Source organism: Tamandua tetradactyla, chromosome 21, assembly GCF_023851605.1.
Source record: "Tamandua tetradactyla isolate mTamTet1 chromosome 21, mTamTet1.pri, whole genome shotgun sequence".
Classification (NCBI taxonomy): Eukaryota; Metazoa; Chordata; class Mammalia; order Pilosa; family Myrmecophagidae; genus Tamandua; species Tamandua tetradactyla.
This window is the reverse complement of record NC_135347.1, coordinates 12,342,916-12,631,273: the sequence shown is the minus strand read 5'-3', so window position 1 is coordinate 12,631,273 and position 288,358 is coordinate 12,342,916. Positions and strand designations below refer to the sequence as shown.

Below are 288,358 nucleotides of genomic sequence, written 5' to 3'. Positions count from 1 at the left end.
TATCTTCTACTGACTTCAACTCTTGTGCACAAATCTCCTACTCTTGTGTAAAAATCTCTTCTTGTTTTTAAGCACTCTAGCCATATTGGATTAAAGCCTACCTTGGTTCAGTTTGGCATCATCTTAATGGGATCTTACAAATAGTTCACTTCCATGGGCCCCAAGCTTAGGACTTGAACATGTCTTTATGGAGGACATGATTTAATTCACAACGCTGGTTATTATTTTTCCAACATCTCTTGTAGAGATGCCATTTTCCTCATTACAAAGGCAGGCTGACATTGAGAAGGGCAGCTACCAAACTTCTGTGCATTTCTGGTGCATGTGCTGACCATTGGAAACTGGCTTGGCAGACTAACTTAGGACCTAATTTGGATGTCTGAGCTGGGAACTCCAGGACAGTATGTTTTGGAGGTCAGCTTTCATGAAGACTTTATATTTGGAGGGTGGGGAGGACAGTGAAGAAGCCGTTGATGTTTCCGGCTATTGGCCCACTGAGAATCAAGCAGCCTTGGTTATCAGGATTGTGATGGCTGGGTCCAGGTGTCAACTTGGCCAGGTGATGGTACCCAGTTGTCTGGTCAAGCAAGCACTAGCCTAACTGTTACTGCAATGATATTTCATGGGTGGTTGATAAACCAGAAGTTTAGTTTATTAACTCATCAGTCAGTTGATTGCATCCTGACTGATTACTTCTATGACCAATTAAGTGTGTGTCTTCTGCAATGAGAAAATCCAATCAGTTGGATTGGATTCGAGTAGTTAAAGACTTTTAAGGGGAGAAGAGAGAATTTTCACTATTTTTCTTCAGCCAGTAAACCTCACCTGTGGAGTTCATTTAAACCCTTCATTGGAGTTGCCAGCCTCACAGCCTGCCCTATGGATTTTGGACTTTTGTGTTCCCATGGTTGTGTAAGACGCTTTTGTAAATCTCATATTTACGGATCGCTCCTGTCGGTTCTGTTTCTTCAGAGAACCCTGACTAATACAAGGACATGAATGCCAACCCCAAATTTTGGGCTCATAGTTGTTGGGGTAGAAAAGTTTCCTGAGAAGTTGGAAGCATGTCTTGAGATAAGAGAGTCACAAAAATATGTGCCATTTCCAAGACTGGGATGGCTTAAAAAAATAAAGAAACAGGGTAAAATAAAACATTCTAGCAATCTAACTCCAGATTCTGGAGGAATCTACCAAGCAAGTGGTTGATCATTTTTTCGTTTATGGGTTTTCCCAGTGAATAGTGACAGACCAGGCTCCAATCACTGGAACACAGTGCAGGCTGTTGAGTCTGTTTGCTCCTTGGCTTGCCTGGCTGAGAATGGGGTTAGAAGACGTGTTAGAGGACCATCAGGAACGGTTACAGCTGCCTTGGGGGATTTGCCCATATCTGCTAACTTCCTTTCTCTAACATGGGTAATGGAGGCTGTAGTGCTAAGATGATTTCCAGCTAGGGACAGGAGTCTAGGACAATATTTCTGTTCATTGTCCTCCCAACTCCTCTCCTCCCCCTGAGAGCAAAGCAGCATGTTACCTCCCTCCTTCCTCAGGCTCATTTTTATGTCTGGGAGATGACACAGGCAGCCCAGATCTATAGCCACAGCAGTCCTAGGTAGTTTTCTGTTTTTAGAGCAAACAACAACACATCCTGTTTGACTAAGCGTGGTGGAAGCTGGCGAGCTTTTAGAACAGGTGGGCTGCAAACTTTTCTCCTTTACCCTCAGTGAACTGTGTCTCTGCTTTCTGTTGCCTGTAAATCCCACCACTCCTGCCTGGTCAGGTGCAGCCAAAAGCCCTGTCTGACACACAGGCCGGGTTCTTTTGGGACACCAGCAAACCTGGTACTAGTTCACTGCTCCACTTCTGGTTTTGCATCTGACCTTGAATTAATTGCTTAGCTTTTCCTTCAGTCAAGTTAGAATAATGACAGGCATTGTCTTTGCTTGAAGGTATCTAGCATCCTGTGGGGAAGAGGCTGAATAAGTTAGTTTCAAAATATGATTATGAGGTCCTTGCAATGAAAGGATAAGCCCATTATTTAGCTGCCCAGGCTACTCTTAGGTAAAAGGGAAACCACAGCCACAACCCCTCATGTGGAGACATTAAAACAATAACACCCAAGCACGCAGACAGTTACTTTAAAGCCATAATTTAAAATTATAATCATAATTTAAAAACCAACAGATTTGGCAGTAATGAAATTTTTTTTCCCACCAGGATTCTTATTTTGCATACAACCCTTAACGTGCCTGCTTCATCTGCTTATTGGAATATAAATTGTCAGAGAGTTTGTGACGTAGTTTATTTGGCTCTAGCTGCCCTAGAAATGGGTGCTTGTGATTGCTATAAAGTTCTACATGCTCTCTTGGGCATTTGGAAAAGGTATTTCTGTGGGATTCAGTATATTTAGATTTTTTTAAATCAAATTTGAGATGAAAGGAAGGCTAGGAAAAGGAAATGCTGTTTGCACAGAACTGACGTTCCCTGACTTTGCCAAATTTTGTTCCAGAGGTTGTAACCTTCTATTTCAAAACAGGAAAGAAGCTGAATCACAGGGAGTCACCTACACATGGTCTTTGATAGATAATTATTCAGCTGACAGCTCAGAGAACTTAACAAACCCTGTTTCACCATCTCTGAAGATCGAATTCATTATGTCTTAAAACCAGAAAAAATTCCCGTTGGGACTTTCAGATCTCAGTGCTTTCTTTAAATATGTGGTTTACCTGTTTAAGTACTTGGCAAAGAGGAGAAAAAGTGCTTTCCTTAACAGTTACATCTCAGGCTTTAATTATTCCTATTTTTGATCTTCTAGCTATAGATCTAGAATTAAATAGAATTAAATTTCATGTGGGTAGCCGTTTAAAAAATGAAAGACTTTTTCAACATGTAGATCTAATTTTTTTTTTTCCTGCATGTACAGCTTGGGTGGAGAAAGAAAAGAAAGCGCCAATTTTTTGTTTCACCGAGGAGCTGGGGGGTAGGGTTTGGAAATGGCTGGAGGGTCTTGTACCGCACAGACTGGGGAAGGCATGAGGAATGCTCAAAGTTGGCATGGGATGTCAGTGGCTGAGAGATTTCAAACAGAGTCGAGAGGTTATCCTGGAGGTTATTCTTACGCATTATATAGATATCCACTTTTTAGTTTATGGTGTACTGGAGTCTCTAGAAGGAAGTACCTGAAATGGTAGAGCTGTGTTCCAGGAGCCATATTTCTTGAAGATGATTGTATAATGGTATAGCTTTCGTAGTGTTACTGTGTGGTTGTGAAAACCTTGTGTCTGATGCTCTTTTTATCTACGGCCTGGACAGATGAGTGAAAAATGTGGATAAGAAATAAATAATAGGGGGAACAAAGGTTAAAATAAAATGAGTAGATTGAAAGACTCGTGGTCAGTGAGAGGGAGGGGTAAGGGGTGTGGCATGCATGAGTTTTTTCTTTGTTCTTTTTTATTTCTTTCGCTGGAGAGATGCAAATGTTCCAAAAAATGATCATGGTGATGAATATACAACTATGTGATGATATCGTGAACCACTGATTGTACACCATGTCAAGAATGTTTGTATGTTTGTTTATTGTTTACAATAAAAAATTTTTAAAAAAAGCTGGCATGGGAGACAGACTGATTGATGTCTTAGCAGAGGTGGGTGCTGTGAATTGAGTTCTGTTCATCCAAAATACGTGTTCAAGTCCTAACTCCTGTCCTGTGAATATAACCTCATATGAATATAGGGTCTGTGAAGATGGAAATTGTGGAGATGTGGCCAAGCTGGATTAGGGTTGGTTCTGATCCAATGTGAATGTTGTCCTTATAAGAAGGGAAGAAGTGCGTACAGACAGAGGGGAGAAGGCCTTGTGGTGACTGCGGAAGAGACTGAAGCCCAAGGATTTCCAGCAACCCAGTCAGAATTAAGATGAGGCGAGGAAGAGTTTTTCCCACACACATTTCAGGCTTCTGGTCTCCAGAGCCGTGAGACAATAAAGTTCTGTTGTTTCAAGCCACTCAATTGTGGTGCTTTATTTCAGCAGCCCAAGGAAACAAAGATTTTTTTCCACCCACGTCTCCACCAGAGCTTTACACAAAAATGGACTTTGTTACCAAGATGCTCTGTTTACCCTAAGGATTGAGGGTCTGGGTGGAAGAGGATGTTGTTTGGTGCTTTGGAACGTTATTTCCAAAACTTTTATCCAAGTGGCAAGAAAAGACACATTCACCTCAGAGGACTCCTTTAATTTAACTCTTTTATTTTTCAAGCTTTCAAAAAAATGTCTGTTGAAGGGAAATATTTTGAAAAAACAAAGCAGTCTCCTGTCCACCACCCATATTTAAGGAGAGTTAGGTACATGGCACGGCTGCGCTTTCTCTCCCCTCTCTGGGCTGTGGTGAGGGTTGGCGCATGGTGGCAGCAATTGTGAGATTGGCATATCTGGGGGGGTTGTTTCTTGTATTAGGTATTTATATGCTTGGGAAATACAGATGTATATTTCTCTCTGTTTAAGTGGTGTAGGGTGGACACCCAGAAACGCGAGGAAACAGATAGTTCTGGCAAAAGAGGAACTGTCCCAAGAACAGGAAGGTCTGAGCTGCCCTGGTGTCACAATAAACAGGAGAAAGAGAATTCAACAGTGGGTTGCAAAATGAACGGATTATCTCAATGTCCTGTCCTGGGTGGAGAGCTGACTGGGCAGTCTGTATCTCTTCTTTCCTGAGAGCTGAAACCTCGGAATAACTCTGCTAATTATGAGATGCCACTAAGGCGTAAGGAAACAAGTATAAAATAGCCGATACTTACATGGTGCTTCTTATATTCCAGACACCATGCTGAGTGCTTTACATGCACAAATTTGTTTAATTCTCACACCAGCCCTATTATCCCTATTTTATAGATGGGACACAGAAAGGCTAAGTCACTTGGCCAAGTTAGCAAGTGACAGAGCAGGGTTTAAATTTAGGTAGTTTGACACCGGATTCCATACTATCAATGTTAGAAAGAACGCCATACTTGAAAGAGAATAAACGCCCACCCGATTGTGGAGAATAAAAGAATTTATTCAAGATCTTGTAAAAACGGGCACTCAACTGAAAAACGGCGGCTGGCACACTGAACAACTGAGCGCAGTGATATTTATCTCCTAGGCCTAACCCGCGGGTCCCTCCCCTATTTCTCGTTGATTGGATACTTCAGAGGTTACAGCCTATCCGGATGGTCTAACTAATTCAAATTTCCAGTGGAAGGTTCCCACTTCTGATTATGCTTTATATTTCAATAATCCTGGCCGTTACTTATTTAAACTTGTTTCTTCCTATTTGGTGCCCATTCTATGCTTACCCAGAGGTGCTCTCTTTCCCTGTCTGCAAGACTAGTTTGACTTGTTCTGCAACCTTTTCCTGCACCACCTTGTGTGAAAGCTGAACTTCATTTTCTTATATTCAATGACTGAGAGTTTATAAGTAAGGAAAAATTAAGTAAATAGCAAGTCGAGGTAGGAAATGCTGTGACCAAGACTTGAAGGACATCAGATGAGAAAAGGGAAGCTCTGTAGGAGGAGCTGAAGGTGGTACAGGGAGGAGAGAAGGAGGGGGCTTTCCTCTGTATGAACCAGAGTCCCCTCTGTTTTGGAATACAATATACCAGTAATGGATTGGCTTCTACAAAGGGGATTTATGAGGTTACAAATTTACAGTTACAAGGCCATGACAATGCCCAAATTAAGGCATCAACAAGAAGATACCTTCACTCAAGAAAGGCCAATTGTGTCCAGGGTTTCTCTGTCACATGGGAAGGCATATGGTGACATCTGCTGTCCTTTTCTCCTGGCTTCTGGTTTCAAATGGCTCTCTCATCTCTTGCAGGTCCTTCTGGCATTTCCTGGGGCATTTTCTGTCTGCATCTCCAAACATCTGTGTCTTGGTTTCATCTCTCTACTCTCTGTATCAGTTCTCCAATCATCTGTGCTTTCTCTAAAATGTGTCCCTCTTAAAAAACTCCAGTAAGTGGATTAAGAACCATCTTGAATAGGTGGGGGTCACATCTCCATGGAAACAACCTAATGAAAAGGTCCCCTCCACAATAGGTCTGCACCCACAAGATTGGATTAGAAGAATATGGCTTTTCTGGGGTACATAACAGTTTCAAACCAGCACACCCTCTGAGTCACCAAGTTCCTATCAGATAGTAGCAGGAGGTGGTCTCTCTTTAGGGGTAAGAGATCTCCAGTTGGGATAACAAGAAAATTTTCCTTACACTACTGACTCCAACTCAACATGGATGGCTGGGAAATGAGCCCTCTGCCGGTACTGGATTTGGGGTCTATCAGGGCAGTACAGCCGGACAAGCAAGCTGGAGACAAGTCCAGAGGGAGGATGAGCCTCGGGTGAACAACAAATACCAAACAGTTGGGGTTTCCTGCCAGCCATCAGTGAATCTTGGAGATAAGCTCAGGAGATCCAGTAGCCACAAATACTTAACCACAGAGCATTGTCCCCACATGACCCTAGGCAGGGGTTATATCAAGGTAGTACTTCACGAAGGTGGAAATGGGGACTGGAGCGGAGGGGGGAGGTCCAACATCCTGCCCACAGTTTTGCAGCTAGCAAGGGGCAGAGTCAGGATGTATAATCCATGGCTTCGTCCTCAATCCCACGTTCATCCACCACACTGCAGATAACTCCTCTAAAGCTTTGGCTATCTTTCTTTGTGTAGAATTATTCAACCTGCTATTTTCTAACTAAGCTAGGGTGCATTTGAATGCCCAAACACCAACTAAAAGTTATTTCATATTTTATATGTGTGCTGGTTTGAAACTATTATGTACCCCAGAAAGGCCATAATTTAATCCTGATCCAATCTTGTGGGGGCAGCTGTTTCTTTTAATCTTGATTCAATTTTTGATTAGATTATCACCAAAGAGATATTTTCTCAGCCTGAGAATTGTAAACTGCCAATATAATACATTCACCCTTTTAAAAGCCGTTGCATTTCTGGTATATTGCATTTTGGCAGCCTTTAAAAACCAATACAAAAACTAATAGTTCCATAAGTGTGACTGAAATAATCAAGGCTTTGAGGGGGAGGCAAAAATGACTAATTTGTCGCTCTATCTACAAATGACAGGCGTATGGCTTTGGAGCTTTTAAGTGAAGTGAAATCACAGATGCAGAAATCGGGCTTCTTGGCCCTTGGGGGATATTTGTGCACAGCCAGTGAACTGCTCCTTGTCCACCCCTGACCAGGAGATTCACTGACTTCTCCAAGATGGGGCATGCAGGTCATATCAGTGTCAACTCCTGTGAAAACTTTTGGGGGACATTTTTAAAAGGGTTTTGGGGGTATCTTGAAACAAAACAAAAATAAGGGTTGTATATTACTAGGCACTTTCTACATTCCAGGTACTTGGCATGGATTACCTCAAATTATCAAACTGAACTTGTGAAGTGGCGATTGCCTCTAGTTCCATTTTACAGATGAGGAGACTAAGGTCTAAATAGATAAAGTCCCTTATGGAAAACCCTATGCCTAATTGTGACCCCAGAGCCTGAGAGGCTAACCATTAGGAGTACCCTCTCTGACACCATGATTTATCAGGTTACACACATCCATTGCAGAAGATTTTGTCTAGAACCAGCCCAGCTATGTTCTAAAGGGTAACCCAATTCATTCCTATTTCTCAGGCCTCTGACCCTTGGCCTATGAGGCTGTTGGAGTCCCGAAGAGGGAGCATACTCAGCCCCAAGGGGAAGGAAGCACCTCATCATTTCCCCAAATGGAACCTCCCGCTTCCTCACCTTTAAATGTATTTGAAAAGCTCCTGGGTTTGGTGTGGGGTTAAAGCCTGATGGAGCAAAAGGATGTCTTCTGGGCTACATAATTTCAGGTGGTAAGGGATCCCCCCGCTCCCCGCCGTGGTCAGAATATGTCTTTAAATGCCAAACCTGGGTGACTGTCTGAAGAATTCAAGATCTTTCTTTAGCCAGAAAAGGAGTTCAGGAACTAGAAATAGACATAGAGGATCATTATCCCAGGTGAATTTTCCTCAAAAGGCACAAGGGCAGTGCACAATATGGGATTTAGTCCAAAGTGGATAGCACTGCAACCTGCCTGGAGTTTAGAGCTAAAAATTAAGACAAGCAGCTCCAAGTTTCTTTTCCAGATGGTGGTACAGAATTTTGGAACTGAGAGAATATTTGGAGACAGAGCATTTAATACAATCTTTTCGTTTATTCATCTTGCAATTGAGGAAACTGAGACTCAAGGATTTTCACAAAGTCATTCCTTAAGTGACAGAGCTGGGACTTGAACCCATGTTTCTTTCTTTCTTTCTTTCTTTCTTTTTTTATATTTCTATTGTGATCCTTCACACACATATAGTCCATCCAAAGAATATCATCAAAGACTGACAATATCATCACATAGTTGTACATTCATCACCCCGATCATTTTAGAACATTTGCATCACTGCAGAAAAAAAGATAAAAAAGAAAAAAACTCATACATCCCATATCCCCCCACCCCTCCCTCTCATTGACCACTAACATTTCAATCTACCCAATTTTTAGTTTTTACCCCTTACCCACAGTGCTGGTTTGAAAGGATTATGTGCCATAGAAGAGCCATGTTTTAATCCTGATCCAAACTTGTGGGAACAACCCTTTCTTTTAATCCCTATTCAATACTGTAGTTGGAAACTTGATTATTAGATTATCTGCGTGGAGATGTGACTCACCCAATTGTGGGGATTAACCTTGATTAGATGGAGGTGTTACTCTACCCATTCCGGGTGGGTCTTGATTAGTTCACTGGAATCCTTTAAAAGAGGAGACATTTTGGAGAGAGCAACAGAACCACAACAGAGCCCATGGAGCCAGCAAACTCTGGAGATGAAGAAGGAAAACACCTCCTGGGGAGCTTCATGAAACAAGAAGCCTGGAAAGAAAACCAGCAGACGTCACTGTGTTTGCCATATGCCTTTCCAGTTGAGAGAGAAACCTTGAACTTCTTGAGTGAAGGTAACCTCTTGTTGGTGCCTTAATTTGGACATTTTCATAGACTTGCTTTAACTGGGACATTTTCATGGCCATAGAACTGTAAACTTGCAACTTAATAATCCCCTCTTTTAAAAACCGTTCCATTTCTGGTGTATCGCATTCTGGCAGCTAGCAAACTAGAGCATCCCCACTATTCTTTATTTATTTCTGTCCCTATTTTTCTACTCATCTGTCCATACCATTGATAAAGGGAGCATCAGACACAGCAATCACACTGTCGCATTGTAAAAGCTGTATAGTTATACAATTATCTTCAAGAATCTGGGCTACTGGAACACAGCTCTACAGTTTCAGGTGTTCCCTCCAGCCACTCCAATACACCATCAACTAAAAAGGGACATCTTTATAATGCATAAGAATAACCTCCATGAACCCTGTTTCTTGACTCACTTGTCCAAATCCTAAGAGTTACTGAAGTTCAACGGGTCACTCATGCCTTTGAGTGCTTGAGGCTTTCATCTATCTCAGGCACATTTGAACAAATTCCTTCATGATCATATTTTTTTTAGAGAAGAGTGTTCTGTCTGGGCTACTATAAGAAAGTCTTAAAGAACAATGTCTGGGATCCCAGAGATGAGCATTCAAACCCCAAAGTCCCTGCTTCCATAAGAACAAAATGCAAATTTCTCTTATTTCAATTTTTTCCAAAACATTTGAGGCCATGCCCTGCCTTAGTTAAGTAACATTTAATGAGCAGAACTGAAACATTCTCACATGATTCAAAATGCTGTCAATACCTCAGTGCCATTGTCCTAGGGATCTCTGTGTGCAGCTTCTAAGACATTCTTTATATTGAAACTTTCTTTGATTTTTTTGGTCATCTGACCCTTTATGTTTATGAAAGTAGAAAGCCAAATGGCTCATTAATTGGCAAGCTTGGGTTAGCCAAATTCTGGTTAACCAAGGTCTTTTTTTTTCATACTGTATCGACAGCTCTGTCTTCAACCTGCCAGCCTCCTCAACTAAGTTGCGAAGAAGTATTTAGTGGCATAAGAACGTCCTGGTATTTATAAAAATACATTTTCCCTAGCCTAGAGTATGTCCACTGTAAATCAGATGAGAAAAATCCAAAACACCTAAGTGACTGTCACCCAGCCTAGGACGTGAATCTGCGTAAGCCTTCTGCACCTCTCCCATCGTCTAGCAGGTTCTGAGAAGCTGAAGGAATCAAGCAAAGCAGGGCTTTGAATCTTCCCAGGCCGGGTCTGCTGTGTTTGCTGTTGCTGGCCCTGCCCAGGGGGACACCCGAGAGCTGCCTGGCATCACTTTGGTTTTTCCAGTTTCCACACGGGCTGCCCTACTGGTGGGGATGATCAACGCACTTCCTTCTCCCTCTGAGGCAATCAGCTTACTCACTCCACAAACGGCACTGCCTTTGACGGCTTGGCTCATCTTCTCTGGATCTGGTGATTGCCTCATAAATCAAGGCTCCCTTTAATCAAATACAACAGCAACAATTAAATGTGTTCTTAATACAATCACCCTTCTCTCACTGGTCCCTGGGAAATGTCTCCTCAAGATGTCTGTTTCCTCCAGCCTTGTTTTCTGGGAAGGACCTCTTCAAGCTAACTAAAGTGAAAGGGAATTAATTAATGTTAGAGTATATGGGGAGTCATGAAGAAGATGAGAATTTCCCTGGGACTCATAGGACAGAAATCAAGAAATAACTGGGTGGCCAGGAACCAGAAGAGAGGGATTCTGGGGGGCTTTAGCAGTCAAGCGCCCCCATACTTTGGATGAAAAACCTACAATTCTATGTGAGAGTTTCTCTCTCACTCCCAACCATCAATGGCTCCTTGTGTTTGTTCATTGCCGAGCTCATCCTTAATTTTGGCTACTCTAGTTCTAAGTTTACTTCATGACTCTTCAGAAGCAATTTCTCCTACTAACAAGAAAACTGCTCTCTGATTCACATTCACATTTGAGAGAGAGAGAAAAGGAGAGAGAGAGAATTTAATTAGTTCAGTTCCTTCTCTTCCTTCTTCTTTTTCTTCTTTTTTAACACACAGGTCATAGGTTATTGGAGGGTTATCAATTGGCTGTTTGGGGGCTAAGTCTCTGACCCTAGTCCAAAGCTATATAGGAGGGGTGGGAGTGGAGACAAATAGGTCAAAACTAGACTAACTAAGCAGCAAGAGCTTTATGGGGTCAATTTCCCTTTGAATAAAGTGTGGCCCAAGCAGGAAAAAAACTGGGGAAAAGGTGACAAATCCATCTATGGTTCTAACAGTCCAGCACACATCTTTCAATTCAAGGACAAAGCAGAGAACAATCTGGCTATTTCAGAGTGGTATGAAAGAGACATGCCCATAGCCTCTTGACCTGCCGTGTGCTCCAAGGCTTCAGGTCCTGTTCCGGATCAAGACAACTGACTCACACGTATGTGTGCACACGCACGTGTGGTAGAACACAAGGAAGCAGGGCAGGAGTGGGGAGGTCGCTGGGGAAGATGTGAAACTGCACCCTGCAGCCTCAGTGGAAAGCCCGGCTTTCAGTGGCCTGAACCTGAGGAGCCGCGGGTGTACAGCTCCTGCCCTTTCAGACAGGAACGCCTACAGAGCTGCTATTGTTTCCCTCAGGTAACAAATGCCACCGGGCCGGGCCAGGCCAACCAATCCGTCCTGGAACCCAGCTGCTTCCTTGCCATCAAATGAGAGGCGTGCTTTGTTTTAATTGTCACCTTTTGTTGTTTAGGAAGACGCTCTTTGACCACGGAGTTTTCAGGGTGACCTTTCCATAAGAATTGCATGCAAATGTCCCTGCGGAAGGTTATGATTGGTCTGGAAAGGTTATCTCCATTCGTCTAGACGGCTGTCTTCACAAAAGGAGAAAGGGCAGGCAAGGAGCCCAGGGCTGCAGTGCAGCAGAGTGGAAAGGTCATCTGGGCTACCCGCCTCCGTTCTCTGGGCCCCACCTGCAGGTGACTACTCCCATTTGCTTCTGACCCCCCACATTGTACCTTGGCCTAGAATAACCCCACTCAGCTGAGGCGCCATTCCAGAGCTCACCCCCAGATTGCCTGTTTCCTCAGAACAGGCTCCCTTTGAGCAGATACAATGCACCCTCCAATTACCCCGAGATAAGCCATGCAAAGCAATAACTCCTCTGAACAACTGAGACTCTGTTAATAGGTTCTTAAAGAGTTTGTTGAGGGGACGACATATAAATGGTTCATCCTCCAGCCCCCCTATTTAAATAACTGCCTATTCTGAACCAAAAAAAAAAAAATCTCTCTGGAGACTAGGTTGAAATTAATGTTACTCATGACCACAAAGCATTCTGATAATCTCTTACCCCCACCCCCATCTCAGGCTGGCAGCAGGAGCGAGATGGAGTTGAAACAAGACGTACTCAGATTGAGGCTGCTGAAGGAAAAAGGGTCTCTTGTGGTGATTTATGGAGTCGGTGGGGAGAAGGGTGGCAGATTTCTTGTCCCCTGCCCAGTCACTCCCAGGCAAATCAGACTGTTTATTTTCCTCCTGGGTGGAGGCCTTGCAGAAGCCTAATTAACCTTCGAGGTTTGCATCGGGGAGAGGGTGGCAGAGAAGGAAGCTAGGAGCTGGGAGCCTGCGGATGGTAGCTCGGCGTGAGGGATGGCATTGAAGTGGCGGGAGGGGATCTCAGTGTGTGAGGTTCTGATGAATCATGTCAGCTTCTGACTTGGGATTTGCAATAAACTGCTGCGTGTGTGAGCCTCAGCCCAGTCCTTGGGGGACACGGGGGGCGGTGGCTGCGGGGGAAGGGCAGCCCCAACCTGCCTCCATTACTTGTCATTATGCTGAGGACTCCCGCTGGGAGTGGGGGTTCCGGGGGGACAGCAAGGGGCCATCAAGGCCTGCCAGGACAGAAAGGGGACCCTCATTTTTAGATAGTGGTCAGTCAGCTATAAAAATGGGCCGCATTTGGCAACAACAGAAGGGGTCAGAAGCCTGAAGCAATTTTTCTTTGAAATCAGCCTCTAAATCGCAAGGAGTCCAACTAAATTGACATATTTACTAACCTGAGCTGCTTTTCCATCTCGCTGGAGCAGTTTTCAGGGAGGAGGGGCACTCCCAGCAGGAGACAGGATGCAGCCCTAATCGGTTTGGAGGGTGAGGGTGGTCCTGGCTGGGTGTTTAGGTGGCGATTTATGCGTGCACACACGTTTTCATTACCGACATTAACAAGTGCATTTTAACCTTAAAAACTGAAAACATTTTTCACACAGGGAACCTGTAATTCACGGGGGAAAGCGCTGTAAAATGAAAAAGCAAGGTGGTACCAAGCACTCATTCCAAGATAAATAGTTTTTATACCAAATGCAGGCTTTCTCCCCAATCTCCTCTCCTGGGTGGAAGAAGCCACCTTCTCAAGAGGCAGAATTTGCCTGTAACTCAACTGTTTCCTTCCATAATCAAAACTGAAATTAAATGACAGATGAAGGCTCTCATGAGTTTAACATTTGATTGGTCACTTAGCATTTGCAGCAACATCTTCGTCACTGGGATTAGAGCTCCGGTCCTCAAGCAATTGGGGAGGAATTGTTGGTGTTAAAACCCCAACTCTGTGCCAGTGGGGAGCAGGCGCCCCACTAGCATGAATTCAGGTCCTATCTTGGAGACCATGGCCAAGGAACTTCTTCTCTCTAAACTTCTGACTCCAAACCCATAAACGGAGATGATAATGATGATGCAAGGTTAGTTTGGGGTTAAGCTGTGGATGTAAAGTGCCTAGCGCTGCGCCTGGCATATTGTAAATGCTCAGTGAGTGGTAGCTACTTTTCATCATCACTGAAGAGGAATGCAAGAACGTTTTCTTGGTCACAATCCTGGGAGAACTCGGGCAGTGGGGGAATTATATCCTTGTAGGATCCTTGAGTGAGCCCAATTTTCTGTACTCTCATTCTCCACACAGAATCATTCCCGCTGGGGCCTTCCCGCTGCCCCAAACAGGCCTTCTGAACCCTGACTCCGGCTCTTTGCTATTGTCTTTCTCTATACCCCCCCACTCCCACCCCCTCCTTCTCCATCTGAAGTCTCACCTCCTCTGTGAAGTCTTCCCTGAAGCTATCCATAGGGTCTTTCTCTCCTGGGGATTCTTAGAGCATTTATCAGCTCTCCCTGGAATTTAAAAAATGTAGCACTGAAATATTAATTAGCTTTTGATGAATCCATGTCAACTCTTAAATCTAAAGGTGTGTCTTTGAGGGTATGTTCTAGTTTGCTAGCTGCCGGAATGCAACACACCAGAGACAGACTGGCTTTTAATAAACGGGGATTTATTTCATTAGTTCTTCAGAGGAAAGGCAGTTAACTTTCAACTGAGGTTCTTTCTTATGTGGGAAAGCACAGGGTGATCTCTGCTGGCCTTCTCTCCAGGCCTCTGGGTTCCAACAACTTTCCCCAGGGTGATTCCTTTCTGCATCTCCAAAGGCCTGGGCGGAGCTGCGAGTGCTGAGATGAGGTATGCTGAGCTGCTTGGGCTATGCTACGTTGAGCTCTCTCATTTAAGCACCAACCAATTAAGTCAAATATCATTCATTGCAGCAGGCATACCTCCTAGCCGACTGCAGATGTAATGAGCAACAGGTGAGGTTCACATACCATTGGCTCATGTCCACAGCAACAGAACTAGGTGCCTTCACCTGGCCAAGTTGACAGCTCAACCTAACTACCACAGGGTATGTTGACTTTTTCTACTTCGTTGCGGTTTCCTAAGTATCCAGCCCAGTGCCTGGCTCATATTAGGTGCTCAATAAACACTTGTTAATTCTTAGACTGATGTAAAAACACAGAGTGGCCTGAACAGTCGAGCAAAGATCAGAGTTGCTCTGATTATCTCTGGCGTTGATTCATTCAACTTGTATTTACTAAGCACCTTCTAGGCACACACAGGAGTACAGAGTGAATGAAACACCCAAAGTCCCTGCTTCCTTGAACCCTCTAGTCTTCCAACTTATGTTGATGAGAATGTCTTCAGCAGGAAGGCCTGAGGAGCCTGGAGGTGGAAGGTTACAGCTCTTAGTACGTACTGTGGTGGTTTGTACTGTGTCAGCTTAGCGAAGCTGCGGCCACATTTCCCAGCACTCCCCATCCTGCATGGCTCTGGATGAGCACTGGCCACAAAGACATTTTGAAATCTAAAAGGTGGAGGTAAACAGAGTGCCAAGCACTGCGGCAGCTTGCACCCGTGGTTGCTGATCTGCTGGCTCACCTAGGTGGTAGGGGGACAGCATCTGACCTGCAGTTCTTCCAACCCCTGCCCAATCTCCTCCTTTGGCTTCTCCGAGTCCTGGGCCAGGTACCTCTGCAGCTCTGGGTCACCCACAGCTGACCCAGAGACTGGACCTATGACAGACAGAAGCCAGTTCTGGTTTGCCCCCGTGGGTTCCAGTTGTCCTTGTGCATCCCAGTTCATCTTCGCAGGTTCTGGTGTGTCCTTGCTCTTACCCGCAGCTGGCGTCCTGCTCTGCTGATGCTCTGGCTGACCTCCAGTGACTTCAGGCTCAACTGGAGACACCCAAGCATCAGCCTGCAGAGACTGCAACCACCACTGCAGAAGGTTTAACTCCTGCAATCCCTAGCAAATTCTTTTTTCTAAATCATCCCTAGTGGTTCTGCTTCTCTGATCAAGCCCTGCCTGACCCAACTGGTATGCAGATAACATTTGTGTTGTCCCCATTGTGTGCAGATACCATGGTCATGTGTTATCTGATTTAACATGCAAATGTTAGGGACCCTTTAAATCACCTTTCTGGAGGTGAGGGGCTGAGGTACCCGCCCTTCCCTGTCTCGGGGCTGGGGTTGACGTAAAAATGTTACCATCGGCTGTGCATGTGGCCGTGACTGGAGGAACAACCCATACATCATGAAATTGGTACCAGGAAGATTCAAGAGCCGCTTCAGGTCGCAGAGGCTAGAGAAGTGAGAGACGGAGCAGTTTCCTTTCAGGTCAGGGGATATTTATCGCCTGGCTTCTGTGAACTGGCGCTGGGAAGGGACAGCAGGGAAATTCCATCCCCCAGATTTGGGGACTGCATTAGCCTTCCAGGGCGGGCAGCATCCACACCTGACCCTTAGATGATGTGGCTCCGGGGCCAGCCCTGGGGCTGCAAGTGTTTCCCTAGTAGTGAGCCCTGGAGATGCAGAGGCGGAGAGCATTTCCTGTCCAGCAGAGGGACAAAGAGTCAGCCACAGCCAAACTGCAAGGCTGCGTGGATCAGAATGAGTGAGGACAAAAACATCAAAAGCTGCAATAAAATATGCGACAATGTACATACTCGTGTGAGGAAAACATGGAGACGTGCAGAAATAAAAGGAATAGAAACAGCGAACTTCCCAAGGCACTCTTTTATAGAGTGATAAAATGAAACCTCAATGTCTGTCACCATTCAAAGTGCCACAGTTTCATCATCCTTCCCACGCAATGCTGTGCTATTTTGGGTTGTCATTTTTTTTTTTCCTTTCTCACCTCAGTATGCCGAAGATGTCTGACAAATGAACGTGTAAGGATTTGCTTTATTTTTCCCAGCACGGATGGAGAATTTATTACGGAAAGTGCATCTCTGAGAGTACTGCCTCCTCCACGTCTCCAGGCTCCTCCCTGCAAGGGATTTCAGCTGAGAGCAGAAGCCCAATTAGTTTGCCTGGTACGGGTGTGTGTCCAGGAACACAAACCCTGCTGCTCTGTGCTATGGTGACATCTTTCCTTTGCCACTGATCCGGGACTACAGAAAAGAATGCAAATATCCCCTCTTCTGCACTTGACCTCACCCTTAGACACAGCGTGGCAAAGATTTCTATGTTTCTGCTTTGTCTAATTTCCTTTAATAACCAAAAACACAAACACAGAAATAAACAATCTGGAACTCTTCTGAGTATGGTACAAGGAAGGAGATACCAGAGAAAGTGGCAGCATTTGATGTTGGTCTCCTAAGTTAGATATGTAATCAAATGAACAACTGAGAACCTGTATAAACCAGGGAGACGTGATCACCCTCACACAGCTTACCCCTTTCCTCTCTCACGGCCCCGTTCGGGCCGGGGCCCCTCAGTTTCAGGGCCACCGTGTGCCTCTTTCCCCTTTGGATCAGCCTGAGCTGCAGCTGGGCCCAGGCAGGCCCTGGCAATGCGTCACCTCTCAACCTCTTCTGGGGCTTGTCAGGGACCAGCTCACGCTGCAGTGTGGCTACCCTTGTGCAGAGCACCAGAGGGCCGGCCTGTTTTGAGAATGGTTATTTCGGACATTAAGAAACACCATTACACTTAAGGACAGAAGCTGCCACCCGTCTCCAGCAGGACATGCCCCTTATTTAGACTCCAGGTAAGAGGACATGGCCAAGGGCAGCCATCCGCTAAGATCAAGTCATTTCTCCTTGGAACTTGATGACTCCTCACCTTGAAAAGGGAACTGAGTACCTGAAATGGTTGAGCTGTGCCTCAGTAGCCTTGATTCTTGAAAACGATTGTACAACTATATAGCCTTTACAATGTGACCATGTGATTGTGAAAACCTTGTGTGTGATGCTCCTTTTATCCAGGGTATGGACAGATGAGTAAAAAAAAACAATGGATAAAAAAATAAATAGATAGTTGGGGGGGATAAGGGGTAAAAAATTGGGGTAGATTGAAATAGTTGCGGTCAATGAAAGGGAGGGGTAAGGAGTATGGGATGTATGAGTTTTTTCTTTTTTCTTTTTATTTTTCTGGAGTGATGCAAATGACCTAAAAATGATCAGGGTGATGAATACACAACTGTGTGATGATAATGTGATCCATTGACTGTACACCAGGCATGGACTGCATGTATGTGAAAATTTGTCAATAAATATATATTTTTTTAATTAATATTTTTTTAATTAAAAAAATAAAGACTAACTTTAAATGTTGAGGAAAAGGGAACTGAGCCCATTTGGGGCACTGGTTCAGGTCTATTCTAACTATGATAATAAAAGCGATGTTTCCACAGGAGAGTTTTGCAGCCACAGCAAATGGGAGATTGCCTGGAATTAATACTCCTTTGCCAGGTGGACCCCAGTCCCGTCAATTTTCCTAGCATCCCCAGGCAGATGCTTTTACATCTTATGTGCTTCTCTGCAAGGGAATTAGACCTAAGTGAGTCCTATCATGCTTGAGAAAGATTTATTTTTCAATATAAAATGCATGACTTCCTCTCTCCAAACCATTTTCAATCCTACCTCACACGCTTCCTCTTTATGCTCTGGTAAAGCTGGACTTTTTACAATTCCTAGTGCAAGGCTTCTCTTTGCTTCTAAGACCATATTGTTTCTACAGAGAAAGCTTCTCTGATAGTTTCAATTTCCCAAACCCACTCATTCTTAAGTTTAGGCACAAATGGCACATCCTCTACTGCACCTTGGCTGAGTACCTCTTTTCTTTCCTCCCGCTTCCTTCTTCTGCAGAGATGACAATCTTCTCTTCAGGATTCCCAGAGCCACAGCTATTTATTTTGGCCTGCTTTGTGGATCTCATTCATTTCTGCATCATTTAATAGTTGTTTAGCTTCATAGTATAGCAGTTAAGAATGTGGATTCTGGAGGCAGGTTTCTTGGCACAAACTCTGGCTTAGATATTTGCTGTATGACCTTGAGTAAATTACTTAGCTTCTCTGTGCATCAGTTTCTGCATCTGAAAGATGGGCTAATAATGGTAACTATCACATAGAACTGTTATGCAAATCAAATGAACTAATTCGCACGGAAAATGTAGAACAGTGCCTGGAAATATTCAGGAGTATTAGTTGTGGTTATTACTATTGCTTGTTATTATTGTTATTCTTAATATTATCCCTTTCCTTAAACTTCCTGATAGCAGGCGCCCATCTTCTCTGTTTTTCCATTCAACTACATAAAACCTGGCATGTTAAAGACTTGTTACTTTATTTGTAAAATTAATAGTAGATGGTCAAAGAATAAATAAATGGGAAAGTAAATTATCTATAGACTTCCTTTACCTACGAGTTGATCTAACTTTCCTCTATTATTATTATTTTTTTGTATGCTGTATGGTGGGGTCACATTTCATTATTTTTCCATGTGAGTATCCCATTATTGCAGCACCATTTGTTGAAATTTTGTTTGTTTGTTTGTTGTTACTTGTTTGCTTGTATGTTTTGTTTATTTGTTTTTTTGGGAAGTTCATGGACCAGGAATTGAACCCGAGTCTCCCGCATGGCAGGTGAGAATTCTACCACTGAACTATCCTTACACCCCTCACCTCCTCTATTATTTTTTATTTAAAGGGAACTTGATAAAATTAATTTGGACCTTAAATGACATTATTAACACATTTTCTTCAATATGATACATTGAATGATCATCTCTTCCATCTCAAAATATCTCATGCATCATGAGATACTGAGACCTCTGGGTGCCATAGTGTCAAGGTGGCATAAAGCCAGTTCCAACCCTTTAAGAGTCCATGGCCCTCTCTCTCTCTCTCTCAGCCAACATGGCAAGCAAACTCACTGCCCTCCCCCTCTCTACGTGGGACATGACTCCCAGGGGTGTGGACCTTCCTGGCGTGGGACAGAAATCCTAGAATGAGCTCGGACTCAGCATTGAGGGATTGAGAAAACCTTCTCGACCGAAAGGTGAAAGTGATAAATGAGACAAAATAAGTGTCAATGGCTGAGAGTTTCAAACAGAGTCGAGAGGTTGTCCTGGAAGTTATTCTTATGCATTATACAGATATCCCGTTTTCAGTTTATGGTGTATTTGAGTGGCTGAAGGGAAGTACTTGAAACTGTAGAGCTGTTCTCCAGTAGCCTTGTTTCTTGAAGATGACTGTACAAAGATACGATGTTTACAATGTAACTGTGTGATTCTGAAAACCTTGTGTCTGATGTTCCCTTTATCTAGGGTATGGACAGATAAATAAAAAATGTGAATAAAAAATAAACAAATAATAGGGGGAACAAAGGTTAAAATATACTGAGTAGATGGAAATACTAGTGGTCAATGAGAGGGAGGGGAAAGGGGTATGTATATATGAATTTTTTTCTTTTTATTTCTTTTTCTGGAGTGATGTAAATGTTCTGGAAAATGATGAACATACTACTATGTGATGATATTGTGAGCCATTGATTATACACCATGTATGGAATGGATGTATGTTAAGAATATTTGTGTTTGTATGTTGTTTTGTTGATAAAAATTGAAAAATAAATAAAAAGTCCATGGCCCAAACCACACATTCTAGCTACAACCCAAAAATAAATAAATTACCACTGGGCGGAAGTCTGTCTGGTAGGTACCTGGTATCTGGCAGTAGTGCTTGGCCTACTATACGATGGCACGGCAAGGCCAGGCGTGGGATCTAGAAGTAGAAGGGTAGGGATCCAGACATCTCTCCCATCTAGGAAGCCAGGGAATTTCTGTCAGACAGAGCACGATCCTTCTTTTGGAGAGGGAAGTGGGTAGTGGGAGAGGACAGGACACCAGGTACAGCCGTCCATAATCCTGAGGAACATTTTGTCAAAGAACCTGAAATGTTGTCCTAAGCCTGGGACCCTGCTGGTTCCCACCCGGGCTCTCTTTGGAATTCTAGAGCAGGTGAGAGAGAATATGATGGGAAAGAGGGGGGAGGAAGAGATGGAAAGCGAGAAAGACACGTGCAAGAGAGAGCTGTGAATGGACACTGTTGGAGAGCATCGGCTGCAGAGAAATTCAGCAGGGAGAAAAAGGAGAGATTTAAATTCTGACATCTTTCCCCACTGTTGTTATGGAATCCATCTGAAATACTGATCAACTGAAGGAGAGTGAGGACCTCGTTTGCCCAGAGAAGACAAGCTGGGCTTGTGCCAGGAACCAGACGTAGGCGCGCGCACTCGGGGGATGGAAGAGTCCCTGGCAGCTGAGTTCTACACCGAAGTGCCCGTAGTTCTTTTTTTTTTTTTCTTTTCTGGTGAAAAATTTGCAATTTTTACACCGTGGCAGAGCAAATGGCACCGGGACTTACGATTCACGATGCATGTAGTTTGCCACTTACGAGGGTGTTTCTCACCGGCAGGAAGGCTTCATTCCACTCCGCGAAGAGGCAGAGGCGAGGGGAGGTGCTGCGCCCCTCTCCAACCCTGAGCTCATGCTCGTGGCAGATTGTCTATTTATTTACTCAGTCACTCAGCCAAAGTATTATTTGAGTAGGAGCCGTGTCCGAAGTTGCTTACAGAATTGTGGCCGAAACTGCGATCCAGTGAGATCAGGTGGACGCTGGGGCTTGATTGGATAAAGGCGAAGGAGAGGAGGGCTTGGATCAATTATAACAGTTAAAATCCCACGCAGCAATAGTTTCGATGTGATTGCGATGCAGCATAAAATGTCTGTATTTCGTGATTTATTCTACCTCGGCTAACGAGCACCAGGGGAATGGACCTTATGCACCTGCCACGTTAAAGTGACTTTGCCTCCATAAGGTGATTCAGAGCCCAAAGCAGTGGCCCAGCCACGGCGCCATCTTCATGCAGTCGGTTTTCCAACTCCCCAATACAGCAGATTTCTGTTGAAAGCAAATATGATTGCATGGGCTTAAATAATTTAAAGACCAAATAAAGTCTTTGCAGAGTCGGTTGAGGTGTTAAGCACAAGTGTCTCGCGAGCTGGCAATTAATTGCCACCCAGACTAAAGGGCAAGCGGGCTGCAAGGGGGGCGCAGTTCCTGGCGAGTTCCTGCCTGGGTGCAGGATCAGAGGAGGCATCCGCCGGCGAGGCTTCTGTTGAAGGTGAGCCGCTGCCGACCTGACTTCCCTGCAGCTGCTGCAAAGAACAGTGCAAAGGGAATTGTGTCAGAAGCTGAGCTCGTGTGGCAGCCTGATGATTCCTGAGCAGAAATAAGGTCCCTGGGCCAGCCAGGTGCTCCCAGGCATTAAGAAGTCAAGGTTACCCTGTGTTTGGCTCCATAGGGAGCTGGACTGTGTTTAGCTGTACAGGGAGCCCACAGGCTCACAGGTTGGAGGTTCTGGATTACGGGGGTGGGGGTGGGGGGCGTGCCAAGGCCTATACCATGGCCTGCGGTTGCCCCAAGAAGTACTCCTCTGATAGTCTGAAAGCTCCTTACCCACAATGAGGGGCCTCTTTCTTTGCCTGTAGTGGTTCAGTAAAGTGCCATCTCTCTGCTTAGCCCAGCGCATGCCCACCCTTCAGAGCTGGGGAAAGCCTGGTCACAGCCCAGCCCAGAGAAGACCCCAGGACTCCAAAGACCACCTTGTGCCTCCCCCACCTACCACTCATGTGCCCTTCAGCAGGTGTCAGACAAAATCATTGAAAAGGTATCTAAACTGTTTCTTGCTTATTGGGTGATAGACTCAGGTGAGAATGCAAAATGGAGGGGAATCTAGTAATACCTATCAGCAATGTTCTTCAGCATTTTAGAGGAATTTACCCTTTAACATCAATCCCATTTCCTTGGATGTATAGTAAATCTGTAATATATTCAATGATGTATGTAAAGGATGTGCTATTCACTGTGACATTACACTAGCCAAAGATTAGAATCAATCCAAGTATTCATGATTAGAGAACAGGTTAAATAAAAAATGGTACATCTATGCAGTGGAATACTATGCAGTGGTAAAGAAAAATGAGATAAATTTGGATGAATCAACAGGGAAAGATCTCTAGGAGATGTTGCAACATATTATAAAGTGAAAAAAGCAAGGTGCAGAACAGTGTATATTGTATAATTTCTATAATGATGTTTCTCAATCTGTTTTTCATTATTGCTGTCTTAAGAAATCTTTTTTTTTATTAATTAAAAAAAGAATTAACAAAACAATTAGAAATCATTCCAATCTACATGTACAATCAGTAATTCTTAATAACATCACATAGTTGCATATTCATCATTTCTTAGTACATTTGCATCGATTTAGAAAAAGAAATAAAAAGACAACAGAATAAGAATTAAAACAATAATAGAAAGAAAAAAAACCAAAAAAAACAAAACAAAAAACCTATACCTCACATGCAGCTTCATTCAGTGTTTTAACATAATTGCATTACAATTGGGTAGTATTGTGCTGTCCATTTCTGAGTTTTTATATCCAGTCCCGTTGTACAGTCTGTATCCCTTCATCTCCAATTATCCCTTCTCTTTTTTTTTTTTTTTAATTAACGGAAAAAAACAAATTAACCCAACATTTAGAGATCATACCATTCTACACATGCAATCATTAATTCTTAACATCATCACATAGATGCATGATCATCATTTCTTAGTACATTTGCATTGGTTTAGAAGAACTAGCAACATAACCGAAAAAGATATAGAATGTTAATATAGAGAAAAAAATAAAAGTAATAATAGTAAAATCAAAACAAAACAAAACAAAACAAAACAAAAACCTATAGCTCAGATGCAGCTTCATTCAGTGTTTTAACATGATTACTTTACAATTAGGTATTATTGTGCTGTCCATTTTTGAGTTTTTGTATCTAGTCCTGTTGCACAGTCTGTATCCCTTCAGCTTCAATTACCCATTGTCTTACCCTGTTTCTAACTCCTGCTGAACTCTGTTACCAATGACATATTTCAAGTTTATTCTCGAATGTCCGTTCACATCAGTGGGACCATACAGTATTTGTCCTTTAGTTTTTGGCTGGATTCACTCAGCATAATATTCTCTAGGTCCATCCATGTTATAACATGGTTCATAAGTTTATCTTGTCTTAAAGCTGCATAATATTCCATCGTATGTATATACCACAGTTTGTTTAGCCACTCTTCTGTTGATGGAGATTTTGGCTGTTTCCATCTCTTTGCAATTGTAAATAATGCTGCTATAAACATTGGTGTGCAAATGTCCGTTTGTGTCTTTGCCCTTAAGTCCTTTGAGTAGATACCTAGCAATGGTATTGCTGGGTCGTATGGCAATTCTATATTCAGCTTTTTGAGGAACCGCCAAACTGCCTTCCACAGTGGTTGCACCCTTTGACATTCCCACCAACAGTGGATAAGTGTGCCTCTTTCTCCGCATCCTCTCCAGCACTTGTCATTTTCTGTTTTGTTGATAATGGCCATTCTGGTGGGTGTGAGATGATATCTCATTGTGGTTTTGATTTGCATTTCTCTAATGGCCAGGGACATTGAGCATCTCTTCATGTGCCTCTTGGCCATCCGTATTTCCTCTTCTGAGAGGTGTCTGTTCAAGTCTTTTTCCCATTTTGTAATTGGGTTGGCTGTCTTTTTGTTGTTGAGATGAACAATCTCTTTATAAATTCTGGATACTAGACCTTTATCTGATATATCATTTCCAAATATTGTCTCCCATTGTGAAGGCTGTCTTTCTACTTTCTTGATGAAGTTCTTTGATGCACAAAAGTGTTTAATTTTGAGGAGTTCCCATTTATTTATTTCCTTCTTCAGTGCTCTTGCTTTAGGTTTAAGGTCCATAAAACCTCCTCCAGTTGTAAGATCCATAAGATATCTCCCAACATTTTTCTCTAACTGTTTTATGGTCTTAGACCTAATGTTTAGATCTTTGATCCATTTTGAGTTAACTTTTGTATAGGGTGTGAGAGATGGGTCTTCTTTCATTCTTTTGCATATGGATATCCAGTTCTCTAGGCACCACTTATTGAAGAGACTGCTCTGTCCCAGGTGAGTTGGCTTGACTGCCTTATCAAAGATCAAATGTCCATAGATGAGAGGGTCTATATCTGAGCACTCTATTCGATTCCATTGGTCGATATATCTATCTTTATGCCAATACCATGCTGTTTTGACCACTGTGGCTTCATAATATGCCTTAAAGTCAGGCAGCGCGAGACCTCCAGCTTCGTTTTTTTTCCTCAAGATGTTTTTAGCAATTCGGGGCATCCTGCCCTTCCAGATAAATTTGCTTATTGGTTTTTCTATTTCTGAAAAATAAGTTGTTGGGATTTTGATTGGTATTGCATTGAATCTGTAAATCAATTTAGGTAGGATTGACATCTTAACTATATTTAGTCTTCCAATCCATGAACACGGTATGCCCTTCCATCTATTTAGATCTTCTGTGATTTCTTTTAGCAGTTTTTTGTAGTTTTCTTTATATAGGTTTTTTGTCTCTTTAGTTAAATTTATTCCTAGGTATTTTATTCTTTTAGTTGCAATTGTAAATGGGATTCGTTTCTTGATTTCCCCCTCCGCTTGTTCATTGCTAGTGTATAGAAATGCTACAGATTTTTGAATGTTGATCTTGTAACCTGCTACTTTGCTGTACTCATTTATTAGCTCTAGTAGTTTTGTTGTGGATTTTTCCGGGTTTTCGACGTATAGTATCATATCGTCTGCAAACAGTGATAGTTTTACTTCTTCCTTTCCAATTTTGATGCCTTGTATTTCTTTTTCTTGTCTAATTGCTCTGGCTAGAACCTCCAACACAATGTTGAATAATAGTGGTGATAGTGGACATCCTTGTCTTGTTCCTGATCTTAGGGGGAAAGTTTTCAATTTTTCCCCATTGAGGATGATATTAGCTGTGGGTTTTTCATATATTCCCTCTATCATTTTAAGGAAGTTCCCTTGTATTCCTATCTTTTGAAGTGTTTTCAACAGGAAAGGATGTTGAATCTTGTCGAATGCCTTCTCTGCATCAATTGAGATGATCATGTGATTTTTCTGCTTTGATTTGTTGATATGGTGTATTACATTAATTGATTTTCTTATGTTGAACCATCCTTGCATACCTGGGATGAATCCTACTTGGTCATGATGTATAATTCTTTTAATGTGTTGTTGGATACGATTTGCTAGAATTTTATTGAGGATTTTTGCATCTGTATTCATTAGAGAGATTGGTCTGTAGTTTTCTTTTTTTGTAATATCCTTGCCTGGTTTTGGTATGAGGGTGATGTTGGCTTCATAGAATGAATTAGGTAGTTTTCCCTCCACTTCGATTTTTTTGAAGAGTTTGAAGAGAATTGGTACTAATTCTTTCTGGAACGTTTGGTAGAATTCACATGTGAAGCCATCTGGTCCTGGACTTTTCTTTTTAGGAAGCTTTTGAATGACTAATTCAATTTCTTTACTTGTGATTGGTTTGTTGAGGTCATCTATGTCTTCTTGAGTCAAAGTTGGTTGTTCATGTCTTTCCAGGAACCCGTCCATTTCCTCTAAATTGTTGTATTTATTAGCGTAAAGTTGTTCATAGTATCCTGTTATTACCTCCTTTATTTCTGTGAGGTCAGTAGTTATGTCTCCTCTTCCATTTCTGATCTTATTTATTTGCATCCTCTCTCTTCTTCTTTTTGTCAATCTTGCTAAGGGCCCATCAATCTTATTGATTTTCTCATAGAACCAACTTCTGGCCTTATTGATTTTCTCTATTGTTTTCATGTTTTCAATTTCATTTATTTGTGCTCTAATCTTTGTTATTTCTTTCCTTTTGCTTGCTTTGGGGTTAGCTTGCTGTTCTTTCTCCAGTTCTTTCAAATGGATAGTTAATTCCTGAATTTTTGCCTTTTCTTCTTTTCTGATATAGGCATTTAGAGCAATAAATTCCCCTCTTAGCACTGCCTTTGCTGCGTCCCATAAGTTTTGATATGTTGTGTTTTCATTTTCATTCGCCTCGAGGTATTTGCTAATTTCTCTTGCAATTTCTTCTTTGACCCAGTCGTTGTTTAGGAGTGTGTTGTTGAGCCTCCACGTATTTGTGAATTTTCTGGCACTCTGCCTATTATTGATTTCCAACATCATTCCTTTATGGTCCGAGAAAGTGTTGTGTAAGATTTCAATCTTTTTAAATTTGTTAAGACTTGCTTTGTGACCCAGCATATGGTCTATCTTTGAGAATGATCCATGAGCACTTGAGAAAAAGGTGTATCCTGCTGTTGTGGGATGTAATGTCCTATAAATGCCTATTAAGTCTAGTTCATTTATAGTAATATTCAGATTCTCTATTTCTTTGTTGATCCTCTGTCTAGATGTTCTGTCCCTTGATGAGAGTGGTGAGTTGAAGTCTCCAACTATTATGGTATATGAGTCTATTTCCCTTTTCAGTGTTTGCAGTATATTCCTCACGTATTTTGGGGCATTCTGATTCGGTGCGTAAATATTTATGATTGTTATGTCTTCTTGTTTAATTGTTCCTTTTATTAGTATATAGTGTCCTTCTTTGTCTCTTTTAACTGTTTTACATTTGAAGTCTAATTTGTTGGATATTAGTATAGCCACTCCTGCTCTTTTCTGGTTGTTATTTGCATGAAATATCTTTTCCCAACCTTTCACTTTCAACCTATGTTTATCTTTGGGTCTAAGATGTGTTTCCTGTAGACAGCATATCGAAGGATCCTGTTTTTTAATCCATTCTGCCAATCTATGTCTTTTGTTTGGGGAATTCAGTCCATTGACATTTAGTGTTATTACTGTTTGGATAATATTTTCCTCTAACATTTTGCCTTTTGTATTATATATATCATATCTGATTTTCCTTCTTTCTACACTCTTTTCCATATCTCTCTCTTCTGTCTTTTTGGTTCTGACTCTAGTGCTCCCTTTAGTATTTCTTGCAGAGCTGGTCTCTTGGTCACAAATTCTTTCAGTGACTTTTTGTCTGAGAATGTTTTAATTTCTCCCTCATTTTTGAAGGATAATTTTGCTGGATATAGGAGTCTTGGTTGGCAGTTTTTCTCTTTTAGTATTTTAAATATATCATCCCACTGTCTTCTAGCTTCCATGGTTTCTGCTGAGAAATCTACACAAAGTCTTATTGGGTTTCCCTTGTATGTAATGGATTGTTTTTCTCTTGCTGCTTTCAAGATCTTCTCTTTCTCTTTGACCTCTGACATTCTAACTAGTAAGTGTCTTGGAGAACGCCTATTTGGGTCTAATCTCTTTGGGGTGCGCTGCACTTCTTGGATCTGTAATTTTAGGTCTTTCATAAGAGTTGGGAAATTTTCAGTGATAATTTCTTCCATTAGTTTTTCTCCTCCTTTTCCCTTCTCTTCTCCTTCTGGGACACCCACAACACGTATATTTGTGCGGTTCATATTGTCCTTGAGTTCCCTGATACCCTGTTCAAATTTTTCCATTCTTTTCCCTATAGTTTCTGTTTCTTTTTGGAATTCAGATGTTCCATCCTCCAAATCACTAATTCTATCTTCTGTCTCTTTAAATCTATCATTGTAGCTATCCATTATTTTTTCTATGTTTGCTACTTTATCCTTCACTTCCATAAGTTCTGCGATTTGTTTTTTTCAGTTTTTCTATTTCTTCTTTATGTTCAGCCCATGTCCTCTTCATGTCCTCCCTCAATTTATCGATTTCATTTTTGAAGAGGTTTTCCATTTCTGTTCGTATATTCAGCATTAGTTGTCTCAGCTCTTGTGTCTCATTTGAGCTATTGGTTTGTTCCTTTGACTGAGCCATATTCTCAATCTTTTGAGCGTGGACAGTTATATTCTGCTGCTGGCGTCTGGGCATTTATTCAGATTTCTCTTGGTGTTGGGCCCAGCAAGGTTGTAATATTTTTCTGTGAAATCTCTGGGTTCTGTTTTTCTTATCCTGCCCAGTAGGTGGTGCTCGTGGCACAGGTTTGTCTGCGGGTCCCACCAGTAAAAGGTGCTGTGGGACCTTAAACTTTGGAAAACTCTCGCCGTCCTGGGGGTTCGCTAGCCGAAGCGGCTTGAGCCGGCCCGGGGTCCGAATGCAGGGAGGGTTGCTGGTCGCCGCAGCCAGGGAAAGAGCCCGTCCGAATTTCCTAGTCGGCCCTGGGCAACAAGCGTGGCGGGAGGGCGCCAGCGGCAGCGGCCCGCCCGAGAGAGTGCACGTTCCCCGGGAGTCACGGGTTTGGAAGGGGCCTCCCCCACCCGTCACCGTTCTCCGCGGCCTGGGGGTTTCCGATCCAATTCTCTCAGTTGGTCCGGGGGCTGCGCGTGGTGTGGGCGCCAGTCGCCTTGGTTTCAGGGGACCACCTCTCCAATTCTCCCAGCCGGCCCGGGAAGGGGGAAGGGAGTAACTCCGGCCGCTTGCCACCCCGCCTGGTAAGGCCCGCGCGCCTCGGCGATCTCACCCGAGCTGCTTCTCTCAGCCAGCCAGCCGTTCCAGGATGGGGTACGCTGTCTTTTTTATCTCTGTTGTGGCTTTGGGCGCTTTCTGTATCGTTTCTACTCCCCTAGTAGGTGTCCTGGAGAAGAAACTAAGATCCGCGCGTCTTACTAAGCCGCCATCTTCCAGGAAGTCGAAATCTTTTTTTTTTTTTAGCTTCTGTTCTAGTTTGCTAGCTGCTGGAATGCAATATACCAGAAACAGAAAGGCTTTTAAAAAGGGGAATTTATAAGGTTGCAAGTTTACAGTTCTAAGGCCGTGAAAATGTCCAAATTAAAACAAGGCTATAAAAATGTCCAATCTAAGGCAGGGAAGGATATCTTGACTCAAGAAAGCTGATGAAGTTCAGAGTTTCTCTCTCACCTGGAAAGGCACATGGTGAACATGGTGACACCTGCTGGCTTTCTCTCCAAGCTTCTTGTTTCATGAAGCTCCCCTGGGGGCATATTCCTTCTTCATCTCCAAAGGTCTCTGGCTGCATAGGCTCAGGTGGCTCTCGAGGCTCTTTTCCAAAATGTTTCCTCTATTAAAGGATTCCTGTAAACTAATCAAGACCCACCTGGAATGGGTGGAGTCACAGCTCCCTCTAATCAAAGGTTAATACCCACAATTGGGCAAGTCACATCTCCATGGAGATAATCTAATCAAGTTTTCAACCTATGGTATTGAATAGGGATTAAAAGAAAGGGCTGCTTCCATGAGATGGATAAGGATTAAAACATGTCTTTTCTAGGGTACATAACCCTTTCAAACTAGCACTGCTTCTTTAGGAATTTTTTCCTTCCTTGCCTCCCCACTGTGCATATCTGTTTATGTACTGTTGTAGTAGTTAGATTCAGTTGTCAACTTGGCCAGGTGAAGGCACCTAGTTTTGTTGCTGCGGACATGAGCCAATGGGTACATGAATCTCATCTGTTGCTCATTACATCTGCAGTTGGCTAGGAGGTGTGCCTGCTGCAATGAAGGATGTTTGACTTAGTTGGCTGGTGCTTAAATGAGAGTGCGCAACCTAGCACAGCCCATGCAGCTCAGCATACCTCATCTCAGCACTCACAGCTCAGCCCAGGCCTTTGGAGATGCAGAAAGGAATCACCCCGGGGAAAGTTGTTGGAACCCAGAGGCCTGGAGAGAAGGCCAGCAGATACCATCTTGTGCCTTCCCACGTAAGAAAGAACCTCAGATGAAAGTTAGCTGCCTTTCCTCTGTAGAACTAACAAAATAAATCCCCTTTTATTAAAAGCCAGTCTGTCTCTGGTGTGTTGCATTCTGGCAGCTAGCAAACTAGAACAACTGTATATATGTTTGTGCTCTTTATAATAAAAAGAGTAAGATTTTTTTTTCACCCCCAAGAACCAATTTTCATCCTCATGGGGGAAATAGCACCTCCACTGAGAAAACATGTTTGATAAGAAAATAATACCTTACATAACAAAATGGAAGGATACACACACAAAAATAGTAAAATAGTTGCCTATAAGGAGGGAAGAGAGAGACAGGGGCATGGAGTGAGCAAGACTTCTCCACCTATTCCTTTGGTTTTTGAACCATGTAAATGGATTGCCTATTGAAAACATTAAATTAAATTTAAAGACTTACAAATTCACTTTTTTCTGAAGTTAAACAAACACAAATAAAGGACATCTGGTGAGCAGCCAAACAAAGCAAGCAAGCAAGCAAGCAAAACCTCCAGCTCTATTAACTAACCTTTAAACCAAGTAAGGACCCCTTGTCTGGCTGGGAACCTGCCTTCTGCATCCCGCCCACAGCACACCAGGGCACCTCCACTCCCAGACAGAGTAGTCTGTCCTCCCAGGTTACTTTTCAGCACAAAAGGAAATGGAGAGGATGCACGGGAGGTTCAATGGTAGAATACTCACCTTCCATATGAGGGATCCAGGTTCGATTCCCCCACCCCGGAAAAAAACAAAAAAAAGGAAAGGGAGAGTGTATTCTGCATCCCGATAAAGGGGTGTTTCCATATGAGGGAGTTTTGAAGATCGTAGCGTTTACTTTAAAAGTATCAGGGTGTTTCAAGCAGGAGGAAGAGGCTGCAGGGGAGCTGTGGGGGAAGCAGCACAAGCCTTTCAGCGAGGAGGTGAAATAAGGGAGGAAACGACTCCTGCCCTGGCTTCCTCCCGCGGCACACACAGGCTCCCTTCAGGAAGGGACTGCAAAGGGCAACACAGGCCTGGCAGCTGGAGGAAGAAGGGCAGAGAGGCTGGGGCCCGCTCAGATTCGCCTGCACCCGGGGCGGCCAGGTCACCTTCCACCGCCTGTAGAGCGCCTTTCCTCTTTCCAGAGAGAGCACTCAGGAGGAAAGGCTGTGACTAAGGCTGATTAGTAGACCAGAAATTCCACTGTGGGATTAACAAAACAAAATGAAAACTCAGGCTCACACTTCCATGTGTAATTTGTTTGTGTAATGAGGCAAGAAGATAAATAAGATTTGCATGGTTGTGCCCTTTCTTTTGCTTAAATATCAAGCATTGTAATGCATATTTGAAGAAGTGGCTGCCTTTGAATGTTTTGTTTTTAAAATGTGCCTGCAGAGGACCTAGGAGGAGCGAGTCAGTGCACAACCAAGACCCGGTTGTGCCCCTAAATCACACTTACCCCATCTGTAGCATGGACATGCATGATGAAGCTGTTGTAAAGAGTTAATAATCTGACTCCCAGGGGTGTAAACCTCCCTGGCAACGTGGGACGGGGGTCCGGGGATGAGCGGGGACCCAGCATCATGGGATTCAGAAAGCCATCTTAGAAGGGGGAAGAGAGAAATGAGACAAAATAAAGTGTCCGTGGCTGAGAGATTTCAGAGTCAAGAGGTTATCCTGGAGGTTATCCTCATGCATTATATAAATATCCCTTTTTAGTTTATGGTATATTGGAGTGGCTGGAGGGACCTGAAACTGTTGAGCTGTGTCCCAATAGCCTTGATTCTTGGAGATGATTGTATAAAGATATAACATTTACAATGTGGCCATGTGATTGTAAGAACATTGTGTCTGATGCTCCTTTTATCCAGGGTATGAACAGATGAGTAAAAACATGACAAAATAAATAAATAAATAATAGAGGGGGGATAAGGGGTAAAAAAAAAAATGGGTAGATGGAAACACTAGTGGTGAATGAAAGGGAGAGTAAGTAAGGGGTATGGGATGTATGAGTTTTTTCTCTTTTCTTTTTATTTCTTTTACTGGAGTGATGCAAATGTCCTTAAAAATGATCATGGTAATGAATACACAGCTATGTGATGAGGTTGTGAGCCATTGATTGTATACCTTGTATGGACTGTGTGTGTGAAGGAAGATGTGTCAATAAATATATTTTTAAAAGAAATAAACAAATTAAGAGAAAAAGAGTGAATGATCCAGTAAAAGAAATGTTTCATAAGAAACAGGTATTGTTATTGTTGACAGTGTCATCTCGTGGAGAGGGAAGGAATTTTGCTTTTTAGAACTCAGTAGATGACACTCCACACACGTTTGTTGAGCTGAAATGAAGTGTTTCTGCTCCACTGAGGGAGGTTCTAGAACTTAGAAGTGATGAGACGGTTTAAATATCCAGGTTGCTGTGTGCAAAATGGTGGCTTTTTCGATGCTGGATTTTATATCCTTTTGCCACTATCTTCTATTGGGCCCCAAATTGGTTGCTTGACTTTTATGTTTTCTGACCTCTGCGGGTGTTAGCTTTTTGAAATACACGCTGAGAAATGCAGCATGTCTTAGAAGCAGACAAAAGATTTTTTTTTCTCTTTTGGCCACACCCATGCTGAGTTCTTGATTATAAACGTTTGGATGCTCCTTTTAGAGTCATGAATTACTTAGTCCTTCAGTATCACTTTATATCATACACCTGCCCACCTTACTAATCTGAGTTCCTGGCGGAAGATCTGAGATTTTTGCTTTAAATTAAAGAAAAAAAAATTACATATGCTTATTGTCAAAAAAGTTATAAAATAAATGTAAGCATATGAAGAAAAGATGCGTTACTCATAATCCATAAATGTTAACATGTAGGTTGTATAGAAATCTATATATTTATTATGTCTGTGTATATATTTGTATGGATGGAGAGAGAAACTGATGTATGTATACTTATGTATTTATTATGTAATATGTACATTTATTTATATGTGTGTGTGTGTTTAGATTTTGATAATTTTGTTTGTCCATTTCACTTTTACACACAAATAGAATCATACCATAGATACTATTTTGTAATCTGCTCTACGCCTTTTAAAAACCTTTATGGTAAATTACAAAGTATTGGTAGAGTTCCTTGAGGATCTGAAGGGGAAATATGGAACTATTAAACTCTCCCATCTGGTTAAACCAGAGGTACCCTCCCAACCATTGGGGACTCCCAAGAAAATAGGCCAAATTTTGGATTTTGAGGCTTGCTCTTATGAAACTTATTTCTGTAGGGGAGAAGCTAAGACCATTCAGAACAAGGCCTAAGAGTTGCTTCCAGGAAACCTCTTTGTTACTGAGATGTGGCCTCTCTCTCTAAGCCCAACTCCGCAAGGCAAATCATTGCCCTGGCCCCTACATAGTATAAGCCATTCAGGGTGAAAATCTCCCTGACAATGTGGGGTATGACTCCTGAGACTGAATCTGGCCCTGGCACTGTAGGATCGATGATGTCTTCCTGTCCAAAAGGGATAAAAGAAGTGCAATAAAATAAGGCATCAGTGGCCAAGAGAGATCAAATGGAGTCGAGAGGCTGTCTGGAGGCTGCTCTATGCAAGCTTCACTTAATGCTAATTGTCATGGTTTGCTAAATCTCAATCAACATCACTCCTGTTGTCTCTTAAGATCACCTAGGGCTCAAACTTAGACTCTAGAAAGGTTTCATGTGCTAGGTTTACCTTCCTGAAACTGATAATTCCCAGAGGGCTTCTAGGTTAGATAAATCCTGAAACTCAGAGGGACCAGCCTTTCCAGGATTATCAATTAATTACATTCCCCTATCTTTCAGTGTGGACACCCCTTCTCAACATGAAAAAGTCAGAACAGGCATTCCCCAAAGATCCCTATAGAATGGGAGCAGGATTAAAGGAGGAGGTACAACAAAGGAAATGGGATTGAACAAATGAGTATGGCTGCTGAACCACTCTATTAATAGATGTATTAGTTAGGGTTCTCTGGAGAAACAGAATCAACAGGGAACACTCGCAAATATAAAATTTATAAAAGCGTCTCACGTGACCGTGGGAATGCAGAGTCCAAAATCCACCGGGCAGGCTGTGAAGTCGACGACTCTGATAGAGGGTCTGGACGAACTCCACAGGAGAGGCTCACCAGCCAAAACAGGAAGCACAAATTTTCCTAGTGGATCACTAGGGGTAATAGTGAGTGGTGCCACTCCCATTTCCACCCCTTGGTTCCTGGACCCATGGATCCTGGCTATGGGAGAAACAGCACCATACAGCCGACGCTGATTCAGAGCATACACAGCTTCCTGGAGAACATTACCCCAGCCCATCAAGATATTGCCACGTAGCTGGCATCGTAATTGAGTTTTCAAAAGGTCATTCCACCGTTCTATCAATCCAACTGCTTCTGGATGATGGAGAACATGGTAAGACCAGAGAATTCCATGAGCACGTGCCCATTCCCGCACTTCATTTGCTTTCCCTGTACACAATGCTTCTATTTCTTCTAGCCTCCAGTGTTTTGGAGCTGAGAAAAATCTGAGATGGTGGAATGGCAACCTATGACAAATTCTGGGATCTGTTCTGTAATTACTTGTTAAAGCATGCTTTGAAAATTTTTGCTTTTTTCTATCTTTGGTTTGTATGTATGTTATACTATTAAAAAAAAAAGTACAATCTTCCAAATAAATAAACATTTCTTATCCAATATTCTTGGCCCCCAAATAGGAACATGTTTGCACTATTTTAATTTTTGATCAAGAGAAGCTTGATGCAATGAACATCCTTGCCTAAACTCTTTGCACAAACTCTTACCGCTTTCTTTAGGAGAAGTTCTAAAAAGTACACTTACTTGATACCACATAGCTGCTCAGAGCATGGACACTTTGTACCGTTCCCAGTGGTGTATGTTGGTGCCCCTTTGCCAATTCATATTGGGTTTATTGTTTTCTTTAATCTTCTCAAAATTACGCTTTTAAGTTTTCTTTTTGATGAAGTTGAACATATTCTTATGTTTTTTTTTCTTTTGCAGTATGCATAATATTGTCCTTTGCCCATTTTTTCAGAGAATGTTTATTTTCTTGGATCTGTTATTTCCCAAACACAGTATCCAAAGTTTTTTTCCCTGTTATTTATTGGGTTTCTTCCGTTTCCCTACCTCATCTCAGTGGAAAATTGTATTTATCCTGACCAACAAAAACAGGGTCATTCTTACTCCTAAAACTTCAATGAGGTTATTCCCAATTCTCAAGGTCTAGTCCAAAGCTCACATCCTCCCGGAAGTTTCCCTGATTTCTCCAGCTCTCATAGCTCTCTTTTCATACTTTCTTTGAACTCTTGGAGAACTTGTTATCTCTATCACATATTTAAGCAATTTAACTACATATTCTTTTATATGATTTGTTTACTCATATACATTTTTCCCCACTGATTGACGAAAGACCCAGGTATTACTAACCCTCCTTCAAATTTCTTTTAGGGACTGGGGCACAGGTGATCAGTTGTTAATGGATTGATTAATTGACTGAGAAAGCAAGTCCATAAATAATATTTCTGTGCTAAAAAGTCAAGTAGGGGGCAGGCCACGGTGGCTCCGTAGACAGACTTCTCACTTGCCATGCGAGAGACCCGGGTTCGATTCCCGGTGCCTGCCCAGGCAAAAAAAAAGGAAAGTGAAGTAGAAATACACAAGAATATAGAGGGTAACCATTAATTATGAATTTCCCTCCCCATATTTTCCCTGTGAAATGTATCTCTAGTAAACCAGAGAGCAATATCCTTAAAGGGGGGGGTGCAATGGGCTCTTCTAAGTACTATCTGGTTCACCTATTTATCATACATGTTTCAAAAGGACTCATATGAAAATGGGGGTATAACTGTGTTTTTTTTTGTTGGGAAGAGATGTAAGAACAGTCCCGGAGGAGGCCTCATGCCGCCATGTCACTTTGAGACCCCCATAGTTCAAATTCTAAACTGGACTGTGCAGATGGGGCTCTGAGCAGCTATTACCCTTTTCACGTCCCAGTTTTAATCCATAAAATAGAGGGAAATAGTGACAATTTCTGGTGCTTCATAGACATGACAAGGATATTACACAGTAAGAGTACTGAGGCTTCACAACGATACCAATAACTACCATTAGTTTAGTAATGCTATGATGAAATTATGATGATTGTTTTCAGAGGTGCTCTGAATGCCTCGAGGCTATGATTCCTGCAGTGTGGTCACAGGAGGTGGAGGTAGGGGATGCCACTGCACCCTCTCTTGTTTCAGACAGTTGATGAGAAGGTGGCAACTTGTTCCACACCACAATGGTGCTCTTGCAGGAGCCAAAATGACTGCTTGGATCTGTGGCTCTATGGCTCTATGGGTCTGTAGAAAGAGGACATCTCCTCCTCAGCTTCAAGACTTCCTGGAGCCAGCTGCTCTGAACAGCTGCACAGGCCGTGCCCTCAGAGGGGACCGAGCTGGAGGAGCTGGAGGAGTGCTGATGTGCCGTGTTGTGGCAGGTCCCACCTACAGCGCAGACGGAGCCCTGCGGAGTCTGACCTGCAAAACTATTCATCACCAGTTTGAATCTTGGAAAGTGGGACATTTCACATACAGATGTACATTTCCCGCTTCTTTTGAAAAATCAGCCTATCTGAGAGCACTGGACGCACACTCCCTCCTGGACTCACATTCCCTCCTGGCACCGAGCTATTGGGACCGAATCTGCGGTCCATTTTGTCACTTCCCTACCAGAAACCCCAGATGGAAGGGATAATAAAAGCAGGTCCCCAAGGTCAGATGCCCACCGCTGCCCAACTCCCCCTCTAGCCCCTTGAGAAAACAGAGCTGGGAGCAGGGCTCACTTTTAAAAAGAGAGGTGGTGGGAAAAGTTTCCACACCCTCCCCTCTCCCTCCGAAGAAGCAGAGGACAGCAGTTAAGATAGGTGGAACTGCTGAGAAGGGAGGAATTGGCAGATTCAGGATTTTCTCTGTTACATTTGAGCACCGCGGGAATTATGCAGACTTAAAGCTTTTCATAATGGCAAAGGTTTTCCAGGTTTGCAGTCCCAAGCGGAGCAGCAGGGCAGCTGGGGTGCCGCGGGGTTCCTGGGCTTTAATTGGAGCATGGCATTCAACCCTACCTGCCTCATCTGCATCTCCGGTAAGCCCTGCCAGTTTTCAGGAACCACGCCCCCCCACCCCCCAACAGCGCTTCCTGAGAGAGGCTCTGGGAAGGCTCTTTTGTGCTTCCTTTGCCTGAATACCTCTGGCTTCTGATACTGGCACTTACTTTTTTTTTTTGCACTGGAAATATTTCACATCTAGACATACCCTTGTGTTGTTTTAAGCCAGTTTTCTACAGTTCTGTTGTCCTGTCTCCCCTGGCTAAGACTGCTGATGCTCTGCAGCCTTCTGATAGTTCTTGTTTACCTCTAGGGGGTATTCTTTCTTTTAAGACAGGATTATGTAGCAGTACACTCAGCTCAGTGCAAATTGGTACATTCTTTTCCTGGGGCTAGTCAGCAGCTCTTTGGATTTGCAAGACCTCTGAAGGCAAAGAGGCCTCTTTGCAGATTGCATTCTGTCCCCGGGAGAACATCCCTGCAGCCACCGGAACCTAATTGAGGAGGTAGCTGAGTGTCTGTTTCCACTCTTTTAAAAGCCTGCTTTTGGAGACAGAAGGACCAAGAAGAATGAGGTGGAGGGAGGGTGAGGTGGAGAAAGGGAGGCAACAATGTCCTCTCAGAAGTACATGAGTGAAAGATGAAAGGTTTAGGAGGCGAAAGGGTGAGAAAGAAGGACCGTAGACCGGGAAATTTAAAGCAGGCGAGTTTATTTCTGCGATTCCGGGCTGAGCTCACCGAACCCAAAACGGAAGGAGGTGAGTCAGTGCCTGGGTGATGGCGTGGGCGGCATTTTAAGGTGCTGCCCAGAAGGGGAGGTTCTCCGGAAGTCAGGTGGTTAGAAGGGGTTGGCCATCAGTTCCGGAAGTCAGGTGTCCGGAAGGGGCGGTTCCAGGAGCCATGTTGGGAGGGGCGAGACGGCCTTTGCAGCTCCAGTTGTAGCGCTCTTCCGCGTTCCCCCGACGTAACAGTGAGTAAGTGCTGCTCATTTATATAAAGCTAAATACCAATTCCAGAGCCAGGTCATGGAACCCTGTCCCCATATAATTTTCCAGGCAGAGGAAAACAGCTCGAGAAAGTCTGGGAACCAAAGTTCCCGCTTCTCAGGGAGGAAGGACAGCAGTGCTTATCTATTTTTGTTTTTAACACAGACCTTTTCAGAAATCAGAAAGCTCCAGACCCTGTCCAGTTAGAATTCTCACGACCACTTGCCATACGATGTGCGCACGTGTTGCAGACAATTTGAGGAACCTCACCGAACTGCTGAGACCCAACGAAAGCCCAACTGGGAATTTGGAACCCAGGAAAATTTTCTGGTTAGAATCTTCATCTTTGAGGCGAGAGCAACCCAAAGCTCTGAAAACCAGCTGTCCGTGGCCTACACCAAGCAGAAGGCAGAGGCCACTTTCTAGATAATTTAAGCAGAACCCCTGTTCCGCCCCCTCTCCCAATTTTTTTTTTACATTCAAAATTCAACCCAAAATTTATTCATTGCTAGGAACCTGGAACTTTTTCTGCGGGCACTAGACTCTCGCCCTGGGGACAGGAGGCAGAGGCTGAGAACAGTGGACGTGTGTGTTTGTGCAGAGGCTCCCGCTAGAGAGGGTTCAGCAAAGCTGGGAGGACATGCTACGGTCAGCCAGAATGGATGAATAGAAAATAAATCCCCTATTGCTGACCCGGAGCGGGGCCTATGATCATGGAGGCCCTACGGCCTCAGAGCTGGTGTCGTTGAGCTGATTTATCATTCAGACTGTGGGGACTCATGGACTCCCCCTGTTAGCAGAAAGAAGAAGGCTTCCTGGCTTCGTTTTAGACACATTTCTCACTCAGTGTCCAGAAAAGCTTAGGGGAACAGGATGAAATCCCTAGGCAGTGTTGGCTGTGGCTATGAGCTATCTGTCAGCTCAAACACCTGGCCAGAACCCTGGGGGCTGGCCAGCAAGACAAGGGACTGTGCAGGCAGTTTGAAGGGACAGGAAATCAAGAGTGGCCCACAGGCCTGGTCCTTTGGAGTTTCATTGCACTGCCTCGAAATCATCCAGAAGGAGAGTGGAGGGGGGCTTCCCGTCCCACTTAATTGGAACACAAAGCTGACCTCTGGCAAAACTAGAGAGCTTGAGAAGTTTGTCCTTAGCTACTCTGGCTCCTTTTGGGATCACCTCCCTCCACCACCACCCCTTTAAATGCCGGCCCTATCCATTACCACCAGTTGTGCCAATTCTGCTGTGTTTTCAATCCAGGCCCCCTTTTCTTGGACATTTTTTGTGTGTGTGAAATATGACATAGATACAAAAAAGCAAAATACATTTCTAAATATATTTTAACAAATAGTTAAAGAACAGATTTTAAAGTTTGGTATGGGTTACAGTTCCATGATTTTTCATTTTTTCTTCTAGCTGCTCCAAGACACTGGAGACCAAAAGAAATATCAATATAATGATTCAGCAGTCGTATTCATTTGTTAAATCCTATCATCTCTGCTATACTCTTTCTGTGTGTGTGAAAAATGACATATATACAAAAAAGCAATGTGAGTTAGAATGCCACAATTTTAACTGTTTACTTCTAGCTGCTCTAAGATACTGAAGACTTAAAAAAAATCAGCATAATGATTCTACAGTCATACTCATTTGTTACACCTTAACCTCCTCTGGATAACTCCACCAGGGGCTGTTGATAATATGGGCTAGGAGGATGAAACTAGTTGATATTCTGGAGAGGCTGGGCCCTCAAATCCAGGCCTTTTGACCCTAAGCTCTGATGCCACCAGCTCCCTGCCTTCTCAGAATCTCAGGTCCCTGGGGAGGAGCAGGGGGGTGGGAGTGGGGGTGGGGTAAGGGGGGCCTGAGGATGGAGACATTAAGTCTGTTCACCTCACAGGGCCATTTTGATGTTCAAGTGTTAAGGTAGCTTTTGAACTCTGAACTAAAGGCTTTATTAGCAGGTGTGCTATGATTAAGGCATGGGAGTACTGCAGGAGCTGTGCAAACTGGGCTCTTATGAAAAAACCCAACAGAATTGACACACCAGACTGGTAATGGGTGGGGCCAGCACTTAAAGAGGTGGTCGGGGGAGGTCACCCTGATATAAGCAGATTCCTCAGGCTCCCCAGTTTTGCCAAAGGCCATTTTTGTGTTTCAACTAAGTGGGGCAAGAATCCCCCTGTGGCCACTGGCTTGTGATGTTACCTCTTTTTAAGTTGGTTTTTTTTTTTTTAATCAATGTGAGCCTGTTCTAGTTTGCTAGCTGCTGGAATGCAACACACCAGAGATGGATTGCTTTTAATAAAAGGGGATTTATTTTGTTAGTTCTTCAGAGGAAAGACAGCTAACTTTCCACTGAGGTTCTTTCTTACATGGGAAGGCACAGGGTGATCTCTGCTGGCCTTCTCTCCAGGCTTCTGGGTTCCAACAACTTTCCCCAGGGTAATTCCTTTCTGCATCTCCAAAGGCCTGGGCTGAGCTGTGAGTGCTGAGATGAGGTATGCTGAGCTGCTTGGGCTGTGCTGTGTTGAGCTCTCACATTTAAGCACCAGCCAATTAAATCAAACATTCTTCATTGCAGCAGGCATGCCTCCTAACTGACTGCAGATGTAACGAGCAACAGATGAGGTTCACGTACCAGTGGCTCATGTCCACAGCAGCAGAACTAGGCACCTTCACCTGGCCAAATTGACACCTGAACCTAACTACCACAGAGCCCAAGAGTCTTATCTACAAAATGGAAGTGATATTGTGCATATGGTTGAGAAAACATGGTAGGTAGGTGTTCACTTTGGGTGGTCACTCTACGTAATCTAACGACAGCCATGGATGGTGCTTTTCTGGTTTTTGGTTATTGATATACCACTCATCTTTGGTACCTGTTCAGCGCCATCTGTTATTAAGGATACCCCAAAGCGAAGTTGATGTACTATTGCCGGACATTTCCCAATGTGTTCGCATGGACATGACATGGCCTCTTTTATTTTGTTCCTAGGCCATTTCAAATTGCACGCTTTCCATTCATTCACTTTGCATGTCACTTTGGGCATATTGCCGGAATCTCCTTGGCAACTCCAAGGTAGGAATTGGTGGCATATGTTAATACGAAGACAGACAGACAGAGCCAGACTGAGGATTTCACATTTTTAAAACACACATTATTTCTTTTGACTCTGAGCTCTCCATTGAAGCTTCTTACAAACCTCCCATTCTTTGGGTATGCGATGGCCAATTCTTCCTACCAGTGTCACACTCAGGTTCCCCAGTCTCTTCTCTGATAGTGGCTCCTTATAATGTACTGAATCCAAACCCAAATCTTAGATTTGGCTTCACTACAGACATTAGGCTGCAGTGTCCAGGTGCTATCCATGGTGCTCACTGAAGGACGCTTTTCCCTCTCGCCTTTTGCTCCATCCTCGAGGATCTTCCTTTCCAACAACTCTGCCTCTTCAAAGACAGTTCCCTTTGCAAAGACTTCTCTCATCCCACAGCTGGAACCTTCTGCCCCCAGAAGCCCCTCGCACTTGTCTGGTCTTTCATGTACCATTTATCACGTTCTACTTTGAAGAACATTCATTTAATCTGATCTGCCTGTCTTAGCACCTCTTCTCATAGAAATCTCCTTGAAAGCAAATCCCCTGCCTGATTCATCTTTGTAGCTCCATGATACCAAGCACAGTACCTTTCACATATTTCCAAATGAATTAGGGAATTTAATGAATAGATTGATATCTTTTAAGTACCCAATAAAATGATGGGACTAGTTTGAATTATTAAAAAGTTTGAATATATTTTTGAAGCAGTGTAGTCATATTACTTTCAAGTATATAGCTTCGACTAGACTGATTTAGTCTAACCCCATCCGTACTTTAGAGAACCTATTTTAATGAATAATTAAATTATTATTAATAATACATCAATTATTTATATGTACTTGGTGCTTCTGAAATACTTCCAGGTCTTTGGAAAGATTTTTTTTCCTCCTAAGTATTTTACTATTTCTACCTTGAAATATAGTCTACACTATGAACTTCTGTTCATAGGCAGTACATAATGTATTTCAGCCTAATGCCTGTCTGCATGACCAAGATATATTCTTGTGGACACCAACCCTGGGAGATGGTCCATGAAAACAAAATGAAACAAACATATTTTGCTCAAAATAATTTTAGGAAATGCAGTATCCTATTCTTTACTCTTAAAGAGTCCCACATACTAGTTCTCCATGGGAATGCTCTATTATTAGATCCCACAATAAGGAAAGCTTTCTTTTTATTGACCTGTCATCTACAGGAGTAGCCTCCTGCTTCTATTCAGTCACCATTTGTCTGAGCCTCCACTGTGTGTGTGGCACCCAGGCTAGGTACCGGGAATTCACAGGAGACAGACACTGTCCCAGCTCCTGAGGAACTCATCCAGTGTGGGGAACGCACTAAAAGCAAGGCAGTGGGATAAGAACAACCGTGATGATGGAGACAGTTCATGGGAGAAATAACGTCTTGTATCGGTAGCATCCACCATGCAGAGGGGGATGATTCATTCCTGAAGCCCATTCTCTGCCTAGTAAACCGCATCCCCCACAGTGAGTGGAACAGAGCTGGTGCTCTCTGGAGGGCTCAGCGTCATTCACTGCCACCCTCTCCACACCCACCTCCCATCACAGACAAATTTCACAGGGTCCTTCACTTTCCCCTGTAAAACTTTCCTCTAGGAATGTTTTAGGTCAAACCATATGAAATTACCAATAGTCAACCATTAAAATAAAAACAAACTAAAAGTGGCAATTTCATGTAGCTCAAATTAATATTTTTTTCCTTGTCCTTCATGAGACTCCATTTGGGGTGGGGATGGAGGAGGAGTTTGTAAAGAGGAGGCAAAAGGACTAGTCTTGTTTGGGGCCCTCTCCTTCCACCTCTCAGATGATGTTCTCCACTGACTCCTCTCATGCAGACTCCTCTCCTTGTTCCTCAAATGGGAGTGCTTCCCACAGCTCTGATCTCATTCTTTTATTACCTCTTAATACTCAAGGCTCATTCATTCACAGCTTCAACTAGCCATACCATAGAGAGATCCGAGAGCTAACTCCACCGTCTCTGCTGAGATGCAAGCCTACGTTTCCCACTGCCTTAGAGGTCCCAAAGTAGGTCTTGCAAAGGAGAAAACAACATGATAGTTATTGTATCCCAATAGGTTCACTCCACAAGAGTGATAATCAGCATAGGGGTATAAATGGACTTGCAAAGCCTTTCTCACTGCTGGAGACAGAGCTGAGACCCCTGCCTCTCCTCACCTCTACAGGGCACGAGAGTGTAATGGCTCTGTATCCTTATACAATTCCCTCCAAGCAGTGGATGTCAGGCAGAAGGAAAATCTTTTTGCTGAGATGGGAAACTGAGGCACTGAATACTAAAACATCTATGGAGCAGAGCAGACAAGAGCCCTCTCAAAGCCAGAGCTCAAAAAGTCTTATCAGCCTGGATGAGGAGGAAAGGAGAGAGAAAGAAAGAGGGCGAGAGAGAGAGATGGAAAGAGAGAGAAACAGAGAGAGAGAGTTGAAAGCTAGATCTAGTTGGTAATGGCATATTTACCACATTATTGGCTAAATATGCAATGGGATGTGTGGGGCACCAGGGGATGAAGGGAAACTGAGGCTCATCCAGTGGAGGGGATGAGTTCCTGTGACCATCTCTCAGATGTTCCCTAACCAGGGGAAGAAATCCTGTGGACACATCAGGATACATTTCTGACTACAATCACCTGAGGGATGAAATGCTGTCATGTGTTGTGGTTATATTTTATGCAGGGGACTCTTTTCTAGAGACCTTGCATCGTTCAAGACAAATTTTCCCGTAGCAATAAATGTGAAGTCCGGGGCATATGTTCCAGGAGAGCAGAAGTCTGTAATCACTATGCTGTGTTTTTTGCCTTAAGGCTGTTTTTATTAATTTTTTTAGCATTATCTTTAATATTTTGTAGAACTTTTTCCTAAATTCACAGTGTCCTGGTTTGAAAGGAAGTATGCCCCCTAAGAAAAGCCATGTTTTAATATAAATCCCATTTCATAAAGGTAGAATAATCTCTATTCAATACTGTATGTTTGTAATGAGATCATCTCCCTGGATGATGTGATTTAGTCAAGAATGGTTGTTAAACTGGATTAGGGGATGACGTGTCTCCACCCATTTGAGTGGGTCTTGATTGGTTTATTGGAGTCCTATAAAAGAGGAAACATTTTGGAGAATGAGAGATTCAGAGAGAGCAGCACCACAAAGCAGAGTGCACCAGCCAGTGACCTTTGGAGATGAAGAAGGAAAACGCCTCCCAGGGAGCTTCATGAAACAGGAAGCCAGGAGAGAAAGCTAGCAGATGATGCCATGTTCGCCATGTGCCCTTCCAGCTGAGAGAGAAGCCCTGACTGTGTTCACCATGTGCCTTCTCACTTGAGAGAGAAACCCTGGACTTCATCGGCCTTCTTGAACCAAGGTATCTTTCCCTGGATGCCTTTGATTGGACATTTCTATAGACTTGTTTTAATTGGGACATTTTCTTGGCCTTAGAACTGTAAACTAGCAACTCATTAAGTTCCCCTTGTTAAAAGCCATTCCGTTTCTGGCATATTGCATTCCAGCAGCTAGCAAACTAGAACAGACAGCATAGCAGAGCATGTGATTGGGCTTCTTGGTGGCATTTTATCACATCTCATCCTTTGCAAAATTGTAAATTTGGGGGTGATTTATATTAGCCTAGCATGATCAGCCTCATTGGGTGATCATTTAGCTAATACTGATGTAATATACTTTTGAAAGATAGTAAATGTAAAAATGAGGACTAAAATATTAATAAAATAGTCACCAATGTATAAGTACGCTATTTGATATATGTGAACAGTATAGAATATAGATTATGAAAAAAAATGGCAGAGATTTCTGTCATCTGACAGGTGGGAAAAATCTTTCCAAGGCCCTCTGCCAATCTTGAATGTTTGCAATTTTTCATGGATTTTTTTTTTTTAATTCGGAGGATTCATGTTATTTCCAATCTCGTGTATAGCATAAGATTTTACCAATGATATCAAATTTGCACCATTAACTGTTTTGTGGATTGTGACCCTATTCTAATAATCAGATGGGGTCCCAAGTGCCCAACAGCTTACACTAGAAATTCTGCAGAGACAGACCCTGAGAAGATGTGAGGGGCAAGCTGGGCCTGGGAAAGAGCTGCTGGTAAAAGAGAAGCAGCTTTTCCAGACCCAGTAGCCTTGCAGGTTTGTCTCCTTTGCCTTCTAACTGCCTCTTCTTCCTCCAGTCCCCCGCGGTACACCCCCAGGCGGTGTGTGGATTCCCCTAAAAGCTCTAGGGCACTGGTTCTCAGAGTATGGTCCCTGATTAGCAACATCAGCACTTTCAGAGGGTCTTGTCCGGAATGCAGTAGGGCGGGGTGGGGTGGCGCCTGAGAATTTGCATTTCTAACAAGCTCCCATGGGGTGCAGTTATTGCTGCTACATGGACACCTTAGTGAAGCTCTGTGGTGCTTTTAGGGACCATCTGCCCCTCCCCATCCATTTCTTCTTACCGGCTTGTAAGTGCCCCAAAGCCCCCCTTACTGTACAATTAAAGAAAAGGTTTAACACAGCCGGAGTGACAGGCTCTTTTTGGAGGAGTATCTGTGATTAAATTCTTCCACGGAAGGACTGTGAATAGCAAAGAATTTTCTCTTGTGGTGGAGGAGAGAGGATGAGGAACCTGACTTTGACCTGAATGAGCAGAAAAAAGGAGTGGGGGGGAGTCAGATTCTCTTTGAAGAGTTGACCGTTCGGCAGGGGGCCAGCCCACATGCACAGAGGCGCTGCCTCTCCAAGTGTCTCAAGTTTCACGCAGCTTTTGTTATTTAATACGTCTGACTTCATATAAAGGAGCTTTGTTTAGGGAGGTGGGTTAATTGAGGAATCAAGGTATATGATATAGCTTGCCCTCAAGGAATGTAATGTAGTTTTTAACTGTTTCCAGAACAAGGCTTAAGCAACCCAACGCTGCTCAGAAACCGCCCTGATTAGTCTTCAGTTTCTAAGTACGTTTGTATTCTGGCCTGAGAAGTTGAAAATCATGAAGAAGTCTGCTTTCTTCTCCAAAAGCCACAGGTCCATTACATGTCAGAAAATATTCAGCTTCTTGGGGAAATGAGATGACAACTAATTTTCACATAAAATTCATCTTGGTGTGCACACATCGACCAGCAGGCAATATACAGTGACAGGATTGCTGTGCGTGGGATTACTGAGATTTATTTTTCTTCTTTAAACATTCCTTTTACTGTGGTTTTAATGATGTTTGTACAATAAAAAACATTCATTTTAGAAGGCCAAATAGCCTCTGAACTGTTTCTGTTGTGCATTGTATTGGTAGGGATAAAATAAGCTCATTATTCCCATACAGTTAGGAGAGTGGAAAGTGATTAAACCTTTTGATAAGAAGATAAATGATAGGAAATCCATCTGAAAGCCCTCACTGCCAGAGTCAGAGATTCTACACTGAGCTAGCACATAGACTTCCTTCTGTGCAGGGGTGCCCGCAGCCTCATCCTTCCAGCTGTTGCCTGTGACGCCCTCAGAGACCCACACCTGGGGCAGTGGTGCTTCCTGAAGGGCAGGACCACGAGACTGGCTCAGGCCTTTCGTTTCACATTCCCAAAGCACTCATCACTCTTGGAACGATTTGTTCAGTGTGTGCTGTATGCTCCAAGTCGGTAGAGACCACGTCTCATTTTTATAGTTTGGCCCATCTGGGTACTTGGGAATATTTGTTAATTAGGTGGATGGATGAATGGATGGACGGATGAATGGATGGATGGACGGATGAATGGATGGATGGATGGAATCACATCAGTATTTTAAAGTGGCCTTCATTGAATGCTGGCCCTTGTCTGACCCCTGTTAGACTACTTGGTTCTAATACTGGCCCTTTCATTAGACTAGTAACTCTGGGTGAGTCACTAACCCTGCTGTGGCTCAGGATTCTCATAGGGGAAGTCAGAGGAAGCTTAGTTTTCTCAGGGATTAGGTGTGGATATAATGATTTATGGGGAAATGTATTGAAAAATATATCCATTGATACCTAGATTCTTAAAACAGCCCAACTCACCCTCAATTTGTCTGCTCCAGGCAACATAATTCATATTTATGGCCTTAGCCCTCAAAAGCCTGTGCTTCAAAAAGAAGTGGAACAAATAAGGGATCAGTGGCTGATAGCGTCCAAATAGAGTCAAAAGGCTACTCTGGAGGTCACTCTTACTCAAGCTTCAGTTAGACATTGCTACCTATCATAACTTGCCAAACCCCAACCAAAACCATTCCAGCCAATTCCAAAGAACACCTAGGGCATTTTATAAGATTCTACAGAGGTTCCATGCACTAGAGTAACTTTCCAGAAACCTACAACCTCCAGGTGAGTCCCTGGACCAGATAAGTCCTTCTCCAGAACATCAACTAGTTCCATCCCCCTATCTCATATTATTGACAGCCCCTTTCAACATAAAAATGTTAGAATGGGCATAGCTCAAATACCCCTAAAGAGTGGGAGAAAGATGAAAGGTGATGTTGGAGTTATGCAGAGAAGGTGGGGTTTAACAAATGAGTATGATTGCCAAATCATTATACTGACATGACTTTTAGTCTCCAGTAGCTTAGAGCAGCTAAAAGAAAAAACTAAAATGGTAGAACTGTAACCCATACCAAACTCTGAAATCTATTCTACAACTTATTGTTGCATTGTGCTTTGAAATTGTTGCTTTTTAATATATATGTTAGTTTTCACAAAGAAGAAAAAAACATATTTCTTCTAGCCTCCTGAGTGTTTTAGAGTAGCTAGAAGAAAAAATCTGAAATAGCAGAATGGTAACCTATAACAAACCCTGAAATCTGATCTATATTTACTTTTTAAAGTGTTCTTTGAAAATCATTCCTTTTTTTCTTTTCTTCGTATATATTTTATATTTAACAATAAAAAACATTTAAAACAAAAAAGCCTGTGCCTCTGCAACTTGGCAGGTGAACTCACTGCCCTCCCCCAACATGAGACATGAGTGCCAGAGGTGTAAATATCCCTAGCAATGTGGGACAGAAATCCTGGGATAAGCCAGGACCTGGCATCATGGGATTGAGAAAGCCTACTTGACCAAAAGGGGAAAGAGAAAAATGAAACAAAATTAAGTTTCAGTGGCTGAGAGATTTCAAACAGTGAAGTGAAGATGTTATCTTGGAGGTTATTCTTATGCATTATATAGATATTCCTTTTTAGTTTATGGTGTATTAGAGTGACTAGAGGGAAGTACCTGAAACTGTTGAGCTGTGTTCCAGTAGCCTAGATTCTTGAAGATTATTGTTGTGCTGGTTTGAAAGGATGCATGGGCCGTAGAAAAGCCATGTTTTAATCAAAATCCCATTTCATAAAAGCAAAATAATCCCTATTCAATACTATGTATTTGAAACTGTAATCGGATCATCTCCCTGGAGATGTGATTTAATCAAGAGTGGCTGTTAAGCTGAATTAGGTGACGACATGTCTCCATCCATTTGGGTGGGTCTTGGTTAGTTTCTGGAGTCCTATAAAAGAAGAAACACTTTGGAGAATGAGTGATTCAGAGAGAGTAGAGCAGAATGACATAGTCATGAGAAGCAGAGTCCACCAGCCAGCGACCTTTGGAGATGAAGGAAAATGCCCCCCAGGGAGCTTCATGAAACAGGAAGCCAGGAAAAGAAGCTAGCAGATGATGCCATGTTCACCATGTGCCATTCCAGATGAGAAAGGAATCCTGACCGTGTTCACCATATGCCTTTCCAGATGAGAGAGAAACTCCGGCTGGGTTCGCCATGTGCCTTCTCACTTAAGAGAGAAACCATGAACTTCATCGGCCTTCTTGAAGCAAGGTATCTTTCCCTGGATGCCTTTGATTGGACATTTCTATAGACTTGTTGTAATTGGGACATTTTCTTGGCCTTTGAACTATAAATTAGCAACTTATTAAGTTCCCCTCTTTAAAAGCCATTCTGTTTCTGGTATATTGCATTACAGCAGCTAACAGGCTAGAACAACTGTATAAAGATATAACATTTACAACATGACAGTGTGATTGTGAAAACCTTATGTCCGATGCTCCTTTTATCCAGGGTAAGGACAGATGAGTAAAAAAATACATGGATAAATAAATAAATAATAGGGTGTCAAAGGGTAAAATAAATTGGGTAGAGGGAAATACTAGTGGTCAATGAGAGAGAGGGGTTAGGGGTCTGGCATGTATGAGTTTTTTTCTTTTCCATTTTATTTCTTTTTCTGGAGTGATGCAAATGTCCTAAAAATGATCATGGTGATGAATATGCAAGTATGTGATGAGATTGTGAGCTATTGATTGTGCACCATGTATGGATGTATGTGTGTGAAGATGTGTCAATAAAAATATATATTAAAAAAAAAAAACCTGTGACTCTGGAAGGCACTGAGGCCCCCAGGCCGTCCAGTCTTTAACCACCTCTCACTTACTCTCAGACAGGAGCAGAAGGTCTGGACTTTCAATCCACAGTGTAATATGGACCAACCAGGGAGTTAAGAGATTATAGAAATACCTCCCAACTCCATGTTTCTGTACTTCAGGTAAGGCATTCCATGATAGAATTAAGTGATTAGCCAACCACCAGCATGAATGTACTCTTATTTCAATTAAGCTACTGCAATTTTATGTAGCAAGGATGCAGACTTTTAAAATCCAGTTGCAGCTCTTTTTCGTGGCACCTTGGAGGCGGCTGGTTGCCTCAGCGTGAAGCTGAGCATCTCCCTCCCAGCCGCTGGCTGCCAGAAGCTCATTGTAATGGACGATGAACGCAGACTACATACCTTTTATGAGAAGTGAATGGTCCTGGGTGAAGAATGGAAGGGTTGTGTCATCCGAATCAGTGGTGGAAACAACAAACAAGGTTTCCCCAGGAAGCAGAGTGCCGTGACCCATGGCCGTGCCCATCTTTTACTGAGTAAAGGGCATTCCTGTTATAGACCAAGGAGAACTGCAGAAAGAAAGTACAAATCTGTATTGTGGATGCCAATCTGAGTGTTCTCGACTTGGTTATTGTAAAAAAAGGAAAGAAGGAAATTCCTGGACTGACTGATGTTCCTGGGCCTCGTCACCTGGGACCTAAAAGAGCCAGCAGAATCTGCTAACTTTTCACTCTCTCTAAAGAAGATGATGAAGAAAGAAGGAAAGAAACCCAGGACCAAAGCACCCAAGATTCAGCGTCCTGTTATTCCACGTGTCCTGCAACATAAACGTTGGCGTATTGCCCTGAAGAAACAGAATACTAAGCAAAATAAGGACAAGGCTGCAGAATATTTGGCCAAAAGGATGAAGGAGGACAAAGACAGAGGTTGCCCTCTCTGAGAGCTTCTACCTCTAAGTCTGAGTCCAGTCAAAAATAAGATTTTCTAAGAGTTACAAATAAATAAGATCAAACATTTAAAAAAAAAATTCAGTTGCAATTTCTCTGGAAAATAATTTTTCCTCTGTTCTCGTGTGCAAGTAAATAACCAAAAGAAAACCCTCAACATCATGTTAGACATTTTATTTATGCTCTTGATCGCTTGTCTGACAAATGAACAACTTTGTCACTTCCACAAGCCATAATAAGTTCTCTTTACTTTTGGAATTAATTGTGATAAGTTGACAGAATACCACAGAGCGTTGAAGAACATATTTGACTCCATTGCCAGCTTACTCTAAATTTTGTTTCACTCATGTGAAAACAATGGCACCATGTAATCCTGAATCAGGAGTTTATCAAATTACAGCTTTCTCTAATGTCAGAGTAAATTAGAACACAAATGATTTTCTTGAAAAATACGAACAAAATGAGGCTGCTAGTTCTATTTGCTGTCTCAGATACGAATTTATTTTGTTTATGTGGATTTATTTTTAGCAGGTCATTTACCTAGGAGTGCAGGATGAATTGAATGCTTAGATCCAAAATCTACCGTATTAATACAAGCTAAAAAAAAATTAAAAAGAGGGACACAACAACGAAATTTTCTTGGGCCTATGAAAGTCTTTTGTTTAGGAAACAAAAGATGTGAGTTATACGTTAAGAACAGTACGTTGAATGAAATGGCAGAAACAAAAAGATCAATATTATCATTCCTCACTCATGGATGAACTATAATATACAAACTCAGAGAATTGAATTAGAGACCATGGGTAATCAGGTTGGGGGCTATTGGAAAAGGTCCTAAATTGTAAGCTCTTACAGCTGTCACATCTATTCCAGAATTGTAAATAGTAATTCTGAATTCTGAGATACCGAGCTATGTGTGTATAACCCTGAAGCTTTGGATATTTGTGTGACCCCTGAGATTATGACTTAGAGCTCTGATGTTATGAAAGTCAGCAGTATCCCATTCAACAGCTGTTTAAAAGGTGTAAAAGTGATCAGACATCAACTAGAGATATGAATGCAGCTGATCTGGATAGGGCTAAGGTAAATCGGAATACAGGGTAAAGGATGATATGATCCATATTTTAGACCTTCAACTTATACATAAGACCAAAGAAGGGCTGTCTATTTGCTACAAAACTGATATTTTGGATAGTGCATTATCTAATTTAACTTGTATGGTCAGTTTATTTGACCGTCATAATTACATGGAATCTTGAATAGGGCAAATCTTGGTATTTGTCCAGGTTAGTGTGATACCCTGATATACCCCAGAGAAATTTGGAAAGAGAATAAAAAAGTATTTTGGAAGTCCCCTTTGGGGACTGGGGAGAAAGGTGGAAATATTCAACTTCCCCATCTGGGGAATATCCCCACAAGCAGTGGGGACAAGCAGTCTAATATGCTGAGCCCTCAATCTTCGGGTTCATCCCTATAAAACTTATTCCTGCAGAGGATAAGCTAAGCCTATTTATAATTATGCCTAAGGGTCACCCCCAGAGAATCTCTTTTGTTGCTCAAATGTGGCCTCTCTCCAAGCCAATTCAGCAGATAAACTCACTGCCCTTTCCCTTACATGGGACATATCTCCCAGGAGTATACATCTCCCTGGCATCATGGGACACGACTTCTGGCATGAGCCTGGACCTGGCAACAAGGGATTGAGCCTTCTTGACCAAAAGGGCGAAGAGAGAAATGAGACAAAATTAACGTTTCAGTGGCTGAGAAATTTCAAACAGAGCCAGAAGGTTACCCTGGAAGTTATTCTTATGCATTATATAGATGCCCCTTTTTAGTTTATAGTGTACTGGAGTGGATGGAAGGAAGTACCTGAAGTACCTGAGTTCCAGTAGCCTTGATTCTTGAAAATGATTGTATAACTATATAGTTTTTACAACGTGACCATGTGAATGTGCAAATCTTGTGTCTAATGCTCCTTTTATCCTGAATGACAGTTGAATAAAAACATAAGGATAATAAATAAATAATAGGGGGGATAAAGGGTAAAAAATTGGGTAGATTGAAATACTAGCGGTCAGTGAGAGGGAAGGGTAAGGTATATGGGATGTATGAGTTTTTTCCTTTTTCTTTTCATTTCTTTTTCTGGAGTGATGCAAATGTTCAAAATATGACCATGGTAATGAACACACAGCTATGTGATGATATTGTGAGCCATTGACTCTACACTGTGAATGGACTGACTGTTATGTGTGGGAAGATTTCTCAATAAAGAAAAAAATAAAAGATATGAGTTCTAATCCTGGCTTTCCTGTTTGCTTACTGCCAATGTCTAAAGTGGAGAGCTATTGTTTTTGCCAATCAACCGTGTCTCTGTCTTCAAGTAATGGTAGGTCATTCCTACTCCATGTTTACAATGGAACTAATCCCACCCACCAACCCTAAGGATTTATATGCAAAGCCAGGCCATTTGGAGTCATGATGATTAGTTCAGAGCAGGGCATGAAATTTAACCAGACCAATGAAATGTAATCTGTGACTTTTATATAAGAAGGTAGATGCATTGCCAAGAAGTGGAGGAAAATACATTTGGTACAATATTAATTGCATACCAACATCCAGCCATACCAGCAACAAGTAATGCCTCGACTTTTCAGATATATAAGTTAATAAATGTTCCCCTCCTCTACCGTTCTTTATTTTTTAATTCCCTCCTTCCTTCCATCCTCCCTCCCTCTCTCCCTCCCTCCCTCCCTCCCTCCCTCCCTCCCTCCTTCCTTCCTTCCTTCCTTCCTTGCTTCCTTCTTTCCATTCATTTCTGGCTTGGTTTTAGTCATTTGCAACCAAATGTACAATGCCTTCAGCAAATGCCTTAACCTCTCTGGGCTTCAGTTTAAAATTGACAAAATGAAATGAGATTCCTTTTATCGGAGAATATGACTCTAATACACATTCTGGAGCAAATAGAGTGTTTTTTGTAGGTATATTTATTCCAGGACACCAAAGAAGCATTCCAAGACTAGAAAGAGACAACATATCTCCAAATCTTTCTAAGTTATGTGCCCCGGGAGAGTAGCCTCATTGTTATCATTATCTCAGATGCCCAGCTGGGCTGGTGAATGGACTAAATGCTCTCACCAAGTCAGAACAGTACCATGAGCTGGTAACTTAATCGTTGTTCACACACTGCAGTCCCCGAAGTGCATGTAACTGACACACTGAATGACCCGAACTCTGTAGGGGACAAGCAGAAAACAATTTTATTCTTTCTTACTGTTGACCCTTGAAATCCATCCTGTGGACCATTTCTTCCCCACTTCTTGGATGAATGCTCAGGCAAATCCCGAGGCTTTCCCTGTCATTCTTACAAAATAAAACGTATTCTGGTCACCTTAAGTTATAAGAATAGATTCATTTCCACAATTAAAATATCCAGCCTACCATAATAATTAAAACTTCAAACTCAATTCAAAAATTAAATCTTGTCCCTCCTTCCAGCTCGGGCCTGAGCAGTAGGAGAGGAAGAATGGTTGGTTGGTTTCCTGTCCGTTCTCCCGCTGCCTCATCCTTCTCTTCCAGACTTGACTAGGCTGTTTCTGGCTCTTCCAGGGCTTAGAGATGGTGGAGGGAGGAGAGGGGTGGGTGTAAGAAAGATCATATTTGACTGGCATGGTTGTGCTTCCTGGTTTGGCAGATTCCCAGGGAGGACATTTTTGTGGATTTCTTTGGAGCCAACGTCCTCTTGAGGTTCTTCAGTTGCAATCCCCTTGATGCGGGTGTCACCTTTTTTCCTTCAGTCTTTGAGCATCAGCAGTCTACTGGCTCTCTCCAGGTGGTCCACTTGGGCATGGTCTGAGCTGTCACTGAGCCAGTTGCCTTCCTGTGCTCCCCATCTAATCCTGGAGAAACTGCCATTGTACAAGTGCAGTTTGCCCTCAATACACTTGTGTCTACTCTGCCATCCCTCGCTGCTTCAGCAAATCTCTTGCTTGTGGACTTTTTCAGGTGTGAGTCTGAACCAAATCTCTGTATTTATTCTAAAGGACATAGATCACATTCTCCCAGTAATTCTTTTAAAGCCCATCTCAGCGCGGCAGAAGAGAGGGACATCAGCTGTCCTTCCCAATCCCAAGGTGGAGAGGAAGTGTGAGCATGACTCACAGCCCACTCTCAACTCTCTCCAAAAAAGGCTCTCAGCTTCTCAAACCTCAACCCTCTTATATACTCTAGGCAGATTACGGCTGGGGGAAGAATTTTTCCAATGACTAGCACCTCACTTTGGATTGGGACTTTCTTGGCTTTTAATGTTTACTGATTCACTCTCAGCCTCTGGGAATGAGTGCCATTTAAGTATCCTAGACCATGCCTTGGGGACCATGTCGGAATCTCCTGTTGTTGTTGCAGAGGTCTCCCATCCCATCTTTGGGCTATTCCCCCAAATAGTCACTCTGTCCAGGAATCAATAGATTCCTGGCTGCCATGGCCAGCAGAATGAATGAAAGCTCACCTTCCCATAGTATTCTTTCAGATGACTTCCTACCCTGCTCATGTGGGAGGACTTAATCACATATGACGGGACTTCCAGCCACGCTTACCTGGTGTCTTGCATTGTTATTGGGATTCTAACGTAAGTTAGAATCCAAGCACCCTTGTGAGTCAGATTCAGAAAAGGAGTCCTGGAGTGGTTAAAAAGCATAGCCAAGGTCACACAGCAGAGCCACAAGACTCGAGGGTGTGGCTGCCAGTTCATTACTCTGGCCTTGAGACCTTGCAAGCTGTCTTGCTAAGCTCATTATCATCTGTTGAAATCCCTTCTCCTGTTTCACACACAGCAGCTGAGATGTCTGCAGATTCATATTCAACAGAATGCAAACATTTCCAGAATTCATTTTCATTTCCATTTCCAGCTCTGAGGAGGTGTTAACTTCGGAGTACTTCGCTGATCATTTTTCCTCCAGCAGCAATAATTGTTTTGAAGAACTTGACACACATTTCACCAGGGCTTGGTGCTAGTGAGCGGACAGGGAGCAGCAAGCAACTGAATTCCAAGAGCCAAATTTGCATCATGCCGCGCCTCCGGAGTGAGCTGAATGCTGGTCCCATTAACAATAATGATAGGTGTGCGCTGAGCTCCGTCTCCTTGCCAGAAATATTTCATCCTTTTGGGGGACCTGTTCTGATCCTTGGCCCTCCTGTGCACCCAACCTCCGCAGCATTTGCTCTGTAATTTATAAAAGATATGCATTGCACCTGGGTGCCTTAGAAAAGTTAAAATAATTTAAAAGCATTCAATGCCAGCCTTAAATTAAAGCTCCCCAAATCCCTTGCCTGACGAGTGTAATTAAACTCAGACTTACACAGGTGAGTCTTCTACTACATCCAAGGGATCAGGAGGCCCCAGGCTGGGTCTGAGGCAGGAGCAGTTCCAGATCGGAGCAAGAAAGCGTTCATCCAGCAGGCAGCTTGGCCTGCCAAGGGCACAGCACAGAGCTCATAAAGAAAGGCTGGTAGAGCCCCATTATTTCAAGAAGCTCTATTGGCTTAATAGATGTTGTCTTATTCACCTTACTCCACCCCTCAAAGAGGACGGGCTTTTTCTTCCCTTTCAACACCCTCACTGGCGAGGTGCAGACTGGTCTGTCTTCCTGCCTCTTGGCAAAGCAAGAAAATACCAAGTTTCCCCTGTGCTGGGGTCTCACACTTGCTCAACAGAAAGCCCTGAGTTTGAGACCTTAAAAGTCTGTTAAAACAATAACAACAACCCCACTTCCCACTTTACCTTAGATTTTCATTTCTGGAGCAGTTGTTTTTTTTTTTCAAACCCAAGTCCTGGAAAACTTGGGACACCCAGAAGAGCACCAATTTTGGAATTAAAGGGATTTAGTTTTGATTTTTGGCTCTGCCACCCAGTGGTCTCCAGCAAGCATGTTAGTCCCCTCAGCCTCAGTCTCCTCATCTGTAAGGGGCAGGGGGATGATAATGCCCATTTTGCAATGACTATCTTAGCAATTAGATGAAAACATCCGTGACTGTGCCTTACACAAGTGCTGGGCACTATTGTAAGTTCCCTGGATTGTCTTAGGAAATCACGTGATTTGAACCCCTTGAAAGATGTCCCAAGGTTACAGAATCATCCAGGTTTTCTCCTTATTTCCAAATCTAAAAGTAAAGGTTGCTCAGAAAGCACCCAGGTAAATCCATCCTTGGTCTCTGAGATGGAGTTGGGAGTCAAGAGAAAAAAAAGATCACTCAACTTAAATAGTAAAGAAAAATGTGAGCTTTGGACGTGAATGATCCAGAAAACAACTTTAACTGGAGGCACCCACCGGATTGGTTCCCTAGAGTTGTGCTGTCCAATGTGGTAGCTATCAGCCTCATTGGCTACTGAGCACTTGAAATGTGGCTGGTCCAAACGGAGATGTCCTGTAAGTGGGGCACATCAGATTTTGAAGACTTTGTTCAAAAAAAATTCCGATTATTGGTTTATCTATAAACTACTGAAGTGACAATATTTTTGATATATTGGGTTAAATAAATTATTAAAATTAATTTCACTGTTCCCTTTTAATGTCTTAGTGTGGCTACTAGAAAATCTAAAATTATCTATGTGGCTTGCATTGTATTTCTATTGGACCAACCACTGCCCTAGAGGTTTACCTTGTTTGCTTCCATTGCAAGGGATAGATATGGCTGGGTCAGCTCAAATAAGGGGATTTTATTTTCTGGATCCATGTGTCACCTCTCAGGAATCTCAGAACTCAAAACTCCTGAATCTAGAAGATGTTCCTGGATCTGTGGTAACCCAAAGGCCAACAGCAATGGGTTCAGAATGGATCTTCAATCTAGTGTGCCTCAGAAACTTCTATTCCTGGGCCTTCTCTCTCTTCTGACCACCAAAGGGTAGCTTTTCTGTGTATTTCCTGTTTATATTACAGAGAGAGAGATTGAGAGAGAGCTAATGAATCACAATGACCTAGCTACATCGTTTGCAATTGGGAAGAGCTTTTCCCACCAAGTCAGCTTATTAATTGGCTGCCCTGAGTTAGGTAACTGACTCTGGAATCATCAGCTGTCTTCGTGTGTGGTAGGGTCAGTCATAGGCTCATTTCTGATTAAGGAACTTCTTAGACCATTTACTGACCAGTGGTTGTGAGAGTGTTTTAGTTTCCTAGCTGCTAAAACAAATACCATAGCATGTGTCGGCTTAACAACAGGAAATCATTGGCTCATGGTTTCAGAGGTTAGAAGACTTGCTTCCTTCAGGGCCAGTATTTTCTAGCTGGCCCACAGCCTTTGGGGTTCTTTGGCTTTTCTGTCATGGGGCAGTGTTCATGGTGGAATCTTCTCATCTCTCTTCTGACTTCCACTGATTTCCAGCTCCTGTCTGCTCCCTGTGGCTTCTCCTTTATGTCCAATTTCCTTTGCTTATAAGAACTTCAGCCATACCGGATTAAGGCCCACCCTCATCAATTTGGGCACCTCTGTGCTAGTAACAACTTCAGGGTCCTATTTACAAATGGGCTCACACCACCAGGATGAGGGGTTGGGACCTCAACATGTCTTTTGTGAGGGAACATGATTCAGTCCCCAGCAGAGAGGGACTAGCTCCCTGATTGCCTTGTTCAATATAGTTTGTGCTCAAAAAATATTTGCTAAATTGAACTTAATCAAGTGAGGTCAGTTTCAAGGACTGACAGTGAAATTCCCTGGGATAAATAGCCTGGAGTGGGGAATGGGAGGGAGGAAATAGTGCTCTTTTTCCTTTTGCATCTGAATGCTGTGTGGATTCTGGACTCAGCATGGAGAGAGACCTGGCTGAGACATTCACAGGATTCACGGAAAACATGCAGCTGGGGAGACAGGGCCCCATGCATTACTTTTGCTCTGGGCCCAATTTTTTGGCTTTCTCAGCCTGTCTGGGCTGTAAACTGCAACTGGTGTAGGCAGCCAATGAAGTTTCATGACAGGAAGCCAGATGAGCTGCCCTTCCACACAGGTGTGACAGCCCCTCCCTGCAACCCTGGCTGGAGGCACAGGACGTGGCAGAAAAATTTCCCTTCATCCCTGCTCTGGTAGCACTTCAGCCAGAGCTCGTTAGCTCCCGGAGGATGAGCTCAGGTTTCCACACCTACCATTTACTCTGTTTCTACCTTTCTGGGTTGGCAGGAAGAATGCAAGGACTTGCCTTGGTTTCTCAGCAGCTGAGAAGCAGCAGTTTTTGCTTTAAAAGTCACAAACCCGACAGCTACAATTACTACCACCTCTTTGGTGGAACAGATCCCAAAAAGAGCAGGTGGCAAGGAAGCCTAGTGCCAAGAGAAAGCTGAGCTGTCATCTGAGGCTTCGGAACTTTTAAGGTGACTCAGCAAAGCCGTGTACATGAACCTTTATCAATTATACCTCATAAATAACTCATTTTAATGCACAACATACTAATTGAATATTACTTTAATTCATAACAATTTGGAGTAATTACAAGGCCTTCCCGGTCTTTTTTCAAAATGCAGAGGTGAGCAGAATGGACTGCCCTTGCGAGCCCTTGCGAGACCTTGCGGTTGGGGAAAACTGCCCAGAGCATATAGAAATGTGAGGCAGTGGTGAGATGAGGCTTGCTTGCACTCTTTAGTCCATCTCTGTACCTGTTCTCCTGGGATTGCAGCAATCTGGGTGTAGCAAATCCACAGTCCTCCTCTCTGTTGAGTTGTTGAGTCCTTGGAAAGGCCAGTCGACTTGGCTCCCACCAGCATAAGATGCCCTCACCAGCATTGCCGTTGAAGGGCAGGTCTGGGTGTGGAATGTGTGTGTGTGTGTGTGTGTTTGTGTGTGTGTGTGCACGTGCCCAGCCTCACCCTCCAGAGAAGTTCAACCTTCACGTTTGTTAAAAAAAAAAGGGGGGGGGGCTTGTCCAGCCTCGGATTGTTTTGGAATGTTCTTATAGAAACCAGTTGCCCACTGTCTTGCTATCCTAAAAGAGAGCTTCTTAATCAGAAAAGTGACAGAAAAAAATAGTAGTTCTAACAAAGAGGGAATTGAGATGCTTACAGATGAGATTCATTTATCATGGTTCAATCTGGAGGTGAGACTATGGGCAACTTTTCCATTTGCTGCCCCACTTTTTGGTATAGGCGCATACCCCGTTTCTAATCATAATGAAAGAACACTCACAATAAGAGGGGTGGGGTGGAAAGACAAAGCCTATAAAAGTCTTCTTTCTACACTGAATCCGATGACCTACACAGCGGCTGTGGCCGAGTTCTTTCCAGAGCTGGTAGACCATCCAAATGCACAGGGCCCAGGACGTCTCCAAGCCACACAATCCGCCCAAAGTCAAGTCCCATTACTTGGAGTCCAGTTGTCAAACAGGCCTGCGGATTGAGGAGAGCATCCGTAGGAGGGAAAATCCAAAATATGTGCTCTGGCAGGGGAGGGGTCCCAGGCATAGCTGGCTGGGAATTGAAGCCTTGGCTGCGGGTCTCAGCCCCAACTTTATTCTCCCCTCGCCTGACCTTTCTGTCTTGCCCCTCACAAGGCAGATGGTGTGCAAAAAAAAAAAACAGGATTCCCTGAGAACACAGCAAAGCACTTTAAAGGCCTGGAGGGGCAGGCGTGAGAGGAGCAGAACCGGAGCTTTCTGTCTGCAGAAACCATAGCTAAGCCTCCCGCCATCCGCTCACCTCCAGCCCCCAGCCTCTCCCAGGCAGCCGCCAAAGAGGACAAAACTAGAGAATACACAGCTAGTATTTGTCTGCTGTGAGCCAAGCGCTCTACATAAAAGACTCTGTCTGAATTTTCACAAGAACTCTGGGAGATTGCCATGCTAATCTTCTTTTAAAAATGAGGAAATTAAGGCTCAAGGTGTAAGAAATAAATCAACTGAAATCGTACAGCAGTAAGTGAGACAGTGGAGATTTCGAGCTGGATTTTCTGACTTTGACCCTTTCAGGGTTTCAACTGGTTCGAAGACTCCAAGTCTATTCTTTTTCTCAAATTTACTCCCGTGGCATGTGAGTTTCAAAATTTCACACGGCTTTGATACATACATGCATATGGAGACGCCCATATCATGTCTAGAGAGTGTTATTGGGCGTTAACTGAAAGATGGTCAAGCTCGGGCCAGAGAATTGTAGCTTGAGTGGGTTAGGCAGATTTGACGTCTCTTCCCCCAGTAGAGGGCCCCTCCTGATCACGGAGAGTCCTGTCCCCTCCACACCCCCACCTCCTTCCTCTCCCCACAACGGCACCAAACACCGCGATTCCCTTTGGAAGAAATTCAGAAAGTATCGAACTGCGGTCAAAGCAAAGCTATGAGCAGATTAACTTTTTATTTTACAATTTACCATGATGGCCACGTGTGAAGTTTGCATTATAATCGCAGAAAACTTACTTCTTCATTCTCATACATTTAAATGGGAAAAAGTGTTCTTTTCAGCATAGAGTTTGGGAAGCTATTGTAAGTGCAACTACCTAGCCACTATTTTTTCTTTTTTTTTTATACATGGGCAGGCACCAGGAATCGAACCCGGGTCCTCTGGCATGGCAGGCAAGTGTTCTTGCCTGCTGAGCCACCGTGGCCTGCCCACCTAGCCACTATTTTTACATAATCAAAATGACACTTCTGGGTTCAGCTGGGGGTGGGTGAGAGGTGAAGGCCAGGAGAGAAAAACCAGATATTCTGAAGAAATTAAGCACAAAGGAGCAGACTCCTTAGAAGGCACTAGGTTAATTTCCAGGGGCAGAGTTGACCAAAAGTCCTTCCCTTTGCTACTTTCTGTAAGACTTTTGTCATTGCAATGGATCACCCAGCCATTGTTTATTTGATCTTTCCATTTATATTGACTCACATTTAAAAGTTGTTTTAGGCTCATCTCAATATAATAATATCCATGAAATTACTTCCTAGTGATATCTTTTTCCAAAATACTGTTAAATAAAGACATGGCAATTGAAATAAAATAAATTTATGTACCACTTAAAAACCATCTGAAGTGCCACACTTTGGGAATCAATGTTCCAGGCGACCAAGAACTCTTTCTTTTATCGCAGGGGCCCCTCTCCACTCAAGGGCTCTACTTTGTCCTCCTCCCAGTGTGCAGAAAGGCTCTAGATTCCAACTGGGCAGCTCCTACACTCTGTGATGGGAACTGCATGTCCTGAGAATAAAAACTAGCTCTGCCATTACTCTATGAACAGTGACCATATTTTCAGAACTCCAAGACAAGATACGTGGTTTAGTTACAAGACAGGATATTTAGAAATGAGACATCTCAGATAGCGTGGGGAGTGAGGTTGTGGTCATCAAATGCCTTCTGAGGGGAGGTTCTCCTGACCCTTTGGTGGGCTGTGTGCTTAGGGAGAAAGGGGACCCAGTGGGAGGCACCTAGTGCTCCAGGTAGATTCCTCAGATGTCTCGTTGGGTTTTGATCGGTTGCCTTAAAATTAAGTGTACATTTTCCAAAACTTTCATCCCTTGTATCTTATTGCTGATTGACCTTGATGCCCTGAGGCTTTTTTCACAAATATGTACTATTGTGGTAGAAAGTAACTGGAGAAAAGAAAAAGTAACTGGAGAGAGAGGGAAAGGGAGATGGGGAAGGAGAAGGAGCAGCTGACTTGATGTCAAGACTAACCAGGCTCAACCCTGTGTGGGGAGATAATGTGGATACTCAGGAATTGTGGCCTTTTCTGCATCAGAGAAGGCTGCCAGGTGGCCAGAAGAGAAGACAAAAGAGGTCCCACTGGGTCGGTGTCTTTGCAATATTTATGCAAATAGTGAGCCACCTACCATCTTTTCCTGCTTCAGACACCTGAGGACATTTTCTTTGTAATTGGCAGTCAGCGAGGACTCCTGGTTGAGACCATGGAAGACCCAACCCAAACTGTCTTCAGCAAAAACAGAATGTATTGATTCACATAAGCTGTGATGCACAAGGGGAGAACTGGCTCCAGGCTTATCTGGATATGGGGTCCACATAATGTCTTCAGGATTCATTTCCTCTTCATTTTTCAGCTCTATTTTTTACTAAATTGGCTTCTGGTTTCTGACTTTATATAATACAAATAAGGTAGCAGTATCACCAGTCCCTACCTTGTCTTTGGTTTCCAAGACATAGTCCATTCCAACCCAACCTCTCCATCTTTTTTGCAGATCCAATGTAGCAGGTAGATCAAAGGCCATTTCCTCCAAGCTCATGGTGAGCTGTGTATTGCAAAGGGGAAAATTTCCTGGAGGGCAATGGCCAGTCATTGAACTTAGTTCAGAAATGTCTGTTGGCTGGTTGTTTGCACCTTGAGGTGCTAAGTGACTTATGTGACTCCTTCATCAAGTTGGGACCTGGATGATCAGATTTCTACTCAGTTTATAAAATATACATCATAAAATATGGGGATATATTTTTAAAGTAAAAAAAAAAACCACAACGCTTTGCAGTGATTGAGATTTTTGGAAAACCCTTTGAGTCAGAGTTGCTGTGGGCAAGGATGCAGTGGCATTTGCAGGTGCCTAGTGAATTTGCCTTTCCAGCATCCCTGGCTCCTACCCCAGTCCTCAGGCTTCTCTTTGTTAGTTTGCTCATCTCTAGCCAACTCCCCTGAATTGTTTCCCTGTTAGACTTTCTACTTTTGTTCCCTAGTTTATTCAACAGCTAACGCAATGAGACAGGCCAAATGGGAAACCAAAGCAACTTGGTTTATAATTTCCAGGCAGAGAATACAGAATAACTCAAACTTACTGCTAGACTCTGACATTTGCTTCCTCGTAGGAACCTTAAAATAAAATCAATACTCTTCATATATCTGTCTGGAGGAAGGGTCTCAGACAACCTCACAGGGTCACCTTTAGATCTGAGACTTGATGAACTGTAGCATTCTGTCTAGGTTCTTCCTTCAGGCCTCCCCTCCTCCAGCCTGGCTCCTCTGGTCTGTAGCAACCCTCTCCTCTCCCATGAACATAGGACAGCTGCTGAGTTGGCTAGGAGAACCATGGCTTTGTATTCTGTTTTACCCTGGAATAATAAAAAACAAAGCAGATTTGCTCCCCCTGTTTACCAGGAGCTTTCCTTTTTCATATTCTCTATTTCATTAGATGACCGCAATCCTTCCATAAAGAAGGCTGAGGGTCTGAGCATTTCTGGTTGTCTGTTGTTGCCTAACAGCCCCCACCGCCAAAACCAAGTGGCTGAAAACAACAATGATCTTTTACTTAGCTCCTGGTTTTGCAATTCGGGATGGGCTCCATGGGCCAGGCTCATTTCTGTTCCTGGAGGGATAAGTTGGCATGATCTTCCAAGAAGGCTCACTCGCCGGGCTATCAGGTTGGCTCTGGTTGTTCACTTGGGCTTTTCCATGGACTGCTCAGATTCCTTGACTGCATGGTGGCTGCGTCTCAAGAACAAGTTCACAAAAGACATGAAAGGAAGACCTCCAGTGTCTTAAGGCCTGGATCCAGAATCTGGCTTAGCATTTCCACTGCATCTATTGGTCAAGCTATCAGAAAGCCAAGATATTGGGGGGAGAGACACATTCCTTTCCTCCACTGAGAGGAATACCAAAGCATTTGGGGGCTGAATTGAGATGAGGGAGCTGAATCTCCAAAAAGTTTAATTTCTTGCTGAAATCACTTTGGGAGACACCTTTTGAAGAGCCTGCTCAACTCACAACTGCCTTCTCTGATATTTGCTATTTACTCATAGGTGTGGTGTCAGAAGGTTTGCTTATACTATGAAGCCAGAGACCATGGGATTCCATGTGCTGTGTGAATGGTGCCCCCTGACGTTATATAGTGCTACCATCCTCGAGATCCTTGCCAGCGACTTCCTTCTAGGAATGCGGAATTGGGATGCAGACAGATTAGCACTGTAATTGTCTGGGGTATACATTCCTTGAGCACCATCTCAGAGTTGGGGGACCTAGAGTCCAGTGCAGGGAGTCTCTGTGATCTTGGGGATGGTATTTCTTTTCTCCAGAAATGAGGAGGGTGAAGGATGTTAATAGCTTGCTTTCTCATGAGTGAAAATGTACAAATTTGCTCTCCTCCAATACTTTCCATGTCTTGTGTCCTGATATTTTGATCCCTGTCTCTACAGTGCCAGAGGACTGAGAATGGCCTGAGAGGTGCCATTATATGATTGACTCAATAATGTGAAGCCACAGATTCTCTACTCTGAGTTGAAAGGCTGAGGCTCAACTCCCAAGGGTACTGAGATGCCTCTGAGCAATGGGCAATGAAAATGGGGACTGTCTGACTTCACAGGGTTGCTGTGCTGGTCAAAGAAAATAGTGGCTGGAGAGGAGCTTAGCAATCATGAAACACTTCATGACGCTGTTTTTAGTATCATTCTCATGTCTCAGTGGGTCTCAACTGGAGAGATTTTGCCCACAGTCCAGGAGATTTTTGACAACATCTGGAGACATTTTGATTGTCATGCTGGTGGGGGAGGCGATAAGGGGGACACTTCTGTCATCTAGTAGGTAGAGCCCAGGGGTGCTGCTAAACAACCTATAATGCACAGGAAAGCCCCTACAACAAAATATTATCCAACCCAGGTATCGATAGTGATTGAGACACCCTACTGAATCCTATCACTCAAAGGGAGCATTTGAACCTGTCAATCTCCATTGAATCACAGTTTAGATTATGTCTTGAGTTTTTAATGCTGGACTTTCCCTTCTGGGTTATGATTTTGTAATCCAGATGACAGCTGAAATTGCCCTGAATCTTGCATTAATCTCATGAGATAAATACAAATTCCCAAATTCATACACCCCTGGTCAAGATTTCTGCAGATTCCCATGTTTGAGCTCCTGTTCATTTTACTCTATCACACATGGTGTTTCTGTTCTGTCCCAGGTCAGCTCAGATGTGAAATTCAGCTTCTATCTAAGTTTTCATTGAAGTGTGAGCATGTGCAAGCACATGCATCCAAACACGCACACACCATCCACATTAGACAATTATGGTACATGTACCGTACTTACATATTGTATGTACACGTGTGTGTATGTGTGTTAGGAGACCGGGAAATAGAGAAAGAGATGCATAATGCAGCAACGCCCCTGTTCTTAAAAGTTTTTCAGTTGCCTCATTAATGGGCTTATTTGAAATTGAATGAGCTATAACAGTGGGTGTATGAAGAATATAGAGTGAGACAATGTAAGAATATGTGTTTATAAGAAAGTGATGTCTTAAGGATGGAATACTTTTTGCAAATAGAAGTAGCAGGAGGAGTACTTTTGACTTTTTTGACCTAAAATACTCAGAAAAAAATCTGACATTACAGCCCTGCACCAAAATGTACATGTAATTTAAACAAAAGTTTCAAGAAAATATATTACATCAAATTCTCTTGGATTTTTTCACTTTTTTTGTAAAAATGCTGGTTGCAGGGCAGTGCAACAGTGGCTCAGTGGCAGAATTCTCGCCTGCCATGCGAGACCTGGGTTCAATTCCCAGAGCCTACCCATACCAAAAATAAATAAATAAAGGTTGCAATTCACTAAGTTGATTTTGTGACTCACGGATGGTGCTGAGCTGCAGTTTGGAAATGGCTTATGGTTCTGGTCTAGAGTAAAAGCATGGATCACAGAGATGGGTGATGTGGTGAAGATGAGGTTGTTCAAGCTGAGAGTCAGAAACTGCAAGGCTCCGGTAGCCCATCGATCATTCACAGGTGCATCCAAGTTCCCCAGGCTGATGGTGGGACTGGCAGATCAGGGAAAGGTCAAAAGACATGAGTCCAAATCGTCAGTGAATGTGAGGGGTGCTCAGCTTTTCACTAGGTGTCTAAAAGGAGGAGGGGAAAAGGGCAGAATGGAATGAAGCTCGGAGGTGATGTTTTTCTATGAATGGAGGCATAATGGTGATTTAGAAGGGTCCTGATCATCCCTGCAGACCCAAACACCCATGGGCACAAAACCCAGCACAGCTGCTCAGTTCAGGTGGAAAACCCTTGGTGGTGAATTCGTTCTTTGGACAGATCTTCACCAAGCAATTAAAGACCTGAACCACACACTTCTGTGTCCTGTTTTGTCCTTACTAAGTGCATACGAATCAATCTAAAACTTGATGTTGAGGGAGTCGCAGCTATACTTGGGGCATTGTCTAATAGCATTGCCTTCATTCTCCCACATTTTGTTTTCTGCATTAATGCACAGTGAGTAAAAATGCAGGAAAGCAATGAAGAAATGTAAATAGCCGTACTTGTTTTATAGGTCTTGAAAATGGCTTCTCATCCTATCATGGCACAGATTTTAAGGCAGGATTGCGTGAATCATACAGCCAAGACTAACTTAAATGTCTGAAAGAGCACTGGGGATAAGCAAGCAGTGAATCTACAGTCTAATGATGAAGGACTCGGTCAGTGGACTACAATGATTACTTCAAGCACAATGTCTTTGTTTCAGGCCCTTTGGGAGAAGCCTGCACTGGAAAGGATCACAGTTTATTTACCTCTTTCCTGGCTTGATATCTATCTCTAGCTCTGAAAGGACAAGAAACAGTTCCAGAGGTTGCTATCTTGACCTCTAAAACCAGTGGCATAGGCTGGAGTCTGTTGGACTCATGAATGAATCCTGGATCAGTTACTCACCAGTTTTCCCATCTGGGTGTTAGTTTTCCATCCACAATAAAAGGTTCTGGCGAGGAGTAAATAAAGATGTGGGCCTGGATTGTCTAACACAGTTCCTGGGAACAAAGCAGGTGCCTAATGAACATTTTTTTTTTTGCCAGCTGTTCTTTCTCCCCCTTCCCTATGGTAGATGACATTATTATTCTCCAATCTTCACTCTTCCCTGTGCATCATTTGTCATGCAAATTTGAAGTTCCTTCCAACAGAGGCAGAGGGATATTTTTCTGTTAGACTTGGCTATGTGACTTGCTTCGGCTAGTGGGATTTCAGTAGATATGATATTTTTGCAAGGGTAAGCTTGTCATCTTGTACTCCTACATTTTACCATGAGAAGCAACATGCCTCAAAAAGATGCTGGACCAAGGAGAATGAGAGAAAGATGGAAGAGACCTGGACCCAGTGGGCAGCTTGGAGTGAAGTCTTGCTGAGCCCAGTCTATATCAGCCAAACCCCAACCAACCTGCAGAAGCATGAAGGAGAGCTAAATGCTCATTGTTGTAGGTCTCTGAGTTTGTTTTGTAGCATTGCTGTAGCCGTTGCTAAACCTTACAGCTTTAGCCTTCTATAATTGTGGCATATACTAAATAGCATAGAAAGTAACTATTCCAGGGAACCAGTAGAAGAAAGTGAATCACTGGTGCCTAGGAGGTGGAGGTTTGGTGATGCTATATACTTGAACTCCCCCTCCATCTTTATCTGGAGCTGGAAGATTTCATTTCAGAGTGAAACTGTTTGGAGTTGTGACTATCTCCTCTAAGATAATAATGCCAGGAATTTTGTTTTTCTAAGAGTAGGGCCAACTAATGTCAGTAAGAAAACTAGGCAAATTTCACATGAAACCAGATCATATTGTCATCAACAGAAACTAATTTTAATTGGGTGAGATTGTTTGCTCTTAAATTATCAGAACATGGAGAAACTAAAGGAGATTTGGAGCATCCACGGCTTCCCTGTGAGGCAGGGGACAGAACCTGGCTCTTTGCTTTGCAGTCAGCAAAGGAAAACAGAGGGAAAGGTGCAGCACCTTGCAGAACTCCAGATGACGTTGACCCTACAGACTTGTCTCCCACGGGGAGGGTTACAGTTTCCTAATAGATGGTGGTAAGCAGAATTTTAGAGGGAGGCTACAGGAAATGGATGGAGAAGAGTCTGAGACACCAAGTTAGGAACACTGGGTTCCTTGGAGCTGTTTGGGCAGTTTATTTGCCGTGCATTTGTGCTGGGTTGAAGGGTCAGTGAAGGCTGAAATCCAGCCTGTGCTCCACTGATCCAGCCATGTGCCAGGCCCAATGCTGCGTCCTCCTAAAAGGAAGCACTTAGGCCATTTTTCTAATTCTCACAGAGGCGTGGTGTCAACTAGCAGCGCTCCAGATCAGAACAAAGGACTGTCCACAGGAACAACCCCTGAGCACCGGTTCTGGACTCTAAGGCCCTCCTGCCACTCCTCTCCCTTCAGCTTTGTATGGGGCAAGGAAAAACGATAGTTAAATAAGGCCCTATCTTCCGGCTCATCGACTCTGTCTGCTTTGGGGTACTTTTTTGACCCTTCAGTAAAATGTCCTGCTGAGTTCAGAGGGAGTGTCTCCTTCTGGAGAAGATCTGTGTGTGTTTTGGGGGGTGGTTCTCCCAAAGAGGAAGCATCTGCTTCCTGATCACCTGCAACCAGCTGGATCAGCCTTTCCCTTTTGGAGGGGACGTGGGTTACAGACCAGTAGACGATTCCCCAAGCCTCAGGGATCAGAGGCTTATTTTTTTCTTTTAATGACATTTAACCCCTTCCCCCAAATTGCGTAGGAGGGACATTCCCAACCCCCTTGGGGCAGAAACAGGGGAGGGTCCTGACACACCTAGATTGCAAGTCTATTTCGAAGGTAAAATTAATTTTTAGTTTTTTTTTTTTTAATTTTATTCAGAGAACTCCCATCCCCGAGTTTCCTTGTTTTATTTCTCTTTCCTATGTTTACATTACACTCAAGGAGAGATCCAAGTTTCGTGGGACCCCATGCTTACATAATTTAGAGGGTCCGAATTTATGGGAAAATAAAATAACAATAGGAAATTAGGTATAGAAGTGGATATTTACTTAGTATGTGATTAATGGAAGCCGCCTGTGCTAATGCAGGGCCTTGAAGTTTGAGTCTTATTAGCCTCCAGTTATTATCTGCCTCTGACCACATGATTTAATTTCCCCCTCTTTTGTCCAGGAGGGTGATGGCCAAGAGCCAGAATTCTCCCCAAGTGGGCAGCCCCCACCAGCCTGCTCTCCCTTGCCTGTCGGGGGTAGGAAGGGGAGGGAGAGGGAGGGGGAGGGGAGGGGGGAGGAGGGGAGGGGGTGGGCCCTGCCAATGTGGCCACCCACCCTATTCCTGCAGGTCTCCCTCAGGGAAGGCACCAGAGGAGGATATAGATGGAGCTGCTTGGCTGGAGTCATCTCTTCTGACCATAAAATAAGTGAGACACTCAAGCAGAGGTATAGACACTTACCAAATGTTACCCTTAGCCTTTGATCATCCCCTTAGTGGAGGTTGTTGGTGGAACAAGGAGACTGCCATTCTCCAGAAGCCCTGACCAGCATTTCCTGTTCTTGGAAGGAGCACACCCAACCCCCCCCAGAGGCCACTTGTCTAAAAGAATCTCTTCCAAAGCCTCCTTTTCTTAAACATCCACAGTTTACCTTCTTTTAGATTAAGCAATGGTGTAAGAGGTCTTAATCCTGCTAACTAATCTAAACGGGAATAAAGCGGGGCACTTTGTTGGACAAAGATGAAGGTCCTGATGGGATTAAGGCCTTGGAAAGGACGGGAAAGAAACCAGGCCAGATCTGGAGATCTAGGTGGTTGGAATTAATGTGTGGTTTTTATAGAACCCTGTTTTGGGATCATTCAGTTGGAGCTGTTGATTATCCTTTTGTCATTTCTCTCAAGAAGAGCCTGACTGGTCTGGCTTAGAGTCATGTGTCAGCTCTCCTGGCCGACGGTCCCATCAGGATGGCATGCAATGGAGGAGATGAGCATCTGCAAAGTAAAGCTGAGGACTCCTGCGAAGAGGCACAGGGAGATGTGCACATTTGTTGTGCATTCTAGGAGCCCTCACACCTTCTTTCATAATCCGCCATTAGAGAGCTTTTGTGGCAGCACCACTTCTTCATGAGAATCACTTACAAAGTGCAGGACATGAGACGATGGGATATGTTCTGATTTGACAGAAAAGTAGATATCAAGAAAGGTTTGGGATATGGAAAGTGATAAAAAAACAAACCTGGGTGGGAGATCCAAGACAAAGAGAATAGCGCAAGCCTCAGAGAGGCATAGGGAGTATGGGAAGTCTGTGTCAAATAAGACAGGGGATGCTAAAATGATGATGACAGGTTCTGACTATAAAATGTGTAGCGTTGACAGTTTTGTGGAGGGAGGACTCTGGCTTACCCTATTAACGAGGCACAATTCTCATTTTCCAAACTTTCTCCAGGCAACCCAAACCAAATGGGGCCAAGAGAGGAAATGGGGAAGGCTCCAAGAGAGAGCAATTCTGTTTTTACAAGCTGAGTTTAAAGCTCTGAGGAACAACTCTACAATGGATCCTGAGAGACCTGACGTGTTGAATGGCCATGGGTGAAGCCAGTCAGAGAGATATGTGCAGGAAAGTCATAAAAGCCATGGGAGACTATGGTCAGATTGGTTCTCAGAAAAAGCAGAGCAAAATAAACCACGGCTGGCTCTTAGAAAAGTGAGCAAACAGACTTATGGCATCATGCAGCCCTTTGGAATGGATGCACTACATCAAATGGCAGGTCACAACTACCAGTCAGAATCAACACACTGAGGTCTTGATAGCATAAAATGGAAGTGTCCTGGATGGGTTGCAGCCCACTCCACTTCTTAGGCTTCTGGCACCATAAATCACTTGTGTATTCAGACTATAGGGATATTTCCCTTATCTACCCAATTCTTCATGCCTGGAAAATATGTAACTAATGAGCAAAACTTCAGAGTGGTTGCCTCAGCAAAGAACCATGTGTCCTGTCATGGAAGCTGCCAAGGCTGGTCAACAAGGATGAGAGTAATGGGTTTTTGTTGGAGTCTGAGTCTGCATGTTCCTGCAGAGAGCTCGGGGAGCAGCATTTTGTACCTACTTGCCCCGTCCTTGTCTTCTCCTGCCCCCCCCCCCCCCCATTTACATTGGGTATTTTCCTTGCCCACTTCATCCACAGATCATCAGTTTCCTGCCTGGAACTGCTGTCTTTGGGCTCCAATTCATTCTGGACTCCTTCCCTCACTCAGCCCTCACTCTGTTTTTATCCCACTCGAAATCTACTTCTATCCTTTGCGTGAATGGGAGCTGGCCTTATTTTGTTCTTTTAACAAAACAGAGAAACTGAAAGTACCTGTGTGTCCTTCACCAAGGAATGTATTTTTAGATGGCTCACAAATGCGTCTTTTCTTTCTTTTTTTTCCCCAGCACTCCTGGATTTATTCCTGGAAGCAGCCCCCTGCTGCTGACTTCGCTGCTCCTCTTGGCTGTGATTAAGTAGCATCGGTGAGCCAGAGTTCCTTATTATCTATCTGATGATGAGGAAGGACATACAGTTCTGCCCAAAATGCCTTTTGTCAGCTCTGGCCTGTTCCAGGTGACGATTTGTGGACCAATTCTAGCTTCTCCATAAGCCTTCTGGGTATAGATTTGAGGATCTCAAGCAAAAACCAGATCTGAATTTATCATGCCCTTGCTTAAAAGCCTGTGATGGCTCCCATGCTAAAAGCCGGATTCTTTAACCTTGCACAAAAGGCTCTCTGTGATTTAACTCCAGCCAAATTTTCAAGCCTCCACTTGTTCAACCATGACCCTGCACTTCATACTCAGGCATGCCACATTTCTCCATTCCCCAAAAGAGCCACACAGTTTTGTGCTCATTTTATACCTACAGGACCCTCAGCTGGGGACACCCATCTTACCCTCCCGGGGAGAATCTGTGCATCCCTTCGATATTACCAATGCACCAATGTCCAACCATTTGCTGGACATTTACTGAAGCCTCCTCATTTGATGATGAGTGCCCTGAAGGAAGGCACCAGGTTCTTACTCTAACTTTTTAAAGTGCCCATAAATACTTGATGAGTTAAATGAATACTTTTGCAAGGGCAAATTCCCTTGGTAATCAGGAAGTTAGCAGTTTTTTATTGGACACGGGTCCCTGCAAGGCTGGGACTTTTGTGCAGGGACACACCCTTGCTCTCCTCTTCTTGCCTGGCTCACTGAAAGGGGCCAGAACTTCCCGGAGGTTCTTAATGCTTTGCCAGTGTTCTGCTTCCTGTTGCTAGCTAAAGAAAACTACATACTATTGTGTTTTCTTTTCTTCTCTTTGATGGCAGGAAGCTCGGAGCTAAGCCAATGCTTTCTGGTATAATTATTTACAGACCCATCCCCCCCTTTGCCTGTTCCCCTTCTTGGCTTTTGCCTTCTGACTTTAGTTTTAGAGGTTGTACGGTTCTTTCATAGTTGTGTTTTCCATTGAAAGCTGTGTCATATCCTACCGGAAGCAGGTGGCATATAAATAATAAATGGAGATAGGCGTATAATATGGTGCTCTTCTGATGCTTCACCACCTGCAAAAGCAAGAGGTTTGCCACCTGTGCACTCCTGGCCCTATCTCATGCACACCCTGGATTCTGCACCACATTTAGGAGGTGATGAGGTCTTCATCATTGCTTATACCAGGCTTAGCTGGGCCTGGGAAGTATCTTTTGGCTTGTCCTTCTCCAGAGGGCTTCTCACAAAGTTCAAGGAGAAGGCTCTTTGCGCTACTATGCTTTGTCACCCGGAAGCTTTGAAACCCCTTAGGTTGATTGCTCTGGAAAGGTAGAATGATGAGAAAAATCCTAAGACTCAGAGTGACCCCCTTATATAATATCTCTGGAACACACACACACACACACACACACACAATTTTATATAAGTTTCAAGGGGGTCAGGGATGGCTCTAAAAGGATGTTGTTATACGGATGAATGAATATGTGATAAATGCCAAGGAAATCTTTAAAGAGAAGAACAGCATGGTGATTTTGTTTTATCTGCTTTAAATCTACTGCAATCAAAAAAGCACGGTAGTGACAAAATTATACAAATAGTACTGATTGGTGGAAGAGATTTAGGAAAGGAATCCAGGTACATTTGGAAACAACATTTGATAAAGGTGAGGATATCCATCAGGGTTCAATCACAGAAGCAGAACCGCTGTCAGTAAAACAAAGCAGTGCTTCTCAATGGGGGTGATTTTATTCAATGTTGGGGGAGACATTTGATAATATTTGGAGAATATTTTTACAGTCAGTTGTGTTGGGGGGTGTGAGCTGCTGCTATCTCATGGGTAGAGGCCAGAGATGCTACTAAACATCTCACAACATACAATACAGCCTCCCCGCCTACCCCTTGCCCCTCCAGAAAGAATTATCCAGTCCCAAATGCCAACATTGCCTCGGTTGAGAAATCCTGACAAAGAGCACTTATCACAGGAATTAGAACTTGTGCATTTGTGGAACTGGTAGCTAAATCTATGCAAGGCCGTTGCTTCTGCCTCCACGGTGAGGGCCTCAGCCCCGCTGTCAGTTGGGCCAGCAATCAGGAAGGGCAGCTGAGCATGGAGCTGGGAAGAGAAAGGACAAGCTTGGGTGAACCAGTGAGAATACACTGGAATCCATGAAGACAGACTGGAACCTGTGTCTGTCCCTCACCCTTTCTAGCCCCAGTGATGTGAGTGACTTGCAGGAGAAGCTTGGACCTCATGTGCCTTGGTCCAGGACTCAGAGAAGCTAAAGGAGGAGGTCTGATGGGTCCTGAAGGAAACACAGGCCTGGTGCTGCCCCAACCAACGAGAACACACAAGAGCTGGCAACAGCATCTTGCACTCTACAATGACCATTAAAACATAATGGCTTCTGTATCATGTACGCATTTCCAATTTCTCTTGTAACCAACCCTAACTCAGAACCATCCAGGGACAGGAATTCTGGGAAATGTAGTTCTAGCTTAGCTGAGTTCATGCAGTTCAAAGTCACTGCGCTGACATTATAAGGCAGTGGAGAAAGGCTGGCTAAATAAATATACCTAGAACAATTTGTATTTTTTTGGAAGGCAATAGATTCAAAGTCTTGCCTTATGCACATAGAAAATAAACTATGAAAAATGAAGAAATTACTTGAACAGAATAAGAAAGTGTTTTCTTTTTTTTCCCTAACAAATGAAAAAGATGCTCAATTTTATTAAGATTCAGGAAAGTGAAAATTAAAACAACAATGAGCCATTTTACCTACAAGATTAGCCAAACTTCAGAAGATGGAGACCCTCCAAGGGTTGTCAGGATGTGGAGAAAAGGAGAGTCTCATTAGTTATGGGTATGGCTGTGAACTACAAGAACATTTTTGAGTGAATTTCAGAAATCATTGTTAAAATTGAAATGCACATATCCTTTGTCATAGTAATCCAGCTTCTGGGCATCTAACAAACAAAAATAATAGTGTATCCTTTTTAAAGATAGAGGTTCAAGGGTGTGCATTATAACCTTATTGATAGGGGAATGATTAAATACATGATGCTAAATAGAATATTTATAAGATAATGAAATACATCACTGCTATTAACTTAGCTACCTAGTTGATGGGAAAAAAAACGTGATTCATAATATACGGTTAATGGAAATAGAGATAGAACCTGTATTTGAAAAAAAAATCTGCAGAAAAGAAAGTATGTAAAGACATTCGTCAAATTGTACAGTTCCTGCAGTGTGTATGTATGTGTATGTGTGAAGGATGCCCAGGGGAAAACGATGTGTAAATATTGATTGGATAATGTGCGCTGATTTTAGAGACCTTAACATATGAAGAAATGTGTCTGTCTTATATTTAAAATTTTTGGGTGCTTGCACATTCCTGCAAGACCATATTCTGCTGGGCCTTTATTTATACACGCTGTTTCTTCCTCATAGAACAACATCTTTGCCACTCCAGCTCCAAACCCAATCCTCAATCCCACTCCTGTGGTTAATTTCTACTCATCTTTTAAGACACAGCTTAGAGGCCACCTCCTCCAAGAAGCCTTCCCAGAAGCCCCCTCCAGCCCCACAGTTGGGGCAGAGGTTCTTCCTCTGGCTTATCAATGGCCCACACATAGCGTAGCAGAGGACTTGGCCCACTGTGTCACATTCATCTCTTGACATGTTCATTTCTCCAGGCTGTAGGACAATGCATGAAACATAATGTGCACTAAATGTTTGCTGCCCAAATGAATCAATTTCAGATTCTCTGATAGACATTTTGGGAAAATGCATTAGTGTTTTTGTGGCCACTAGAATTATGTCATGATTCTAAAAACAACCAGAGAAAGGTTTATCCAAGGGGGAGACTCGATTCTTAAAATTCTCATTGTCTACCTGCTCCACATCCGAAAGTAAGTCACAAATTGAGAATTTTCTTTCTTACCCGATAGCTGGTGCTCTGATATTCTGGGAAAAATATATTTTAACTTTAACATTAAGGAATGACAAATACATTGAGCACCAATGGAGCTACATTAGCTATGTAGCATGCCATGTTTGTTTAAACACTTTCGGGCTCCAGGGACTGCTTAAGGTGTTGTCCTTCGGCCTAACACTTTCACCCGTGAAGTATGGATGTTAAGGTAATGTCAGTGAGTTTGTACTTATGGCCAGAGTGGACATTCAGAAATGCCAAGAAGAACCGATGCAGAGCCAATGAATATCACAGGGAAGGTTCTCTGTCCTCTGACCTTGTGTGACCCCCTATCTGCCAAGGCAAAGCACAGATGGTGGTGGTGGTGGCAGTGAGAGGGTGGGTGGGTGGGGGTGGCTGTGCTTACTGAGAACCAGTCTCTTATTTGTCTAAATGAGGAAACTGGGTATCAGAAAAGTTAAGCGATTTTCCCTGAAGCTGTCCAGCTCGTAAGTTGTAATTATTTGAACTCCAAAATCAGACCACGCTCCCTCCTTCTGTCCTTGGAGGGCACTTGGTAGTGCCCATGGAGGCTCCTGCAAGCACAGGTAGGCTGTGACCTGGCTCGGCAGAATGGTCTCCACTAACACAGACTCCAAATCCTAAACTCTTCACCCAAGGCTGGGGCTCGGAGAGGTAGGTCAATCTCTGCCAGGGGCCTGACCATACTCCAGATGTTCAGACTGAGTTTCTGGAGTGTTCTCCTTAGACGTATGTGTAGAGAATCTGAGAGCAGCAGGTTCTTGAGCTGATCTGAGAGAAGAGACCAGAGGCCAAGGGACCCCAGAGAGACATGGAGAGAGAAGCCTCGTTTCTTGGCTTGCCTGTTCTGGATTCTAGGCCCTCATGAGGCCCAGTTGAAATCTTGCTTTTGGTTCTCTGAGATAACGCCATATCCTAACAACAACCCTCTGTTTTATTTAAGCTTACCTGAGTAAGTTTGTATTATTTGCAATCAAACGAATGTGGCCTATATGTCGAGTTTTGCTGGTTCCCAAGTTATATCCTTTGTCTGGAAGGCCCAATGCCCCAGATCCATGACCCATCAAAGCTGGCCAATCTTAGGCCAGGCCAACCGTCATTGAGCAACGTGCTCTCTTGAAGGTCACCCAGGATGGATCACCCAAATGATGCTGCCTGTATCCCCACCTCTTCTGGACAGAGGGTTCTGGCAGTGCCTATGCTACCACTTTCCCTCTCACTTCCTTGTGTACCAATATTTGCCTTGCCCTTCCAACTGCCCTCATCCCAGTCCTTGCAAATTATAGTTATTTTACTGCTTATTTATCCAGAGCTGCTTCCATTTTATTTTATTTTATTTTTAATTTTTATTGACAAACCAAAACAACATGCAAACACAAATGTGCATAACATATAAACATTCCATATATAGTATACAATCAATAGCTCACAATGTCATCACATAGTAGTATATTCATCAACATATCATTTTTTAGAATGTTTGCATCAGTCCAGAAAAAGCAATAAAAAGAAAAGAGAAAAAAACTCATGCATACCATACCCTTACCTCACCCTCTCCTTGAAATTCCATCTTCCCATATATTTTAACCTTTGTTCCCCTGACTTTTTTCTATACCCCTTACCACTCCCTTTCATTGATCACTAGCATTTCAATCTACTCAACTTATTTTAACGTTCGTTCCCCCTATTATTTATTTATTTTTAATTCATTTATTTTGCTCCTTTGTCGATACCATAGATAAAAGGAGCATCAGACATAAGGTTTTCACAATCACACAGTCACATTGCGAAAGCTATATCATTATACAATCATCTTCAAGAAACGTGGCTACTGGAACACAGCTCTACAGTTTCAGGTACTCCCCTCTAGCTTCTCTAATATACCTTAAACTAGAAAAGGAATATCTATATAATGTGTAATAATGACCTACAGGATAACCCCTCGACTCTGTTTGAAACCTCTCAGCCACTGACACTTTATTTTGTCTCATTTCTCTCTTCCCCCTGTCCCTTCCATCTTTGAAGACTGGGCCTGGGCTTTCTGGGGCCACATCCAGTGAATTGTCGATTTGCTCAAGCTTGAGAGTCAACCATGGAGGACATCCTTCTCCTTCCAGTGCAGGGGAAGAGATTCTTATTGAACTGGCTGGTGCCCTTAGGGAACACAAGCAAACTTAATTTATGGTCCTATCAAGATGATAAAAAAGGGGCACTCACTTTCCAAAAGGAAAATAGAGGAGGATGCTGTTATTTAAAAAAAAGCATGGAAATGGGGCATCTGAATTTCTGCCACTACCTGAAGCTTTTATTTGTACCGTCTGTTCATTTTCACCTGCTTCCCTATTATCTCAAGGCAAAAGGGAAAGGTTTGCCTTGCTCCTTCCCCCTGTGTCCTATAGGCGGCCTTTAAAATTGGACTTTTCCACTTCAAATGGGGCCCTTATGTTATTTTTAATCCAATACTCCTGCATAAACATGTTAGAGTGGGTTGCAGGGCCCCTCCCAGGCCTGCCATGCACTCTAGCAGGAACCTGAGTCCTAGGGCTAACCATCATGCATGTCAATCTGCTTGTGTTAGTTCAGCATTGCACAGTTCCTTTATCTTAGTGAAAAGGGTGCAGTCTCCGGGTTCTTCCTTCTTCTTGGGTAACTCTTCAACGCAGTGTCCCAACCCAAAAGGCAGTTACTAAGTATGTTTTTTGTTTGTTTGTTTGTTTTGTTTTTAAAGAGCAGTGTAGAAACATGCCTCAAATGTTTTAATAGAATTTAGTTTTTCCTTAAACTGGCTTTTCATAGTCAAAACAAAACAAAGAAAACCACAGCCAATGTTAAAACTACTTAATAAACTTACAAACTTGAAAAATTAGACACTTCAAATAGGCAATAAACTTCATATTATGAAAGCAATATATTCCAAGTTTCAAAGATTTGACAAGTTCTGTAGACTGTCTTTCATGTAGACTGAGACTTTCAAATCCATGATATTCTGCCAGGTAGGACTGGGTATCATTCACTGGTTTGAGGTTGAATCCATTTCAAGGCATGTCGAGGTGGTACCGTAATGGTGGGATGGTAAAATGTACAGTCAGGTCTTGTACACTGAGTGTTAAATCTACAATGTTTTGGATGATAGAAGGGACATTCCATTTTCTTACAAGCAGGGAAGTAATGGCAGAGTTGACTACTAGAAGGTGATGCTGGTGTTGTAATTGCTGGTTTTGGAGGCAGTAATGGGATTCTTCTACTCACATGAGTGAAGGGACAATCTGACTGTGTACATTTTGCATCATATTTACAATTTGGATGAACAAACAAACATTTTTCAGCAAATTTATAATTGGGAAAGGCTTTGCAAGGTGAAACAGGATGATGGTAAGCACACTCGTCACCATTTTTGCAGGCAGGCCAGTATTTGCAGCGCTCCAAAAGTTTTTCTGGTTTTTGTGCCATACTCAATTCACTCATCTCAGCGTTTGAAAAGCCACCATTTGGGTCATCAAGCTGCCTGCTCATCAAGTGCAACTGCTGTGGGTGGAGGAGACCTTTGAGTCCCTTGTTTGAGGCTGCAGTTTGGTTTACGGGTTTCATTCCTTCAAAGCAGATGTCCTCCTCTTGATCTGACATGCATCCTGGGGCCTGGGGACACCATCCGGCGTCACTATAAACTTGGGACTTGCAGGTTTATCTGGTTGTACAAGATCTCGTGTCTGCATAAGGTGTCCCGATAGTACCCAAAGGGTATCTGCAGTCTTCATCCCCAACTCTTGGTTTGGTGCCACTACTATTTCCTCAGACAGCTTTGGCTTCTTCAGAATAAATGATCTTGTGTCTGCATGGACCATGGATTCCATGTCATAGTAATCTTGACTGATCTGCAGTTTCTGCCATTACTGGGTCAATCTGCAGTCGGGAAAACAATTGTCTCTGTTGAGCTCCTTGACTCTTTTCTGTATTATCTCCTTTTGTTTCCTCTTCTATAATGGGGGGACTTATTCTGGGGGGCCTGCTTTGCCCCTGGACCACTTCTGCCAGCAATTCTTCTTGAGAAGTTCGAGTTCTGGGAGCAACTGGAAGTGTTTGTTTCTGTGGGACTGTAGAGTAGTTTGTTGTTTTTGTTACAGATTCTTGAGCTTCAGAGATGGCCTTCAATATTAGATTCTTGTTAGCTTGTTTAGAAGGTGGAAGTCAAGGTCTCCTTTCAGGTTTTGCTGGCACCGACACACTGCTTGAAACACTTGCTGTCCAAGAACCATAATCATCATCTTCCTCCTCCTCTTCTCCATCATGATTGAATTTTTTTACTTTAATAACTGAACTTACCACAGGCAACTTTCTCTTCCGAAAGTTTTCTTCCTCAAGATTCATTTTTTCTGAGTTGTTTCTGAAGAAGGGACTGTAAGTCTCCTCCAAACTGTTAGGCACTTCTGGTTCACACAAATGTCCTGTTTCATATACACAGCTGTTCTGTATATCGAGTTGTTTGGGAGCATGAATATTGTTTTGCTGCTGTTGAAACTGCAACCTGTTTAAATGAGCACCACTATCTGCATTTCGACTTGCAGGTGGTCTATAAATTTCAATAGAAGGGCGAGAAGAACCATATGTAAGTGTCACTATAGGTTTTTTCTGAGATAAAGGATTCTCCTGCACAAAACTGAGGTCTTCATCAATGAGATCATCTGGTTCTGGCTTTATATCAATCACATCTTCAGAGGGTGCCGGCTCCCTCAAAGGTTTCACTGTTGACATTAATCGGGTTGCAGCTCCATCATCATAAGTCTGTCTAACATTAGTGGTTTTCTGCTCCTGTGAACTTGTGGACACTCTGGAATCCCTTTTTTCAGGTCTACTGCTTGTAACTGCAAGTGGTGGCACTGCAGCTTCATGTCTTCTCTCATCTCCCCTACCAAAACTGCTCTTGTTTGAAGGCACATTACTATCAAAGATGTTGGTATCAGAAGACTTTAGACTAGAGGGTTCTGTCGTAACAGAGAGAAGTTTATCTAATACACCATGAAGCCATATGGTGAATCGAATTGTGTTGTTCCCTAGAAATAGGGACAGGTCCTCTGTCATTTGGTCCTGACTTTTCTTGTTGGCCACCATCACCATAATGTAATCAGGAAGTTCTTCATCAACATAAGCTCCTAATTCTTGCAATTTCCCCTTAATGGCACTTCTGATCTTGCGGCTGATCTCGCGGCTGGTCTCGGTGCCGATCTCCATGGCTTCGCGACTGGCGGCGGTCACCGCGCTGCGCAGCGTTTCGTTTACCTGGAGCCCGGCACCGGCTCCCACCCCTGCACTAAGTATGTTTTGATCATCCTCAAGACTCTCAAACAATTCTCCTCCTTGAAGATCCCAAAGGAAAAACATTGCTACTTGTTGCAGCTCAAAGAGGAAGCTTCCTCCAAGAAGGCCACACAGCCGGCCTGGTCGGTAGTGAAGGAAGGTAGGTGCTCCATCATCCACCGCGCCCTCAGAGTCCTGCTGCCTTTTCCCAGCTCCACCCAATTCTTAGCGCAGAAGTGGGATGAAAACACCCAAAGAAGAAAGAACTCCATGGCAGACTGCAGACCCCTCCCACCTTCCCCCACCCACAAAGAAGTCCCCAACTTCCTTAAACCAACATTTTGATTTTCATCCCCAATTTTTGGATAAGTGAAGCTTGTAGCTTTGAAGCCTTATTTATTTTAAAATCTAATTTGACTCCTTCCCACACAGCCCAGATGTTCCTTCACTTTTCCCATTTTGATTTTCTTTTGACAAGAGGGATAAATGATGGAAATCAGGGTCAGCAGAGATTACAGTATAAACAACCTCTTGCTCCTCAAAAGGCTCCTGACCTGCAGGGTCTACCAACCCCTTCTCCTGGGCCTCGGCCTCTCTGCCACCTCTAGGCCCTGGTGGTTTTGTGCTGAACTTGGGAAATGTGTATGCCTGCTAATTCAGGCACCATTCTGTCAGCCTACATATGCCGGCATATCACAGAGACGGATGAGGAGCCAAAGTAAAAATAAACCTAAAATAAATGGTATTTGAAGACCTTGAAACAGATTAATTTAGATGTGCTCTGAAAAAGAGTGGGTTGGCTTTTTCTTTAACAACAAAAAAAAATCTTCTTTGGGAATTAGGGATCTTTTTTGTAATGGTAGAGCAAAAGGTTCCAATTCCTAGTCCTTTAATTTCTTACTTCATATTGCTCCAGTGAGTAATGAAGGCTCAACTTGGCTCAAATATTTTTCCTTTGTGCAGAATGGGCGCTCAATTAAGAAGAGGACACTCGGTCAGGCTGCCGGTACAAGAGAGCTTGTTCAACTCTCATTGGCTCCCACCACAGGGAGAAGAAGAGGCAGATATTAAACACTGTTCAGAAAAAATTAAATAAGTAAAGAGGAGTCCTGGTCCTTGAACTACCTCTAAGAGATATCATATTACATTTTTTCCAGTGTTTCCTAGGAAACCAGTTTAGTGTAAAACGTATTCTTTGTCTTCTGCTCTTTGCAAAATTGTTTGAACCATCATATCTCATAAAAGGTTGCTTTACAGGCAATTTGAACAGCATTAAAAAAAAGCTTAATCTGCAGTTTGCTGCACCAATGAAGGCAATACACCTTTATCGGAGACTTGAATGTTTCAGATTGTATTTGCTGAAAACGGATAAGATTATGCCATTATTTCTGAAGCGTCTGTGAAATCAAATCTTGTTGTCTTTTTTCCCCTTCAAATCATGAGCCTTTTTTTTTTCTACCCCCAACACACCCAAGTTGCATTAAAAAATCTCCAAATAATTTTAGGAGATTCTTATCAGCACTTACACAGAAGAGCATAAATAAGTGAGGGTGAGAAATATTTCTCTCTCTCCCCGCCCCCTTCCTCCCCGTTGCCCCCATCTCTGTCCTTGAACGGGACTTGCTCTCAGCCAAGATCTCCATGCATGTGTTCAGTTTCCATCGCTGATATGCTTATGAATTCCCAGTGCCATCACACCCAGGTGTGAATCTCCCATGCCAGCTCTGGCCCTATCATTGCTTGGTCAGTTGCTATTTTGGTTTTGCAAATTACTGAGGTACTTCAATGTGTATTGGGATGAAATCTGGTGAGGGTGAAGGGTTTAGGGTATTAGAAGGTATTTTAAAAAACAAACTTAAATTTCAACTACTAACTTTATCTCACATGTTAAAACCCTTTGGAAAACAGGCTGAATTCCTCCCCAGTGACATGGGTGTGCATTTATGGAGCATCCATGGGATAGCTGCTTGTTGCACTTGTGTATTGTTGGAAGAATGGGGTTAAGGGATTCATCTGACTTCCGTCCCTTGGGCCATTAATTACCTGTGTTCCTACAGTGCTGGTGGTCTCTTGGTTTCTGATAGGCATGCTATATTATGCCTATTATGTTTAAAAAGGATTCCTTATTCCCCATTACTCAATAAGATACAAGATGATAAAAAGCACTGGCCATGGGTCCACCCAGATGTATATCCTGAATCCACCAATTACTAGCTTGGTGATTTTAAGCTCTGCAGTATCCATCCTCCCTTCTTTTTTTTTTAAAAAAAAAAAATAGAACATCCCTGAATTCTAGCAGAGTACAGGCCCTGACATCTGCATTTCCCAGCCTCCTATACTATTGGGTTGGGTCCTTTGGCTATGCTTTTTGCCAGTGGAATGTGAGCCAAAGTGTCCTGTGCAACCACTGGGACTGGCTTCTAAAACTGACAGGGTATACGCCCCACCCACTCCATCTTTTGCCTTCCCTGTTGACTGAGAAATTGGCACAATTAGAAGAGCTTCTTGAATCTGATGATGAAAGCCAACATTGAAGATTGCTGAGCCGCCAGATCATGGGCTTCTGGGCTGTGATATGACAGTGAAATCCGTTTCTTTCTTTTTTTTCAGCTGCCATTTTCTGGGGTTTCTATTTTTTGCAGAAACCAACTCTGTGTCTTAATAGGGTATGGTATCATGCAATGAATTAGGAACTGGGACACCTGCTTCTCGCCCCCAGCTCTGCCACTAATTAGTAACGTGTTATTGAGCAGCCTCTCATGTTTTGATTTATTTTCTCCTAAAAGGAGGGTGTTGAACTAGATCTCTCAGCACCATTAGCTGTAGAATAATGATCATCACGTACATATTTGGTATATTGTTTTATACTTGTAGCGAAGTAGAGGTTTTTCCCTTGAAAGAAACGTCACAACCTCTTAGGACATGAACTAGGCATAGGCTTGAGGTTCTTCCCTACAGGACATCTGCAGCTGCATCTGGAAGCCTTTTGGGCTCAGTCCTGCAGATGTGCTTGGGGAACATGGCTGTGAGTTGATCAGCTCAAGGAGTGAGTCACCAATGCAGGGGCAAGCAAAGAACACTTTGGTGTGGTGTCCTGGTGTCCATGAGTACAAGCTTACAGTTGTGCTCTTCCTGTGTATTCTCGAGGTCAGGAATGCCTGTCCAGAAGCAACAGTTCCTGCCAAGCGGACAGGAAGAGCCCCAGTCAGCAGGGGAGGCAGAACTCAGTGGAGGGTCTGACCAGTCCCACCAGACCATCCATCTGGGAATGGACGAGGAGGGCAGCATTAGAGCATTTGGCATCCCCCCAGGCCTCAGTGGGACATCATGGGGCTGAGATGGCCACACCCGCAAAAAAGAACCAGAATTTCTTATCAGGCCAAGCAGGGATATGATTGACCAAGATCAACCGGCTGCTTTTTCTTTTCCTTTTTTTTAAAATTTATTTTATTATTAAGTGTACCAGCATAAAAACACAAACATTCTTACCATATGATCATTTCATTCTCATTCATCATATATAATGTCATTCACAATATCATCACATAGTTGTATATTCATCATCATGATCATTTCTTAGAACATTTGCATCAATTCAGAAAAAAATAAAAAGACAACAGAAAAAGAAATAAAACGAAAACAGAAAAAAAAAATTATACATACCATACCCCTTACTCCTCCCTTTCATTGATCACTAACATTTCAATTTACTAAATTTATTTTAACATTTCTTCCCTCTATTATTTATTTATTTTTAATCCATATGTTTTACTCATTTGTTCATAAGGTAGATAAAAGGTTTTCACACTCACACAGTCACGTTGCGAAAGCTATATCATTATACAATCATCTTCAAGAAACATGGCTACTGGAACACAGCTCTACATTTTCAGGCAGTTCCCTCCAGCCTCTCCATTACACCTTAACTAAAAAGGTGACATCTATTTAATGCGCAAGAATAACCTCCAGGATAACCTCTCGACTCTGGAATCTCTCAGCCATCGACACTTTATTTTGTCTCATTTTGCTCTTCCCCTTTTGGTTGAGAAGGTTTTCTCAATCCCTTGATGCTGAGTCCCAGCTCATTCTAGGATTTCTGTACCACGTTGCCAGGAAGGTCCACACCCCTGGGAGTCATGTCCCACGTAGACAGGGAGAGGGTGGTGAGTTTGCTTGTCGTCCAACTGACTGCTTTTGTTAGTAGACTAGGAATATCTAGGGGAGAGAAATCCAAATCAGACCAACACTTTTTAGTTGTCAACAGGATGGTGGCTCAGAGTTACTGAATTTGAAGATTCTGAGGACTGGGATCTCATTTTGAATGCCACGTTGGAGCAGCCGGACAGTGTGGGTTTTGGTATTTGGAAGCTCTGGTAAAAAATATTCTCCTCTCATTTGACTTTTCCTCAGTTCCATGAGGTAGGCGGGGCAAGCATCACTAAATCTATTATTATTATTATTATTGGCATGGACAGGTTCCCAGAATTGAACCCAGGTCTCTGGCATGGCAGGCAAGAATTCTGCCACAGAACCACTGTTGCACCACCCCACCAAGTCTATTTTGCAAATGGAGAAAATGAGGTGCCAAGAGTTAGAATATCTGCTCCATATGCTCCACAAATGGAGAGGTGGTCTCAGATTAGAACCCAGGCCCACAGATGTTCTAAAGCCCTTTGCTCTGTGAGCAGGCATGGCCTGCTAGGGAAAACCCTAGGCTGCCAGAGCAGCGACTCCTGTCCCTAAAAGCCGCTAGGGGGTGGCCTTTGCAGGGCTGGTCTCGGAGCACCTCAGCCTCAGCACACCAGCCCCACAGAGCCCTGCTTTGTCCCTGCACCCAGACCTGTCTGCTGTCTGCCCAGGTAATTAGGGAGAATCATTTCTGGGTCACTCTTACCTGAGGACAAAGCAGTCCCTTTGATTTCTCCATTAGAAAGCCCAACAGATTGAATGACAAGGAAAAGTTTTTGATCTTGCTATTACAGTCACCTAATTAAAATGAGAGGCAGATGCTCCAACACCTAGTAATTTTCACCTCACTTACTTTGGCTCCAATTACAGCCCTTCCCTACTGACTTACACTGTTTAAATTACAAAGTCAGAAGGAAATATGGCTATTTACCTGTTTCTATTCATACATGGAAGGCTAACACATTATCTTTTCTCCTCGAGCAAGAAATGTGATCACAGGCCTTCTTTTCACCCTGGAAACAGAGGGGAACAAATCTTTGGTTCTTAATAAAAGTAAACACTAATAAGAAGCCAAACTTGCCAACACCTACGCTAACCTTCAACAGACAACTTAGCTGCACACACATGTACACACACCTTCACAAAAATGTTCCCTTCCCAGGGATGGAGGAGACAGGTCTTTGGAATAACCATAGCACTTGGTTTTGTCCTGGCATCCACACTTTGGAGCAGATACTTAAATAGACTTTAAAAGATTAACTTTTCAAAGTCAATCGGCTATTGGCTTTGACCCTTTAGATCATGGAAAGTTAATTGTTCCAAAGGTTGTTATTTTTACTGAGTACGAAATTAGGTAAATAGCCCTTTGAGTGGCATTTGGAATTATACCAGAATTACCAAAGTTGATTGTAACTAAGCTTCAATCTTTACTCACATGCATTTTCTTGTGCTGAGAAAAGACTTTGTGCATTGGGAGCTGAGCTTCAATTGGCAAACAAACAAACAAACAAACAAATAAATAGAACAGCAACCAAGCAACCAAGCTGAAAGAGAATAATGGGGTTTCTAGGAAGAATAGCCATTTTCCGTGGGTCTGTGTGGAATTTGCGAGGGGTTTTCTGGGGCAGGGGTGCGTGGGAAGGCGCTGGCTGGGTCATGCCCCACTGCGGGCGCTCGCTGCAGAGAAGATGGCTCTGTCTCTTCTGCACCAAGCGCACTCACAATGGCTGGGGCGCCGGCGGGTGGGGGCCAAGTAGTTTATTGACTCGGGGAGGGCAATTCTGGGGCGGTGGCAACACGGAACGTGGGGCAGCGAAATGGAGGAAGAAAATAACCATCTATGTGGAGACCTTCTGTCTCCTTCCAGTCTGCTGGATGGTTTTTCTAGGCTCTCAGCCAAGTCATTCAATTATTGATTTGGAGGGATGAAGTCAAATTGTTTAGTTGGTGCCCATACGGCCAAAGCGGCCAATGGCACAACCATGAAAAGGTAACATGAATATTTCTTACTTTACCTCTTACTTTCACACTTATTTTACCTCATTCTTCTGTGAAAGGAAAGGTGGTAAATTCATCAGTTTTCTAGGTATAGAGCCTTTCTCCATTCCCAGTTAAGCCTGTGTTCTCTTAAACTCATTAATTTCTCTAGTGATACGTGTGGCTGGGGTGAGAAGAAATTGCAAAAGCCGAGCCTTCCATTCCTTTTCTCCCACTGAGGCAGTCTGGGTCACTGCCACTTGAAGTGGCAGGGTGTGTCTCAAGAAGAGAGCTCACTGCCTTTGGCACCAGCTCCCTGTTTTCCTGCTTTGTTGACAGTTCCTCATAACACTGCTGGCATCAGGGCTTTGCAGACACAGGAAGGAAGAGATGTGTTCTTTAATGATGGAAAAATATTAGTGTACAATGCCCTTAAAATAGAACGTGTGTGCCTAGCCTTTATTTTGGGGACTTTATTGTTGTGACCATCTCTCCTGGGAAAGGTTGTGAGAGGCTCTTCCCCTCCAGTGAAGCAGAGTAATTGTGTAACCTGAGGTGTCCCCGAGAGAGCTGAGGAGATGATGTCAACACACGGGTTTTTGAAATATTACTACTTCTCAGTGTTGATCAATTCACCAATAGACACCTCCTCTCCAAACTTCATTAGCTGTAAAATGGAGACAACCATATATATATATGTTGCCCAGCCTACTCGACTGTTATGAGGAACAAGTAGATTAATGAACAAGATCATCGTGTGCAAACTGGAAAATGCCACAAGTATAAAATGTCATTGTTATTGACAATGGGAAGCCCTGCTTTGCTCTAGAAGGTAGCATTCTACTTTTCAATTTTTATGAAACAGACCTTAGCTCCTTTGTTGAAACTCACACTGCTGCATGGACATGGGGCTAGAGTGCAAAAGATCCCACATCCACACCAGAGAAATGATGTCAACATCGGTTGGGACCAGCCCACTTTCTCACCACCCTTTGACATGGCAAAGGCCATTGTCATGGAGAACAAGGAAAAAGAGAGCATTTGGCAATTGGAGAATTTTTTGATCATCTTTCTTCTCCTAGGAAACCCCTAGGAATCCTGCCTATGTTTCCTTCATGTTGGTTTTCTGGCAGTTGGTATTGTGTTCAAGGTCACCTTCAACTGTTGTAAGCTGAAAATTGTCAATGAAAAATGTTCCTTATTTCATGGCTACCTACTTTTCCTCTTCATTAGCTTCCCCTTATCTGGACCATTAGCAGGACTGATAACTTGTTCTGGGGGTGATGTTAATGATTCTCATGGGAGTCCTCTATATGAAGGAGATTAGGGAGAATAAAAAGGTACCTAGACACCCCAGCCAGGGTCCAACAGAGCTGTCAGGGGCTTGTGTCCAGGCTTCTCTGCAAAGGTCTTGGTTCCCATTTCTGAGATGGTAGTGCATGACACTTCACTTTAGACCATAAAGTCAAAATCCATGTTTTCCTAGAAAAAGAGGTGAAAGATTTCCCAAGGGGTCCGTCTTCGGCAGACATGGGTTTGGGCTTCTGCAACGTGTTTTGTATCAGACATCAAGAGGAGAAAGCTGCTGTGATTGCATTTGTGTGTGCACATGTGTGCGTAGATGTGTTTGCAGAGGGTGGATGGGTGGGGGGAGAAGCACCCCACCACTCAGCTGCCTCTCTTGATTTGCTCAAATTTCATTTCCATTTGCCTGAGGGACATCTGCACATTTTTCTGCCCAGTCACATTTAATACGCATCAGTTCAGCCCAAACCCTCCATGAGGTCAGCCACCCCTACCTTCAGGCATCCCGGGGGGGTTAGAGCTAAGGATACACAATACTCCAAATGGAATATTGAAGATCCCCATCTGTCTGGCAGTCCCGATCAATAAATGAGAACCCTTTCTTCCCACTTCTGTACAAGAGACATGTCACCAACTGGTTTTAAGACAAGCGTGCGATATGGGTTTATAAGGGTTTGTGAGTCCAAGCCCCCAGCTGTCACAGTGTTGAGCCAGGAAAAGGATTATGCCCTTAATCACGTTATTTTGTTACAAAAGGGTCCTTTTAAATTCCCCTCACCCCTTTCCCTCCAGAAAAATCTACCAGTGTCTGAAATTGTAGGGGCCTTCCTGACACTTTTATTTCACTTGCTGAATGGCTTTTTTTTTTTTAAAGATATTTTGTTCAGGCAGTAAAACCTAGGCAGTCTGGTTCTGGGGCATTTCATTTAGCTTCTGCCAAGTTACAAGGCTGAACAATGAGACCAGTTTGTGTTTACTTGACATAGCACTTAAGGAAAGCAAGCAGGTCCAACACTTTGGATCTGGCCAGTCCATGGTGCTCCTATTGTATGAAAATACCTGACCTGCTGGTCATTTGAGACAATTACTACTTTCTCTCTCTCTCTTTCTTTTTTTTTTTTGCATGGGCAGACTCTGACAATCGAACTCGGATCCCCTGCATTGCAGGCAAGAATTCTAGCACTGAGCTACCCTTGCACCACCCTCAAGACAGTTACTTCTTAGGGTGGGAAGTCTAAAATCACACTATAGATACCTCCAATTCTGTACCAACAAATGAAGCAACGAACCAAACAACACAACAACCAAAAATCTGCCTGAGTGACGACATCCTTGGGACACCAGCTAAAACACAGGCTGCACCTGTTCAGCCCTTGTCACCTCTCCACCAGAGCGGAACAAAGCTGACTGCAGCAAAAACGACCACTTCCAAGGATCAGATTGCACTGCAGAATTGTCTGCTTCAAAACAATGTGATCCCAGAGCCTGCTCCGCTCCCTGCCTGGACCCAGGTAGAGGAATTTGGGCTTTCCGGCTGGAGACGGGTGAGGTGGTGTATGACGAAAGAGAAAGGATGTGAGAAAGGATGATTGAGTGAGAGGGAGGTGCCGTCTGGGGAGGCAGGGGGTCAAGTCTTTTTAACTAAATTGTGCTGATCTGAATGAATGGGGTAGGAGACCATAAATTTGTCTTTCAAAGAGCTGCTCTATTGCCAGCTTTGGGATCATGAGCAAATCCCTTCAGCTCAATGGACCTCAACTTCTCCCATTTTTTAAATGGAAAGGATCAGTCTCGCCATTGCCAGTTCTCTCAGTTCTACAAGATGATTGAGTATAAATGGGCAAGGCAAAGCTGCCAGTCACATAAGGAGAAGGAAGCTCCTTTAACTGATAAAAGAGGGGAAATCACAGAACTGAATCTGAAATTGGAGGCAGGGTTTCCACCTGTGTTTCTCCTACCAACTTAGTATGCCATTTGGCATATTGCTGCCTGCCCGAGCCTCTCTCTGGACTAATTCACTTTCCATATCACTGCCAGGTAGCTTTCTCATACACTCCAAAGGCGTTTTGCTGCCCATCAGTGAAAATCTGAGCACACAGTAAGCAGGCCTTCCCCTGTCTGGCCCCAACTCCCTTCCCAGACTTGCCCTGCCAGGCTTTCTCATTGACCTTGCCTGTTAGACCTTTGTAATTGCCCACACACAGCCTGCGTGGCATCCTTGCATGTTGTCCCCTCTGCCTGGCCTAGCTGCCTGGAGAACTCCTGCTCATTCTACAAGAACCAGACCAAATGTTGCCACCTGCCCCCTAAATTCCTACTCTGCTTTCTTAGCACTCTGTTCTTACCTAGCAATTACTGGGGCCATGTCAGTCGCTTCACCCAAAGGAGGAGACAGGACCTGCAGTATGATTCGACTTTGTGGGATTCAAGAGACACAGTTGGAAATGACTTATTATCAAAAGGTGACTGGGTCAGACTCAGAGAAAGTCACTGTGTGAACTGAGGCCCCAGTGCCAGCTTTCCTCCACTCAAAATGGGTGCAGAAGGTTAAAAGTAAAATATTGTAGCTGAAGACTTATTTAAGTAACTGTTTTGAAAATATCCCAGAGGGGGAAACCTGATCTAGAGCATTTCAAAATGCTACTATGCAAAATAAAAATCAAGGGCTGTATCCTACTATACCTCCAACTGTGTCTTCTGGGTTATGAGCGAGAAATGCTAACAAGGAGAAAGATCCAGCACCGTCTACCTTATTAATATGTAAAAAGGCTGAAGTCACATCTGTGCAAGGATCTATTTTTAGTGGACCCTACATACTAAAATCCTAGCCTTGATCTCTTAAACTATCAAGCCTACCATAAATGTTTGATGATGAACAAGCCCATAAAAAGAAAATGCATAAAATGAATAGAAGGAGTCAATGCGTGCTCTGCCTTTTAATTACCGGTGGCTTCTGCTAAAATCCTGCTGCAGGCTGGATGCAGGCAAAGAAAACACATTGATAATTTGGAGCAGGATGGCGCGGGGCGGGGGGGGGCACTATGTATTGCAAACAAATGCATCTAACTACATAATTATTTATGCTTTGGAAACCCAATAGAGATGGGAGAAAGAATCATAGAGATAGAATCATGCCCTTTCCCAAACTCCCCTCGCCCCCCCCGCCCCAAATATGAGGGAATGATTTAAACAGGAAAAAGTTAGATATAAACAAAAGCATTCAGGACTCAAAAGATAATGTAGAACAGTCTGGTTTTATTACTTTTAAGTAATAAAGAGCCTTTCCTTGCTTTTTTTTCTTTTTCCTCTTTTTTTTCTTTTCTCTTTTCTTTTTTACAACATACATTAAGTCATGAAACAGATGTTAGGGGATGTGGAAGATGGAAGGGCAACTGGTGATATCACAATATTTTTTACAACTTTACAACAAATATAAATCTGAGTTTGTTGCATCTACCAGTGTCTAGCAAGGGTGGAAAGCAAAGGCACACTCAGGTTTATGGACCCTCCCCCCACACACAGCAGGAAAAAAACGAAAAGGGAAAGAATACTTAAATGTAGAAGAACTGCTCAATACACCGGGCATTTTAGGATGGACACAACCAGCAGTGTGGGGTGGAGGATGTAAGTTTTGACACAGATCTCCTTAACACGGCAGAGGCAGCAGTGTCCCTGCACAGCCCCTGCAAGGGGACGGACGGCGGCTCAAGTTGCCTGTGGGGGCTGCACTGTCAATACTTTTGGGAGTCAAGCGTTGGGGAGAAGGTAGCAGGGTGGCATAGGTTTATATGTCCATGACCTTCCTAACTTCTGCATTTCTAAAAAGAAAAAGTTCAAGGTAAAAACAGTGCTTGGATTTCTGGAAAAGACTGCCTGGTTTCAGGGTACAGAATTCATAGGCTGTGAATACTGATCCCCCAAATAAAATGAAACAATCTAAAATATTAGCAGGAAGGAAGACAAAAACCAACCCTGAACACAAAAGCAAAACCTCACTGGGTTTTTGGAAGAGAGGGCTGTGTATTCACCCATGTTTGCACACTCACATGGTGGGGGGAGCCTCTGGTTATGAAGGCACTGCTTTCTCACCAGCCAACTCAAAACTGTCCTTGTCAATTTCGTTTTTTGGGAAAAAAGTTTTTATAAAGACAAAACAACCCAGAAGATCAAAGTGGGAATAAAAAGAGACAAAGAGACCACCAAATATGCTGTTTAGCTGTTCAAAAAACAACAGCCAACAACAATGCTTGTTTTACAGTATGTTGACAATTCTTTTGTTCATAACAGAGAAAACAAAAGCCCCTTCTTCTGTGTGCTTGAGAAAATAAAAACCGAGAGGAGAACACACACACACATACACACACCCCTCCCTCCCACCCCCTACAAACAATAACAAAAAGGATAAAAGTAATTAAAATTAAAACTCTTTCCCCCTAGTCAACATTTTTTTTTTTTTGCAGCATCCTTTGTGGTTGGCTTTGTACTCAAAAGGAGAGTTACTCATCCTTCACAGCAGGGACCAGCCTGCCTGCATCCATTTCTCTGTGTGGCTTGCACGTGGGCAAAGCACACACATGGAGACCTCTTCCCTCCCACTCCCAGGTGTGTGCCCACCTACACACAGTTATCTCCAGTCCATGGACACAGCTGAAACGAGGACCGAGACACGGCCCCTCTCTGCTGGCTAATGAGGATTATCACCGTATTGAAATGATCTGAGACTATAAGGGAAGTGGGGAGCTCTGCAGGACGAAAGGGGCTTTGCCACCCACAGCCCTGGGCTCCACACTCAGCAGCACAGCCAGAGGGCCGTTCAGGTTGGCACGACTAGAAGGAAGTGTGAAGCTGGAAGGCGCGGTGGCACCCGGCTCTCCCGGGCTGTAAAAGGAACACCATTGCATTCTTCTCCCATCTGCTTGACTTCCCATCTTCCAGAGGGCTGGAGAGGCGGTGGGGGGAGGGCGGGTTAAATAAATATCTGTTATTTCTTTCAAAAGGGGAGAAAAGTTTACCATAACGACGGTTTACAAGTGTACACAACTCAGGGTGTAAGGCACAAATTTACATGTGGAAAACAGGCTATTCACAGATGGAACCCCCACAAAAACCCCGTGCGATCAAACCATTCACTTATGCAAGGTGGCAGCCAGCATATTAACTAGTTCACACTGTTTGCTGTCTCACATGCAACATGAAATGAGATGGCGGATCACAAGCTGGTGCCTTCAAAGAAAGGAGGAGACACTGACAAACCACGCTGGTGGCCACGGGGACACGGATGTGCCATTCTAAAAGTTTCTCTCCTGGTTGCTTTAGCAGTTAGGTTCTGGAAGGACTTTTAAACTAACGAACATTTTTTTTTTCGTGTTATTATAGGCCAGAGATCTGACCAGCAAATTAACTGGTAGATTTAAATAAATATTCCCCTCTTAACTTGTTCCTTTAGCTAGAGATCAGACAGTCCAAACACAAAGCTCAGAATTCCAGCTCCAACTTATTTACTTCAGTGAATTTATTGTAAAAATAAAGAAACTCAATTATTCCAGTTAATGGATTTCATGTTAAATAGTTTAACTTTCAATGGGCTTCCTGAAGAGCTGTTCATAGGACGATAGGTGGGAGGGTCCTTTCCTTAAGGAAAAAGAAAAAAGGGTGAACAATAAATAAAGGGTTACTTGCGTTAACGGTCACGTTATTCATTAAAAGAGAGAAGCAGAAATTTATGACATAGATGCCCAACATGGCATTGATCTGCTATAACAGAAAGCTGTAACACTGGTGAGCATTTCACAGTATCTGCGCATAGTAAACTTCTGCCATTGTTAAAGTCTGAGTTAGAGTTATCAATGGATTCTTTATTTTTTAATTTTTTTTGTCTTTTCAATTTTCATGATTTAAAAAAAAAATGTACTTGTTTTGCGGCGTGGATCGCTAGCCCCGTGTGGCAACACCCCTGCAGTCCTGGACAGTATGCTGCAGTTGCCAGTTCACCTCTGTGTGTGTTGCATGTGAGTGTGTGTGTGTGTGTGTGTGTGTGTGTGTGCTTGCATGTGCTTTTGGCTCATGGTTGTGATGACAGTTTAAGTCTTTTGTGAGTCCGACCTGTCGCGGGGTGTGGGGGAGGAGTGAAGGAAGAGAATGGAGGTGAGTCCCGCCGTGGCAAACCTTCACCAAACCACGTGGCCCGGTTTCCAAGAGCGGCCCCTGTGTCCCAGAGAGGAGGAGCCCAGCGTCCCCAGCTCGGCCACGGGCTCTCCTGCTCTGCCGGGTACGCTGGGGAAGTTGGCGGCCTTGCGGAGCCGAGCGGGCGCCTCGCCTTTTCCTGCTGGTTCGGACACCTGACCCCCGCCCCCTGGGATTATGTACACGCATCGTTGGGCTTCATGGACGTGGAAAGGGGAGCAAAGGAAGGTTTGGGGGGTACGTCCGGCTTTAGCGAGGGCGTACGCTTCAGCCCCGACCTGGTCAGTGAGTTGTAGGCGTTGAGGCTGGGTTGCCTCGAAACGGTCCCGGCCTGGCCGGATGGCTGGGAGCTGTGCACCTGGATTGAGTCCACCCTCTGTGGGGCAGGTGGCGGGTTGTCTCCCCGGCCAAAGCTCTGGTTCCTGGAGAGGTGGGAGGAGTTGGAGGAGTTAGTATTGTTTCTTTTGAGCGTGGTGGCCTGGTGGCTTCTCGTGAGCGAGTTTGTGGGGTAGCTCCTCTTATAGTCAACCGCGTAGGAGGAGGAGTGGTGCATTTCCAGCCGCTTGCCCAGGCCATTCTGAGACAGGGAGGCCCCCGGGGGGCCCAGGGAGGCCTCCCGCTGAGGAACCTTGGGGGGCAGGCCGTCCAGGTTCTCCCCGAGGTTCACCCCGTGGTTGGGACTCTTGCTGCTGAGATGCTCCTTGATGGTCTTATACTCCAGGGTGGCCGCCTGGTCTTCCAGCGCCATCGGGGCCATGTCGCTCCTTTTGGGCTGGTCCACGTACTCGTGCTGGTAGCCCTGCTGGCCGACGGGCAGGACCACCACGCTGGGGATGTGGCCGGGGGAGGCCCGCAGGGGCAGGTCGGTGGGGATCACGGGGGAGGCCATGGGGGGCAGGTCCTTGGTGCAGGCGTTGATGAGGTTCTGGTTCCGTTCCCACTCGCGGCTGCCGCGGCCGGGCTTCCGCTGCTTCTGCTGCAGCGTCGGGGTGGACTCGGGCGTGGGCAGCGCCGCCAGGTCCGGGTGGTGCTGGTCGGCCTTCATGAGCGCCTTGGCCGTGCTGCCCGGAGCGGCCAGCTTGCCGTTGGGCATGAGCGGCGTGAGGACGGCCTCGGGCTTCGGCTCCCTGGCCTGGGCGTCCCCGAACAGGCCGCTGAGCTTGGTCACGCTGCTCATGGAGCCCCGGCGGGAGTGGGCGAGCTCCTTCTCCTTGCGCTGCGCCGCCGCCACGTCCTTGCGCCGGTGGTCGCACACGCAGTAGACCACGATGCCCGAGAAGACGGCGCCCATGACGAAGGCCAGGATGACCGAGATGGCCAGCAGGGTGACGGGGACCAGCCGGTCGTGGCCTTTGAGGTAACTCTCCCGAATCACTCCTGCAACAGACATCACACCGGGGGTTAAGAAAGGAAAGGCGCGCCGCGAGGCTTCTGATTAATCATCACCATCATCATTGCTATGATTTTTGTTGGGCATCCTTCCTGGTAATTAATAACAGCCCCGAGGGACACGGCACCTCTGCGTAGCCCGTGGGAGGGGCCCCGGTTTGCCAAACGTTAGGTTGTCAGTCCCTCCCCGTCAGCATCTTTCTTTGCCTTCTTTGTGGACTGAAAAAAAAAAAAAAAACCGAGGGCTTTCTCGCCCCCCTCAAGTACGCGTTCTCTCTACCGGGCCTCATGGCTCGGCATGTGCAGTTTGCAATCTTTAAAGCTCATGTGTTCATCTCTCCCTCCTTTTGCGTCGTCGAAGCCTTCCTTCCCCCCCCAGAACCGAGACGACCCAGCTATTCTGAGTCCGCGGAGGGGAGAGGCGACGACTTTATGCTCGTTAAATGAACAAATCGCGGGGGCGCGCCAGGCTTTCAGCCCGGGCCTTTTCGGGTGACCTCCTCGGGGAGGCGACGTGGCCTCTGTGTGAAGAGAAGGCGTGTTTGCATTGCAAGCGACTAGAAAAAAGAGGGCGTGTGCTGTTTACAGTGAAAGAAAATGACCAAAGTTCCCAGATTTCAAACGTTTCTGCTGATTTTGCATCTACCCCCACCCAAAGCAAAGCTGAGCAAAGCAAACCAGAAAACACCCAGGCACATTCAATTTCAGGCAACTATGCTGAATATCTGAACGAAGCTCTCTTCCTTACTGGAACTGAAAGAGTATTTTTAAAATAAATAAATAAAGGCCTTTTGGGGGCCCTGCAGTGGGTTTGAGAAGTGTCAGGTGTTATGATTGGGGTTAGGAGTTGACTGTCACGGTGAGAATCTTCAGCAGAGCTAATCTCTTCAATTTAATAAAAATTATGTGACTAGAGCTGTCAATAATCTTACACTACATTAACCAAGACCCTACGTTTCTGAAGAAAGTTGCTTTCCCGGTTCCTGCTTAATCAGCCACCAAGCTGAGAGACTCTAATCAAATGCAAACACTGAAGCAGTTATTTTTTAATATCAAGTGAGAATACACATCACAATTGTCAGATCTTAAGTGCCTGATGCGGTAGCTAAAAAATAAAATCTCAGATACCTCAATTCCTGCCTCTGGAGAGTGAAAAACACGAATACATTAAAGGCACTCCACGGGCTGAGGAAATGTAAACATTGTTCCTATTATGGAAATGATAGCAAGACAGAAAATGTACCTTCTCCCGTCTCAGGAGACACATTTTTCATCTACTAAATCAACTCTTTCTGGAATATGGTTAATGTATTTTACTGGCAGATATCCGTGGTGCAGAATTAGAACGGAACGAACAAATCTCCACTCCTTCCCAAACCCACAACATGCAGCCCCGAAACTTCTGCCGAAATGCTTTTTATGCCACAGCGAAGACCTTGAAGAAATGCAGCTTTGTCATATTTTCCCCCCTTGCTAAAATATTTTGATTACTGAAGAGAATGCTTTTAAAACCTAGAAATCTTAGCCTGAAAATTATTCTCTCTCTCTCTCCTTTTTGAACTGCCCTCCTCCTTTCAATTGTGACATCACAGTCGGTTGCCGTGGAAATGATTGCTCTGTGACAAAGGATTGTGATTTCAGGTGGGGAATAAATAGAAGCAGCAGATCTCTCTTGAGAAACCAAGATTCTGTGATTAAACAAATGTCCTTGGTAATGAAGGGCAGTTGAGGCAATTCACCCCGGAGAAAGAGTGTGTGAGACGCTAGGACGCTGAATACTTTCCAAATGTGACACTTTTCAAATATTTTTTGAATTATTTTCATGAAGTTTCAAGGAGTAGAAACTGAGAAGCAAAGGACAGTAGGCAACTTGGGCGATAACTCACACCTTTTATTTCACAGAGCTCCCCAAACAGTGGGGTGTCTTGCATTTAAATATGTTTTAATACTTAGTCACTAAGGAGCTGTGCTAATGAAAACTTCTTCCTTAAATTTGCATTTCCTTGTTGTTGTGCTAAAATTGCAAGTGATTTTCTTTCAATCTTGATTGTGCATGGGGTTCTTCTATTGAACATCAGTTTTAACCACCTACACATAACTGCACAAAAGCGTACACCTGTGAATAAAATAGGTGTAATTTCTCTCGTTGACTTGGTGATTTCAGTGGAGTCTCAAGTAGGCCAGAGCTCACTGATGATGGGTACTTGGGAAATTTTTTTTCATGGCAAGGGGTGTACCATGGAGTCCTTCCAGACAGCCATATTTATTTATTCCACAATAAAGAAATTACTTATTTCACAATAAATTGTGAAGGTATAACTACCTACAATTGATTCTGGCATTCTATAATTTAAATTGCCCTCTGAGCTTAAAAGGAACATGGAAAGAATGAGGCTATTGCTATCCATTTGTTTCATTCATTGCTCATTTTGGAAAACTGCAAAATTTTCAAACTTCTCACAGCTTCTAAACCCCACCTTCTGCTCCCAAGTATCATTCTTTTTTGCCTGTCTGAAGGTTCTGGGTTAAGAGTCTTTGCCTACCATAGACTCTTGGAAATCACTAGCTCTTTTCAGTGAGAAAACTTCTTTCTTAGTGCAAGGCATTTGAGTTCAGGTTTTTTCGTTGTTAACATGTCAAGTAAGATCTGACCTTTGAGGAAAATGGTGTCCCAGACAGTTCTCCCCACCCTTTCTCATTCTGTTATGTAAATAATGCCCTTAAAAATCTTTCTGCCTCTCTTCAGCTTTTAGATATTCATTGGAGGCAGGTGGCTTCCCTCATCTACTTGTGCAAATTCAGAAACTCCGTGACCAAAGTTAGAAACAGACCAGAAACGAAGCTGAAATCACAATTAAAGCGGATCAGAAGTGAATAGGGATTTCTGGAAAATACCTTCCATATATTAAATTTTCTGCTTATATCTTGAAAAAGACCAAGGTAGCATTCGTGGAAATGATCAAATCAACTCTGGGACTTTGGTCACAGTAGACTGGACACACTAGACTTGCCTGTGGGGACGCATAAGCAACGCTAGAGCAGATCTCAAAAGGCTTGGAGTCTTGGGCACCAACTTTCCGACTGGGTGACCTTTTGGCAAGTACCTTAGCATCTCCGGGCCTCAGTTCTTTCATCTGTGAAGTGGGTTTAACATGCTTAATTGTACTGCCTTATTGGGTTGTTAAGAGCATCAAATGAAATAATGACTAGGAAAGAACTTAAGATTTGCTGAACAAATCTAAAGGTCAAAAGAAGCCACAAGGGAGAGGTGGTGGGCCAGTGGCTCACCAGAGTACTTGAGAGTGGGAGTCACAGTTGTTCTGTTTGATTCCATTTGTTATCAGTCTCTGGCGGGAGAGAGACAGAACTGTGCTTCCCAGATCCAAACCCTGTACTGTTCAAATGTAGCCAGAGATGCTTGGTTGAGTCCATGGGAGAGGCTGCATGGCCCCATGACATCACATTTAGTTACAAAATAAAGTGCTCATTACTGCCTCCAGGTCTTAGATTTTGAAATATGTAAAACTGAAAAGAAAATGGTGAGCACAACGCAGAGATTATACTTAGCTTCCCAGTCAGCTCCTTGAGGGCAGGACCCATGTTTTATTTGCATTTATAATCCCAGCCATCCCCAGGGCTCTGTGTCAGGCTCTCAGTCAATAACAGTGGTATCAAGGGGCTTGCAGCACCTTGCAGGGAAGTCTTTTAACAGCTTTCTAAACTTGGTGGGTCATCTTCAGAGTGACAACCCTTGCTTTTGAAATCGCAGAAATGAACTGTTTCTCTAATTGTGTAACAGAATTTTAATATCAGCATCCATCAGGCGAATCGAAAGAAATCTATAAAGGTGCTCAGTGTTTGTTTGAAAGAATAATAAGAGAAACTATTTTAAAAATGAAAAGAAATTGATTCTTGGATAATTCTGCAAAAATATGAGGATAAAATGGGTTATTTGCAATGAATGACTGCTCAGGGGGAATTGAATAATCCCCAACCACTGCATCTCTGCAAAGGGCACAGGCTGAGGCTGGGAGGAGCAACCACTGCTTCAGAGGCTGCGTGGAAAGCCTCGGGAAGTGGAAGGGCCTTTGTGGTGCCCCCCCTCCCCCGCACAAGGGGGAAGGTTCAGAGTGGACTTCTCCATCCTGGGGTGCTGAAATGCCATCCTGGGCCTTATGCTCTCACCAACTGAAAATGGGGCATTAGTAATGAAAACAGTATCCGAAAAATCCTCTGCATTGATTCGTTAACCACCAGCTATTATTTCTCACCAGTCATGAGGTGCTAAATGGTTATTCTTTCCACCTTCCTATTTCAGGAAACAAGGCACACAATGGCTTAGAGATTTCTCAGAAATCATGCCTTAAATTGGCAGAACCCTGAATGGACAGAATCCCCACTCTGTGTTTAACTGAGGTGAGAGAGTTTTCAGGCTCTGGAGGGGCAGCCTCTGCAGGGCATTTCAAGCTCTCTAGAGGCCAAAGCAATGAAAAGATTTTGAATGATCCGTTATCCCTCCCAGGCCCTGCAATATGTAATTCAAAATAAGAACAATTCTAAACTGTAAAATAAGAGGATGCCCAACATGTTTCTGACTTTTCCTATAATGAGTCTCAATAAATTTTGAAATATCAAATAACAGATTCTTTAGTGAAAAAAAAACACCACCAGAACTTTCTGGTAGCTCTACTTGCAGGTTCTTTAGGATTGCCAGGCCTGTGCTTAGAGAGGAAGTCCAGCACCACCTTCTCTTCTGACTCAGGGTTGGATTGTGATTCCTTTGGTGTATTTATTATGATTCTCTTGGTATAACCAAGCTTTGGCCCCAAGCATCCTGGGACTAATTTCAGCACATGTTTCCCGAGCATAGACTCTATCTAAAGCACCTTGATGGGTGCTGGGGAATGAAGGTGACTGAGGCAGTCACCCTGTGGTCCAGGAGGGCTGAAAAGAGGATTGCACATGCCTACACCGAAGTGTGGAAGTGTCTGGAGATAGAGCAGTTCTGCTTTGAGAATGGGCAAAGCCTTTATGTAGAGAACGACATTTGAGCAAAGCTGTGAGAATGTGTAGGTTGGAGCTGGAGTGGAGAGCGCATCAGGGATAGAAATATAGAGGGAAGGAAAGTGTCAGCTGCATTCAGTAACAGCGTGTGGTCGAACTTCTAGGCTCGTTATATGTTCTCTGTGTTTGTTTCTGGGCTTTCATGAAGGCTGTTCCCTCTGCCTGGAATATCTTTTTCCCATATTTCCATCCATTTAACCACATTGTTTAGGTCTCAGCTTTAAGGTGAAGGACCTCTCTGGCCCTCAGACGGGGTTAGTTCTTCTACAAGTGTCCCCTGAGGTCTATACTTCCTCTCTCCTAAAATCGTCTCTCATGAGTTAGCTTTATGTTTGTCTTTCTCACTCACTTTGCCTGCTCTAGGAGGGTGCGATTCTCTGACTCTCCAGGCATCATCCCAACACCCAGCACATGGCAAGTGTTCAGTAAATGCCCATTAAATGGGTGGTGAATGAATGAATGAATGGATGGATGGATGAGTACTTCTAGAGGAAAAATAAGAGCAAGAGCTAGAAATACCATTTCAAGAAAGCTATGTAAAGCCATAAATAACTGAAAAAAAAAAGTTTAGAAGACCTATCAGTTTTGGAAGGCAAGTTCTTGGTTAATTTGTCTGAAATTTCAAGAGCCTCCAGTGCCTGAGAAAAGTGGCTTTTCAGCTTGTTCTGCTTCAAGTGGAATCCATTATTGAAGAACTACTCGCTTCAAAGGTTCAATATCTTTGCATCAAAAGCATACCTAATCTACCTGAATTTATTATTACCATTTTAAAAATGAAAACACTCGGCCAGCAACTATACTCACCCTTTCCATCTATCTTATAGAGATAGCTGGGAGATGAATCTGTCCTATAAAAAATGAGGCAAAACAGACAAACAAAAATACGCAAAACCAATTGCATCTATTAAGCTGAATACTGAGGAAAAGCTTTAATCATCCCTAACCTCTCCAAGTGTTACCTCTCCAAGTGTAAAACCCAGGCGGCCGGTCCAGTAACTCGAGACGGTTAAGGGTGCACCTCCCCTCTCAGTGCTCCTCACTGGATTGCCTGTTTCTGAGCTGCTCTGATATGATGGATGTATCTGTCTCCATAGTGAAGTGATTAATAGGCATCTGTGTAAAGCGGACTCAGTGACCACAAAGACAACAAAGCTTCTCTGTGTCCTTCTGAGAAATATGCAAAGGCAGAAAGGAGGATGGACATTTCCTCTGTCGCTGAGCCAGAGCGGGTTTGCATTGGGTCTGAGAGCTAAGAAAGATGGCAAAACACCAAGAAAAGCCCCAGAGTAGGATCCCCTAAAAATAGACTCTTGATTCTGCTTTATAGTAAGACAAGCCTGCAATTTCCTTGAAATCCTCATAACAGCTTCGGTGAATGGAATCTAACAACCCGATTTTTCTTGTTTGAAAATCTTACTGCAACGAAATGCCAGGCTTACCGTCCGGCAAAGCACTATGAATGAAGGAACCGTTCACGAGCCAAGCATCGCCTCTTCTAACCACACGGGGCTGGCCAAAATCCTTGTTAAGAAGAGAAGAAAACACATAGGAGAGAAACCCTAACTGGGGGACAATTTATCCTTAAAGCCACACCCCAGCCAATTGAGATGACCACACTGAAAGTGAAATGGGAGCTCTCTGCGGTTATCTTGGCAGGAAGCAGCTTTCTTCTTGTTTTACAGCATAATGTAGACCAGATGGTTTAGGAATAAATGGAAGCACCAGCAGCCATGGAAATGGGCTTTATAACTCAAACTTTCCTTTTCCTTTTATTATTAATATATTTTTTTCTGGCAGGCTTAAGATTAGATACTGGGAAAGACCACAGTCTTGAAACTGTATAAAGTTAATGACTGAACATGCCAAATGGAAGCAACTTCCTGGGTATTTAATATCCTCAGCTTCAAGGCTATTTTAAAACTTCCATATTGAAATAATGCTTACTGTGGTCGACTGCGGATGGACTCACTTCCATTTCTACCACCCCTGAAATTGATCCACTTTTTTGTTGGGGTGCCATCATAGGAGCAAGACAAGGAGGGAGAATGAGCATGGAACTCATTCAGTTTCATATGTATAGAGAGGAGAATCTGCTTAATTTTTTCCCTCTTGGCCAACTGATCATGGTTCGGCTCTGCTCCCCTGGTCTAGACTTGGCACCACCAGTGGGTGCAGCATCCAGAACATGGATTGATGTCTACATTGAGAGTCAGGATAAGATAGTTTTTGTAAGTGCCTGCCCTGGATTATTGGTCTGCAGTTCCAAGAGTTAAAACTGTTACTGTGGGTGGTGCAATGGTGGCTCAGTGACAGAATTCTCACCTGCCATGCCAGAGACCCAGGTTTGGTTTCCCAAGACTGCCCATGCAAAAAACAACAACAATAGCAAAAACCTGTTACTGCCCTTGTAAAGATATCAGTTATTTCAGATAGGTAAAGTTTTAGCAGAATTTGCATGATTTGTTTTCATTCCTTCTGAGGTTTTCATTCTAAGTAAGACTGGAAACTCAACATTTAAATGCTTTCAGAAACCAGACAAAGCATTTCTAGTTTCCAATTTCCTGGTCTCATCCCCTTCCTTTACCCTTTCATGAGGCAACAAAGCTACAAAATGGAAGTAGATCTTATAAAATTGTGAAATTCAGGTGAGTCTTTGTTTAGATTATTTGCAGTGCTTTGATTTTTTCCCTGCAAAAGCAAGAAGAAAAAACAAACATGAGGAAGCAGGTCAGTTTGGGTACTCTTAAAGCTGACAATTTAAGCTTGTTAGAAACAGAGTCCTTGGGATCTGGGTTAGAAATGAGGTGGGTGTTATTGTACATAAATGTTGAGGTCATAAAGACTTGAGTTTCAGTCTTGGCTCTACAGCTAACGAGCTGTGTGACCTTGCACAGGTCACTCTTTCACTCTCAGTTCCAATAGTGCCAGCCATGAGATGAATGAGGATGGAAGGATTAAATAAACGAATGTATGTAAAGCACATGGCATTGTGCAGGACACATGATTTATAACTCAATTAATAAGGTAAGGGGAGTACTTCTAGAGTTCCTGACAAGTTACTTGTCTTGGACAAGGTCTGAGATAGACTCATACAACACTTTGGTACTGTTCAATTGTGTTAGCCAAGAGTGGAAAAATAAGAACTTAAAAATATGTAACAATCCTTAAATAAGATAATCAATTAGCAGCTTGTATAGCGTCTGAAGTCAGTACTCTTTGGTCCTGCCCAGACCTTCTGAATCAGTCTCTGAGGTTGTGGTTCAGAAATTTATGTCTTAACAAAGGCTCAAGATAATTCTTATGCTCACTAAAGTTTGAGAAGCACTACCCTAAATGACATGACTAATAGACAAGAAAACAAACCTGGCTGATTTGCTTTAAAGTCTAACTTCAGACACCACTGAGGTAGTGTACAGCCAGACATTCAAAGTAATTCATAAAGCAAAGGATAAATAAATGCAGGCTTTCCTGGTATTCAAAGTATGAGTCTTTAGTGGCTCTCATTTATGAAATAATTTTTCACTATGGATAATCCACTATTTGACAAAGAACATAAAATTGATGTTATTTCATTGGAAAGACAAACAATCAAAGAAATCCCTAACATGTTCCCTTGGTGTCTGGAAAACATATGAGGTACGGCCCGAGATATGTCACCCTCCCTGTGACAAAATCAACATGATCTGCTAGAGCCCAGAGCTGCTGGGAAAATGCCTTTGATCTCTTTATTTGCCCTGGCATGTGAGAGGGAATTTCTGATGCTTCCCATGATTCTTCATTTCTGTCACCATGGCCATCAGGCTAGTCACCACTGTTTGGTACTGCAGAGCCCAGATAAGTCCTAGATTGGTCAGCCCAGTGGAACAGGGTCCCACACAGACAGTGTGCCATTGAATAGAGGAGCCCCTTCAAGGGTCTCCATCTAACTTTCCCTAGAAATCAACTCCTGTTCACTTAAACTCAACTCATATTCATCTAGCCACATCTGAGAGTTGTTCTTTCAGCCCCAAACCTCTGCATGACCAGACAAGAGAACGAGAAACTCAGGGAGACTTTCCTTTTCCTTTCTGGATTGAAGAAGAAATTTGAACTCATACTTCATTCTCCAAATTAAGGTCCTGCTTTTTAATAATAAAAATGCCTAGCACAACAGGGCACTCAGTGGAGCCTGGTGCTTTACGGATCTGCTGAGTTGAACTGAATCTGCAAATCCATAGAATTGCATAAGACATTTTAAGTTACATTAAATTTCTGCTGTGCGCTTTTAAATCATGGAGTGCAAGACCCATCAGCACTTAGGCTATATTTATTGCCTTAACAAATGTCAGATGATTGTGTCCAGTGTTCTCTATTTTATTTATGAACAACAAGAGGCGGTAGGACTAGGAATGACATGCTTTAATATGGCCAAAAGGTTAGGCATTATGCAGTTTGCTGCCCTATAAATTTCTTAACACCATCTTCCCTCCTAATAAAGCATTGTCAGTGGTTGACTATTCCAAACTTCCATTATTTCTGTACTGTTCATAATGACTGCTGCTGACTTCGGTGAAGAAATGTAATTTCAGATACATGTTTGAAAAGGAATGCATCCTTTTAAACATATGAAATGTAAAAATAATTGGAGTGGGAAAATTCCCATTACCCATTTATGAATCTCTTTTCAAAGATAGTTCTCAGGCTGCAGACTTACAAGAGCTTCAGAAATAATAATTAAGGATGACAAACCTTCACATTGCCCGAAATTGGCTTTCTGACTTCGATTAAGATCCCATCTACTATGCACCCGATGTATTTGACTATATCCAACTACATTTCACTCGTTTAATTTGGGGGGTTTCTAGGATTAAAGGCACTAGAGATTTTATATATGATCAGATTCCTGTGGAGCTTTTCATACCTTCAGAACAGCCAAAATGCTTTGCAGGAGTTTACCTATTACTCACACAACCTGTATCTCTGTGGGACCAGAGTACATACAGCTTTTTTTGTTCTTTCTTTCTTTCTGTGGTAATGGCAGGCATTACGTATTCTGGGCATTTCCTACAGCATTCAAGGCCATTCTCATGCCTAATGTCAAGAAAAGGAACTCTATCCTGAGAAAATTCCCTGGTCTCTACTATTTACTTATTTGTGAAGAAAAACTCATAAAAAGTTTCTTTTTTTTTGACTCTATGAAACTAGACTATCAGAAAGAATTTTTGAGGCCAAGTTAATATTTTCTCCCATTATCACACTTGATCCAAAATAAAAATCAACTCCACAATTTTATTGTTAGGCAAAACAAAATTTAGATGAACATGGTGCAGCTGAATCCATTAAAGAGTAAAATTTTCATGACACTAGATGTTCTGTTAATAAGATCATGCCTCAGATAGTCTCTGTAGTCTTTGAAGGCTCCATTAAGCTGTCAGAAAACTTTGTCATTGTGTGTGTTTTTGAGCAAAAGATGGGAGAGAATGGAAAAAAAAAAGAGAGAGAAGGACAAGGGTGGGGGATAAAGTGAATTCATCTCAAGGATGATATAACTTGAAAATACAGACTAAAGGTAACCAGCATCTTGAGATGGTGAATTGATTTTTTTAATACCCTAAGGTTTAAGTTAACGAGTTTTAAAGAAAACTTTTATGTCTCTATGATGATCACAATTTTTTTTTTTTTTTTGAGAAAATGATGTTAGGTGAAAACTAGATATTCAGTTGGTTTCTCCAGAAAAGAGAAATCAAATATTGGTTGGTGTGCAGATTCAGGCAAGCAGGCAGATGAGACTGCTTTCTACATGGCTGACATTTAACTTTTTTTTCTTTCTACCCTTTCCACAATAATCTCATCAAAACCTTAGATAAATTCAGCAGGTTGTCAAGAGGGTAAAAATTAATTAGATCAAATCTACATCTATGCCTGAACTGCTGAAAGAGCAATTACAGCATCCACCCGGCCATCTCAATCCTCACCTCTCTTCCCCAACTCACACTCACACGTGAAAACCTCCACATCATCTATTTTAGAGCCCTAGCACCTGACCTTCTCACAGCACCATTTTCTTCCATTCTTCAAAGAAAAGCCAGAGACTACAAATAGATTCCTTTTCTGGTAGGTGACTAAGAAATATTAATATCATACAAATAAATGTTGGCACCCTGGATTAAACTCACATTTCTCTTTCTGTCTCCCCTAATTATAAAATCTATTCTTGATGAAAAGTCTGGCATATGCCATGCATGCCGGTGTTTTAATGAAAGTGACAAGAGAAGCCCAAGTTTGGAGTTTAGCCTGCCCCAGGGCTTCACCTTGGTAGAACTCTTAGATGGGCAAGGAGTACCTACTAGGAAAATGTCAGCGATGTGTAGCAATAGATACTTTAGATTTGAAATTGATGCAAAATTCCATTTTCAAAATCTATTGCATATATGTAATCAATAGCTTAATCCAATTGAACAATTTCTCTTTCTGTCTCTATCTGATCTTTCCCTTTCTAGTAGCCACTACCTTGAAATCCTCTACTGCCAATCGCCTAAAGCCAATTCTCCTTAGCACAGCATTTAAGGTTGCAGGCTACCTTTTCAACGCCAGTTTGCATTCTGACCTGCCAGGTACTTGATCACTTGAGTCACAGCACACTACCTGCCTCAATGAACTTTTGTAGTTTTGTTTCTTGGTCATGGTGTTTATTCATTTACTCCCCCCACTTCCCCTGAAATCCAACTTCCAAGGCTCTGTGAGGCTTTCCCCTAGCCACCTATTTGACATTAGTTGTACCTCCCTCAGCAATCTGCCCACACCTCCCCACACTGCTTATTTTACTCTCCAACTTCACTCTGCCCCACCAGCTAGCTTAGAGGCTCCCTGTATTTACCTCCCACTAAACTGTAACTGCAACCCCACTGAAAAGTTTGCTGATAACTTTTTTAGTAAATATCTAAGAAGATCTAGTCTTCAGGCTACATCTGTCCTTTAATTCTTGCAAGATTTATAATAACCATCAAAGAGACTTAAACTTCATTCTGTGAAAAATATTTTTATCATATTTAATCTCAGACAATGGCCCATTCTCAACTTTAAAAGATAAAAAGTTTATTAAAGTAATAAAAATATATTAAATATATTTATGTAGCAGATATTGCATAACTTAGAAATTTTAAAAATGCTAATGGACTATATTTAAGGACCTGTATATTATTTTTCATTATCAGCAACGACAGTGGCTTATAAAACAAAAATTTTTTTAATGAATTTTTTGGATTTTGTTCTTCTAAACCTCAAAAACAGTAGTATTCCTGGAGCCTGTTCCATGCCAAAAAACAAACAAACAAACTAATAAATGCACTCTTGGAACTATAACCAATTTCTCATCTCATTGTACTCTTCACCTCTGACCATGCATGTTTTTACCTGACAAATTAGTTTTCTATTATTATGAGTAACGTCAGAACCTCTTTTCTTTCCCACAATAGCATGACTCCGCACAAAATACTCCCTTTTCTGAATTCTGCCTCAAAGTGTTGCTCTACCAGTGCATATAAAGATGCCTGTGATACTACTAATTTTACTAATAAAAGCCATACTTTGGGCTTATTTTTTTGAAGTAAAATTTAAACTGTTCAAAAAGGCCCAAGTTTGCCAACATTTCCACAAAAACTTAAAATATGAATCCTGTATGAAACAGCCCCTCACCTTCCTTCTCGTCTTTGTCAAGTGATATATTACTGCTGTAATATAGGTGCTGAAGAAAAGGACCAAAGAAAAAGATAGAAAACCTGTTTCAGAGTGGTATTTAAAAAAGTATCCTTGATGTGTTTAGCCAAGCTGTCTCTAGTTATCTACTATCTTCCCTGCACACACACTCATACCTTTTTCTGAGATCCACTGTGTATCGTTTCACCCTGTTCGTGAAAACAATGATGATTGCAAAGGGTTTTTGATGTGTTTTCACGTCTACATGTGCTTCATCTGTCTGGCAGTTTGCTATTTCTTAGACAGGAACTAGGGCTATTTCTAGTATAGTCTTTAATTCCTGATTAGCATGCAATAATATGCTGCTGTGCCAGTAATAAATTTTGCTTGAGATGTCTCAGAAGACATTTCTGTTATGGTAATATTACTGGAGAAATGGTAGAGAAAATTCACCTCATTTAGGAACCAGAGGAGACTCACTTCCTTGTCATCAGAAATAATTTTCTCTTTACATAAAATCATCTACATGTAACTTGATCAGAGTCAAGAATTATGTTCCCCAGTAGGAGAACCAAGATGCTTTGAAAGTCCCAAGTCCATTAGATTTGAAGCATCGAAGGGTGTTAAAACGCAACAGTAATCAGGAACAGACTCTATTATCAACTAAACTTATCTAAAATTGGATTTCTGGGTCTTTTTCTCAATAAAAGAAACATAGCTCTATGAGTTTGGGATACAAAATAGGTAAAGTTTGAATGGGATAAAAGAAAGGCCAGGGAGGTTCTCTGTTGTGCAAGAGCCCTCTTATGGATATGGCAAAAATAGACAGGCGGCACAAGTGCTGAAGGTAAGCTTTCCTTAGCCACACTTTTAGATAATAAACAGCTGCAATCTACACTTGGGTGCTCACTGCTGATGTGGAGAAAAAAACTCGCCAGATGCTTCATAATCCTAGAATGACTAATTTCTTTTTGGTCCAAATCCATTTTACCCTAAATTCCTACTTGACCAAATTTCCTGTCCCCAATCATAAAGTTCCATAGTTGGAAGAGAAATCAGAAGAAGAGCAGTAGGTTGTCTAATTGCAATACTGGAGGAATGCATTTATTCACAGATTTGCAGTGCCTAGCCAACAGAGAGCATGGTGGTTATTAAATCTCGTTCTTCCAGATGCCCTAAGCAAAGTTCTTCTCAGTAGTTTAATTCCCTACTGGGCTCCTTTAATTGCACCCAAGTCAGAGTTATGCAAACTTTAGTCATTCAACTACCACGTCTACATTTTAGCTATTTCATTGTGTCTCCCCTACCAATTATTTACTTAATATTTTTATATCCTTATACCTCTTGCAAGAATATTTGTGTACTATTTTATGGAAATTATCTTTAAAATTCATTTCAAATAGAAACTTTGAATCACTTCCATAATTGGAAGAAAGTATCACTCTTCACAGCTAGAAAGTAACCATAAAAATAAAATTAACCAAAAACAAAACAAGATTCTGCAGCAAGGCAAAACCTTCAGTATAAAGCTTGCTCTTTCTTTGTCAAAAAAGGAAGAGCAGCAAGTTGAGGGAGTTATTAATGACCAAGTTTCAAACCGAGACTATTTTCTTGGCATAACCCAGAAGACTGAAAGAGAAATGAAAAGGGCGTAACATTCCACTGTAAGTTTCAATATTATTAAAGGCCACACTGTCCCCGAACCACCAAAATAATCCTGCGTAAGGTGGTACATGTCCCATTTGGTGGCAAAACTGCTGTAGGCTGCAATAGATTTATGGCACCAATGAATGACTGTAAAGAGGATTGTTGATAAACTCTGCGATTCATAAATTCCTTTCAGAATTGTTATGAAATATGGATGATCTAATCATCACCCTTTGTAGGCTTTATGAATCTTACTGGACTATTGTTTTCCAAACTAAAAGCTGCTCTTATAAATAAATAGCTCGTACACAGATGAAAATATATTCCAATATTTACCGTACTTTACTTTTTACTGTTATTCATTTGACCTCTAATTTAAATTTTCTACATTTTTTTCCTTGTCTGCAATGAGTGTGTCTTCTTGACTAAATGTAATAATGTGTTACTATCTCACTTTAAAGAGTTCCCCAAATATATAAACAGTTATGTATAAACAATTATATATAAACAATTTTGGCATTTCCAACCAAATGGGGACCTTTCTGAGGAAGGAATCTTTCAATATATTGACTATTTTGTGTCTTTTCTGAGAGCTCACAAGAACTCTGTAAAATGGGTTCTGCATTAAGTTATTTTCTTATGTTCGCGATTGAGTCTTGTGATCTAATGGTAGCAGTCAGCTTTTATATTTTATATTTATGCTACACAGCTCTTTTGGCAGAATCTGACCAGGGCTGATTTCCTCACATATCTTGCAGTCTTCTTGGAAATTAGCTTTCACAGCATTGTTACTTTTCGAAAGAAACAAGAGGCACAAGTGTGGCCTTAGTTAGCTTAACCTAAAAAAAAGAAAAGTGCTTATTTCGCTGTGGAGCAAGGGAGGAGGGGGAGATGGGCAACAAGCCAGATCTAAACATAAACAGGATTTTCTTTCTTATTCATATGTAATTTAAGCCCCTTTGCAACTACCCATTACCACCTCAATAACTGTAAGACAAATAAATAATATATGTATTTTAAAATGTGGCAAAACCAACAAAGAAGTAGCCAGGGCTGCATCTAATTTATCAACTTGGTGATTAAAGGACTGGCCCGAGAGGCTCCAGACATCTAGGGACCAAGAGATACAACAGAGCAGTTGGCAGTGTTTTTACTAATGAATCTGAGGCTTAAAAGATATCAGGCAATTTTAAAGAAAAGCAGCAACGAAAAGAGACATTTAGACAAGGCCAGTAGGGTAATGAAGGGCAAGTTCAGTTACCGAGAGAGAAAATTACTTCATCTGCTGTGATGATGCTTCTGCGTTGTTTGCAGGTCTCTGCTCACACTTTGTTAGTATGACTACATCTAATGTAGCATCCTAACTCTACTCACAGTATGGAGGGAAAAGCCTTGGAACATTCCACCAAGGGGCAGAGGGCTTGGGTCTATTATTTTGAAAGGGGGAGGCAGAGAACAATGGTAGCCGAAGCGGGGGGGTTAGACTGCAAGGCAAGGAACGGTGCTTTGACAGGATGTGAGGGACGCACAGGATTAAATCAAGACGAAAAAGACACAGCAAGGAAAAGAAAGGAAAGACAAGCAAACATACTCTGGAAATGGGTCCTTGTTTGGAGAGGGGGACGGGCTGGGACAAAGGCTGGGACATGCCCAGAGGTATTCAGCCATCTGCAGAGCAGATCTGTGGGCTCCTTTGTTCACTGGCCTTTTTTTTTTTTTTTTTGCAGTGGTCAAAATAAAAAAGGCAGGAGGCCCTTGCCTCCTCCTCAGCCAGTCAGTGGACACATTTTCTGCTTAGCGGAGAAATGTGAGGTATTTTAGCAACATTTCCAGAGTATATTTAGCTCTGAAAGCTGGGGCACACAAATGTCACATTCCCAGGAGACTAATCAACCCAGGAAAGGAGCACCTGTTGCAGGTCCTCAGAAAATCCATGAAACTCTCGCATCCCAGGAGATGCTGCACACACGGATGTGACATCATCGAGGCACCATGTCAGGGAGTGAAAAGAAGCGAGGGGAATCACAGACTGATTCAAGTTAGGGGACATTGTAATGAGTCAGAAAAGAAACAAGATTTTTCAAGGGATTAATGCAATCACCTAGTCATACCACACAGTGCTTGGCAACACAAAACAGAGGCTGAAAAATAAATCATGAACATTGACAAGGAAATCAATTCATAGCAAAATGGAAATCAAAAATCATAAAAATCATGGCAAAAAAGAACATTAAGCTTCATCCTTATTTCTTTTTGATTTCTGCGTCACAGCTCATTGGCATTGCCCCATCAACGCACATAATCAATTATCAAAAATCAGACTCTGGTTCGACAGGGCAAGGCAAGGAGTTACCAGCACAAGAACAGTGATCATGTTACACACCCATGCAATCAACTCTGCCACCATTGTTTGACGATATGTAGACTGCTTCCAGCTTCGTCAATATTCATAATAAGACCCAAGAGAATGAACCACACCGAATTTTAAAATGATCTGTCAAAGAGTTAATTGGGCTCTCAGATAACCTCCATTCCCTGGGGTTTGTCAAGGATGGGAGAAAATTCACGCCATCCTTATCGGTGGGAGAAGAGAACATTATTGCAATTATTCGGTTGCCATATTTAACGCTTTTCTGGAAAGGCTTTTTTTTCCCTTTCCAGAAAGTCAAATTGGGCACACACAAAGCGATTACACTGAGTTGTCTCTCACAGAGAACACAGTCGAGACCAACCCATCTGAGTTCTGGAGCCACACGTAACAGATAATGCCACCTGCTTGAGGCCACAGCCTGCTGAGACCCCATCACAAACCAGCCAGGGGCTTGGAGGGCTCCCTCCAAACCCATTTGGCTTTTTTTTTTTTTAAAGATTTGGGGCTGGGCATACAAGTAAGAGGAAGTCCAGAAAAATAATAAAATCGATTAAGGGGACATGCTCAAGACCAAGATAAAAGGGGCCAGCTGTTAATTTTTTGGCCTGGCAAGTAGAGCAGCAGATGCACAACCTTCTCAGGACAAGGAACAAAAAGAGGGGATGAAATGTAGTACGAGAGGCTCCTCGGAAGGCCCTTCTGGGAAAGTCACGACAGAATACACGTGCGGAAGATACCAGGGGTGGCGATGCAAGGCCACGGGGCCTTCTCTGCCCTCGAGACTCGAACCCCCGCTTGGATGAAACTCTTGAAAACATATAGAAGTAAACAATTCTGAATTGGGGGAAACAGCTCGGCAACATAACTGGCCTTTTCAGTCTCTGATTTACAAGACTGGTTTTTTTTGGACAAGTGAAGGCCTCTTTAGTTGCAGCTGCAGCTAAAGTAGGATGTGTTACCAGAAGCAGCAAATGGCGAGAAAAGAGATGACATTTCCTGTCTCTAGTTAAGCAAAGAAAGCCAGGGAGAATGTAGGACTGTTCACAGTGCAGGCCCTTTCATGAGGTGCGGCTTCCTCTCCGTTTTAAATGATAGCGATTCTGCTTGATTAAAAAACATATTTTTGTTTTAACCGTTGTCCTCAAAGGGCAATTACAGTATGTCTGAGGACCGTGGATCTATTCAAATTCAGCACCATTCGGGAGTGAGAGACCGCTAACTTTGCCCTGCTATTTCTCAATTCACTGATTAACGGGCCTTTACTTAGATTACAGCTACTTGCCAAAGCCCGCTGTGTGTTCCATTTGCATTCTGGTAGGAAAAGAGGATCCAAAAAAAAAATCACAGAATGAAGCTAAGAGGAGTGGAAAGGATGGCAGGAGCCAGCCTGTCGTTTGGGCCAAGCCATACCTCCTTTGGGTGGAGGAAGCTTAGAGGATGAATTATCTGTTTTGTGTGGTTTCTTCCTCAGGGAGTCATTTCGGATGGAGCCTGGAGACGAGCGATGTGTTTGGGTCTTTTTTGATAAGGTTTCAATCTCAGTGCATCGGGGGTTCCTTGAATGCACCCACGATTCGGCTGGAAGCAGTTACACAGTCCTCCCCGCTTTCCCCCTCCCTGTCCCCCAGAGGAAGAGTCGTTTTCCAAGGCCTTACCCTTTTTGTCTTGGTGATTATGGGAAGACACTGCCCCCAAAGGGTCTGAGCTTTCAGGTGAATCGAGCAGATCCTTCCAGTTCAGCATTCCTCCCCTAGACTCATAACCCTCTTGGACCGCGGAATCTGACGTGGTGGTGCTGGGCAAGAGGGAACTGGAGTGCCCTGTTTTCATCACAAATACAGTTAGGGAAAACATTGCCAGAGAAGCCCACGTTCAGAGGCCAGGAGCAGGGCACCCAGCCGGACCCGAAGATTGGAAGGAGAAGATGGCCTTAGACACAGCAAGGGTGACTTAGCAGGGTGTGTTCAGCAGAAGGATGAAAGACCAGGTGCTAGCGCTGTCATTTGCCGGGCGAGCCTCGGGGAATAACTTAACCTCTCTGGGCCTTGATTTTCCTTGCGTACAAGGGGGGGCTAATGACACCTCCCAGTGTTGTTGGGAGGATAAAATGATAGAATAGCAAAAGCACCTAACAGTGCCTGGCACATACTAAGTGCTCAAATACTATTCTCCTCCTTTGGTGTTCTCATACAGCTCTAAAGGCAGAATATGTCCACTTTGGGGACACTGTGTTTGCGACTGAGGGGGCAGGTTTATAAAAGTGGATGAGTCTCCTTCCCATCACAAACAGTTCAGCTGTCTTGAGCCCTTCTCACGGATGCTCCAGTGTTTCTTATCTTCAGCTGCAACCCAACTTCATAGGCATTTTGTTTTTTTTTTCTGGGAGAAGATAATGCTTTCTAGAGGGGTCTGCTCTCACCTCCTTTTCACTGGAGTGGAAGCCTTAATTGCTATGTGTTGATGTTACTGTGCCTTTTGTGTCTTATTCCGATAAAGTCAGTTTCATTGTTTCATGACCCATCTCACACTTCTGAGAAGCCCCACCCCCTGCCAAGACCTTGTTATCACTGATTGATTTGAAACATACTAGTAAGGGATGGATGTTTGAGATCCAGGCAGCCTACCAGGGGATGACTCTGGAAGAGGAATGGCTACTCTGGGAGTGATGTCAGAAACTCGGGACATCTCCCATGAAAGCATTCCTAAGCTGTCCCTTCATTATTCTGCAAGGCTAAATGCAGATTGTATCGGGGGCTTAGGTCCAAGCTGTCACAATGATTTAAGGGAGCTCTACCATCTCATCTCTGATAGAAATGAAAAGTAACTGCACTGCAATATGGAAGGAGAATCTCTGGCTCATTAAACTAACTTACCTATGGCGACACTGTGCACTCTTTTTTTAAAAAAAGAGATCAGGTCAACTACTGTGAATGTGTAACTGGTGCCTTTGGTAGAAAGTAAGATTCATAATTACACCAAACCGGCTACAGAATCGGGTGTGATTACCATGGATGTGATATATAAAATACTGATGACCTGAAGGACAGGTTATGGACATACATGCACGGCATTCTCCTTTCTAAAAGTGATTATTGAAAGTCGGATTTCCAGAAGACTTAAACATTGCAAATTAAAGGCAATATGAAAAAAATAAAGATAGCTTTTCTTCTTCTCAAGATTTTGCTTCGTAGGAAAAAGCAAACCAAGAGGCTCATCTAAGCCATACATTTTTCTATGGAAACACACCACTTAAATGTTACCACAAAGTTTTGGTAACATTAAAGACGCCCCTCTCCGTGTAGCGCTTGTCTGGCCCCCAAACAGCTTCAAACACCGCTCTGTTGCAAATCCTCTGATTTTTAGCCAGCTGCTGAAAACACATTCATTTAAAACTCAAGGGAAGTACTTGTGGCTAGACTTTTTGTTTTTCTGCTTCTGGGTTTTACAGCTCACCTCAAAATACCGATAAGAGGAGAAGTGGGAAAATTAGCCCGAGAAATGGACGTTCCAAATTTCCTTTACTTCCTTTTGTTTATATTGAGGTCTAAAACATAGTCTGTAGTTTCCACTCCTGGATTCAAGACTGCTCTAATGAAATTTATGGTCAGACTAAAAAACGAATTCAGCACCCAGCATAAGCAAACAATTAGAGTAGCTTTGTAGGCAGTTAGAAAAGGAGACAAAACAAAAAACAAAGCAAATTAAAAAAAGAAAAAAACTCTCCTTCAAGTGGCAAGAATTTCTTTTACCTGAATTGATATGCATTTTGAGCACTTTCAATTTAACTGCATTCAAGGGGCAATTTTATGGTAATGCCTTAAGTATGGTTTAGGGAGAACATTTCTTAATATGGTAATCTAGGGGAAATATATGCCTAAGGGACACATTCTCAGTAGAAAGATTTCCTGGAACATATGCTGCACATACATGGAAAACTCATTGGTAATGGAAAGCTATGGCTATGAGAGGAAATTAATGTGGGCCAGATGGTAGTTAGGTAGGAAAATGTTGTACACAAATGTGAGAAATCAGCCTCTTCTCCCTATCGCAAGTGTTAGTCTAATACCCACCACATCTTGGTTTTCTATATGTAAATCTAGAGAAACCATGCAGCTAATTTACTCAAAGGAAAATAAAAAAGATAGGGCAGCATGAGGCTTGTAATCTTTTAAACTTATGCTTGAGAATAAGGCACACGTCTCAGTGGTAAATCAGTCAGAGAAGGCAATACTTGAGTCTCAAAAATTTTAGAACCACATGTAAAAGTACCAGGAAGCATCAGTCCTTAGTTTGAAACCAATCATCAAAGACGTGTATTATTAGTTCTTCAAGCTTAAAGAAAAATTAAAAGGAAACCACTTGTATTCCTTCTTGTAATCTGATTTTGGAGGCTACATTATTTTTTCATATTTCCTAAGAGAACTTGTAACCAAAACAATGCTACAAAAATAGGCAATCATTTCTGGCTATGGTATTACACGTCAATAGGTTTGGAACCTATAATTTTGTTTCACCGGTCTGGTAAGAAATGTCAAGTTTTAATCAGTGGAGCTTGTTTTATATTATTCTTATACAAAGAAATAGATATATTTAAAAGTTAACTTTAAAATGCATCATATCAGGTGGTGCAATAGTGGCTCAGTGGCAGAATTCTCGCCTGCCACGCTGGAGACCAGGGTTCGATTCCTGGTGCCTGCCCATGCAAAAAAAAAAAACACATTGTATCGTTTCTCTATATCTACAGGTCATCGTGATTCCAGAGGTTAGAAGCTCTTCAAGCTACTCTAACCTATTAACAATGATTGTAGCTCAAATTAGACACAGAAGAAGAGACATGAAATCAATATGAGGGAGGAATAAAGAGGAAAATAATCAGGGTCCAATTCACTAAAAAATGTGTTCTTGCATTTGTAACTGGTATTGCATAGTTCTTGCACATGTAACTTGGCACAGAGATTTTGCTAAGCAGAAAGTTTGCATGGCTTATTGAATTGATCCATTCTCCTGAGTTGGGCAGTACTGGTTATGTGGTTTGCAATACGGTCCTGCACTGAGCTACTGAACTTTTTCCGAACATGCAAGCATGAGGCACTTGACTCTGGGGTTGGCTTCCTAATCAACATCCACACTCATAAAAATAGCAATTTGGTTTTTTCTCTGAGGCTACAAATGCAGCACCTAGTACAGTGCCTGGCACATGGGAGGCACTAAACAAATATTTGCTGGATTAATTAAATCCATTCAAGGTCTACTAACTCCTAAATAAGCACCTCTTGTAATTGCTCATGCAAAGAAGTCTCATATGGTTTTTACAAGTACTATCTGGACCAGCCCTCCTTTTGTTGTTTAATCATGGAACTACTTCATAATAGATAGGTTTAGCCTGAAAAGGATAGGATCACTAGCTGAAGGGAAAATTCCAACTTTTCTTTAGTTTCACATAGAAACTACTGATCAAGAGCTGAGGACAAATGGCCATTCTCCTTTATTTAAAATATTAATTGGAAGAATGAACAAGTTCTGTTCCTTTGTAAAGGAAATAAGAGAAACCCATAGCTTGGAGAGTAAATTTTGTTCATAAAGAACACTACCTGGTTTAATTATGCATTTGAGAAATTAGCTGGGAGTTAAAACTGGCCTTGCTATGATTGATGGATGCTGGGGAGACTGCTGCTTCTATTAGAGTTAAGATTTGAATTTTTCAATATCTGATAAAGACATTCAATTATAGGGAGAGATTACGAAGTATGATATGGGAGAAGAGCAGATGCTAAATGGGTTCTCTTTCTGGAGGGCAGGCCAAGCTAGATGACATTTGCGTCCTGAGCAATTTCTCTTCTAGTCTTTGGTGGTTGTTATTTTGTCCTGAATCACATATCAGAGACTATGGAGGGATTCTGCAGACGCATCTACTCCACATGTCTCACGTGTCAAGTGGTCCAATCGGGAGAAACGGGGACTCACTGTCCATATCTGCACAGCTCCAGTTCATAAATCAGTCTTTAGGACTTTCAAGGAGGCTTCTTCATGTATGCTAAATAAACACAGGGAGTGAGAGCTTGCATAGAGCTTTTAAACGCATTTATAGTCAGTTTGAACTATTTCTTTAGATCCTAAATTCACCTTGCCATTTTTTTCCTTCCTTTTTCTTGCTTTTATTTTCTTTATTTTCCTTCCTCCTTTATTGTCTTATCCCTATAGTCAAAGACCGTCCTGGAACTGTTATGCTAGTACATGAACTATAAAATGTCTGTGTATCAATGAAACTCATAGTCTCCATTATAGTAGAGAAGCTTAAATTTGCCAATACATATGTTTTTCATATTATATTAAAAAAACACATGAATAGCTTACTCTAATAAATATTTGGGGGTATTTTGAGAAATGTAAATGGGTTGGCTACATTTCAATTTTTCCTATAAAGAGCTAGGCATATTCTGTTTATGGACTTAAAAGCTTTGTTTAACGTCTGTGTATTTCCAAACAGGAACAGTGCGAGAAGTCCTGTTTGCAGATCATTTCAGCTGTGTCTCTTCCTCGTACACGTCCTCAAGAAATCTCACTGAAAATATGTTTAAATATTCATACTTTTCGTGAACTTAAATGTTGTCTGCTAATTCTATGCTATCTTGGAAAGTTTTGCCTCGTTTCTGCACACTGTACAGATTTTCCCCTGTGTGTGCGGGGTTGTTGTCTGAAAGCCAGCTTTTGGGGGGATGGAACTCACTATCAGCTGAGGAACCATGGTTTATCTGTTATAAGTATTATACTGTTCTCATGGACATATGTCACAAAGCAATTTCTTCTCCCTCAAGAACTCATTAAATACATTCCCCAGAAAATTCCCTAAGGTTGGCACATTTCGTGCTATTTGGATTAAAAATTTAGGACTCAGTGTCACACATCAATTGTCTCATGTAGGCAGAGAGATTTTCGAAGCATAGTGAAACCTATGAATAATTTTAGTGAATTGGGGCCTTGAAGCAACAAAGAATCTGGTCTATGATGTTTAGGGATGAAAACTATAAATTACCACAGGAAGAGCGATTTGAAGAATTAAAAAAGAAAGAAAGAAAGGAATCTGTAAACTGACCATACACTGTGTTGTAAGACATTTCATGAGCTGGTAGAGGAGTTGAAATGTCTATAAAAGAAATAATGATAAAAAATTAATTAAAAAAGAAAGCCAAGGTTTGGAAATACTCAAGAGGATTAATGAAATAGGATTTCCCAAATAGATTTTCACTGATATTAAATTATGAGAGTAATATCTTCCTTACCATTCAGTGCCACGAAGGAATCTGAAAGACAAAAGGGAGGAGAAGGTTACTTAATGTTTTACACCCGATTAGTGTTACTTACATAATAAGTGGGAGGGAGCTAATACAGAACTAGGCTAACATATGATCCCCAGTACTAAGTGCTTTTGATTCTTGCTTGTAATGTAAGATGCTTTATCCACTTGTCGTTTCTGCTTTCACACCTCCATATCACTTCCACCAAATGAGTTTCCTCAAAGTCAGTGCCTTTGCCAAGAGGCAGAGAAAAAGCAGTTAGCAGGATGAATGGTAACTGCGAACATACATGATTCTAAGAATTCAAGTCCTAGTCTATGCATAGGGACATGTATGTGCATAAAATAAGAGACATCTGGACCACGCTTCCAAAGCACTTTAAAAAAATTTTTTTAATTTAATGATTCCTAAGGCCTATGAGCTTCAAACAATGAAAGCATGGTCTATAAATACAGGTCTATTAATCAAATCTTTACAGCAACAGTTTGGGGAACTTCTGCCCTGGACAGTGCTGGGTGAACACAGATTTCAGTCCTTAGACACCTTTTCAAAGCACTTTAATTTGCAGTTTCGTTCATTTCATCCAAACAGCCATGCTATATGGAACTGTCCAGTATCACAGTGTTCTGAATGCAACAGGGGCTTTTCTTTGGAAATTTAAAAAACAAAACAAAACAAAAAGCAATTGCTCGTGTACATAATCAGCATATATGTGCGTCTGTCTGCCTAAGTCAGATCAAAGGTTTGCTCTGCTTCTGACATTGGCTCTCTGTGATTTACTCATTTTCCCCTAAAATCTTGTTAAAAACTCACTATGCACAAATTATCTAAATCTTCTCTGAATATCTGTATGTGAGCACGTGTGTCTAATAGAAGTATTTCCCACTGCAGAAGGTGCATGGAGTGGAGAGAAACCCTTAGATAAAACAGGCATGATTAACCTCACCTCCTGCCTGAGTGGGTACCCTACACGCCTCGGCTGGAGTGGGGTTAAAGGTTAGGGCTGGACTGAAGAGCACAGAAGCAGGTCTAGGGGCTTGGTTGCTGAAGTTGCCCTGGGAATAGAGAGGAATTCACAGGTTTGGGATCTGAGGCTCTCCTCTGTGCTAGATACAGAGGCCTCCTTAGGTTCCTCCACCTGACAGATACGGTGTGAGCATACAAGGGGAGTAGACGCTTTATAGAGACAGTGACAGCTATTTTCATATTTGACACGCATTTACCTATTCAATCCATATCTCCACCGCATTTTTCTGCAGTTGCTTAGATTATAAAGCTATGAGGAAGATGATTCACTAAAGCCACCTGATTACATTAACTCAAACACACACACACACACAAACCAAAACCTGTTTCTTTAAAAAATGGAGCTATAAGGCGCCAAAAAGATTAAGGTTTTCTGATTAAATGCCAAGTTATTGAACTGACAGAGATTAACGCATACACAGATGCAGAATAGCTCTTGGTGTTGATAGCGTCTTCTACACCAACTTCTTAACTCTTAAATTTTGCATGTGAAGACATAATAAATACTAAATTTTTTGTCATTACATAACATTGTCAAACAAACAAATATACCTAGCAAAGGAAAGGCTGCTTATAGCCCACACTCCTTAATTATATCTGATCTTTAAAAATGAGAAAGTAGACAGTTGAATGGCATCCCAGGGTCTGAGTTTTCAGTACTCATGTTTCCAAGATTTACCAAGTTATATCCATAATTTTCATTATAGAAGCAAATACCAGAAATAAAATGGCTTCATTCCCTTAGAAGCTATTTTGGGTGCTATTGTGAATACAAGCTTCTTGAAATGCAGGATATGTAGACATTTTCCAAGAATAGGACTTGTGCTCTGAATTGGCACTAAGGAAAGTGTTTCCAAGATAGACTGATATTAATCAGGTCGCAGGACAACTCGACAGCATGTTGACCACGACCCTTTCCATACAGTTCTAACTAGAATATTGTCATTTAACAACTTTCGAAAAAAACTCTGAGAATAGCATAGTAGGTTAATTCCTTTGAAAAGGTTGTTTGAATTGCCTTACACTTAGTGGGATGGTTCAGAATTTTTTTCTACCTCAAAGCTACCTCTATTACAGTCATGAATCTAACTTTAAAAGATAATTACTTTTGATAGTATGTTCAAGAAGAATAAAACAATCCCACTCAGCTAAATAGCCAAGGTATAGTGATCAATCTTTTTATTATTTGGCTAAACATTAAAGTGTAATAGCACATTTAATAAACCAACAAAACTGTGGTTTTTGTAATAGAAATGCTGATACGGTTCTGCAGTAATTAATATCCTCTGGAGCTGAATTTGTTCCACGGCATTATAGGAGCAAAGTAGGAGCCAGCAAGTAGTGACATTGACAACTCCGGCTTTAAAAGGTACTACTTTTAAAACTTGATATTTAAAAAATGATTTCTGTTATTTGTGCCTATTTCAGTGTCACGTGCACTCAATTCCACATGTCGGTTAGTGTTTCCAGGCCAATCTATAAAAGCACATTTGCACAAGGACAAACATAAATTAAAAGCTTTACTTACTATGACAGTCTCCCAGGCCATCTGTATTGCCACGTTCTACGTCCTGTTCAAAAGCCAGTCTTTAAAAAAAGGAGAGAAAGAAAGACAGAAACAAACACAATAATGTGCGTCATTATTCAGGAATGAGTATTAAGTTTCACTGTAGAAAGTCACACACTTTGATAAATTGAGTGGCAGGTGCAAAAAAACAAAAAAATAGATACCAGCTTGATGTGCTATCTTTGCAGGTTATAGAAATGAGCCTTCTGTGGATCTCCAAAGAGAAGCTATGACTTAAGCACTCAATTCAGATATTATTCAGGGAGTTAATTAGGTTGTGGATTATTTATATCCTTCTTTTACTCTGGTTCCTTGAGCATTTTCTTAAGCATTTAAAGAGTTTAAATGTCAAAATATTCTTCTTACATTTAAGCAATACAGAAGTCTATAACTTACAGAAGTCTGCTCTCTCTTACCCCCAGGCTTGCGCTTCTTGACCTGTATTTATTTCTTTGCTTACAATAGTTTGCAAAATAAAGTGTTCAGAGGCAAAGATCTCTGGCCAATACAAAAGACCAGTGGGTACCTGTGAGTATGAGGGAAAAGGACCTGGGGATGCATTTTGCTGAGATGACTTAGGTATTTTGTTTACTCAGCCCTCCCTCCAAACCTCTCATGCTTAGTCTCATAAATTCATTAGGTGACCACTGGGCTGCACAAGCCACATAAAATTAACAGGAACAATTTTCACAATATCTAGTTTGCTTTTTTAAACAAGCACACCAGAACCATCCAAAGTTCTTCATCCTTTGGGGAAACTGTGTGTTTATTCCAACAACATAATTGAGACTCCTATTTTTGCAGCTGCCTTTAGAGTTTACTTAAAAGCCAGAGAGAACAACTGATTTATTTCAAAAGTCACCCCTTGATCTAATCATTCACCGTGTTTGATTTTCAATGTCTTTTCTGTTAAAAATCAAATGCAACCTCAAAGGATAACAATTTCCAGTGTTAATGAAGGTCAAGAGTCATCAGACCCTGCAGCCCACTCCCCAAGGGGAAGCCAACACTCTTTGAGCCATGCCAGCATCATTAAAACATGTACATGTACCCTTAAAGGAACGATTTTGGCGTTCTGATGTTGACTTAAAAATAATTTTTTAAAAACCAATCTCATTACCTTTAGCCACACTTTGAATATAGAGTGAGATTATTTTTTAGTTTCCTTCACTGTGCTTGGTGATCCTTTCCTCCTCAATCTCAAGGGTTCCCACAAAAAAAGGTATAAAGCTCTGACAATATAGGATGTCAGTATCGTTACTTGGAAAGTTGCTTTAATTGCATATCATGAGTCAACCCTTTGTGCTGGTCAAATTTCCAGGTCATATTTTTTTTAAGTTATTACTAATTGTTTATGGGAATACTTTTCCTCAAATTATATAAGGGGTGGTTGTCAGATATGCCTTTCTGTCTGTCTGTCTAGCTAGCTATTCTCAAATGGGAGAGGAGGCGTGATGATGGTCTGCTCTCCTTTGGATCTGGGTAGATGGATGGAAAGGCTAAGAAATGTCATCCAGCACCTTCCCCGAGTGACCCCATCCTGTCAAGGGCCTGCAGTAAATATTTTTCCAAATATTATTTTGGATTTCATACCCACTAAAGTAAAATCATAAAAGGAGACCTCTTAACCAATGCCATCCAAACACTTAGAGCCAGGATCACAATTTTAAATACCAAATCCCAGGCACAGTAGAATAGCCTGATCTAGCAGACGTACTGGAGAGTTGCCAAGAATTGATTGACTGCCTATGGAGAAACAGGGTCAACTGTTCTTCAGTATAGGAAAAAAGGCTTATTAGAGGCATACACCACGCTAGCTGTGCAAATGCATTCTTTAACAAATGCTCTGCGATTTCTCCTCAGCCCTGGACGGTCAATTAGAAGAGCCAGTTTTGCTATGGCTGGACAAACCACATCACTAATCTAATTGGGATCCCAGTGCTCCTTTTCTCTGCTCTTCTTGCATCACGATGATTAAGGCATGCCTTTTCTTGTCCCTCTCCCCAGGGAATACTTAGAAGCCCACTGAGTTTCCTTTCTTTGTGGTTTTAATCAGTCTGACGATGATTAATCACCTGGAAATCTGCCACGTGTGTCAATGTGGGGTTCTGTGAAATGGGCAAAGGAAGCAGAACGGTTTGACAGTTCTGCGCATGAGGTCCGTGCACAGAAGGCTGGGTGGCGTTGGCGCGCGTGAGTGCAGCTAATCGTATGTCTAGACTGCATATGGGTCACTTTTCCCTCTCCCACACTTTGGCCTCTTTCCTTACCTGCTGCCGGGTGACAGGTGGGCACAGGAGCCTCCTTCCTTTACCCACCCGCAATATGGGTCTCTGGAGGCGATACAGGTTCTGCAGGGAGAGGATGACCGTGAGCTATGTAGGAATCCTTTCTAACCACTTCCTAATGGTCAGGGAGGCAAAATACATACTTTTTACACCTCCCATGACGTTCACACCGGCCAAGGGGGACCTTTATCACACAGGTGGAGAATGCAACATACAGAGAGCTGCTTGCTTTGTCCAGCTGCATGCCCATGATCCTCTTGTCTTCAACTCCATCATAGCTGCACCTGGTTTTATAAGGCAGGATGATACCGTTAACTGACTTTGTGGGGTCAGCTCCTCTTTCACCCACCAGCACCTGCACACACTCTCAGCCTACAAGGTAGTTTCTAAGGTGGGGCAGATCCTCATGTGTACACACACGCACACATACAACATCTGTAGGTGTGTGAGCACTATATACAGACAATACGTCATGCAACATATATGTGTGTATTTATTTACACACATGCATACATGTCTTTCTATCCTTACACACACACACATTTTGGCAAGGAAAAAATGCTTCTTTCCTTGCCAAGATGTGCGTGTATTTTTTACAAATAACATTCAAGGCATATACGTATAAATAAAACCCAAATCTGCCATGATTTTTCTCTGAGTAAAGGGGCCCAAAGAGCATAACAATTTTAAGGAAGACTCAAACATTCCACGTACTTTTCAGGGTTGTAAACGCCCATCTCCTCCAGGAAAAGGCTGTCATTTAGGAAACCACTGTTTCCTATCCTGGCCAAGAATTTCAAGATGATTCCCTTCTCTGATCCCAGGAAAACCACAGTGTGATTCTGATATGGCCCAGCAGCGGGGTCCACTGCAATTTTGGTCAGGCGGTATCTAAAATGACAGAATCGCATATTTTATCTCTTCACTGGTCTATCACTAAAGTGTCCCCTTTTCCACTTCAAACGATTGTGACATGGCTTTCTAGTAATAACCTCAAGAACAATATATGCGTATAAATAATGCTCTCAAGCTGCTCTGGCTCGCTCTTTCCATATGCGGAGCATTAGCATGGCTCCAAATGGGGAGAAAGAGGTATGTGTGCATGGAGGCCAAGTTCCATAATAAATAGACAACTATAACCATCTGAAACCACTCAGCAATGATCCCTTCCATGAGCAACAAAGAAAGGTTAATGCCTCTCATGAAGAGGGGAAGGAATAATACGTAAGCGCATTAAACACTTCATTTAATGCTGGAAAGAAAAGCAATGGCCGCCATTTTCCTATATTCTTCCTCTGAGGAATAAAGGCTTTGTCAACAAAATGTTAGACTGGAAAATGTTCTGGTTGAATGTATAAAGGCTATGAGAGTTCTGAAAGATGGGGAGGTGGAGTGTTGATGACACTTTTAATAAATATGAGGGTATGCAAGCCAAACAGGATCCATGGAAAGTCAAATATGAAGTGCCTGGTGGTCCTGCCATGCACCTAGGATGGGTCTTACTGGGCATCCTATTTGAAATATCTTGACGATTTAACATTCATGGATACCAATTTGTCCTAAGAACCGTTGAAGGAGCCAGAAATCATGGACCCTCCTGCAAGTTATATACCTTAGTTTCTATCTTCTGGGCAGGAGCCATCATAATACTTTAATAGGTATCAATAAAGTTATGGTGGTAAAGCCAAAAAATGGTGTAAAAGAGAATTAACATTTTGGTTGGTGATGGCTATGGTTGCACGGTGCTTGGGAAAGCCTTTTGTACTGTTTGAAAATAAGCTCTAAATAAATACAAGGAAGTGTCTTTAACATTGTCACTGGATCTTTAATCTGTTATTCCTTTTCTGTTGGCCAACACTTCAGATAGCAAATATTGAGGCACAGCTCTTTCATGCTGGAGTACTTGAGCAAACATGACATCCATGCTCTATTTGGACAGCTAACAACCCAGGGACCATGCCTGGATGGAATCTAAAACATGTTTTCCAACCACATCCAACCAAACAGGTATCGACATCCGCTGGTTGATGCTCCTTCGCTGCATCTCAGTTTTTGCACAGATTGGATTAATAGGCTAATCCGGAAGGAAGTCTCTTTGTTTCCTGTAAGAGCTCGCATGTGTCCAGCTGGACCCAAAATATCAGAACGTTACTCACTGGGAATGTGGCAGAGGGGGGTTGGTGGCATCTCCCCAACCTGCCAGCATTTCATCACTGAATCAATGCCCAGGATAACAGAAGATGTTTGTGGCATTTACAAAGCATGATCCACCGACTGGTTCTACCAACATGAGAAGGAGGCAAGGAAATCCATGAAAAATACAGTTTGCTTGACACCCACCTGACCATTGTCCTCAGGAACCACGGCCTGTTGATAATGGAAGGCACTGCCTCATCCATGAGTGGGTGCGTCTTGATGAAGTTCAAAGTATCATCAGGGAACTCATTGGAGGTTGCATATTTTTCTAAGGAGGATGAGCCAGCGCAGCAACCTGGCCTAAAAAGGGGGAAAAAAAAAAAAAAGAAAGGTGGTGGGAGGGAGGGAGCTTATTTCATGCCTTATGGCAAATTCTTTGAATGAACTGCCTCTCTAAGCAGCTGGCATGAGGGAGAATGCACTGCAGGCTGGGAAGAGGAAGTTGAACAATGCAGAATGTCACCAAATAAAATATGCTTAGATTTCCTTTGGGCTGCCTCTTCATTCCATAGAGCGAGCCTCGGCCAGAGCTCAGTTCAGCTTCAGCTAAGGGTAGCTTGGCTTCCTCACAGTAGCACAAATAAATCCCAGTGAACATTGCTGGAGCCTCACACAGGAGGATGAATGCATAGTTTGCATATATTTCAGGGATCGAATTATTCATCCTAAAGCCTTGCCTTGGTAGAGGTTCTCCTACCAAAGGGAGAGAATTAAGGAGATTTTTTTTTTTCACAAGTGTAGAAAACAAAGGCATTCAAAAACTGCTCAGGCACATACCAGCAAGACTTAATGCCATCTTTTATTACCTAGGCTCAGTGAGCTCAGGGTGGTTTTTGATGGTTGTTTTGGTTTGTTTTTGTTTGATTTGGGCAGCCAATTATACTGAAGATTCTTTCCTGAAGGGTCGTTTCCTTGGATCTGAACTAGGACAAGGAAAACTGGCTTCTACAAGAAATGCTACCATTTTAGGAGTCCTGGGGCATCCCAGCAAAGTCAGACCAGGGAGCTGCCAAAAGTGGCCCTGTCCAGACACTTGCCCTGCCTGCTGGTGCGGGAGCAGGGACAGGGCCCCACAACATAGACACGATCTACTTCCAGGCAGACAACTACTCGTTGCACCCCGTTTCACGGCTCTAACCCAGCCAGCGCCATGAAAGCGTCCTGATGTTTCTAAGACAGATGAGGCGAGCATGCGGGAGGAGCTGTATAAACTCACTGTCATGGTTAGAAAATCACTTAAAGTATGTGTTCTGATGACAGTGGCATAGTAACAGCATCTTCAGAAGCCCAAGAGAGCTTGTTACAAATGGACTCCCTGCAAACTGACTCCTCAGGCTTAACTCCCCTTCCTGCTTATCTAGAAGGTGGCTAACATAAGGCAGTGTCTTCACTCTCCAGCCATCACTTACAGAATATATCCAAGGTTGCCCAGGTGTGATTTTTGCACCTAGTCTGCTCTCCATAAGCAAGGGACCATGAACATATCAGATAATTCATTCAGGTGATGGAGATGAATGAATCACGTAGGTAAGGTGGTTCATACTATTTAAGTTAGTTCAATTAAATTCACTAGGCTAGGTAGTTTGTGCATGGGAGGGGAGGGGCTTGGGGGAAGAAGTTAGAAACCCCTGAAATTAGGGTTAATGGGCTTGCTTTTAGAGGCTCACAAATTCGTTGGAGGGAAGGTACAAGGTATGTGTAGGCACATATAGATGCTTCTATATAATTTAGATTGCAGGTGCTTTAATGGGGGAATGGACTGTGTGTGTCATGGAGAGGGCAAGCACGGGGTTGGGGGCAAATTTCCACTCCTGGATCCGTTAAAAGTATGAGCTGGTTTAGTTTTAGTTGATGAAGGAGAAGACACAGAACCAAGAGGTCCTAGGTTGTCTCTGTACCAGAAACTCCCCATGAAAACAATTGTAAGGCACAATTTGGGAAGAAAGGTCTCTGCACTACAGCTCAACCTAAAACAGAGCAGAACCTGATAGACCAGAGATAGCCCAATGCTCTTCTCTACCTGCTGAACTCTCCTGCCCTTGGCCAGGCACGACAATGACACGGGAACAATGTTTGTATTTGCCTACTTTATTAGGGTTTAAAGACACGGATCTCTGTAGAACTGAAGAGAAGCAGAGAGGAACAGTGGAAATAGCCTTCCCAGTTACATGAACTTATGCAATACACTGCACATCTCTGGGCCTCCCCTAGAGACCAATCATTCTAAGATGACACTGGATAAACCACAGATAGAGAGGCGAAGCACAGGACCAGAGGGACCTTGCTTTGAAATAAACTATAGGTAGCTCTGGGTTTGGTGAAGGGGATGAAAGGAAATGACCTCCCAGCTTTTGGCATTGGCATCTGCATGGACTCCATGGAGGGCACTGGTGCCGTCGCCCTCCGGAGAAAGGTTCACCTTTTCTAGAAGCTGAGCATAGCCATAGAAACGCCCGCATGTACCTGGGCTTAGGCACCCGCTCATCAGGAACTGGTGTCCACGTGGAGTCGGGAGACTTCTGTTCTTTGAATCTTCCAGTAAAAACACTGGCAATGTCATGCATGTCATAGGCACAGACGGCAGATCCAGGGATGCTGCAAAATGACATTTCACAAAACGCGCTACTCAACAGTTATGCATGCAGTTTGGAAAACACACTCCAAAGAAACCTTCTTGTTACAGACGGTTGTAAAGTTTTTATTCTGAAAACTGTAAATATATGGGATCCTAGTGCATAAAGAGAATGTGTTTGGCAAGGAAGTTGGCATCCGTGACCTTAAGGGAAGGGCTGGTTACAGTGAATCCTAGAGGAAAAAAAAAGCTCTTCTCTGCTTCTGCAAAATGCTTTTGTTTATAAAGGACGAATTCTTGAGCTGGTGATTTCGAAGTTTTATGACTTCCCTGATATTAAATATTAGTCAATAACCCCAAGAAAATCTCTGGAGAACATTCTACATCTCTAATATTGGTGAAAATCTGAAATGAAAGTGCCCCCACTGTCCATATAAAGTCTCTTTGAAATTTGGTCTTCAAGCCAAGGTCTCAGGGTGTGAGACTGTGTGTGTGTGTGTGTGTGTGTGTGTGTGTGTGGTGAATGCACACATAGTTTTATATTAGTCACTGTATAGTCACATTTTTGACTTTCTGCTCATTTGCATAAGACTAACCAATTTAAGTCTCTAAAGCATGAGCATTTTGCAAATAAAGTACTAAATAATAATACTGATGGCCATCTCCACCTATAATTACATTCTTGAGTGACACTCCTGGAAGGATTTGGGGTTTGCTTGTGTTTTTTTTCATCCATGGTGGGAAGACATGAATTATTCATTCATCTGGGCACACTGTTTACATTTGAACCCACGTTGGTTTACTATGGTTGCTCCTTGATTTTGAGCAAATACATTGCAGGCCCCAGCTCGCCAAGAGTGTTGATGAGGCTTTGAGGTCGTGGGTCCTGCTGCTGCAGGAGCGTCCAGGACAAGACACACGGGCACTCTGTACCTCGGGAGCAATGCTCAGGTCAGGGAGGACAATTCAGTCTCACTTTCGCTTTTGTTGAAAGGATACGGCAATCGCTTCATAAACGATGACGAGAAATTTACGCCATCTTTAATTTCTTAACACTGTCAGTAAAGTATTACTAACAAAGCAAGGGATAGAGAGAGGACTAGAAAACTTATTTAAAAACAAGGTGGCGGGAAGAATAGAGAAAATGTAAAGGGTTACCTTTTGAAAAAGTATCACCAATATAATAGAATTGAGTATATAATAAAGGGATTTCTATTTGCTTTGGAATGTTAGAATTCTACCATTATTTATTTTCTTTTGTAATACTTTCTTCACATCTCCTTTTCCTAAAAGGGACAGGTGTGCATATTTACTTTATGTATTAAGAAAAATGGAACAAGTATTCTATGATGAACTTTGTAATACATGAAGACAACTCAAGGCTTTTTCATTTTCAATAAGATTGGCATCACTTGTGAAATCCTTTCCTCTTCCTTTTCTGCTTTCCTTTCTTCTTCCATCCTCCTCCTTCCTCCCTCCCTCTTTCCTTCCTTTCAACATATATTTATGGAATCCCTACTATGTCTTAAGCAGTAGATGCTCCACAGTTAACATAGAATCCTGCCCTTAGTTGGCTCACAGTTCAGGGTGGAGGCAAATACAGTAACAACAACTGCAACAACTTCAGATCAATCTGGTAAAATCAGTTTATAAAAGAAGTAAGCCTAAGGTCCCCATGGAATATGATTCTTGAGCTGAGACTTGGAGCCTTCACAGGATTTCGATAAGCAGATGTGGGTTGGACAGGCAGCCCTGGCAGAGAGTAGGGTATGAAACAAAGCATGGCCCATGTAATAGACAAGTCTTCCAACGGGGCCTTGACACAGGCTGAGCAGAGGATGGCGGGAGATGAGCTGGAGGAGGAGATGGGGCCAGGCCGTGCAGGGACTTGTACACCATGGCAAGGACTCAGGCTTTATCCTCAGGAAAAAGAGGGGAACTTTCAATACCTAAATACCTGAAGGATTTAAAATGATCCAGCATAGCCCCGTTTTGCATGCATGAAAATGGAGTGGAGAGAGACCAGACCAGAGGGAGTAAAACTAGAGAGGGCCTCTGGTTTATAGATGAAAATGGGTATGTGTATTTTCAAACTGGGAAGTACAAATACAATTTTGATTTCCCTGAGTATGATTTCTGAGACTGAATAAGCATGCACTAAATGGTATTTCTGAGGGGCTTTTTAAAGAAAATATTTTAAATGGAATATCTATTAAATACTCAGGAACCGTATTTCCATACAGGGATCACAAAGTAACCCAACCCTACAAGAAAATATAAAAATAAGCAAACTACAAATATGCTCTTAAATACTACTAGCCCCTGCATTCTCCTGTACCAAGATGGTATAGTTTTTCAACAATCTTATTTAGATGGGATCTGGCGTATGAACAGACAAAGCCTAAAATTGTAAAGCTTTTCTATCCTTGAGTCTAACAGTCCCTACAGATGGTCAGAGGTTACGGAAATCTAAATGAAAACTTCCTGCTGCAACAAGGGTGTGTATGTCTTCAGTGGGGAACTCCTGATGCTTTCCCTCTTATGACTGAGGAACGTTATGTCCTCCTTCAGCTTGCTGTGTTCCAGGCTACTCGCAATTGCTAAGCATTTCTTTTTAGATGCTCTTGTCCAATCTCATCATTACGTGCCTGTCATGGTTCTTAAAAGTCTTTATAAAAAGCATAATTCAAAATATTCCTAGAGGAAGATATTCAGTATTGAACTTACAAAGGTGTACATAAAAATGTGAGCATAGAACATGTCGTTTCATGCCCCGAGTTATCATTTTCATACAACAGTGCTAGGACTCTGAGATCTTGCTGGCTTAATGGAGGGCTGAGTACCAGGGAAGTGAAGGCCTACCTTCTTTTTAGTCCCAAATCCCTACACATTTCTACTGCTTGAGAAATAATTATTAGAGTGTCTTTAATTACTCTGTCTTAACTTACCTAAATAAAAAAAATGTAGAAATAAACAGGCTGGCACTCGATATTTCTAAATGCAATGTTTGCTGACTCACAAGTCCCCACTACAGCCCACCAGAGCGGGAGAGTGAATGAGCTGTCATTGGGGTACTAGGGGTTCTAGTCTTGGCCCACCAGTTAGGGGGGGCTCCCCAGGGGGACTTCTCTGACAGGTCAATAACAAGGGTCCCTTGGGATGGATGCAAGACAGAGTCATCTGAATCCCAAAGTTCACTGTTTTAATGAATTTCCATTGTTTTTACTTCAAAACTCTCCAATCCAGGCATGCAAATATTAAATGTCAGAAGTTTCGACGAGCTAGAAGCGACAGAAGAGAAATTCTGGAGTTCCAAAACTGCCTCTTCCATCTACTGGCTGCCTAGATCGGGCAGATTAATATTTGAGTTCAGTTTCCTCAAGGGTAAAAAGTGGCAATAGCAACCAGTGTTCGGAATTATTGGAGGAATTTAGAAATAACACGTGAGAGTAGTTTCTGGGGAAAATGCAGTTATTTCAAACTATGGACTATAGTTAGCAGTAATATTCTTTCATCAACAGTAATAAATTAACCACAACAATGCTAAGGGTGGATATGGTGGGACAGGTATGGGATATTTTGTTTTTGTGTGTGGATCATTTTTTGAGCCATGAAAATGTTCTACAATGAATTGTGATAAATGCACTGCTCTGTGATGAAACTATGAAACACTGTACACTTTAGATGGACTGTTGGTATGTGGCTATATCTCCATACAACGGCCTTAAAAAGTAAATATATGTATATATAAAATTTAACAAGCACCCTAAACACACACACACACACACACACACACACACACACACACACACGGAAAGTGTTTGCCAGGCATATAAATAGAAGCTATTGTTAGAATAGATCGTATTACTTACCCCCAAATCCTAAACTAATAATGCTTATAAATTAGCTTGCATTAAGTGGTTCTTAGCTACAGTGAATGAACAGCAATTTTTTCCTTCAGTTGCGAATGCTGTGTATTAGAAGAAACCCCCCTGGGAAAAGGAAGACAGGAAGAACCGATGAGGTCAACAGAGCCAGGGCACGGCTACCTGTTATAAGGTGTGGAAAAGGTTGCCAGGACCACGTCACGGCCATTAACATGAATCACATCTGTGACCGCCTGGAGTATGTTGAAATAAAAATGAGAGTCTCCGGGAACGGAGCAGTTCAGGCGAGCCTTGAGAAAAGACGTCCACTGTTTCTCCAGAACTCGCTGAGACCCTCCCATGTCATTCTTGCACACCTGAGCCACTCTCGGGAAAACTACCTGCAGAGGGGAAAAAACAAAACACCCAGGGAAAATGAAATGCATTCGCTTTGCAAGGAGACATTCGTAGCATGTGCCTTTCCTTGAAAATAGAAACACAACAACACGGTGCTTAATTTAATCTCGTGTTTCTAAAATCAGTAGTTTAAAAAAAAAAAAAAAGAGGAAAACACAGCATTGGAACAGCATGTTTTGAAAGATAAGGCTGTGGCATTTAATACCGAGCCATAAATCCTTCAGAGGATCAGCTCCCAGTCACATAAACTCATTTCCATACAGACTGCTTAGCTTTTTATTTCCTCAAACAAAAGCACACTTTGTATGCATAATCTCTGCCATCCTTACTGGCTGCCTCTAGGCCCCGATCTCGTTCTCTAAGTCGAAGTTCCTCTAACTGTGCAAGCCCCCATGGCATTCTATTCATCCCCTCCACTTTAGCCACCTCGATTTGCTGTGTCTGGTAAAAGTAACTGAAATGGACATCCATTAAATGTTTTAGTGCTCTTTGCAATAAAGACAAAAATCAAGACTCTCATTCTGCCTAAAGATACCGGATATTACCCACTCTCTGTGGCGTGAAAAAAAAGAAAAATAAAGTTGTAGAATGTTCCTTGAAGCCAAATCTTAAGGTACTTGAAGCTCAGTATGAAATCAGACAAACATCTGTCGATTAAATTTTCAGTAGAAACATTTAAGAGGTTCCCAATTACTCGTTACTGTTCTGAGCAAATATATTAAGGCTTCAGGACAGCACAATGTTTCATTTCCACCAATCTTTGGCTGGATCTTCTCAAAATGATGGCTCTGTCATTAAGATTTATGGTTCTCATTTCAAGGTCATTCATAATAACCCTGGCCCAAAAGTGGATTTTTGAAAATGTTACAAAGGAAGCCAGGGTCGTTCTCCCCTCTTACCTTCCCCATGGTGTTGTACTCCACGGCTATTTCCCTAAAGAAGAAATAGATATAGTCTCCATAATCCACCGCTTGGACAAAGTACGGCTCTGTGGACAGATGGGAACTTTAATTGGGGACAAGTCACAGAGAGTTAAAAGAAGAACTTCATTCAATTGCAGCCAAAGCCGTGTTATTAATTAATTTAAAGCATAAGACCATTAGACATTTGGTTAACTACTAACCATTTCTAATGACTTCACACACGCATGTGCTCATGATTTCATAAGGCATTCGAGCTTACCAATTACATCTTTCAGAAGCAGTTGCAATAACAATGAAAAATAAATGAGTTTGCATATTTCAGTCATTTTGTTTTCCACAATAGAATGCCCATATTACAGAAAAGATTTTGCACACATCTCCTTGTCAACCCTGAGCCGTACAAGGTTGTGAATAGCTTCTTTCCTCTCCCCCTGCCTGCCTCCAATGCCCTGTCCCGTTCCGTGAATGAATTGTTCAGTTCTTTTCATGGGGGACCCTGAAACAAGCGTCCGAGGTAAGGAAAGATGAATGTAATGTATTCTATTGTAGTGGCATTGGAAGTTTTGTTAATACTCCACAAACTCATGGGAAGGGGAAAAAAGAGAGGTAAATAAATCAGTTGAGATAAAAGATTCAATTTAAACTTTCCTGTCTGCCAGAAATCATTACTACAATGAAATTACAGGGTGGGCAACAGCGGCTCAGTGGCAGAACTCTCGCCTGCCATGCTGGAGACCCGGGTTCGATTCCCGGAGCCTGCCCATGCCCCCCGCAAAATAAAATAAAATAACAGTCTAGTCCATCTAGACGCTCCATCTCCCACAAATGAATTTCTCTCCCACCCATGCTCTTTTCTTCTATTAATTGTTTGCTCACCTTTTAACCACTTTGAATCGTGTTTGACGGTCCGCAGGGTTGGGCTGTCTCCGAGACTCCGGTAAATGACTGAATCTATGGCAAGGAAGTCGGTCACTGTGGCTGAATACAGTTTTCCATCTTAGAAGAAGAAGAAAAGAGGTGAATGAGGTGGGAACAAGACAGTGTGTGTGTGGGGGTGGGGGGAGAGATGATAGAGAAACCTCCAGATTGCTTCCCTATGTCAGGCAAATGAGATAGGACAACTGGGAAAAATCCAAGAGTGGCTGGGAAAACACTTGGCCCACATTCCTAACTATTTTCAATTGTGCTTATGAGAGATGAACCATTTTTCATTTTTAAATTGCATGGCAATTGCTAAGCAGCAGCAGCTCAGGGAACAGGGCAAGTGACAAATGTTGTTTGCTTCACTTGATTAGATGGACCTTGACTGAAATCTCAAGGCCAAGGCCCCTTGGATGCTGCTACTGCCACCCCATAATCAGGGTAAACTGGATAAGGTGGGAGTGCAGGGAAAGTTAGAAGCTGACTGTATCACCAGAAAATTTTAAGGACAAGCAGAAGTAATGAAGTGCTCAGCTTGAGCAGGTGAGGGGGAGAGGAAGAGGAGGAAACCAGGAGCATAAGAAGATTGACAAGGTTTTGTCCCAGTTCTCCAACTACTGACATCCTGAGAGTAACCCTCACCTTAGTCATGACAGTTCACTAAATCTTGTTGATCTCTATGTAAATAAGAGATTAAATCAGAGCTATTTGCTCAGTATTTCCAAAGTCACAAATTGAAAGCATCCTGATATGCAAGATGTCAAAGCAAAGAAGAAAGGAGGAAGTGGTGCTGCACAGTTCAAACTGGCCTTGCTTTAAGAATTCATGCTTTTGGGGAGATAGGCTTGAGGGCACTTCCAAGGCAAAAAGGAATGAAGATGATTGAAGATTATATTCCCTAGAGTTTTGATTTTTTACTGGATTAGCTAACACTCTCCACACAGATAATCAAATTGGGATGTTCTAGAATAACAGAATCTATGTAGATTAAATGGAAGCAATTATATACAAAATAAAAAAATACTTCCTTGATTTATTTTTAAATGGATTACATATTTTCATTGATAGCATGTAAAAGTGATTCATGTACAGCATGAATCTTTAACCACTTCCACTTGAGGGATACTCTTGCACTTGAGGGATAGGCATAATATATATATATATTTTAAAAAGCTTATCCAAGCACACAGAAGCATGTTTTTTTTTTCTCTTTCTTTTTTTGCATGGGCAGGCACCAGGAATCGAACCCAGGTCTCCAGCATGGCAGGTGAGAACTCTGCCTGCTGAGCCACTGTGGCCTGCCCCAGAAGCGTCATTTTTGATGTCTACCTTTAGTCTTAAAATAGATGAAATTTGCTCCAGTTCATGGTAGAGCTCTCTGGAAATCTGCATTATCAAAGGCCATATATCAATGAATGTTGACTGTTTTGGTTAGATTAGAACTGCAGATAGCAAATCTTTCCATTGATAAACACATCTCCCCAAACCATAACCTGACTAATGGAATCACAGCACCAAGTTGTACAGATATACATGGGCAGTGGAGAGCCTTAGGGGTGGGGTAGCATGGGATTCCATCTAACCACTCTCCAAGAGTCTTTCTGACTTGCATTCCTTTCAACACTGAGTATCTCACCAGAAGTTGTATTTGCAAAACAGAGCACTATTCTGCAACTCTTGGCAATATGATGACCATTAAGTGGCAACAAAGTCTTTCCTTTTAATAAGGACTGAACTTTAATGAGATTTCCAACAGTCCAATGAAAAAGTTCAATATACCTGTTGGGGATGCGTGAGAGGAGAAGAGGTCATTGTGTTATTGTGTCATTGTGTTATCTCACGTGGCTTGGTCTGTCTAGGTCCTGTGTATAGTCTGGTGGTGCTAGTTAATACTCTGTCCATTCTTTCCTACCTCAGGCTACCACATGGTCTCCTTTTAGTTTATAATTAAAGTTCAATTCTCTGCTGTAGCCCACATCCTCCATGCTGTTGATGAATGCAGGTTACAAGTGTGAGCTGCTACCCAGGTAGCTTTGCTGTTGAGCATAAGCTCAAGCGCTCTGGCTACTGGCCTTGTTCCTGCCTGTGCTTATGAATAAGGCCTATATGGCCGTGTTTATTACAGTGCTACTTCCCAGTAACACTGTGCCCCCATCGGGGAAGAACCCGGGGAGTCTTTCCTTTCTAATTTGGCACAAGTCACTTCTAGAATTGGCGACTGGAGAATCAGGCTCACAGATGGGTGGCAGTGAGGTCCAAGGAGCCAGGGACTAGTCTTGTTTTATAATCAAAGCCCTAAAATCCCTCACCCAGCTAGGCTATGCCAGCTTTTAGCTGTTGTGATGGAAATTATAGCTAACTGCTTTATTACATGCTATAGCACTCATTACTAGATAAACACTTTCCCCTACACCCACTTCCACATACACAAGCTGACAAATAATTCTTAAATAATTTCCTAATTAAAACACATACAGTTACACACAAAAATCCCATTATATCTGAAACCGTGGTGGCTTTCTTTGTTACCATGTGAGATCCTTTGCAATGGAAGGAGGGGGTAGAGATGGAGAGAAGGTGTCAACCTGAGCCACTTAGAATCATCCCCGCCTCTCACCATCATCATTAAGGCACAGGCATGCCATCCAATCAGGTCAATGAGATATGAGAAGATTCTTGCTGGAAGCTTGTGGGCAAGTGATCACTGCTCTAAGTGAGCTTCCAGAAGCTTCCTTTGGTCTTTTTCTTTCTCCCTTCTATATATGGACAAGAGGACATGCAACCCTAGTTGGGGCTGGCCCTGGTCCTATGACTTGTGAGAGCACCCCTTCTCCTGATGGATTTGATGCAGGGCAGAGAGACGAAAGGATGCTGTGTCATGGACAATATTACTGGGCTACTGAATTCAACCAGCCCCAAAGTCTACCCTACTTTAAACAAAAAACCCACTTTAGTAACTTGAGGTGGGGTTTTCTATTATTTGAGCCAAAATACGTTCTGATACATCACAAATTCAGTGTGCCATGCTGCTATTCTTTTCTGAAGACACAAAAACATGGGGAAGAGTGGCAAAGACTTCTTGAGAGAAGCAAAAGTGCAATTTCCATACTAATTGCAAATGGAAAAGGCATTCTTAATTACAGTATTCACCAGAGACTCAAAGTACAACTGTGACTCCACGAATCCTCTGGAGCAGATCTGCAGTGACAGGCTGAGGCATACGGAAGCAAATGCAATGAGGAGAAATCGGGTCGTTTACCTGCAAACAGTGCGACGTTAGCATGTTTGGCATCATAAGGGCATCTGGCCATTCCACTAAATTCATCCCCAAAAGGTTCCAAAGTGTCCATCTAAATGAAATAATAGGACTTAATTAGAAATAACCACACCCAACAGTAGTAATAGCACCTCATATTTATAAAGTACTTAGTGCGCTAAGTAATTCAAATGACTGTTCTTACAAATAATCCCTACGAGTACCTGTTAACATAAATCTGTTGGTTTCAGATGAAGAAAATGAGGCTTAAAGAGATGGTCACTTGACCAAGATTCTACAGCCAGAAGAGTGTGAAATTTGGTCATGATGGCATGACTCCTAAACATTACAAGAAATTGATTTCCAATGTCTTTCTGGAATGGTCTCGAAATAAGCATCTTTTCCCTAGGAAGTGTGATTTCTGAGGCAATCATATAGAAAACTTCTTTTTTCCCCCCTGAATTATCTGTTGAGTCATGAATTCTACAGAGAGTGACCTCATTTTTTTGTTTGAGGAGTCTTGCCTTTGTGGTTAAATCCCAATAGACTGACACTAGAATTTTTCCTCGGATTAGCTGTCATAATAGTATGGCATCAGAAGAGGTACAGGAACACAGTTGCAAGCAGAGCTTAGGTGGCCTTTTGCATCTGCCTCAGGATCACAGTACATTAGCTCTGAAAGTGATTTCAGAAACATGTCCCAGCCTCTAACTGTGGAGATGGGAAATGGAGGCCCAGAAGCTAAGGGACGCACACAGGTCAAAAGCACTGAGGAGTGGGGCTAGTACCTGACTTCACATTTCCCAGTGGTCAACCTCGTTCTCGTTCCTTTATGCTAAAGGTTGTTACTGGCTTGCAGGTGAGTTTTATTTGGCTGTCTTGTCATTCTTTAAAAAACTAACAAACGTCTCTGTTATCGTTTTATTTCTTTTTCTGTTGTCTTTTTATTTCTTTTTCTGAATTGATGCAGATGTTCTAAGAAATGATGAATATGCAACTACGGGATGATATTGAGAATTACTGATTGTATATGTAGAACGGAATGATATGTTAATGTTTTTGTTGGTTTGTTCTTAATTTTTTTAATAAATAAATTAAAAAAAAAGCTAACAAATGGAGTCCAAGTTTTAAACTAGGGAGATTTCACATACAAGTCAAGATCTCTTACTTCTTGAGCAAGTGGAAACATCAATTCAGACCTTTCTTACCCAAATGGCAACAATCAGCTACAGCTGAATAATGGCTGCTATTCATCTCCTTCAGATAAACATGTCATCTTCAGCCCCAAGGTCCTGTCACTCATAGAATATATTTATTTCCTGCTTGCTTCATTCCTACAAGTTACCTGCCTGGCCCCATAGGCGTTTGTGGGTGTGGCCAAGCATTGCTAGCTCTTCACCTAACTCCATTTCCCTTTCCTCTAGATCACACTAAACTCCATTTCCCTTTGCCCCTTGCAGGCAGGCACAGGCAAGTGACTGAGCTCTGGCCTTTGGGGTGTGAGTGTAAGTGATATGCATTGCTTCTCGGTCTTGTCCCTGAAAACTTTCCCGGGTCCTCCACTTTTGATGTCTTCCCACATCCACCCACCAGATAGAGGGGATCCAGTGGCGGATTCTAAGACCCAGGGGGATGCCAGAAGCTGAGAAGGATGGAGCTCAGCCCTCTTAATAACCTCAAGGACCAGAACCAAGATGTAAGCAAGAAGCAAACATTTGTCGGAGGTTGGACTACACTGACTAATAATGCAGTGGTACCTGCTTTATACCACCCTGTCTCCTTCCTTACACCGCGAAATCTTCCCTAAAATCTCAATACCACTGAGTCCATAAAATGATCTCTGTTATCAGGAACGTTTTCTACCCTCCTTTATATAGTCTTAGGGTATTCGGTTTGCACATCTGGAAGGTGAATGGGTTTATCTGCGATGCGAAAACTGAAGGAGAAACCTCGGACAGCACAGGCAATGAGGAAGGAGTCACAGAAAGGTCTTTAGTTTTAACCTAAGGCGTTTGGCGTTGTTGCCCAGGAGAAAAGAGTACGATTCTCGCTGAACAGCTCTAAGTCCCAAGAAAGTTCCGAGGGTGTGAAAGGCTTTTTCCATCCATAACCATTTTGAGATGCTCCTATCGAAGGCATCTTAAAATTTTTAACTGTAGTTGAGAACATAAATCAGTTGTATTAAAAACATATTTTGGCAGGGGGAAGGTGGTGAAGCCAGGCATCCTTTAAACCAAAGTACTCTTTTCCTCAGCGCATTTTTATTAAAGTCTTTTTTTTCCGGATATTTTATCCCAACAAGAGCTTCCTGTTGAACTGTGACAGATTTGCGGTCTGTAGGTTTGGCAAGTACTCAAAAGTGATGCTTAGACACAGTGACGTAACAGAATGGCCTTTTTCCCAAGCAGTGCACTCTCTAATCCTGGCAATGGGAAACAGTAAACAAGGGGGATTTGTGTTTTTTATGTACCTACTTTTAAAAATGTGGCTGCTACTATAGCTAGTCAGAAGTAGGAAGCAGTGAAAAATGATGGATTGGTTTGCAAGTCTGGAATGATCCGGAGACGAAACAATGCCGTGGTGAACTCCCCCTGCCATGAAGGAAGAATTAATCCTTGTGGTAGACATAAAATCTCGACTCAATAGCAGCCTCTGGGAAATTAAATCACCACAGGGTACCGACAATTATATAAAGAACCCCAGCCTGACCTTTGCAGAAGTTCTAGAAGTTTAGAGAACAGGAGGTAAAGTGCGGAATGTAGTTTTATATTTATAACAGGTAGCCTTCAAAATTCCTCCTCAACTAATCTTCTTTGAGGCTATAATCTTTCTAACACATTCAGCTTGCTTCTGTCGTACCAATTATATAAATCAAGGCACGGTGCGGAGGCAGAGATAGAAAATTCATCACTCTTTTCAAGTTACACTAATCAACTCGAGGCTTTCCTGCTATGAAGCTTGGGATTTTCAGTGGAACACTGGTCATTGCTTTTGCTTTCAACTTTTGGTTCTGAGCTGTTGAAAAAAATCAGAAGTCCTTTCTACAAGAACAAAAGCACTTAAGAGAGAGGACTTCGAAGCATTCTCCTTGAGGCCAGGCCCATTACGTCCCATATCATTTGCAATTGTTCCTATGTACTCTCCAGCCCTTTTCGGAGGAGACATGTCAAAGGTTTCTCTGCTATCCACAGTGCCAGGCATGCAGACAGGGATTGAGTATGAAGAACATTCCTGTCTGTGCCTTCTGAAAGGCCTGGGCTCCTGGAATGTGTCTCAGCAGGTGTGGTTAGAACAAGCAAGAGGTGAGGGTACGGCTGCAGGTGAGGCATCGTGGGGAATGGAACATGTGCAGAAAGAATGAACTGGACCACTCACAGCCTGTGAATCCCTGTGTCAAGCAAGCCTGTAATTTGTCACAAAAGATAGCTTTCCAGCAAGGGAATTCCTTGGGATTTGTTAGAAGCAGTAATCTGAATGAGTCCTCAACAATGACAAACAGGGATGGAATATTAAGTGGTATGCTGGAAGGTGAAACATCATCTTCACCGCTGTCACTGGTTAGAGCAGACTCTGGGCAGGACCAAGCTGCCTTTTTTAGAAGCTGATGGATGGGCTCTTGTTTTTCTTTAAAATTTTGATATTTGGTTCATGATGCTGGTTTCTTTGGGGGGGGCATTATATCTGATTTTTTTTTTTAAATAGTGCATTAAAAACCTCATTTATCCTGATTACTGAAGTTTGGGGTGCTCCGTAAATTGGCAAGTGCCTCACTTGCCTCCCCCTAAACCCGGCCCTACTGAGGCTTATTTCCAAACATAAAAGTAACAGAAGGCAAATGTGAGGGTGAAATAAACCCTCCATTCAATAGCTATACCAAAAAAAGGCAAGGGGTCTTTTAAAACTGCCCAAGAGAGAAAGATCAAAGGTGATGGTGTATTATACAGAGAAAGTAGGGTTTAACAAATGAGTATGATTGCTGAATCATTATATTGATGCTTCTTTTAGTTTCCAATATCTTAGAGCAACTAGAATTAAAAACCTAAAATTGTGGAATTGTAACCCATACCAAACTCTGAAATCTATTCTACAACTAACCATTGCAATGTGATTTGAAATTTATTGCTTTTTTGTATTTATGCTATTTTTTACAAGAAAGAAAAAAAAAGACAATTGTGATGATAAATGCACAGCTATATTATGGTATTGTGAACCACTGATTATACATTTTGGATGATTACACTGTATGTGAACATATAATACATATCAATAAAAAATTTAAAAAAAGAGAAAAAAAGCTGCCTAAACAGAGGCTGATGTGCCCTCTGGTTCTGACTCCAGCCTATCAGAGTTTTTCTCATTTGTCACACTCCCAGGGCTCACTCCTACCTTTATGTTGATGGAATCCATGCTGCAGTTCTTCCCTACATCTCCCTGAATCACAGCTGACCTGTCTAACTTCTTATTAGACACCCCCATTCGTGCCCCGCAGGCATCCCATGCATGCAACTGAACTCCCATCCTTCACCCACCACGCTTCCTTCATTCTCCACCTCAGGTTGCAACCCCATCCATCCACTCACCTGAGAGATAGCCTGGCAGTCATGTTTGATTCCTCTCTTTCTTTCTCTCTCTGCATCTTATCAATCATTAAATTCTACCGGTTTTTAGGTTTTTTTTTTTTTTTTTTTGCCACTTACGTAATTCCTGAATGTATTATCTTCTTTCCATCCCTGGGGCCACCACACCCCTGGACCTCTCCAGGCCCTTTCTTGCTATCATGTGTCACTTCACAGGCCAGTGGTTCAGAACGGAATGGAGGCTCTCAAGTTTGAAATGCTGTTTCCAAACCCCCTCTCTGTTCATGCCACAATACCAGCCCAGATGCCCTTCTCCCTTCATTTGGCCAACTTCTACTTATCCTTTAAGTCAAAGGTCAAGCATGACCTCATGCATTCATTTATCCCAAGCAAATTTATTTGGCACCTGCTTGGAAGGCACCATGCCAGGTTCTGGGCAAGCATTGTGTGGTCCCTGTACTCACGGGGCTTATGGGTCTCCTACGGTTTGGGAGAGGTGTTAACACCTATGAGAACAGCAGGTGGAAAAGTTTTAAAGGAGGTGGTCATCTACCTCCTTCTGGAAGCTTTCCCTATCCTCTCACTCCAGGCAAGGCTAAGTACTCTAGTGCCATGCTCCCAAAATACCCCGTGCAGTTTCCCCATGGTAGCAACCCCATGGAATTGTTGTTTTTTTGTTCCTGTTTGTCTTCTCTAAGGGTGGGAGCCTCCTATCTCTCTTTACAACCTGAACATGTTAGAAACTCAATACAAATTTGCTGAGCGAAAGCCTAGAAGAAAGAAGGGACAAGGAAAGGTAACAGATGGGAAGTCAAGACCTTAGATCATTATCATCTCTGCTTCTGCATCTGGTGAGCTCCCTCCTTCTTTGGTGACACCTCCGTCGACTGCAGCAGGACTAACTAGAGTTGCTTTGTTTTGTTTTATTTCCTTATATAAAGGCCATGGTCAAGTAAGACACTCTTCTCTGAGTGTTAAATGGAAATAAATTCCTGAGTTCTTTAAATTCTTACCTAGAAGAACGACTACAGCTTAAAATGGCATGCTTTTGAGATGTCTTTTAAATCAAGAATCACTCACAAGGTGTGTTGTGCTCAGAGGGGAGATGATGAGAGTGGGAGGGAGAAAGAGAGGGGAAATCCACATGGTATTTGTGTTAAGTGCATAGGTCTTCAGAACAATGAATAGTCTTTCAGAAACTAACTTTGCTGGGTGAACTCTTTAAAGATATGTCAATCAATTCTGAGCAAACAGGAAGGTGAGAAGTCTGCTCAGGATCAGTCATGTGGAGCAGTACACTAAGTTGAACGTTCGGTGGTGTTGAATTACTCCTCTTGGGGTGCTGCAGGTACAATCACAGTAAATGATGAAATACCTCATGGCTGTGCAGTTCCAGACAGGCAAAAGAGCATTTACCTTATAGTTTCTGCAGGAAGGGTTGAAGGCATTAGTTCCACAGACAAACAGCGTGTCATCATTTTTCTTTAGAAGAACTTTGATAAAGTTGTGACATTCATCCTGAAAAAAAAAAATGCAGATTTTTGGTGTCCAGTCCATTCAATGCAGAAACCCATCCTTCACGTGATCCCACGATATGTCCACAGTAAGGTTCAAATGAAGGCGGCTGAAGAGTCCCTCTACTAAAAGTTCGAGATCTTCCTGATGTTAACGAAAACATGACATTGACAGTAGCTGCTCTGCAAAAGAGAACTTAAAAATGGTGTAGAATGAAGAAGTGTGTGTTTTTTCACAAAAAGGAGGCAAGCCTGGAAGTGTCAACCTCCCATCATATTAATTTTAATGCCAGATGCTCCAGGGTCCCTTGATGTACACGGCTCCTGGTTGAAGTAGGTTTTTATGTTGTTATACGACCAAAGGCACAAAACCCTGGAAGTCTGCGGCAGCCTTTTATGAGCTCTTCCACAGACCCTTGGGGTGTCGGGCTGTGAGCCGGGACCATGGGAGAGTGCACTTAGAAGAGCCGGGGCAGCCGGCTTTGTACCCATCATCCCCGGTATGCCTAAGTAGTCCATGATGCATCCCCCCCTAGCAGCTGTCATAATGTTTCATTGCATTAAAAGCAAACTATTTTTGCAAATTAAAGCCTTCAATAAGTTGATGGAAAAAGCAATTACTGGGGGAAAAAGTGAATGGTATGATCCATTCCACATCACAGTCAATGGCTGGTGATAACAGTCAACAACTTAACCCAAAGTGGCAGCTGCAGGAAAAATGAAAATTGCCTACCTTATGTTTTCCCTTCATTCTGCATGTGTCTACATCAGCCTGTTTAGATTTCCATGTCAGTTTCTGCCGGGATCAAGAAAGAAATCAATTAGAGGCCCAGAGATTGTTGGATTTGATTTTAAAAGTAAGAGTTCCCTTGGGGAGACTAGAGGCTGAATATATATTTATTGAAAGCTTTCTGCACCCTTTCTCCATGATTAATTCACCATAAGAACACAAGGTTAGAGATGGAAATGTTCATTTAATTTTAAACTCCTATCTATTAATTAAACTACAAAAGAATCTTCTCTTTGAGATAAAGGAGAAAGGAAAGAATAATAAATAAGTGTGGAGATGTCACATGAAATGTTCAAACTAACCTGCTAAATTATCTCGTTTTGATAAAATACATGCTCTTGCCCTTTCCTTTCAGTTGATAAATCAATCTGTGTAAAGCAATCATTTTCCTTAAAATATGGAAGTCATTTTCTTAAACATAAAGGAGACGTTCCCTTTGGGTAGACAAAGATTTAATTCAGGCTATAGTCCTTCATGTAAATTAATAAACTGAGGGAGCTTCTAGTTCTATGGCACCGATTTCATTAACTAAAATACCCCCATGTGAAGTTATAAGGAAAGTTTAGGTTATTCTTTATATGTCTGAAAAAGGATAATGACCAAATTCCTGAACCACTAGAGTCAAATCCAACTTAACATTACAAGACATAGAAAAGTAACATTGAAACACATGAGGAATACATTTGTGGGATACAATTTTACATGTGAAAAGTGGAATTTGGGGGGCACAGGCATGGGAATAATTCACTGAAGGAATTTAGGAATGATCTAATTCCAAAACATATACACACAAGTATTTGATGAATGACACATGAAATACATAACTGTTTCTGAACACTTATTGAACCCTAACATACCCAAATTGGGATTTCATAAGATGCATAGTGCCAGTTCTAAATAATTCACCACATGATCTCAATGAAGGCATTTCTTTAAGAAAGCAATTCTTCAAGAAAGGCTCTTCATCTCTGAAAGATGGTTTAAAACTACTTACTTTGCTACAATAAATTTCTTCTGTGTGTGATGTGTCTATGTCAACAGTATAAATATGGTCCCTGTAAACAAAGAATAATTAATACAAAGTCAAACACAACCGATAAACACAAGAGTCAAGTCAGTTCATTTTCTATCGAATGAGGCATATCTCATGCAGAGCAGATGAAACCATACCTGTGTTATTAAAAAACAAGAAAACCATGTGCAAAAAAACCCCATGAGCTCAGCCTCTGGATCACATTTGCACTTTCTGACAGATCATGATATCTTGCTCTAAGGGATAACTTCAATGGAAAACTTTCTGAAGTCTCTCTCATAATAAAACTACTGTATCTGCATATACGTCGCTCAGGAAAAAAGGATTCTGAAAATTAAATGGGCCCAAAGACTGGAACACGGATGTTTCATGGGCCCTTTAAGTATCTTCAAATGCATGTAACAAGTACTTGGTGTTCAAGAAGGGAGTTAACCAAAAGCGAATCTCCTTTTCCACCTCTCTTTAGAAAACATGTTTACAGCTTAGCTTTGATGATTTGATCGACAAGATGGAAGGGGAGAAAATATGATGGAGGTAAAATTATTTCCAGAAGCCAATCTTTCCTTCACAAGAAGATGGTCAATTAAGGTCTAAAATGTACTCAAGCTTAAGTAGACATTTCTTGCTTCTGTTCACCTTCCTGTCTTGCTGAGAATTTGGTTCTCTTGACGGTTGGCTGCCAGTCTCCCATTTGGAAGAGGAGAAACAGAGTGAGCAATTCAGGTGTGGGGCTGTATTTAAACATCCCCTTCTTGTGAACTGGGTACAAGGGTGTCTTTGTCTGGAATTAAGAAGAAAGAAAAGCCCTACACTCAACTGGGGAAATGGGGAGCTGGTGAGGGAAAGCAAAACAGCTCATTTTCCCTTGAAATAACATTGACTTTTTCTAAAACGCAGGAAGTCCTAGGGCTGGAAAATTATCCTCAGCTTTAAACCAGGATCTCAAGCCTCTGCCGTAGACTTTCAAGCCCCTTTCATCATTTAAAAGGAAAAAAAAAAGAAAGAAAAAGAAAGAAGGCAGGAAGGAAGTATCTGCTATGAGGATTCGCTTCCTTTTTCTTTTGCTGCTTTTCTTTTTCCTGGTCTTGAGAAATCTGTTTGCCACTGCTTTTAAGGAAAGCAGACCAGAAGGAAAAGAAATAAGAGGTCTCTCACGTGAAAAAATGAAAGGAGGGGGCAGGGCAGTTGGCTTACAAAATTCCCTGCCTGCTACTGAACAGCGAGTGTGACTGTGTTTGTGTAAGGGTGGTGAGGGGAGAATGGGGAACCTGTTTTGTAAATTGCTGAACTGGGAAGTTTCTCCAGACTTCAGTAGGGTGCCAGAACTGCTCTGCCCTTTAATTCCAAGGCAGTTTAATTGCATTCATTTATTACTGGTTTGACTTTATTGGTGGTGCTGGGATGGGGCTCATTATCGGAATGGAATTGCCTATGACTTTGGAATCAGGTTTGAGATGACTAGGCTTTTCCTTGCCCTGCTTCCCCTCCACACTTAAGTAGGGGCTGAATATATGAATTGTAAATTAACAACTGATTAATATGCATTGGCAACTCCTCAGAAAGCTCTGGTTTGTCCCCTTCTGGCATGGCCTGTTTATGTTAATTAGCAGTTCAGAGATTAAAAAAAAAAAAGGAAGAATGTACAAAGTGGATAATAATAAAGCAGAACTGAAAGGGCTTCTTGCCACCAACTCTCACTCAATCCCCGGGTTCTGGATGGGATTTGGCTTCCGATCGCTGACACCGATTGTCTAGAAGAACTGGGAAGGCTTTAAGAGTAGAATTCCATGAACAAAATCTCTTTTTGGAAAATGGCAATCATTTTCAATATCCAGAAGATTACTCTGCCCCAGCAAACAGAAACAGCGCTTTATGCAATAAACCATAGACCGGGGTGGCGGGGGAGGGTTATTCCCAAAACACCCCCGTGTGCATCCCAGGATTCGTACGCTGCTCTTCTTGAATTCAGTTATTTGAACACAAATTGGAGACCATAGCGCAACTTCAGCAACTTTTCCAAGGATGTGAACTGAGAGGAAGTGGCTGAGGATGGAGCAAAACCCAACACATCAGTGAGCGAGAGCTACAGACTTGACTTCCAGCCAAAGAAAATTCTGTTTCATCATTCAAAAAGAAAATGAACATGTTTCTTTTTTTTTTCCTTCTTCTATTTCTTCTTCCTTTTCTTGGATAGGGTAGGGACTAAGATAAAACAGGTTGGGTTTAAAGGTGCTGGAATGATGTCATTCCCCCTTGCCTGCACTCCTCACCTATGCTAAAACACTGGACCCACGGGCAAGCTGTTATAGCATTTTTTTTTCCCCAGAGATGCAATTGCAAAGTTACCAATTTCTCGAATCGATTTATTTTCACAGATTCTATATTTAATCGTTTGTTTTGACCAGACTTTAGATAATTGGGTACAAGTGTAATCTCCCAGTTCTGCTACATTTAGGAAACTTAGATTGATCTTTAACAAAGAGCTGGTCTTCTATGGGAGAGTTTGGACCTTATTGGAATGGTGTTTAATGAACACTATCATGGTTATTTTCCTGGGCCACAGCTCTTAGAAAGTTATTACCAGGGCAAATAATATCACCTTTACTGCTCAGCAGACACATGATGCGGGGGGTAACAGTACAGATTCTAGGGCAAGACCATCACGGTTCAAATCCTGCCTCTACCATCACGACCCAGTCACTTAAGCTCTCTGTACCTTGGTTTACTCACCACAGACATGGAGGTAATAATAGTTCCTTCTCCTAGAGTTGTGTTGAGGACTGAATGAGATAACATTGATACAGATCTTATAATGTCATCTGTAACTTACATATTATATGCAACTGGTGTGCGCTCTATGTCCGTATTTTGTGAAGTAAAATTTTAAAACTGTGTTGGCACTGTTCCCTGTGACCAGGTGTGGGGTACCCTCAAGAGTTTCCAGTGTGGCCAGTAATTTTTTTTATTTTACATTGCAGACCTTGTCACTTCAGAACAGTAAGCGCTGGAAAAGAACCACGTGCTGGTGCTATTTAGCTGTTCTTTCCCGGGGCTCCTAGCGAGGCGACTTCTAAAGAGTGAAAGGAGTTATCACTCCAGACCCAGGTGAGCCCCTAAAGGAACCCCGTCAGACAGGCAGCGGCCCCTGTGTCATTCTGCATGTATAACTATTCCGAATGTGCTACACACTCAAAAAAACAGGGGGATCATAGATTGTTGGAAACCCAGGAGACTTCATTAAGATATTCTAATCCAACCTCTCATTTGACAGGGGGCACTTAGGGCCAGAGAAGTTGTCTTTCGACTAAATTATTAAATTAAGGGCATAATTAGAACAAAAGGTTAAACCCATGGGATCCCTTACCATGTCATTCTTACCCAACCATGCCATGTTATTTCACCATATCATTCAGCCTTAAGACATGGCCTGGTCTAAATGACATTTCCCTAACAGGTGAGCATTCTCTTAGTAGAGCCAAATTAAAAAATAATAATAAAAAAGCTCTTCTAAAATATATTTGTGCTTTCATTGGATGCATTTGCCTTTATGTTAAAAAATAGCATATCCTATATATATTACATTCATTGCAAAAATACAAATAGGCTCAACATAAGGATACCTACATGAGCACCATATAATATATGTTTCCATTGAATCAACAAGTATGAGAGAGGGAAGCGCTCTCCTGGGTGCTTAAGTGAATATTTGCATCTAGGTTCAAGATAAACAGTTGAAAACCTTGAAAGAATGAAAACCCAAGTAGCCTTTAAATAAGAGAACACTCTATTGGGAACCCTCAAGATCTTAAACGTGGTGCATAGTGGTTAGCTGAGGGCTTTGGACGCTGGGACGCTGGGGAGGCAGAGGGGGGAGGGGCCCTCTCACCGAGCAGCAATGTAGAGGGTTCTATTCATGACCATGATCATCTGGATGTCCAGCCTGTGCCTCTGCGTGGTGTTCCGTCCTGGCTTGTGGCCCACAAACACCGGATACTGTTTTGTATCTGTGCAAAGAGAAGATAGGGCGAGAGGGGGAAATCAAGCCAAGCAATGACAGGCAAAGGAGGGGAGGGGAGTGAGCTGCAAACCAAAATCATGCTTAAGTCAGACCACCATTTCCCATCTCCAAAGGCGTCTGTTATTTTAGGTAATACGATGATAGAAGAGGGCTCTTTTAAGGCTAGTCTGGCTACCATTTCATTTCCAGATGGTAATCAGCCTGAACTCATATTTTCTCTAAGTATCACAATTTCTGCCTTGTCCCTCTTTCTGGGGGTGCAACTTGCCAGTGAGTCCTTTTGCATGAAGGTGCTCTTTTCTTCCACAGTTTTCTTTTCATCTTCTGTAGAGGGCTAAGCCCAAGGGGCAGTCTGCCAAAGATCTTGTCTCGGGACAAAACTATTTCAAAGCGCCTTTCCCATCAATCACCACAAAAGCAATGCGGTCTGGAGGCGAGAGACCTCTTCCAGGAGCCAGGAGGAAAATACAGTCTCCACAGGCGTCCAGATGGAATAATCTACTATTGAAGGCAGCTCCGCTAGGTTGGTTGGCATTCTAGGAACTGTGGGAAGTTCACTCTTGAGTTAAGCAATTGGCTAAGCTCACAGAAATGGGGGTTTTGACAGGATAGGGTCAAATGGAGTGTAGTCAGTTGAGTAATTCGGAATTTTCCCCAACGTGCAGAGTCAGTGAGTATATATTTCTCTTCTCCTACAGTTCTCTTGGGCTGGGAGTGACAATTTGTAATAATATCTGACCTTTAGAAATACCTATATCTCAACATCTCTCTGCCTTTAAACCAACAATCTCCAGAGTGCTGGCGATCCTCCAAAGAAACCAAGGAGGAGAGAAAGATGGGTCATATTTAAAAGGCAACTGTTTTCCAGAGGGGTAAATAATGAATAGAAAACCATTCACAGATTTATGCTTAGACCATTCACAGATTTATGCTTAGAACTCTATCCTTTAAAACTTTGTAGTATCTGAGTACTACCCACAATAAGCATCTTATTAGAAAGCCCTGGTATATTTTGCTCCCAATCAGGCTTGGTATGCAATCATATTGTGCTTCTCCCTTCACTGCTTTGGAATTTCATTTACTTATTCAACAAAGGGCATCTAAAGCAATTCATATGTCTCTCTCCTATCATGGATTTTAGTGATTGTTTAAGTGTGATTCTCAACAGTACTTCTAGGCTGGGGGCCCTTCTGTACTGTGGCACCAAAGGTAGAAAAACCTATCTTGATTAGAGATAAAGAAAGGTTTTTGTACCTTGAGTAAGGTGGACACTGATGCTTTGAGACTGATGACCCTGAAACACACAATTTGGTCTTTAACCACATGCTTTGGCCTTTTATTCTCTAATTTTTTTTTTATGTCAGTCTTGCCTCCTCACCTTCATGTGGAATTACCTCCTTTTTCCACCTAGAGTATCCAGCAGTGAATTGGGTGATGACTGATCTTGTTAGAGTCCCAAATGAACATCAAACACCCCTTGTCAGGCTCACTCAGTGTTTGTTTTGGTATTATTGGGAAAATAGATATTTGGGGAAAACAGTCTCTTTCACATTTACTCTGATAAAATACTGTCTTTCGGATGTAAGATTTAAAAAACGTCCTATATTGGCTGTTCTGTCCAATACACAGATACCAATTTCCTCTTTCAGGACAGCTGAATTGTTTGTCAAATTGTTATCTACCCCTAAAAGTGAAACATAGGTGAAAGGAAAGTCTATAAACAAGTAAAATAGGTCCTCTGCTTATTCAAAACTACTCTCTATCTAACCCTGGAATGATATAACATCTAAGTCTAAAAAATGTAAATTCTTGAAGTTACTCCCAAATGGTCTTATTATTTTCAGTTCATAACTTAAAACAATGCCCTTTATATTAATTATATATGAAAATGTGTACTGATGGCAATACCCAAAGGATCGTATTTCTGAAACAGTTGGTTTTAGGACATGATCAAAGCCTCCATATACTACTTAGACTTGATTGGAGAAGCTGAGGCAAGTTTGAATCCTCGCAAATACACATGTCCACAATAACCATCGACAGCGTAAAAAATATATAACAGTCATTCTGACAATCTGACTAGATTTGAATTACCCAGCTTTGCCATTTACTCAAGTTAAAATGTCTAACAAGCCTCCAATTTTTTTTTATCTCCATTTTTATTCTTTGATGGTTGATACAGGCTAACCTGTCTGCAAAGGGAGTGAGAGTGAAATTGTGGATACTTACAGTTGCCATGCGAAATACTGATCGGCTCAGAATCTTCTGGGAAACCAGCCCCAGCAAATTGTAGTAGTGTGAAATATAGCAGCAAGGCTTCTGACCTCATAGTAGTTTAGCGGAGAGACTTTACTTCTCTACTTCACCCTGCCAAAGAGCAGAGAAGGGATTTTTTTTTTTTTTGCAAGTCAGCATTATTCAACTCCATAAAATGAAATGGCCTTGAAGATAAATTCAAGAGAAAACGGGCCACTGCTTCCCATCTTTTCCATTGTGAATTCACTGATTACTGTGCCTTCCACAAGGAAGCTGCATCCATGGCACTCTGCATTCTTCTTCCCCTGGAAATCTGAGCCGTTTTGGAAAGCTTCTCCTAAACCTAAAGAACAGCCTTAGTTCTTTTGTCCTGAGCCTTCCTAAGGCCATTATGGCTAACTTAGAAGCCCTACTTCCCAAATAAAGTGGACAACTGAGAAATTTGTGGGTGTTTTAAGGTTTCTTTTTCTGTAGGTTTATTCAGATCAAACACTGGCCATCCCGCAGACATATTTTGTTTGGCCAGGTCAGGATCTTTCAAAAATTTGAAATAGTTGCCAATATTAAAAAATTAGAAGATTGCTGATTATAATCAAGATTTTCAGATTCATTTAAAAAAAATTAGAGTATCTGTCATAGTAACCCAAATGACAGTTCTCAGGCCCCATGCTGCAGCCCCAACAATACACACACACACACACACACACACACACACACACACACACACACACACACTAGAACTGGCCCTGTTCACTCATTTTCTTTACCTGCTTAAACCCCTTAGTTGAGTTTCTGACCCCTGCTTTATGTAATTCTACAGTGATCTTAGTCAAATAAAATCACAACACAATCTCTGTTTAAGAGAAATAAATAGGCTCTTTCAGATTCTGTGAAGAATATGATAGGGGGAATCTGAAACCACATCCTGAAATGGTACTGTTGATTAAAAATATTCCTTCTCTCTCTGTAATGAGAGAGTAGTGAATACAAGTGGCAGAATATACTGTTCTACCCATCCATATTTTCTTATAATGCTCTTTATGTGTAAAGAAATTCTCCTAAATCTTGGAAATAAAAACAATCCCACGTAGGGCTGTTGGATACAGTGAAAGAAGAACCACATAAGCAGATTTTCAGGCATATTTTAAGCAAGTGTTGATCTATCAGGGAAATTAATGTAAAATGGGGATATCTTTTCATCTTTCCAGAGTAGTAATGCCTTTGAAGTAGCCTGCCAAAGGTGATCTTTTTTGAACAAAGCTGTTTCATGGTAGTCCATCAACCAATTAAGATTTGTGGGTAGAAAAGTCAAACTTAGTAACAGACATCTTTGAAAGTTAGTTTGGCAAACAAATTGCCAACTTGTGCTTTTCAGAACACCGTTTAATATTAGATACCTATATCTCTCTTCTTTCTGCCAAAGAAAGCATTAACAAGTCCGGAGCGTTGCGTCACAAGTTACAATTTCACAGACACAGTTGGCGCTTAATCATTTCTTCGACTTAAAAGTACACATTAATTCATTTGTTTTATCTTGAAAATCAAAGAGGGAGATAGGTTGAAAGAAAAGATCTAAACAACTCTATGTCTCCATTTCTGATGTGCAGATTAAAATTAAACCTTCAACAATGACTCGTTCACAAGGGCAATCCATTACCAAGAGACATAAACATGTATTTATAGACAGGTCAAAAGTGGCAGTCTATTTAATCACTTATTTGCCGGTTCCCCATATTATGGAGAGTCTGATCCCAAAGGAAAGGAGCTCTGAGGTGCTCCTACTTGCTTCTCATGGTTCCTGTTGAACAGAACATTAAAGAGAGGCATCAATAACAAGAGTAAGTAAAACATAAACCAGACACCAGCCAGCTGTTAACATTTTAGATGAGAAAGCAAGAGGGGAAGGGGAAGGAACAGCACACACGAAGCACTCAAGAGCATGATTATTGTGTGATACAGAAGCATAACATCTCAGAGAGTTTGCCACAAGTGATGGAAGCGTAGGCAAAGGGCTGGTTCTCATTCCTTTAGAAATCTTTGGAAAGAGTTGTATACTTGTGAAGACTAATTTTTCTTGATATGGCAAACAAGTCTGTCTATCATTCTACAACTATCGTTCGTCTTTGAACAAACATCTTATGACCTAAAGCGACAAACTCCTCATACTTTATTATATCCTCCAGTTTTAATTATTTTAGTCTTAAGATTGCATGGGTCAGATGCAAAATGCTAAACCCCAGAAGCCCACAGAAAGGGTGATGTATAATGCAATCCAATGACTTCTTATTTTTCTTGACATGGGCAAGCACTGGGAATCGAACCCGGGTCACCAGCATGGCAGGTGAGAATTCCGCCACTGGGCCACCCTTGCACTGCCCTCCAATGACTTCTTGAATCCTCACCCATAGCGTGGGTGAGGATCATGGTAGAGGTAGGTCATTTAAATACCTCCAGGTTTACAATGCAGCTCTATCCCAGGAAAAAAGAGCTGTTTTATGTGCCTTTCTATCATCATACCATCAAACATGTATATTAACATATTTTAGGGGTGAAAGCGTTCTGGCAGTATTGGTTAATCTCAGCTAGTCTACATGGACACTTTAAAATTTTCTTCAGTGAATCCATTATTCTCTTCCTATTCAACCATGGGTCTTAATATGTGCACTATCTCTATGAAATGATTGAATCACAGATTGAAATGATTACTTTGTGGAGACAGCCCAGTTCAATCACATCGTCCTTTCCCATCCTGTAGACTATGGGCTAGATCTCCTCCCTGAGACCATGTAATACAGATATGCACCATCCCTGGGAGAGTGGAAACAAATAAGAACTTTCCAAAACCTGAGTTTTCAAAGCCTTGAGCTAGCTGGCTGCTGCAATTAAAGAGGTTGTTCAAGTAATTTTTGAAACTCTGAAAAGCGCTTCCCATATAACAGAATATTTATAGGCAACTGTACACATTTGTCGATTTTCCTGTCTGTGGCTGTGCTTATAGAGGCTAAATATGACTTAAGCAGCTATCCAGAAAATTAGATCAGGGAAGACTGTCAATATGAAGGATTCTAAACAAAAACGTTTACTTCAAAAGTAAGCTTATTATGCCTGAACTTTCCATAAAATTGTCTCAGCCCTCTACCTTGCTTAGTCTGAATAGAAATGGCCCTTGAACAATGTTCAATTTCTATAAAATTGCAATCTTACTCTCTGTCCCAAACCACAAAATTCGTGGAAAATTAAGAACATTCTCAATTTTAACATGCATCTGCTTGGTGAATTTATTAGGTCTATTTAGGTTCATCTAAAATTAATTATACAACTGGAGTTTGAGTCAGGTGGGCAAGGTTTCTGTTGACTTTCCACATACCCTGAGCCCAGACATGCTTCTTATTAGTTTCCCCCTGAAGTCCTCAAGGCCAAATTGAATAAGAGAACTGTGATACACAAAGTAATGTTGTGACTATAGACTGTCATGAGTTAAATAAACTGTGCCAAATGTTAACTGGCCAGAGACCAGCCTTCAGGTATTCCAGACTGAGGGACCAAACAAAAGGGGCTGTTAAAAAGAGTTCTGTCTGAAAATCTTGCGAGTGCATTCATGCTGATAATTGTTTTTTTTCTTCTTAAGTAATCAAATCTTTTCTATAACTGGAGCTTCCATCTACCCCATCCCCCCCCCCCACCTCCTATGCCCTCATCAGACAATGGGTCATTGTATCTGGTGAGCATGAAGCAAAAGGGACATCCGTGGAACTGGAACTGATGATGAAGTCATAAAATGAGGTCACAAATTGCTTCATCTTACTTCTGGGTTAACTGGGTTAATTTCATAAGAGCATGGGAGTTAGGAAAACCTGATAAACCTACTCAAAGAACCACTTATGCTTAGCCCTAAAACTAGTTCCAATCCTATCCCTGGCTATTCTCTCATATACTGCCCTGGGAAATTCTACGGGGGTTCCCAAACCATTAGTACTTGGGCCAAAGCTGACTGGCAGTCAAGGAAAAAAACTGAAAGAAAAAAAAAGAAATTAGATACAAACATCCAGCGTTAAAAGAAAAAAAAAATGGAGATTTAACATACAACTGCAGATTTCTGGTTTTCCTGGCCCACATTCCACATGGCAGCATACGGGCTGAGGGGGGGTGGCTGCCTCTCTTCGGTCCACATTCCCACCATTTCCCATTGTCTTAGGAATCCTACTTCACCCATCAGCCTTACCTGCCCCATCCCTGAAGGCTCTGAGGCCAACCTCTCTGCTACCCACATAAAAGACATCATCAACTGCTGCATGCACTATTCTGCTCTTTTTACCATCATCTGCAATCTGCTGTGCTTTAGCAAGTGTACGTAATGGAACCCAATAACTATACACACGAATGAACTAACACCCCTTTTTTTAAAGACCCCGTCAGACTGCTCCACATAACGTCTGACTATGCAAGCCACAGCGGGCAATGCATGGCTACAGAGCACTGTGGGCTTGGCCGTGTGGTTATAACACGTGTCTGACTTGGTACACAGGACGGTATCTTCCAGAAAGTTGGCATCCAATGAACATTTGAACAATAAGTAGCATTAATGAGAAAAATGTATCTGGAAACTTGCAAATGCAAAACGTTCTTGTTTAATCACTTGAAGTGTGGCCTTGAGATAAAGAAGAAATTAGGGTAGTGTCACTTTGTTTTCCCCCCCACGAGGAAAGTAAATTTACCATCAGGTGTGATCAATTCTTTCGGAAAGCACATTCTCTACTGACATCACAGGAAGTTTGAAGGGTAATCAATAATTCATGATGCCGTGAATAAGAGGAAGGGTAGCATAACTGTGTGACCCTGGGCAAGTCACGGAACCTCAGTTTCTTTACTTCTGAAGTGAAAGGATGTGGAATGCAGTGGTTTATGAAACTCTGGGACCACAGAGATTGTACTATTGGTAAGGGGTTCTGTTCCAGTGAAGGGGGCGTGGACATGAGATGGGGGCTGGGGAGGATGGCACATGCAGTGTCTCTGAGCCAGGCCACTCAGTTGTAAAAACACTTCCAAAGCCTCTGACACAGTCTGGAGGTGCAGGGTTGGGGACAGAGGTGGAGTAAGAGGCCCGAGCCGAGGCAGGGTAGCAAGTTCTGAAACTTCTGAAATAACTTCTGAAATGCAGAGGGGACAGCCTCTTCAGAACATCAGCTAGTTCCACCCCCCTACCCCATATTATTGACAGCCCCTTCCAACATGAAAAAATTAGAATGGGCATAGCCCAAACACCCCTAAAGAGTGGGAGAATGATCAGAGGTGATGGTGGAGTTATACAGAGAAGGGAGGGTTTAACAAATGAGTATTACTGCTGAGCCATTATATTAATATTTCTTTTAGACTTCAGGATCTTAGAGAAGCTAGACGGAAAAATTTAAAATTGTGGAATTGTAACCCACACCTGTTACCAAAGGTTCAGAGTTGTAACCAAACTCTGAAATCTGTTCTATAACTAATTATTGCAATGTGCTTTGAAATTTATTGGGTTTGTTTTTTTTTGGTATATGTGTTATTTTTCACACACAAAAAAGGAAAAAATAGATTGTGATGATAAATGCACAGCTGTGAGATGATATTGTAAATCACTGATTGTACACTTTGGATGATTACATGATTTGTGAATATATAGTATAGATCACTAAAAAATAAAAAAATATATATAGTACACATGAGGAAACTAAGACAAAGTGACATGTCTAGGCAGTCCATTTAGATTCAGACCCAGGTCTGTGTAATTTCAAAGCTTATGCCTTGCCAGGTACATCAATGTAAGGAGAACAGAAGGGAGTATGGAGAAAGAGATGTTGGCATAAATGGAAGCTGCTCTTAAATCTTAATATAATAGTTGCGTATAGGTTGATGTATCTCTCTTTACGTGGCCAGAGTGGCTGAAAGTCCTTAACGGCTTCAGGAATAAAAATCCATGAAAGAAGTACACAGTTGCTTCCAAACAGGCAGGCATGCAAAAGCTCACTCCCCTTTCTGGGCCTGTTAGTAAACATTTAAGGTGATAGAAAGATGCACGTGCTTCCCCACCACAGTTTTAGGAGGAATTGATTATCCTGTGACACCACTGAGTTAAGTGAAGCCACCTGCCTGCCTGCAGCCTCCCCTCAGTAGTGATATTTGAGTATCCATACATCATAGAGACAATTAGGTAGGGTAGGAACAAGGCTGCCGGCCTCAGTAGCTGGTAAGATAAACAGGTTTGAGTAAGACACTCTGAGTTTGAGTAAGACACTCAGCCTGGAGAGAGGTGAGAAAGCAGGCATTTGTTTGGAGAATCCAACTTACTGAATGGCAGAGACCTACCTCACAGAGATCTGAACTGCTGATCTTTCCTGCACAAGAGGAAAATGTAAAGAATCACCGAGTACCTGACCAGCACATGCCCTTCACTGATCTGGACAACCTTGTTTCAAGGACTTCAGCATTAAGAGGACACTGCTGTTCGCAGGATGCATAGCCAGACCAAAGAGGAGAAACTCCCAAACGGAATTAGAAACTGCTTGAGTCCATCCTCGTTGTCAGCTTTGCTGTACCCAGTCTTCAGGGACACATCAGATACCTGTTCAGTGATATTTGCATTAAAGTGGAAGGTTCACCCAAATGAGAAAAATAGCTCTAGCCTCTTAATAAAGCATCTGGTCTTTCTTTCTCCTCTTTTCAGCCATTATTAGAGACATAAAAGCACCCATTTCAGAGTGAAAGGAAATGCCACAGACCTAACTTCAACACATTTTGGAGAATGATGATGGCATTCAATAGAGTATAATAATAAATATCGACTGTATAATAGATGTTCCATTTTAGATCTGAAACCACTGTCAAAAAGGAGAAGAAAAGCAGCTGTGATTCAGAAGTCCTTCTGGAATTTTTTTTCTTTGGAAAAATAAAGGTTGGTTTATACCTATTATGGAATGAGGCAAGAAGGTAAGCCTTATCTTTCAGGTAGTTCTTTGTTATGATAGCTTTCTTTCTCTCTTCTATACTGTCTGTCTCTCTCTCTCCCTCTCTCTCACACACACACAAACTCACACACAAACACACACCCTGAACCAATGCATTTAACACACTTTGCTTAGATATTTCAGATACAGTCTAATGACACATTAGGACTCTGTAGGTACAGTTATACCTTATCAGGTCTGAAATATTGGGACAAATCATCTCAATCTCAAAAATTTACAGCAATCCCAACTATTTTAGCCATATAATCCATGTCACACCAGTTTTGTTTTTTTTTACCGTCTTTCAAAGTTTTTTAAATATTATTAAACCCAAACATCTACCCTAGCAGCAGAACCAAATGCCTCCTTCATTTTACTGTTAAGGAAACTGAGGTCCCAAGAAATGAGGTAACTTGCCAAATAGGGTGCAACCCAATAGTAACAAAGCTAAGCTGCAATTGAGGACTCCTGACTTCTCAAGCAAGCCCTTTCTCTACATTATGCTGCATTCAGAGAGGAAGCCAAGATTCATTCATTTCTCCTTGGCTTGCTGCCTGATGTTCATTACTTCCATTGCCTGATTTCCATCTTAGCGACTCCCTGATTTCTACTGGGAGCCAGGCCCTGTCCTAGATGCTGATGGAGATGGGGGGAAAAAAGGTTCCTCCCCAGGGACCTCTGTTTAGCGGATGGGCCCAAAAGCTCTTGTCCTTTGCCCCAAAACAGGATGCATAAACAGCAATTTCAAACTTCAAAAAGAAATTAAAATTCAGTTTCAGGGAATTCTTTTGAAGGTGAAGTTACTGCAAGAGGTGTGTGGGGTGGGATGGTAAGCAAAGACTTTCCCTTGGAGAAGGCCTTGGAAAAGTGCATGGCCATTTGCTGTGGACTGTGCGGAGTTAGAGGAGGGAGCTGGTGGCCCTAGGACATTTCAGGTGGCAGAATCAGGTCCAGAGCGCCTAGTGTCTAAACGGACAAGTCCATGCCAATCAGATTTACAGACACTCCATTCAACTATTTCTGTCTTCGCTTAAAGAAGTTCAAAGATTCGTCTCAGTAATTGATGAATTTTTTTCCCTTCGTCCAAGGTTCAGTTCAAGGAATTATAATTGAGATTTACTTTGTTCTTTTAAGAACATGACAGAAGAAGAAGATGCGGGGGAAGGGAAGAATCTGTGAAGGAAAAGCTCAGAACATTGATACTTATTTGTTCTAGGTGGTAAGTGTGTGGGTTATTTTTACATTATTCTCTCCAGTTTTCTGTACTAGAGGGCAAAAATAACATGCCTAAATTGAAGGCACTTTTTTCCCCAGTCCTTAGAAAGATATTTGCAGAGTGTCCTTAAAGGGAGCAAACTGGAAATATTAATGGCTGGAGTTTTCCATAAACCCTTGTCAAAATCCTAAGTTGATTGAAAAGCAAATGAAGTACTCCCTTCCCTTTGACAGGCTGACCCTCCCTAATAATTTCCCCTCCGTTTCCTCTCGATGTAGTTAATATACTATCTTCCAGCCCCAATACCCACTGCTCTCATCCTCGTTCTGCCTTGGATTCCTCAGGCTCAGAGAGTTGCAGTGATGGGTTCTTTCCCAGGCTTGGAGGGGAAATCCGCGCCATGCATCGTCCATGCAGATGTCAAAGACAACACGCAAGTCTCTGCTTCTCTGAGCCCTAAATAACAGCCCAAAATAACAGGGAAAAATAAAAATCCTCAGGCTTTCCTTGGGGTCACCAACACAGGTGATTAAAACTTTGACCAAATTGTACAAATCTTTATTGTTTTCTTGCTGATGGTAAAAGTTTGGGGTAAATCCATTCCAAGACGGGAAGGAAAGTGTTAAAAGCGTTTCCTTGAATTAAAACTTTCAAGTCAGATTGCCCCCACTGCATGCTCACTGTCTCTTTCAATGAGCTCCGATGCTTTCCTAGCACCCTGGGATACCAAATCACTAGATGCCTCTTCCTAAATCAGAGTGAAGTCTAATGATACCATGCCACAAAATGTTTGTTTTTCAATTCGACATCTTAACCTCAAAGTGAATAATGATTTTTCTAAACATCCTGAAAATATGCTTCCTTAAGGGCAATGAGGGAAAGTTCCAGGAAATTATGGGTTTGTTTAAATGTCTCTATCATTTAATGACTTGATTCTTTACACAGGTGCCTTTAAAGGTCACCACAAAGAAACAGGATTTGAAGTCCTGGTCACTGGAAAGCGATTGAGCACATCGAGGTGGTCAGCAGCTGGATTCACCGTTTTGATGGTAATAGTAGTTTTAAGTTTGTCTTGACTCTCTTTAAGTTTAAAGGAAAATAAGATTTGCTTTTCCCTATTCTTCTAGATCTGGATAAGGCAACGCTGGCTTTGGAAATGCAGGGTCACAACCCTCATTTGCAATCACAAGATCCAAAACCACTCTTACGACCCAAATTCTTTTTCCAATTATTTGGTGACAAAACTTAACCGGAACTGATATGAAGTCATTTATAGCCTTTATTTGTCCCTCTTCACGTGAATATTTATCTATTGCACCACAAAAAATATTAGTGGGTTTGATTAAAGGTGCTGCCCTAAACCTCATGGGGGTATATGCATCATGCTACTTTTCTAATATCTGAAAAATTTAAATTCTAAAGCACATCTGTTCCAAGAGTTTCATAAAAAGAGATTATGGAACAACCTTCCTTTGTCCCTGAAGAGAATAAAAGCTGGATAAAAAGAGAATGAGAAAGAATTCCTTTAGACCAGAACTCCCAACTCTGCTTTTACTAAATCCAGGGACTCTCTAATTATCCCAGGGTGTGTTATAAAATTCTCCTGGAACTTTTTTAAAACCTGCTTTCATTTATTTTTTAAAAGTATGCCAAATCCTTACAAGAATAATTCAGAGATGAGGAATTGCGGGCCGATTCTCCTCTTCTTAAAGAAGTTTCTTCTGTTCTGTGCCCACAATGACAAGCGTCCAGGCTCCCCTCAATGACAGATGGACAAGACCAGACTTCACAAAATGAGTGATGCTTACAAAGCAGATGTAATCTCGGCAGAGAGGGTCCTAAAGCCCCGCGTGGGGAAGCAATGACATCCAGCAACAGCAGAAGCGACTTACCCCACCAGGCTCTGCAGCCCTGGGTGAGCTTCATTTTGGTTTCCCGTTTGACAGCCAACTGCAGGCAGTTCAGCAGGAAATGGGTAGAGTTCACAAGACTATTTTTGTGTACCATGTACTCTTTCTCTCCCCCATGGAATGATCCTGGTGATGGTTTTTTCAATCCTTTTAATCAAGAAATTGTCAATATACCCTATCTGCCCTCCACTTTGTTTTAAGTAGCTGCCTTTAATTTTCAAAGATCTGCAACTCCCTTTATATAAATACTACTAAGAAGTGTAGAGATGAATTCATAAAGTGAAGGATCTGAATTTCACCAACGTTTTGGGAGGATTAACTGCTATGTTGGGTAGCGGTTGGGGGTGGCAGAGGAGGAATACAGTTCCCTTCCTCTCTGAGATGCTTCTCCACTTTCTGCCCTTCCTTTCCTTCTTACAGAATGGACACAGGGAGCCAATGGTAGCCAATTTTAACTCTGATACAAAATAGAGGCAAATGGTTAATATCCGATAAACTAGACACAAGGTTAATTACTGCAATCCAAATTATCTGAGAGAAAGGAGCACATGGCTATCATCAGTTAACCCGTGAATCTTAAAAAAAAATATCCTCAGTTCCCATAATTAATAGCACAGCACACAATCACTCTAATTACAATCTCCGTCAGAGAGACGGGAATCAGAAGGAAAAGTGAAATTATCCAATAAGCCTAAGTGTGACAAGCAGAAACCAAATTAAAGCACTGAGGGTCAGACAAAAGAGAGATGAATCAGATGGGGGCGTGAGACATGCATCCCGCCCAGCACACGTGCCCAGGCAGCTGGTCACACCAGGATAGCACAAGGATCCTTGCACACATGTGCTCACTTTTCTTTGGGAGGAACTGGAGGCCCAGGAAATGGCTCTGATAAATGGCTCTGAAGGCGCCTCATCCCTGGGTACTGGAAAGCACAGAGGTGCGTCTGATCATCCAGGCTTTCACTGTAGAGACTAGAAGGTCTGACAAGTGAGAGGGAAAAGACACAGCTATGGAACACATGGGGAAGGCATAATGCATGAACTTCCTTGCAGAAGAGAGATTCTCCAGGTTCATTTTGGATAACTAAAAGACTAGGGCAGGATAATTTGCTTGTCAAACCAAAATTCTTCCCGTTCAGTTAACAGAGTCTCATCTCTCCAAAGAGTCAAAAGAAAAGTCATTCTGAAGTGTTACGCAAGAAGAGGCAGATGTGTTCTTCACACATTTATTTAATCAGCCCTTGCCATCAGCGCTAAGGCATGAAAGAAAGGCTGCATCTCCTCCAGAATCTTCAATGAGGAGGGCACAAGGTGCTGAATGGAACTTGGGCAAGATTACCGAGGCACCATCTGAAAAGTGAGGACCATAGCAGGTCTCCTTCTCCTACAGGCAAAAGGTAAGGTTAGTGAGAGTCGTTCTCAATAATTTATTCCATGTTTTGACAGTAGTTTTGTTCCAAGGCAGCATTGCGTTTGTACATCATGGATTACTTCTCTAATCTGCAGGGAGTTCCAGGAAGGAGCACAGGTCATGAGAAACTATGCAGATGCAAAGGCACTGAGAGGTGTCAATGAATTTATTTCCAATTTTCAACAAAACACCGAGACTGCCTTTTAGAGGGCTGCCTTTACTCTTCCATTCATTCATTCATTTATTCAGCAGATGACTCAGTTTCTAATAAGTGTAAGGCACTGCACTGGGGAAGTGGGAATATGAGGTCATGGGCTCAGCTGTGGGTTTGGCTCTCCAGGGAGCATCCAGGAACCTATGGGAGATAGGAGTTAGCTGGTCATCGCAAAGCACAAAGCAATGTGAATATGTATTTTTTAAAAGTGCTATGAATTCAGAGGACTGAGATAACATGCAGCTATTAAATCTACTAAAGCACATGCCAAGTCTGACCGCATCTCTCTATTCTATTTGGCGATCACCTTAATCTAATCTACCATCAGCTCCTACCTGGATTTCTACAGTTTCTTCCTAGTTACTCTCTCCGACATCCACGCTGCCCTGGCCCCCTCAATTTAATCCCTGCACAGCAACATGATTTTACCTATGTTTTACAAACACAGGTCGGGAAAAACAAAAACAAAAACCCATAGGTCGGATTATGTCCCCCCCACCCCCATCCCCCCGCTCAGCATAAAGCCCCCTGGTTGCTTCCCATTACATTTGCAAAATTGAAACCCCCTATCCTGGATGTAAAAGGCACCACCTACTTTTCTGATCCTATATTATTGCATTCCACCATTACTGTGCTCCAACCCTCTGCCTTTCTTCTCTCACACATGCAGTATCTCACTCCTGCTTTATGGACTTGGGGCTGGCTCCCTTGGCTTGCCAAGATTTCCTTCTGCAACCCCAGTCTTTGTATAACTGGCTCCTTGTTGTCATGCAAAATTCAGCTAAAATGTCACCTCATCAGACAGGACTTCCCTAACCCCTAAACTAACCCAGTGCCTTTCTTTTATATCACTTTATTCTAAATCTCTGCAATAGATATATCCCTAGCTGATGTTTTCACATTTATATTCTTATATTCTTATTTGCTTTCATCTGGGCAGGTCTGCCTGTTAATCACTTTATCTCTATGTTCCGGAACAAAGGCAGTGCACAGTAAATAAAAATATTCATTGAATAGTGAATGAAAGAGCATAGGGCAATTTCTGACACATTAGCATTAAAACAAGGAAAAGAAGCAGTGAGAATAGGCCTTTTCAGCTATCTGAAGAGAAACCAAGAAGATAGCTGTGAAGGCAGAAAACTAAGATCAATGGGTAAACATTTTAAGGACATGATTTTTGCTCAATTAAGGAGGAACTTTCTAGCACTCCCAGTGTCACAAATTTGGGCCAGCCTTCCCAAGGAGGTGGGAAGTCTGGATGAATGCTGGCGAGAAAGGCATATTGTCCAGATGATTCAAATTATTGAATGTGAGGCTAGACTAGACTGGTTTTAAGATCCCAGTGCACAGCCTGATTTCCTATGTTCCTTGGATCTTCTGACAAGTCCTTCCACCCACGTACTGAGGAAGCACTGCATGGAGTAGGAAGCCACAGATGGTCTAGCAAAATCCTGCTGTGGATGCGGCTCTGGCTGGCGGCTGTCCATACAAATCTGTGGATGAAATAGCGTGGCTGGACCAGAAAGTTCTCAGGCTTTGGCCAAGACTCACACATTCAGACTCCGAGCTTGACCAGATCATGGAGGCTATAGGTATGTCACCAAAACTATCTGCACTAGAGATGCTCACATACTAATGAATGCCATGGACGAGAAGAAGAGACCATCTGGGGGTAGGGACACAGCATTCATACAACCCTACCTCTTCTCATCTCAAAGTTCAGAGGAAGTCTTGCAGTAGGGGGATACAATATTAAGCTCTGGCTGTGTGGCCTTCTTGAGGATGACTGCTATCTACTGGCTTGTTAAATAGGCTCAATTGCAAATGACAAACAGATCCCAATAGATGACTTAACTTCACTCTTGTCTCCAATCCCTACTCAGTGACTCATAACTTTCTCCCGACAACCAGAACAGCTGGGCCAGCCAGCTGGAGGGAGGACATACAAATGTTGCTGGCTGGAGTTTTGATGGGTTTGGGGCCTCCCGTCTGCTAATCAGCCCAGAATACTTGGTGGGCTACAGAGTGGGTGGGTGTTTCCTCTTCTGCAGAGAAGAGGTGGGTGGGAGTGCCGGCTCTGTCTTGACCTACTCTCAGCTTTCAATATATATTTGTCTTCTGGTGGACAGCCCTAGAAGCGCCTTCTTTGTCTGCAACTTGGATTAGGTTTTATTTCATTGGGGAATGTTAGGTCCCTGAGCCAATCCATCTGGAAAAGGTATGGGAGATAGTACTCTGGTCAGAATTTACCACCCACCCAGGTGTCTGGGCTTAAAACAGATCTCAAATCCAAGAATGTGTGATAGGCTGAAGTTAGAGGAGCGACCAGGAGTGGGGTGGGCAAAGACCAAGGTTTCTGAGAAAAGGATTTAAAACAAAGTCTTACCAGTCACCCGGCAACACAAATTGAGATTGGCTGATTATATACCAGGAAAAAAAATGTGAAATATCTGTGTAAGATCCTCATTAGAAATGGCTTGCTTAGGCAACATCTTGGAGGTGCTTGTTAAATATTGACTTTGATTCAAGGAGCCTGCAGTCTTTTAAAATATCAGTTCATTGAGTCCCAAGCTGATGGTAAAAGGGGATATTTTTGTTAATGAAAATGGAAAGACAAGCCAAGATGGACCGATGTTTTTTAAAAGTGTGGTGACTATTTCAGTTCTAATATATAAGCAACTACTAACAGTAATTGTCTCGGGGGAGAGGGGAGGGTGGTTGGAGGTGAGACGTGGGAAAGAAGCTCACTTTTTATGTCTTACTCTTATATTTGTTTGAAATTCTTCTCTTGTGCATGTGTTTCTTATTTGGAACAATACAAAGCCAGTTACATGTATTTTTAGCCTGTGTCTCCAGAGGCAAACCTGGAACTTAGGCCTACTGATACCTGCCAGTTCCCACGGTTTTTCCCAGGACCCTGACCTGTTGCAATACACTCAGCCGAGAGAGATGCTGTGGAATACAGGACATGGTTGAGGGAAGTTTATAGGTGCTGTGATTCGGTGGTGATGACTCTAGTTTATCTGGGAGGCACATGTATGTATCGGGAGGCTGGTAGCTTAGACAGAGCCATAAACCCGTCTGCTTGCCATATGAATGGCTGCCTAATTTATTAGCTTTCATGTAAAAATGTAGTACACTCAGAAAGGCAGGACTCAGTGAAATCAAATACAAAGGATAAGATGAGCTCAAAGCAAATACCCTTCATATTTCTTATTTTGTTTTCCATGAACAAGATTCCAGGACTGTGTGTGGTAATGTTTTCCTTTTCTCTATTTGCATGTTCATTTCTGGGCAGGCTCCTATCTTCAGCCATGTCCTCTGGCCTTACTACCCTTTCGTCAGATTCACCTCCCCAGGCAGAGTAAGACCCAAAGCTACTTCTGAAGCATCCTTTCTTCTCTGGGATGGTTGTCTCAGACTATCCCAGAATGACTGCTCCCAGAGAAAGAGGAGAGATGGTCTAAACTTCAGAGAGAGAGGGGGGAAAAAAAAGACTTCATCAGAAGAATGGAGAGGGCAGTGTGGAGAGAGACTACTTGATGGGGATATGATAAATGAAAAGTTCCCTCCCTCCTACCCCAGAGCCCCCATCTAAGCACAAATGACTGCCTCCTTCTTGCTGTTTCTTTACACATGTTTATTCAACAAACACCAAGCAATGCGCTCAGAAAGGTGCAAAGATTTATTCCTTCCTGCCTCGGTTTCCTTTCTCTCCAGAACCTTAGAGTCCATTTCAACGGTTTTGAAGTTGCTTCTCTTATCCTGGTGGATCCTGCTCTGCTTCTCCTTTTGGGGTCTAAGTTCTTGCACTCTGGTGGGAGATACAGATTCTCCAATTTCAACTCCAACCTGAGTCTTGGAGGCAAGTGCTGCCTACAGGAACATTCCCTTTTACTGACTCCACCCATATGTACTGCTCAGACCACAATTCTATGCAAAAATACACAATACCATGAGTATAAACCAATAGGTTCCAAAATCATCTGCACGTTGGAATCGACTAGAGAGCTTCAAAAAGTAAGGATGCCTGTGCCCCATACCCAGAGATTATAATTTAACTGGCCTTGAGGTGTGGCTTGGACTTTGGAATTTTTAGTGGATCCCCAGGTGATACTAATAGACAGATGAGTCTGGGAACCACCGGTATAAACACAAACGGCACCCAAATTACAATTCTAATCCCTTTCATTTCAAAGCCTTTAGCCACAGCCAGGGATAATTAAATCATGATTCAGAAGCTTGTCCTGATGCCAACTGCATGAAGTAGCTTTAAAAATCTCCAAATTTATTTTGTGCCCACCACCCCTCATGCCAAACCACTTAAAATATAATTTAATCTGTTGAAAAATATAGGGAGCCATACAGAAACTCCTTTTCCAGCCTGTGGCTTGCAAAGTATTCCTAATGTAAACACGGACAATAGGTATGTTCTTTTTTTTTTTATGACAGGGCTGAAATAAAGCAGACCTAATTAGCCAACCCAGATGCTGCGAAGTGGAGGCCATGTGAATATTGGGTTAGGACTCTATCTCCCAGCTTTATCAAAAACGCTTTTCTCTTCAACAGTGCCCTGGTAACCTGGGAAATATAAATTTTGATTACTGATTGCTGCATTGTTAATAACCAACTATATATCATTAGTAGCTGGTCACCGGTGTCAGCCCAGACTTAATTATCTCAGCTGAAGGGAGAGTAACCCCATGAAAGAACTGTTTTCCAATTAAAGCAACACAGAATATTTGATTTGTTTCTCTGGCGATAGCCAATTCATGATACTCCTTTTCATGTTATTTGTATTGTCTTTCTTTTCTCATTACAGGCTCAGAGTTGTGAATCTTGGGATTCCTAGCAAGAAACACATAAATATCGAGAGGGCAGCCATCAGGCTTTTAAAAAAGTCATGAACAGTCATCACCCCCTAAGAAAACAACAACCGGAGCTACAGTAATTACAGTGTTTCCACTAGCAAAACTATGCTAAGGTTAAAGACCTCTTTCAGTGTAACAGTTTATTTTCCCAGGTTCCTAACCTTGTACAGAATGTTTGTGGTTATGTGTATGTATACACATGCTTGTCCACACCTTCATTTTTAGAAGTTATCTTTAGGGTTAGATGGTCTGTGCTTTGTTTTAGCTATTGTTTCAATGACAAGGGAAACAGTTTTCTGCTAGCATAAAAACCAAAATATTTTGGGTACAAAACGAAGCATTACTATCTGTCAACCCTTCATCGTCCTTATCTTGTTGGGTTTAACTGCTGTTTGTCACTGATTACAAGTGAATGCCATTCCACGTGTACCTATCCACGGAATTATCACAGGACCAGGTACAAAAGTTGTACCCTCTCTGTTAACTAACTCAACCCTGATCACTTTGTAAACACAGGTTTTGAAGTCAGGGTTGATTCAGAAGATATTTATTGAGCATCTACTATGTGCCAGGCATGTTCTAGGTACTGAGGATTCCTCAATGAATGAGAGGTCTCTATTCTCATGGAGTTTACATGCTGGTAGCTTTCCTCCCCACTCCTTTTATCAGTGGCTAAGTAACCTTGGGTTAGTTATTTAATCTCTCTAAGCTTCAGATTTCTCATGTTAAGGTGGGATAATAATGCTTCCCTTCATAGGGATGTTACTAGGATTAAAAGCCCCTGGTGCATTAAGAGATGCTTAATAAATGCATGTTTCCATTGCATTCTCAATCTCCTTCCTGCATGGGATTGGCATTTAGAAACTAAATACTACTAAATTAAGTTTCCTCTCATTTAGCATTACATATTTTGTATACTTCTTCATCACTTGTTGCCTAAAAACACATCCCCACTGTAATTTCTTTATCAATTTATCCATTTCCTGAAAACTTTCCAACAATAATCTTCTGTGTCTTGACATGGAGCTATTCACAATCTGTTTCACTTATGCATAGATGTCCTTCTCAGAAGATGGTAACTGCAGGTTGGCACTTAGCCAAAATTCCATGGCAGTATGAATTACTCCTTTAGGGGAGTGATGAGAGTTGCACTTTTTTACAGTGCATTTTTCAGGTCCATACTCATGTCAAAAGGAGGCGCAGCCTGGGGTCACCGGTATTGGTGTTTGTCTATCTGGCTCATAGATGTCTCTTGTCTTCCCCATTGCAGCACAAACACCTTAAAGGGAGAGAACCATTTACTTCTAATTACTTTCATAAAATTAAATCAAGTTGTTTCTATTTATGAGTGCTATCCTAGGCCCTGTAGCCCATACAATGGTGAGGGGTGGCTGATGTACGGGAACTAGGGAGATTCCTCTTGATCGGCCCTTAAGACACTACCTGGAGTCTTCTCACCTAGCAGTCCTGGGTGAGCTGCCATGCGTCACTGTGCTGACTTTCCTGCCTGTTGCCCAGGGTTCTCCAAGAACTGCCCCTAAGGATAAGGCTTTGAGAATTTCTCACAATTCTGCTGAATCGAGGGCCTTTGGAAGAATGGCTCTTACTGGATTTTCTTTTGCTTTCTTTTCTTCCTTCCTTTTGATCTTTTGTGTCTTGAACTACTTTTTTCCCTGCCAGTGATTTTTCCAATGCTTTCATGACTGCCGTTCCCTCACTCCACTTCTTTATCCCATTTCCTTTACTGGCTTGTTAATTCTTCTCCTCCTCTTAAGACATTCTTCAAATATCACAAACTCTGTGTAGTCTTACCTGATACCTACTGACAGTTCATCACTAATGTCTCTGTCCTTTCTTCCACTGCACCCGAAACAGCTCCAACATAGTAACCAAATTAACATTATTTGTTTACCAATCCATCCACACCACTAGATAAGGAACCTAGCAAGGGCTAACAAATGTTTGATGGATCAATAACTGAATAATCTAATACACAACCCCTGTCTTCAGAGGCTTTACAATTTATGGGGGAGACAGACTTATGAACAACACGCTGCAAAATAAAGTGCAAACACATTGGTACTATAAGAGAGAAAAATGCTATGCATTTTAAGTATTACTTCTTTTTTTTTTTTTTTTTCAGAGGAGCTGAGATTTACTTAGCTCACTTCACAATGGATTGGAGTCCTTGCAGCAATTACAGATTGCACCAAACTTGGTTTTTTAAAGACTTTTCTGCTAGCTGGCCTCGAAAACCTATTGTATAAATGCCCGGGTAGCATACTTCAGACTGTCACATAGCGTTTGCCTTTCTACTTGCAAACACAGGTTCTTGAAATACATATGAAATGAAAAACGCTGGTATTCTTACAGAAGCACTAACAACTCCACATTCTATGAAATCCCTGACCTAGTTACATTGCTGAGGCTTTAAGTTCATATAACGCCTGGCACAAAGATGAAACTGTTATCTTGAGAAAAGTAAATTTTGCATTCCTCAAGTTATGAAATCTGTGGCCTTAATATTGGATCAGAGCAGATATTTTATTCAATTATATGCACAATGAAATAAGAACTGAAAAAGATACAGCTGGTCCAGAATCCCTTGGGTATGAGAGGATAATGATGTTACTTTTATCTACTTCTGACAATGAAGTATAAATTTTTACTTAAAGCTCATACCAGCAAAACATTATTTCCAATAGAGGATAATTCTCCACAGTCCTACTTGGCATTAAAGTGTTTTCAGCAGAATTAAAAAAAATAAAACAAGTGATTTTACATTTCAGCCCTAAAGATGGGTGGAGTATAGTTGCATCCACCAAAATGTTGGATAAAGAAAGCTAAACATGGCCAAAAGATGTTTATTGCCAGATTAAACAAATGGATTCTGTGCTTGCTAAATAAAATAAACTGCTCCTAATATTTCAATGCAATGAAGTAGATGGGCTATTTTTTTTCTACATGTAAATAATTATTTATCACCTAAGCACTTTCAGAAAATGGTCTTTTATACCCCGTAGGCCATGAAAAAGGTGAAAGTATAAATGAGGTTGGAGAAGAAATTCATACTGATGTTCTCACTGTATGTTAGGAGAAAGGGGAAGGTAACATGCACTGCTGGCCTCCAATGGAAATGCTTTTCTAACCCATCTTTTGTGATCCAACAACTGTTTTATTTCTCTTGTCAAACCAGTTGGGTCTAATTATTAGTCTTAGGCTGTCTGAGTTAATAGCGCCACATAAACCTCAGTAATGAATTTCAGTTAAAAGTCAACCGTGAGATACACAAAACCTTAGATAAGATTAAAATTTAACATCCAGACAGCTCTCAGCTAATCCAACAGGCTGAAGTCCAACTTCGGTGTCATTAATTTATAACACTAAAGTCTAAATACCACAAAAGTATTACTAAAAGAGGAATGAAGATGCGACTTAGAGGAACAAGAAAAGGGGAAACGCTACAGGTTATTCTTTAATTAACAGCTTCTTGCAGGATATGAATGGCAGATACGATTCCATTCGGTCATATCACTTAAATGAACCTAATTGAAAAGCAATTACAGCTCTCCAGGATCACTAGAGATCCTGGAGACACCGAATCAACAGATATATAGGCCTCTTCTTTTGCTTTTTTATTCCTTTTTAACAATTGGATGCTATTCTTAATAATATCTTAAGTGAGTAACATAGCACACGATTTCTCTCTCTTTCCAACTTCATCTTTTGCAAACCAAAATGAATAATAACAAGCCATAGTAAATTTCCTGGCATTTTTCTCTCTTGTGACTATTATGTGGGTTTTTGAAATTACAGAAAAAAACACCCTCAGAGAGCCGGGTACCTTGTTAACTAATGCTTCTTGCCCTACCCCATCCTCTTATTTGCTTTTACATTATCAAGCTGATACTGAAGAAGGAGTTGATTATCAGCAAAGTGAGCTCAGGTAAATTAACTTAATGAAACAGATGACTTTGTATGTATGCATGCTTTTGAAACCAACGAGGCTCAAATGTCCACTTGGCTAATGAGTCTGCCATTGGATGTCATCATCCTCCCACTAAAAGCCTTTCCCCAGCCCTAGATCCCACCTTTCTCTCTGACAACCAGGTCTAAGCTTAACAGCTATCAAGCTCCCAAAATGCAAACAGCAGCAGCTGCCTATCTAACTTGTGACTGATGATGCACCCGACGTGTCTACTACACAGATATTCTAGCCTGCAACAAATTAAGGATCTAAATCTTTGTGCTACCCAGCAGTGTATTGTGGGGGGCTATTGAGGCCCTATAATTATATCCAGCCTGATAATCCTCCGTTCTCCCGCTGTGAATGGCTGGTATCCAGGGGTTTTAATTTCACTGTCCCCCGCCCCCAGATAATACCTGACCCTGGGTCACTTTGACTGAGAAATGCGCTGAAGGAGACAAATGAGTTTTTTTCCAACTGTGTTAAATTAACTAATGGATTCTAGTTGTGAAACTGGCATCATAATACGTGAAGGCTCTGATGATACTGAATGGACATGTCGCAGTCTCTCAGGGTGTTATTAACCTCTCTAGCTTTAAATCAAAACAACAACAACAAAGAAACAACAAGAGAAAAAAACACAACAGCAACAACAAAGAATTTGGCCACTCGTTTAGTGCAAATAGAGATTAACCAAATATTTTATATTGCAATCGGTTATTTTAGTATCTCAAGACACAGCTATTAAGGGAACTGCGGTAAGGACCAAAACTAGCCATTAGGTAAATAGCTTTTCTTTGCGTGCTGTGTTTTGTTTTCCTCTTCGTAGAAACTCTCCCAATTAGAAGGTAGCCATAATTCAATATGGTAGCAGATGTACCCATTTGCACTAAATGTCATAAAGCGCAAGTATCTTACCATGAAAATAACCATGGATGACATTATTTTCATTTAATATAAAAGGCATGTGTATTCCTCTACTAATTGGTAAAGGACAATCTAATCTGGACAATAGGGCAAAACGTAAAATCTGTATCATTACAAATTTCAGTGTTGTAGCTACATAGATAATCACTGCTACACGTGGTCTTAATTTTTAATACGTATTTTTCTTTTTGTTCATTGAGATATTATGGATTTCATTTTCATGCAGACAAATGTCCTTTCTCACATTCCCATCAGAAATCCGTGTTTTCCGGGAGGTTAAAAAATTATAACTCAGCTGTTCCAGTCTGTATCAAGACTGGAATTTGGCATTCCAGATGTGAATTCATTTCCAAAAGGAAACAGAATCTGGTAAGATGTCTTTATATTTTTTTTTTAGAGGGAAAAAATATTTTAGAACCTTAACTGGTTTCTTTTAAAAAAGATTCATACATTTTCTTGAAAAAACTTATATACATGGCTTGGAAGTTTATACCAAACACTTTGGATTTTTAAGGAGTAAAACTTGTATTTATCTAAAAATTTTAGCTCTAAAAACAGGATACTGAAAATGCAGAAGTTCTTTAACCTTTCTAAATCAGTGACCAAAAATACCTGCTTGCTTTTATTTTAGGCGGCATGCTTTCCAAAGGGGTTTCTCTCTGCCCAAGAAGAATTTATTTGCAAAATAATAACATTTTATTGCATGATTAACATGAGTCAAGCTCAGATCTAGTTCTTTGTGTGTAATGACTCATTTAGTCCTCACAACACCTTGAGATATGAGCTATTATCATTCCCATTTTATGGATGAGGGAACTGAGGATAGAAAGGTTGAGTAAGTTTCCCAAGGCCACACAGCCAGTGAGTAGAGGAGCAGGGATTTGAATTCTGGGCAAGTTGACTCCAAAACCCACATTCTTTTTTTTTTTTAATATATTTTCATTGACAAATCTTCACACACTTACATTCCATACATGGTATACAAACAATGGCCCACAATATCATCACATAGTTGTGTATTCATCACCATGATCATATTTAGAACATTTGCATTGCTCCAGAAAAAGGAATAAAAAGAAAAAAAGAAGAAACTCATACATCCCACACCCCTTGCCCCTCCTTCTTACTGATCACTAGTATTTCCATGTACCTAATTTATTTTACACTTTATCTCCCCTATTATTTATTTTTTATCCTTATTTTTTACTCATCTGTCCATACCCTGGATAAAAGGAGCATCAGACACAGGTTTTCACAATCCCACAGTTACACTGTAAAAGTTATATCTTTATACAGTCATCTTCAAGGAATCAAGGCTCCTGGAACACAGATCAAGAGTTTCAGGTACTTCCCTCCAGCCACTCCAAAACACCATAAACTAAAAAGGGATATCTATATAATGCATAAGAATAACCTCTGGGATAGCCTCTCGACTCTGTTTGAAATCTCTCAGGCAGTGACACTTTATTTTGTCTCGTTTCTCTCTTCCCCCTTTTGGTCAAGAAGGTTTTCTCAGTTCCATGGTGCCGCAAAGCCCACATTCTTAATCCCTACGTACATTGCCCCGCAAATCATAGTCAGTTCTCTACCCTTGGATTCACTAAATGTTTACTAAGTCTCACTTCATCCATGTAGAGAGATTTTTCCTAGAGGGAAGGGTAAGGAGGAAGAAGAGTCTGGAATGAAGGAGAGGGGAAGCAAACCAGCAAAACCAAAACAAAAGGAAACAAAAAACCCAGCCCATCCCTACCCCCATTTTGTGGGCTAGATGCATGACTCAGGACTAAAATACAATGTTGCAATTACTGCCCTTTTCTGATTGGCCCTTCCAGTTTGGGGACCTGTAAGACCCGGAGGTTAGGGTCTCCGGCATTTGAGTCCTTCCAAATGATCTAATCTGTCTACACCATCCCAGTTTACCTGTGTAAAGGTTCTGTCGGACTGCAGACATTTCTAATCACTACGCCTCTAAAAGCATCCAAAATCTGGTAGTAAAAAATTCTCACGCATGTCATGGTGCCTGTTATTTTCCCCCTCAAAAGCTAGCAGATGTCACTCACAATGCCTTTGAACGTGGTTGCTTTGAAAGCACTGGCTCTTACCATGCTGTCACACGCAAACCAATTGTTTTAAGTATTATTAGCAGGAACCGCAGACAGAGATGACAGGTGCAAACAGCTTATAATTTACCGAGTGTAGGATCAGGTTTCTCCACTCCCTCTGCCAACAGCTCCCAAACACACCTTGGCTTGGTCCTGTATGTACTGTCCAAATTCTTACAGGATGCTGTAAAAATAAATCCTACAATTCACCTCTCTGGTGAGGTCTCTAGCCATTTGTGTCCTTTAAAATGTTAATTCGGACTACCAAAGCTATTGGTTAATTTCTATATTAACATTCCAAAATGCCCTGGATGGCTAAATAAATACACGTGCCTTGGAGCACTCTGAATGGACTGTCTTTTCTACTCCATGCTGTGGAGTCCTCTTCTCATCGTTTCCTCTTTTTAACCAGTGTTGCCACTATGTATTTGCGATAGGAATCAAATGGCCAGCAGTTGAAGAGACCTACCATTGTAACTCTGGGCACAGATGTGGAAATTCTGACACACTTTTAGTTGAATCTACTCAGCTGCTTTCTGCATTTTCCGGGGGCTCCCGTGGTTCAGTAGGACTCGAACTGGAATACTTGGGGGCAGGGGTTTCTAGTTGAGCGATTTCCTGGTTAAACGGAAAGTTATTTAGAAAGTCGTTGTTATTGGAAATCTTTCCAAAGTACATCAACGCACTTTTCTGTGGAGTCACGGCAGCACTGCTGGAGAAATACTGTGTATAGCAGTTGGGAAAATCTGTGATACAAATTTAGCAAAGCTGCTAACTGCTCATTGGTCTTTTCGCTTGCTGGAAAACAGGCCCTCACCAGTTTCCTGAGACAGTTAGTATTTTGAATCATTATTACTCTCTTCAAAATCCCTTTCTCCCCTGTAGGCAGAGACCTCACCTCCTACCAGGTGAATAATTATTACTACTTTCTTCAAAGCCCCCTCTCCCCCTCCTAGACAGAGAGACCTTACAACCTACTAAGTGCATGAAACAAAGGACATTAGGTCATCAGCGCTCACCTTTCCTCACCCACGCCTCCAGGCTCCCCACCATCCTTTTTCACTCCTTCCAGCCTCCACCCATGTTCAGGGCTAACTTCACCTTCACCTGAACTCTTGTGTTTTTTCTCTCCAGCCTTCCAGTGGAGGCTGCCCCATCATTTTGCCCTTTCTTGGGTATCTTTGGTCTCTAAGAATCCATTAGCATTCCCATAAACAGGTGTCTCTCCCCCTTCCAAACAAACCTTTCTCTTCCCCTTCCCTTCCCTTTAAGGTACTTAGCACAGGTACTGCCTTCCTAACCTCTCATTTACTCAGCAATCTTCCTGCAACTGCACCCAGAACTGCTTTGGCAAAGATTCTCACCAATGACTAGTGACTGAATCCAATGGTTTTAACTCAGCAAGTCTTGTTTGATTCTTCCTAAACATAGCTTGAGTTTGTCCCCTTTTCTGTCTCTTTGGGGCCACCCACTTTGACTTGCTGACCTTCATACCTGTGCAGCGTGAATCAGATGTTGTCACTTCCCTTCCATGCTTCCCACTGCAATTAGAACAGCCCATGGTATCCCTAACATGGCCTGCAGCCTGGGGTTGCCTTATGCCAGACAAACTGTCTTTAGGGTCTTCAGACACCTTGGAGCTCCTTTGGCCCGGAGGCTTTTCCTGTGCTACTCCCTCTATCTAGAAAGCTCTTCCTCCCGGGTTCTCCTGGCTGGCTCTTCCTCTTTCTCGAGGTGTTAGCTCCCAATGCACCTCCTCAGAGAGAACTACCATGCCCAAGCCATCCACGTGGGTTCTTAAGACTCTCTCTTCACCACAGCACTCTTTTTCATGGCAACCCGTTCATTCCCTCTGGTAGCGGCCTCACGCGATAATGGCTAATGCACTTGGACACTTATGGATGAATTACCTTTTGATCCCGCTAGGCTGTGGGCTCTGAGTCCTGCAATCATGTCCTGTTTGAATCATAGGCACTTCTAGGGCTTAACCCAGTATCTGGGCACATGGTTACTGAATGAATGAATGAATGAATGAACGAATGAACACATGAAAGCTTTATACGTTTTCTATAGAAGACCTTTCTAGAAACCTGACCAGAGAAATAACTCAATAAAGAGTAACTGAAGAAATTCAAATTTTACGGTTTCTTGCATTCTTGCATTTGAAATTCTTTACTCATCCTTGCATATGCTTATATCAGGCCACTTTGGAGAAAAGCATTTAGCATAATATATATCCTTCGTAAGCAAACGTGGTTCTAAGGAAAGGCACATACACTGTGTTGGGAGTGGTGACAAGTAGTGGGAAAGAAGGAAGAAGGGAATAGAACTGCTGCTAGCACAGGAGAGATCAGGAGCCCTGGACACAAAAACCTGAAAGGAGGAGTTTAATCAGTTGATGAAGGGGGCGGGCTAGTTTTTCCAAGACAGGAGAGGCAGAAGTTTGACCAAGTAATAAGGTCACTGACCTGGTCAGGAAAACAGAGAAGCTGGGTTGAAAGTGAGATGCAGAACTGCAAGTCCTTTTCAATCGCAAAGTTGGCTTCACAGCTGGTTAGGAGAAGAGGACAGGAAGGATTTCGGCGGAGACAATAGAAACTGTAGTGGTGATTAAAAACGCTTGGGGGTTTAAGGAGGTTGCTGTGAGCACTTACAGGTAAGCAACATGAGTTTTTGGTAGGTGCGTGATTTGTGAATTTGGAACTCTTTTGTGATCATGGTCGTATCACAGTTGTCCTGACCTTGTTTCCAGGCAGAAATACAGGGTAACAGGGCTGAGAGCAGGAAAAGGCTGGAAAGAAGGCTGGCTTTAACTCTAGGGAGATAAGGAATTACAGACAATCAGCTAAAGTTGAACTGGAGCCATAATGCATCACCATTTATGTTGACTGGTTCCAAAGCGGCCCTACACACCCTCAAGGGCCTGGCTGCGGCTGAGTTGAGAAGGCGATTCAAAATATGTAGTGCCTTCCAGCAAATGTTCCGCTTTTAAAAAGGTCATGTTGTGACTACGGGGCGGCAGGTGGTGGGAGGAGCTTTTGCTTAAGAGATTTCTCCTACACATTATGAATCTCCCACGAAATAATAAATTTCCTATGAATAAGAAATAAAACATATAAATACAAAACACCTACTACGGTATTAACCATATTACATAAGATATTAGAAACTAAATCTATAGAATGTGATTTTGCATGGTGTTTTGGTTTTTTTAAGGCATTTTAAAAGACTTTAAAAAAAATGAAATGCCAACCCCAAAACAACTCAATCGACTCAATCATATTTACTCAAAAGGAAATAATTTGCCACCTGGCTATGAGTTCACCCAGCTCTGTCTACCTGCAAAGGAACATGATAATTTCTTTTCCATAGGAAAGTTCTCTGGAATCATCAGTTATGAAAACAAATGTTAGGCTCAGTAGTAAAGCAAACAGCGAATTTGTCTTTAGTCCCCTCACCCCTCATTCCACATGTGGAATTAGATTAGTCCTTTGGTACTATTTTAGGGGTGATTGGAATGTAATTTTAGTTAGGAAGAGCTGCAGTCCATTGTTTATTTATCAACAAAAGAATCTTCTCCCCAGCACTAGGATTCCTGCTTGGCTGGTTTTAAATAGATGAGGCTGACCAGGTATTTACCATCAGCTTGGTGAAGAAAGAAACATTGTCCTAGGGAGCAAGAGAGAGTCCTGGGAACCCAGTGCACCCAGCGATGGATTACTAACTGTGAGTGGACTATAACCGATCAAAGTCCCACTGTACATTTCACAGAGGTGGGACCCAAACAGGGGAAAAAAGTCCCTAAGTGCCAGCCTGGTTGGGAAGACATTATTGCAATAAAATTGTGAAACAAATGCTGGCAGGCAAACAACAAAAACACCAACAAAACTGCAATATGCGTATTAGGGTTTGACCAAGAAAAAAGACCCAAACTTCCACTGAGGACACTGGCAAAAGTCCCAGCTCCTGCAACTTCTGACTAGCTTGACATGCAGAGTTTCCTTCAGGTACTGAATTGTCAGCAGCAAGAGGTTCTCAGCAGTCAAGGAACAGCTTTGCAATGCAAGCAGCCTCTGAACCGTGGAAGGGCTTTTTATTCAGGCCTCATGCAATTAAAAAAATAAAACCCGGTGTTTTTTGTGCTTTACAAAGGCAGGACGTTGGTGGCTCCAAGTTCAAGGCTCCTGGGCTGTTAGGAGAGGCAAGATGGACATTGTATGAGCACGTGTGAAAAAAAATAGGCGTGCCTTAAAATCAAGTCCATAATAAGAGCAGCCCAGTGTTTGGAACAGCTACCCAACCAGAAGCAGCAACTGCAGCAATTAGAAGTATTTTGACTCGTGTTTTTTGATGCAAATTTCTTTGGCAATAATCATACACACACACGAACATGCTTGCACCACATGGACCTATCAATAGGAAACTAGTATTTATTCACAACAAATACTTTTCTTTTTGAGAGTAGGGCAGTAATAGAAAATAGACTTACAAAAAAGGTAGAGCTAGGAGGGACGAGAGAGCATTTAAACCACCACTCTCAGCCTGTAGAGAAGTCTGTGTTTCCAGAGAAGTTGAGTGACTTGCCAGATGACACACAGATACTTCTGAAATGAACAAGTTCTTAATGCCTCTTAGAAAGGGTGTCCTGGCATTTCCATATTGCCCTGCCTGTTGACGTGGGAGGCAGTGTTTAGAGATCGGACAAGACCAGTAATTAGTATCGTGGACATCAGCATGAGACCAATCTGAACTTACATCCTCAGCATTGCCATTTGTCAGTTATGCGACATAGGCAAGGATTCCTGCACTTTTCAGAATCTCAACTGACAACTCAAGATTGGGGATAATAGCAACACCTGCCATGAAGGTCACGGCAAAGATTAAATGAGCAAATATTTAGCAAGCCCCCAAACGCTGGTTACAACAAAGGTTGCTATTATTAGTAGCAGTGATATTTTCATCTTCTGTGAAATTTTAATACATTTAAAAAAAAAAAGAAAGAAAGAATGTAACACGGAGGAAGCAGGCAATGACCATGAAGGTATTTGAATAAGCATATGGGGAATAAGTATACAAAGTTGTATTACTTTATCTGTTCTTTAAAGCTTTGCCCAAATGCTTGGTGCAAATAATCTGTTGCCTTCACACAAGTATCATGAATATCATCTACCTTTACTGGCTCAATGGTTGGTTTGCTCCAGTATTAGCAATAGGTGTTTGTGGATCCTTTAATGTTTTCTTCTCCTCACATTACTCATTTTGTAACTTTTTTTTCTGATGGGCTGTGAGTGTCCTGATGCACTGACTTGGTTGGCTGCTTACCAACCTGAGTGTTTGACTCACACAGGTGGAGCCAGCTCAGATGGCTGAGATAATGAGTTACTTTCAGGTCCTTTGCGTTCCATGTGTTCCAATGCTCTTTCAGGACCATCACTTTACACACTTTACATGTATTCTTAGGGTAACTCTGTTTAGAGGAAGAGAATTTCAGTAGATATTGTTAGATGTGGGGTTTTTTTTCTCCCCCACTACAGATTTTGTAATATTTTGGTCTGGTATCTTACAAGTGTTACTCATCTGTCAGGATAGACATCTTAATAGCTTTTTTTCATCTACTTATATTAATTATATAAATAATACATGATGACTCTCTTTGGGCAAAAAAACAAAACAAAACAAAAACAAAAAAACTCATTAAGCATTATAGAGAAGTGACCATTATTACCCCATTCTCGAACCCCTCCACTTACAATACCCCCAGGCTATCAGGTCACACAGGCACCCCATTTCCATGCTGTTGTTGCCTGTATATCTTCTAGACTTTCCTTTTTTTCCTTCTCTTTTGTATACATGTTTGCTAAACTATTATTGCTTTTTGTAAATGTATTCTCAGAGCTAGGCATGCTTTTTTATTTGCATGGGCAGGCACCAGGAATCGAACCCGGGTCTCTGGCATGGCAGGCCAGAATTCTGCCACTGAGCCACCGTCGCACCGCCTTAGGCATGCTTTCCTTTGGAACTCATTCATCGCTACTAAGAAAATATCGTTTCAAGTGTGTATTTTGCAATCAAGCAAATTCTTCTTTGTTTTATGGAAGGTGTAATTGTAAACATCTAAACCATATAGATGTTTATTCCACAATTCAACATCCTCACCCCCTGCAAGTTACAACAAAGAGCATTTCTTTCTTTGGCGCTAAATGAAACAATTCTTTTTTGCATCGGGGGTTTTTAAGGAATGAACTGGGCAAGCATTATGCAGGGGTTCTGCTACCTAAAGCAGAGCCACTACTGAGTTGTTATGTAGTTTTCCTCCTGGAATGTATGTTGCATATTCCTAATTCTAGGGCTCTTAAAGAGCTGTAGACTCTTGAGGGGGCACCATAATTGACAGTGCTATAAAAGCATTCTCCATGTTTTGCAAGCTAACTAAATAAATCATTGATAGTCATTATTTGTAAGAATCTTTCTTGGTCTCTGCAGCTGTACTGGGTGCATGTGCAGAGCTGCCGTCTACTCTCTTAGGTTACTCCTCAAAGAATTAGCTCCCAATATTCCAGTACAGTAACCTTGATCTTTATTGCAATATATTTTAAGAACTCCTGTAACCAACATGTGTTGCCTTTTTAAAATTTCTGCTGAATTAATTTCCTCATCTACACACTTGCAAAATAACTGATGGATTTCCTTCAATAATCTGATCTGCAGCACAAGAATTGAAGCATCTCTTCCATCAGTGGTACACTTTCAGATTATCAGATTTACAGAGTCTTTGACGTTTAGATATTTTATGTTTTAGATATTATTTTACCTCTGTCCTGGACGTTTTTAACCTCTTGATTTTTTTTTTTTTTTGCATGGGCAGGCACCGGGAATTGAACCCGGGTCTCGGACACGGCAGGCGAGAATTCTACCACTGAGCCACTGTCACACCACCCACCTCTTGATTTTTATGTAAAATTTTAATTATTTATGTCATCAGTCATGTCAGTTATTCTTCCCAAAGTTTTTTTTTTTCAACATGGGCAGGTACCAGGAATCGAACCTGGGTCTCCAGCATAGCAGGCGAGAACTCTGCCTGCTGATCCACCGTGGCCCACCCAAAGTATCTTAAATTCACACTTGATATGCAGCATATTACATTTGTTCTGTATGGTTAATTTTTAGATTGAGTAAGCGTTCTTGAGAATGTTCTGATCTCACTATATTTCTGTTAGTCTTCCTATCCATTATGTGTTCATTTCTTTTTACTTTCTTGTGTAAACTGCTTTATTTTTATAGAACTCCTTTTCTTGTATTTGCAAACTTTTGGTTCCTGATATGATCAAGTGAATGTCTTTAAATGCTGGTTTTGACTGATATTTTCTTCAGAGAGTGAGATGGGATTCAAGTACTCATTGTTTTCAGGGATTTCAGTTATTGCAGTATCAAGATATACATTCTTTTCAACTGGGAAAATTAGCCATTCTCATCCTTTTGAGTCACAAAAATACCTTCAAATACCACTTTAAAAACAGGTGAGTAAAAAATGTCTTAAATGTAGGGCAGGCCACGGTGGCTCAGCAGGTAAGAATGCTTGCCTGCCATGCCTGAGGACCCGGGTTCGATTCCCGGTGCCTGCCCATGTTGAAAAAAAAAAAAAATGTCTTAAATGTAGACCAAACTGGACATCATTACTAACTTATGCTAAGCCAGCACAGGAGGCTGTCTTCTGTATCTGCCACGTTGGAGAGCTCTTTTCTTAGACAAACTTCAGCTCCAGGTAATTCACAAAGATCCCCTAACGTCTAACCGCAGCTTGTGTTTCAGTCACTCCTCTTGGGAGGGACTGCACCGTTGTCATTCTCCGAGACTTAGAAGGAATAAACGACCCCCTCATTCCCATGTGCTACTTCAATCTCTCACTAGCAGAACCATTTTCTATGGCGAGATAAGGGGGTGAGGCATGACCTTGCCCTACGGTTTTGTGCAAAGATTCCCAATTCCTTGTTTGCTTATAATCATGAACCCTTCATATTTCATATAGACTGATGTTGTGTGTGTATGCATATGTTAGATGCAAAATCTTATACCATGAGGGAGAGAGAGGAAAAAAAAAAAAACTTGGCCTAAACTATTATTTTTTTTTCTCCCATGACTTCCTTAGCACTTTATGCTCATGTGGCTGGCACCAATACCAGCCAAAAACTTCTACTCATATCAGCCTCTTTTGGCACTTCGATGACAGTATTTCTACTTGGTTGAACACAGACAGGAAAAAGTCTCGTGTAAATAACATTTTCCATTAGCAACACTGAACTGATGTCAAAGCTCTCAGAATATCCCAAAACTATAAAATCTGCAATCATGATAACGTTGAGATGACAACATAAATAACTCACACTGGGAGATTGTTCTGCCCTGCTGGGTACTATCTGGGGCAAGACACAGGAATCAGTTCTGTATCATGCCTTTCTCAGGCTGCAAACACTTGATAGCATTCACGTAGATTTACAGTGTTGAGGGGTAGGGGTGGAGGGTCAACAGTTGAATCACAGGCTGACCTGGCTCCCACAGACTGCTAATTAGTGATAATGGACGTGTCCAGTGCATCTAAATCTGGCAGAGTTCAAATTAACACTGTGGGTTTTCATTTACACCTGTTTGTTGTTTTTATAAATACTACACTATCTATTTGGTGTGGGCTGAGCCATCAAAATGACTGTTATTATTATTGTTATTATTTTATTTTATTTTATTTTTTTGCAATTTCTAGCATTTGATGACATTTAAAAACAACATTCTAGAAAGGCAGCAATGCCAGACTAGCATGACTGAAGAAAGGGTTAATTACTGTGCAAGGTCCTAAGTCAAAAGGCCACCCACACAAGTTCATTCTGTCAGTGCTAAGCTTGCATTATTGTCATTACAAGTTCAAAAGCTAATTAATAGTTACAGTAAACTTGGTAACATCTTACACATGAATGGGTATCTAGGGCAGAAGAAAACCTAAGGTTCTTTTAAGATGCTTTATTTATCCAGTTGAGAAGTCTCATGTGCAGAAGCACATGCCATATCTTGGCATACGCATTGGGGTCTGCCCATTCATTTTCTCTCCCTGCTTTCTGAGGATTTCTGTTCTTGCTGCTGGAACGGTAACCAGGAGAACCCTAGGAATTAAGATCCCATTCAGATCGCTTCTTCACTTGACATACAGGAATCGGTGTGAATCATTTTCAAGACTTTTTGAGTATTGGATGACCATTTCTTACATCCTTTATGACGCAGTTTGCTAACGAAATAATATGACAGTCCAGGAGTTACGCAAGAAAGCCGGTTCCCGTAACTGACCAATTTTCTGGTGTTAAAGTAAGACAGAAAGCTAGGCACTTCCTTGAGAAATAAAATTTCTTCTAAAGGACACTCAGCATTGACCTTTTTCCTCTTCATCACTCTGTTGTGTTTTATTTCCTTCCACGGCATTCCTTCCTCCATCTCTTTACATATATATATATATATGTATGTTTGTATGTATATGTATATAATAACAATATATATATATATTATTAATATAATCTTTAATAATCTTGTTTAAAAGATCCTAGTTGTCCCTTTATCTTTCATTAGCAGGAAAACATTTGTTTCCTCCCTCTCATTTACTTTAGACTGCAGGGAATTTGAAAGCAACTTGGATCCATCTATCCATCCACTGCATCAAAGAAACGATGCAAAGAAATTTTTTAAATTTTTAAATTTTTTAAATTTTTAAAAAAATTAAAAAGTCAAACATCACGCCAAGATTCCAATAAAGACTTCGGATTCTTTGGAGGTGAAGTTTGATCATTTGCAAATAGTGGTTAGTGCCAGGAAAGGTCGAGGGATCAGAGTGTGGGAGTGAGCATTATTTGAAACCATGCATAAAGCTGGTTCCTGCTTCATGCTTGAAGGGACAGCAAGTGTCTGTCACTCAGTGGCACAATGAGTAAGGAAGTGAGGGCAGCAGTGTCCCTTCCATTAGCACTGCTTTATTCCTTGCTTCATATCTTCATTTCCTAGGAGAAAAGGGGGCTAGAGACCATTTCCATTATTTCCAGAGGTTTCAGCACTCCTGGAACACTCTCCCTGTTTTTTATTTATGTCAATCTGGAGACAGCACCATTATTTTTCATTTATAATACTGAGATTCCATGAATGTACGTTTATGTGAATACTCACGGAGCCCAAGCAGCATGTCATAAAGTTGAAGGTTTTATTTCCCCTAAGCCAGAAATTACTAGCTTTTCTCTTTCAATATGATGTCAGTTTCATTTTTCACTACTACAGAAAGGATAACTGGTTTTTCTACACTATAACTATAACTGGATTCCTCTCAATCCAGTTAGAAGTGCTGCTTTTCTATTTCATAACTAACTAAATTTTACTTAATAGTTTTTGGAAAGCTTTCACAAGGACCCTCGGTTCAGTGAATCCCCCGTATAGCCACGTGAACAAAATCACCCAGTTCAGGAGGGTTTTCTCCCACTTGAAACCTCTCAATGCTCACCTTTTCTGAGTTCAGAGTGCAGAACTGCTTTAACCTTTTGTTTTCCTTGGTTTGAATTTCAGCTTAAAATACTTCTTCCTGGATTAAGACTGACTGCTCGTGAAACATATCAGACTCCATAGAAATACCCACTAATATAAAAACAAAAGTTATGCTTAACATATAGACTTGTTACTTTTTTTAAAGAGATTTTTTTTACACTTATGACCTTCTTAAAGAAGGCCGATAATTTCATTTTTAAAGCACACACAGTGGTCAAGATGGACCGACACATGACCATTTAATCTTCCCCAAAGGTTTATAGTCCAACCAGTTTCCTGACCTGACAGGGCTGTTAATTCAGATACCCCTCCTGCATGCTGACATGAGTTTGTGCTGGCAGAAGCAAAGGAAAAGTGAATGGAACTCTATGATAAGGTAAGCAGATGTGTTCGGAGAATGGGATAATGTGGTCAAGGCTCAACGTTCCTATCGAGTCTCTAGCGTCTTTAAATTCATTTCAAAACCAGCCCTTTTCACTTTTGCAGTAGATTTTGCAGGTTCTCTGGCATTCTGAACTTTTCCATTGAGGTCTTTTTTATCTTTTGGGCAGCTCTTAAAATGTTTGGAAGATCTTACTAGTATGGCAGTCAGTGTTCTCTGCTGGATTTCACATGAAGACTAAATGCACCATGATAGAGACAGGAAAAAAGAATTCTCCCTAATGTTTCCAAGAAACAACTTGAGTAACTGGAAAGCCTGGGAATACTCTAGTCCTTCTTTTAGCAATATATTTGCACTTCTGGTTTATTACCCTTTTCAGGAAGTTGCAGGCACTCTTTCCAACAGCAGTCGCCATGGGTGGCCCTTCCTTGTTAAAGTTAGTTCTTAGAATCACTGAGGAATTTCCTTCTCAAACCTCTTCCCAGGCAGGGATCCGTCACAATTCAGAGTACCCATACAGCCTGTGGCTTCCTCCTGTACTTCTCCTTGGGAGACACCCCCCCCCCCCGACTCTGAGAATGGATTCTGCCTGCCGAACAGGACTGAGAGCATTATATCAAAAAGTTACAAAGACAAAGACAGATTTGTAATTACTGTGATATCATCACTTCTAGTCAATGTTTCTCTAGCTCAGTATTTATTGCTTTTAGACTTTGGCATGAAAGGTGAAGTGGCAAAGGTTTTAGCTGCATCCTTCACTGTTACAGGAAACTGTTGCAGGAGAGGAGAGTGTTCACATACTATCAAATGCATTTGGTTGCTCTAAAGAATGGCAACTTTGAGCAGAAAAGAGGAGGGGAGAGAGGGTCCAATCTCTCAGGAGGTGGGGTGTGGGGGAGGGCTCAGAGATGCGGGTCAGATGCCATGGGCGATCTGCTTTGAAAACAGCCAGCTCTGAAGAAGCATCAGTTTATCCAGCCTATCCCAATCTGCAGGGGTGACTGGAGAAATCCTCATTTGCCTTTTAAAATCAAGGATATCTCAAGAGGCTGTTATGATGATTTAAATTGTTCTTAAAAGGCTGTAAAGCTTTTTGGAAGCAAGCAGCTTTTAATGAAATGATAAACAATTTTAATAATAAGTATGTATACGTGCATACAGGGGCAGAGTCTTGGTTTGCTGGAGTCAACGTTCCAACCCTGGTGATAACCATAATCCTAAAGGCCATTAAGATTAGGATCACTATTTTTAATCACCCAGCTCTCTAACCTCAGCTACATTTGCCCACATGACCTTGAGGCAATTAGGCAATAATGGGCTCATCCTGAGCCACAGGCGCAAACAAGTCAAAGTCCTGGCAATTACTTCCCTGACACACTCTGATTTTTTTTTTTTTTTTTTTTTGTACATCTCCAAAGATAAGCTCCTAACAAACGCAACCGCATCCCTACAATGTAGTTAGCCAGGGCACTAAAGATAGGGCAGCTGACAGCTGACCCTATGTTCTGCTCCTCCTTCTTCTAAGATAAGACCCCTGTACCCTGAGCTCTACGTGTCCTCATATCTTGTGCCCACGTGTCCTGTTGCACAATGCTCCTTGAACATCAAACATGTATGCCAGTCACCTGAACACCTTGCTAAAATGCAGATTCAGATCTAATCAGCCCAATATGGGGCCTGAGCATCTGCATTTTGGATGCACTCTCAGGTGATGCTGATGATGCTGGTCGTGGACCGCACTTTGAGTAGCCAGGTTTTAGATCACTTGCCCATCTAACCATAGGGATATAATGAGATAATTACTGGGAGCTCTTCCCTGGGAGCCAGTAGCTCCCATACGCATTACCCAGATTCTCCTCTAAACCCCCTGCAATGAACATAGCATGGAAGATGCTACAAAGCTTTCAAAACTTTTGTGAGAGCCTGCAAACCATCCTGAGCCCACCCATTTTCCCCGATTCCATTGCCTAGCTCTTTAGCCATCCCCACCTCTTTTTATTGCTCGTTATCGCTAGTCTGAGTAAACACAAGCTTTAGCCTGATAAGCAATAAACTGACTTTTCCATAAATATAGATTTTCATGAAAAACAAAAAGAAAAGGGAACAGAGTGGAAAGGTGTTATATGCTCAATTTACTTTAGGTTCCAAACCAATTGTTTTTCCTTAGACTTGTTGCCTGATTTCCATGAAGTCATTCTGTTTGCTCTTTGCCTTCGTATCATTTTTTCCTGCTACTCCAGGACTTTAAAAAGTATTTTTTAAAAATCTAGTAGCCTTTTAAAAATGTATCTTTTTTATTCTAGTGGTATTCAAGCAAAGATAGGTGACAACCTGGGCACATGCACCAAGTGACCTGAGAAGGGACAGTACTAATACTGCTAGAAAACCTCACTGGTTTTTCTGGCACTGATGGATATTTTTGCTATGATCACTTTCTTCCAGGTCAATTTAATTGGATTGCTAGCCACGGCATGTGCTAAACCCTTCCAAGTAATCTGCACTTGCACCTTTTTTATTTTTCATTATTCAAATATTTGAAATTAACTCCTAAGAATTTGCAATGCTATTAAATTTGAGGTGTGCATTATCAGAAAACAGTGGCTTTCATTCATTTTTAAGGTGAAAAGGGCTGTTTGAAAAACATTTATCAGTTTTTTCCTCATTACTTAACTATCTGATTAATATGCTCTTAAGTAAGGTACTGATTAAGAAAAAGGCTTTGTTATATCCATAAAGCTTTAATTTCATTACAGTATTACTAAGAAGCAAGCATTATGACTGGCTAATTTCTTTGGATTGAAACCAGAGGAGAAAATCCAATGATGTAAACTGCTGTATATCTGATACTTAATAAAAGAAGCCAAATGATCCCCTGAGTCAACACCCGTGAATGTTAAGCATTCTGCAAATAAGGAGGGAACATGATCGGCGCTATTAATTAAGGTGTATTATATCCAGAACTTTGCAATATGTAAGCTGTTCTCTGAGAGGAACTAAAGTGCTTTCAGAGGCTGCAAATTAATGCCATCTTTAAAAGCGCTGCACCTTTGCCTTGGAAATACCTTTCGTGCTGGTATGGGGCTCTCCAGCTCCATACCAATGACGGCTACGGGGTAAGACCACCTGCCTTATCCCTCACATTCACACCGCGGAAAGGGAAGCCTAGAAGCCCCCTAGCTGTCCCATTTGTGGGAGGTGGTTGATGGATATTGAGTCAATTCCAGACTCCGTGAGTTTCAGCACAGCTGAGCACTGTAGAATGGCTGGGGTCAGTTTATAAGGCCTTCACCCTCCTGGACGGCTTCTTTTACCCCTGACTTGAGATTTGATTTATGGGCCATTAGTCTTGCTTCCAGGGAAGACTGGCAGGTTCCCGGTACTGTCCATTTAGCTGCCATGTCCAGATCGGCTGAACAATGGTTCTCAAGGCTCATGGCACATTTTAGTAAATGTCACATTTCTTGTCACACGAGCAGAAAAGTCGCTTTTGGGTGGTATGTGGAGGGAAGTTCCAAGCTCCTGCTGGGGAGAACAGAAACTGTGCATGTCATTCCCCACAGACAACTTTGGCAATGGGTTCTGCAGGGGCACCACGGGCTGCCAACACATCTCAGGGCTTTTGATAGTCAGGAATTATTAAACAGGTCTTCCAGTGTTTGTGATCCTTTCAAAGCTCTTTTCAATTTGCATCCCATAAAATACAATGGTGTTTACCCCGGCACAAGCTATTGCTGCAGCTTAAATAATACATTCTTCATTAAGGTAGCTTCTTCAGCTGAAGGATTTTAAAATATGTTTTCAAAAATCCCCTTTTCAATATGCAAACTGAGGCAAGGAAACAAACAACTAGCCCACAGATTATATCAAATCAACAAAACACAGAAAAAGAAAACCTTATTCTCTTTTACTACATGGCTTCAGCTCATCTTAAAACACTTCTGCTCTGCCCCAGTCCATTCTGTAAACCATACCCAACAACCATGTTTTCATTATGCAAACATTTAAAACTTTATTTGCCCGTGAATGCTGCCTTAGAAATTAAAGGACTAATGGGACCGGCCCAGCCTTCTCTGTCTATAATTTCTACCTCTAGAAAGAAGGGTACAATAAATGAAGCATGATCTTTGGAGATATAATACTATAAAGCACTGATTTAAAGGTCCTTAGTGCTAGCTGATGGGAAGAACAAATATGCAACTTTTAGGCTCACTGATGAATCAATGAAAAATAAAAATAAAAATCTTTATAAGCAAAAAACAAACAAACAAAAATCATTATAAGCAAGCAGCAAAATGGACCTGATGACTCATCCTTTAGATGTCTGCAGAAATTCTGAAAAAGAAAAGATATTATATAGGAAATTTTCATAATATCACCAAGAAGTTATTTTTATAAGTCTATATAAGCCTCAATCAGTTGAGTGACTGAATCGGAACCTGAGGGCTTGGCCTTAGCAGTGGGATAGGTTCTGTTTTGTACTAGCACATAGTGTATGGAGGTTTCAGATACTGGAACAGAAACTGGGGCCTGAAGAGAGATAAAAGCAGAAGAATCTTGGGCAATGCGAGGGAGGTTCAGTGGTAGAATTCTCGCCTACCATGAGGAGACCCGGGTTCGAGTCCAGGTCTATGCACTTCCTCAAAAAACCAACAAAAAAACAAAAATCCAACAACTGGTGCTGCAATAATGGGATACACACGGGGAAAATAATGAAATGTGACCCCGCCATATAACAAACAGAGAAAAAAAAAAGAAGGATCTTGATGATTCTTGTTTACCTCTTGGAGAAGACCAGGCTCCCATAAAATCCTGGTGACATTCAGAAGAGGTGGGAAAAGATGGGGAACTCACATGCAGATACGGTTGGAACCACCCATGACATTTTTTTCCCAGTTGCCCATCCCCTCACCCTGGCATTAGGAGGGTGAATTTTCTTTTCACCTCTGGCAATACTGAACAGAGATTGGAGACTGCAGACGTGAAATAAAAATGCTTTCATTTATAATAAGCAGGAAATTACACTCTCCTTTTCTAATGAGGCATAAATATCTAATTATTGTTAACAAAACACGCCACTGAAAACTATTCTAGTAAGAACAAGACTGCGGCATACCATTTTCGCTAAATTCACGAGAGTTTCCCCCCACATTGTTCATGTCAAATATAAATTATAAGACTTTTCGGAGCATTTAATAGTATGCAAACAATAATCAGAACGATCTGGCAATATTCATGCAGCAATCATAAATACTTATTTGCAGAGGCAGAGCTGCCTGTGGGGTTGGTCACAGCACAAGCACAATTCAGTTACCTGTGGCCCAGAAATACTTTTTCCCTGGCTTATGGGGCATTGTAACATCATGTTTAAGTCAGCGATGGATCCTAAACCTTGGACCAAATAGAAATAAGGAATTGCCTCCTTTTAGGGTTTGAGTGAAAAAGAGTTGATGGTCAGAGTCCATTTTTCAAAAGGCATTTTAAGCTATCGTCTTTTCATTATCATTTTATAATATAAATATCATATGTGTCCCCCAATTACTCAAGGTTATTAATTTCCATAAGAATACCTTCCATGACTACCTCTAAGCCTCCTTGGTTTTTATTTTCAAAGCAAAATACCCATATCTCCTGACAGTTAGTCACAAATTTCACGCTGTCAGCAATGTCTGGATTATTTTAAGAAAAGGAAATATAACGATGAGCGACGCTCCGTGAGGTTATCTGACTCCACCGTGCCACCTTACAGTTCTTGAACTTGAAACCAGGTCTGTTAAATAATACTCCAAAAGTGCCAATGCTGACACTATCTAATGGTACAGAGAACCCTGCGGTGGGGCTGGAGCCCTGAAGCCTGGCCTTCACTGGCTTTACTGAACCACGAAAGGAGACGGAGAAGGAGAGATTTCCCCTAGAAGTGCCGACTTAATCCTCTTTTCCCAGGACCAGCTCCTGGGGGACCTGTCAGCATGTGCCCAGTGGATTCTGTCCCCTGTGTGGTCTGAGAACAGTCAGCACACCAGATGCTCCCATCTCACAGTCTAATAACCTTAGGTCTACCTGGGACACTAGACTGCTTCAAAAGTAGACACGACGTCATCTGGTCCATACCAAGACCTGAGGAGGAAGGCATGGCTGTCCTTAATCATCTCACACATGAGGAGACTTAGTTTCCAGGAGATTAATTATATCTGACTGCTCATCATCACCTGAGGGACATTTGAATCCTGTAGATTCCCAACACTCAAGCCCAGAGATTCTGGCCAGATAGGTCTTTCTTTGGCAAGCCAGTCCCCCTTGTAGCCTCATGTCTAAAATTTCACCCTTAGGAAGGGAACCCAACATTGTAAAAGAGAACTTGGTTTCGCGTCCTTTGCAAACATTACCATGTTCAAAATGTAGCACTGAACATAAAGATAATTAAGGTATAACCTCTGCTCTTGGGGAGCTCAGAGGTGAATGGCTTTGTGGAATGAATAAAGCACAGCGGAGATGATGCATGCGCCATGATCAAGGAGAACGGAGGTGGAAGGATCCAAGGTGAGGACGGAGGGACAGGGTGGAGGGGGGCTTTGAGTGGGGAATTAAGAAATAAGGTAGGCAACAAAGACTGACTTTGTCCGTGTTACAGTTCAAGCCTAGAATCGATTTCTACGAGAACTTCTCAAGCGTACCCCTGCACACATTTTCTCTGCAGCTCACCTCTTGTTAGCATGTTTACGTGAACAAAAGATTGGGAGGGAAAATTGTCAAATAGGAAACAACTCATCTAGGACTTACTGTGTAACAGGCATAGTTCAAGGACTTTATATATATATATATATATAACTCATTCAATCCTCACAGTGCCCCTAGAAGGCAGATGCTATTAATATTCCACTTTACAGAGGAGGAAACTGAGGCACAGGGAGGTTAGGTAGTTTGCCTGAAGCCACACAGCTAGTGTTGTGGGTGAAATGTGGATTTGGATCCCATATAACCAGTGCACACTCTCTCTTCTCATGTGCACACCATTTGCTGGCTTGCTTACCTTCCATACACCCCTAAGTTTTGACCTGATTATCAAATTCTGACTTAATAGGTACCTCAGAGGTTATCATTACAAGTTTGCTCTATCAGCTTCCAGTTTGCAATTAAACATAAGCATGCTATAACCACAGGGACACCCATAATCCCACTAAGGATTGGGATGTCTGGATTGATAACCTCAGCTTTCTGACAGTTTGGGTGGGGTTTTTGTTTTAGTTTCTGGCATGGGCAGGCACCAAGAATCGAGCCCGGGTCTCCGGCATGGCAAGCGAGAACTCTGCCACTGAGCTACCATTGCATCGCCCTCGGGTAGGGTTTCAGAAAATATCTGCCTGATGCTTGCCACTGGATCTCCTGGGAGTCAGGCTCAGCCTGCCTGCCATTATTTACATTAACCCGAGGACACGGTGACAACAAAAAACCTAGGCATCAAAATAAAAAGTTAAAAAAAAAAACTGGCCTGGCAACTACTACCGGCCAAATGTCACTGACACCCGTCTAAGAATTCCCAACTCAACAGGAGAGCACTGCAAGGTAAGTGGTGTTCTTTGTTCTCTCTTTAAAATTTCCCAGCGTGTGTACTGTAACAGTACCAGCAGCCTGACACTTTCTTTGATGTTCAAAAATTTAAATAAAAAAGGGGGGGGCTTGTATCTTACAGACAACAATCCTTTTCAATATGTTATTTTCATCTGCCAATCTGATAATTACAAAGTACAACATTTGAGCAAAATGACAAAAACACCTATCTAACTTTATATTGACTTTTTTTTTTTTTTTAAGGCAAGAACAGAGGGTTTCTTTTATTTTTCCAAATCAGGGTAAATACAGGTGTCATAGAGTGTTGTGAAGATTAAATGAGATGGTGCGCGTAAAAGAGCTTTGGAATTAAATTTTGAATGTATGACTTGGTTACCCCCAGGGCCATTTAATGAGTTGGTACTAAAGGACATCCTCTGAGGTCAGGATCGCTAAAATGTTCTTCTTCTCTCAGCATAGCTAAGAGGCCGGAGGAATCTGAAGGTGAAGTTGTATTAGGATGCAACCAAGTGCAATCTCTCTCGGTACCTAATTCCATCCATGGGGGAACAGCTATGGGAAGACTATTTACACGTCCACTTACTTACAGTGAAAGTGCTATTGATGGTGGCAGTTCTACAAATCCACACTAGAAAATTATTTCATGAGTGGTGCCAAGTGTTGCCAGATGTGACAAAATGAAAACATTCTCCATCACCCATTGCCCAAATAGCTGGGAAGTTAAGAAAATACAATTTTATGTGGATTGGGGGCATAGATAAATTACAAATGATGGAGATCCTGTCTCCAGGAGGAAAATATGTCCCTGTATAGAGAAGGGTCCAGGAGGAAAGGAGCTGACTTTCATTTGCAAGAATCCTCGTGAGTCGCCAAGTGACATTTCTCCATTTGTAGATCAGGGATGGCATTACAAGTTAGTAAACTGCTTTGAAAACTGTGGTGGAAAAATAAGTGCTAACAGCACATTTGAAAACTACATTATATAACTTTGTATCAGACCCACTTTTTGTGACTGTGTTGGGAGACTTATTAATATATTCACTTTAAACACAAACAGTCCCCTCTTTCACCTTAAGTGCTTCGAAATTCACGAAGTCTAGTTTTAGCCAAATGTCTTATGAATCTCAGTGTAACCACTGTAGCGAGACCACCTGTGAAACTCCAAATTCAATCCCTCAAAGGAATTAAATCTTAAACACACCATCACGCCCACTGCGTTGGCTGATTACCTTTGGTGTCATTAGCGTCTATTTAGCATGGCAGCTGATGCCTTGTGGTCCCTTGCAAATGGGGGAAAGCCGAGCCTTGGAGAGAAGTGAACTCTAATTGCCTGCCGCAGGACTGTGTGGCGCTGCCTGTGACAGCAGCAAATGGGGAAAATGGGAAGGCATTAGAGAAGGTCTGTTGTACTGATGAAGTGGAATTCCTAGAACACACTGTGCTATAAAATGAGATTTGGCTCCACAGTGTTTGCACCAAACAATGGACTCAATAGCACTTAGCATTGGTTGCTGGGCATATTCTAGCTCCCTTAGTCAGAGCTGCCTTTCATTCAGGAGCAGGAGCCTCGCTGGAGAATGGAAATGGGGTGGTGGGGGTGGTGATTTGGGTCCAGAGAAATCCTGAGAGAAAGATGTTAGGGATAAAGCAACAACAACCCATTTTCAACGAGGAGGATAACCACGACGTAAGCTATCTTTCTGCACTCAACATGACACAGCTTGGACCAAGTCTATAAGTCTTAAAATAAATAACTATAGAAATGAATGGCAAAGTGTGCCCAGCCTCTTAGCTAGGTTTATATATTTCACATTTTGGAAAAGAACTGGGGTGGAAGATGGAGCTTTCTTAGATCTTTGTGGAAAGGAGTGAGGAAAGGAGGTTTCAACAGATGGGTGAAGAGGGAAGTTGCGTGGCAGAGAAGCAGACAATTCTGTGGAGTCAGGGGAGCCTCTGTGTTTTGTGTCCTAATCGGTATATTTGTCTGAGGCCATGAAAAAAAAGCAATGAACAGTAGCACCCAATAAAAGTATTTTAAATCACTCACAAATTATAAAACTACGTCCTGCCTTAAAGGACAAATTATGATTTATCAGTCTATAGCGGGGTAACAGACTCCATTAGCAAACAGCCAGGAGTTAAGAGTTTGTTTTGCAACTTGCGGAACTGAAAGACAAAGAGGGGAGAATTTCTACTCAAACAGTGCCCTTGGCACTGAGAAGTCAGTCCAACTGTTGAAATCAAAGACAGCGAATGGCCGCCTTTACAAGTCGGAGCAAGCCCATCGAACTGTTAATTGTCAAATCAGTTTGAACCCCCCTCCCCAATACCCTCTTAAACTAATTTAGGTTTTCAAAAATCCCTTTTAACCAAAAATATACTGCAGCTGTTACCAATCAGTTACAATCAAAGGTATGAAATGGAGTAGCCCCCACAGAACCGTTTGAAGGTAAGACGGAATGATTTTTATAAAGTATTTGTTCAAAAAAACCCAAAGTAACCCAAATATGTGGAGAAAATTCTGCATTTTAAGGCCAGCCTTAGTGGGAAGCGGGCCATGAAGTTCCAACACCCCCTGATTTACCCGGCTTCCTGAAAGGTTTACAGTGTCAAATACATACATACAAAAACTTACTATGCCTTTTAGAGACTTTATGTCAAGAGGTCTGGAAACCCCAAATCCCTGACGTGGAGAAGGCTCGATTTCCCTGTTAAGCCAGGAGGGGCAGGCTCTGGGTGTTGGGGTGGTCACCACCCATTTTCCAGCCCAATCTTGCCTTTTCTGGGGGATCTCCTAGCGGGACGCCAATTAGCACCTATTTTGATGATGGTTTTTGTGTTGTGAACATCTGTCCACCGGCATCCAGCCAGGACACAAGTCCATTTCACAAGAAACACCCAACAGCTGTCGGATGATCATGACCTTGGATGAATACCAAACGAACTCAATTTTCCTGCCCCTTGGGAGAAGGGACCCCGGTTCCTGTTACCAATCTCCAGAGATACCAGTTTCTAAACTCTCACTGTAAGCACATTCCCTAACCTCACACCAATAACTTTCTTTTTTTGCGAGTGAACTAGGCATTTCTCATTCGACTAAATAATCAAAAGGAGAAAGTGAGAATTAACTCGTGTTTGCTTGTCAGTTTGGTCCTTATTGTTTCTTTCAACCATCCAATTTCTTTTCTTGTCTCATTACACCTCAGTGAGGTAGGAGAGAGAGGTGAGTTAGAATAGGGCTTTCCTTTCAAATCCGTGCACTGTGCTGTTAAGTGGTCCAGACATTAGGTTTTGCGAAAAACAAAGATTTAAAGTCAATGACACAACTGGAAGTTTCACTTTATTGGTATAAGCAGCTAATGCCACACATAATTGGAAGTTCTGGTGTACAAAGTAGGCTTGTTTGAATTTGTGCATGGGTTTTAAGTCAGACATTAAATTAACAGAAATCTTCGGGCTCTCTTTGTTAGTGAAAATTCTTGAATATTGTGATGCCAAATATAACATTTTCTATTTTCTAAACACTGCATACAGAAAGCTCAGCTAGTGAACAAATCTCAGTATTATTATCTTGGAGTTTCTGCATTCTGCATTCCCAGAGAACAGGAAGGCTACAATTCAGGGCAAACAGCGTGAGTCTAAAATTCATATGCTCTTAAGTGAGTACTGAAACCAAGAAAGGCAAATAAAAAATATAGCAATACTTAGTCACCTCATCTTTAACATCTTATATATATTTTGATGCTTTATAATCAGATCTAATGTAACCTAGCTCCTTGCATATAAGGCATATACTAAGCGTTTCCAAATTTAAATAAAATAATGTTAACCAATCTGCTATTTAAAATCATTCCTTAACACACAAAAGAACATAGAGAAAAAGAGAGACAGAAGCAGGCAGAAGGATTATGTGGACACTATCATCTTGTCATCAACATCTTGTCATTTTCATTTTGATTTACTTGCCAAGAACCCATACCCTGCTGGGGCTTTAAACACTGAATTTAGCCAATTGTCTTAGGAGAGCTTGGTGTCAAATAAGAACAGCTAATTTTTATTGAATGTTTACTATGTACTAGATACTATTCCAGGACATATTATCTCTTTTCATCTTCGTGATAACTTACAGGAACTATTATTATTATTCCTATTTTAAGAAGAGGAAAATGAGGTACCAAGAGGTTAAGCAACTTTTTCAAGATCCCATGGCGAAAAGAACAGTAAACTGCAGAGCTCATGCTTTTAACCATTCTATCATACCATCTAGAAGAAAACAAGCTGACTCCCAAGTATAATTTTGACTTCCAACTTCATTTTGGGTGTGTCACTAAAATAGTCTTAGTTGTTCTTCCTGATCTAAGTCTTAAAATGTTAGGGAAATCATCATCATTGGTAAACATTTTTATTGAATGCTTTTCCATATCACTCTGCTGGATGTACGTGGAATATTATGCTACCTTCATCCCACTGAGAATGCAAACATTATACATGCAAAAATAGCTACACAGTCTGGAATTTACTTTCCCTGCTTATTGCAAACTCTAGAGTATGCTTCATCCAAGAAAAAGCAGAGTTGGCACTACTGTCAGAAAGTACTTAGTACCTTATTTAGGCTGCAATGCTTGCTTCTCAATATTTTCAGAGAATAATCTTTAAAGTACTTGAGTTCACTTTTTGAAGGTCTGGTATAACAAAGCATTGAAGTCTTGGAACTCTTCTCAGCAAGCTAATTATGCAATAAACTTTGAGGCTATCTGGCCAAACATCTACCCAATGGCAACTGGATTTTTTTTTTCTCTTGATCCCTATAATCTTAATTTATACTTATTAAATAAGGCCTTTTATACATTCTTAGATAAATTACTTTGCCGACACAGGAAAGAAAATACAAGTACATTAATTGGATAAGATATTTCTAAAACTTCTAATTTGGAGTTTAACTCCTCATAATCTGAGTTCTATTTCATTTCTGGTCATTAATGTCTGTGTTTTTTCACACAATATTGTCCTCTGTGCCATCAAAAGCACTAGTGATGGGAGCATTTTAATTTGCTTGCAACCTGTCAAACCATGTATCATAAACGTCTTAGCACTGTACTTAAAGACAGCTGGGGTAGCTGCTAACTAGATGGTAACATTTTTGGTATGTTTTCTTCACCTTTCAAGGGATCTAAACAAAAGTGGCTGTACTGAGATTAAGTAACACTAGAGGGCAGCCTGCAAATAAAATTAGATGCAGCAACACTGCATCTACGGAATAATTTTATCACAATTGATGTAAGTAATTTACAGTTCCATTTTCTCAACATTGTGCTCTCTTATGACCCCAACTCAGACATGGTGTCCCACCGTAAAATAAAATTATTCCTAATGTGCAAAAGTGATTTTAAAACAAGACGAAGCAAATAGTTTCATATAGATTCTTCAAGAAACTTACTTAAAATACTTAATGTGTTTCTAATCCTGCTTTTTTCACCTCTGCTATTCAGTTCTTTTTATAATGCATGCTTTTTTTTTTTTTGCATGGGTAGGCACCGGGAATCGAACCCGGGTCTCCTGCGTGGCAGGTGAGAACCCGGCCTGCTGAGCCACCATGGCCTGCCCTCAGTTCTTTTTTAAAATATAAAATGAAAATAAAATTTTCTCAGTACAAGATTTACTTAGAAACCCCTAAAAGACAAATGAAATTGTGAAAGATAAATACAGAATACCCACCTTTTAAGGATTCTTTCCTATGGTATAAGTAGCAGTACTTTTCAACTTTGAGAGGTATTAGAAGATTGTTCAGAAACTCATCTAAAGGCTGAAGCCATAAAATGAACTTTGCCATACCCCAATCATCTTTATAAAGAAGATTTATTTCTTCCTAAATAAAACATTACACAACACCACATTTTTTCCCTTCACCACATAAGCAGTGTTCAATTTTAGCACAAAGCGGCAAGAAAGGCCCAGATATCTGATTAACACTGTCTTATTAAATAAACAACACAGTGTAGGTGTCATTTGTGTTTTGGGAATTAACGTCATCTGTAACATTTCAGTTGCACAAGGCGACTTAAAAAGATAAATAGTCATATAATTTTGCTCAAAGTGGGGAGTGGGAGGGTGGTGGACAAACACACGAGTATCTCATTTCAGAATTCAAAAACTTTCATAAAGTAAAAGTTTTCGGAATGAAAAAAGTGGGAACCAGGTGGCTGGATATATGCCGTGACTCCACCATGTGCTAATTGCATTTGGCCCTCCTGCACTTTTGCAATGCTGGTGTTTACAGACGAGCAGGGTGGTGCTCCAGTTTTCCTCACATTGGCCACCGCATATCACGGTATTCACCTCACTAATGTTGGAGAAAGTGGTCCCAGCTGCCAGCCCAAATGCGGCAGTTTAAACATCCTCAATTTAAAAATCTTTAGCACTCTTTTCAAAGAGCTGGGTGTGAGCACAATAGGACCAGGTCCAAGGCTTTGGTGCTCAGCCGATTATGTGTCATTTAAATATGGTTTATGACAGCTGTTAGTTAAATATTTTGTCTGCAAAGCTGGGGGTTCCTGTCTTGGCCAACGGCACCACTCTCCATTCAGTTCCCCCGATGTGGCCTCTTGCAACCATGTTTTGCTCCTTGCACTTCCTCACCCCACAAATCCAATGGTCCCCAAGCCTTGTTGGGTAGACATATCTAGAGTTGGTTTCCTTTTTTCTATTCCATGCTAGCAGATTCTAAAAGGCCTATGTGGTGACAGCATTTTCCCGGTGAAGAGCTTTAGCTGCATACAGAATGGAATCCCGACTCCTCTGCAGAGCATGGACTCCATAGGCTCCTCTCAACTTACCCTTTGTCCTCAGGCCTTCACAGGTGATCCTCTGCTGCTCTGGAGCCGAGCACCCCATTTCCCTGCCTCTGGGCCTCTTCACTCCCACCTTTCTCGGAACTGGAATGATCTTCCGCCCCCTTGTCGCCCACCTGATTGAAATCTCATTCATTCTTTCGACATAGCACAAATGCTGCCTTGTTCCCAAGACCTCCTTCATTCTTTAGACAAAACTCAAATGCTGTCCCTCGGGCTGGCCAGAACCACGTCTTCCTTTCCTTCTTAGCAACATCAACTCTCTTTGGACACAGAGGACACTATAGTGGTTTTTCATATATGTACCTTTTCCTCGAATGTGGGCTCAATGTCCAGCCTGTAGGAATCACATAACAAACCAATAAATACTGAACTGGCTCATCTTTGTCTTTCTGTACTAACTAGAGCTTTTCCTTGAATAGAGTAGCTGCTAAATATAATCTGCAGAATCAAATTAAACTGCTGCTTTCCACTGGACCTAGCAGCCTGAACCATGGAGGTAGAAGCACTTTGTCAGGCAAGAGGGAGTTATGCTGTGCCAAATGCTCTACTTTTTTCCATGCTAAAAATGTACTTCTGGTTTAGAGGTAGAAAGTTGTTAAGTCCTGGGAGGATACTCAAGCCAGAATATCTGATTCAATCTTCTATCCCTCCAGTTCCACTCTGGGTCAGGGTCAACGCTTCCACCCTTATACTGTTAGGTATTTATGTATTTATGTATTTATTTTAAAAGTAGTTTTATTGAGATATATTCTCAAACCATACAATCCATCTGAAGTGTATGGTCAATGGCTTTTAGTGTACTCACAGAATTGCGCATTCATCACCACAATCAATTTTAGAACATGTTCATTACTCCAAAAAGAAAAACCCCACACTTCTCAGCAGCCGCCACTCAATTCCTCTCTCCTTCCCCAACCCCACGTAACTGCTGATCCGTTTCTGTCTCTATAGATTTATTTGTATTTACATTTTACACAAATAGAATCATACAATGTGTAGGACTCTGTGTCTCCTTTCTTTCACTTAGCATAATGGTTTTTTAAAAAGTATTATTATTTAATTAGAGAAGTTGTAGGTTACTGAAAAGTCATGTAAAAAAGTACAATGTTTCCATATACCCCTCTATTGGTGACACTTTGCTTTAGTGTAGTACCTTTGTTACAACTGATGTAAGAATATTAAAATGTAAATAATTTACTATTTACTTTTATCCCAGTCATAAAGTAGGACTACAATCCCAAATAAATCATCCTACATTTTGCAAATGATCTTCTTTAGGATAACTTTGACTCAAGTCCCTAAGAGTCTAGGGGCAATGTCCCCTCCAGAAATGGTATTCCACTGACAGGCAGGAATTTAGGTCTCAATTGCACTGAAGGCTCAGGTGGAAGCCTTGGAAAACTACCTCTACCTTCCTTCTGTGTCGGTGTGCAGTCTGCATAATGGACAGAATGTTAGAACGCCTGTGGCTGAAAGATTGTGGTCATTTTTTAATTGTTTAGCTATTGAGGAAACAGCACGTTGACATGGAGAAGCAGCATTAAACTCAGATTCAGAAGGTTGGGGACTGTGACCCAGGCCTTCCCCTTACCTGAGGTGTATTCTTAGGCAAGTTATTTGACCTCTCTGAACCTCAGTTATCTCATCTCTAAAATAGGCATGGTAATACCTGCCCTTGCTAACCCAGAAGGGTTGTAGCTAAATTAAATGAGGCATTTTGAAAAATATAAGCACTCTATAAATGAGAGGTCTCTATTAATCATAACGCTATTAAATATTGTTGACGTTGAAACCACCTGTCAGCCTGACTTCTAAATCCAATATGAGACTCAACAAGACTCATCTTGGGAAACATCACCAGTCATCAGAAGAAAAGCTTTGTCCAAACCCCTCACCACAGAGAGCTCATCTATTCTCTCCCTGGGACAACATGCCATCTCCGGAATATGTGTTGTGTCCTTTAAACATGAGAAATGAAATGAGAAACAATGAAAAAAATGCAAATGCATTATGGTTACTTTTTAATACAATGAACCCTCAAGTTAAGAATAAGTATGGTTGACAATGCATGAAAAAATACACTTGCTTAGTGCGACATCTAAAACCTTTCAAGTTATGCTCAGAAGAATTTGCATTTCAATAACAATGTGATAATGTCAAGTTATTCACAACATTTCAAAGTCTTTTCTTGCACACTTTCTGGCATGATAGGGGATCTGCTGGGGAGCTGCATGTGGGTCTTTTCTAATAGCAAAGGCAATTATGCTGCCTTTTTTATTCTTGGGAACGGATGTTTTTTTGGCAATATTAACAGGACTTGTGTTCTGGACATGACAAAATATGAAACTGAAAACTCCACCCTCGGAGATAACCCTGGAGAATTAATTAATCAGCATATTCAACATGTTGAACTTCCCCTCATCAAAAAATGAGAGGAAACACCTTGCAGATAAAAGTTAGCTATTTAACAGAAAACTTTTCTCTGTTCTCTGAACATCATTAAGAAGGGGGAAAAAAAGAAGTGCCCAAAAGATGTTACTTTTTCCCTTCACTACAAATGAAACTACTCTGCTCTTTCTACCTTTGACACCAGTAGTAGCTACTCTTCCCTGGGCTGATATGGAATCACGCCACAGGGTTGATTTCATTTCTGTTTAAAATAAAAACCACATTGCATGTTGCAGGAAGCCATTCCGCAGTTTTACTTTAGATAAACACTACCCTAAAAAAAACATTACAGCAAATATTACAAATCAATTTAGTTTAGGCAATTTCTCATTAAGATGATTACAAATCCATAAGCCTAACTGTTAAAGACTAAGAAGTTATGATTCAAATAAATTCAAACAGATCAAGCTAAACTAGGTGAGTTATATGTGATCAGAGCCTCATATAAGCTACAAAATGATTGTTCACACAGAAATTTAGTACCTAAGGTGGCATTAATACATTGTATTCAATTTTTATTAGGCCCACTAGTTAAAAACTCAATGGAAATGGTGCACTAACATTGTAATTCAACTTTCTGATATCTGTTCTAAAACTCATGGCACAAGAAAAAAAGAACATTTAATCAAAAGTAAGGTCTCATTCAGTCTGGTGCCTACAATATTCCTCGATTGTATGCTTGGCACTTGGAAAAGGGTACTTTGGGACAAAGGAAATAGCACTTGGTGCATCACCCCAGAATACAGGATTCTTTGATTTGAAAGAATCCATTCAACCTTTAGGAGAAACTGTCTTGCATCCAGCCAGGAGCCAGTAAATATCAGCAATTTTGATAGGTAAATTCTTTCAAGATTAAAAAAAAAGACTTCTCTAAACATTGAAAGTACTCTATGTCACTTCTAGATTTTAGTTGTTTCCCAAATGATATTTCATCTCTTGTACATAGCCGTACTGAAAATGCACGTACCAAATCACATTTTTCTGTTTAAGATCTTAGTCTGGTTTGCATGCCAAGACAGTGGAAGCACGTTCGTATCACCGTTGTCTGAAAATGTTCCACCAAAATGCCACCTCTAATTCATTGATGCCTTGGAGGCACAAAAGAAAATCTGGAATCAGAAACCATTAATTAAGGTTAATTAAAGTTCACATTGTCTTTGACTGACATTCGCACAAAAGTACTGCTTACTTTTCTTAAGGCTACGTGTGCAAAACTGTGTCTAACCAGACACCAGGAGTAATCACAATCTTGCTGTTGCTGAGAAGAAAGGAAACTGCATTCACACAAACACTTAAATAAATAGAGGCTTTTGATCTGAAATATTGGCCCCACTGTTCTGACCCGCTCCATGCCTCTTATACACACACACAATTAACTAATGAGAATACTGTAAAATGTGCAAGACCTACTTTCTTATCCTATCAAATAATCAGGGGTCCATAATGCTGAATTTACTAATACGTGTTTTCTCTGCTTCACGGACATATTTGAGAGGGAGAGGGGAGAAGGGCTGAGGGGATGAATGCAGCCTATGGGTAAGTCAGACCACATGATCAAAAACTGCTGTGACACTTAAAAGTGTTTCTCCACAAGGAATTCTGGTGCCCAGAAGCCTGGTGAAGTCAGTAGCAATTAAAGCCATGTTATCCTTTTAATTTTACTTGAAATTATTGGCCTTTAAAATCAATCATTTAGTGTGGTTGGGTAAGGGAGGGTCCAATATAATAGGCACGTGCATTAAAAACGCTCGTTGATCTTATGTGAAAATTTTGGCAGGCTAAGATATGGGGAAATCTAAAACAGCTGCTTTGAAGCTCACCCTGAAATAAAAGCTAGTCGTTTTCTAGTAAAAAAAAATTACTAATTTTCTAGATTAGTTCCATTTGTAAAAAAAATTCAAGTTTTTCTCCTTCTGAATCTGCCTGGATTTTCATTTGATACCTTACATGTCCTGAATTCAGTCCCGTTTGCTTGAAGTGTGAGATTTCATTTTATGTTTTAATCTACAAAGGAATCAAATTGCTTGGCTTAGACTGGTAGGAGCCCTTGAAAGTCTACTTAATGTTACTAAAACATTAAGTAGTGTACCAGTATCTGTTACACAGAGCCAAATTTACCTAACAAAAGAAAGCTGTGTTCTGCATTATACACTAAGCACATAAATCATGGGGGTATATGCATCAGGCAGCAATTTACTTCCCCAAATCTTTTCTTGACTGGGTCACATCACACATACCCATTTGGAAAGCTTTTCCTTATCAACTCTGGAGTCACAAATATTAAAAAAAAAAAAAAAAAAAAAGCCCTGATAAAAATATTAACATTATTTTTAAAAGGGAAAAAATGCTCATATTCTTGAAAGTTGACAAAGCAGATCGATGGCCCAAAATGCATGATCCTTTTGCTGGATAAGAGGGTAAAATGGTTTCTAGCTACTCAGTAACGTGTGTCAAACCTAGAAAAATGAAAGGCTGAACCTTAAGTAGAGCTCTGAACGTTGACATTGCCAAAGCACAACACAACACACAACACACGTGATGTCATTTTATTTATTCAGGAGGCTGCAGAGCCAAAAAACAAAGTAGGAAACTGAATTTTGAGCAAAGTCACAGATGCCCTCATTTACCTACATATTTATGAACAGTCTTAATGAAGAGTTCACACCCCTTGGCTTTCTGGTCGGAAGATGAAAGTGACATCAGCCCCTGGACTCTAATTTTTTTTTCCAGCCAAGACTGAGCAGGAAGCAAATCCTGGAGTAAATATCAGCTGGATGTGCACATAACAAGGCCCAGGGAGACACTCTCAGAAGTTGCCTCTTTTAATCCAGCACTGAATTGTATGAGAAGCGGTTTTCAGTTCTTGCCGCAACTGCCAAAATAACTGCAAGGCTTGCAAGCCCTAGTATATCTCAAACCTTTCCCAAGACACCCCAACACTATCTGAGGCACTGAAACTATGGCAACCGAATAAGAAAGCAGCCTCCATGATTAATAGATGAAGATCCCAGCGACAGTGTCTACCTAGCGCCATCACTCATGGATGTAAGAAGAATTAGCACGGAATCCATCTCGGAAACCATTAACAAGTATTTTTCTCATAAAAACCAACCCACTTGACCTTCTGCTACATACACTGGAGTTTAAAATACTGTAAACAATTTGGTTCCTATTTATCTCTCACTATGCAGGGATGGGAATGTTCTTTAGTGACTCGGATGCTCATGTTTTTAGAACGGTGAAAGGCATAACAGAACGGTCTTCCAACTGGATATCTGAGGGCCAGGAAGAAATGCACACAAAAGGCAAGTCGGGGAATGAAGTCATGTGACCCTCTGGCGGTAGAAAAATGGAGGGACGGTTGTTGGATTGTTTGAGCGTTTTTTTGCAAAAGGTCATTTTTCATAAAGCGTTTTCATTTTCAGGAACGGAACATTTCCATTCATCAGCTCCATCAGGGGTCTCCCAGTTTCAAGTTTCAAGGACAGCAGGAATTTGGGGGAGGGGCAGGGAAGTGCTGGAGGTGCTGCAATATTAAAAGGTTGAGTACTCTCCTTAGAGAAAGAATTATGAGCAGGAAAAGGTAGAAAGAGTGGATCCATCACCAGCAGCCTGTCTGTGAAATTTCCATACAACACTAAACAATGATTCATGTATTCTTTATTTCTTCCCACTCCTTAAAATGGTTAATTTCCAATGGCTTGCTTTCCTTGTGTTTAATCCCAGATCCCATCCTGCTCAAATGCTTCGAAACAAATTGTACCCAAACACTGGTTTTAAAGATGTGGGAGAGAAGAGGGGCTAAGAGAGAGGTAAAGAGCTATGGAAAAGCATCAATTTTAGAGAATCTTTTACTAAATCTTTAAATTGGCATGGATTCTTTGAATTTAATTTTTTTATAGATGGCAATTATAGTCTAGTTGGAAACCACCAGAAAGTGCCTAGGCATATTAAAGGGAAGCCCAAAACTAAATGCCGTATGTGGAAGTACTTATTACTATTTTCAAAGCAACAACAATGCTGGCTGTTCCAAAGGACCACTGTCCTTCAGTTTTGGGGGGCACTTTAATTGTTGATGTATTCAGCTCTCGTTATATCCCCTTTCTACTTATAATTTATCAGAGAAAACTCTTTTCCTAGATGAAAATAACTGTAATTCTAAACCAGAGAGGGATTCCTAGAAGACACAACTGCAGTGGCGTCCTTCAGGGAACTTTGGTGATGATATCAGTTTATTCTCCCTTCTGCTCTGCCTTTTAGAAGTCAGACTTCTATCACTGATAAGAACTAGTATGACTATCACTTGAATCAAATTTCAGGTTTTGCAAGCAGTGTACCGGTCAGTGGAGTAAGTGCTATCTCCACTGGGACCAGCCAAGCATTTGCTACTTGTGGGGAAGAAGTAAGTGGCCTGGTTCTGAGGGGATATGCATGCTCTCCCAGGTTGATTTCAGGCTCTGGCCAGGGAATGATGGCCATGGGGACTCTCTCGTAGAAGTTTCCAGCCACAGCTTCATAGAAGATACACTCAGAAGCCAAGCCTCTCAACTCCAACACATGTGCTCCTTGGGATCAATTCAACTCATCCTGAGCAGTCATTACCGGCTGCTCTCAGATCCCACATGTGACCTTCAGTGGGTGCAGATTTTGCATTTTAATTTCAAAATGTTCAAAATTGACTGCTATCATTTTTCAAAGCAAATGTCCATTGCCCTCTTCTTTGATGTAAGGCCCTGTGCTCCTTGCTATTGTTTTATTTGCATAGCGTGTTTTTCGTCCTTCTGTTGGACATGATATGTCAACCTCCAAGGTCAGGAAAAGGACATCACTCCTCTCCACATGCAAATGACTTGTTCACACGCTTCTCAGCTTAAAACCCATGACACTATGATCAGCTTATGGTGTGAACGTTCATTTCTAGTCCAAAGATTATTTCCTTTGCATTACCTCTTTATAGTACTGATTTATGGCCATTTCCTTTTGTACTATCCAACAAAAGCATTGTCTGCTTCTTCAAAATCATTTCCAGGGCACTCTCCATAACTACTGTCACCCAAACAAAACAAATGCCTTATATTTAATTAATGAGTGTTTGTCATGGTCCAGGCATGGAGCTATACATTTTGTATATAGAATTATATTTAATCTTCCTAACAACCATAACATTATCAGCATACTAGCATTTTACAAGTGGAAACTGAGGGAGGAAAGTTAAGTACCTGGTCCAAAGTCACACTGCTTGTAAATGGCAAAAATAATGGAATGTCAATTCAAATATGTCTGCTTAATAAGTGGGACTCCAGCATTGCCTCCAGTGCACTGCATTGGCTGACAGTTCTTCTGTAATTATAAACTCTACTCTACAAAATCCCATTCATTTGCCCTTGGCCTGGCAAGGATCGAAACTTCTCTTCTACTCCTCCCAATTCACACTGACGTGTGTGATCTTCTACATCAATGCTTTGCATCGATGTGAACTATTTCGATACCTAATTGACTCTCACTTTTTAAACAAAGTCTGGCAGGATGCCACTTCCCTGACCTTGCCTTATTTAATGGCCATATTAAAAGCAAACTTCACTTGATCTGGATGGCATTCTGATTGCTAAAGTTGCCATCCATACTTGACATGAATTTTGCATTTTCAGTGAATCCAAGGATATTATTTTAATTTCATGATATGGTTTACATTCAAGCCATATCAGCAGAGTGTAATCTTTCCTCTATGCTTTAGAAGGCCCTGAAGTATGGTCTCATGTACACCCAGGGTCTGGGGTAGGGAAAGGGGAGAAGGAGTCGGCGTTGGAACTTTTCAGATTTCCAGAATGCATTTCATATGTTGCCAAGTATATTTACGGCCATGATTTCATATTCTCCCAGCAATCCTGCAAGGTAGGAGGGACAGGTTTTGCTATCCACAGTGCTTACTGAATGCAGCCTCAGCTAGGTGAAGTGGCTTTTCCAAGGTAATAAGAGCTTGGAACCCAGGTATCTGACACCACGTGCAGGATCTTGAACGGCAGTTATTGCTGAGTTGGTATAGGGCAGAAAAGTGAGTTAGCAGGCATACTACTTCCTACTTACAGAGAGTTGAATTTTAGAAACTACTCATAGCAAACTCCAAAAAGCAAGAATGGTTTGTGGCCAGCAGTTAGGATGCAGAACAAATGAGGACAGGGTCAAAAGCTCAAACGCCATAAATGCTGGCTGCCTTCCTAGCTCTGTTTCTTGGCAAGTTGATTTTACCTAACTTAGGTTTTTCCTTCATTTCCAACCAGGTGTCTCACAGATGTGTGCTCTTGGCCACAGAAGGGGACTGGGTGAGAGTGTGGGAACGAACAGGCTCAAATCCATCACTAAGACTGGGAAAACAACTCACAGTGAATGCTCCACTAACAGTGCATGAGACATATCCCCTTTGTATATAGAAGATAGTACACACACATGCACTCACACACATTCATGCATGCAGAAGAGTACTTCATTTTGCAAAAAGATTCATTCTTCATTCATTCATTCAACAAATACTCATTATATAACGGTCTATGATATACCAGGCATGATTTTAGCAGTGAAGAAAATACAGAAAAGACCATCCTTGTGGCACTATGTTGTAATGGGAGAAAAGAGAACATAAACAAGGATGACATACAGTATGTCAGACTGTTCTAAGTGCTAAGAGGAAAAATGAGGCAGGCCAAGGGGGTAGAGAGTGCAGGGGGCAAAGAGTGAAGTAGACAGGGTGACCAGAAAAGGTTTCACTGAGAAAGTGGCTTTTTAGCAGAGCCCTAAAGAGAGCAAGGAGCAGATCATGCAGATATCTAGGAAAACAACCCTCCCAAGCCATGAAAGAGCAAGTGCAAAGACCCTGCAAAGGACCCCCAAGGACAGCATGCTTGGTGTATCCAAGAAGGCCCAAGGGGAAGCAGAGATAAGAGGGGTGCAGGTCATGTGGGGGCTGTGGGGACATAAGCCATGGGGAGGATTTTGGCTTTGTGTTTTTGTAAATGGGAATGCATTTGACCACAGAAGCTATCTGGCCTGACTTAACTTTTAAAAAATCACTTTGGATGCTAAGAAAAGACTCTGGGGGGCCAAGAGCAGAAGCAGAGAGACTAGTCAGGAGGCTGGCATGATAACTCAGCAAGGGAGGACTATGGGTGGGTCAATGTCAGAGCGACTGAGGTGGCACGGTCTGGAGGAAGTCTGCGTGCATTCTGAAGGTGGAGTCAGCAGCCATTCTTGCTGGAAGCATCCATCTAGCCAGTGGATGTGAAAAAGAGAAGAGCCCAGGAGAACTCAAGTTTTGAGACCCAAGCAACTCAAAGGATGGACTTGGCATGTATCAAGATGGCAAAGGTTATAAAAGGGGCAGACTTTGGGATGAAGATCCAGAAATAGGTATTGACCATGTTAAGTTTGAGATACCTGTAAGGATCCAAGGGGAGCTACCCACCCAGTAGACATTTGATTCATCCAGGAGAGAGGTCTGGGCTTGAGAGCTAATTTGCAAAGCACATTGCCAGTACTTATGTCACCACGCTTCATTAGTGCAATCAGAATCATTCTAATAAAAAGTAGTTTTTCAGGAACGCATCTGTTTCATACAGATACCCTTGTGTATACCATTCTGTAAGAGTCCCATGCTATAAAGTAGTCTGAACTCTCTTCTTCCCTTGAGAATCATGTGGCATGACATCTTATTTGCCCATTTCAAAGGGATTAAATGCCTTCCTCCCTCCCCTATGATACCATATCCCCAAGAGGCAACCATGTGGTTGTCAGCAGAAAATAGCTCAGTTATTCTTGCAGCCACATTTTAAGGCAGATGAGAAAAGTCTTCAGTCTGGAATAGAAAAGTCTCAGGGATAACTTGGCTCTAGGACACCCCAAGACTGGGGGAGGTGGCACCGATATAGGGGACACAGCTTGATGCTTCAAGGCTTCACCCTCCTGGGGCCATGCCCACAAATATGGCTTCCATACACATTGCTCTTAAGTAAATATGTTAAGGGGCACCCACTCTTTGTGTAGGACAAAAAATTATCTAAACCTAAAGGAGGGTGTGTGGGGATGGCTGGGGGTAGGCAGTGCTGAACATGCAGACTTCCCTAAGCTTTACACTGCAGCAAATGGCAGATGCCTAATTAAAGCATTTGCAATTAGTTTGGCTTGTTCTGTGTTCTGTGATTCCTTCCTACAAACAAATAAGATACGAGAATACATTAGCTCTTGGCAATCTAGTTCCTCAAAAACTTTCTCTTCTCCCATCATCACTCTTTTGTCCTGCTCTGAAAAGAGCTGAACCACTATGTACATACTGTAAAGTATCTGACTTACCAATCTCTCTGTTTAAAACAGTATTTTGCCTTCCACTTCACATGGAAGCCTACAATTACTCATTTACATTTAAAACACGAGCATTTATTTTGAATTTAATACAAGTTCTGAATTTGAGTGTTTTATTTTTATTCAAGAAAGTTAGCACTCTTAATTTTTGCTATTCTTCCGATTCAACACTAAACTTCACTAGGGCAATGTTACTGACCTACTCAAAATGCAAAGGTTGATTTTTTTTTGATGGGGTAAGCTTTCACTAGCTTTTAAAAGAACATTAGGCATGTGTATGTGTGTGTATGTGTGTGCGTACATAAAAGTTGCATTCACTGCACATTATAATAAACACCTAATAGAAGGCATGGATTTTTACTGAAAGAAACATAAACAGGTCCACTCAAAGTGCAGAAATGTGAACCATGTGGGACTTTTTCACTTACTTAAGTCATCCAACATTTGGGTGTCTACGCTGGTTCTGATATATTTTCAACTTATTTAAACGTCTGTGTTGTATCCCAATGAATAAATATATTCTAAAGATAGCCCCAGAAATAATAAGTTTGGTTGCCTGCTTAACATTTATATAAATGGATTATATGAATTATTGAGAATGTGTCATATTTCTAAAAGACATGACTACAGAAGATAATACTTTGGGAAGTTTGTCACTCTACAAAAACTATAAATAACGAACCTGCTCTAGAATGCTTCTTTACATCAACTTGAAAAAGATCTACTACCTAAAAGCAAGGATTTGAATATGATGTTCATTCTTTTCTGCCTTCAGATTGTTTCACAAATGCCTCATTCAAAAATGCCCCACAACCAAAACAATAATTGGGCGTGGGAGTTTACTCAAGATTCAAATAAAAGTTACCAGATAAATGAGCATGGGTGAACCAAATTCAAATAGCTAGGGCAATTATTTTTAACAGATAGTCTAGGTTAATAGGTGGAGACACGGTTCTGCCACTATATTTAAGGTTAGGTTAATAATTAACTTTGGTGCCTCCAGGAGTTTAATCAAAGCTACTATAAATCATAAAATTCCTCCAAGCAAACTAAACAGGGTATTAAAACACTATACAAAATGCGTGCTGTCTTGACCTCTGGTAGCCATTTGGGTACCATGCAAAAAGGTAAGGTATTTTCATGAAGAATTGGGCACAGGCATTTTTACTTTCAGAAAATAATCAGCATCAAAGATTCATCTATCTGGAACAACCAACCCTCCCCTGACATCAGTCTGGCGACCATGGACTTGACGCCCATGACTGTTTTATCTAGCAGGGGAAGGAAGAGCAACAATTATTCTAATTAAAGGAAGGCTAGGCAAAGGTCCTTGGGCTTTCTACTGGTGAAAGAAAACAAAAAAAAAACCCAGCACTGGGGTAGGGGTGGGGTGTTAAATAGCTTTTGCGATCTGCTGGCAAAGCACGGCCACTGGGTTAAACCGCTATTCCGATTTGAGGCAAAGAAAAGTTGTGCGTACGAATGTGTGTGCGAGTGTGTCTGTGCGCCTCTATTTTAAACCTTTCCATGGATCGCGTTCAGTTGCAACTCATTTCCATCAAGCGTAAGCAGGCAGCGACCCCACTGCGGCCACGCCTGGCCACTACACCCCCACCTTTCTTCCTAGGACAGATAAGGAGAAGCCGGCAGGCTGCCCACTGTGATAAGGACTCGAGGCCGCCCCTGGGAGTGTTTGCCTCTGCTTTGAAAACAGCGCCGCCAGTCTCTAGTTCCTACCCCGCTTCACGCAGACCTGGCTCTTCTGGGCTCCTTCCTGGACACCCGCCTGCTGGAAAGCGGCGCGCGGGACGCAGGAGACTCCCGACGCTGCACTTGAAGCTCATTACTTGCAAGCCAGCCAGCCCCGGCCTGTGTACGCACGCACGGGTGCGCCAGCCTTCTTTCCACAGCGGCCGCACCAGCATCCCTGGCCCTGCCCCCGAACGACCCACACGCCCTCCCTTCCCCAGCTGCTTGGGACACTGGTCTAGCAAGTGCATGGCTGCGACCGCCCCGGGGAGACCGCGGACCCGGGGACACCACTCTCCGATGGGTCGGCACCTTGCTTCTCGCCATCTCCGGAGCTGTCGGCCAGCTTCTCTCCGGGTCGAGTTTCCCGCAGGCTGCACTCGCCAAGCCCCATCTGGTGTTGCCCGCCGCCCCCTCGCTTTCAGAGAAACTTTCCAGAAGCGCCTAGTCCGGTGACTTCGCGCTGGAAAAAGTGGGGAGGGTTGCGCTGGATCCAGAGGCGGAGAGGTAGCGGGAGAAACATTGGAGTCGTTTCCCTTCAGAGACTCCCAATTCCGTGAGCGCTCCTGGAGCGTCCCTCTCGGGTCTTGGGAGTTGAAGGGGGCCTAAGGATCCTATTTGGTACCGAGTGTCACACTGAGGAGCTGAAAAGCAGCGCAGAGAACCTGGGGAAGAGGCACTTCCCACCCCAGCAGGGTCGGGCAGGATGAGAGGGCACCGGCCGGCTCGCTCCCATGCGCCCAGCACACCCAGAGCCGACGCTGTAGGGACGCAGCAAGGAGCCGGGACATCCAGACCCCGGAGCCGTGGCACAGGCCCTGTCTGGGCAGCACCCCCCCGGACCATCTCTAACCAAGTCTTCCCACCCTTCTCCCTCCCGGGACCCCTCTTTTCCAGAGAAGGACCTCGCAGATCCCAAAGGAGGGCACAGTGGAAGCCAGCTCCGGCGTGGCGGGCTCTGTGTTTGAGGGCGACGCGGCTGTGCCGACTGGAGTCCGTCTCACCCACCGGGTTTGGAGCCGCGGCACGATATAGGACCCTGGGCTGGGGCGCCGCTCGGCACTGGTGGCGGTTCTCGGGCACTCACTCGAGTAAACAAAGCCCGGAGCCTCTGGTGCCAGCACTCACGAGAGCCGGAGTAGCACCAAGAGGCAGGGCGCGCGGGTGCCAGGGCCATTATAAGTTTCCCTCACTCCACCGAGCCCAGCCCAGACACGGCAAGGACAATAAAAGCTTCTATTGCCTCCCCCACGGTCTCCGTGGAGCCCCCTCTCCCCATCTTAGAACCCAAACCTAGTGCCGGGAGACTACAACGCTGTTTTACCCAACCCCCTCCGGCCCTGGAGGGCAGAATCCCTTCCTCTGCCTTCGGCACCAGGGCGCTTCCAAGAATCCTAACCTCTTGGGGCCGCTGGGTGCGTTGCTGGCCGGAGAGTAAGGACCAGCCCCCCGGCCCTCAGCTCTCACACACACACACACACACACACACACACGCACACACACACACACACACAGAGGCCGGGCAGCCATTCGCGCCGTCGCGGACCCGGGCGGCGCCCGGAGTGTGCGAGGCGCGACGCTGGTAGGGAACCTCGCCATGAGGAGCCCAGCGGTTCCTGGGGCGCAGGGCGGAGAGGAGCGGCGATCAGGGTCCACGATTGCTCCCCCAGGGCCGAGCAACACTCAGGAGACAGAGACACGAGACAAAATAAAATGCAGGCACCACAAAGCCGACAGCTCGCGCTTCGCCGCGGACCGGGGACCCACAAGCTGGAGCCGAGCCGCCCGGGAGGTGGGGCGCGCCGGGGCGCCCGGGCCTTACCTTTTCGGTGCATCGACGGGCAGGCAGCCGGGGCTCGGAGCGCGCTGGTACAGCGTGTATCCCATTTAGTAATCCATTATCGAGGGGATTTCTCCGGGCCGCGAGTTGTGCTCTCCTTCGCAAGCCTTTGTCATTCCTACATGTGTGCTTGTCTCTTCGGGGGCAATAGTCGCGGCGGCTACTTTCCAGGATGCAAATGCCTTGTGTTCATCTCCAACGACAGGCGGAGAAAGGAGGAGGAAAGAAGAAGAAGAAAAAAAGCCAAAAAGGAAAGAGAAGAAAAAAGAAAAAGAAAACCAACAAGGAAGGGGGGTAAATGTTCAAGAAACTCTTCTCCTAATCCCAATTCCACTTGGATTCCACTTCGCTGAGTCCCCTCGGTGGTGTCTCCGCCGATTAACAAGTCATTTCAGGGCTAGGGGCGAGGTGGGGGCTGGGGCAGGGGTGCGCGGCTCTGGTCCGGCTCTGCAGCCCGGAGCGCGGTGCCGCGGGTGTGGCGTCGCTGGCCGCTGCCGCACGCTCCTAAGCGGGCATCGCGGGCAGTCCACCCAGCGGAGAAGCGCCGCCGCTGCGTCCCGAGCGCCTGGGCAGCCGAGTGCGCGGGGAGCGGAGTTGGCTGCAGCCTCACCCCGTGCCGTTCACTACTCTTCTGTCACCCGAGAGGCCGTCGCTCCCGGGCGGAGTCAAGTCCCGGACTGGATTGCGCAGAGCGGACTCTCCTCCTGCAACCCCGCCTCCTTTGGCTGGCGTCTCCTCCGACCCAAAGGAGAGCAGTGATGTGTGTGTGTGTGTGTGTGTGTGTGCGCGCGCGTGCGAGTGAGCGAGGCGAAGGGAGGGCGACCCTAACGCAATGTGATTGCAGGTGAAGTCTTGGGCCAACTGGCCAGGGCCGTTTCCGTCCACCAGGATTCTCCTGACCGCCGCGCGCTCGCCGGAGGTCCCTGTGGGGGTGACTCGGGTTCGAGCCCTGCCCTCGCCGCCTCCGCCCCGCCTGCATCTGCTCTAGCAAGGCGGGGGGTAAAAAATCCCGGACAGCATTGCTGAGCCCTGCCAAATCAGAAAAATAAATAAAAATAGACGTAGCGCAGGAGCGAGTTACAAGAAAGGATTTGTACATCGATTTTCTTAAATGGAAAAGTTTTAGAGGATAAGGGCAAGTGAACGGTGAGCCTTTCTAATTCTGATTACTGTATCAGGAGATGGATTCCAGAGTGGTGGACGCTCAGCGCACCCAGATGAATTGGATGGAAGCTGTTACGATTAAAAATACACTTCGAAGCTATGAACACAGATTTAGGTTATTCACGTACACACGTTAACAAGGCATATTAAGTAAGCAAATAAACCACGTTACAGGAATGGTGTTATTCACAACCTGTTTTAAAACTAAGAGTGTGTAGACTGCTCTTAGAGGTAAGTAATCTTAAAAAATAAGGCGCAAACAACCCCAATGGGAACCCCACAGCTTCATGTAAGAAAGAAAATTGCAACTACTCCCAAGGCTCCATTGTTAGGATTACAACGGAGGGCGGCAAACACAGCCTTCCTCCGCCGCAGGAACTTTCAGTAGCCAAAAAGCCTTGCGCTTATGAGCTTGTGCCAACTCGTAAGTCAGGCCAGGCCCTTCTCCCAGGTTTGCCGCGCACTCCCTCCTGCACCGTCTGCACCCCGCAAAAATCAACCGTGCGCGGCGGCAGCCGCTCGGCAAGTGCAATTCGCAGTCGGTGACACAGCCTTGAAAGAAAGTAACACTCAGAGCCCAAGCGGTTCTCCAAGCAGTGTTTACTAGTCACGGGAGCGGCTGAGAAAAACAGGTGGGGAGAGATTGGAGTTTCAGTCCCACTTAGGCCAAGTGTCCTCACATAAATGCATTAGATTGTACCTGTTCCCTGATTGGGGCCAGAGTCGTTAGAAAGTCCACATTTCCTTTGGGAACCCAGATTCCGTACAGATAAGACATCTGCTCAACAGTGCCCACGAAGAATACTGCGCGCGCGACAACATCCTGCCATACCCCCGCTCCCTTCCCTTTTTTTTTTCCACAATCCCCCTGGAAAAAAAAGGTGGAGAGAATGGTGAGGCAGTCATAAGGGATGATGTTCGCCAGAGCTGCCAGCAGGGGCCGCTATCCCCACCTTTCTCGGGCCAGCGCCGCACCAGGCAGGGGGTGGCGGTGGGCGCGGCCCTGGGTGCGCGCGCAGCCCCGGGGTCTCGGTGGAACACGGACCGCGAGAGCAAGGCTCCGGGGCGGTGGGCTCGGCTGCGCGTGCCCGCGGGCTGGGTCGGGGCCCGCGCGGGGCTGTTCTCCGGATTCCCGCGGGCACCCGGGGAAGGGCGCTGGCGGACCGCGAGGGCTCCATCCTCCGCTGCACTCTTCAACACCCAGATTTCAGCTGCTAACAGGATCCATTCGAGCCTAGTGCCCGAGCTCGTCCGTGCGCCCTTTGGCGCGGCCTCGCAGCCGGGCCGTGCACCCGGGGTCGGAGTCCCACACCTCCGTTCTCTTCTCTCTCCGACGCTGACTTACATGCTAATTGTTTCTGGGGGAAAGTTCTTTAATTGGCAGAATTAGGCAGAGCAAACGAATTGTTTCACAGGCTGAACCAAAATTAATTCCGGGTTTAGCTTCTTCCCTTGGAGAGACAAACAATTAAGCTGTCTTGCTTGCTTTATGGATATATTGGCTGCCCCACATCAAGTTTCAGGATTTTTTTTTTAAGGGAAATTATTATCATTATTACTACTTGTATGTTTAATTTGCAGGAACGCGGAGCCCGAGAAGCCAGAGCGTACGTTTACCTAATTTAAAATTACAGAATACAAGAAGAAAAGAATCTGAGTTTACTTTTCGGCAGTGAAGGAATACCACCCAGAATCTCTCTGGCAATTAACTAGATCCTGAAGTCTTAGCATCCAATTAGGCTCCCTTCATCCTGACCACGTGAGACTCAGTTTCCACCTGCCAGGGGAGAGATGCTCCGGGAGCTGGAAGAAAAGCCAGCTATTGTGTGGCTCCTGAAGCCCTCGGGGGACCACCTGTGGGGAGGCTGCCCAGTGAAACCTGATGATGTCATTTCCACTTCTGTGCTGCACCTGTTTATTCCCAGAGGTCTGCCTTAACTTTTCAGTAAAACCGCTGCCCCTCCAGAGCCTTTGAAGTCTGTAGATTTACCCTCATCCCTTCAGGAAAAGAAAGCCAACGGGAGTTAAAGGATCACAGAGTGTTAGAAATATAAGGAAACAAACATTTCTGTAGTTAAGTGGCATGGGGTGGAGCAATTGAGACTTTGGTGTCTGGAGTCTCTGTGGGTATGTTACTTACCGGCTGGTGACCTTGGGCAAGTCACTTACCTCTCTGGAACCCCAGTGTACTCACCTGTAAAAGGGGATTCATACATTACCTACTCCCTGGGGTTTGTGTGGCTTGAGATGGTCTCTGGAAATGGAGAGGCTAAGGCACAAACCACTCTCTAAGTCATCCCATCATCCTCCACATCAATCTTGTCACCGCATTTTACAAGGTCAGATTGAGGCATGGAGGAAAGAAGTGGCTTGCTTTGTGGCAAGTGACTGGGACTGGGCTGGAAGCTACCCATTAATGATTCCACTTCAACATATGCTTACCTGATAATGCCCACTTTCCCCAGATCACCTGGAAAAAGTGTGGAAGAAGTTAAAATAAAACAGAAAGGGAAACTCACCCAGGATCCTTTCAGAGATGACATTTAATTATTTGGTCAAAATCTCTGCTCTAAGACAAAGAGGAGGAGTGCACCTGGGAGAAGAGAAAAACACAAAAGAGTGCTGTGCTTACTGCCCAGCTGTCTGCGGGAGGAACCTCACGGAGAATGCGCCGTGACTGCAGTATGTTCATAATCACGAACTGTGCCTATATCCTCCATCCCGTCTCCAAACTTCCCTCCACCTCCTCACCTAAAATCTGTTTGCATGTTAGAATCGCTTGGGGAACTTTTAAATAATACCGATGTTGGGGCTTCAGAAATTCTGATTTCTCGGGCTGTGGTGGGACGTGGGCATAGGTATTTAAAAAAAAAAAAAATATATATATATATATATATATACACACATGGTGAGAATCACTGTCACACTGAAACCCGGCTGTGTCCTAACACACTGCTTTTCCCTGGCTTTCCTGGTGTGGGTGTTCATCCTAGTGTTGATAGGTGAAGACAATGTCCTCTTTGCTTTTCATACTACTTTCAGAGCATTTCTCACCCTCTTAAAAACTCCCAAACCTTGCTAGGTTTGCGCTCTACAAATACATTGGTGAAATCATCCACAGACCTCATTTTACCCCATTTATCAAAGACTTAGTTCCAGGGATCCGTCCTCCTTTCTGTCCCATCTCCTGTTGCCATTCACAGTAGTGTCAAGGTCTGCAGGAAAGCCCCACTAACCCCCTGGTTTCTCAGTTTCTTGTCTTCTTCATCTACACTGTCTTTTCCCTCTTTTCTTTGCTGTCACCCACACCCAGGACCCGCTGCTGACCCTTATCAGAAAAGGCTCCATCTCCGAAATCACAAAGTCTGACATCCCATTGTCCAATGACAACTTCCCCTCATTCCAACATGCTTGCTTGTGCACCTCCCTGAACCCACTGTCTGATTTCATCAAGACATCCAGGCCATGATCCCTCCACTCTCTATCCTTCAACTCCCTCCTCCTTTCATTCCCCTCTCTAACCATGAACCATCATTGCTTCATAATGACTGTCTTGCAAAAATCTTCATTTTCTTCATTCCTTCAACTTTTGGTCACTCCCATCTGACTAGATGCTAGTCCTAAGTTATATACACCTCAGCCTTCTCTGATCTTCCATTGGGCAGCAGAAATCTGCTAGAAAAAAAATCAAGGCACACATCTGGGCGGGTTGCACATTCAGATTTATTGACCTCAATTGGACTCTCAACACTGCCTCACAATCATCTTCCCTTTTTCTGTTTGCTTGTAATTTTCTCCCCTCCATAGTGTGCCACCTACTTCTCTGCAAAAGGAGTCAATCAGAGGGGACAGTTTTAGCTTCTTACTCATCATTTCCTAAGTATCTCCTCTTACAGTTGAGGCAGTGTCTTCCAACCCAGGACAATCCCTCTGCATGTGCTTGATAGTTCACAAATTCTCAAAAACAAATCCTATTGTCTCTTGCCTTTCTCCTGCATTTTGTCGTCAGCATGTACACAAGCTTATCTTAGACACAAGCCTTCCTTGGACCCTCTAGTCTTTTCAAATTACTCCTTTCTCTCCTCTCTTCCAAAGCCAAGTTGTCGACAGTCACAGTTGCCACTTCCTCCTCTCTCTTGCACTCATTCTTCAGTCTGACTTCTGTTTCCAGTGCTCCCCTGACAAGGCTTTTGCTAAGGTCTTTGATGGCATCCATGATGCTGAATCCAGAAGACATTTTTAAGTGTTCATTATATTTCCAAGAATGAGCAAGACTGTCTACTCCTTCCTTGGTGAAATACTTTGCTCTTCACTTAGGGCTTACCACCCTCTCCTGGCTCTCTTTCTTTTTCTCCTTTTTTTTTTTTAAACTTTGTATTTCTGTTGAGGAAATAAAAATATTTTTCAAAGAATGATATAGTGACCATCCATATTTTCACCACTTAGAATGAAAAAAAACTAGTAATACCTTGTCCTATCTGCTTCCTATCTTTGTTTTAAGAACTTAGACTGGCTAAAGCTTATCTTCCTTGTAATCACCACTGTCTACTCCCCCCTCCCCCCCACTTCTTCACAGGTAACACTACCCTGAGTTTTCTATGCATCCTTACAGTTCATTTTATGCACTTTTGTTTATATCATGTATATCAGGAACTGATATACAGCAGCATTTTTGGTTGTTTTTCCCCCTAAATTACCATAGATAATGTTCTATAAGCTCATCCTCTGACTCATTCTCCAAATTATAGCCAAATTGATCTTTTAAAAAATGCATATCTGATCACATCGCTCCCTTGCTTAAAGCCATTCCGAGGCATCCTTTGGCATCTCCAAGCTTTCACGTGGTCTTCAAGGCTGTGTACGGATTGATTCCTACCCACCTCTCAGATCTCATCTCTCTGCCATATTCCTATCATTCACTTCCCTTCTGCCACATTGCCTGAATTTTCAGTTCTTGGAAAGCTCATGCTCCTTTGTAACTACAGGTTTACTCTCATGTTTCTGCCTGAAACACAGTCCGCTCTCCCTCCCCCATCTTTGCTTAGCTAGCTCCAATTCATCTTTCGGGTTTCACCTTAAATGTCCCGTCTTCAAGAAAGAATTCCCTGATACCCCAGAATAGGCCATAACCCCCCATTATGTGCTCTTGAAATAGGCTGCAAATTTACTTCATAGTACATATCACATCGATAGCTAGAAGCAAATAACAATCAGTTGTAATTATTTGCTGAATGCTTCTCTTTCCCTACTAGATGCGAAGCTTCCTCAGTCCTGGGACCAGGTCTCTTCTTTTCTCTTATGTCTCCAGAACTTAGCTGAACCTGACACAGAGTAAGAACTTGGTAACTAAATGAGGGGCTGTATTAGTGAAAGCAGTGAGTATTTTTTCAAGGATTCAGTAAGAAAAGAAATAGATTGTTGGATAGGTTAGGACCATTTAAAATGAAAAGATAAAACACTGGGAAAATATCATACCCTTTTTATTTGAGATTCCGGTTGTAAAAGTGAACAGAATCTAGGCTTTGCCCCAACACAGAACTTCCAGTGTACAGTGTCTGATTTGCTTTTTGAATGAAGAAAAAGGGATTTATAGATGTAAGCGACAAGTAAAGTACAACAATTACGAAAACAAGGTCCTTGAAAATAAGTTGCAATGAGAATATAAATATTACTCTAAAAGACCGTGGAAGGAGATAAAACTGCAGTTTTAATCCACTGGGAACAATGTAAGAGCATCTCCTAGGACTGGCTCTCCCAGCAAGCCGGAGTTTGCTAACAGTAATTTACTGTCTGCCCTTCCATGAATAGCTCCATGGGTGGTAAGCCACCTCCCCCTCCTTCATGTGTAACAATCATTCCACTGTACCACCGTGAAGTTTGGTTCCATCCACTTCTGATATCAAATTATTGTTTGCGAAATTAAGAGAATGGTAGATTGGAAATAAAGTCCTGAATGAACAATAAATGTTAAGTAAACCAGAACTCCATTTGTTTTTCACAAAAGCTCTTTGCATTTAGTTGAAGCCTTTAGTTATGTGATGCAGAGCAAAGAGAGTCTTTAACCTTATTTTCATCTTTCTGTTCCAACATTATTTCTTTCAAATGCACCCCCTACTAATATTTATATCTAATACATTCTTAGCTATGAATTTGTTAAAAGTGTAGTTACTTGGGCGGGCCACAGTGGCTCAGCAGGCAAGAATGCTTGCCTGCCATGCCAGAGGACACAGGTTTGATTCCTGGTGCCTGCCCATGTAAAATTAAAAAAAAAAAAAAAACAGTGTAGTTACTTAAATGTAATTTATACTTTTCTTAACCAGATTAAACAGATGATTAAACACCACTTTGGAACTTGCTATTTGGCCAAAAGAATGGTGAATATTAAAATATACCTTTTTTTTTTAGGCGTATGGTCCAGGAATCAAAATTGAACCCTGGTCTTCTGCAAGGAAGGCGAGCATTCTACCACTGAACCAACCATGCACCCTAAAATATACTTGCTTTTGATAACTGTTTTCAAGGCTTTTGCCTGCAGGTAGTGGCAGCCCTGCTAGAAGTGGGAATTATTCTGGCATGTGCTCAAATGTAAAATTTTGCTTAAATTCATCCCAATTCTACTTTTTATATTATGTGAAAAAATACTAAACCAATATCAACCAAAAGACTTTTTCCAGGCTGTTTACAAGGAATTTGTATTTAAGAGTAATTTTATAAGCAGAAAAATGGGGAGTTATAATAGTGTTTGCTTTGCTTTAACATTAAAAAAAATTTTAAGCAGAAGAGAGCTGCTTTAAATAGCTAAACTTAGGCTGGATAATTGTGGACAATGAATATTTTTTAACTAAAAAAATGATATACTTGGAGCTGAAGTAATAAATATTTTGATGATGTCTAAAAATTCAGATTTTTGAATATAAAATTATCCTTTGGAAACTCTCCTATATATATAGTTATAAACTATAATGATGGTTCTCTAACTTGACTTTGAATTTTGTACCTGGGACAAGTCTCTTGTTAACTCTCCCACTTAAGTAGTGAGACTAAAGGGTATTTTTAGATATAACTTTTAGGCTGAAATGAGCTTAAATATTACATTTTAAATAAATAAACTGCAATTTGGTACTTCCCAAAAGTTTGAGATGATTCAATCAACAGTTGTTACTACTTAATTGGTACTTCACCCAAATTTAAGGTATGCCAAACAATTGATGTCAGTTTCTTTGTGAAACCTCTAAAATGCACCTTTATTCATAGCCAGGTACTCATTAATATAAACTCGAATCTTGCATTCTAACATTCTAACTGAAAACCCACACACCTGTTTTCTTAAGAAAAATTGTGTCATGAGCTGTATTATTAAGACTCTTATAAAAACACACACTTTGATTTCTTTCTAGTTCCTCTCCCTTTCTTTTCATGCCTTAAAGCAAGTGAGTCATTTCCTTTCTCCAAATAGCCTTTTAAAGCCTTTTCTTCTGTTAAGGAAACTTTTGAAATTCCCTACCCTTACTTCCCCTCAACGTTACTGTACCCTTCTAACCAGATTATGATTCCTCTGTAACCAGATTGCAAAAATGGACTTTCGAGTTGTTGTAGAACAATATTTGACTCTTTTCCTGAATTCTCTTGCCTTAGAGCATTTTCTCTTTTTGCTAATTCCTTAATAAATACATAACTCTTTTTTGGTTACTGTGGCAGTTAGGGTCTGGTGTCAACTTGGCCAAGTGATTATGCCCAGTTGTATGGTTGGGCAATCACTGACCTGACCATTACTGCAAGGATATTTCATGGCTGGTTGATAAACTGAAAGGCTGGTGTATTAAATCATCAGCCAGTTGATTGCATCTATAGCCAATTACTTCTGCCATCAACTAAAGCTTTTCTCCACAATGAGGTAATCCAATCAGTTGAAGGCTTTTAAGGAAGAAGAGAGACTCTTTCACTGCCTCTTTAACCAGCAAGCCTCTCCTGTGGTGTTCGTCCAGACCCTCCAACAGAGTTGTCAGCTTCACAGCCTGCCCTGCAGATTTTGGACTCTTCCATTCCCATGGTTGCATGAGACACCTTTATAAATCTCATACTTACAGAGCGCTCCTGTTGGTTCTGTTTCTCTAGAGAGCCCTAACACAGTTACTTTTTGTCTAAAAGTGTTTTGCTATTTTCCCTATGAAACAGACCACATAAAAAAGAATGTTGTATTGGATGAAGGTGGCCCAAGATGCAATGGTACTTTACTGAGCCTTGCTTCTCCTGCTCATGTGGGAACTCCACCCTTCCAGCTGCTCAGACATAACAACTTGGCGTCATCCTTGACTCTTCTTTTTTTCCCATTGGTCATATCCAATACACAAGCAAATCCTGTTTGCTGTGCCTTCAAAATAGATCCAGAATCTCACCTCTTATTGTCTCTACCGGGATCGCACGGTCCAAGCCATCATTTTCATCTGGAATTTTGGAACAACCCCATAACTGGTTTTCCCACTGGTGAACTTGCTTCCCTACCACTGAGTCTCAAAATAATAGCCGGAATGATCCTTTAATTAGTTTATTAACATCACGTCACTCCTCTGCTCAAAACCATCCGTTGGTTTCTTTCCCATTTCTCTTGGTGTAAAAGCCAAAGTCTGACTGCTTAGTCTCTCCTCCATATCTATGGCCTCTCCTCATATCCCCTTCACTCACTTCATTGGGTCGTCCTGGCCTCTTGTGTGTTGCCACCTCTGGCTCCTGCTTCTCCCTCTTCCTGAAACACAGGCTTCCCACATAGCCACAGGACTCCCTCCCTCACCCCCTTCAGGTGTAGGCTTAAGTGTTCGTTTTTCAGCTAGGCCTTCCCTGACCCCAAATGTAAAATAACCACCCTCTACCTTTTCCACTTCTTCCTTCCCTTAACCTGCTTTATTCTCCCCCGTAAAGAGAGAATATTGCCATCCCACCTTGTTTATACTTGCTCATTTATTTGTTTAATGGCTGTCTTCTACCACTGAAGAGTCTGACTCTTTCATTTACCCCTATATCCCAGCCCTTAGAGCAGTGCCTGGCAATCCTGGGTATGCAGTAAGTATTTGTTGAGTGAATGAATAAATAACCACAACTTGCCGTGTTTATTGTCAACCACATTAGGGCTACCAGGTGCACATACTAAAGTAACATTTAAAACAAAATAGGTGGCTCTCTGTCACCTACTTGGAATGCTCCCAAACATTGAACTCTCTTTAACACAGATTTTTTGACCAAAGTCACAATAGGCAGCATGTCCTGCTTTTCTTTCTCTCTCTTTTTTTTTTTTTTTAAGTACAGTTTACATTTGGCAGTGCTTATTGTTTAGTGGTGAGAACAGGGATGGACGTTGATCAAAGGAGGTTTGGAATAAAAAACGGCCGGTAAGGACAACGAGGATACCTCTTGCTATTTGCCAGTTTTTATCTGGTCACTTCCAAAAACCAAAAGGAAAAGGAGAGGTGGCCCTGCATCATAATCTCTGTCCAAGCTTCCCTTCCAGGCATAGCTGAATCGTGTGAAATCCCATGTTCATTATTCTCCACTGACAGAGCAGAGACCCACGGGCCAGTTGGCCTGGGTCTCACCTTCCAGAAAATTCTCAAGTAAAGGATTTTAACCTTCTCTCTAAATAATGTTCATGTACACACACACTTTCTCTCTCTCTCAATATATACATATATATGAACATACATACCCTATATGTATAGGTGTATATAAACTGTACATAACATATATGTATATATGCATAACCACTGTCTTTTTATGTTACAAAATAAACATTTGCACAGTTTTGCTTATAGCTCTGTTTTAGTGCTTCTTATTTTGTAGTTCAGTGGACTGTCTGACCTCTCTCAATATCATAGAGACGGTCTTTCTGCAGTTGGGAACTCTAACCACCATACTTGCCATCCTTATTAATGTTGTCACCCAAAACATTGGGCTCTTCTTCCAGTGGTGCTTTGCTGTGTTTTCCTGTCCATCTAGTTCTGTGTTGCTCCTCTGACTGTGTCTCCCACTCCTCCCCTCTCTTCTGAGCCTCCCCTTTATTATTCTTGCCTCTCTGGGATTTCTCCCAAGAGAACAATGTCACCCATATCCTCAATTTCTCCACTGACTAATTTTCCCACTTCTTGGCTCACCCTTAGTATGACAAGCAAAAGGACCCCAGAAACTTTATGGCCATTTTTGGGGTGAAGAAGTCTTCATCAGCTGTCAGAATAGATGCCAAAAAAGCAAAAGTTTCCCCCAAGTGATCACCCCCCAGGGTGGAGTTCTCAGTTGAGCTCTCAAAATGGGGTCTGAAAGTGTCTATACTTTAGAACCACACATACTCTTTGAGACCAATGGAAGAAAGGTGTACTGGATCCGGAACTGAAATTTTCTGTAGTGCATCATCTAGTTCAACCTATCTGTATAGCTCATTTGAACAACTGAAACACAGGGAGCACAGAACGAGAAAGAGGTCCTTTAATCCTGTATAGATTATTGTAATGCCTGGAAACATCCTAGACTATATTAGGCAGATAATCAAAAAGTATGGCAAAGTCCCCTGAGGGAGGGGAGAAAGCGTATGGAACTATTAAACCTTACCATCAGGGAATCCCCTGATACTGTGTCAAACTTTAGGGACACCTAAAGCAATAGGCCATGTCCTCAATCATGAGACTTACTCTTGTGAAGCTTATGTAGGTATTATAGAAGCTTAGACTACCTATAGGCATGTGTAAGAGTTACTTCTGGAGGACCTCTGTTGTTGCTCAGATGTGACCTCAGTCTCTCTAAGCCCAGCTCTGCAAGTGAAATCATGGTCTTCCCCCCTACGTGGGACATGATATCCAGGAGTGAAAGTCTCTCTGGTGACACGGGAGATGACTCCCAGGGATGAATTCAGACCTGGCACTGTGGGATCAACAATTCCATCCTGACAAAATGGGGGAAAGGTAGTGTAATTAATAAAGTATCAGTGGCAGAGAGAGTTCAAATAGAGTAAAGAGGCTACTCTGGAGGGTGCTCTTATGCAAGCTTCAGGTAGACCTTGCTACCTATCATAACTTGCCAACCCCCTACCAGGACTATTCCAGCCAATCCTAAAGAACACCTAGGGCAATTTATAAGATACCACAAGGGTTCCAGTCACTAGAGTTACTTGCCAGAAACCTACAACCTCCAGATGCATCCCTGGTCCAGATAAGTCCTGAAACCTAGCCCAGCTTCTCCAGAACATCAGATAGTTCCATCTCCCTACCCCTTATTAGTGACAGACATTTCCAATATCAAAAATTTAGGTTGGTCATAGCCCAAACAACCCCAATGAAAGGTATGGAAAGAACAAAGGTGATGGTGGAATTATACATAGAAGCTAGGACTTAACAAATGAATATGAATGCTGAATCATTAAATTGATATCTCTTTTAGTCTCCAGCGTTTTAGAGCAGCTAGAAGTAAAAACCTAAAATTCTGAAATTGTAATCTGTGTCAAAGTCTGAAATATGTTCTGCAACTAATTGTGGTGCTGTGCTTGGAAATTTATAGCTTTTTTGTATATATGTTATTGTTCACACAAAAAAAAGAAAAAAATAGTTGATTGTGATGATAAAGAAGTACTCGAGTCCTCTAGCGTCCTATATTCTGGAGCAGCTAGAAAGAAAAATCCAAGAGGATCATATGGCAGCCCATGACAAACTCTGAGATCTGTCCTGTAACCATGTTTTGAAGAGTGCTTTGAAAACTTTTGCTTTTTTGTTTCTTTGCTTTGTATATATGTTATACTACACAATTTAAAAAGTTTTTTTAAAAAGGGGGGGTCTGAGCCCTGAGTTCTATACAATGAGGGGCTCTGGTCAGACATAGTTTAGTACATGGGGAGGCAGCAGGGTGGGTAGAGAAGCACAGGTTGGGACCCAGGAAACCTAGGTAGCCTTGGCGATCTTGAGTTTAGTCTTTTTTATCTGAGATTACAGATTAAATCTCTTCTCAGTAGTACCACTTAAAAGTAGAGCCTCATCCGTATGCATGGCATATATGCTCTCACAGATTTATAATCTGTATAATTTCCCCAGTGAGTGTCCTGTCATCTTCTGAATTACGGTGATTCAGACCCGGAGGTGGCCTTCCAGGGTGGCTGTGAAAGCATCATGACGGAGACTCACATTTCCTTGGATTCAAGCTTGGATGTGGCCACAGAGACATTTCTCAACTTTGTTTGATTGCACTATGAATTTGAGATAAAGATTCCAGTTTTGAAAGTATGCAAGAAATAAAGTCATGATCATGGAAAAAAGAAGATCATCTAAAATCAGATGCATGGTTTTAAGAAGGACAAAGGTAAGACATTCTCAACACAGCACCTCAAATGGCTGAAATCAGTTAGCAACATCTGCTGAGCACTAGATGCTTTTCTTAGAGCTTTGTGGGTATTAACATATTTAGTCTTTATAATAATTCTAATATGGAAGTATTTTTATTATTCCCATTCAACAGATGAAGAAAACAGGCATTAAGAAAACTTGGTCCAAGTTTTATAGTAGTGAGTGGCTGAGACCCAGGTAGCCACCGACCTCCTGCACCTACTTCATTTGCCAGGCAAAGGAAACATGCATGTTACATACAGATAGGCCCTTGTTTCAGTGTTTTTGAAAAAATACATGGAAGCCCAGAATTCCTTGAGGCATGTGGCATTTAATGTTGCCGCTGATTTAGGAAAATATAGTTTGGTTCAATATATGCATAATGTTGTGGTGAATCTTCCCTAATACAATTTCAGCAAATTGTTTAAATTTAAATGTGTATTTATTCAACCAAAGCCCCAATGATAGGAAAATCTTAATTATGAAAGAGATGAAGCAAGGGTTTGGCCATTTAATTTATAGAAAAGATTATCTGCTGTTGAAAGAGATCAGTATTCAAGCAAGCTCTTAGTTCAGTTTTAAATGTTTACATTTACAAAACTGACCCTTCCTAGCTATTTGATCATCATTGCTGCCTAAAGAGGGAGCACGGTTTGAGTGCTGGGCTTCCAAGTGTGAGGTCTTTTTCTTTCCAAGAGTGTTGGGCATGGTTATATATCAGTTGGTTTTCCTCTTGAGGTGGGTCCAGAAACATTGAAATACGGAAGTGTTTCCTCATCTCACAGCTTGAGCTCCTAACAAAAAAAAAGTCAACTCCCTGCACTGGGACAACTGACTAACCATTTGGAAAACAATGAAGTTAATTCTTGCCTCACACTATTTTTCACAAATAAATTCCAGATGCATTAAAGAGCTAGAAGTAAAAGAAAAACAAAATACAAAAAAGTGAAATGAGTATATAAGAGATTATGACTATAATCTTGGTACAGGGTCGGACTGTTTATGAAAAATATTTTTATTGATAAATCTTCACACACATACATTTCATACATGGTGTACAATCAGCGGCTCACAATAGTCATTGCTACGATGTTATCTTAGAACATTTGCATCCTTCTAGAAAAAGACATAAAAAGGAAAAAGAAAAAACTCATACATACCATACCCCTTACCTCTCCTTCTCATTGACCACTAGTATTTCCGTCTACCCAGTTTATTTTACTCTTTGTTCCCCCTATTATTTATTTATTTTTTATCCATATTTTTTACTCATTTTCCATACTCTGGATAAAAGGAGCATCAGACACAAGGTTTTCACAATCACACTCACATTTTTTTAAAAGTTATATTTTTATAAAATCTTCTTCAAGAATCTAAACTGTTGGAACACAACTCAGCAGTTTCAGGTACTTCCCTTTAGCCACTCCAATAAACCATAAGCTAAAAAGGGATATTTGCATAATGCATAAGAATAACTTCTCAACTCTGTTTGAAATCTCTCAGCCACTGACACTTTATTTTGTCTCATTTCTCTCTTACCCCTTTTGGTCAAGAAGGCTTCCTCAGTCCTCTGATGGTGAGTTCTGGTGAATCCTGGGAGTTCTGTCCCACATTGCCAGGGAGATGTACACCCCTGGGAGCCATGCCCCCCCAGGTGTAGTGGAGGGCAGTGAGTTCACCTGCTGAGTTGGCTTAGAGAGAGAGGCCACATCTGAGCAACAAAAGAGGTTCTCTAGGGGTGACTCTTAAGCATAATTTTAAGTAGGGTTAGCCTATCCTTTGCAGGAATAAGTTTCATAGGGGCGAACCCCCAGATCGAGGGCTCGGCCTATCGATTTGTTTGTCCTCACTGCTTGCGAGAATATCAGAAATTCTCCAAATGGGCAAGTTGAATATTTCCTCCTTTCTCTCCAGTCCCCCAAGGGGACTTTGTGAATACTTCTTCATTCACTGCCCAGTTACTCTGAGATATATCAAGGCGTCACATTAAACTGGACAAACCAACAAATTCTCATGCCTTGTTCAAGATTCCATGTATTCAGGGCGTTCAACTAAACTGCCCACATAAGTGAAATTAGGAAATGCACTATCCAAAATCACAATTTCCTCATGAGGTTTTAAGATAATTAAATATAAATTTTGCACCAAATAAACATCTCTCCTTTGGTCTCACACAGAAGTTGAAGTTTTAAAATATGGACAATATTTACCCTGCATTATGATTTACCTTAATCCTATCCAGATCAGCTTCCCTCATATCTCTGCTCGAAGTCTGATCCTTTTTTCAAACAGTTTTCATATGGGGTACTGCTGACTTTCATAGCTTCAGGTCTCTAACTGTAAGTCCCAGGTGTCACATAAATACCTGAAGTTTCTGGGAACAACCAGGTTATAAACAAACAGATTAGTAGCTCAAAATTTACAAATAACAGTTACAACTCCTGAATATATGTAACTGCTGTAAGAGTTTACAATCTAGGACCCTTTACAATAGGCCCTAACCTGATAACCCATGCTCTCAACTTCATTCCATCAAGTTTTTGTGTTATAGTTAGTCCATATGAGTGAGACATGGTAGTATTTGTTTTTTTTGTTTCTGACATTTCATTCAATATACAGCTCTTAAGGTTCATTCACCTAGTTGTATGCCTCACAACTTCATTCCTTCTTGTGGCCACTCAGTAGTTCACTATATGCATGCACCATAGTAGGGAGGGCCTTTTTAACACCCTAAAAGCAAAATTTCAAAATGAAAATAGTTTTTAAATTGACCATTTCAAAACTAAAAACTTTTGCAAAGCAAAACATACCACAAATAAAGTACAAAGCATTTTGCACATTGGGAAAAAAATACTTGCAGCCTAATTAGCAGACAAAGGATTAGGATACAGAGTATATAAAAGTCATACCAATTGAATAAGAATAAACAATCTGATAGAAAAAAAAGGACAGAACATATAAATAGGCAATATTTAGGACAGAATGCACTTGGTCAATACATATCTCAGCAGATGCTCAATCTAAATATCAATCAGGGAAATACAAACTTAAACAATAAAATACATTTTTTTGTACTCACAGGATTGGCAGAGAGTATTAAAATGTGGTAATATCAAGTGTTTGCAAGGATGTTTAACAGCAGTATCATAAATTATTGGCATGAATGTAAATTAGTATAACCACTTTGATATCATAATTTGACAGTATATATTAAAATGAAAAATCTGCATATTCTTTGACCCGGAAATTTAGTTTGTAGATATCTACCAGAGAGAAACATTCAGCTATGTCTACAAAGAGGCATGTCTAAAAATTTTCATTGGAGAATTGTTCATAATTGGGGAAAAAATTGGAAATGACTTAAATGTGCACCAATTTGGAGGCATTTTTTTTTTATTTAAAATAGTTGCAGAATCTGGGAATCAAAGTTCAGAATATTATGCAACAGTTAAAAACAATGAAGTAGAGGCCTACATACTATTCTGATAATTTGCCAAAAGATATTCTACAAAAACCAAGCTGAAGATGTCTATGCTCAAGACAATTCTTAAAATTGCATAGAATAAAAATGACCTCATCAAATCTACAGACACAGGAGAAATGAAAAAGCTAGGATATATGTCAGTACTTGAGAGTTGATGACAGATGCCTTTACTGGGGATGGGGACACCTAGGTGCTGGGTGAGGAGTGACAAAGAGGACTTGAGCCTCAGGTGACCTGTTAGCTGAAGTGTTCTAATATTTTAGAATGAGGGTGCGTTTGTGTATCCCTCCAGTGATTAAAACATTACCTTTTGAAAGCCCATGTCCCCTTTCCTCATCCCCCATAACTATCCTTCTCTCTACCCTCCCTTGGGTTGTATTAATCAAGGCCTTTGGCAGATACTTACTTTCATAGCCTTTCGTCAAAACTTTCCAAGAAGATCTTCCTTAGGTCAGTGTCCCAGAAAATAAATCTCCTCACCATGAACCTCTGAGGAAATACCATAGGAGGCACCTGAGGTTAGATCAATATGTTGTCGGGATGTGATTTTGTAGTGGGATTTATAAGAAGGCAAAATCACTCTCTCTTGGGATTACAGGATAAGGCTCAAGTGAAAAGTCGCTTTCATCTTCTAACACTACCTAATGTGCACACAGTGTTTTCAACTTATCACCTAACTATTGATGGCCAACATTTATTATGTTTTAACTATGTGGGAGGCATTCCCTAAACATTTTATATTTATTATCTCATTTCACAGAACTTGATCATCTCAAAAACCCATGAAGAAATTGTGACAATCAGTCATAAATCATAGAATTGGCTCACTAAATTTTATTTATCTTAAAGCAATATTAGACCAATGTTCCAAGAAATCGGAAGACAAAACAGAAACAATTTCCCCAGCGTTCTTGCATTCTAAACACACAAATGATTTCCATTTACCTATTTTTATTTATGTTTTTGTGTTGTCATCAAAAGGTTTATGTGATTTTGTTTCATTTAGCATACATGTTATATTCTCTCCACAATTATCACTATAATAGCTATTCAATGTTTCATTCAGTTGTTATGTTATAATTTACTTATCCATTCACCTGTGGTTGGCATCTCAGTCATTTCCAACTTTTTGTTATCATAGGTTGTCGAATAAAGATTTTCATACATATGCATTTTAAAATTTGAGCTATTTCCCTAAGATAAGTTCTCAGGGGTATTTGCTGAGGATCATGTGATACACACAATTCTTATGACTATTTATCAAATTGCTCAATAGCTAAACAATCACAAATGTCAGACAGGATGTGGAGAAAATGGAACACATTCACTGGTGGGAATGTAAAATGGTGCAGTCACTGTGAAAGATGGTTTGGTGATTGCTCAGAAAACTAAATATTGAATTGCCTTATGACATGGCAACTCTGCTATTCAGTATATACCCCGAAGATCTGAAAGCAGTGACATGAATAGACACTTGCAAACCAATGTTCATATCAACATTATTCACAATTGTCAAAAGATAGAAACAATGTAAGTGCCCATCAGCAGATGAGTGGATCAATAAAACACGGTATATACGTATGATGGACTATTATGCAACATAAGATGATGTCCTGAAGCACATGACAAGATGGATGAGCCTTGAGGACATAATGTTGAGTGAAATATGCCAGACACAAAAGGATAGATACTGTATGATTCCACTTTAATGACAATGATAAAGGTAAAATCAGAGACTTAAACTGTAGAGTGTAGGGGACTTAGAGATAGACAAAAGCTAGAGAAGAGAGAGCAGTTACCTAATATGTACAACTTTGTTAATGAGGTTGATATTAAAGTTTTGGGGATGGATAGAGGCGATGGTAGCTCATTACTGGGATTTTAAGTAATAGTTCCTATCGGAGGTGAATATGATTGAAAGGGATTGTCTAAAATCATGTATTTCACCAATTAACACTACAAATACAAGTTCTTGCATGAATGACCTCATATGTATGACACTTGACAAAGAATTAATGATAGAATGGTATTTGGGAAAAATTACCTATTGCATATTATGGACTATATTTAAGTGCTCTACCTTACTAGTACCACACTAATTCTAAGGATAAATAATTGGGAGTATTTTAGTTTGTTAAAGCTGCCAGGATGCAATATATCAGAAACAGAACAGCTTTCAAAAGGAGAATTTATTAAGTTGCAAGTTTACAGTACTAAGGCTATAAAAATGTCCAAATGAAGGCATCCAGAGGAATATGCCTTGGTTCAAGAAAGACCGATGGGTCCAGAGCACCTCTGTCAGCTGAGAAGCCATGTTGATGGCATCTGCTGGGGTTTCTGCCTTCTCATTTCAAACATCTTCCCTGGGGGCATTTCCTTTCTTCATCTCCAAAGGTTTCTGGCTGTGTGGGCTCTATCAGCACTAAAGCTTTATCCAAAATGGTTCCTTCTTAAAGGGCTCCAGTAAACAACCCCACCTTGAATGGGTGGAGATACATCTTCATGGAAACCACCTAATCAAAAGGTACCACCCACAATTGGATGGGTCACATCTCCATGGAATCAATCAATCAAAAAAATCCCACCCAACAATATTGAATTAGGGTTAAAGAAAATGGCCTTTTTTGAGTACAAAAGAGTTTCAAACCGGCCCAGGGAAATAAGGGGAATGAGGTATTTTTTGACTGTGTGTATCTGTCATTTTCTCTCTGGAGCAATGAAAGTTGTCTAAAATTGAGAGCAAGGACATGGAGCTTAGAATAAGGATGAGATCTGGTGATTCAGTATAGCTTAATGCAATACCATGGTGCATTCCAGAGTATTTGTGGCAGATAATAAAAAAGTATTTTCAAAGTGCCTTGATGAACTGGAGAAAAAAATATGTAACTATTAACCTCCCCTCTTGGGAAATTCCTGATACTCTCTCAAGCATTGGGTCTCCCAATTTAATAGGCCAAGCCCTCGATCTTGAGGCTGGCCCTTATGAAGCTTATTTCTGTAATGGTAAAACTAAGCCTACTTAAAACACACCTAAGTGTCATTCCCAGAGAATCTCTTCTGTTGCTCAGATGTGGCCTCTCTTTCTAAACCAATTCTGCAAATAAACTCACTACTCTCCCTACTACATGGGACATGACTTCTGAGGTGTAAGGCTCCCTGGCAATGTGGGACATGGCTGCCAGGGATGAGACTGGCCCTGGCACCATGGGTTTGGGAATGTTTTCTTGACCATAAGAGGGAAAAGAAATACAACAAAATAAGATTTCAGTGGCTAAGAGATTTCAAATAAAGTCAAGAGGTCACTCTGAGGTTACCCTTATTCTTCAAACTTCAGCCAGATATTACAAATTGCCATGGTATGTCAAGCTCCAACCAACAGTATTCCTGAAGACCCTAAAGAAAACCCAGGTCTCTATCTAAGAGTCTATAAAAGTTTTATTAAGTTTATTTTTCAGAAACATAAAACCTTCAGATTGCTCTTATTCCAGATAAGCCCTGAAACTTAGAGGTACCCACCTCTCCCAGAACATTGACCGGTTAGTTGTATTCTCCTACCGCATAATGGCTACACCCCATTTCAACATGAAGACATTAGAACGGTTGTTGCCCAAATATCCCTGAAGATTAAGAGAATGATCAAATGAGAGGGGGGAGTTGTCACACAGAAGCTAGGACTTAACAAATGATTATCATTATATTGATACTTCTTTTTAGTTTCTAGTGTATTAGAACAGTGCCGCTGATAGCTTCAGCCGGGCCGCGCGACCGGTACACTGGGTGGGTTTGGGGCGAGCTCGCAGGGAATTAACCTGGGTAAGCTGGAGCCGGCGCTTTCCCCAGCCGGCGGTCGCGAGAAAAGTCTTCACTGAGGCCAGATTCGGGTTAACGCTTTTATTGATACACACCGGGATGGGCCACCCGGGAACCCGAGGAGTGAGACGTCTGGGGTCCGAAGACCCCGGGGCTCGGACGACGCAGAGCGGGGTAAGCGTGGGGCTTAAGTACTCTCGGGGAGGGGTGGAGTCTTGGGCGCACACGTCAGGAAGGGACAGCCAATCACACAAGGCAGGAGGCAGTTGCTAGGCTGAGGGCTTAGGTTAGGTATAGAGGAGTGAAGAGAATAACAGGAAGGCTTGAGGTTTAGTGGTGAGCTACAGAAATGGGCGGTCTACAACAAGAGGGGGAAGGGGGGAACAGAGAGGGGGGTTACAGGTACAGAGGGCAGAGAGTGAATGTAGAGAGGGAGAGAAGGATTAAAAATTTTAAGCATGGCTAGGCTCCAGTCCCTGAGAAATATGCCACAAACAGCAAGAAGGAAATTCCTGACATTGTGGAACTAGAACCCATAGTATGCTATGAAATTGGCGCTAAAACTTCTTGTTAAACCAAACTTTAAATTGATCGCTTTTCTGTATATATATCTCACAATAAAAAAAGATGTTTAAAAAGTGCCGCAAAAGGTTTCTAAAGCTTTGTGCCAACTTATGATGCCATCTCAAGGTACAAATATTCAACCCAGCATCAGCACTGGCTAGGATAATTTCAAAGTGTTCATTGATATAAACCTCGAGGTGGGGGGCTCCCAGAGATACATCAAAGGACTGGATTGCTCTTCCCAGTCCAGCATCTGTCTCCTTCCTCCAGGAACAGCATCCTGGGCTCCTCTTGTCTTTCTATCCACCGGTTTGAGGGAATCCCACTCACATCCTAAGGGTCAGCAGATGACTCAGACTTGTGTTCGCTAGTCAACATCTCTCTTTCTCTCTCTTAAACACGCACACACGACACACACATACATGAATGGATCCAACACCAGGAAAGCAGAGCCAAGGGAAAAGAGCGAGAATAATTCTGGGTGACAATGTTGGAGTCTCAGCTTTTGCTGTGTCCTGGTGCCTGGCTACCCTTGAACTTGGGGCCTCTAGATAGGGTTGGGTGTTTATGAACTGTGAAGGGTTCCCCACCAAAGGGGTAAATGGGGTCTTAAATCCATTCTGTACATCTGCAAGCAGGGCTGCGTCTACTAAGGGGGAAGGGGCATGTTTTATTTTTTTCACACAAAACCTCCATTTGCTTTCCAAGCCATGTGCTTATTCAAAAAGAGACCCTCTGAGAAATTAAAACATTTTCAGACAAAAAATCACTGAGAGATGTTGTGACCAAGAGACCAGCTCTGCAAGAACTACTAAAGGGAACACTAGAGACAGATACGAAGACAGAAGAGAGAGGTGTGGAGAAGAGTGTAGAAAGGAAGACTATGAGTAAAGGTAAAAAGAAGGAAAATTGGATATGGCATATAAAATCCAGAAGGCAAAATAGTAGAAGAAAGTACTACCCATGCAGTAATAACACTGAATGTTAATGGATTAAACTCTGCAATCAAAAGACATAGTCTGGCAGGATGGATTAAAAGACAGGACCCATCTATAGCTGTCTCTACTCAAAAGACACGAGGCCAAGGACACAAATGGACATTTACACACCAATGTTTATAGCAGCATTACTAACAATTACCAAGAGATGGAAACAGCCGAAATGTCCATCAACAGACAGTTGGCTAAACAAACTGTGACATTTACATAAGATGGAATATTATGCAGCTATAAGACAGAATAAAGTTATGAAGTATGTAACAACATGAATGGACCTTAAGGACATTATGCTGAGTGTGATTAGCCTGAAACAAAAGGACAAATACTGTATGGTCTCACTGATATGAACTGACACTAGTGAATAAACTTGAAATATTTCCTTGGTAACAGAGACCATCAGGAGATAGAAATAGGGTGAGATATTGGGTAATTGGAGCTGAAGGGATACAGATTGTGCAACAGGACTGAATATAAAAACTCAGAAATGGACAGCACAATACTACCTAATGGTAATGTAATTATGTTAAAACACTGAATGAAGCTGCATGTGAGAATGATAGAGGGAGGAGGGCTGGGGCATAAATGAAATCAGAAAGAAAGATAGATGGTAAAGATCAAGATGATATAATCTAGGAATGCCTAGAGTGTATAATAATAGTGAAATGTACAATGTACAAATTTTAAAAATGTTTTTGCATGAGGAAGAACAAAGGAATGTCATTATTGCAGGGTGCTGAAAATAAATGATAATTAATACTTTAAAATGTCACCTTATGTCTGAGACTAAAGCAAAAAATGTTTATTTGTTACAAAATTTATATTTTGACTAGAGCATTTCCTAATATAACTTATGTAGATAGTTTTATTGAATGTCATAAGTACTTGGAATCTCAGGTAGGACATGAGATTTTGTTGGTTTGTCCAGAGTGATGCCCCGATGAATCCCAGAGTGATTTGATCAGTGAGTGGAAAAGTATTTGCAAGCCCCCTTCGGGGAATGATGAGAGTGGGGAGAAATTCAACTTCCCCAAGTTGAATTCTTGGTATTCTCACAAGCAGTGTGGACAACCAAAGCTATAGGCTGAGCCCCCAGTCTTGGGGTTTGTTCATATGAAACTTAGCCCCGCAAAGGATAGGTCAAGTCTACTTAAAATTTAGGCCTAAGAGTCACCCCCAAGAGAGCCTCTTTTGTTGCTCAGATGTGGCCTCTTTCTCCAGCCAACATAATGAGCAGTCTCACCACCCTCCCCCTCTCTGCGTGGGACATGACTCCCAGGGGTGTGGCCCTTCCTGGCAACGTGGGACAGAGATCCAGGAATGAGCTGAGATTCAGCATCAAGGGATTGAGAAAAACCCTAGAGTGAGTTGAGAATTAACATCAAGGGATTGAGAGAACCTTCTCGACCAAAGGGGGAAGAGTGAAATGAAACTAAGTGTCAATGGCTGAGAGATTCCAGAGTTGAGAGGTGATCCTGGAGGTTATTCTTATGCATTAAGTAGATATCACTTTGTTGTTCAAGATGTAGCGGAGAGGCTGGAGGGAACTGCTTGAAAATGTAGAGCTGTGTTCCAGTAGCCATGTTTCTTGATGATGATTGAACAATGATATAGCTTTCACAATGAAACTCTGTGAATGTGAAAACCTTGTGTCTGATGCTCCTTTTAGCTACTGTATCAACAGAAGAGTAGAACATATGGAATAAAAATAAATAATAGGGGGAACAAATGTTAAAATAAATTTAGTTTGAAATGCTAGTGGTAAATGAAAGCGAGGGGTAAGGGGTATGGTATGTATAATCTTTTTTTTTCTCTGTTAATGTTTTATTTCTTTTTCTGTTGTCTTTTTATTTCTTTTTCTAAATCGATGCAAATGTTCTAAGAAATGATGAATATGCAACTATGTGATAATATTGAGAATTACTAATTGCATATGTAGAATGGAATGATATCTTAATGTTTTGTTTGTTAATTTTTTTAATTAATAAAAAAAGTTAAAAAAAAAAAAAGAGAGATCCTCTTACAATTTCTCAGAAGATACTATGTAGAAGGCAAGAGGCTTTGAAGTTTTGTGACCCAGTAAATCCCCCTTTTGCTTAAGTCAGTTTGAGGTCTGTTTCTGTCTGGGAACCCAACCAATCCTGATTACTATATCAGATCACGGAATTTTCAAACTGGGAGAGGGCTTCACAATTCTGAGTACCACTCATTGGACAGATGAAGTGATTTAGGGAGTTTAGTAACTTGTCCAAAGACTCTGTGTTAGTGGTGGATTCGGGACTGAAACCAGGTCGCCTAATTCCCAAGTCAGCATTCTTTGTAAGATAATATGTTGCCCTCTACTTACACCTGTGATGCCATTTTATAAGCTTGGTTTGAGAGTTTAATTCTGCAACGATGTATTCTCTCCTCTGAGCTACTCTGCCTACCACAAAGATGGTTGCCCCAGTGTTGACCTCTTGAATACGGCTTTGTGATCCAACTATCTACACTGAGTCACAGCACAAAGATCTGAAAAATAAAATACAGGATGTGATTTGGCAAATTTATCGTGCAGGAAATGTCAACCCAAGAAATTGCCCAAACACTACTATTAATCAATGATGTCTATGACTAGGAAAATGAAGCATTTATCCTCCTTAGCCTAAGATGTAACGAAAGAAATATATTAGTGATATCTACACCTATCCTTTACTTCTTGTGAAAAACAGATTAACTTGCGTGTCATCTCTTCCTAAGGCCTAAGGAGACAATTCATCACAAGTCCTCTAAAAGGTCTCAAAGGGAATTCAACAATGGCTTGTGACCAACCAAAGTTTGGAAAAGATGTTAGTATGTCTTCTGAGCATTCCCCATGGGACTTGACATTGTCCCCACTTATTCTGACATTCCTGAATTTTATTTACCCTTGAGAATCTTTCTTCTGCTCCACATGCTTGCTTAAGCTGAAAAAAAAAAAATGGAGGGCACCTTCAGCTTTTTGATGAGCACAAATTAAAAACGGCTCAATTTCTCTAGATTAGGTCAAAGCCTGTTACTGTCTCTTCTCAGACAGTTATGGGTAATTTTCTTCCTACAGACAGCCTTCTCCCAGCCCACATTTATCCTGCGACACTACAGAAACATATTCTCTGCCCAATTCTATAGATGCCTCCTGTTTTGAAACCTAGTGTCTTTGACGTTGACCTTTAAACAAATTACTTTTCAAAGAGTGACGACCCTTTCCTTCTGCACATTGTGAAATCCATTTGAACAGAGCGCTCAGACTAGCTCCTCCTATCTCACTCTGCTAATGAAATAACTTCCAGAGAGAGGCACGAAGTAGGTGCTGCCAAATGGCACTGCTCTTCGTTCCACCACTCTCTCCTCCACCTCTTCCTGCCTCTCAGGAATCTTTCATTATCCCTTATCTTGATGCCTCAATGCACCATGCTTTAATCATGCTTAAGGCTCACTCACTTAAAAAAAAAATCTTTCTTTTAATCACAAATGCCTTTCCATATTTTGCACTCACTTGTCTCCTCCCACTCATCCCCAAATTTACTTGAGATTTGTTTAACTGCACCAGCTCTACTTCCTCATGTTCCACTCACTCTTTATAGCATTGTAAATAGACTTCCTTCCCTATCTCTTCATAAGAAACAGCGTTGGCTAAAGGGATTGGTTAGGGAAACGTATAGACACCCACATGGCACAAATACAGTAGAACTTCTCTAAATGACACCTTATAATTTCCTCACTGATTCCTTCTCCTCCCACCATACTCTGTGTTGGGATGCATTTGGGCTCTGTGATGGGCCCTCTTTTTGCCTCTTTCTACATTCTTATTCATTCCCATGATTAAAAAATATATATCTAAATGTGTTGACTCTGAAAAAGCATCTTTGGCTCACAGCTCTTCTCTGAGAAGCAGATTCACAGGCTCATTTGCCTGCTTGACACCTCCATTTAGATGTCTCAGAGGCATCATGATTGAAACAGAACCTTTGATTTCTCTCCAATCCTGACCCCATGCTATCTTCTCTGTCTCGGTTTCTAGACTAGAATTCTAGGCATCCTTCTTGATTCTTCCATAGACCACACTTAATCTATCAGCAAATCCCATCTGTTCTACCTCCTAAGTACGTTGTGTCCACCTTCTTTCTTTTCTGTCCCACTACTACCACCCTTTTGAAGCCACTCATTTCTCAACTCTTTTCTTGTCCCGTCTTTCTACCTGGTTTCTTTGAATCCAGTCTTGCTCCCTTCTAATCCATCATTCACATTATATCAAGAATAAAATTCCAAACTTCATCACCACACTCTGTTGCATAAAATCATTTAATAATTTTCTATTGTTTTTAAACCATTCCCTAGAATTCTGAGGCCTGTACAATCCTCCAGAATGTAAACTTCATGAGGGCAAGTATCTTTTCTGTCTTGTTCTCTATTTTATTTCCAGCTCTTAGCATTATATTTGGCATATAGGAGGCACTAAAGGATTACCTGTTGAATAAATGAATGGCATTTAACATACTGTGTGTGATTACTTGTTTAATGTTTATTCTTCCAGCTAGAATGTAAGCTTTGTGGAAACAAGAAACATGAGTTTCCTTGTTTGATTTCGTGTACTAAGTAGCTAGAAAAAGCGTCCATAAAAACGATGCTAGTGTTGGATACACTGAATTGATTGTATTCAAGGCAATGTCATTTTATCAGAAAATATAGTCCTGAGTGAAAAAAATGAGGAAGAAAATAAGATATATAGCACAATGCCATTTATAAAAATTAAAAACACATACATGAATAATAGCAGTGCACATTGTGCAAGAAAACAAACAAAAAGACACATGTTAAACATATCAGAAAATGTGCTTATAAAAGAGAGGGGAAGGGCAGGCCACGGTGGCTCAGTGGCCGAGTTCTCACCTGCCACACTGGAGACCTGGCTTCGATTCCCAGTGCCTGCCCATGCAAAAAAAATAAAAATAAAAAATATATATAAAATATAAAAAATAAAAAAAGAGAGAGGGGATGGGAATGGGAAATAAGATAAAACAAGAAAAAAATTTAAAAGGAGAAATTATTTGTTGAATGAATAATTAATGCAGGTGGGATTGAAACTCCAAGTTGAGTATGAGTGAATTTTTAAGGACTAGTAAAATAGAAAACGGAGGAGTTTATATATAAAAATAATCTGTCTGTTAGTGGGGGGATTCCATCCAGGTTTTGAGAATGAATGCAGAAGTAGGACTGCAATGGCCCGGTACTTTATAAAAGACAAAATTTCTCAGCAGAGACAAAATAGAAAAATTCTGATCCCTACTGGCATTAAACATTCCAGATGAGACTGTGGAGATGTCTACTATTCCTTAAAGGAAAAATCCTTGAGGGAAAAAAATCTATTGTTCTTTTACTTCTTGTCTATCCTAGTGAAAAACAGTCAAATTGAAATATCCTTAGAAAGAAGATTTCCAGATTTGATTTTGCTGATCTCCAGGAAAGGTCCAGGCATATCACCAAATTCTCAAAACAAAATGTATTTTAACTAACTTCTATTAGGACAGATATATAAATATATATGTCATGTAGTACTATGGGGAGGAAAATGGATTATCGTATCAAATTAATGCAGATGGACTTAAGAAGAGGGGGAACTGTTGTCTTAGAATCAAAACCTCAGGCTCTGTATAACATAATTTAAAGATTTTCGGTCATTGTACATATTTCCAAGATCATTGTATGACATCTCTGTGGCTCAGCCTAAGGAACTCGCACTATACAGTCTGGGTATCATGATTCTAGAACCTGAAGTACTGAGGAGGAGCCAGAACAAAATTTAAAAATCTAAACAAATATTAATGGCCAAAGAAGAGGGAACATGGTAAAATTGCAATAAATCTCATTAGAATTAAAGTATTTTATCAAAGCAGGCCAACCTCACTACGCATAGATACATTTTGTTGCATAGCTTCAATTAGAGGAATGAATTTGTAAACATTAAACAACTGTACAACTGCAACTTTCCTTATTAGGTTTACCATTTGGTAACTGCAGCTGGGTTGTATAATTGATCATGAAATATTTATAAGTTGGGGGATTTGATTTCCAACTTTCACCAGCGTATCTTACATATCAATTTAATTACAACCATAAACTTGGCCTTATCATCTGGATTACCACATCCTATGTTTCTTGAGCACTTAGCAGTTCTACTATCTTTTTTTTTTAAACACAACATACAAACATGAACATTCTTACCATGTGATCATTCCATTCTTGATATATAATCAAAAGCTCACAATAGCACCACATAGTTGTATATTCATCACCATGATCATTTCTTAGAATATTTGTATCAATTCAGAAAAAGAAATAAAAAGAAAAAAGAAAAAACTCATACATACCCATACTCCTTACCCCTCTCTCTCATTGACTGCTAGTATTTCCATCTACCCAATATATTTTAGCCTTTGTTTCCCTTATTTTTTTCTATACCTCTTACCACTCCCTTTCATTGATCACTAACATTTCAATCTACTAAGTTTATTGTAACATTTCCCCCTACTGTTTATTTATTTTTATTCCATATGTTTTAATCATCTGTCCATACCGTAGATAAAAGGAGCATCAGACACAAGGTTTTCATAATCACACAGTTGCATTGTAAAAGCTGTATCATTATACAATCATCTTCAAGAAACATGGCTACTGGAGCACAGCTCTACATTTTCAGGCAGTTTCCTCCAGCCTCTCCAATATACCTTAACTAAAAAGGTGATGTCTATATAATGCATAAGAATAACCTCTAGGATAACCTCTCTACTCTGTTTAAAATCTCTCAGCCACTGACATTTTATTTTGTTTCATTTCTTTCTTCCCCTTTTAGTTGAGAAGGTTTTCTCAATCCCTTGATGCTGAGTCCCAGCTCATTCTAGGATTTCTGTCCCACGTTGCCAGGAAGGTTTACATCCCTGGGAGTCATGTCCCACATAGAGAGGGGGAGAGAAGTGAGTTTGCTTGTTGCATTGGCTGAGAGAGAAAGGCCACATCTGAACAACAGAAAAAATTCTCTTAGGGGTGACTCTTAGGCCTAATTTTTTTTCAAGTCTTTTTTTTTATTCAACATAAAACATACAAACACAAACATTCTTACCATATGATCATTCCATTCTTGATATATAATCAATAACTTACAATATCATCACATAGTTGTATGTTAATCATCATGATCATTTCTTAGAAAATTTACATCAGAAAATGAATAAAAAGAAAACAAAAAAATTCATACATACCATGCCCCTTACCGCTCCCTTTCATTGATCACTAGCATTCCAATCTACTAAATTTATTTTAACATTTGTTCCCCCATTATTTATTTATTTTTAATCTATGTGTTTTACTTGACTGTAGATAAGGTAGATAAAGGAGCATCAGATACAAGGTTTTCACAGTCACACAGTCACACCATGAAAGCTGTATTATTAAAGTTTAAAATATGAATTACCATCTATTTTCAACACCCTGCAATACTGACATTCCTTTGTGCTTCATCATGCAAAAACATTTTTTAATTTGTACATTTAGTCACTATCATTGTACACTCTAGGCATTCCTAGATTACACCATCTCAGTCTTTATTGTCTATCTTTCCTTCTGATTTCATTTGTGCCCCCAGCCCTCCTCCCTCTATCATTCTCACATTCAGCTTCATTCAGTGTTCTAACATAATTGTATTACAGTTAGGTAGTATTGTGCTATCCATTTCTGAATTTTTACAATCAGTCCCGTTGCACAATCTGTATCCCTTCAGCTCCAATTACCCAATATCTACCCTATTTCTATCTCCTGATGACCTCTGTTCTCAACTGAAATTCTCCAAGTTCATTCATTAATGTTAGTGCATATCAGTGAGACCATACAGTATTTGTCCTTTTGTTTCTGGCTAATCTCACTCAGCATAATGTTCTCAAGGTCCGTCCATGATGTTACATACTTCATAACTTTATTCTGTCTTACAGCTGCATAATATTTCATCGTATGTATATAACACAGCTTGTTTAGCCACTCATCTGTTGATAGACATTTTGGCTGTTTCCGCCTCTTGGCAATTGTAAATAATGCTGCTATAAACATAGGTGTGCAAGTGTGTGTTTGTGTCCTTGCCCTCATGTCCTCTGAATAGATACCTAGAATGGTGTTTCCGGATCATATGGCAATTCTATACTTAGCTTCCTGACAGACCGCGAAGCTGCCTTCCACAGCGATTGTACCATTTTACATTTCTACCAGCAGTGGATACCTATCTTCATTTTTAAACAGAGGAAGGGGTAGGTATCTGCCTGCTTATAAAATATGACTAACACATTACATACTGAGGAACATAACCACAATTAAGTTTTTACCTAATAGCAATAATTAGTCACAGGTGGTTTGTTTGATTAAATAATAAAAACTACCATTTTTGAACACCGATTACATGGTAAGTTGGGTTAATTAGGATAGTCTATGCCAATGGTTCTGAAATTTAAGCATACATCAAAATTATCTGGAGGGCTTATTAAACAAATTGTAGGACCTACTTCCAGAACTTCTATGTTAGCAGGAGTTTTCAGGTAGGACCAAAGAATTTTCATTACTATCAAGTGCCCAAGTAATATGGAAGGAGCTGATCCAGGGATTACATTGAAAACCACTGGTTTATGCTGTGCTGCAGAAGGAAATCAACTCAAAATCCCAGTAGCTTGGCATAGGAAAGGGTTGTTTCTTGCTCTTACAAAATCCCATGGGGGTGGGCAGCCCTCTTCTACCCTGTAGCTATGTCACCTTGTAAGCAGCTTCCAAGGTTACTGCAGCCCAGCAAGATGGGGATGGAAGAGGCACAGAACTGCTGTGATCTATCTGTGACATGAGTCACTTTGTCTCTCAGCCCATTGACTGGAGCTCATCATAGGACCCCTTTATTCCAAGGGCACTCCTTCTGGCACATGGATGCATCAATTTTATTCTTTACCACCAGACTGGAATGAGTGCATTTGTGCACTGGACTCAGCGATGAGAAAATTGAGACTCAGAGCAACTAATTACCTTCCCAGGCCACAGAGCTAATCCTGGTTGGATCTAAGATTTAATTCTAATGCCGTTTTACCCCAGAGCTGGTGCTTTAGCCTCTTCAGAACATTCTCTGTACATGTTGAACTGGCTACTTCAGCTCAAGTGCTGGCATGAAGTGGATTGCCTAAGAAATCTGTCCAATATCAATAGTGCAGACTCTACAATGGAGGGCTTGTGGCAGGCTCCTTCCACAATCCTTTTCTATATATAGTTTGCAACCTGAGAATCCCTCAAAGTAGAATGAAATAGTGTGTGTATTTTTACAGTGGCTTATACCCCTGCGGTGGCCAGATATTTTGAGGACAGGGATACTGAAGAATAGAGAAAGGTATTTAGAGAATAAACCACTGGAAGATGGTGAGGGAAGTTCACCATAAGTCACCACAGCTTCATTTCTCAATAGGAAACACTGATGAGAAGTTGTGAATGTCCAGCCCTTAGTCTAGCCTGTCATTTTAAGAAGTTTCCCTCCGGGCATGTCTTTTCCTTCTCCCTTTATCCTCAGCTTTACCTCACCACAAATAATATCTATTTTATATTTTAAATACAAAACACAATTGAGTGAGTCAGAGCACTGTCATACCTGCATGTTCCAGCCCTCCCACACAAGTTATTCACTAGGTTTTCAATTCTAGACACACGTTTAGTTCTTTACTACTGCATGAGTTGACCCTCCAAACCTGGTGGGTTGGAGGCTCATTACCTGATTTGCTGATTGTGCAGTCCCTGCCTTTTTCACCAGTTCACTCTTTTCTTTTGGTCATTTCATCCTTGAACAGATCTTTCAAAAGCAATCAGTATGGTAAGGAAGATAAAATAGAACTCATCCCTTCCATCCAGCCATCCATGTATGTTTTCAGGATTCTAGCAGTTCTTGCAAGAGAACAGTGTGTAAAAAGATCTGAAATAATGTCTGAAATCAAAGTTTTCTTTGGATTTCTTTGGTCATTAGTACTGTTTAATGCCATGTAATACATCATATAACATAAATAACATAATATAATATAGCATAATATAAATCTATTTTCTAATTCTACCCATTTTATAAGTAGATTTATAGGTAAACCCATTTCACATTGATCATTCTATTTGACTTAAAGTTGAAGGAGGGTCTATAAAAGTTTCTGATGTAGTATTCTTTTAGATGGTTTTTGAAAAGGATTCTTTAAACAGTTCTGGGGAATTTGTTGTAATATTTTATTTCATTTTGCTTAATGATGAATTTTGTTCTTTCATGTTTATATACTGGTAAAACAATAACAAAATGCACCGAATCCCAATATGTTCCATTTTTAAAGAATCATTTATTTAGCATGTTTTTTTACATGCTAAATAAAAACATGAATTTAGTATGCAACTTGTTCCTTTTTAATTCAAAAAGTAAAATTCACACTCAAAGAAAAAATTAACTATCATGTATTTGTTGTCAAGAAGATGTCATTAAACTGATGAAAATGAATGTACTCCTGTGGAAAGAATATTAAGATTTCCTCAAAATTGCTGCAAATAAATAGTCACTTTCAATGGTGTTTTGAAAATCTAGTTATTAGGCATTGAGAAAAATCCTTTTTGGTGGTATTTTTATCCATGATCTAAGTAGAATTCTTTTAAGAAGGGCATTTCTACTTAATAAGTTTAGTTAAACTAAGAATTATGTGAACCTTAACAAAATTCTCTTTGACAATGAAGATGGGAAATGCATGTGTGTTTTCTAGTGATCTTTCTTAAAATAATTTTAATATTAAAACAGACTAGGAGAAGGTATTTGTAGCACACAACAAAATAATGAATTGCTATCCAGAATATATTCTTTTAACTTTCTGTAAATCAATAAGAAAAAGATTAAAGCAATAGAAAAATCTGTAAAAATATTTGTCAAAATAAATCAGAAGAATCAATAAGTATGTGAAAAAAGTTTAACTTTACCAATGACCAAAGATATGTGAACTTCAACAAAGATGAGGTGCATTGTATCACCTATCAGAATGAAAAAAATATACCAAGTTTTGAAGATATGGGCAAATAAGACTCTTATTTACCAAAGAAAGGAGTAGGAATTCATACATTCATCTCAGAGAACATTCTGGAAATTTCAAGCACCGTTGAATTTTTTAAATCCTAAAATCCAATATTTTTACTTATAGGCAAATTGCCTTATAAAATTTTTCACATATGGGGTGGTGCAATGGTGGCTCAATGGCAGACTTCTCACCTGCCATGCCAGAGACCCAGGTTTAATTCCAGGAGTCGGACTATGCCCCCCCCCAAAAAAATTTCACATATGTAAGGGGAAATGCCGAGAGCATTTAGAGCAGTGCTATTGGAATAACAAAAACAAAACAAAATGAAACAGGTCAATTGAAGCAACCTAAGTGTCTACGAATAGGGAAACGTATAAAATACAGCCTATTGAGATGCTGAAATACTTAGAATAAAGTCTACACGCTATTTATTAACATTTAGATCTTAAACAATACAATACAATCCTACATAATATCATAAGTAGAACAATAAATAAATAAATAATAAATAAATAAATAAAAAGTGAATGTTGCAGAGTTCTGTGATTGTGGGTTTGAAGAGTTGCCTGGACCAGCCTGTGCGGGAGTGGGGGGTGGGCGAGATGGGGGCTGGCTGTAGGTCTGGTAACCACCTGCACCATTCAAATCAGTCTAGTTCCCAGTTGTGATTTAGTGCTTTTGGTGGTAGCTGTCCACTCTAGAGAGCTCCAAGACTGGTTGGGCTCTCCTGAACAGTGATGGTGGTTCCAGGAATTTGCAATTATTTGACACCCTTGTTGACCTGATCCCAAGGAGACTGGGCAGCAGAGGTATTCTGAGGCTATAGAAACCCATTCTCCACCTACTTTTTCCTCAATAGGTATCATTTTCTCCTCCATGTCCCTCTACCTCCACCCACTTCCCAAGAACATAAAACTTTAGTCTTAAGACTTTTTAAGAACTAGATCCGAGGGGAAGATGAGAGTCAAGAAGCAATCCTGTTATTTGCAAATTTGTGGTTTTGCAGGATGTATTAGGGCAGAGTTTTACTGTAACATTCATTGAAGAATTCAAGTTGAAGTATGATACCTGCAGAACCTATATGGAATACCTATTTTGTATGTAAAAGCAAACTTGATGGAAAGGATACAAAAGCAAATTTGTGTCAGTGTGAGAATGTAGTAAAGGGGAGAAGAATGGGGAGTGGAGTCTGGTTGTAATAAGCATGCACTTCATTCTCTCAACAAAGATCTGTCAAGCATGGAGAGAGATTGGGGACAAAGCAGACAACAAAATTACCCATGATATTCTATTTTTCTACTTCAAGAATCATTTAAAGTGAAAATAATGAAATGTAAGCATGGCTTTTGGAGCAGGGTATTAATTTGCTAATGTTGCTAGAAAGCTATATACCAGAAATGGAATGGCTTTTAAAAAGAATTTAATATTTAATAAGTTACAAGTTTATAGTTCTAAGGCCTTGAAAATGTCCAAATTAAGGCATCAACAAGGGGTTACCTGCACTCAAGAAAGTCTGGTGCTGTCTGCAACACCTCTGTCAGCTGGAAAGGCATTTGGCTGGCATCTGCTGATCTTTGCTCCTGGTTCCATTGCTTCCAGCTTCTGATGCCAGTGGTTTCCTCTCTAAGTGGCTGTGGACCTTCATTTAGTTCCTCCAGGACACAACTCTGGGTTCTGGCTTCCTTAGCATCTCATGGGAAGGCACATGATGACATCTGCTGGGCTCTGCCTGTGTGTAGGCATCTGCTCTCTCTGTTGGTACTCCAAGCATCTCCAAACATCCAGGTCTCTGTCAGCTCTAAAGCAACTGTTCTACGAGTTCACAACTGAGGTTTCTCAAAAATGTTTCCCCTTTTAAAGTACTCCAGCAAACTAATCAAGACCCACCCTGAATGGGAAGTCACATCTCCATCTAATCAAAAGGTCAGACCCACAATTCAGAATACCACATCCCCGTGGAGATGATCTAACAAAACGTTTCCACCCTACAATATTGAATCAGGACTTATTATTTTATAGTTCTAGAAGTTACTTTGTAACTATAACTATCTTATAGTGTGGACCAGTTGTCTGAAATGGATCTCACCGGGCTGTAATCAAGGGATCAGCAGGGCTGGGTATCTTCTGGAGGCTCAAAGGGAAGTTGTTCCCTTCCTTTTCAGCTGCTGAAAGCTGCCGGCATTCTATCCATTGTGAACCCTTCCTTGATCTTCCAACCTCTCTCTGACCTTGGCCCTCCTGCCTCCTTCTTAATAAGGATTCTATGATTACATTGGGCTCACCAATAAGCCAGGATAGTCTCTTCATCTCAAGACTCTTAATCACACCTGCAAGGTCCCTTTGCCATGTAAGGTAGCATCTTCACAGGTTCCAAGGATTAGGATGTGGCATCTTTGGTTGGGGGGTGGTGGTGGTGGGAGTGTATTATTCAGCCTACCACAGGTGATCAGGGAAACTCTCTTTGAGGGTTTGGCCTTCAGGTAGAAACCTGTGTGTGGTCGTAGCAAGCCACAGCACGGTGTGGTGGAAGACTCTCCCAGGCAATGGAAAGAAGAAGGTTAGTAGCCCTTTGACAGCCCAGGCTTGGAACATATGTGGAAACAGAAAAGGTCAGTGTGGCTGGTGCAGAACAGGCAGGGGGCAGGTGCAGGCAAAGGCAGGGGCTGAGGCCAAGGAAAGCCAAGGCTGGGCATGGAGACTTATTTGAGATTTTACTTCGAATGGGATAGGGAATTTACTGGAAGATTCTGAGAGGGGACAGGTCTGATCTTACGTAGTTCTAGAAATCAATGTACTTATAGAAATCCCATACTTAGCAGAGGTGTTCAAAGGAAACAAACTTCTTCCCAGCCTCTTTGGTGCATTGCCAATGAAGAGGCCAGTGAATTCCAAAACAGGAAGGGAGCAAGATGTCATTTATGTCCTCCTCCCTCCTCTGCCCCCTGAATCTTCTTTTAAGGTGCAGTGAAGTATTGAAAGTGTGCAATAGGAGAGTTGCAAGTAAAACCTTATTAATAAATACTTTAGTAGAAGAACTGAGATGATCTCGAGTGTTTTCCTTTGTTTTTTATTTTTTGTAACATAAGTAAAGGATGAAAAGAACACTGATGTTTAAGTATTGGGAATACAAGCTTCTTGGCAAAGACCTTAAAAAGTGTTTGTTCTAGTTTGCTAGCTGCCAGAATGCAATCTACCAGAAACAGAATGGTTTTTAAAAAAGGGGAATTTAATAAGTTGCTTGTTTACAGTTCTAAGGCCGAGAAAATGTCCCAATTAAAACAAGTCTATAGAAATGTCCAATCTAAGGCATCCAGGGAAAGATACCTTGGTTCAAGAAGGCTGATGATGTTCAGGGTTTCTCTCTCAGCTGGAAGGGCACGTGACAAAGTCGCTCAGCTTTCTCTCCCAGCTTCTAGCTTCCCGGAGCTCCCCCAGGGGTGTTTTCCTTCTTCATCTCCAAATGTCTCTGGCGGCACGGGCTCTGCTTGGCTCTGCTATGGCTTTCTGATGGTTCTGAAAAGGGACTCTCTCTAAAATGTTTCTTCTTTTAAAGCATTATTGCGTGGAGTCACAACTCCATGGAAGCTATCCGATCAAATGTCACCACCCACAATTGGGTGGGTCACATCTCCATGGGAACAATCAAAATGTTCCCAGCCAACAACATTGAATGAGGATTAAAGGACATGGCTTTTCTGGGGTCCACCACAGATTCAAACTGGCACAGTACTTATTCCATAAAATGTTTTGTTGGGGGAGAATTATTTGTTTTTTCTGTTTTGGAGTTCATGGGCTGGGAATCACCTTGTCTCCCACGTGGCAGGCGAGAATTCTACCATGAAACTACTGATACATCTTAATCTAATTAAAATCACTGTCCTTATGGTCTATCCACCAAGATAATTTAACTACACAGACACATTTTTATTTTTTTTAATTTTATTTTTGTTTTGTCTGAAAATTAAATTAATCTCTAATGATTTTTCTGCCACAATAACCAACTTGGTCACTATTTCATCATCACTACTCAAACTCATCTAGGATTTTTAAATTAGTATTTCTATGATCTTGGCTAGCATTAAAATTAAGATAACCTACTATGCAAACAGCAAATACTTAGTACAATTATAACAACGTACCTTCATCAACTGTAACAAATGTCCCACACCAAGGCAAGGTGTTAAAAATAAGGTGGTGTATGGGAATCTTGTATTTTATGCATAGTTGTTCTATAAAGCTACAATTTACCTAACAAAACATGTTTTAAATAAGCTGGCCAATTCCAGTATTGCAAGCATAATCTTTTCCTCTTTGAATATATAGGATTTCAGGAAACTGGCATCGTTTGTAATGATCTTTAAATAAAAGGGAAACCAAGAGCTTCTATGAACATCATGTAGTTCACCTATCTCTAAAGATCATGCGATCGTGATTTGTCAAAATTTGTTTTTTGATGCTTTCTCTTTGTATGTATAAAGTCAGCAGTTTAAGACCAATGACAGTAAAATCCACAACTTTGCAGCTGCTATCCCTCTACATATAATCTGGGGTCACAGCTAACCCCTTAGTGTTGTTTAGAGAAGAAAAAAATTGTCACTGGGAATGTGAAAAAGATATCTTGACAGGAGCATCATGGACCAAACCCTGAGCTCACAGCAAGACTTCATAAAGGCAGAGCATCAATCAAGAATTTAGGGGAGCAGGGAGAGAGGACTGTGTTTGTCTTGGCAAGGTCAATGTCATTGCAACAGAAGACCATGGACTAGTGTGGACCATAACCACGCCTCCTAAAATAGTCAGAGTCAAGGAAAAGGTATAATTGCTGTAATTGTAAATAAGCAGCTCAGAAAACTCTGCATTATATCATAGGGATTTTTACATATAATTATAACATTGAACAGATTTTCAAAAATCAATTGGAAATAATAGGAAAAATATGAATAGATAAATCAAAAGCTATCTCACTGTGACCTGCCCTTGAATTCTGCCTTGGACATGGTAGGGCAAATTGTATACAAAGAGGCTCCCTATACTTGAAAAGCTATTTATGCCACTGATGCCATGAACTCTGGGTTTTAATGGAGTATTTCAGTTTTAATGAAGTTAATAATTTTTCTTCTGAGGACAAAAGAGATTGGAAAGAAGAGGACGCTATTAAAATGTTTCGACAGTAGAGATTGCGTTCGAGACAATAGGCAAGGCCAAAATAAAAAAAAACATAAAAAACAGAAGAGAAAGGAAAGGAGGTGAGAAATAGGAGGGAAAATAGAAAAAATAGCAGTGAACATGGAGGAAATAGAACCGGGAAGTTAACCTGAGAAAGACTGTGGAGAAAGTTGTGTTTTCCTATATTAGTATTTAGAACACTACTATTCATTTGCTGAAATAGGCAGAATGCCAAATCCAGATGAAAAGTAAAAAAAATTTAGCAATTATCCAGATGTTTCCAAATATCTGGGGTTTTGGCAACAGATAGACAAAAACATCTAAATGATTGAATTTTTTGCTTTGCCTCTGCATATGTTGATATCATGTGTCAGCCAACAATTGCTTGGCACTCCTCCATATAAAATACATTTCCAGCTCTGAACCTGTTTAACATACAGTAACTCTAAGGTTAGACTTTATAGGCATGTATTTGCTCTGGCACCGTCATAGTGCTGTGCAACCACCATCTTTGTATATTAGGAGAATTAATGCTAAGTATATTGTCATCACCCATGAAAAGAGGTAGCAATGTTTTGAAAGATAATATAAAATACTTGGAAAGGATAAGAATGCCTTTCATTCAACAGCTTGATGTTCACTGGCGCTGAACAATTAAATAGAAACATTTTGATTTACTTCTAATCCTTGGTAAATACTGAAGAACACATCCATGGAGCAGTGAAAAATCACCTTAAAACAAATTTTGGTTGACTCTATAAAAGGCTAAATAGAAGATCTTTGGAGCTTTTGGGTGAGCACACAGTCTTTGACACAACTACTCAACTCTGCCTCTGTACCATAAAAACAGTACAGACAATGAATGAGCATGACTATTGTCCAATTATACTTTACTTACGGAAACTAAAATGTGAATTTTATGTGATTTTCCTGTGCCACAAAATGCTTTTCTTTTGACTTTTCCCAACCATCTAATTTAAGAACCATTCTTCACAAAGTCAGACATATAGATCAGTGGAATTGAACTGAGAGCTCAGAAATCAACCCTCACATTTATGGTCAACTGTTTTTTGGCAAAGGTGAAAAGACTGCTCAATTGGGAAAGAACAGTCTCCTCAACAAATGGTGCTGGGAAAATTGGATCTCCATTTGTAGAAAAGAAAAAAGAAAAAAAGGAGCCCCCTACCTCACATCTTATACAAAAATCAACTCAAAATGGATAAATATCTAATATAAGAACCAGCATTATCAAACAATGTAGAGAAGCATCTGTGAGACCTTGTGTTAGGTAGTGGTTTCTCAGACCTTGCACCCAAAGTAAAAGCAACAAAAGAAAAAATAGGTAAATGGGACCTCATCAATTTAAAATTATTGTGCATCATCGAATTTTATCATGAAGGTAAAATGACAGTCTACACCATGGGAGAAACTATTTGGAAACCATGTATCTGATAAGGTTTAATATCTGGAATTTATAAAGAAATCCTTTAACTTAACAACAAAAGGACAAACACCCAATTTAGAAATGGGTGAAAGATCTGAATACACATCTCTCCAAAGAGCATACGCAAATCGTCAGAAAGCACATGAAAAGTTGCTCAACATCTTAGCCATTAGGGAAATGCAAATCAGAACTATATTAGATACCATTTCATACCCACTAGAATGGCAGGTATTAGAAAAACTGAAAATTACAAGTGTCAGAGAAGATGGGGAGAAATATGGGAAGGCGGGAAGGTGAAATTCATTGTGGTGGGAAGGTGAAATGGTATAGCTGCTGTGGAAGACAGTTCGGTGGTTCTTCATAAAGTTAAGTATAGAATTACCTCATGACCTGTCAATCCCACTATGAGGTATATACCCCAAATAATTGAAAGCAGGGACTCAAACAGTTATTTGCACACTGATGTTCAAGAAGTATCATTTGGAATTGTCAAAAGTTGGAAGCCACCCAAATGTCCATCAACTCATAGATAAATAAAATGTAATAGATACAAATAATGGAATATTATACAGCTGTAAAAAGAATGAAGTCTTGATACAAGTGATTACACGGATGAAAGTTGATGATCATAAGGAGTGAAATAAGCCAAATACAAAAGGAAAAATATCACACGATCTCACTAATTAGAAATAATTAGTAAGCAAACTCATAGAGTCAGAATCTAGAATGTAGGTTACCAGGGGGATGGGGTAAGGACAGGGAATGGGAAGTTAAGGCTTAAAATGTACGGGGTTCCTACTTGGAACAAGGGAAATGGTTTTGTAAAGGATGGTAATGATGGTGGCACAACTCTGTGAGCACAATTAACAGCACTGAAGTGTATATCTGGATGTGTTTAAAAGGGGCAATGTTAGGTTGCATGTATAACAGAATAAAATTTTTTCTTAAAATCCATGAATTAACTTCACAAATAGTGAATCCTAAGTTAAACCACGGACTATAATTAATAGTATAATTATACAAGAATGCTTTTATCCATTGTAAAAAATGCTCCACATCAGTACAAGGTATTAGTAATAAGGTGATCTATGGAAATCCCCTATTGTATGCATGATTGTTCTGTAAAAACAAGACTTCTCCAATAAAGGGGGGAAAAGAAACACCCTTAGTTCGGGCTGTACAAAAAAAGGCAGTGAGCCAGATTTGGCCTCTGGGCCAAAGTTTGCCAACCTCTGCTCTAACTACGAGAGAGAGATTTAGAGCAATAATAATGCGATAGCAAGAGCAAACATTTGTAGCATGTTCAAAATGTGCCAAGCCCTATACGAAATACTTAACGTGTTCAATAGCAATTAAATCCTCAAAATAACCCTATGAGGTAGGGCCTCTCCTTTCCTTCAATATACCAAGAGGGAAAAAAACCCCGCAGAGATTCAAGTAACAGAGGCACTAGGCAGGGTTGCTTATTGCACACGGGTGCCCAGGTGACAGAGTGAGCGTGATGGTGGGGGCAGGAGCCACAGTCGAGCCCTCCATCCTTCTCGAGACTTCATTTGCCAGGGGGCATCTGTTTCTACCTTGTGCAGAGGTCATAAGGGCTGGTCTTTTATATAACTTGTCCAAGCCTCCGTGGCCAGTAAGTGGCAGGGTTTGTGTTTGAACCCACGGCACTGAAGTCCAAAGACTTTAGCTAGACTGCTGGAGAACCTTCCTGGTATGTCCTTTGAATGATTTACATTCCAAAGCAACTTCTTTTTTTTTGCACAAATTCTGTGTGTTTCTTTCTAAATCCCCCCTACCATCCCCAGGATTAACAGATGCAAGTATTCTTAAGGTGACTCTGTTTTTGTGATTGGACTTGTTTGTCCACATGTTTGTCTTTTGTTTTTATTTTTTATTAGAGAAGTCGTGGATTTACAGAACAATCACGCATACAGCACAGGATTCCCATATACCACCGTATGAATAACACCTTGCATTGTTGCAGTCCATTTGTTACAATTGATGAAAGGACATTTTTATAATTGTACTGTTAACTGTAGTCCATGGTTTCATTTAGGGTTCACTGCTTGTGCTGTGCGGTTCCATGGATTTTTTTTAAATAATATTTATTCAAGTAACACATACACAACCTGAAATTTCCCCTTTGAACCACGTTCAAATATTATAGTGCAGTAGTGTTAATTACATTACAAATGTTGTGCTCTCGTCACCACCATCCATTACCAAAATTTTTCCATCATTGGGTCAAAGTATGAGAAGACATTTAACAGCAGGAGCACCAAAGATTACAGGGATGATAACATTCCCAGGATGGGAGCAATTTTGTTTTCTTTTCACTTCTGTGACTATTTTCCAACCCAAGCCAAGGCAGCACATTTCCAGAAAGGCTGAGATGAACAGCAGCTTAAAATAGCAAACTAAAATACAATATGTGATTGTTGTCTATAACATCACTTAGATTGAATGAACCTTACGTCCAACATGATCAGGAGATTCTGAACTTGCTTAGGTAGCGTAATAACACCACAGTTCCAACTTGCCCAAATGAATTCCACTCTTCAAAACATTTACTTCACTTTAGTTCTTGCCCTCCTTTCTTTCTCCATCCAGGCCCCCTAATGCAGCCTTTACCCCCTTTTTGACTAGACAACTGATACCTGGCATAAGCTCTGCCTCGCTCAAGTCCCATTAACTTTTTTTTTTTTTTTTTTTTTTACATGGGCTGGCACCGGGAATTGAACCTGGGTCCTCTGGCATGGCAGGTAAGCATTCTCGCCTGCTGAGCCACTGTGGCCCGCCCCCCCCCCCCATTAACTTTTATACCAGTGATTCATCTTACCAAACTCACATTGTTCTTAGAATATTAACTTTTAGAAATTATTTCCCAACCTAGTTGGAGACTCTTTTGGTGCCCTGATGCTTATGACATCCAATATAAACTTCTGAGCTGGGCACGTGAAACTGTTTACAGGGTGTCCACTCCTGTTTCTCTAGTTGTTTACTGTTTCCTCAATTCAGTCTGTCAAATGTATCTCTTTCTCGTCAGCACCTTTGAATAAATATTATGCTCACACACATCTCTGAGTCCTTGTTCACGCTGTTACATGGTCTGGAAAGCCCATTGTATATGGGTTATTCTTCGGATTTTTGCTGAGGTACCATGCCAAATTCCATCTTCTCCATAGAGCTCCATTCAGGTCCCAAACTCATAACGTTGTCTCCTTTCTACCACATGCTTTGTTACTTGGCTCCCCTCTTTCTTGTGTCTTACAGTCATTTTGTGTCTGTACCCTATTTACTAGATTACCCCAAAACTCTGCTATGTTAGAAATGCTTCATCTTTCTATTTCTATGTCTCAACTTAGCTTTTTGCCTGTAATTCTCCCGTTCTGTTGGACGTGTGGAAAAATAAACAAACAAACAAACAGAAAACAAGCTAAACACAACTAAACTTCAGCTCTAATCACCTACTTGGAGCTGTGCCAGTTCTGGGATCTCCCAGCCGAGGGCTAGGGAGGCAGGTGAAGCTGGGACTTTGTTATTAATCTGGACGGGGTTGGCCAGAGAGAGTTTGTTGTCTCTGCCAGTTCTTTTTCTGCTGCTCCTGTGACATGCTGGGAGCTCAGGAATCTTTGTGAAGGCGCCTATGTTTCTGTCCAGAGTGCTCAGTGTAACAGTTGTTTCCAGGTCTGGCATTCTGCAAAGGGGGCTGCCTACAGGGCAGCTCAGTTCTTTTCTGCTCTTGGGACTTGTCCCAGGCCCAGCTGCCTATTCCATACTTCCCCAGGACCAGGGAATCGGAGATGGTTTAGAGGAACTTTTTCCTCCATCCCTGTTTCTTCAGGACGTGAACAGAGACTCTTCTTTCCCCCAGGTTTTAGTTTTTTATAAAACAAAGGCACTAAAGCTTGTGGTTTTCTTTCTTTTCCTCTCTATTTTGTGACTGTCTTAAGACAATGCACTGGAATGCCAGTGTAATAGAGGAGATTTTTTGGAAAGGGAGGAAAAATGAAAAAAAAAAAAGTGCGGAGAAGAAATGAAAAAGTGAGTATCTTAAAATAGTAGCCAGCTACATACATTTTCGTTATTTTTCCATGATACCTTATGTAACACCAGTGACAATACAGAAAGAGTTCAGTAAAGACTTTCTTATTTAACTCATTGAACTCTATTTACATTTGCAATGAAAACAATAGGAGTGCCTAATTTCCTACCATCAGAATTTTTTAATGCATTCTTTTGTTTTGTTACATTTGCTCTAACAGCTGGATTAGGTTTGACTAACAGTGTTTCCATTTAAGTAAAATGGTATCCTTTTCAAGGATGTGTTTTTTCATCTTCATGAAGCATCCTTTTCAGTAGAAAAAGGAATAAGGAAGAAATGTAGAAGCTGTTTACAGAGAAGAAACGCTGGCTCTCGGTGACATCAGGAGGCTAAGCAGGTGGCTGTGAAGTCTGCACAAGTAGCAGGCTGGAGAACTCCCTCCACTTACCAAATTCCTTGGCACAATTTGTTTGCAAACACCATCCACTTACATTCTGCCAGGCTTGTTCTAGTCTAAACATCTTCCTTCATCCAGATGAATCCGAAGTATTTCCTCTTGGTTTCAAAAGCTTCAAACAAGGGGGTGTAAGGGTAGTTGAGTGGTAGAATTCTAGCCTGCCATGTGGGAGACTCAGGTTCGAGTCCCAGCCCAGGCGCTTCCCAAAACAAACAAACAAGCAAGCAACACAAACAAAAAAAACCAACCAAACAAAAATTCAACAAATGATGTTGCAATAAGGGGATAGTCACATGGAGAAAAGAATGAAATGTGAATAAAATGTGACCCCTGCCATAAAGCATGCAAAAAAAAAAAAGAAGGAGCTTCAGACAAAATGTACTCAGAGATTGCCCCGTATTGGTAAAGGAGTGTTTTCTTATCAAGTTGAGAGGGCCAGGGATAGTCCCTGGATGCACTTCTGTGAACAGTGGATCTGAGGCCCGGCATGGTGCCTACCTTCTTGGTGCCTCTATTTTCTTCTCTGTAAAAATGGGGGTTCGTTTAATACCATTGTAAGATTATTGGGAGGATTAAATGAGTTAATATGTCGACTGCCTAGAACACTGGCTGGCACATAGTAAACTCAGTATAAGTCTTAGCTATTACTATGGGACTTTTGTTTCCTCTTTGTCTGCCATTTCCTTCCTGACCACACCTCTTTCCCCTACAAAACCACTAAAAAAAAGACCATTTCTAAAATCTTTGCAATTAACAATCTGTTCAAATGTATTTGAAACTATAAGATTGACTTAATATAAACTGTCGTTTTAGGAAGCTTAGACTTGTGATCTGATTAAGGCCACTGCTTTTCTGATTTTGGGGGCTTTAGGAAACTGGGTCTCCAATCAGTCTGGAACTGTATCAGTTAAGGTGTGTAAGATGCAAGCAATCAAAAGCCCAACAAAAACTGGCACAAAAGTTGAAAGTTGATAAATTGTTTTTGTTTTTGTAGCTGGAAGTCTATTGGTAGGCTAGGCCTCTTGGCATTCGTTTAAATGAGCAGCTCAAGAATGTCATCAATTTTCTTTCCATTTCTCCTCTTTGTCTATGAAGGTGACAGATTCACCCAAAGGCTGTCTCACAGCAGGTGGTAATTTGATGGCTGGCAGATTCCCAGATACTTGTGATAAAGAGATGGTCATTTAGAGTAGTTCTCAGAGAAGAACAAGGATGTTTCTTCCTTGGAAGTTACAGAAACCCTCTCTTATTGGTCTGATTGACCCAAACATTGTGTCACATGTTTGTATGCTGCCAGGGGAGGCAGGCACGTTGATTGGCTTAGGCCTGAGCTACAGACAATCCTCAGTGGGGACCCAAGCCATTCAGCTTCCTGCAAAGCTCCAGGGCTCATGGAAGGACGGTGGCCACCTGAATAAAATCTATAAGGACAGTTATCCAGAAGGGGAAATGGAGGCTAGGAAGGCAATTTTAATGCCTCATACAGTGACTGTGCCATATGACCAGGAGTTAGGTTTTAGCATGTCAAGAAGCTCTGTGGTTAAAATAAAAAAAATCTCGTTTCAGTGCATCACCCTCAACAAGGCTGACTCTTTGTCTTTGTTTTGCTGGCTTGTTTGGTTTGGTTTTGACAGCAGACTGCATGCTCAGCCCTTCTTACGTGTCCTGGAATTGTAACTGGCCCCATATTGAGTCAGAGGGCTCCACCCTTGGCAAATTGGTAAATTGGTGCCAGACATGACTCCAAAGGTGCAAGAACCAAAGCTTTTTTTTTAATCACTTCGGGCAGATTCAAGTCCATACCTATAAAAATATGTCTTATTTTTAAGTGCCTATGAAGTCTTATGCATATATATTAAGAGTACTTCTTGACTACACCCTATTCTCAAAAGAGAATTTTGGGCAGGCCACAGTGGCTCAGCAGGCAGAGTTCTCACCTGCCATGCTGAAGACCTGAGTTCGATTCCCGGTTCCTCCCCATGCAGAAAAAACAAAGAGAGAAAATCTTAGTGGAATTGGAGGCTAACAGCTTGAACGTGTTTAGAGACATCCAGCTTAGTTCCTTAGTTACTAAAGAACCTGGCTGCCGGCATTGGGTACTACACGATTGCCGAGGTGGGCAGGTACTTGCAGACTTCAGGCCCAGTAGCCCTGCTGGGATAATTTGCTGTTTGAAGCTATTTTTTTTCAACCAAGCCATATGTGAAGGATGTGTTCATCCTGAGGACAGGCTCCCATGTGCACTTCTTGATACATCAACCTTTCCTTTACCTTTTCTCTTCCGCCCAAAACACACAACACAATGCAAATGAGAGACATATTTTTACAAGTATGAATTTGAATCTGCTCTAAGGGACAAAAACTTTAGTTCTTACACTAATCAGGTTAGGTTGCAATAAGAAATACTCGCTCCATGTGAGTTGGCAGTGGAGGGCACTCTGCTAACCGCAGGGACCCAGGTCCAGGAGATGCTATCTCGAAACAGCCTCACGGTTACAGGGCAGGGGAAAGGCCATGCCATGAATCATACACTTGTTCCTTTTTTAAGAAATATTTTCATTGACACGTCTTCACACACATGCTGTCCATACATGGTGTACAATCAATGGCTCACAATATCATCACATAGTTGTGTATTCATCACCATGATCATTTTTAGAACAACTGAGTCACTCCAGAAAAGAAATGTAAAAAAAAAAAAAAGGGAAAACTCATACATCCCATACACCTTACCCCTCCCTCTCACTCACCACTAGCATTTCAATCTATCCAATTTATTTTACCCCTTACCTCCCTATTATTTATTTGTCTTTAAATCTTTATCTTTTTTTACTCGTCTGTCCATAAAAGGAGTATCAGACACAAGGTTTTCACAATTACATGGTCACATTGTAAAAGTTTATACAATCGTCTTCAAGAATCAAGGCTACTGGAACACAGCTCAAAAATTTCAGATATTTCCTCCAGTCACTCCAATACACCATAAACTGAAAAGGGATATCTATATAATGCATAAGAATAAAACTCCAGGAAAACCTCTTGACTCTGTTTAAAATAAATGAACAGTTTCAGCCAAAAACTTCATTTTGTCTCATTTCTCTCTTCCCCCTTTTGGTCAAGAAGGCTTTCTCAATTCCTTGATGCCAGGTCTTGATGAATCCCAGGATTCCTGTCCCACATTGCCAGGGAGATTTACAACCCTGGGAGTCATGTCCCAGGTAGGGGGGAGGGCAGTGAGTTCACCTGCTAAATTGGCTTAGAGAGAGAGGCTACATCTGAGCCACAAAAGAGGTTCTCTGGGGGTGACTTTTAGGTTTAATTTTAAGTAGGCTTAGCCTATCCTTTGCAGGAGTAAGTTTCATAGGGGCAAACCCCAGGGTCGAGGACTAAGTTTATTGATGTGCTTGTCCTCACTGCTTGTGATAATAACAGAAATTCTCCAAATGGGGAAATTAAATATTTCCTCCTTTCTCCCCAGTCCCCCAAGGGGACTTTGCAAAAACTTCTTTATTCACTGCCCAAATCACTCCGGGATGTATCGGGGTATCGCACTAACCTGGACAGACCAACAGGATCTCATGCGCTATGCAAGATTCCATGTATTTATGCTGTTTAACTAAACTGATCACACAAGTTAAATGCGATCACGTGCTACCCAAAATATAACGTTTGCCCCAAATAAACCTCTCTCTCTTTCTTCTCACACAGAAGGTGAAGTTTTAAAATATGGACCACACTGTCCTTTACGCTGCATTCTGATTTACCTTAGTCCTATCCAAATCAGCATCATTTACATCTGCAGTCGAAGTCTGATTCCTTTTTCAACTTTTAAAACAGTTCCTGTACGGGGTACTGCTGACTTTCATAGCTTCGGAGCTCTAACTCTGAGTCTCAGGTGTCACATAAATACTCGAAGTTCCCACACTTGTTCTGAATGTTTTTGCCTGGGAAAGACACACATCACCTCTATTTACATTTTACGACCAAGATAAGTCACATGGGCTAGACTGTGTCGGGACAGGGGAAAGCAATTCTACCATACACTCAGAAAAGGAAAAATGAAATATTTATGAAAGCCATAATGATCTCCACATACTCAAAAAGAGAAAAATGATGAGTAATAAATGAGTTGTGGCATACCTCACTGCTCTGCTGGTTAATTGCCCTTCCTAGTCCCCAGTAAATGCTTGATGGGGGAACTGACTAAACTGAAGGGGCTCTGTCTGGAGCATTTTCTCCATGTCACACCTGGAAAGAGGGGCTTTTTAAAAAAAAAATATATATATATATATATATATTCTGCTGATATTTATTTATTGCCAAATTCTATGTTAGCAGAATTTAATATTGTACACATATACATATATATGCTGGTATATTGCATAGGTGAACAAAGGGCCAGCCTACATATATGTACAAAAATCAAAAGATGAAAATAGTCCTCTAAGAACCCAAAGAAGGGCCAGACTGAAAACTCAACTTTAATAGCTGTCTAGGAATGATGGAAAGGTTTTAGTAATGGTTGGTGGTGCTGACAGCACAATGCTGTGCATCTGATAAGCAGCACTGAATTACATATTTGAATTTTACATGCTACTTGAATAAACACTTAAAAATAGCTCCCTAACATTAATCTATATGGTGCAATTCATTTCCATAAACACTCACATATATATTTATAACGCTTACGAAGAAACTGGAAGTAGATGCACTAAAATGCTAACCGAGGTTATATCTGGGCATAATAGTGAATGATATGTTAATTTTTATTTTCTTTGCACTTTGATCTGTATTTTCCAGAATAAAATTCTTCAATGGGAAAATAAAGCTCTCATTGCATTTGTGCTAAGTGAAGCACTGGCAAGCAGTTGTGCTGCAGAATTTTAAGACCAGCCCAAGATTCTCACCTCTGCTGTGTCATTCCCTGCCTTTGAACGTGGGTGGGACTGAGAATAGGATGGTGTATCACTCCTGTGATTATGTTAGTTATGTGAGAAGAGATTTTACAGATGTAATTGAGGTCCCAAATCACCTGATTTAGAGTTATATCAAAAAAGGAGATTTACGTAGGTAGGTCTGGGCTAAAGAGGTGAGCCGCTACAAGAGATAAGAAGCTGCATCAGACACTCTCCTGCAGGCCTTGAGTAGCTACTGTGATGGGAGAGGTGATGGCCACATGGCGTAAGACCTGAGATTGGTTTCTAGGAACTCAAAGCAGCCCCTGGCTGGCTGCCATCAAGAAAACGGGAAGTTTAGCAATAAAGGTGCAAGGCAGTGAACTCTATCAACAACCAGGGAGCTTGGAAGAGGACCCTGAATCTCAAATGAGATTGCATCTCTGGCTGGCCTATACCTTGATTTCAGCCTGGTCAAATCCTGAACAGATGGCCCAGTTCACCTGCGCCCCTGACCCACGGGATCTGAGAGAGAATAAATTTGTGTTATGGTCATGTGTTATGCAACAATAGAAAGCTAATATAGCAATGTCACAACTGCAGACAATCAGGGAAAGGTGACGATAAAATGATTCTTCAAACAGAAATTGGAATTGCGGTTGCCTTTGTATGGTGTGACCTACTGGGAGGGAGCAGGAGGGAATCTGCTGGAGTTCTGGAAATGTTTTGCATCTTGATCTGGGTGTTTGCATGGAAGTAAACATGTGTGACCATCCATTGAGCTGTATACTTACAGCTTTGTAACTTACACCTCAATAAAAAATAATAAATTAAGCCCAGTGAACTTGATATCAACCTTTACCAGAATTTGTTAAGCTCAAATTTATATGTTCTGTGTAGGGGTGTTTTGTTTTTGCTTTTGTTTTTATTGTTGAAATACCTGACTCTGTTTTCTTTTTCTTTTCTTTATTTGTCTTTTGCCACATAAACAAGACAAGAAACAATTTAGGATGATTTTATGTTTTGTTTATGTAAGAAGTTTGCTAAATGTTCACCCTTTTAGTGTTTGCTAGGATTTTGTGAAGTAAAAACTCTTTGAAGGTGGACACTTTATTTTATCCCGTTCCATAGACCAGGTTTTTTTGGTTGTTTTTTTACTTTTTTTTATCATGTAGTATAGTATATATACAAAGTAAAGAAATGAAAAGCAATAGCTTTCAAAGCACTTTTCAAAAAGTGATTATAGGACAGATCCCAGAGTTTGTCATGGGTTACCATACGATCTTCTCACATGTTTTCTTCTTGCTGCTCCAGAATATAGGAGGCTAGAGGGCTTAAGTATTTCTTTATCATCACAGTCGACATTTTCCATTTTTTTTTTGTGAACAATAACGTATGTACAAAAAAGCTATAAATTTCAAAGCACAGCACCACAATTGGTTGTAGAACACATTTCAGACTTTGACGTGGGTTACAAATTCACAATTTGAGGTTTTCACTTCTAGCTGCTCTAAAACATTGGAGACTAAAAGAAATAACAATTTAATGATTCAGCATTCATATTCATTTGTTAAGTCCTAGCTTCTGTGTATAATTCCACCATCCCCTTTGCTCTTTCCATACCTCTCATCGGGGGTGTTTGGGTGATGGCAATTCTAAATTTTTGATATTGGAAGGGTCTATCACTAATATGGGGTAAGGAGATGGAGCTATGTGATGTTCTGGAGAGGCTGGGCTAAGTTTCAGGGCTTATCTGGACCAGGGACCCATCTGGAGGTTATAGGTTTCTAGACAAGGTTTTTAAAATCCTTTTCCAGCCCTACCTTCTCCCACTTCCTCATACAAACCACATTCTCCAGCTCTAACTCTTGTTCATGATTCTCGGAACTGACTTAGATCCTTGGACCCTTGTTCATCTGTGCCTTCCTGAAATGCTCTTACCTTTCTAGATCTGGCACAGTCTCTCGGTTAATCCATTCAGAAAATTGGATCGAGTACTTCCTTTTTGCTGACTGCTGGGGATACATCGGTGAACAAGACTTAATCCCTGACTTTATGGAATTTAAAGTCCACTGGGGAGATGGGCACTTGTCCTTTAAATCTTTGTTCAGTTATCAGCTTCTTTGTGAGTTCTTCTCTGACTGCCTTCCTTTTAGAAGTCCCACTCTCCTCCACTGCCGCCACCTGAGGCTCTCCTGGCAATTTATACATACATCTGCCCTTCAGGAATTCTCTCCCTGAATCACATTTGTTTACATCCTTGTCTGTAAACTGTAAATTACTTGCAAATGGAACTCTATTTTTTTCATCTTTGTGTCTTCTGCACCTAGTGTACTGCCAACAGTTGATGCTCATTTAATATAAATTGAATGACTGAGTTGGGTGGGCGGTAGAGGTTTTAAGGTTAAAATTAAATTGCAGATGCTACCTAAAGATCACGGACCCTTACCATCTGTAGATGACGGAAAAGTTTAGTTAATAGTTGTAATGAGGAGAGACGATAAGGAGGGCATTTTAATGTCTCCTCCTTATGGCAGATTTATGTTAATTAAATGAAAGAATGTAGGAGCCTGTGAGCATTGACTCCCTCTTCTCGAAATCGGCTCCCTTTCTTATTAATTAGATGTGTCTGGTACAGTATAAATCTCCCAATGGTTACTCCACTCATTTCACACATACTAATGAGCATGAGCCTACGAGTTTGGTGAGGGTGGAAATCCTTTATTCAGTGGTGGGAAAAATAACATCAGGACTCGATCCCATACTGAATTTGCACAGTTTTTAAGGATTTATATTGGCATTCTATAAGTAGCTGAGTGTGTTAAATAAAGAGCATGCCACTGCAAAGGTTATAAAAGACTTCACTTAGTATTTTGTAGTTGAGAGTGAAAGGGGATGGACCTTTTCTGTATGTCTCTTTTCTTCCTATATTAGTTACCATTTTCATGATTTCTTCTTCCATAAAAATTTGATCACATTCTTGAAGAATTTTCAGAGCTCTCAGTAATTACAGAAAAACACCTAAAAATACAAGATGCCACAGTTACGCATTTCTCCCTTACACTGTGTGTGGTCAATATTTTAATATGTGGGTGATGGTATCAGTAGTTAAGAGAGAAGGTGCACTGAAAATATAATGTCAGATTTTATGATTGTGCCTACATTTATTACCAACTTCTAGAAAGAATAAAAAGAGTCAGAGAAGTCCTCAAGTCATTGTTTTATCTGCAGGGAATGAATTGAATTCTTCCTGGAAGTAGAATATGCATTATTTTCTACAAGCCCACGTGCTTAGTCAGCAATCCTCATATCCTGTTAATGATAAAACTGAAATGTGGCAGTGTTAATTTTTTTAGCATATCCAATGATACTACTATTTTCTTTTCTGAATGTAAGCAAAAAAAAAAAAATCATGGGGAAAGCATTTGTTTCTGTGTCTGTGTGTATAAAGATGACTTCTAAATTAATCCATAAGGATATTGAAATGAAACAATCTTCCTTGAAAAAAGCAGAGGACTTTGTTGTATGGTTCTCTCCCTCCGCCTTTGCTTTTGAGTGTGTTGTGGGCATAAAACTGCAGGACAGTTCACACCAGGGAAGTGCCAGGAGATTAATCGGTTGAGTGTGTTTGTTTTGATTGTGGCTGGACCTAGCATACTGTCAACAGTTGATGCTCATTTAATATAAAGTGAATGACTGAGTTGGGTGGGGGGTAGAGGTTCTAAGGTTAAAATTAAATTGCAGATGCTACCTAAAGATCATGGTCCCTTACCATCTGTGCCAGGAGATTAATTGGCTGAGTGTGTTTGTTCTGATTGTCGCTGGACCAAAACATGGAACTGAGGGTCAGAAATGTGCGGTGTCTTGGTCTAAGCCAACAGCCACTCGGTGACCGTGGCTTTGACTAGACTCTGACTGCCAGTCGAGGTTGGCTTTCTACTAGAGAAAGAGACTCTGTTGAAATGAAATAATTTCCTCTCCTTCTTTGCTTTTTTTAATTCTTCCCCCCCGCCCACGTTTACCTCCAATTGTATCTTGATACTGTATACATTAGCAGAAATAAAATAACTCACTTTTGTTTTCATTTCAATTTCTCTTAATAGACCTCATCCCCCAACCCCAACCCTCCCTGGGCTGCCAGCTAACTCTTTCTACCCCTTCCTGTTAACAGTCTGCTCCTGGGATCTGTTTTCTGTTTTCCTGGCTGAATCAAGATAGCAGGAAGAGTTGAAGTGCTGACTTTCTCTTATTCCTTATTTTACCACAAAAGTAGAGGAAAGTGAGATGATGCGGAGGAGAATATTAAATAAGAGTGAAACACTGTCCACTCCCCTTGTCAAAATGGGTTTTTTCCATTATAGTGTTTGTCTGCAGGGCTAACTCCTGGATCAGGGCACTTTTTCCTTCTACCACCTCACCCAGGCTCATCCTCACTAAAGTTGGCATCTCAGCTAGACGGAAGCAGGAGGAAGGCACTGCAAATCATGGGAGAGATTATCCAATTTAAATTGGAGGAAATGTAATATATTAGTTCAGAACAAGCAGTCAGGATTTGAACTCTGGCTCTTCCACTTTCTAGCATGGGCCCTTGGATAACTAAGTTGCTTGACCCTTTTCCTCATCTATGAAATTGGGCTAAAAATACCTTGCAAGATTGATGTGAGAGTTAACTAAAGGGCTTAGCAAGAAGCCTGGCTTGAAGTTAGTTATTATTTTTATTAGGTGGTGCCAACATGTAGGACATACTTTCTTGGGGACACTCACACAATTTTTTTCTGAACCAAGAAGCCATGAAACAGAACTCTGGCACCCACCCCTCTTCCCTTCTCATCTCACTCCATCCCCACCCCTTGAATATACAAGTTTTCTTTCTTGTGGGTTGGAGTAGGAGAAAGAGGTCAGGCTCCTGGGATGGTGGAGGAGGCAGATAGTCAGGTCCAGATCAAACTTCAAGACACAACCAAGAGGTCTGAATCTGGATATGCCCTAACCCTCAGAAAGAACTGCAGTGCCAGGCTGGAAACTGAGGCAAAGTACAGAGAATCTAGAAGCACAAGCAGGGCAAGGCTGGGGGAAGTCCATGGCTTGGCAGGTAGATTCTAGGGATATCAGCGACTGTTCTCCAACAACAGGATTAATTCCACTGTTCATTGGCTGGAGGTTCTTAGCTGACTTCTGCTATGGTCTGGTTCTGAGTTGAGCATTGCAGAGCTGAGCTCACCCTGCCAAGGTGTCTGGCTCCAGAATTTTTTCTCCAGCCTGGCTGGTGAGTGTGCCTTCATGTCATCTCTGTGGGCTCTCCCTTTACATGCATACATTGCTCTCTCGGGTGCTCCATGGTGCTGCCCCCTCCAATAAATGAGTACCCTATTTTCTTCTCTGGGTGCTCCAGGTTCCTACCTTTAACCATGCAGAAAGTTTTCACATGCTCTGAAAACAGTGTCTTCTTCTATGTCTAGACTACAAGCATTGGCATGCTCCAAAACCAGTCCAGTATGTGCAATTTAAAACTGTCAACCATGGCAGCTCCTGCCCTCTCTTTAGACAGAAACTTTACCTTGAAGTAGGGATGGACAGTCTTCTACAGCAAGAAGTATTTGCAGGTCTACATGGATCTTTGACTGACTTTGCAATCTTTGATCTTCAGATGGACTTCATTGGAAGTTCCACCTCTTAGGGCATTTCTACATCACACAGAGCCCAGACTTCCAGCCGAGAGGAAGTTCCGCAAGTCTTGATCAACTCACCAAGACAGGGTCTCAGCACAGCAGCTCTCACGGTGAAGGCCATATTGGTAGTAGTTGGTTCCTCTTTCATAGAAGTAGTTGGTTCCTCTTTCATAGAAGTAAAGTTGGTTCCTCTTCCATTCCCAGTATAATCCTCATGGACCAGACATGGGGTTTAATTGAGTCTGCTTCCCTTCTCCTGCTCTCCTCCCACTGTGATGAGGAGAAAAATGAAGCTCGCTATAACACAGTGTGAAAATAGATAAGAGGAAGCAGAACCTGGGGTAAAAAGTCATTTTTCTTGTTGCCATATTTCTTTGCTTGTTATAGCTTCCCTGCACCCTAGAGCTCTTGTCAGCAACCCATTTTGTGAATGGAGACACTTCTGCTTTGAAGTCATAATTTATCCCGCAAGAGCTGCTAAAAGAAGCACTTTTAAACTCAGATCTGAGCGTAGGCTGGAAATTGTAAGTCACCTCCAAGCTCTCGGGTAAATTGCAAAGAGTGGAGTCTTTTTACCTCGGGGAGTCAATTTTAACTTATTTCTTTTTCCCTCTGAAGATGGTTTTCTCAAACATGTTCTCCCCCTTGCTTTCTCTGGAAATTCTGACTTAGGTTATACAAATTAGCGGCATGTGATTTATTTAGGACACTTAGTTTGCTGTAACTTAATTTTGTGACTACCTCATCATCAACCATGTAACTACAAAGAGTTTTAAAGATTAGCCTATGAAAAGTCTAGGGAAGCACTATATTTTTCCAACCTACTCACAGACAATTAAATTTTCAATCAGCCCTCTCTCTTTCCAAGGCTCAGAGAAATAATTTGTCAGAGAGGTTGAGACATAAGGTCTCTAAATGCTTGAATTCAAACCCTGGCTATACCACTTATTAGTTCTGTGACTTCAGGCAAGCTAATTATATGCTCTGTGCCTCAGTTTCCTCATCTGTAAAGAGAAGTAATGCTAGTCATGTTCTCATAGGGTTAAGATATACAAAGACATTAGAAAGGGGTCTGACACATAGAAAGCAAAAAGCAAATACACTCTCATTATTAAATTATTGTAAATATATTTTCTTTGAAAACATGGAGGAGGGAGACATGCAGATAGGTCAGGAATGTATATATTTGTAAAACCAGGTGTCTTTGGCTTTTATGATTTAATTAGCTATTAAAATACTATTAGAAGCAGATCAGATTTAACAGAAAGGCATCCATGGATTTAATTCCCTGAAGGTGTTCTTTTTTGTTGTTGTTGTAAAACATAATCAAAGGCATTAACTATTTAAATCTCTTGGGTTTTAGGGCAATGCCATTTTGAATTTCATATTTTAGAGAGTGAAGAGAAATGTTTTTAGTGTGTGAGCATGCATAATAAAACCCATCTGACCAAACAGCCACTATATAAAGTGGCTACCATCTCTGGTGTCTTCTCTCACCACACTATGGCACCACCCCACTCACTCATAGGAGAGATGTGTAACACACTTTGTGCAAGCTCTATGGAAAAGAAAAATAATAAAAACACATCTTTGAATCCATTTATTATTGCTTTTTTTCTACACACTGAGTTTTCAGGGTAACTATCTTGCTGTCAAATTTCCCTATTGCTGACAAAGCTATTCAGGGATAAACAATAAACATCCAGTGTTTGATAGGCTGCCAAACTTTCCTATGAGGGTTCTTTTGGAATCCCCTAAAATGTCCCTTTGTTGCAACCCACATTTATAAGAGAGCAGCTGGACTGTATAACTCTGAGTTTTATTAAGAAGTCACTAGGAAAAGCACAATTGCTCTCTTGCTTACACACTCACCTACACATACACATACACTCATACCCCAAGAGTGTCCTTTGTCCTTATCCCTGCATGTTTTTCTTGGGCAGACAAATTTGGAGCTAAATTTCTCCCAGTCTGGAACCATGATTGCCTTACTTTTCCAGGAGCTCAAAATATATAAAAATCATTCCTTAATTTGTATGGTGTGCCTACTTTATTGCCAAAGAGTTCAAGGAGAATTCCAGGGATTCTGCCAGTCTTGGGACAAACCTTATCAATCACCCCCCAGCCATGGTTTAGCTACGTGGACTCATGACGCTCTCTAATTATTTGGGAGCCCCCCCAAAAGAAGGTCACTTATTTTGAATTTCTGGGAGTGGTGGCTATGGGAGAGAAGGCTTGGATGGTCAACCTGGGGGCTCAGAGTGATGTTTCCAGCATGAATCCCTTCCTTCTCTGACCTTACCACTAAGGTCAGATCCTCCTGTTTCTTACTTTCAGGGCCTTCAATACCATTCCTTTCTAATGTGCATCAGATTTGTAATCTTAAATTTTTTTATGATCATACAAATAACCTGTCTCCCCCTTGCAGGCAGGGACTCCATAAGGGCAAGGAGAGTTTTTAACTCACCAGTGTATTTTTAGCACTTAAGTCAGTGCCTGGTTTACAGTTGGGGCTAAATAAATAATAGCTAGTTGAGCACTTCTTTTTGTGTATGCTTCTCATGGCAATTCTTAGTGTTCTCTGTAATAACACCAAGTCTCAATTCTTGGTACTGATTGGGGCCAGACATGACAGGGTGGTGGTAGTTACTACGTAATTCTTCTGGGAAAGCAGAAAGTTATCTATCAATCAATAATTTAAAGTAAATATATTAGGTTTTCATCATATACTCACTTTGTAGTCAGTACTAAAAATGGAGGGAGATATTGAAAAATTGAATAGTTTCTTAGCCTAGGGAACTTCAAAATGCAGCTGGTAACATAAGTCTTACACCAATGTCATAATTAAATGTTAAAAAAAATTGAGACTGATTCCAAGGGAAGTAAAGTTTCAAAGAAAGCTGGTTGGGAATGGATGGAAAAGGTTCATATCGTAATTAATACTTGAGCAGGAAAATTGGGGGATTGAGCTACATCAAGGGGTGGAGGCAAGATGTCCTACAGAGAAATGAACACTTTAACAGAGGCATCTACATTGGAGGGTGGGACAATTTTAGAAGCAAAGGCATTGAGCCTGGAATGAGTATAGCTTGTGGGGAGAAGGATTCAACTCACCTATATTTGAGAGAGAGAAGGATGAGCGCAAGGCCAAATTATGGAAAATCCGGCAATGTGGTTTGTGGACTAGATATCACTCCTCAACCCAGCCTAGACAGGCTAGAAGTTTTGTGCTCGTGGTGGCAGAAACAACAGTTTGGGCAGTAGTGGAGGTCAGAGAGGGATGCAGCAGCTCATCCTAGCACCTCCACTCCACAATCCTCTGGGAATAGATATCACTCCAATTAGCACTCAGTTGTTCAATTTACAAAGGCCTCACATTGATGAACTAGCAAAGAAGCGTGCTCAAACTTGGGTGTACATCAGAGTCATTCATGGACAGGGATCTCATTTAAAATGCTGTTGCCTGGAGCTTGTTCCCTCTTTGAACTTTTCCTAAGCCCCCCAGCCCCCACAAAATTCTGATTCAGTAGAATAGGGTTGGGGCCTGGGGCATCTGCATTTGTGCAAAGTCCCGAGGTAGTTGGCAGATCACACTTTGCAAATACACCTCTAAGGAGTGGCCAAAAGGAGCAGTAAGAAACTCAGAAGGTAGGCAACCAAAGAAAGGCACGATGGAAGCACACCATCGTGACACTGATCTTCAATGGAATTTAAACACTCCCCAGAATAATTCTTATCTTTCCCATCACTTGGAGGCTAGCCTTCATTTGATGAGTGTGGTGATATGTTTGGTAGCCAGAGAAATGATTCTATTTCCTGCAGCCCAGGTAGTGAGAATACTGATGTTCACCTTAATCCAAGGACATCTTGAAAGCAGCCACTTGAATTTATGCTTTGCTATCTATCAGCTTGGCCCCTGAGTAGCTCACTTGAAATTACAATTAGTAGCAAATTACAGTCAGACTGACTTTCAAAAGAGCTGGTTATATTCTGCTAGGAAACAATTTAAAGGATCAGATTGGTGCAGCCACTAAGTCAAACAAGCTCATCTAGCACTGAAGACTAGGGCTTCCCAACCCTGCAAGTCTGTTCCCTTTCAGCAAAAAACCAGCCTCTGGGTTTTGTTTGTTTGTTTGTTTGTTTCCATATTCTAATCAGTGTTCACTGCTCTGCTTGGGGAGGATGAGGCTAACTCACTGGCCACAAAGCAGAATGGTAAAAATGCAGGTTCCCCTGCACCTCCATGTAGGGGAAATTGCCAAAGACTTTTGTGGTACCTGACTCTGTTTCTTCAGCAGTGCCAGATCGGGTCTCTGCAAAAGCCTCACTTGTACCAGGGACCTCAGAGATGATGCAAAGAAAAGTGAACTCTCCTTTCTTCTAAATTCTTTTTCATTTGATGCACAATGAGGGGCAGACAGTGCAAAGAAAACCATGCCACTGAGCGCTCCACAAAGTCATCCCGTTCAAGTGTGAGAACTGTGAGCTAACAGGGTCTGGTTCAAGTGTGAATATGGGCTGTGCAGGATACAGCATGGTCTTGAGTGGGTTGAGTGAGCCTCCTCAGATTTAGAATTTGGGGAAATTATAAAAAATATTTCAATTCTTATATCCCACCAACAAGGGAAAAAGCCTCCATAATATTTATTTCACCAGAGATGTTTAGTTTCTTCATTTTTCCCACTCTCTTATGGTTTTGTAATGAAAGCATGACCATTTCACCTGGGATAAAAGCAAAGGAAGAGTGAAGGAAACACATTTTAGAAGGAACCCCATTTTTCTGTGTGCATGTCTGTACATTCGTTGTTTTGTGTAAGCAAAAAAACTGTTTGGCTTCACTTTATGTGATACTGTCTGGATAGAGGCCAAGTGTTCATTAAGGCATACATAGGGCATCTGTCTTTAGGTTAGATGAGTACAAAGCAACTGCCTTGGCTCTTCCATGCCCAGGCACAAACACCTCTAATGTCTGGCGTTAGAGACACAAAATTCCCTACTTCAGAGTTTCCAATTAAAGGCACCAGAGGCAAAATCAACTCTCTCTTAAGGACAGACAACCTTCAACTCTCTCAAGGACAATACACAAGACAGGGGAAAGAAAGTTGTTGAACTAAACTGAATTTGAATTGAAAGCCAACACCCTTTTAAAAAATGCAAAACATTTCTCTTGCTTAGAACATCTGCTTGGCACTGAATGGGTGGGTCTCTGGAGGTTCTCCAGGACCACCCAGTTTCTGGTTACCACCAGGTATCTTTTTGTCTCCAACTTGAGATAAAGGAGAGCCACCCATCCTAAGAGGCATTCTTTTCTTTCTTTGACCCTTTTCTCCATTCACGAGTAACAACAGATGAGTTAGCTGTCTTAAGAAGAGTAGCTAGAAACATGTCCAGTGTCTTCATATGCTACATCATACTCTGAGGAAGAAAGTGACACAAACCCAGGACCATTAAACACTGTGTGTGGGGTGGGGTGGGTGGAAGGAGGAAGATCTATCTCTGCCTCACTAAGCTGGACTCGTGGAACCCAATGAGAATAAGGTGGATATGTTCATTCTGACCACCAATGCCTGGTATGTCTTCCACTCTCTCATAATGAAATACATCTAATGAAAAATTTGGCCCAATTCTTTATCTCCTTGTCTTGCCAGTGTCAACTACAAAAGAAAGGGTAAATTCCTCAGGTTAAGAGAGAATGAGATGATCAGTTGAAGAGATGGAAAGAGAGGCTACAGTCTGCTCATCACTCAATGTGTACTTAACACCACTTAAGAATCTCCATCTTGAAAATGATGCTCCCCAAGACCTTCAGAGTCTACATTTAGATAAATTTTAAAGTTCCTAGTAAGGATTCTTGGCTGGGGAGCAAGGCTGGAGAAAGGGGTCTTTGTGAAAGTGATCTGCTTGGACCTCTTCTGCATGCTTCTCAGATTCCTGCCCACCCTTTTTCAGTTTGCTCAACAGTAATTATAAAAGGAACCAAAGAAAAAGAAGCCTTTCTAAACTCCATGAATCAATTTGTATGTATGTTGTTGAACTTGTTCCCTAGATCCCTTTTGTTGAGTGGAAGTTATGCTAGCTGAGTTCCGTGTCTTCCTGCATCCTCTGGGATTGAGAGCTTTGAGTGAGTCAGGTCCCTCTGAGCCCCTCCAAGGCAGCCTTCACAGTCTTCTAGGAATTCTATAGACTAAGATCCTACCTGTCATTCTGCTTGGAGGTCTGTTATTTCTTTGTTCACTTCTTTTCTCTTCCTCAGTAATGGATCAGTTCAGTTTCTCATGGGATCTTCAACGCCATGGAATTCACCTCCCGATTTTGCAGATGAGGATGCTGCAGTTTAGGAAGATTGAGTTACTGGTATGCACGGCAAGATATGTTCTTCTCATTGAGGCTTAATTTCTCTGTCCCTTTTTGCCTTTTCTTGCCTTAAGTATGTATGTATGAGCGTGGCGCACACGCGCGCGCGTGTGTGTGTGTGTGAAAGAGAAATAGAGAAGAGAGAAAGAGCATTTATTCATTAAGAGATTCATTGCACATTTTATACAAAAAAAAAAAAAAGAGAAAGCACTGGCATTTATTGAACTCCTACTGTGGACCAAGCTAGAAGCTTTTTATATATTATCTTATTTGAGCGTCGTATCGACTCTGAAAAAGGCAGCATTCACTGTACCAGATGACGACATGAAGGCTCAGAAAAGTTAAGTGATTTACTCAAGCTTGGCCATCTGGGAGGAGCTGGGATGGGAATCCAGTCTGTATGTCTTAGCCCCGGTGGTTCCATTACACCCCTGTCTCCGGGGCCCTGCACTGGACTCTAGAGATAGGGAGGTCCATGTGGAAGATGAGGGGGTCCATGTCCTCAGAGAAAGCATACTGCCCCCCATGCTTGTTCAAGGGGAAGGGGTGCATGTGGACCTGTCCCTCACTGAAGGACAGCATCAGGGTAAGAGGAGATACTCTGGGTTTCAGCCAGATTGCTTGCTCTTAAACCACCTGCCCTACTTCTTTTCTCCGTCCCACTGAGTGGATTTTTTTTTCCTTCGAAGTGACAGTAGGGGGAAGAAAAGTTCTCAGAGAGGTGTTAAGAATGATGACACTAAGTGTAATGGTGCTGGCAGAGGCTGATTCCTTAGATGCTGTGGGGGCGGGAGGAAAAGGAAGGAAGGAACAATGCAGGCATTTTCTCCTCTTTCTGGGGGTGACACTCTCAGATCACCCTGCCTATTGAGCAAATACTAAACAAAAGGACATTGTTTCTTCCATGCTCCTGAAGAAAAAGGTGTTCTTGGGGAAGTACTTTCATTCACTTTTTTTCTGGGCTTCTAGGATTTAGGAGCTGGGTTTTCCCAGGCAGCTCTCTGAACAGAGATAGGAAGGGCGTTAAGCAGGAAGCTAATTTATAATTATTGGCCAGGTGCAGCATGTCAGGCACTAGCTCCCTGCTTTACCTACGTTTTTTTCAGAACAAGAGGATGCGATGCTTCCTTCCTCTACCTACAAGAGCCGAATCGGACCCTCTACACTGCTTTGCCAAGTGTATAGTTCTGTGGGACAAATCTCTTCTAATATGGAACGTCTCATACAGGTGAACCACTGACGAGGAAAGCACACAATCCTCTTTAGGACATAATTTCTCTTCTTTCTTGCCTGTTCTGTGCCTTCATTCATTACATTTGTCTTTTAGGATGTTGGTCCTGTAATGATCCCTCACTTTTTCCTTACCACTATAGAGATTTGACTTTAGCTCATTTTAAGATAACAAATTGCCAGAGCCTTTTTTCATCTTTCTAAAGAAGGTCTGAAAACTGGTGGAGCTGTTTAAATGCAGGTAATCTAAAGCAATGCTGGTGTGTTCTATTCAAGCATGGATTATTTTTCTTCCAGAGAGTACAAAATGACTTTCAGAAGCTCAGGGGAAACTACTGAAAGTTATTTGATTATTTTCCACAGGAAAACAAACCCCAAGAAGGAGCAGAAAATGATATAAGAATAACATCAGACTGGGAATAAAAGTTTCCCTAGGTTCCCAGTGCTTTTGATAATTGTGAATACTCACTACCATTTTCCACAGGAAATTTTCCTCAGGAAATTTACAAGGAATGCTGGCTTATTACTGCTGCTTTAACATGAGGGGAAAAGTCAATGCATTGGTATGAGTTTGACTTGCAGGGTTATCACTAAAAGAAGCCTGTAAAAGTGAAGTGTGCTCTGATGGATGGACAAGATGGGCCTTTTAATTCCTTCTCTGCATTGTGCCTTGGTACAGCTGGGACTCCCACTTTGTTCCTTTATTACAGGATTTGCTTAGGTCATGAAAACAAGGCAAGGAAGCTCTGATGCTAAAACTTGGCCCTGAGACTCAGCAAGTCTTCTTGGCTTCTAATCCCTAGGTCCGGTTCATGAATTTTATTTGTGCAGTCATTTATTTATATGATGTCTGGTGCTGAGACACGGATAAAAAATTAAATGTAAATTCGTCCAAAGGAGCTGTAGTGGAGCTAAATTAAAATTTGAACTGCTGAACTTCTCGACTCCTGCTGCAGAAATAACAGAATCATTACTGACAAACAAAGGACGCTCTCTCTTCTCCCAACAACACGCCAAAAAAGCAGACCTGAGAATACCCGGAGAACCCAAAGCATCACTCCCAACATCCCAAACCAAAACAAAGCAATACACCGAACAGCCAAACAAACAAGAGATGAAATCAGCCTTCAGCAGGCCCTGGTGAGTTGCCAACTTTGGCTTCTGGCTGTTTGCCCTGTGGGAATTACATAATTCCAAGGGCCCTTGGCTGAGAATTTCAGCCTCTCATCTTCAATTTTTACTCCCAAGAATTGGCAGCAAAAATAGGTGAGAATCTCACCTCCACTGATGCAATGAGGCTGCTGATTTTTATTAGGTAATTTTGGTGTTAGTGTGTTTGGGGATGGGTGTGGAAGGAAATGCTATGTTTATGTGATTATGGAATGAGTTTTGCCCTTCTTCCCCCCAAAACTAACCAAATTACCCTCTCTCATGTACAATAAGTATCTCAAGCCCCAGTTTTCTGAGGTCAATAAGTGTGACTGTCCAAAGCAGGCAGTTCTTATTTTGTTCTTCTGCACTGGGAAAGGGAGCTGAGACTAAGGAAAAGCAGGCTGATATTCTGGTTATTTAGGAAAAAGCAGGAAAAGTAGGAGGGAGTGGAGATTAGGGAGTTGGGGCTGGTGGCTGGTATCACAGGAAAAGCAGAAGTATTGACGAATCACTTCTGTAAACCAGGCTCCCTGCAGATGTCCTCTCATAACCACAACAGCTACATAAGATAAGCATTATCTTCATTACACAGATGAAGAAAATGACTTTTAGAGAGGTCAAACAGCTTGCCTGGAGTTACACAACTGATTCTAAAGCCAGTTTCATATGCCAGGCCAAGGGCTCTGCTCCATCAAGTTCATTCAAGAGAATGTAGGTGAAAGCATCCTGTATGTTGAGTAGCTCCATGGGAACTTGTGTGGCTAAGCATCTAAGAGTGTTTATCCTTAGTGATGAGTCACACATATTCCCTAATGTGTGCACTGCCCAATACAGTAGCTTCTAGTTACATGTGGTGATTTAAATGAAAATTAAATAAAATAAAAAACTCAGTCCCTCCCTCATATTAGCCATCTGTTGAGTACTCAGTAACCATGCGCGGCTAGTGTCTATCTTTTGGACACCCAGATTTATAAAATGCTTTCATCTGTACAGAAAGCTTTGTTGGACATCACTGAAGATGGAACATTCAATTGTTCATGGGCACTCCCCCATTTAGGCTGTGCTTAGTCTTTCCATGCCTGGAGAATTCAGCACTTTCTGCTTATCAGAGTGGAAGTGCTTAGTCCCATTTTGGGTTTCCCTGGAGAGAAAATTTCCCCAAGCGTATTTTTTGCCTCTATCTACTCCTTTATTCATTCCATTCCTGGGAAATGGGACACTTCTCTGACTGATCAATTTAGGAATTATTGGGAATGAACTGCCTACTGGGGACACAAGTTCTGATGTTCTTCCATGGCTCTGCTCTGCCAGTAGTGGGTAGGGCTTGGGGTTGTGCTAGATATCTTCTGTCTGCCTTTGAATCTGCTCTTCATTCTTCTCCACCCTGTTCTGGACTCCAAGAGGCTGACCTATATGGCCTCCATCAGTGAACTCCTTTCTCTTCTTTCAGACCCATCAAATCAAGATATCATACAATCTCAATAGAAATTCGTAAGACAAAAGAGGTGCCTCTGGGATTGGCTATAAGCAAGGTTAGGGGATACAAGTAAGCCACATGGGAATATGACCTAGACCCCACTTTATATGCCATTCTTATGCTGGTACCTCTTCCTCAACCCACACATATGGCTGCAAAGGGCTGGAGCAGAGGTACCTTATGAATAGCTGATGAAGGAGGTAAAAGGCCAAACTAGGTTCACAGATGGGTTTGCTCTTTATAAGAATATAACTTGAAAATGGGCTGCCTCATCCAGGGGTATCCCTGAAATAAAGAGTGAAGAGAAATCCTTTCAACAGGAAGAGATTTGGGAGGTTCACCTGCCACTTTCTTATGGGAACAGTAGTGTTCCATGATGTTCTAATTTGTTAGGGTGCCAAAAACAGGTACCATAAAATGGGTTGGCATTTAACAGTGGGAATTTTTGGCTTACGAACTTACAGTTTTGAGACTGAAAAAAATATCCAAATCAAGGCATCAGCAGGCAATGCTTTCTACCCAAAGACTGGCTACCCATGATTCTGGATTCCTCTGTTACACGGCAAGACACAAGGCAAATCTGCTGGTTTCTCCCTTATCTTCTGGATTTTGTGCCCTTCAGCTTCTTGCTTTCTCTTTGTCTGAATTGAATTCTCTTACAAATAAAAGACTCCAGTAAGAGTGTCAAGACCAACCCTAAATGAGGTGTGTCACATCTGAACCTAAGATCCAACTCACTAGAAAATTCTATTTACACTGGGTCCACACCCACAGGAATGGATTAACTTTAAGAACATAATTTTCTAGGGTACACACAGCTTCAAACCATCATAAATGGTAAGGATAAATGTGGTCTCATGGCCAATAATAAATGGCTGTCTGATTGATAAGAATCCTGGAAGGAGATCTATTAGAGGATTCGAGACAAGGAGGTCTGGAGAAGAGATATGTTGAAGAATAGTTGGGAAGGAGGATGATGACTGAAGGACTTCGCATCACATATTAGTACTCATCAGAGAACATTCATCATGGAAAAGGCACCAAGAAACCCAGTAGGCAAAATGACTCATCCAGTTGGCATTAGTTACTAGAAACTCCAATACTAGCAAAATAGGCTTTGTGTCATGATGGCAAGGATGGTTAGAGCCAACAGCATGGGATCCTAATCATGACCTAGATCTAGTGGCTGCCACTTCTGAATGCCAGCCTTCTAGGAACAGAGACCTATACTCATTCTCTAATTTGGCATCATCCTCTGTGGAGATCAACAAGTAACTTGGTGGCAAGTTGATTACACTAGATCCCTTCAATTCTGGAAGGATTCCTGACATCCTGACTGAATCAACATGTACACCAGATATGAGATTGCCTTTTCTGCGCAAAGACATCTGCAAGCATGACTCCTAGAAGCTTGTAAAGCCTTTGATTTACTGAAATAGATCCCACATATCTTCATATTGGACTGAGGACCAATAGATAAGAAGGTGTGGTAGTAAACACATGGGTATGGAGTTCACTGACCTCTTCACAGACTGCATCACACTGAAGTTGCTGGTCTGATGGAGTGATTAAACAGCCTTTTGGCAGAGCCACTGAGGTTCTTCTTTTTCTTCTCCAGCTTAGAGAAGAAAAACTGTAAGGAGAGGCAACATCAGAACACAGTATACATTCTAAATCAACACCATTAAATGGGGCTATTATAGGTGTGGCCCTGCTTATATCACTCTCAGTGCCCTACTAAGGGAATTTATGCTTCCTGGCATAATTTCTAGGCATTTTGGATATAGAGGTCTCAGTTTCCAGAGGGAGAACAGTTCAACCATGAGACTTGTCAAGGGTATCATTAAGCTTTATCTATTTTTTTGTATGTTGTGTGGTGGGGTCGTATTTCATTATTTTTCTATGTGAGTACCCCGTTATTGCAGCACCATTTGTTGAATTTTTTGTGTGTTTGTTTGGGAAATACATGGACCTGGAATCAAACCTGAATCTCCTGTATGGCAGATGAGAATTCTACTACAGAATTACACTTGTACCCCCCCCCCCCATTCCCTCCCATTAAGCTTTAAATTATGCTGCTGACTGGGCACTTAGGGTTCCCTGGACAAAGTCTATCTGGCAAGGAAAACAATCTCCATCTCAGCAGCAGTAGTTGACTCTGACAATCAGGAGGAGGTAAAGCTACTGTTATATATTGAGAGGGCTCTTGGAACTCCCTTACCCAATTTTTGCAATAAATGGAGATGTGTAGCAAATCATTGCCTGAGAAAAGCCTGGTGACCAGGTCTCAGATCCTCTTCTTGATGAAGGTCAAGGTTGCTCCACCAAATAAGCCACTTCCTCCAGTAGAAGTGCTAGAGGTGCTAGCCACCAGTGGAGGGATTCTCCAATGAGCAGTAGAAGAGGGAGATGATAAGTGTCAGTAAACTTGAGCCCAGCTGCAGCAAGGGGAGCTGTGATTCATGTTGGTAACTTGCTGGTTTGAAATGGTCATGTAATCCCAGAAAAGCTGTGTTCTTCATCCTAATCCAACTTTGTGGGGGCAGACCTATTACTGGGTGGGATCCTTTTGATTAAGTTGTTTCCATGGAGATGTGACCCACCCAATTATGGGTGGGCCCTTTTGATTAGGTGTTTTCCACTTACTGATATCCCTTAAAAGGGAACTGTGTCAGTTAGATTCAGTTGTCAACTTGGCCAGGTGAGCATACCTAGCCTTGTTGCTGCAGACATAAGCCAGCGATACATGAACCTCATCTGTTGCCAATTACATCTGCAGTCAGCTAGGAGGTGTGTCTGCTGCAATGAGTGATGTTTGACTTAATTGGCTGGTGCTTAAATGAGAGATTGCAACGTAGTACTGCTAAGCAGCTCGGCATTCCTCATCTCAGCACTTGCAGCTCAGTCCAGGCCTTTGGAGATGCAGAAAGAGGTAACCCCGGGGAAAGTTGTTGGAACCCAGGGGCCTGGAGAGAAGACCAGCAGAGACCATCTTGTGCCTTCCACGTAAGAAAGAACCTCAGTGGAAAGTTAGCTGCCTTTCCTCTGAAGAACTAACAAAATAAATCCCCTTTTATTAAAAGCCAATCCATCTCTGGTGTGTTGCATTCCGGCAGCTAGCAAACTAGAACAGGAACCATTTTAGAAAAAGCTCAGAGTGAACAGAGAGACATTTGGAGATGCAGAAAAAAAATAACTTCAGGGAAGCTGTTTGAAGCCTAGAACTTGGGAGAAAAAGCCAGTAGACATTACCATGTGCCTTTCCATAGGACAGAGAAACCCCAAAATGCCATTGGCTTTTTCTTCAGAGTCAAGTTATCTTTCTCTAGAAAGTTTGGACATTTTTTTATGGCCTTAGAACTGTAAACTCATAACCTATAAATCCCTTTTATAAAAGTCAACCCATTTCTGGTATATTGCATTCTGGCAGCATTAGCAAACTAAACCAGATTTTGGTAACAGAAGTGGGATGCTGCAGTTCACAGATACCAAACATGTTGGAATGGCTTTTTATGTGGATAAGGAGAAGATTCTGGAAGAATTTTAATATGCTTGATAGAAAAGGCCTAAATCATTTTGAAGAAACTGTTGTTAGAAATGTGGACCCTAAAGTTACTTTTGTGAGGCTTTTGACAGAAATGATGAATGCGTCATTGCAAACTGGGAAGGAAGGTGACTGTTGTTTTAAAGTGGAAGAGAATTTGGCAAAATTATGGATGGAAGGCACAATTTGAGAGTGATGAACTTGGATATTTAGCAGAAAATAATTCCAAACTAAATGTGAAAAATGCAGCCTGGCTTCCCCTTGAAGTTTATAGTAAAATGTGACAGGAAAGACATAAACTGAGAACTGAACTCTTGGGTACAGAGGAATCAGAAATTGATGGTCTGGAAAGTTCTGGACTTCCAGAAAGGAAGAGCCAAGATAATAGTGCCCCATGTGAGGATTTAAAAAAACATGGAACCAGCAAGGCATTTTAGAAAAAGCCAGAATTTGGAAATAGAATTATCCAGAAAGGATTTACAGAAAGTCCTAGTGTCTGATGGGTGTGATCCCTATATACTGCATGGAAAACTGACAAGTTTCTTGTGAGATCTGTATAAATGGAACCACTACTAGTTTGGACTAAAAGGGATAGAAAAAGGACAAATTGAAGGAAAACCTACTTCAAAGGTGGAGCTATAGAAACTAAGGTCTGAAACCAAGACATCTCAGGCCAGGAGAGCAGATCCACCCATCCATTTGGAAAGGATAAGTTTGCCTTGGAAGCAGAGGGCAGGCAGAAGATTGTTGTTGCTTTAGGCTTCAGAGTAGATGTCACAAATTCCCCAGGGATAGTGGAAAACCTAGTGATTGCATTGGTTTGAGGGGGTTGAGCGTTTGTTCCAGAAACAGCAAAGAGCCCAAAGCTTGGAAAGGGTGGAGCCAAGAAAAAGGTGGTCCCCTCCACCTCCCCCAATGTTGCAATCCTTACCCCAGTGTTTGGAGAGAGCAAGACTGTTGTATAAGCCCTTAAATAGGATAGAAATGCTGCTCTATAGAGCCTTGAGGATAAATGACTCTCAGACTTTGAAATCTAATAGAGTTTGCCCTGCAGGTTTCCAGAACTGTTTGGGTCTGGTGACCCCTGTGTTCTTTCCAATTTCTCCCTATGGAAATGGGAACATTTATTCTATAACTTTCCCTCCTTTGTATATTGGCAGCAGGTAACTTGCTCTAAATTCACAGTTCCACAGCCAGAGGAGAATTTTGCCTTAGGACAAACTATACCTATAACTAATTTTGGCAAAATTTCATATTTTTTCTGACTTTGTATTGTATCATTACTGAAAGAATGTAAGGCTTTTGCGATATACTAAAATAATTACATTTTGTCTATAGAAAAGCAGGTATTTTGGGGGTTCAGAGAGTGGAATGTGTTAGTTTGAAACTGCTATGCACCCCAGAAAGCCATGTTCTTTAACATAATCCAATCTTGTGGGAGCAGAATGATTTTGGGGTGGAATCTTTCTGATGAAGTTGTTTCCATGGTGATGTGACCCACCTAGTTGTGGGTGGGACCTTGTGATTAGGTGGTTTAAGTGGGTCTTAATATGTTTATTGGAATCCTTTATGAGAAAATCATTTTGGAAAAAGCTCAGCATCAACACAGACACAGATGTTTGGAGATGCAGAAAGAAAATGCCCCTGGGGAAGCTGTTTGAAGCCTCGAGGCTGAGAGAGAAAGCCAACAGAGGTTTCCATGTGCCCTCTGCAAATGCCATGAGCCTTTTCTTCAGAGCCAAGATATCTTCCTCTGGATGCCTTACTTTGGGCATTTTTTATGGCCTTAGAACTGTAAACTTGTAACTTAATAAATCCCCTTCATAAAAGCCAGCCCATTTCCGGTATATTGCATTCCAGCAGCATTAGCAAACCAAAAACACTAACCTTTCTCTTGGATAGGATAATAACCCAGGAAAATTATACCTCCAGAATCCTGAGATGCTGTTCCCAAATTTTACTGTATGAAGAAAGTGGATCCAAGTGGCCCAGGGAGAACCATGGTGAAGGCTGTGGGATGCCACCCAGATCTCTCTTCAGGACTGAGATCATTCTCCTAGTCCTGGGACTGTTGGTGACTTATGGCTCAGCTGACACCCTCTCCAGGAGTTGCCTTTGGGTGGAAAGAGTCACCCCACCCTTGGTTTTACTCCACTCCCCAGGTGCAGCCCATCTCCAATGTCTGGTCAGTGCAAACGTATAAAGGCCCAACTGCCTTACTCAAACAGGGCAAGAAAGAAAGTGGGGTCAGCTAAGAGCTATGTTGTAACTTCCTCACAGTTCAACACCTCCTTTTGCTCAATCCTACTGTTCTCACTCCCGCATAGGTATTGCTCCCTACAAGCTTCCCCAGTAAGCGTCCTGAATGCAAGCCTCTTTTCTTAGAGTCTGTTTCCTGGGCAGCTGGCCTATGACAACTGGAATTATTCACTTCAGAATGAGTTCCCAAGTGAATTCCTTATTTCTTGCAAACACTTTTTGATTGAGTCCCTTCATGAACTCTCCTTGAATTTTCCTGAGTGTGCTATTTGAATCATACTGGCCTACTCTGACTGAGAGCGGCAGGGACATGGGACAGGCCTGCTCCAGGCCTGTGATTCCACGGCTGGGGACCTGTCTGCCCAGTTCTGAAGTTCAGC

General features: G+C 41.8%; 2 protein-coding genes, 1 long non-coding RNA gene and 1 pseudogene across 11 annotated transcripts; 2 read left to right on the top strand and 2 right to left on the bottom strand.

Annotated features, from left to right (window-relative positions):
- Positions 1 to 42,804: 42,804 nt before the first annotated feature.
- Positions 42,805 to 50,974, top strand: LOC143665149 (small ribosomal subunit protein eS6 pseudogene; annotated as a pseudogene).
- A 27,610-nt stretch (positions 50,975 to 78,584) lies between these two features.
- On the bottom strand, positions 78,585 to 81,077 carry LOC143665278 (zinc finger CCCH domain-containing protein 14-like). The gene is given in 2 exon segments (XM_077138694.1): positions 78,585 to 79,323; positions 79,945 to 81,077. Coding segments are annotated over 2 exon segments (1,599 nt in total). The 3' UTR covers positions 78,585 to 78,857.
- Positions 81,078 to 91,848: 10,771 nt separating this feature from the next.
- Positions 91,849 to 217,215, bottom strand: SEMA6A (semaphorin 6A). Of its 9 annotated transcripts, none has more exons than XM_077138887.1 (21): positions 216,785 to 217,215; positions 182,231 to 182,521; positions 153,430 to 153,567; positions 151,069 to 151,186; positions 147,144 to 147,204; positions 146,093 to 146,155; positions 145,262 to 145,363; positions 139,272 to 139,362; positions 135,968 to 136,087; positions 135,068 to 135,156; positions 133,935 to 134,152; positions 129,777 to 129,935; positions 127,458 to 127,613; positions 125,832 to 126,008; positions 125,261 to 125,401; positions 125,100 to 125,180; positions 122,791 to 122,849; positions 120,222 to 120,242; positions 120,035 to 120,085; positions 114,597 to 114,761; positions 91,849 to 96,173 (listed from the first exon to the last, which is right to left on the bottom strand). In XM_077138887.1, the coding sequence occupies exons 3-21, from the start codon at positions 153,527 to 153,529 to the stop codon at positions 94,972 to 94,974; spliced, it is 3,174 nt and encodes a 1,057-aa protein (XP_076995002.1). In that variant the 5' UTR covers positions 153,530 to 153,567; positions 182,231 to 182,521; positions 216,785 to 217,215; the 3' UTR covers positions 91,849 to 94,971. The 9 variants fall into 9 exon arrangements, with proteins under 9 accessions (XP_076995002.1, XP_076995006.1, XP_076995001.1 ...); XM_077138891.1 differs by lacking the exon at positions 182,231 to 182,521 and having other exon boundaries at positions 91,849 to 94,244; positions 95,155 to 96,173; XM_077138886.1 differs by lacking the exon at positions 216,785 to 217,215 and adding an exon at positions 187,577 to 189,391.
- Positions 95,844 to 153,891, top strand: LOC143665461 (uncharacterized). The gene is made up of 4 exons (XR_013166978.1): positions 95,844 to 96,153; positions 150,161 to 150,287; positions 151,531 to 151,723; positions 153,383 to 153,891. It is a non-coding gene; the product is annotated as an uncharacterized LOC143665461 (long non-coding RNA).
- Positions 217,216 to 288,358: the final 71,143 nt, after the last annotated feature.

What these genes read in the sequence shown, in the direction of transcription:
- SEMA6A (XM_077138887.1), bottom strand. Translation starts at nt 153,529, where the DNA reads ATGAGGTCAGAAGCCTTGCTGCTATATTTCACACTACTACAATTTGCT. An exon ending in CGTCATGGGAGGTGTAAAAA is followed by an intron (nt 125,181 to 125,260) that starts GTATGTATTTTG and finishes CTCTCCCTGCAG; the next exon opens with AACCTGTATCGCCTCCAGAG. An exon ending in TGGCCTGGGAGACTGTCATA is followed by an intron (nt 120,243 to 122,790) that starts GTAAGTAAAGCT and finishes TTTGTCTTTCAG; the next exon opens with ATTCCTTCGTGGCACTGAAT.